This window comes from Camelus dromedarius, chromosome 14, assembly GCF_036321535.1.
Source record: "Camelus dromedarius isolate mCamDro1 chromosome 14, mCamDro1.pat, whole genome shotgun sequence".
In the NCBI taxonomy this organism is placed as follows: Eukaryota; Metazoa; Chordata; class Mammalia; order Artiodactyla; family Camelidae; genus Camelus; species Camelus dromedarius.
In genome coordinates this window covers 55,331,354-55,605,452 of record NC_087449.1, presented here as the reverse complement: position 1 = coordinate 55,605,452, position 274,099 = coordinate 55,331,354, and the positions used below count along the sequence as shown (strand labels likewise).

Sequence of the window (274,099 nt, the reverse complement as noted above, 5' to 3'; positions counted from 1 at the left end):
TTCCCCCTGTAACTCCAAATTCCACTCCAGGCCACATTCCCCCACAGAGCCAGCTATTTCCTTTGAGGGAGAACCTATTACTACACACTTCTCTTCTCTAAGGGACCAACCATCAGAGCCTACTGAGCACCTAGTATGTACTGGATGCCACTGGGGATACAAAGATGGAGACACAGCCCCTCCTCTTAAAAGCCAAGACAAAGTAGAGGTACCAAGTGCACAAAAAGGGCTCCTTCAATCAGATTGGGGGCGCTAGGTGTCCCAAAAATGTTGCACACAGAAGAGTTAGAGGAAGTCAGAGGAAACATAGAGAGCCTGGAGGGCCAGGGCTGTCACCAAAGGGAGAAGGGAGAATTCAGCTGGGCTTTGGAGGATGAGAAGGACTTGGAGACTCATTTCCTAGGCAAACCCCTGTGCAAGAATGGAATGCAGGCAGAGGAGAGAAGGAATAACAGCTACAAGAGAAACAAACCATGCTTGTGGATGGGAAGCCTCCCTATTATAAAGTTGGCTAGCTGCCTCCAATTTAATCTATACATTTTATTCCCAATAACATTTGCAATGAGGTTTTCTCTGCGACTTGACAAGGTCATCCCAAAATGCATACAGAATAATAAAGAACCAGAATAGCTAAGACAATTTTGAAGAAGAAAGAGGAGGAAGAGGAAGGGAACCTCACCCTGCCAGATCTCAATAATTACTATAAAGCTTTAGTAATTAAAATTATTTGATTTGGTCCCAGGAATAGAGAAACTGATGAAAAGAACACAATAATGCCTAGGAGCAGATCCAGATATATATGAGTGTTTGAAACATGGCAAGGGTGGTGTTAGGTCAGTTAAATACCCCCATGGAAAAAGATAAAAGTAGATCCCTGCTCACACACTCACAAAATAATTTCCACATTGATCGAAGTCCTAAATGTAAAAAGCAGACTACAGAGCTTTTGAAAGAAAACAGGAAAATAACTTTATGATCTTAGAGCAGAAAATAAACAAGATACAACAAGCACAAATGATAAAGGAAAACAATGATAAATCTTATTTTATTAAAATAAAAAACTAAAGGGAGGGTATAGCTCAGTGGTAGCGCACACGTTTAGCATGTATGAGGTCCTGGGTTCAATCCCCAGTACCTCCATTAAAAAAACAAAAAACTTTATATGACAAAAATTAAACAAAATTTGTTAAAGCCTCAGCTAGAAGAAAATATTTGCAAGCTGTATAACTAACCAAGAGAGTGAAAATAAAAAAATTTTAAAGCTTCAAAGAATCGATTTATCAAAACATTCCAAAGAAATAGGGAAAAAAGATAAGAACAGACAAGTAACAGAGGAAGAAATTTGAATGGCCAATAAAGATATAAAAAAGATTCTCAACATCTCTAGTAAGCATGGAAATGCAAATTAAAACAAAAATTAAATAGCATATTACACCAATCTGATTGGCAAAATTAGTCTATAACACTGGTATTGAAGAGCGTGGCGAGGGGGAATAGCAATGTTTATAAACTGCTGGTGGGAATGTAAATTGGTACAACTACTTTGGAGAGCAATTTGGAAACAGTAAACTTTAAGATGAGCAAATCTGAGACCAGCAGCTCTGTCTTAGTGTGTGCCTGTCTTAGATTAGTTTCTCTAAGCAGTGCCTGAGATTCTCGTGCAGGTGATCTATTGAGGGAGGGCTCTCAGGTGAAAGAGAGGCAGGCAGGTAGGTAGAACGAAATGTTAAGTAATGATGTGTTCTCAGTTGGAGATTAGGTTTAATCTGATCCCATGGGGAGCTCTGGAGCATAAAGAACATCACAGAGTTGATCTGCCTTGAGGCAAGGGGGACAGAATTTTGCACACCCATATCCATCAGCTATTTGGTATGGACTGCCCAATGCAGGGGGCAACTTATAACTTCCTGGATGAGGAAGTTCCCAAAAAGGGAGCAGCTGTGAATCCTTAGCAGCCCACACTCACAGTAGCTGGGGGTTGAGTGCACCTGCAGGTCAGAGAATCTGGGTGAAGAACCCAGAGCATTTTCTATGTATCCTAGAGAAACTCATATGAAAAAGGACATGTGGCCAAGGATATTCCTTGCACCTTAGAATGTGATAGAAAAATGAGGAGCAGTCTAACTGCATCTCAGTAGGGGAATAGGAAAATAAGCTGCTTTATAAGTACAATGAAATAATCTATCACAGTTAAAATGAACAAACTAGATCAACATGTCCCAATATGGATAAATCTCCAGAACATAAATGTGGAGTGAAAAAATAAATGACAAAGGAATGTGGACAATATTATATCATTTATATAAACTTTAAAAATATATGTCACAATAGGATTACAGGTTTTGAATGCATAACTAGATGATGACAGTACATGTCTGGGACAGATAAACACCAGCTTCGGCTCTGTTACCTCTGAGGAAGAAAAGCAAGGAGGGAAGGGGTATTGAGCTATATTGATAGTGTTTAATTTATTTTCTTTTCTAAAAAGAGGGGGCTCTGAAGCAAACATGGCAAAATGTTGACACCCATTTAATCTTGGGGGATACATACTTGTCTGTTACATAATTTTCTGATTTTTCTGTCCGTGGAAATGTTTTATAATTAGAAATTAAAATGCTTAAAAACCACAAGGGAGAGGTTCTGAGGGCTGATCTCAGGAATCTCGGTGTCTCCTGAGAAACTGGAACCAGCCCTTTGGGGAACATGTTGGGAAATGCTGTCCAGGGTGCTGGACCCCAATGGTGGAGAGCTGTTTGTGCTGAAACAGATCGTCAGGTCCTATCTGCTCTCTCCAAACTGTATCCTAAATCTAGCAATTTATCTCCACCTACCCCACAATCTGAGCCACACCACCCCCTCTCCCCTAGATGACTGCAGGAGCCTCCTCACTGGTATCCCTGCTTCCTCTCTTGCCCCCATAATCCATTCTCTACAAGTGGCCAGAGGGATCTTAAAATCATAAACCAGGTCATGCCACTTCCCTAGTTACAACCCTTCAGAAAGCTTTCTATCAGATTGATAATAACATCTAAAATCTTCACCTGGTCTAAAACATTCTACATGACCTGCTCCTGCTGGCCTCTCTGACCTACAACCATCCTCCACCTCACTCATGGCCGTCTTTTTATTTCTTGAATATCCCAGGCCATGGCATTAGCTCTCCCTCCCACCTGGGATGCTCTTCCATGTCTGCAAAATGTTCAGCCCTACAGTGGCAGCCTGCTACCTGAGTCACTTTCTACCATGGTACCCAATGTTGTTATATTTATAACACATATAACCTGTTGAGATCATTTCATTCATTGTCTATTTACTTGCTTGTTTCCTGCCCACAACATTCAATGCACTCTTTAAAAAGCAGACATGCCATCTAACTTACTTAATGCTTTAACCCCAGCACACAGCACACTGATGGCCCTCATTTGTGTGTGGCAGATACATGTTGAATGAATGCATTAATGCATGAATGCATGCATATTTACTGAGCACTTCTGTGACAGGCCCTGTGCTTGGCTCTATGATTTCTAGAATAAATAAGATCATCTTTGCCCTAAAGAGGTTCATAGGCTGGAGAAACAGAGAAGCCAAATCATAGAATTGTAGAATGATGGAATAAGTTCCTTTGCTCTTATTACAGAATTAGAGGACTTTGAGTGAACCAGATTGTTCATGCTCCACACCACCCCTGTTTCTTAAATAAAGAAACTCAGCCTTACCCAGAGAGGGCAAAGGACTCACCCAAGTTCACACAGCACCAGAGGCACAGTCTGGGTCTGAACCAGGCCACCTAAATTTTCATAGTGTGCTTTAAAGGAAGGCTCCCCTAAGCAGCTGTGAACCCTCTTCCACTTCCTGGATCTTGACACCACCATTCTAGGAACCACCTGCAGAAGGGAAGCAAGTTCCCCAGAGGAGTTTGAGAAGCAAAAGGAAATCCTCAGACATATGGGCACTTTACCCTTTAATCAGACACAATGCCTAAATTTTCACCATTAGTATCTCATCTCTTTGGAAGAAGTCTTGTTCTCCTTGGACTCCCCTGAGGAGACATAGAAGCCCCCTAGAAGAATGACTCTCTGGGCCCTCGGTGTGGGCAAAACTGGCCAAACTCTCCCAGCTCAGTGAGGGAGCTTATGGAGAGAGAAAAACAGACAGTATAACCGAGGGTTAGAGGAGGCACAGAAAGAGGTGGTTCAAGGCACTACACAAACCTTTCTTATCTGGCCCCACCCATGCATCCTTCTCATCCCCTGTCCTTAGGCTCCAGAAAACCCACAGAGGATCCTCCAGTCACAAGAAAACACCTGCAGGCTCATATAAACTCTTGGCCCTCACCCTCAGCTGTGCCACAAGTGTTCAACCAGAGGAACATTCTTCCTCTCCCTTCTCCCACCCCACAGCCAATTCCTCCCCATACTGCAGATCTCAACCTCTGGTGCCCCCTCCCCTAGTTTAGGGTTGGATGCCTCCCTTCTCTGAGCTCCCACAGACCTCCAGGCTTCCCATTAAAGCACCTGTATTGCTCTGTGATAGATCACTCACCTTCAGTGTGGACTGATTAAAGCCAGAACTGTCCCTATTTAGCCAGAGAACCCCAGTGCCCAGCCCAGGGCACAGGCAAGTAACCCTTACTTGGGCCCTAACTCAGAGTCAGTTTCTTCATCCTTTCCTTCTGTGTGACCTTGAACGCATCACATACTGCACAAGCTTGTCATGAGGATTAGAAGATGATATGAAGGGTAACACCTTCATATTGGGGTGGAGTGTCTGGTGGGGACAGTGTCTGGTGTTGGTCACTGTAGCTGGAGGAGGGTGGCTGGGTGTCTCTGGGATGGTGCAAGGGCGATTCTGTCGGTGAGTGTGGGCGAGGCCTTGGAAGCAGGAAGGGGTGGGCAACCCCAGTAGTCTAGCATTCTAGCCCCCAGGGAAGCCCCCTCGCCATTGTTCCTCTATTATTCATTTCAGCCTGGGGATGAGGCTTAGGCTTATGGCCACCTCTCAAACTCCATCCCCGATGCCCAGGCACCTCATTAGGACACCTCCATCTCTCCCACCCTAGGCGGCTGAGGAAGGGTCAGCTGCTGGTGTGAAATTCGCAGTCTTTGGAGGGTTTGCATTTCCATGTCTCCTATGTTGGGGCTGGTGGAAGGTGATGAATAAAAGATGGGAATGGGGGGAGCTCCTGTGGCTTTAAGAGAAATGTGTTGAGCATATAGAGTGGGGAGATTAGCGCAAGAGCTTCTCTCTGAATATCAGAAAATGAGGGGTCCAGCATCAAATGTAAAATAAACCCAAATAAACCAGAAATCCATCTTCCTGCTTTGAGGTGGCAGGAATCTAAAGGAAGAATAAGGGGGCCCAGGGCCTTGGCTGGGCAGAGGGCAGGGGCAGAAGTGATGCAGATTCAGGTGAAGGGAGCTGGGAACCATCAGGAGAGAAGTTCAAGCGGAGGCATGGTCAAGGTGACCCAAGGGCCAGGGCCGGGGCCAGGGCTGTGAGGCAAGGAGAGCCCACTTGCACCCTACTCGCTCCCAATGCTGACATCCTCTCTGGATGCTAAAAGTAGTTATCCCTGACCCCCATGCACTTGTGTGAAAGGAGCTGTGAAGAGAAGGCTGTCTGTATGGCATCTAATGGGAGTCTATGTGGGTGGCTTATTGTTATTAATAATAATGAGTCATTATTTACCACACTTTTATCATGTGCCAGACACAGTGACAAGCTCTTTCCATGCATGCTTTCCAGTCCTCGCAGCAGCCTTAGGAGAGTGTGACTATTAATATCCCCTTTTCATCAATAAGAAAACCAAGGCACCAGGAAGTTACATAACTTGCTCAGAGCTGGTGAGTAGTGAACCAGGATTCAAACCCAGGTCATCCTGACTCAATGGGGAGGGGCACTGGGGGGGGGTGTGCTGGAGGAGGTAGTTAAGGATATGGGCCTTGTCCTGAGCTCAGGAATCACCTGGCCAGTCAGCAGATTACACTTGAATCTGTCTTCAGGACAGTCTCTCCTGGGGGAAGGAGCCAAGGCTCACTGGACGAAGAAGATGAGAGATGGGGCCCACTGCTGTGAATTTATGTAAATAAATGACCCTGAGATGTTGTGCAGACATTTTTTTTGTATGTGACCGAGCAAAAGGGTATGTGTGGCATTATCTTCAAGTGTATGTATGATTGTTGTTGGTGCAGTATTGTATGTGCATGTGTCTCTGTGAGTATGACTCTGATAGGTAGGTATAAGCCATGAAGGTGAGGGTGGCTGAGGTTAATGAATTTATATGTAGAATCCCACAACTAAAATACATAAAACACACAAATGTATGTGATTAGTGTATTACTGTATATATGATTATGCATGTGTGTGGTGTCTATGCATTTCCATGACTGTGACACAAATCAAGGTGTGATTGAGTATATGAGTGGTGTGTCAGTGTGTAGAGGGAGGTAGGAACACGCGTATGTGCATGTGTGTGTGTGTGTGTGCATGCGTGCATGCCAAGCCCAGATGGTCACCTCTGATTCCTTCCCTCCCTTAGTCTCTCCCCCAGAGACAGAACTGCATGTCTGTCAAGATGCTCAGAAGAGGAATCACTCTGCCTCAGGGTCAGGATCCTCACAGGGACATCCTGGACATGGAATGTCTAATTGCAGATGCATAGCAGAGCCCCAGAATCCAATTTAACATGTGCATTTGGCTCCTCCTCTGGGATCCTCCCAGCATCACTCACAGGCCAGGCAGACACTCCTGGCTCTATCCTCAAGAAAGGCCAAGTCTCAGAAGGATTATGTACCAGACACTTTATATATCTCTCCAACCTTCTTCTCATCCTTTCACAGCTGGGGAAACTGAGGCTCAGACAAATTAAGACTTGTCTCCAACTTCAGGTCCAAATTGTTTTCCCCCAAGGGCCCCAGTTTCTGAAGTTTTGCTCTATAATTTCCCCTAACTCTTGTTCTGGCTGAAACCAAGACACTCAATCAGTCATTCATTCAACAGTTATTCAACACTTCCACCCTGTGACCAGATGACCCTGTCTGTCAGCCTTTAACCAGCTGTCTGAGGACTGGAGCCATCACTTTCCCCAGACTGCCCTGAGCCTCAAACCCAGCAGGACACTTACAAACAACGTTGTGGAGCTGTCCTTGGTGCTGATCCTGCGTCTGCAGGCGCCTGCCTCTGGGACCTGGATTGGGGCCACCTCTGGACTTCGGGAGGAACTGAGGATGCATTATTGGAAGTATTGCATCATAGTCAGGAAGAGTGATTTTTCTGCCATGCTTCATTCTGGCCTGGCACGTCTAAAGCCTTGCCTGTCTTCTCGCCTGAATACTTCTTATGGAGTTTCTTAGGGACTGAGTGAGGCTGATGCAGCCTAGGTTCTGGTTCAGTAATATTTGCTGGACTGCTGAAGGAGAAAAACAGGCCCTCGGGTGTGTTGAGGGGAGGACAACATGTTGAAGGAAGGTCTGAGAGCCATGGCAAAGGAAGATTGTGGCAAGACCCTGTAAGGACAGTGAGGACAGGGGAGCATCACCAGTCATTGTCTTCAGATCATGATGGGACTGTCCTGGGAAAGGGACTTGGGATATTTCTTCCCACAATCAGAAAGTTGAGACTTCATAAAGACAGATTTCAACTCTACTTAAGAAACTCTTCTTACTGTCAGAGCTCCCCCAGTGAAGGATCATTTTGCCTCAGAAAGAGAGGAGCTTCTAGATATTGAGAAAGACAAAACATCCCATTTTTCTAGGATTCTCATGAGAGCGGCCAACCCTTAGGCACAATGGCTGCCATTTACTCAACACCCATTATGTGCCTGCCATGACCTATGGGCATGTGTATTGAGCCCCATGTTATAGAATAGGAAACTGATGCTCAAAGAGAGGAAGTGACTTGTTCAAGGTCACATGGCTAGTAAGTAATTGAGCTGAAATCATCCCCAGGTATGTGAATACAAACATGTGCTATTAACCTCTGTGCTACAAAGTCTCCCTGAAACAATACAGAAGATGTAGAAATCCTACCCTCTCCCTGACATCCCTCCACAGCCTTCCCTCAGTTCCCTCCCTGACTCCTCCCCATGGGTTAAGTTTTAAGGAAGAAATAAATTTAAAATGGTTGAGGCACTCAGCACAGAGTGTGGGGCCTGATCCGATTAACACTGATGTTTTTTTCATGAGGGATGGGACAGTGATTCTCACCTGCAGCAGCCCGGGGTGGTGGAGGAAGCTGCCTGTAAGTCACCAAGGCCACCTGCCTCCTAGCTCTGCCGGTTCTCTGACCCGCCCTGCCCCACCATCTGCCGCCACCTTCCCCTCCTCCCGTGCTCCCCATGGCCCAGCCATGGCTCTCAGAAGCCCCACCAAGCTCTGGCAGCATCTCCAAGACTGCCTGGGGCAGAAGAATGAGCTCAGGCTTTGTTTGGGTCAGACCAAAATCTAGATCCTGGCTCTGCCTCTTACTACAAGACTTTAGAAAAGCCAAGTAAGTTTGGCTTTCCCTCCAGGGAAACAGGGGAGGTACCTGCTTCACAGACTCACCGAGAGGTGTGAGTTGACATACCTAGAGCTTGGAACCTAGTTTATCTTCTTCTCAGTAGATGGCCGTTACTGCGACTACTGCTGCAGCTACTATCATTACGTTGATGAATGGAAGCATTTCTTGTCTTGAGTGCTTTATGACCAAAATGAGAAATGGATGAAAATCAAGGAGGCAAGAGTTGAGGCTCCATTCATGGAGGAGCAGGGCACTCCTTAGGGAAGCCCGAAATTTCTCCCTACCAGCCACGTTCACAGAGCAAGGGACAAGCAACAGAGAGTCAGACTGACCAGTGACCTGGTTATTGGGGGTTTACCCCACCTAACTTTGCAACCACCTGAGAGGCAGATGGAGGTCCCTCACATGGGGCCAAACACATCTGGATCACTGGAAAAGCTGATACTGGAGGATGTGGCCTATACCTGAGGCCTGGGAGGTTTCCTATGGTGAACCCCAGGGACTGACAGGCACACTGCCCAGCCACAAGGGCACTGGACCCAGCAGCCCCATCACCCGCGGAGACGCAGAACATGCACGGGCTCCCTGCAGCAGCCTGGCTCTCATAAGAAACGATCCCACGACTTCACCCTGAGTCCTTGGCCTGAGTGCTTTTCCTCTCTGAGCCCCAGTTTGCTGCTCTGTTAAGTGGGGATGACAACAAATCCTTCCACACAGAGTTGTAGCCAGGGTCAGAGGGTACAGATGAGGCAGGGGGGCAGCGGACCAGAAGGCTCCGTCCAGGGCTTCTCAATGCCCCACGTCCCCAGGGTTAGGCCCTTCACTGGGTCTGAGCCCCCCAGGGACACGTGGGCCCAGGTGACCCACGGAGGAGTCCAGGCACTGCCCCCACTCCCCAACCATGGAGCATACCTCAGCGGCAGCTCTGAGCCTCCTGCCTTGCGTGCCAGACACTGCACATGGCTGTGAGGAGGAGGGGAAGAGGCCGGGAAGCCTGGGGCCCAGGGGAGCACCCTGCACGCCAGTCTCCCTCACGCAAGGGGCTTGGGCTTGACACGCAAGATGAAGGCATCCACCAGGCCTCCCCCGCCTACACTTTCCCCTTGCCCTAAGCACATCTAGGGAGGGTTAGCAACCCCAGCCTCTGCCCCAACTCCAGCCTCCACTCCCTGCTGCCTGTCAGTCCTTCTGTCCATCTGTCCTCTAAATGGGCAACTGGCCACCTGCTGCTCCCTTGATCTGTTTCTTGGGCTGTCACTGTGCTGTCACTGTCACTGTGCCCGTCTGTCTGCCTGTTGATTGTCAGACTTCTTGTGGGTCAGGCTGACTGTCCATCTGTCTGTGCGTTGGTCTTGCTTTCTGGTTTCCCACTAGGTCTATCTGTTTGTCTTCCCAAGGGTCAGACTGGCCTCCCATCTCTTAGTCCTCCTGTAGTCTGTCATCACAGTCATCTGTCGGTCTGTCTGTTCATAAACTCTCTTATAGGTCAGGCCAGCTGTCCATCTGTCTTTCAGTGTGTCCTCGTGTTTCCTTCTGTCTACCTGGCAGGTCATCAGTCCTGTCTTCCTGTCTGCCTGTCCATTCACCTTATTACTCTGCACCCCGATTTCTCTCCATGTGTGGAGCTCATCATTCTGTCTGCCGTGGACCAGGGCTGGCTGGCCCCAGCGAAGCAGAGCAGACAGGCCAGGATGCCCAGGAGCCCCTCCAGCCCTCGAGCTCCCGTTCCCCAACCCCCAGCCTGCACGGCACAGCCTCTCCCTTCTTTTAGCCCCCACGCCCTTTCGCTAGCTCCAGAGTGTTACAGAAAGATTTAGCAAAAGGTATTTAAGGGAGACTAGGCTCAAATTAATGGTGAAAATAAGGTTTTATGATTCCATTTCAGTTTTATTCCTCAACTGATTTTCTCCATTACCACTGAGCATCGGTAGAGGATGGCTATTCTCTGCAGTATTTATGGTAATGCAGGTTAATGTCTGAGTTCGAGGAGCTCAATTAGCAGATTCATGGACAAGGGGGTCTGTTCACACTTCTCTTGTGAAGCCCGATGATTCATTAGCCACAGGGAGATGCTGGGTTCCGTGTCCGCATACAAAATAAGGGCCGCTGTTCTCCCAGGCATGTGGTGCCTGGCTCAGAGCTGGTGCTCAGGGAGCCCATGGGTCCTTGTTCCCTGTACCCGTTACAGCACTTGGCATGGAATGGGGCCTCAATATTTGCTTGATACTCAGCACAAGGAACTTGGCAGGTGCCTCTAAACATTGAATAAATCAATTAATCACTTTGTCCCCAGTGCCAGGCACAGAGCCTAGAACAGAGAAGGTGCTTAATACTTGCTAAAGAAATTGACACACCCCTAATCTCTAGTCCTCATTGAAGAATCTGAATTTAGAGACTTGCCCTGGGTCTCACAGCTAGTGAGTAGTGGAGTCGGGGTCAGGATCCCAACCCAGTTCATTCTGTATCTGAGCCCTGAGCCCATACCCACTGGGCACCTGCTCTCTGCACCGCTTGCTTGAGGCTGAGGCCACCCAGCTGCCCACCTACCAGCTCCATTTAAGGCTGGCCCCTGGACTGACAGCTCCCTAGCCCCAGGCAACATTCAGGGCCACCTCCCAGGGGCTGGAGCCAGTGCTGTGACAAGGAGACCAAGAAAGTCTGGGCCCAGGAGGAGCGAGGCCAGGCCCTGGGCTGCTCCCTGCCCACTCTCCCCACCAGGGGTCTCATCAGTGTCAGTAGAGGCCTCTCAGTGAGATGAGGTTGACATTTCCTGTACAGCCTGCCACGAGCTGCCTGTCTCTCCCAGGAAGGGGCTCTGGTGGGAGGGGGTGTGGCATGAAAGGCAGATGTGACAGCCAGGCCCGGGAGACTGGCCCCGGCTGCCCTCCTCCTCCAAGTGCTTGATGAAGAAAACAGATGCAGCTCTGGTCCCACACTAAGGACTCGCAGAGGAGCTGCCATCACTTAGAGAGGCTCATGTGTGCCAGGCACTGCACTGAGTGCTTCACCTGCACCCAGTCCTCTGTGCTCACAGCTACATGAAGGAGATGCGTGGAGTAGCCCCATTTTACAGTTAGAGAAACTGAGGCTCAGAGACATGAAATTGATTGTCTAAGATCACACAAACAGAGCAGTGGATGCAGGACCAAGTTCTGTTTGACCCCAGAGTCCTCACCCTTAAACTCCATTCTCAAGGGCCTCAGCTGAAAAATGTAAGTCACGTAAACATAGACCCTGCTCCCTGGGATCTTCTCCCCTACAGCTTAATGAGGCAGGAGAAAAAGCCCCTAGCTGGAGGATACCGAATCAGTCCCGCTTCTACCACAGCCTCCTTCGCTGTGTGACCTCGGACAAGTCACTTAACTCCTCTGATCCCCAGCTGTGACATCCTCAAAATGGAGAGCTTATGCACCCATGTCTGAGAGGGATGTTCCTGCCCGTCGGCTCCTTGGAGGCCCCTCGACCTCTCTCTGATTTCATGGGCTGAAGAAGACTGTCATATTGAGAACGAGGAGGTGGCCTATAGCAGTGAGTCTCAGGGAAAACAAACAGCACAGCCTATGAGAAGGTCCCAAAATGTAGGGCGGGGCAGAATCAGTTCAACCCTCATCGGGGATCTGACGACCAGAGAGAAGTGACTTGCCCAAGGTCACACGGCACATTAGCATCCATGAAAGGACTCTCAGCCCAGCACCTTCCCCACACAGCTGCTACAGAAGTAAAAACGTTCAAAGAAATTTAAAAGCTTTACCTTTGGCCCTTGTTGTTTTTTTTTTTTTTTAAATCTTTATTCCTTTTTCTTTGAACAGAATAGTACATTAGGGTTCTTGGAAACCCTTTTTTTTTTTTTTTTGTCCTTTTAAACAAAAAATAAGCAAACTCAGTCTAGAAGACCCTGAAGACAGAAATGGCATCTCAGCTTCCTCTTGCTACACCCCCCCCCACACCCCCGAGACCCAGTGGCTGTCTCCCCGCATCCCTGGTGGCCGGCACCGTCATGGAAAGGCCCGGCGGGGGGACTAGCCGGACCAGCTGCTGCATAAACAGCCAGCAACTTCAGACAGACTGGAAAATCAGGCGCCACTTCAAAGGCTCAATGACAGGCGGCACCGGCGGTGGGAGCATGGAGGTGGCCTCCCCTGACGACCAGCCGTGAAGGGGAGGCCGGACTCACTGCTGTGTTCTCACTGAGAAACAGCCAACAGAAAGGCGGGCACTATCTCTCCCCACCAGCCCACCAGCGAGAAAGCTCTTACAATATTTGTCAACCCCTGAGCTCCGGGACGGTGATGATCCTGCTTGGGGAGGCTGGGGGCAGAACTGGTCCAGCGGTCCAGGACAGGGAGGCCTGATCCCTCCCCAGAGCCAAGCATCCCCTGCAGAGCTGCAGGCCTTGGGCAGAGGGCAGGGCAGCTGGGAGCCTGGCTGAGATGGAGGAGGAGAAAGGGCCAGCCCATCACGAAGCCCACTCCAGGTACCAGACAGTGTGCAGGCCACAGCAAACCATGGAGCCATGTGGTTCCTCTCCCCTTTACAGGGGAGGGAAAGATGGACTCTCTGGCCCCAGAGGAGCCGCAGGAAACCCTGCTAGAAAGGTTGGAGTGGAGCAAAAGTAATGGGGGTTATGCCAACAAGTGCATGTGTGTGTGCACCCATGTGTGTGTCCTTAGCACCACGTCCTTCACACTCACACCTTGCTGGGCATATTCCCCTATGGGTTCATCCCACCTCAGGCCCCCACTCCTCCTCACTTCTCCCTGTCCTCCCTCCCCCTCCTCCATGTCTGCCCCTCAGAGAGACCTTAGAATGAGACGACCCAGGTTCCAGACTCAGCCCATCACCCCCAGGCTGTGTGACCTCAGACAAGGGACTCTGTCTCTCCAAGCCTCAGCTTCCCTGTCTGTAAAATGGGACTTGTCGCTCCTCCTTTGTGGAGCGGTAGAGTTGTGTGAAGCTCTGAGCTTGTGCCTGGTGCACACAAGCCCCCAATGTGCACAGGTCCTTCCCCTCCCCCGCTCCTCTTCTCCCCTCTCCTTAGCTCCTCCCAACCCCTCTCTGTGCCACTGCCTCCCCATCTGTAAAACGGGGATGACGCTGCCTGTCTCCAAGTCTGGTGGTGATGAGGAAAGATATGTTTCAGCAGGGCCTGTGGTTTCATCACTCACTGGCCATGTTCCTCGTCATCCGTCTCAATGTCTGGCCCATAAACCTAAGTTGTTAGTACTGAGTGGGGGGGGGGGGCATTGGTCTCGGTGTGTTTAACGGTTCGCACTAATCCTAAGGGAACAGTAAAATGGCTTATTACATAGGTATACACCCATGAAACCACCACCCAAGTAAAAATGTGGAGCATTCCTAGCATCCCAGATTGTTCTGTCTCCCGGTCAATCCCTCTCCCCTCACCAGAGGTAACCAATCACTATTCTGGATACAGCCAAATCTTCAGTCTCAAAAAGCTGCGGAGTTAGACTGCAGGGAGGAGAAGGGACTGGAGGGAGAGGCAGGGGACCAGCGCACAGGTATCTGGGCAGAGACCTAGCAGAGACTGCAATTGGGGTGTGGTGCCAGGAAAATGCTGGCTGTCAGAGAGGCCCCCTGAGCCTGAGGTCTTAGGGGACACCTTCTCCAGAAGCCTCCCACTACCGGAGGGAGAGGCAGGAAGTATGCACGGTGGCTTGTGGTCACGTGCATCTGGGGGCTCTGGGCTGCGCTGGCCCAGCAGAGTCAGAAATGTGGGCAGCTGCCGCCCCCAGGCCTTTGATGTGACAGAGATGGAGACACACACACGCCCGACAATTAATTAATTGTGACTTTCACCATGCAGCGGCCGCTTCCTATTGATCTAGGCCCGTCTGGAGTGAGAGAGACAATTAGGAGGGAGCAGAGCGGCGGCGGCTAATTACCTACAGAATGAAAACCGTGCCTTTCAATTTATTAAACTTTTATCACAAAAATAACCTGGCCACCCCCTCCTGCTGAGAAGCAAAAGGGGTGTTCTGGAAGGGCACCCCCATTTAGCCCTTCGCAGAGGCTGAAAGCCCCAGGAAGTCACGACAACGTCATTGCCACGGAAGACCCTGCACACACCTGGGCTCTGGGAAATAGAGCAGGGTTGGGGGGAGGTGCGCAAAACCAGCCCCAGGGGCCTGAGTAAAATCAGGCAGCAGAGCAAATAAAATCAGGCAGACGCCTTCCGGGAATCCAGAGGCTTAGCTAAAGGCTGCGAACATTCAAGCCAAGTTGCAAAGGTTCTTGGTAGGTCACCCAGCCCTACCCCTCAGGTGACAGAGGCAGCCTGGTGTGTGAGCAGGGCCAAGGGGTCGCCCAGCCCTGGTTCAAACCTCAGCCAGCCCTCCTTGGACTTGTCCTGCCTAAAAGATTGTTTGTGCCTGCACAGAAGGGACTGACACTCCCATTTTACAGATGTGGAAGCTGAGGCTCAGAGAGGCAAAATGCTCACTCAAGGCCACACAGCTGTATATGGTAAAGCCCAGTTTGCGATTTTGCTCTCTTATTCTCACAGTGCATGGCCTGGAACAAGTGATATCACCTCTCGGAGCCCCCATTTTCTTCTCTGTAAACTGGGAATGATATATCCACCATGCAGGGAAGTTGTGAACATTTAGATACACTTAAAAAACAAAGTCCCTGCCTGCCCTGAAGCATGACTAATTGCCATTGCCTGCAGCGACAGGGGAAAGGAGGTTCCGAGATGGCCTCACAGACTCAAGGCCAGCACACAGGCTGCAGTGGGAGCAGAAAATAGCCAGCCAGCCCTCTTTCCACTCCATAAATGTCTCTAAGTCCAGACCTGGTTCTGCCTCTTGTAGGATGTCTGTGGGGGACCCACTTAGGAGGGATGTGGATACCCTTAAATCTCCCTGGCTTTGAGGACCCACCTTCTTGAGCATCATCCCATGGAATCTGCCCCCGGCCCCACTGGGCACTCAGGATAGTGCGTGTTAGAGATGAAGATACTGACACTCTGAGAAAGAAGGGAGGAGCTGAGGCAGCACAGACAGCCCCAAGTCAGGGCCCCCTCTGGGTGCCTGGGCAGAACCAGTGCCCAGCCTGACTCTGACAGCAGCTTAGAACCCCTACCCAAGGCTGGCCCCAGGGACCAACCCATGAGCTTTTGCTTCCTCTCCTCCCCGTCAGGTCAAGCTGGCCTCCGGAAAGCCTCCTGCAGCCTCGGTTCCTGCAGGAGATGGTGGGAACGAAGGGAGGGGTGCTAATCCCACCAGCCCCTACCCCAGTGTGTGCCAACTCCCACCAGGGTCTCCCAGCAACTGCTGCCTGCTGGGAGCCAAGAGGCTGAAGAAATCGAGTAGGGGGGCCCCAGAGAGGGCTGCCCAGAGCCCCTTTCCCAGGGGAGCTGGGAGCAGCTGAGCCAGGGCCATTTGCCCTGTTCTCTGCTCCTACTCCGTGCCTTCACCCCAGTTCCCCCACTAACACCTGCAACAGCCTTGCAGTGTGGGCAGCAGGTACATTCTTTACTTCGCGGAGACAAGGAGACGCCAGGGGCGAAACTGCTCTCTCAAGATAACCGGGCACCTGCTGACTTTGAACCCAAGTGCCATCTTTAGGCTCCTTCCCATGAACTTGGCCAAGATTCCTGGAGCAAGCACCATGCATTTCTTGAATAAATAATATCTAGTGATTTGTAAGCACTAGCTATGTACTTGGCATTGTTCTAAAGACATCACCATCTTGACTCCATTCAGCCTCAGCGCAGTCACATGAGGTGGCTTCTATCACTATCCCCATTTTACAGCTGGACACACTGAGGTGCAGAGGAGTGATGAATAATGTCACCTGCCTGATATCACACAGCCAGGGAGGGGTGGGGTCAGGTTTGAACCCAGGCTGTAAAGGATGCTTCTCTAGCAAGTGAGCAAGGGTTGGAGGTGGGGGGGGTGAATGAGAGGGAGGAAATGGTAAGGAAGGTGCTGTCTATGTGCCAGGCACTGAGTCAAGCTGGGAAAAGGTGACTCTGACCTGTCCCACCCCCCAGGACTCACAGTCTGCTGGGGCTTCTGTTGGTTCAAACAATTGAATCCAGTCACAAGGACACTTGCACTTCAGGCATCTCAAAAAGAACAAGAGGCCTCTTACCTGGAGGTGAGGGTCCACATCAAGAAATAGGGGGAGTCCATGGCTCCTGTCCCCCTGCCCCTGCCTTCCCCGATTTTCTCTCTTGGGGAGGACTTGGCTAACAAGATCTTTTGGGTGGAATTTTGTTGTGCCTTGGCCCCCATTTTCAATTGTGTGTTCTCATGGAGAAGCTCCTGGGACCAGGTCTCAAATCCCCACTCAATAAAGCAAGAAGAAGCCATGGAGCTCAGCCCTCTTGCCATGATCCCTCTCGCCCGCCATGCCCTCCCCACCCACCTTCTCCACGGCAGCCTTTGAACTGGGCCAGGTCCCTGTGTTGGGGAGGACTCCCACCTTTGCCCCCCAGGGCTTGTTCGGTTCCAAGACCCATTCAGAAAAGGAGTATTTAACTACTTGGCTCCGCTGCCATTTCCAGCTCGAAAAGTCAGAGTGTGGCAAGATTCAGGATGCCATGTTACCTCTAATTCATCCCACTAGTGCATTGAACCAAAAGGTCTTTGGGCACCCAAGCTGGATACATTCTAGGGGGTGGGGGAAGGACTCTCATTTTTGCTTTTCTTCAAGAGGAGATGATCTCAACAATATTCTGAAGGAAACTCCCTATTCTGCAAGGGAGGGGGTAGGTGAGACCAGCCACAGATAATGTTCACCTAAGGTTTAAAGCAGTCAGAGACTTCAGGGAGGGATAGACAGGCGCTATAAGGGCAGGAGAGGACATTTGAGGATAGAGACGGCTTCCTGGAGCAGGGGAGCATTCAGGATGAGCCTTGGGGAACAGGTGGATTTGGACTATGGAGATGGCTCAGAAGGACATGCCAGGTGGAGGGGAACTGTGACAGCAAAGGCATGGAGCTGAATGGGTAGCAAAGTGGCCAGTGGGCTCTGGGCTGGGTGGGGTCTGGTTCCTGAATCACGGGGAACTGGGGATCCTGGCAAAGACCTTGGAGTGGCCCCCAAGGTGGTGGCAGTAGGAGGGTGTCATGAAAGCAGCGACTCTGATATTTGTACAGCCGGGTTCATGGCAGCATTAATCACACTATAACTAGAAGGTAGAAGCGACCCACGTTCCACCAATTGGTGAATAGATACATAAAATGTGGACTATACATACAATGAAATATTCAGCTTTAAAAAGGAAGGAAATTTTGATACATGCTACAACATGGAGGGACCTTGAGGACATTATGCTAAGTAAAATAAGCCAGTCATGAAAGAACAAATAGTGTATGATGTCACTTATGTGGGGTGCCCAGAGTAGTCAGATTCATAGAGACAGAAAATAGAATAGTGGTCACCAAGGGCTGGAGGGAGGGAAATGGAGAGTGGCTGTTCAATGGGTACCGAGTCTCGGTCTAGGACGATGAAAAGCATTCTGGAGATGGATGGCAGTGATGGCTGCAGAATGTGAATGTACTTAATGCCACTGAACTGTACACTTAAAAATGGTTAAAGTGGTAAAAAATTTTTGTTATATATATTCAGACTCCACACAATTAAAATTAGGGTGGAGTCTCAAAGCTCAGGCATTGAAAGAGTGAGAGGTGTGGCTGAAGCAGAGGACACAGTGAGGACACAAATCCTGACCCCAAACAGGCTCTAGTGAAAGGCAGCACAGCCTCCAGTCACACTCAGCCGCTTCTTAGCTGTGTGTCTTTAGGCAAGTCACTTGCCCTTTCTGAGGCTCCTTTTTCTCACCTATGAAATAGAGGCAATACTAGTTATTTCTGTTCTCTTGCAGGGTTCTTGCAAGGGCCAAATGAAGTCATAGTAACAGCTCTTCACTGAGCAATTGCTACATGCCAGGCACTGACATGTAAAGCAGTTTACACATATTAACTTGTTCATTCTCACAATGGCCCTATGAAAATGTACTTTTATTGTCCCCCATTTTACAGATGAGAAAACCAAGGCTTTATGATGCTCTGCATTACACAGTGGGAAGTAGAGGAAACAGGACTTAGACTTGAGTCGGAAGAGAGCCTATGAGTACCCAGAGAGGAATCGTTGCTGCCACCCCCCTCCTCTTCCTCCTCCTCCTTCTCATCAAGAAGTCACCCGAGATTCCTGCACTTGGGGTGACTCTTATCTTACCCATTGGGAACTCCCACTTCTGATTTCTATGTGTCTCAGGCATCCAATAACCTTCCCACTTTGGAAGTTATTTCTGTGTCTGCCTCCCCCAACAGAATTTAAATTCGCCAAAGGTGAATCTGGATATTTTTCATGTTAGAATCTCGGGAGCCCAGCCTGGATGGCACAGAAATGATGGAAGTCTGGGCTGTGGTGGAGAGCTCAGGCAGAGGACAGGACCCTGGACAGCTCAGCAGGGATCAGCTGGGGATGGTGCTACCTGAAGAGTTATCTTTGTCAGTGACATTGAGACAGCTGAAAACGAAGGAGGAGGAGGGTAGTTCAGACTACGAGGCTAGCAACAATATCAATGTCACACCATTCTGTGTCAGGCCCACCCTGTGCTGTATCAGTCAGGATAAGGAACAACACCAAGGTTTACTCATCATTCCTGAAAAGCCTGTGATCCAGATGACTTTCCAGGTCCCCTGTCCTCCACGCAGACACTCAGCAAGCCAGGCCACTTGGATCCTGTGGCTCCGACCATCGCAATATAACTCTACCACAGCAGCAGCAGGACAAGAGTGTGTTAGAGGGTTTGCACCAGTAATGTCACTTCTGCTCAAGTATCATTGTGCAGAACTGATCGCAGACCCCACCTAACCGCTAGGATGAGGTAGGCAAGTGCAATTCCCCTGTGTCTCCAGGTGTGCAGAAGCTCTTAATCTCTCGACAATATGTGAAAAACATTTCACATATCACACCTCATTTCACCCTCATGATGATCCCTGAGCACACATAATCCTGGGAGTGTCAAAAGCATAGAGTTGAGGCCAAGGCCTTGCACTCTAGGGTCAGATCTGGGTTCAAATCCCAGTTCCACTGCCAAACAAGCAATGTTCTGGCTCTGTAGGCAGTAAGCTCTCTGTCACAGGAGGTATACAAGCAGAAGCTGGATGACCACTTTTGTATGTCATCATCAGTGTACACATTGTTAATGTGTGATATCTCCCAGAAGATACATTTTATTTATTCCTAAATCATGTTTTATGGAAATAAAATTTATATACAGTGAAATACATGTAACTTAAATGTACCATATGGTAAGTTTTGACAAACCTGTATACCCATGAATCTGACACCCCAGCTAAGATATAAAATATTTCCATTATCCAGAATATTTCCTCATGCCCCTCTCCCTGCACCCCAGCCGCCATCCCTGACTTTAAAGGACAATGCTTAGCACCAGGAGATTCCAAAGGTGGGGTTTCAGCATAGCCTGGACTCAGATGAGGTGAGTGAGGTACCCAGGGCACATTTTGAGGAGGTCCTCACTCTGGGGGTCAGTTTTGCACTCACACAGTCCTAAGTGAATGCCTCCTTAAATTTTGCTCCTTGGGAGCCTCACTCTCTTTATCCTTGTCCTGTTTCAGAATTTCAGGCGAGGCTGGAGAAATAATGTACCTGGGAACAGGAGGGCTAACCCTGAAACCTTTCAAGTCACACATCACAAGGCTGACTGCCCCTCTGGAAGGCAGACCAGGTGAGGATGTGGCCCCAAGGGGGCAGGGCCTTGACTCAGGCCCATGTGGATGCTTTGGGCATATTTTGATGTTTTCGGATAAGAGTTCCCATTTACTGAACCCTGAAGTGTCAAGCCATGTTTGATAGTTTATGCACTGTCCAGCTGTCAGTAGAAGCCTGAAAAGTATATATTTGTATCCCCGTCTTTCAACGAGAAAAATGAGGCTCAGGAAGGTGGGAGTGAGTCGCCCATGTGAAGGACCAGCGGTGTTGCGATTCAAAGCCAGTCCTCTCTGAGCTATTTCTCCCTCTGCATCCCCCAGTGCTTTAGACACAAGGACAGCAGGTGTGCTGGGGAGCTCTGACGGTGAGTCCCCCACTCCTATGCTGAGCCCTCCAGCCCCACCAAACTCAAGGGACCAGGCCCCCTGCAGCTGGGACTACTGTCACCCAGAGCCTGTCCCTCCTCAGCAGCCAGCACCGGCAGCTCTGGCAGCCTTTCCCAGGAGCCCGAGGGGGTGGTTTGCATACTACGGGTGTCATTTGCATACTACTTAGGAAAAGCCTTCGCTTTTCCCACCTGCAGCAAACTCCAGGCTGATTAGTTCACCCCACATTGGAGAGTTAATTACTCTCCCGCGTAGACCGGGTGTTTATTTGTAATCAGCAGAGGGCTGGGAAGAGGGGGAGGAAAAAGGCTGAAGCAGCTGTCATTAGCCCAAATTCCAAAGCAGCCCCGCGGGTGGAAAAATGAGTAGGAGCTGATCACTGCAGGCCCACACCCAATCCAGGCTCTGCCCCTGGGCTTGCGCTGCTCAGGGAAAGGAGAAGGGAGATGGGCCTGAGGTAGGGGAATGTAGGACAGAGACATCACAATGGCTCAGAACATCACAATGAAGAAAGCAGTGTCTGGACCTCAGAGCAGGACCCTGTCCATCGCCAGCACCTTCCATAACCACCCTAGGGTGGGGCTGGTGGGCAGGGTCCTGGCCCCCAAGACTGGAGACTGAACCAGCTCTGCTGTGTGACATCGGAAACTGATTGCCCTCTCTGAGCCTCAGTCTTCCTATCAGCTCACTGAGGCTGACAACAGTAGTCTCACCAGTCCCCTGGTGGGGGTATCATTTGAGTCAGAGCAGGGGCTGTGAAAAACATAAATCTACTGACATGTAAGAAATACTCCTGAATTCCCAGTTGGAAATGGTCTCTGGGGAGATTTAGTGACCCCTCCCTCCTACCCCGACCCAACACAACAAACCTGGACTTTCTCCCTCTCCTATTCCATCAAGGTGTTTCTAGACCCTTCAGCACCTGCTCCCCACTTGTCAGATGCAAGAGGCCCAGCCCACACGTCAAGGCTGAAGAGACACTCAGTTGCTGTCAGAGCTCCAGAAATGTGCTGGGCTGCCTGCCTCAGCTCACCCAGGGCACCCATGAAAAGTGCACAAGCCCCACCCCAGGGAGTCTGATGCAGTAGGTAGGGGTGCAGCTCTGGCAACGGTGTCCTTAACCAGCTCCCCCGGCGACTCTGACCTAGGGAATTACTGCTTTGGTTCATCTCCTCCCTCTTTTTTACAGATGGGGAGACTGAGGCTGGGAGGGGTGATCTGTCCACGGACACCCAGCAGAGCTGGGAGGAGAACCCAAGTCCCCTGCCTCCAGTCCACAATGGCCTCTCCTGACGAAAGTCTTGGTGATGACTTGCGGGTCACGGTGGGGGAACCTGGCTGGGGTTCTTGGCTCGCCCACAGGGAGCAGTGATCTTGGACCCTAGATGGAGATGAAGGCACTGGTGCCCGTTGCCCCTGGGAGGCAGAGAGAAGCATCCCCCTCAGCCTACCCCTCCCTACCAAGACAGGCTCCCCAGTGAGCCCGGGAGATGGCAGAGTACAGGCTGTGTGACCTCTGTAGGTTGCCAGATAAAATACAGGATGAATAAAATTTTTAGTATAAGTATATCCCACACATAGTGTTGTTTCTGAAATTCAGATTGAACTGGGCATCCTGTAATTTTATTTGTTCAGTCTGGCAACCCCAGACCCACGAGCAAGTCATTTCACTTCTCTGAGCCTTAGTTTCTTCACCTCTGAATATGAACCAAAATACTGCCCTGTCAGGATACTGTGTAACTTGAGATGACATATGTAAAATGCCTGGCACAGGGGCGGTAAATTTGTGAAGCTAGCAAATCTGGCCTTCAGTGTCCCCATACCCAATACTGTTATTTCCTCCATTCCTCTCTCCCCTTCAGAGTTCCTGTTTTAGACCCCCAATCTGTAGGATGCCGATGAACATCTTCAGAAAGTACCTGATGTGGTGGAAATAAGTCTACCACTTACTGGCTGTGTTACTTTGTGAGAGTTGCTTACCTTCTCTGAGGCCCATCTGTAAAAGGGGCTTGTCATAGTACTACCTCCCTGGGGTTGTGATGATGAAATTAGTATATTAAGCACTAGTACTAAACCTAGAATTAGGGCTCACTAAGCAGAGCCCATTAATATCCTGCAAATGCACCAAGACGCATCTTCAATTTTAAAACATCCCAGAGAAGGCAATGATTGTTTCACTGAAAGAATTGCAGGACAAGCCATGGGCACATCATTCTGTTGGGGGAATTGGGGAGTGGTGGGGGGTAGGGGGGAGTAGGAAGATGGGGGACCTGGGGGGTGGGGGGCTTTCCCCAGCCACTCTCCTTGCGTCTATGTGAGCTCCTTGGAAGCTCATGTTATCTGGGTTTTCTGGGTGCCACATGCCCTGGCTGTGGGGTCCAGACAGCCCTCAGGATCTGGGGCCTGGCTCCCCCCAGGCAGACGCTGTCCTCCTTGCTGGCTCCCACAACCTGCAATGTTTGTTTTCCAAACTGTCTCCTAATCCTCTTAATCTTTTTACATCTCACCTGCCTGCATGCCTGGTGGCTTCCATTAGCACCTTTCCAGCTCGATCTGCACGATCTGCACGTTGGGAGCTTCTCCCAGAGTCGCTCCACCTGGCCCCTTGCAGGCTTGGCTGCTTCCCCCTGGGCAGCCAGGATGCTCGGCTCCAGCTGTGGCCAGCCGGTGGGAAGCTTGTTTTCTTCCTATTTTTCTTCTCTCTCCCTCTCCCCAAAATTGCTTTTGCCATATTTGGTCTTCCTTTTACATTTCCCCCCAAAACTTCTCAACTAGTCACTATGCACAGGCCCCCTGATCGGCAGGTGGGATTTTTGCTAAGTACCTGCCACACGCCAGGTTCAAGTCACAGTGATCCCAGTCCGAGGGGTCATTGCCATCCCCGGACACAGGAGTTCTTTCGTGCAAGAGTACACACACAGCAAAAGGGAGGCAGATGCTGAATTTGAACACACACTGCCTCCATCTCCACAACAAATTATTTGTTGTTTTACAATCCCCTCCATTTTTCATAAAACAATTCCCCAAAGCTCTTTTATCTGCCAAAAAAGGCAAAGAATAAAGACCGTACACTGATGACATGAGGCAGTTTCTGACAGCTCCCTCCCCAATTCCCAAACACCCCCCCCCCAAAAAAACCCTGATCTTATGGGCAGTGGGAAGGAGAATAGAAGGAGAGATCCAGGATGCCCTGGAGGAGGGGGAGGATTTAGGAAGAAAGACAAGATTAAGACAATCTCCACAATAAAGAGTTGGGAGAACGAAGGAAAAATAAAAGTGGATTGGGCAGAGGGACCAAGAGGTTTGTGTTTTTGAGGGAGAGGGAGTTGAAGAGGGAGATGTGGGGCAGTGGATGGGAGAGGAAGGGGTATCCCGGTAAACTCCATGCCTCCTTCCTGGTGTTCAAACAGTCCAGCGGGGATTTGAGCATGTCGGTTCACAACATGGCGCAGGGAGGAGGCTTGGACAAGAATGTTCTTAGCAGCTTTTTTCGTCATAACTGAAAATATTCACAAACGGGGGAAAGGCTGCACAAACTGCACTGCAGGCATACAGTGGAGTACCACTCAACAGTAACACCGAGCACACACAAGCAGTAACACGGCTGAATCTCGAAAGTGCGTGAAATGAGAGAAGCCAGGCACAAAAGTAACCCATGGTGAGAGAAGTCAGAATACTGGTCACTTTGTGGGTAGTCAGGGGTACAGTCGTCCCTCAGTATCTGCAGGGGATTGATTCCTGGACAGCCGCCCACTCCCCACGGATATCAAAAATCCAGGAATGCTCCAGTCCCTTCTATAAAACAGCGCAGTATTGGCATATAACCTACCCACATCCTCCCATATACTTTAAATCCTCTCTAGATTACTTATAATACCAAACACAATGTAAATGATATGTAAATAGTTGTAAATACAACGTAAATGCTATGTAAATAGTAGCCAGCATGTGGCAAATTCAAGTTTTGCTTTGTGGGAACTCCCTGGAATTTTTTTTTTTAGTATTTTTGATCCGCGGTTGGTTGAATCCGTGGATGCAGAACCCACGGACATTGAGGGCTGACTGTACTACAAAGGGCATGAGGCAGCTTGCTGGGGTGATGGAAATGTTTTGTATCGTGATCTGAGTGGCGGTATAGGGTGTCTTCATTTACATGAAAAACCATTGAACAGGGCACTTAAGATTTGTGTATTTTACTGCACGTAAATTATGCCTCAATTTTTTTAATTATAAAAAAGAAACGCAAGAACTTCAGAGTTACATTGTATACACATTTGACTATCTGCATTTTGCCTAATAAGTTTCAGAGAGAGAAAGAGCTAAAGATACCAATTAAAATAAGGTAGAGTATGCTGCCTGTCACTCCAGACCCTCAAAGAGCCTTTTCTGGAGCGTGGACCTTTTGTCCCCACGTCTGCCTCAGATACTATGAGCCTCTTGTGGTCTAAACTCCTCCCCCTGATTATAGCTCCAACCTTTAAAGAATCAATCATTTTTTTCTTTTTTCAGAAAAGGGGGTATACATTAGCTAACTAACACTCAGCTGTAAGAACAAGAAATCTGTTCTAACATCAAAGCTGAGTGACAGCATAGAACTATGGAGAAATGGTATGATATGGTCTTCATCACGGCACTTTCCAAAGAATTTTTTCCAGCGGTGATATTGACCATTTACAATCATTGCCTTCTATGCTGATTTTGGAACCCAACCCTTGAGTAAAACATGACTGCACCATAAAGAATTTGAGTAAATTTAGAGATGATTTTTTCTGGTTACTCCTTAGACCCCTGACTATACTCTGAGTCAAGGCTCGTGGATCATGACCTCACAAGCCTGGCGGAGGGTTTCCTCTCATCCCTGCATCTCCTGCCTACCCTCCAGGAGCTTGAGCTCTGGAGAAGAGGAAGAAAACGCCATCCCCTCTGACGAAGGTGTCCCTGTTGGGACATTCACAAGGCTACTGCCAACCCATTACTTCTCACACTAATGATACATGCTCGTTACTATCGATGCCTTTTATTTCTTGGGAAGTGTTTATACTCTTGCAACAGCCTGATAAGTGAAATCATCCAACACCTGGAAATAAGGCAAATAGATAACTGGTGTCCTTCCAAATTCAAATTAGAGTAGTGTCTAACAAGCCCTCCTAAGGGCCATCTGACACTCGAGGGGAATGTCACTTTGCTTGACTTATTATTTACTATTGATCAGGGCACAGGCTCTGTAAAAGTAGCTGTTTGCTATTGGAAAACTGATAAGTTGCCATTCATTTTTGTCTAGTAGAGATGCAAATGACTTCTTTCCAATAGAGAAGATAACCCCAGCATTATGATTTTATTGCCGAAACATTAACCAGTTTTGTTTCTAACTTAGTAATCTTATGAATATTCCAGAATTCTTGTTTTTTTGGTTATTGGTTCTTTTTGTTTTTACTGAATCTTTCTCTCCATATATAGGTATATCTAAATATTTTTTTCACATCCTTCATTGAACTATCTCTGTTCCTTCATTTATAAGCTACCAAAAAAAATTAACGTGTGCTCACTATGTATTTCTAAACAAATTGTGTATTTAATATTTTGAAAACTATACTTTGAGAAGCCTTTCACAGTATTTGGTTTTTCCTCATGCCAAATCTGCCACTCCCTGTGTGACCTTGGGCAAGTCTTTCTGTCTCATTTCTTTAGTTTCTTCATCTGTAAAATGGGAGCAATCAGGCTGACCATTGTGGCTCTGACATTGTATTTCTAACTCCTCCTGCAGAGAAGCAGGACTGACACATACCATCAAAGAAGATGATGCTGGAAGGGACGTTACAGACCAGCCTTCCTTCTTCCTACCACTCCTTCATCTTGAGAAAGTGAAGCTCAGAGAGGTTAGGTAACTTGCTCAAGGTCACACAGATATTATTCATAATAATGACTTATTTTAATGTGGTGTTTGACAGTACAAACTTCCTCATAAATTCATATAATCCCTCGGCAGTCCACTGAGGGGGCTATACCATCCCCATTTTACAGATAAAGAAACTGAGGTCCAGAGGAATGATGTGGCTTGTCTAAGATCATGCAGAGATTATAGCTCCCCTAACCCCCTGAATCCTGGGGAGCAGGAGAGGGGCCGGCAGGAGAAGCTCTGAGCCCCCACCCTTAAACCAGATCATCCCCACCTGTATACGTCATATATATATATTGAACATCACACAAGATTGCAAAAGAAAAAGGAGTCCAAAAGTCTTGAAAAGCCTGACCCTAAACCGTCATCCTCTGGCCAGGTTCATCAGCCCTCCCTCTTTTCCTCCCCCTTTTCCTCTCTCCCTCCCTCTGGCAAACTTCTCAGGAAAAAAACAAAACCAAACAAAAACAACAACAAAGCCATTGTCGCGGGAAGAAGCAGAAAGACATGGTCAGCCCAGGCCTGAACACACTGGTCTCCAGTCTGGGAAGACAGAGTCGCTCAATCTAAAGAAAAGCATCCTCAGGATCCAAGCTGGCAATGATGAAGTAAGCTGTGCTTACAGGTAGTGAGCACCCCATCAGTGAGAGTAAGTAAGGCTAGATGATCCATACAAACGTTAACAGCAATTCTTTAGATGGATTTTTGTCTCTGATCTTTAAATGTTAAGAAAAGCTAATTATTAAGCATCCACCATGTGCCCACTGTTTCCATGTCATTAAAGCTTTATAATAATCTGATGAGGTAGAACCTGTTGTTTCCAATTTATGACTAAAATAACTGAGGCCCCAGGAAGTTAAGTATCTTTCCAAGGGCACGCAGCTAGGAAGTGGCAGTTCTAGAAAGCTGATCACTGAGCCTCATTACTACAGCACTGTTCTGTCTTTGTGCTTTTCTGTATTTCCAAGCTTTAGGCAATGAATACATGCTGCTTTCTCAATCGTGAAAAAGTCTTACAAGTTACTGATTTTTTTAAAACGGTTCCTTCCATCCTGGTTTGATGCTTCTATAGGTCTCACATCCCTGCCCAGTACCCTCTCCACCACCCCAATGTTTGCAGACTTGTTCGCAGACATTTTGAGCAGACCTCAGCAAGACTGGGAAATCGAACATTCTCCCCAGCCATAGCTGGTGTTGGGGCGGGGGCAGCAAGGCTGAAGGAGGAAGTCCGATGTCCCAGTCTTGCTGAGGTCTGCTCAAAATGTCCCTCGCTGGCCTCTGGCCGCTGGGGCAATGCTAGAGGGCAGTTCCAGAGAAGAAAGAGAAGTGGGAAGGGATGTGAAACTTGGCCATGGGACAGCACCGCCTCTGCTGGGTGTCCCACAGGGTTCCCTGGGAGAAGGACAGGAGTATCCAGTCGTGTTGACGACCAGAGGCAGGTGAGGCCAGTGCCTGAGAGGGAGGGGGCTGCGAAGTTCAGGGAACCAGGGGAGCTGGCCCAGGAGGCCAGACCAGGCAGGGAGGGAGAGAGAGTGCAGATAGCTAGTTCTGTGCCAGGACAGGGTTGGGGCGGGGGGACTGATTCAGGACCCAGAATGAGTGAGTGGGGGTACGTTAACTCCATGGGCTTGGGGGAAGGTAGGTGGTGATGACACAGACCCAGGAGCTCTAACCAGAGTTCCTAGGTCTGGCTCCCCAAAACACAAGAAGTGGGAAAACGGCGGTGTCAGAACCCGGCAGAGGGGTCCCATAGAGGGGACAGTGGGTGACAGGCAACCACCTGTCCTCCTATGAGTGTTGAAAGGGGCGGAGTGTGTTGACAGGGAGCAGATGTGTATGTCAGGTGTTTGTGAAGTCCAGTGTGTATGCGCTGCTCTGCCATCTGGGTGAGAGAGTGTTAATTAAACAGAGTAGGCGCTCAATAAATATTTGTTCAATGGAATTGATTGTCTGTAGGAGTACATGACTCATGACTGTGTGTGTCCAGGTGAGTGAGGGATGGAGTGCGTCTACGTGGGTGTCAGTGTGTGTGTCTGGGACGTGTCGTGGATTTTTAAGCTTGCTTACTGTGTTGTGTAGGTGTGTGACCCACAGCTTCTGACTCTGAGTGTGTAACTATATGGGTGTGCTCAGTTGCATGTGTGAATCTGTGTGAGTTTGTGGTTCTGTGTGTATGTGTGGTTCTGTGTGTTGTAGTAGGGGAGGATATGTCTATACCATTGTGGGAGGATTCAAGTGTGTGAATTGGGTGTGCATGAGTGTGTGATGTCCAGCCTGCCCAGGCCCCGCTCGTGTCTCCACAGTGGCATCATGGAAGCCCCCTGGGGCTGGCTGGTGATCGGTGTACTGGCCTTATCCCTGGCCTCTTCCGTGACGGAGGACGTGTGCCGAGCAGAGAACGGAAAGGATGGGGCCAAAGGAATACCCGGCCGCCCCGGGCGGCCAGGCCTCAAGGGGGAGCAAGGGGAGCCGGGTAAGCCTTCCCTCTGGACCCCAGCCCCTTATCCCTGGGCCTGGCCTGGCCTCCAGCGGGGAGGCTCAGGGTGGCACTGACAAACAGGAATCCACTTAGGCCCCCACACAAAGCCCCTCCAGTCTGTGCTTGGTCCCAGGGGCTGAGGCAGGCTAGCCTTCTCCCAGGGCCATGTCCCCAGGCCCCAGGGCCTCTCTGTACCCCCTTCCCCTTACTGCCTGGGTCCTCTTCCCTTGGCCTCGCCTTCCTCCTCTGGAGAGTGGGTCACTGCAAGCAATGAATAGGAAAGGTCCTGAAGCTGAGCCTAGTCCTTGGTCTTTGTTCAGTTTCCAGAAAGATGAATGCCCTAGGCTTTAGACTCAGGAGCCCTTGTCTTGCTGTGTGACCTTGAGCGAATTCCTGATCCTCCCCGAGACTCAGACTCCTCATCTGTAAAATGGAGAAATGACCCCACCTGGCACATAGAGAGGGATCAATTAATAGCAAGTATCCATCTTTTTTGCTGCCAGCTCCCCAACCCCAACTCTGTCCCTGCTTCCCCATTCCCAGTCCCTTCAGGCTTCAGAAAGTCTCTCATGTTCTAGGAAAAAAAGGCTGGGGGTGAAGGAAAAGGGAGGAGGGCATGACCAGAGGAGCAAAGGAAAGGAAAGTCTCATGTAATCTCCCTGAGCCTCCCAGGCCAGAGCAGAGCAAAAAGGTCTGCATAGACATTTGCAACAATCCTTCCCCAGACTTCTGACCTGTGCTCCCTGAAGCTGAAGAAGTCAAGTTCAGTGGCCTGGCAGGGTGTGGAGTGCATGGCTGTGGGCAGGAGTACCACGGAGAGCCCATGTCCTACTTTTCCCAGAAGTGCCAGTCCACATTTCTGTCCGTTAAACAGATAAAGAAGCTAAGGCTCAGAGAGGTTGAGACACTTGCCTGGGGTCACACACAGCCAGTCAGAATCAACGTCTTGATGGCCCAGGCACTCCCCTGTCCTCTATCCCACAGCCGCCCAGGGCCCCAGCCACCTCCTGGAGGACAGCAGGACACTAGACGATCACTCCCAATCTGGCCTTTCCCCCCACAGGGGCCCCTGGCATCTCGACTGGCATCCGTGGCCTTAAAGGAGACCAGGGAGATCCTGGGCCACCTGGAAATCCTGGCAGAATGGGCTATGCAGGGCCCAGTGGCCCCATAGGGCCCCCTGGCATCCAAGGGTTGAAGGGCATCAAGGGCACCCAGGGAGACATCAAGCACCAGCCGCGGCCGGCCTTCTCGGCCGTGAGACGGAACCCTCCGACGCGCGGCAACCTGGTCGTCTTCGACACGGTCATCACCAACGAGGAGAACCCGTACCAGAGCCACTCGGGCGAGTTCATCTGCTCCGTGCCGGGCTACTACTACTTCACCTTCCAGGTGGTGTCTAAGTGGGACATCTGCCTGTCCATCGTGTCCTCTGGGAGGGGCCAGGCCCAGCAATCCCTGGGCTTCTGTGACTCCAACAGCAAGGGACTCTTCCAGGTGGTGTCTGGGGGCACCGTGCTCCGACTACAGCAGGGAGATCGGGTCTGGGTTGAAAAAGACCCTGTTAAGGGCCGCATTTACCAGGGTTCAGAGGTGGACAGCGTCTTCAGTGGCTTCCTCATCTTCCCGTCCACCTGAGCCTGGGAAAGACCCCTCCCCACCATGACTCTGCTTCCTGCTGTGTGACCCTGGCCCACTCACTCCACCTCTCTGGTGTCTATACTCTGCTCTGTAAAGCGGGGGTGCTGTTGCTTTAGCTGCCTGAAGGAAGGTCATTTCTTAGAACTCTTTCTGGAATAAATACCTGAGTCCATGTCTGCTGAGCTTGAAGTTCAGTTGCTACCCTGGGCATTGGGAGGGAGGCTTAAGAATGACACCAGTTATTGAGTTCTTGCTTACAAGGCTGGTCTGTATTTAGTATTTTATAATATTTATTTCACAGGTCCTGGGAGCCTTATCGGCCTGGGTTCAAATCCTGGGCCACTATTTACTAGTAGTCCAATTATGTACATTTTATATTATTTCAGTGAACCTCAGTTTCCTTATCTGTAATGTGGGGATACTGGTGGCATCCACCTCAAAGGGTTGTTTGGAGGATTAAATGACATAATATATGAAAATTGCAGAGGAGTGCCTGCTGCGTAGTAAGGACTATATACATTTTAGATATAATTATATTTCATTTAATCCTTACAGTTGAGTTCTGAAGTGGGTATTATGACCCTGTTTTACAGATGATGAAACTGAGGCTAGGGGTTGGGGCAAACTTAAAGCCCAAGGTCAGAGTGTAAGGGGAGGAACTGGGATTTGACTCCAAGTGTTACTGATGCCCAAGCCTGTGTGTTTACCTGCTTCCCTCGCCAGCCTCCACAGCCACATGCCCAGCAAGTGACACATTTCCAACTCTGAACCAGAAAGGCAGGGGCAGGGCTCAGCAATTGGTCCAAGGGCATCTGGAAGTCCTCCCCAAGCCAGGTTTCCTAAGTCCAGCTCTGCACGTCTACCCTGGCCGGCATGGAGACTGGGGCTGCTGCCTGCTGGGCATCCCGCCTGGACTGGGGACTGGAAGGATCTGGAATGTTCGGGGTGCATTCCCATGGAGCTTGTCTGGGCGCTGCTCAGAAGCAAGAAGCCCCACTATGTTCTTTGTAAGTGAGGAAAATAAGGAGACTAGAAGTTTAGTCCTGAAAATGTCCAATGCCCTGTGCATTTTCCCAAAGGAAGCCAGTTTTACCCTTGTGCTGCATACTCGCACGTATACACACACACAAGCATACACATCACACTCACATGCACACCTCCCGAGATGCACGTGGACCCATGTTCCTGGACCAAGACTCTCTACTCCTCACCCACAAGCCCTCTCCCTGAGACCCTCCGGGCACAGCCCTGGACACACGCCTCCAAACCCAGACATACTCAGGGATGTACGTGTGTCATACCTATGCACCCCCCAACCGCCACCTCAGACACCCAGGTGCCTCCATCAGCCATCAGTAGTGCTGTCGCACACACGTGTCCCAGACACACCCCTGACACACAGCTGTACATGCTCTCCTCTCCCTCTGACATGGGTGTGCCTTAGAAACGCCCGTGTTCTCTCCCACGTTGACCTCGGAGTCCTCACACGCCCACAACCCCCACCCCAGGCTCCCACACACACTCAAGACCCTCTCCTGGGGCTGCCCATCCCGGCCCCATCCCCAGCCTCCAGGGGTCAGGAAGAAAGGAGTGAGGTTCTGCAGGTCCAGAGCAGTGCTTGACTGCTCCGGCCCCTCGGCCCCCTGTGTGCCTCCTCTCTGCCCCAGCTCTCCCACGGCCCACCCAGAACACACATCCACTAACTGGGAAGAGAAACGGATCTGTGAGCACCTACTGTGTGCTGGACATTTCATAACCATCAATGCATTTAATCCCAGCAAAATCAATGAGGACACAGAGGCTCGGAGAAGGGAGACAACTACCCAAGATCACATTGCCAGAAAGTGGCAGGGCTTGAACTTGGACTAGGTCTGCCTGACCCCAAAGTGGAGGGCTCCTTTCATTGCAACAGGCCTCAGACAATGTCAGGGGTGGAGGCCCCATAAGTGGCGGGAGAGGCCAGGTTCTAGATACGGTGGATGCGGGGCATGCCCCCCTGCTTCCTACCCTAAATTCCACCCATACCCATCCTTCTTGGCCGAGGCAAATCACTGGCCCCTCTGAGAGAAGGGAACGAAGCCAGAACCAGGCTGGCCAGGCGGGTGGGGCAGGGGAAGGCTGAGAGCAGGCTGAGGCTGCCACCTGCTGGACAAGCCGGACCCAGGCGCGAATGAGGTGAGGACAGAAGACGGGAGCCCTCAGTGCCATCTGGCTGGTCCCTCAACCCCCATAATACTGTGTCTGTCATTTCTGCTCTTCCCAGCTCTCCACCCACCCGGGAAATTCCAGGGTCAAGTGCATTCATATTCTTGATCTTGTCCCATACGCTGCAGCCCTGTGCCACAGGGTGGAGGGACAGCTGGGGAGACTGAGGCCCTGAGGGTCACACTGCAAGGCAAGAATGGGGCTCCAAACCCTTGCTCACAGCCCGCACAGGTATGCGTTAGCACTGCCCTGCACAGAAACTACCAGAAACCCTCATTTGCAGAAGAGAAATCGACACTCAGGGAGGTCAAAGCACTCACTCCTATGGGTGGCAGGAGTGCATTCGGGGTTGGAATCCTCCACTGCGCATCAGTTCCTCCCTCCCCGGAATCTTCCATGAGGTGAACAGAGTAGGGGGCCTCTCTCAGCTCTACCAGCCTGGCTGCGACTGGCAACCCACAATCAGCCTTAATAAGCTCCAAGATCAGAGACAGGGATGGCAGGGAGGTGAGGGAGGTGGTACTGGCAGGGAAGGTGGAAGCATCAGGGGCCCCAGCAAAGGAAGAGGCACCAACATGCAAACCCTGGGCCTCATCCACCACCCAATATACAGATGAGAAGACTGAGGTCTAGGGGCCAGTGGTTTGATGAAGGCCTTGGAGCAAGGGAGTGACAGGGCTGGAAGGAGACCCCAAGGCTACTGACTTTGTAGCCAGAGGAATCCATCCACCACAGCAGGCTTCCTGCCATAGCAAAAGGGAGAGGGCATATGGAAGTTTCTAGAGTAAGACCTGCCACTTGACAAGTGTATATGAGACTTGTTTCTGGGGGCAGCTAAGCGGAGGGGTCTGAGAAAGGCCTTGGACTCAAGAAACCACTCACTATGTGACTCTGAGCAAGGGTTTTCCCCTCTCTGAGCCTCAGTTTCCTCACCTGTAAAGGAGAGGGGTTATAACCTCCCCCTAGGGATCTTGTGAAACAGCTGAGTCTCAGGCCCAGTAAATACCAACAAACGGGGATGGGCGTTAGATGGGCTGAACTTTACTTTGGGGGAAGTCTGGCAGGCACTGGTGTTCACACACACACACACACACCCTTCATCAGATTCAGGACAGTGGACACTTCCTCATTTCAGACACTCATGACCTGGAAGTGGGGGGACACAGGGGTGTCACTGTGGTCAGCCTGGCTCAGCACCCAAAAGAAAGTACTGAGTCAGGAAAAATGGGAAAGGGGATGTGGTATTGTGGGGGAGGAGAGGAGGGGGCCGTCCAGTCTGCTCTGGGCCCTCCTTGCTCTGTCCACTCTGACACGGTGTCCTCCAGCTTTGGTGAGGGGAAGCAGATCTGAGGACACCTCTGGGACCAGACCAGAAACCTCCCGCCTGTCCAGGTGAGAGCAAATGGCAGTTTTACCCCCACCACTTTCCTGAAGCATGGCCCCAGGGACCATCTGATTTGTGAGAGGAAGGAGGGTCCCCATCTCTGCTGAACTGGGGGCCTGAGCTTGAGGAAGAGGCCCCACTTTCAATCCATCGTGTGGTCCCAAGGGCCGAGCGGCCTGGGGAAGGGAGGCAGGCTCCTAAGGACTGTGAAGGGTGGGCCCTGGGGAGAAAGAGGGTGAGGAGGGTGGGTGAGGGGCTTGGGGGCCAACTCAGCTCTCTCATCATCTACCTCCTTCCCCAGATGGACATGAGGTCCAGCTCCTGGCCCCTCCTTGTACTAAACCTGCTGCTGCTTCTGCTGGCACTGCCACCTGGGGGCCAGGCCGCAGACTGCTATGGGATCCCAGGGATGCCGGGCCTGCCCGGGGCCCCAGGGAAGGATGGGTACGATGGACTGCCGGGGCCCAAGGGTGAACCAGGTGAGTCTGCTGGCCTGATGGGGAGGGGTCACCCAGGGCCTGAGGGCAGGGGTCAGAGTGTCCATCCGGGGCTGACCCGGGGAAAGGGAGACAGCAGCTTGACGGCAAAGAGCATGATCCCTCCAGCCACACCTGCTCCCAGGGCAGAGTCTTAACTCTTGTGTCGGTCTAGACCGTCTCCCCTAGAGCCCAGACCTCCAGCCTCCCCAGCTCACCTCTCTGCTCCTCAGAGAGCACAGATTCCTCACCTGATAGTAGGGAGAGAACAAGAACACCTGCCAGAAGGTGGCAGCGAGGATCACCAGAGATGGTCTGGGTGAAAACCTTTGGCGAACTCTAAAACACTCTGCTACTGTTTTATTACAACCCCTCCTCAACTTGCCCTGCAACATGGACCCATGAGGGGAAGTGGGTGCCCACCTGGCCAGGGTTCAAATCCCAGTCCCCGCCACTTCTCACTGTATGAACTTGCACAAGTTATTTAACCTCCCTGTGCCTCAGTTTCCTCATCTGTAAAATGGAGAGATGGTAATACCTACTGCACAGAGGTGCTGTGATGACTCATGTGATCAAACCTAAAGCAGCACGAGCACATGGTAGGTATCAGTAAGTGTGCACTCTGGTTGTTACTGCTGTTGTCATCTTTGTTTTTGTCAGAGATCTGTGCTCACCCACCTCCCTAGGATTCTGGGTAGTTGGAGGGATGGGGGGTAAGAAGTCAGGATCACAGCCACAGAATCTTCTGTCGGAGAGTCATGGGCAAGAGGGCTGAGGACATGAACAGGTGCAGTGCTGGGTGAGAGCTGGAGCCTGGGGGTGGCCTTGCCTGTGCGTAGGTGCACATCTAGGGGGTGGAGTGTGTCCGGAGCGGGCATGGGTGGGGTGGGGGTGGCAGAGGAAGTGGGCGCAGGAAGCCAGGGGAGAGGAGGGTCCTTAGGAATTCCTCACTGTCGTCTTCCCTCCTGGCAAGACAGTGGAATTGTACCAACATTCCAGACGGAATTCTCCAATTTGCGGTGAGCTGGATGAAGCCCCCAGGTCTATCATTTTTCAGGACCCTCTACTTCACAGCTGCCTCTGCCATCTCACTGCCTGGGGTAGATGATGGCCACTAATTTTTGAGCCCCCACTTTGTGCCAGGCATAGTTCCAAATGCTCTACATATATTCATCTCATGGGGAAGATAAAATTAACTCTATTTTACCAATGAGAAAACTGAGGCCAAAATCCTATGAAGAAGCAATATACTCCTATTTTACAAATGTCAAAGCTGAGGTTCAGAGAGATTGAGCAGCTTGCCTCAAGTCACATACTGGAATCCTGTCCAACCCTTAAGCACCATCCTGCGCTGCCTCTTAAGCCCCTTCCCCACTGCAGTGTCCTGCCCCTCCCAGTCTGTTGCTGGAAGATATCCTGAAGGATGAGGCACAAGTCTGCTCAGCATCACTGACAGCATCATGGGGACCTGACATTACTGAGCACTGCCTATGAGGTGCCGGCACGTGCCTCCTCCCACCCCATGCTTCCAGCAGCCCTGTGGGATCTGTTCTGTTATGCCCTTATCTCAGCTGGGCAAACAGAGGCTCTGGGAGGGGAGGTCATCTGCCCAGGATCATGTGGCCTGAAGCCTAGGTCTGCTGGGTTCTGATTCCCCCCTCCTAACCCTGAGACCTAAAAAGCTCACAGTTCACAGAGGATCTGTCACAGTAGGTCTGCACAGACACCCACCCTTAGGGAAGTTAGAGAAGGAAGTGCCCACAAAGGCCAGTGAGGGTGGTCAGAGACGGCTTCCTGGAAGAAGAGATGAGCCAGGCCCTAAAAGATGAGTATGGCTTGGATAAGGGGAGAAGAAGCTGAGAGGATCAGATAATCAGGAAGGGAATAAGAATCAGATGCTCTGACTAGGACTCAGCCAGACTTAACTTTGAGTCCTGCCCCCACCTCCTATGGGCTGCATGGCCTTAGGCAAGTCTCTGGCCTCAGTTTCCTCATCTGTAACATGAGAAAAGTTGAATTAGGCCAACTGCCACAGAGGCTGAATTGGGCTGAGTGGGGCTGGGGGAGCTGGAGAGAGCACATGCCAAGCTGGCCTGGGTGGTTCCAGCTCACAAAAGGAAACAGATTTTCTGGGGCTCCGAAGCTTATAGAATGTTGTGGACCCTCTTTAAGAAAAATAATACAAAATAAGGATACATTTGATTGGGGGTTTGGTTACACAAATCTACACATGCTACAAAACTGTATTAGAACTACACACACACACACACACACATACTGCATGTAAAAGTGGAGCTCTGTGGTCATACTAAGATCAATTTCCTGGTTTTGATTTCATACTTTAGTTATGTAAGATTGGGGAGAACTAGGTAAAGGGTGCAGGAGACCTCCATGTCCTTGTGTTTTTTGTTTTTTGTTTTTGCAACTTCCTGTGATTCTGTAATTATTTCAACATAAAAACTTGAAAAACTTATAAAATTATTTAAAGGGCCTTGAGGGGGCCAGTGCAAGTTAATGGGGCCTGAAGCTTAAGTCTTACGAGTTATCTGGGAAATTTGCCTCTGACTAATCTTCTGATTTTTGTCAAGAGCAACTAGGAACCTAGACTTTCAGGTGAGGCAGTACCTAAGGCCACATACTGTCCATGGGGTGACAGTCATGGCCTCTGGCACACTCTCTGAGATCCTGCCCAGCTCTGACACCCTGAGCTGGCTGGTCCAACCCTCTCAGTCACAAATGTGGAAACTGAGACCAAGAAACAGGGTCAGAGGGCAAGACACGGGGAAGCAGGACTTGAACCAGGGTCTCCCTCCCCTCTGGCCAGCTTATAAGCTTCTCCCTTCCCTCCTACTCTCTGCACCCTGCTCCAGAGTGGCTAGGCCATCTGGGGAAAAGAGATTCCAGAGACCAAATGCTACTGGTATGCCCCCTGGAGGACAGCCCCATGGTCCTTCTTCCCTGTCCCCTGCCCCATCACTTCCTTCCCACCTGCTCTCTCCCCAGGAGTCCCAGCTACCCCTGGGACACGAGGACCCAAGGGTGAGAAGGGAGATCCCGGCAGACCTGGCTTTCCTGGGAAAAATGGTCCCATGGGAACCCCTGGGCTTCCGGGGGCTCCCGGAGCCATGGGACCCCCTGGGGAGCCAGGTGACGAGGGCAGATACAAGCAGAAGCACCAGTCTGTGTTCACCGTCACACGGGAGACAGTCCAGTTCCCGATCGCCGGCACCCTGGTCAAGTTCAACAGGGTCATCACCAACCCGCAGGGAGATTATGACACGAGCACCGGCAAGTTCACCTGTAAAGTCCCCGGCCTCTACTACTTTGTCTACCACGCATCGCACACAGCCAACCTGTGCCTGCTGCTGTACCACAACAATGTCAAGGTGACCACCTTCTGTGACCACATGTCCAACACCAAGCAGGTCAGCTCGGGCGGTGTGCTGCTGCGGCTGCAGGTGGGCGACCAGGTGTGGCTGGGGGTCAATGACTACAACGGCATGGTGGGAACTGCGGGCTCCGACAGCGTCTTCTCTGGCTTCCTGCTCTTCACTGACTAGGGCGGGCCTGCTCCAGCCCCCTCACGGCCCCCTCTCCCTCAGCAAGATCCCACTGTGCCGCATCCTCACTCAGGCCATTCTCACCGCCAGATGGACTCCTCCTCCAGGAAGCCCACCCTGCCCTCCTGCCCCATGACTTTTCTCCCTCCTCTGAGCTCCTTCAGGAATCACTGCTTTGACATTTAACCAACACCTTCTGGGACTGTCATTACTTTTTTCCAAGTCCTGGAAGAGATGGGGAGATATATAAATAAATAATTACATCAACAAATATGCCTGGCTCCGATTCCTCCCTGCCAATTCCTTGAAGAAGCAATTCCCTTCATCTTCCACTTTGCACCTGCCACAGCCATCTGTGGGCTGCAGATTCAGGCATCTAGTTGGTGCTCAGTAAAGCTTGGTGCCAAGGTTGAGATGCTCAGCACCATTTGGCCTTTTGGGAGAGAGATGCTCAAATGCGGCTGAAGGCTGCAAGGGGTCCCCAAGGTGCCGTCTGCTGTCACTTGTTTGGGTGAGAGGCACTGCTGTCATTAAAGGCATCCATGCTCACAGGTTAACGGGAGTGTGTTTTAATTCTAAGACCTGTGTTGACTGATGTTGAATTTTGGGGACACCCATGCTGGGAGGGGTGTGGGCTCAGGTGGGCCTAGCATAGAAAAAGCCAAGATGCGCAATGAATTTGTGCTGAATTAATGAGTGAATTGGGGTGAATGAATGAATGAATGTGGGTAAATGAATGTCTAAAAGCAGAGTAAATGAATAAATGAATTAAAAAATCGTAATAGCTAACATGCATTTAGCACTCACTATGCACCAGGCATCATGCTAACCCATCTATTAAATCATTTAATATTCATAACTATGCTCTAGCTGGGCATGGGTGGGTGAGGGAGAGTGAGAATCTGATTCCCGGATGTCTGATTCACCCCGAAGAACTGAGACTCTGGGAGCCCCCAGGAGATCACCCAAAACCACTGCTGCCCACAAGCCATCAGAGTTTCACTGTGAGGTTCCTGATGGTTGGGCCCAGCTGCCCTGATCTTTGTTGGAGGACCAGGAAGCAGCTATAAGCTGCTGCAATTTCACTGTGCAGATCACGAGAAGGGGTTGACAGTTCAGGTTCAAAAAGGTAAAAAGTGTAACTTTCCTGTGGAGATTGCAAGTCTGGCCTCAGAGCCCAGTGAGACCTGAGGTTCACTCAGGCCAGGGAGAACCACCCTGGCCTGGCTGGGCTCTCAGCTTTGCTCCACAAGGCCCCTCAGAGCTCACAGAGGCACGAGACGGGCTGTAACAGCAGGGGCTCGAGCCCAGCTCTCCAACCACTGCCGTCCACTTTTGTTCCTTTGTTCCCAAAAGAAGCTCACACCTCCATAGCTTTGCCCCAAATGGTCCTTCATTCTGTAGTGCCCCCAACCCACTCACACAAATCCTCTGTCCACCTGGATAATACAACTCAGCTGTCAGAAATCAACACAAAGATCACCTCCTCCATGAAGCCTTCCCTGATTCTCTCATTCATGTCCCCACAGCGCCTTCCACCAACCTGGGCCACAAACCCTGACTCATTAGAGCCCGGGTTCTCAAATTGAAAGGGGGGAGGGAGGTACAACAAAATACCTGCAGACTTAGTTACAAAACAAAACAAAACAAAACAAAAAAGGACCCAAGCCTGTTTTATAAGGGTTTGAGGAGGATGGAACTGTGGGTGGGTGGACAGTTTCTAGGTGAAGTCAAAGCATGTGATCCACCAACTGGCTTTCATGCACTTATTTACTTACAGGTCTGCCTCCCCAACTGGACTGTGAGCATCCTTGATGGCAGGACCACTTTGATCCATGCCTGGCGCATAGTAGGGCATGGGAAATATGTCCAATGAGGAGGAGGAAGGAGAGATGAAGACATACACACACACACACACACACACACACACACACACACACACACACACAGAGCATAAACAGAGGCCAGGGCCTAGGAACCCAGCCCGGTTGACAGAGTCTGAGAGCCTCTGGCAGGGACAAGGCTGGGGTCACGGGGCCACTCCACTCACAGCTCACCTCCAGCAAGCACTTAGCAGTCCACCTGGCAATGCCCCAAGTGGTACACCTTTCTTCTCATTTCTCTTGTGTTTAAAAAAATCAATACCCGTTTATGTAGTTCACAGTGTCAGATCAGAAACCTGTACTTTGGAAACGACCATTTTTGTGCCATTTTTATTTTCCATAATTGTTTCCTTGTTGTTCTCTCTTTGTCAGGAAAGACAGACTTTTGAAAATGCCAGCTTGTCTGTTGAGCTGAGGAGAGCTGGGGGAAGATTTTTAAGGTGGGCAGCAAGGGTGGGACAGGAGCCAGAACACGGGTCCCCCAAGGGTCAGGGAGCCTCTTTCAGACCACGGGACATTGAGGGGTCTTAAGGCTCCTTTCTCACCCTCTGTAGGGATGGTTCCTCTCTGTCAGGGATGCAAGCAGCGATTTTAAGGGTGCAAAGACCAGCTGGCTGCCACTCAGGGGCCAAGGCCCAGAGACTCCCAGCTCCTGAGCCTAATCCAGGCACTGCTCCTGTGTTATCTAGGCTCCAAGAAACTGGGAAACTGAGGTCAATAAACATGCCTGAGACCACATAGCTAGAAAGAGGCAGACCTGGGATTCAGACTTGGGAGGGGCTGATTCCAAAGCCAATGCCCTGCCCCCTGCCCCCAAATCTGCTGTTTTTCTATTCTTAGGCTCATGTTGCTTCTACCCCAAGTTCAAGCCCAACTTTTCCCATTGTCACCAGCCACTAAGTCATTGGAGGCTTGGCTGAGCTCAGAGACCCTTGGGTTTTATCAAACGAGTCTCTTCTTTCCCTGTCACCCATTGCAGTAAACTCTTCCATCAGGCAGCATCCATAAGCCCAAAGATTTTCTATCATCTCCAAGTATGAATGTCAAGAAGGCCCTCCTGACCTATGGCAGCTCCTGGGACTTGCCAAGCAACCATCCTTAAGCGGGCATCGCATTGCCTTGGACGCAGCCTCAGTAAGAGGGCTGATACCCCAGTGCCAGGGATACCTGGCTCTGAGTCCTGCATCTGCCACTAGCATGAGGTGTGGGCTCCAGCAGCCACTTCTTGTGACATTCATCACAGGAGCAATGAAGCCATTGTGTCATTCAATGTTTAATACCAGTCTACCCCAGTAGAAAAGACACTCCGTGGGGGCAGGAACCAGGGCTGATTTTCTCTTGGCTGTATCTCCAGTGCACACAGAGGCTCACGATAAATATTTGTTGAATGGTGACTCTCCCCTCTGGGCCTCGGTTTCCCCGTATATAAAAGGAGCAGCATGGGCTCAGTGACCTCCAAGCTCCTCTCCAGCCCTGACTTGCTGTGATTCCAGGATCCACAAGCACCAGGCTCCTGCCTGTGCCTATTACCACCATCAGCTGCAGGCGCTGCTGGAAGCAGAAGAAGGGGTATAAATAAATAATGACCACATTTAAAATTCGTTTTTTATTATTAGGTTATTTTCTGAGAACAGGGCAAGAGCAGGGGTGCAGAATGGAAAGAAAGCAGAAGACATGAGCCCAGAAAGGGGAGGCCTGGGACATGGTATGATATTAACAATTCACGTGTGCACTGCACTTTACAGTTTACCCTTCTCTTTCTCCTCCACTATCCCATCAGAGCCCCCTGGTGCCCGGTGCAATCTGTAGAGCAAGTGCAATTATGACCCCATCATAGAGCAGAGGAAACTGGGGCTCCCTTGGGGTCCCTTGGCTGAGATGTGTAGCTGTTAAGTGGCAGAGCTAAAATTTGAATCAAGGTTTCTGACTCCATATCCAGACCTCAGGCCCCAGGCCAGACACGTTCTCATGCCATTGAGGAACATCTCTGTTCCCTGCAGAAGCTCCTGAGGTCAGGGACTTTGGCAGGCAAGCCCCACGTTGTGGACATTCTCCCGGAACAGCCTGTTCCCCTGCTGAGCTGGTGAAACCAAATTCGCCACCCACCCATCCGCTTTACAGTAAACCCCTCCAGATTGCAGAAATGGGACCTGAAACTGCCTGAAGACAGCAAAACAGGGTGCGAATGGGGTAACAGGGAGGGGGGCTGGCCTGCTGGGCCCCTGGGAGGGGGCTGTCAGGGGAAGGCCCTCTTGTCTCTGGGAAATGGAACTTCTGCTTTGGACTGAGGACGGCCAGCTCCCGGCTCCTGGTCCCACTGCTGCCCAGCCCAGCGGCATCACAGGACGCCAGGTTCCCAGGTGAGGATGGGGCTCAGCACCTGGGGGTACTGAGCAGAGGGTGGTGAGTCCCAAAGTATAAGCTGTGCAACCCCTGCCTCAGAGCCAACTGGGGTGATTGGCAGGGAGGATTCCTTGGGCTCAGTTCCAGACCTCGGGAATCAAACTCTCTGGGAGTAGAGGTTGGGATTCTGTTGCTACCAGAAGACCCAGGTAATGGGGAGGCAGCCTAAACTGGGAGCCACCAGAGTAAAGGCTTGGAGGTCACCCTACTTCTGCCTCTCAGGGGCTGGTGATCGGGGCCAAGATGCATAACCTCTCTCAACCTGGACCGTTTCCAGGGATAGCAGGATCTTTCAGGGGTGCTGGGAGCCCTAAAGGAGATCAGCTCAGTCAGGGCCTAGTCCACTACCTGGTTCAAGATATATCAGAGGCAGAGGTGACATTGGAACCCAGGTTCCCATGCACCCAGCCCAGCATGTCTCCAACACCTGCCTCCTCTTGTTTCCTCACAGGCTGGTAAGAAGCTTCAGCCTGACTCTTTCAAGGAAGTAGCAGGACTTGCAGGTGCAGCTGCGATTAGTTATCAGTTAGTCCTGAGAGAGCTCGGTGCTGTTTGCAGGGGAGGGTGCAGGCTTGGGCACCACACCAGGGATGTTGTCCCTTCCAGGTTCCATCTCAGGTAATCCTCTGGTAGAACTGTCAGATCGAAATTAACTTTGCCAAAGGCTCAGAGAGGTTAAGGCACTTGCCTGAAGTCATGCAGCAAGGCAGCAACAGAAAGGGAGATCAAAGTCAAGTCGGCCTGTCTCCAAGTTAATTGGACAGGGACCGTTGGGGCTCGAAGGAGATGGCAGGATAGGAGATGCGGGGAGAGGAATGAGGAGCAAGGCTGCTGGCGGTGATGAATGCTGAAGGCAGAAGGGATCAGGCCAGGTGAGTTTTAAGTCCTTAACTGGGTCTGAGATGCAGTGGCCCCTGAAAACTCCCCCCACCCACCTCTGGCTTCCCCCCAAAACCCCAAGTCTCATCAGGACCCTGCTCCCCTCAACCCCCACCCCACCCCCACCCCCAGCAGCCAGTCAGAGCTCCCTCCACCTGACAGACCTCCTCTCCCTGAGCCCCATCTCCCAAAGGGACCAGATTCTTTTCTACTTTTCCAATCATCCTGCATTATGTCCTGAAACTTGAGGATTCCTGGATGATGCTGATAACAAAAAAAATAGTTAATATTCATTAAGCATTTCCAATCTTCCAGGCTGTCGTAAGCCCTAACTCATCTTCCTCCCGCCAACCCTGCAAGGTGGAGGTTAGTAATATCCCCATTTCACAGAAGGGGAAACTGTAGCCAGAGAGAAGCCACTTGCCTAAGGCCCATAGCTAAGAAGGGCAGAGGCCTGATTTGGACCCGGGCAGTGGTGCTTTCCGGGCCTTTCACCGTTGGTGATTGTTTGCTACCCAGACAGCTGCAATAATAGTAATGATAAAGGCCTTCAGCATGCTCCGGCCCCGTACCCAGCACTGCTCTAAGTACAGCCCATGCTGTAGCTCCTTCTGTTCGGCTGTCTGGCTCCAAAGCCCATGTTTTAACCACCAGGTACAGAGGCATCTTAATGTAACACCCGTGGGGTTTAGATCCAGTGGGAGTGAGTTTGAATCCCAGACACACCGGGGCTGGGTGACCTTGACTGAGGTTCCCGCCTTCTCTAATGCCCAGTTTCTTCATCTGGAAAATGAGAAGGCAGGAGTGCTTTCTCAGCGGGCTGTTGTAGGGACCAAATTAAATGAGATAATGGCCTGTAAAGCATTTGGCAGAGAGCCTGGCACCTGCTAAGTGCCCAACGCACTGATTATTAAAGTTGTCAAATTGTTGTTTTGTAAAATCTCCAGCAAGATAAGCAGGATCGTCCCTGGAGCCACCTGCTCTTGGGAGCCTGACAGAGCCTAAGCCGGTCGCCCATGGCCCTGGTCACACTCACCTCTGCAGCCCCCTTTCCTTGGTGCCCAGCACAGCTTCTGGCCTAACTTAGGGGTCTGAGCCATGAATTGATTAAGACCAGACCAAGGGCCTGAGGCTAATTTTCTGAGCACGTGAACCCAAAATCAGCAGGTTCTTCTGGTCTCAGGAAAGCTCCTTGTGTCACATTCTGGATTGGCAGGGTCTGGCCAAGAACCTGCCAGTAACCAACTCACAGGGTGATTTTTGATCAGTTGTTTTCTCATGTTCCTGCCTCAGTTTCCTCATCTGCAAGATGGGAAAATAATCACAACCCAGTTCCCCAGAGTGCTGTGAGGATGAGACAACAGCCACCACGGGTCTGATCTAGAGCTCAGAACCCCATGATCTCTCCCATCCATGGCCTTGCCTGGATCCCCACAGTTATTCTGGGAGGTGGGCAGGGACCATTCTGCTCTCCTCTTTAAAGAGCAGGAAACTGCTCAGCCTTTGTGGGCTGAGGGGCAATGAGGGAAGACTTCCTGGAGGAAAAAGGCTTTGACCCAAGCCTTGAAGGATGGGGAGAATTTGTATCTGGGTAAAGGCAGAAGGGTCTGCCTTGGTAGGCAATGAGCTTCCCATCACTGAGATGGTACAAGCCATGGATGGAAGAGGCCTTGGCAGAGATGTTACAGAGGAGACTTAACAGTAGGCTGAGGGTTCCTACAGAAGCCTGCTATGGAAGCAGACAGGCAGCCTGAATTCATAAACTCTAATAACTGAGAACACTTGGAAGAAAATTCCAAACCACAGCCATCAAGACCCTGACCCGCCTCTGTCCTCTGTAGCCTCCCTTCTCATCCTCAACATTCCAGCATCTGTGTGGCCTCTAGGCCTTTGCCCTCACTATCCTCTCCTCCTGGAACATTCTTGCTCCAACCCAGTCTGAATCTTCAGGTATCAGTCTAAACATCCCTTCTCAGAGATGCCTCTGTTGTCTAAAAAACTTCCCTGGTGGGAGAACTTCCCTCACAAAACCAGCCAGACCTCCAGGCACCCTTTCATTTCGGTCAGAGTATGAACCACAGTCTATGCCTTGTAAATTGACCTGTTTATCGGCTGTCTTACCCAAGACTGTCAGATCCATGACGGCAGGGCCCAGACCTGTCTTGTTCATCACTGTATCCTCAGCACTCAGAACAGGGTCTGGTGGATAAAACACTCAGGGAACACAGGAACGAGTGAAGGAATGAATGAGCAAACCATGGTGGTAACCTGCCATATCTTCTTGTACCCCGACAGGGAGCTGCTGAGACAGTGCCGTGATGAAGTCCCAGAGGGGCAGCGGCCTGGTACTGCTGCTGTTGCTGCTCCTATGTCTGCTCCCTGTCTCCCCGGCCCAGAGCACCTGCACTGGGCAGCCACGCATCCCTGGCATCCCAGGCATCCCCGGGGCACCAGGTCCTGATGGCAAACCTGGGACCCCAGGGATAAAGGGAGAGAAAGGTACTGTGGACTTTGGGAACAGACTAGAGTCACGGACTGAGGGCCCATCTCCTGCCTCCCAAGTCACAGCTGCCCACCTTAGAAATTGCAAAACACTTGTAAATCCATCAGCTTGCTGAGCCTTCCACAGTAACTTTGCAAGGAAGGAATTCTGATTCCCATTTTACAGATGGGAAAACTGATGTCCAGAAAGGCTACTTACCTACTTACCTGCCCAAGGGAGCCCAGTAAATGTTGAAGCTGAGACCAAACCAGGGCTGTCTTACCACTAAGTCCACCACAGTCACCCAGTCCTGGGTTACCTCCAGGGTAGGTGGCTTCACTTCTCTGAATTGCTATTTCCTCACCTATAAGATGTGGATAGTGATACTTTTGCAGGGGTGTCGCAGGGGTTTCAAATGAGACTTCCTGCCCCCCCCAAAAAAATCCCTGCAAGATGTAGTTCATGTGTTCATTTAACCACAGCCAACTGCTCTCTTCATATAATCTCATTTAATCCTCGTGACCCCACAAAATAGCATCATCCCCATTTTACAGATGAGGAAGCTGAGCCTTGAAGAAAGTGACTCAGTCAAGGTGACACAATTAATAATGGCAGATGTGACATGAGAAGCACATCTGTCTGTCCCCCGAGTCCAGGCTCTCAGCCACTATTTCCAGCCATTCTCCTGGAAAAGGTTTTACCTGGTGTTGTGTCCAGCCAAGGAATAGTGGCTGTTTGGAGTGATGGGGTGAGAAGGATTCTAATGCCCACCTCCAGGTTCAGCAAGAAAGAATGACGCAATTGATTAAGGATGTGCGCCATCGGGGAGGGAGTGGAGAGGGACAGCACATGTGCCAAGGACTCCTGATCTCTGCTCCAGGCTTGTGCCTGTATGAGTTGGAGTGGAGGGTGGGCCCAGCACCTTCCTGAGGGAGATACCACTTCTCACCCCTACCGGATCTGTCCTTGTTACCATCAAGCACATCCCAGACTCAGAAAGCTGGGCTGGAGACTCAGAGGCCCTGCCCTATATCCCAGCCTCTCACCCACAGGTGAGAAGTTGAGGTCCAGAGAAGAGTAGGGGCCTCTCCAAGGTTATGGGGCCAGGCTCCCTGTCTCTAAGCCCAGGCTCCTTCCTGGTCCTCAGTGATCTCTGGCCGCCTCATTTCTCTTGTCTCTGCCTTACCAGGGCTGCCAGGGCTACCTGGAGACCGTGGCGAGTTTGGAGAGAAGGGGGATCCAGGATTTCCCGGGATTCCAGGAAAAGTGGGCCCCAAGGGCCCTGTTGGTCCCAAAGGTGCCCCAGGGCCCCCCGGAGCCCGTGGCCCCAAGGGTGAATCAGGAGACTATAAGGCCACGCAGAAAATTGCCTTCTCCGCCAAGCGCACCGTGAACACCCCCGTGCGGCAGGATCAGGCCATCCGCTTTGACCAAATAATCACCAACGCCAACAGGAACTACGAGCCTCGAAACGGCAAGTTCACCTGCACGGTGCCTGGCCTCTACTATTTCACCTACCATGCCAGCTCTCGAGGGAACCTGTGCATGAACCTAATCCGGGGCCGAGAGCAGATGCAGAAGGTGGTCACCTTCTGCGACTACGCCCTCAACACCTTCCAGGTCACCACAGGCAGTATCGTCCTCAAGCTGGAGATGGGGGAGAGTGTCTACCTGCAGGCCAACGACAAGAACTCCCTGCTGGGCATCGACGGCGCCAACAGCATCTTCTCTGGGTTCCTGCTCTTTCCAGACACAGAGGTGTGAACTGTGGGGCTGATTCATTCCCTCCCCTGCCAGCCATGCTCACTTTACCCCCAACACTTCCCCCAACCCGGCCAAAGCACACAGTAGGGCTCCATGGATGTTGCTGAATAAATGAGTAAATAAACTTATCAAGGCCAAGGGACAGTGGTCTAATTCAATTCTGTGTTCCAGCACCGGCACATAGTAGGTGCTCAGAAATGCTGCTTGAATGCTGGTTGAATGACTGAACAATGAATGAGTGAATGAATGACCTCTGAAAGCAGAAACTATCTAACTGGAGGTGACTGGAGGGCCAGACTTTGTGTCCAGCTCTGTGCCAGCCACACAATGGGAGATGGGGAAGGAATATCATCCACTGAGCACCTGCTATACTCCAAGCAGTGGGCTAGACCCTTTCCTCTTTGTCTCAACAATCCTCACACTCACCCCTGGAGATAGGTTGAATCATGCCCAGTTTACAGAGGAGAAAACTGAGGATCAGAGGAGCAAAGGGATCACCCTCAATCCCACAGCAGAGCTGGGATTCAAGGGCAAGCCTGCCCACCGATGACCTGAGACTTCTTTCAAGGCAAAATATCTAGGCCCCTAAAGGGGTTTTCTGTATGTAATGTCACAAACCTCTACCCAAGGGATCAAGGAGTCCTTCTCCAGTCCTAACTGCCCTTGGAATCTAGTCCCTTCCCCTTTTGATTCTCCCTCCATGCTCTTCCTTCCAATATCTTCCCAGCCTGGCTCAAGCTCAGCCATCCAGTTAGAACAAATGTCACTCCCCTACTCAATAACCTTCAGGGGCTCTGCACTGCCGGCTGGACATAGTTCTTGCCCACGAGTCTGGCATTCAAGGCTCTCTATGGATTGGCCTTCCAGTCTCAATCCTTCCTCTCCTGGATGAAGAATATCTCCACTCCAGACCAGCTGAGCCCTGTCTGTCTTCTAGGCAAGATCCATGCTTTCCTGCCCTTACTCTCACTGTTCCCCTTCCACTCTGCCTATCTAACCATCCTTTAAAACCTCACTTAAGCCACACCTTCTTCCTAAAGCTGGACCATTCCAGTCCTCACAGCTCTCCTCTGACCTCCTCTAACCCCACTTCTTACTTGCTCAAGTCCAGCACACACTACCTGCATCTCTGGCCTTTCACTCATGCTCACCCCGTTTCCCCAGCTAAGCTGTGAGCCCTTTACCCTGCTCATCTCTGAACCCCTCCCAGCCCTGCACCTGCTCTCTGCAGCCCCTCCTATTAGCCCCACCCCCCAAGACTCTCAACCAATCCTGACCTGAGGTAGGAGGGCTTTAAGGCACTCCAGCCTATCACATAGGGCCATGGCACCAGTCCAGTCCTGCTTGGCTAGCTTGTTTCTCAAGATTCCATTCATTGGGCCCAGCTTCTGCCCCATCTCCTGCGCTTCAGGCCTGGCCCCAACCCAAGATTCTCCAACAAAAACCTGGATGAAGCATTTCCTCCAGGGGCTAGGCCTTCTTTCTGCTATTCAACCCTTTCAGTGCAAACTGTCTGCCTGGTCTTTGAGTCAATAAAAGTAACCACACCACAACTGAGTTAATGGTTAGTGGTTTACGTGTATGAATTCATTCAGTCCCCACCACATTATCCTCATTTTTTAAACAAGAATCTGAGGCTCAGAGAGGGCAGGGGGTTTGCCCAGGGTCACACAGATTCAGGTGCACAGCCAGGATTGGAGCCTGCTTCTGTTTGCCTCAAAACTCTTGCTAAACCTGTAGATAAACCACCTCCTTGCCACCCACTCCTGTTGGAATTCCCTTCTGCTGTCCCCCAGGCTCCCACCCGAACTCATGGGACCTCTGGAGTCCATGTTCTCAAGCCTCTACAGTTGGGTCTGTCTACACAGGGCCACACTTCAACCCAAGGGCAGATCTGGCTGCTGGTGTCGAGCATGTGCTGGGCACCCCAACTTGCTGCAAGGACCCAGGAAAAGGCGACCATGGCCAAGAAATCAGTTTCTCTCCAGTGCTGCCTCGAGTCACTGGCTTTCCTGCAGGAACGGCGCTCCTCTGACTCCTGACCCATAAACGCTGACCCTGCCGCCCGTCCTCCACCAGACACACCCACACCCACACCCTCACCCGGCCACCAACAGCGCTCTCAACACTGCCCCTTTCATGCCTCCCCAACCCAGCTTCCAGATTCGCCAGAAACCCAGGGCTCTCACTGCGTATTCAGTCATGCCCACTGCAATCAATCACACCTTGCTTTACGCAAACATTAACTTATCTAAACCCTTCACCTTTGTTGTTTCTCCTTTCCAGCCCGTGAGGCGGGTTCGCCGCTACAGCTCTCCAGGGAGACGTTGGAGTCTCCTCACAGGAACCAGGACCAAGAATAATGGGGGAGCCCAGAAGAGACCTCAGACGGGTCTCAGGACTTTGCCTATCCCATCACTTTGCCTATCCCATCACTGTTCAGACCTGCCTTTCCCCCTTTGCCCCTTCTCAGAGGGGATGGGGTTGAAACTCAGATCTCCTGGCTGGGCTAGCAGTTGGGCAGGGGAAGGAAGGGACATGGTCTCCTCATGCCTGTGTCCCTTGACCCTACACCCACCTTGACCCTGACTCCCAACCCTCAACATGCCAGAGCCCTTTTGGTTCCAGGTGACAGAAACCTCCTAGAACCCATTTAGGAGAAAAGGAGGGACTGATCAGGAGAGCCGAGCAGCGTCCTACAGGACCCAGGAGCAGGTGGGACAGCCCAGTCTCAGTGGATATGGGAGCCAGAGCTGGATGCCCCCCAGATCGAGGCTGCCATGTTTCTCTATGAGACCTCTCAGCTCTGAGCCTCTCTCTGCAGGCTGGCAGTCTCAACTGTTAAGACAAGTGAAGAGAAGTGGTTGCCCCCATGACAGCCTTGACCACCAAGTTAGCCCGTACCCCTCATCTCTAATTCCCAGTTCCCAGGAGAGGGGAATCTGATTGGCCCAGCTTGGAGCAAGGATACTCCTGGCCCAATGAGCTGAGGCCAAGAAGAAGCAGGCCTATAATAGTAGCAGCTCACAATTATTGAACTAAGTATCCAGCAAGTATTCTCTCCTGAACTGGTCACAGCAAGCCTAGGAGTAAATCTTCTAAGGCTCTGGTTCTCAAACTTGAGCAGGCATCACAGTCACCAGCAGGGCTTGTTAGAATCTGCATTTCCCAGGAGCCCCCACATGCTGCTGCTGCTGCTGCCTGAGGGACCACATTTTAAGAACCACTGCTCTAATCTAATTGCTCCCACTCTATAGATAAGAATATTGAGGCTCAGGGAGGGGATGTTACTTGCCTATGTAGGATTAGGATTTAGATACAGACCTATGTAACCCTCCCGCCCAGACTGCAGTTGACCCAGCCCTGTGGACGGAGCAGATCTCAGGGCAGCGTGGGTGGCCCTACTCTGTCTGCGGCTTCCTGGCTATGTGCCCCATCCCTGCTTCTTCACCTCCACCCTAGTCCATCCAGACCGGCTTGCCCCTCCCAGTGACCCACAAGCTTTGAGTCATTTAAAAAGAGGAATGGAGGGTGAAAGCAAAGAAGGAAGGCAGGGCTTGATAAGTAATAATAGTAACAGCTCACAGAGTGCCCAATTTAATGCTCAGCAACCTTTACAATCATGTCCCCCTTTTACAGAGGGTAACACTGAGACAGAGCAGTTAAGTGGCCTGCCTGACATTACACAACTAGTAAGTAATAGGACAGGATTTAATGCAAGGCACTTGGGCTTCAGAGTCACTGCTCCCCATGGAGAGCAGTGAGGAGGCCCCCTGAGGGGCTGGGTAGTGTGGCAGTTGAGGGCACTGGCTCTTGAATCAAACAGACTCAAGATCAAATCCTGCCTGAGCTTTTTACCAGCTCTGCAACAGAGTCAAGTGACTGCCCTGACCTTCTATGTCACCCTCTTACAAACAAGCAAACGATGCAGTAAGCATCCTGGTGCATGTCCGTGATTCTTCTCTCGGATTAAATTCCTAGAAGCGGACTCCCTAGGGGAAAGGATGTGCAAACTCTGAAGTCTTCGAAATTTGTTTCCAAACAGAAGGATGAGCTGTCAAGGCTGAACACACCAGGCCAGCTCCAGGCTTGCTGCCACCAGGGGGGAGCAGACACCAGGAGAAGGACGGCCTGGAAGAGGAGCTGGTGGACTGGACAGGATGCTCAGGCGGGACTTGGAGCTCCTGCCTCCTCCGTCCTGTCTCCCCAAGCCCATCCCACTCCCTGTGTGGGCTATGAGCTTCTGGGGTGGGATCAGCTCTGAAGACTCAAATTCTTCTAAACCAGGGTCCTCAGTGTGTGGTTCCAGCATCAGCATTCACCTCAGACTAGATGAATCAGAAAATCTGGAAACGGAGCCCCACAATCTGTGTTTTAACAAGCCCTCTAGGTGATTTTGATGCAGCTACAGTTTGAGAATCACTGCTGTGAACCAGGGATTGCCAAATTTTATTCTGTAAAGAGCCAGATAGGAATTTTTTTAGGCTTTAGGGCCATACAGTCTCTGTTGGAGCTACTCAGCCCTGCTTCTGTAGCATGAAAACAGCCACCAACAATATGCAAAGAACTGAGCATGGCTATGTTCCAATCAATCTTTAAAGACACTGGAATTTGAATATTATGTAATTTTCACATCACAAAATACTTATCTTTTGATTTTTTTTTCCCCAACCATTTGGAAATGTAAAAACCATTCTTAGCCAGCAAGCTGTACACAGCCCGGGGGCAGGATTTGCCGTCCTGCTCTAGATAGACCCAGGCATGGCTCCAGGCTTGGAAGAGAAGAGCAGGAACTTGAACTCAGAACTGCCTGATTCCCAAGCCAGTCCACCTTCCCATAGGCTAGCCTGCCAGGTTCAGCCTTGGGACACTGACAGGAAAACTCTCTGGGTCTCGTTGTATTTGACGGTAAAAAGGGCATTGCAGTTCCTACCCTGAGTGATCAGAGCCACTCGGTCTCCAATTTTACGAAATCCCCTGAACGCTTGCTGGTGTCTAGGCTTCATCCTAGAGCTTCTGATTCCATAGGAACTGGAGGCCCCAGGAATCTGCACTGTTCTCAGACACCACAGGTGATGGCAATGCAGGTGGCCTTCTGTGTCCAGTGAGAAGGCTGAGCTGATGGACATGACAGCTGTGCCCAGTAGTAACCCAGCCTCTGCTCACAAGAGTCCATGGACTATGTGGAGTTGAGGGAAGAAGGGGAAACATTTCTTGTCTGTTGGAATCTACACAAGATGAGAAATGCAGATAGGGAGGAAAGCCTGGCGGCTCATGAACTGGAAGGACAGAGGGGCTGTATTCAGTTCCCACCCCTGCCACTCATAGGCTGTGTGTTCTCAGACTAATTACTTAAACTTTCTGGGTTACAGTTCCCTCTTCTGTAATATGAGGGTAACAATCATATACACCCCAGAAAGCTGATGAGGGTAAAATGGGATTCTATGTACAGAGCTCCTGACACAGAGAAAGTTCTCGACAAGAATTAGCTATAGCTATTGATGGGGGATGTCACTGGACCTGGGGTGCTGTGATGGTGCAGGACTCCTCAAATTCCAATGTGCACAAACCACACTCCCAGTCTTGGTAAAAGGTGTATTCCAATCCAGTAGGCCTGGGGTGGGGCCTGAGAACGTGCTTTTCTAACAAGCTCCCTGGGGATATTGATGCTGCTGAACCAGGGACCACACTTTAAGGGACCAGTTAGGGGCCCTGGTTCAGTCTGTTGATCTGCTGGGAACTGGAATTCTCTTGACCACGGGCAGTGGGTAGCACAGGAGCTGGTAGCTGGCGAGCACTCGGTGATAGACCTCTTACAGTGATTGCTGCCGTCATGGTCGTGGTCATTATGTTCTGATGTGATGGGGAGGGAACTCACAGGCAGACAAAGGAAAGGACAAAGAGCAGAGGGTTCATCTCCTCGAAGCTGAGCACCCGTTGCTCTGAGCACTGTGGGTCTCACTCCCATTTCTCCTCCACATCCTCCCCTTTCTGGTCTCCTACTGACAACGGACACCAGGTGCTGTGCCTTAAACCCCCACTACCCACCACACACACACACACACGGCCTCCTTTCAGAGCAAGCTGCAAGCTGCGTTTATTTTTGCACGTAGCCAGGAGGCATTCTCATAGACAACCCTGTTGGCCAGATGCAGGAGAAAAGGGTATTTGTTCAAGAAATCCAGCAAGGCCCACCCAGGGAGGGACACCCACAGTGAGGGGACCTGGCAGAGAAGGAAGCATCCTGGATGGGAAGCCAAGAGCTCACAGTTCTAGGTTGGCCTTGGAACCTGACTTACTGTGTGACCTCAGAAAAATAAGTATGCCTCTCTGAGCCTCAGACGTCCCCACGAAAGGAGAAGGTTTAACTAGATCAGTAGCATTAGACTTACTCATGACAGAGATTCTCAGGCCCACCCCCAAGCATACTGATTAGGAACTTAGGAGAGCTTGTGACACCCACAGGAAAAAGGAGAGTTATTACAGGGTCACTGACTAGGGAGGATGCAGTGGCCACGTCTTCCATCACACCTCACTCATCCAGCATCCTCACCCATATGGAACATAACCTGGACCCAGAAGGAAACAAAGGAGGCTAGAAACAGACATGTCACAGCTCAGAAAGCCCAGAAGATACATGTTTATCAAATGAACGAATGAAAACGTGTGTGTTAGTTAACTAATTGACTGATGAATCTCTCTTACTCTAGAGAGTGCAGGGCCTGGAGACAGACATACATAATATAGGCTCAGTAAATAGTTGTTGAATGGAAGGAAGAAAGGCAAGATGGGAGGAATGTCAAAGTCATGACCTGCCTAGAGAGAGAGGGATGCAATAATGGTTCGTAGGCCCTTGAGACAATTTCCCTGGGAAGAGTTGGCATTTCCAGGGGAAGCAGAGGCAGGCAGGCAGGAGAAACTTAACTGAGATCATGAATGTGCCAGGCATACAGACATTAACCCATTTAATCCTCAGGATGACTCCCCCCTCCCCCGCCCCGATGCAAGCGTTGTCGCCTCCAAATGGAGGTGACTGGGGCTTATTCCCCAAGGACACAAAGAGAACAGGGGCCTGAGCATCTCCTGAGAGACACACCAGCAGCGAGTGGGCACATCTGATGGAACATATTTTCCTGGAAGCCTCCTTCCTTACTTCTGTTCCAGACCTTCCTGCCTCCCCAGCCTCATTCTCCCATGCTCTTCTGTGATTCTTCTCCTCTGTGCCATCTTGCATGCATGTGTCTCTATAAGCTCTTATGGCACCTGTGGAGCAGGGAGAATGTAAACAAACTGATGGCAGATAGAGGGCTAAAGAGGCAAATTTCCACATCTGGAGCATCTCCTGTGCCTCAGGCACCGCATGTGACGCTTTGTGCATGTTCCGTCACTGGCTTCTCACAAGAGCCCCACCTGGTTCAAATCCAGCTTTGCCACATTCTAGCTGGGTGACTTGAGCAAAGAAGTCACCTCCACCCTGAGCTTTCGTTTCCTTGGCTGTAGAACGGAGCTGTATTGGCTAATACTGGCATGAACACTAAGTGCCTGGTGCATAGAAGGCACACAATCAGAAGTGGTTTCTGTAAAGAACCACGTGCCACACCTGATACGTAGGAGGTCCTCAGCAATGCTAGCATCTTCATCTGTAAAATGAGACTTGGTTGTTGTGGGGTTTGAGAAACTGTAGGAGGCAAAAAAGCTTTGCACTTGGAGAAGCCCTGTGCCCACGCTGGGACAAATTTCCCTTTTACCTTCCAGCCTGGGTTTGCGGTGGGGGGTGGGCTGCACCACGGTGCCTGTCTGCAGGCTCTGCTCCTGAGTTCACACCTCTGGGGGCAGCTCTCTCCGCAGACACAGGTTTCCATAGGAGAGACAGCTGGGCCCTCGTTAAAAAGTCGTCTGCAGACCTTGTTTGGAACACGTCAGCTAATGTGATTAAAGACAGGACATAAATGTCAGCCTCTCCGGGACCCACCCCAGCTGGTTTCCGGGGAAGGAGCCCTGAAAAATGTGTTTTCATTCCTCCTATTTCTCAGTGCTGGATGACTGTCCAGGGCCTGTGAGGGGTGGCGAGAGGGACAGTCTGCCAGGTTGATGATTGTGTGACCTGGTGTCACCCATGCCCTTTGAGCCTTTTTTCTCATCTATAAAATAATGATGATAATCTGTGTGCCACGGGCTATTAAGAAGAGCAGGATGGTGCCTTGTACAGAGCAAGTGCACACAGCAACCAGGGAAGTAGAAACGTGGACACTGGGGAATAGAGCCACACTCTTTGTCTACAGAGATGCTCAAAGAATGGCCCCTAAGCTGGTAGGGACTTTGAGATCCTCAGTGAAAGGACATAAAAAGTAGGTAATGAGGGCAGAGTTAGATGCAGGAGCACTGTTCCAGCGTCATCGACTCATTGTGACCTCAGGTAAGTGACTACTCTCTGGGACTAAAAAAGGGGGGCTTACCCCTGGACTGTCCAGGTTCTTCCTTCTGGAGCACTGTCACTGGACTGGGAGCCGGAAGACCTGGGTTCAAGTTCTGACCTAAGCATTCACACTTGCTGTGCAGCTTTGAGGACCACCCTTTCCCTCATGAGCCTCAGTTTCCCTATCTGTAACGTGAGGAGGCTGGACCAGATGATCCCTGGGTCACGTCAGCTCAGGGACATCGAATTTCTTCTGAGAAGTGAAACAATAGTTGGGACTGGGCTGTGGGAAAAGGGCAGTTTAATGATTAACCAAAGGGCAGAAATGCACGGTGGGAAGAAGCCCCCGGACGTTCTTGGAGTCCCCCAGCCAGGTTGAAAGATAAACCCAGAGCAGGGAGTGAGCTCCTCAGGCGGCAGCCCCAAGCCCCAGATAAAGGTGGCACTGATGGGCCTGCACCCCAGACCCAGGAATGGCGGGATGAAGACAGGGGAGGGGAGCTGGGATTCCTTCTCCCGATTGCTTCTTAACCTCAGAAGAGAATAATAGCAGCTGGCATTGACTGTGCTCCTCCCTCGTTCCAGGCTCTGCTCTAAACACTTTGTCTATCTTAACTCCTCTAATTCCCATGAGGCAGGTACTATTATTATGCCCATTTCACGGATATGGAAACAGAGGTACAGGGAGGTTACATAACTGGGCCAAGGCAGCGATGGGACATGAATGAAGAGTGTGGTCCCTAAGCTGCTGTCTTGAAGTAGCAAAGATGAAGAATTATTTAATGAGCACCTACTGTGTACCAGGCTCTGTGCTAGCTTCTTTACAGCACGAGGAAGGTATGTCATTGATCATATTTGGCAGAGGAGGACATGAAGATCCAAAGAGATGTAGTTCTCCCTAGAATGCAGCTGAACTGGGATTCTGACCCAGATCTGCCAGTATCCAAGGCTTGTGCTCCTTCCATGCCACCAGGCTGGACAGGTCCCCTCCCCAGAAACTGCAAGGGGGTGCTACAGCAGGCATCAGGAGGAGACACAACCATGGCTTGTGGGGAATGTGACAAAAGCCCTTAAGGCCCCACTGCCGGGCCAGAGAGGAGCTAGGACCCCCACAAAGGAAGTTTGGGATCTGCGAAGAGCTATCGTGAGGTTCACATGGCATCAGAACTGTGGGGGCAGGTCTCTTTATTGAGCACCCGCTGTGTCCCAGGCACCACACAGTACCTACCGTCAGGGGATTCTTACATGTGATGTAGTCATCAGCCCCATTTCATGGGTACGGAAACTAAGGCTCAGACAAGTGGAGTCACCAGTCCAGGTGACTCAGCAGGAGCCAATCTCAGGTCCTTGGTTCTCAAAGCCAGTGCCTCTTCCACAGGGCACACTTTCCCATCCGAGTTCAAGTGCTCAGCCCGTGGGAAGCATGGCAGCACAGTCTCTGGCACATGGCAGGTACACCAGGAGTGGAAGCCGCCCCGTGCCCTCCTAGCTCCCTCTCAGGACCCTTAATGGGTTAACTTCCCTAAGGCCCCTGGTCCCTGTCAGTCTCCCATCCTCTCCCCTGCCTTATGAGGACTAGACCCACTCCTTGCTCCGGGCAGCTGACGGGTTCTCTGCTCAGTGGTTCGTGCTCCAGATATTAAATTACTCATAAAATATTTGGCCTGTCCCCAAAGCGGCTGCCTCCTCCTCCTGCCGCTCACCTCCCACTACAAGGTCAAGTTCCTCAGTGGAGGGGGGCACTCAGAATATGAACCGAACTTCATCTGGAATTAGCCTATGATGGGGGGGTCAGGGAGCCCAGGAAAGAGGCTCTGGGAGGGTAGGGATATTCCAGGGGAAGGGATGCTGTCTGTGACCCCTGCTCTGGGTTCCCCAGGCCTGACCTGAGCTGAGGACTGCTCCCCTAAATCCCGATACTGCTGACCACCCCAAAGTCCTCAGGACAAGGCCAAGGGTGACCTGGAATAGGTTTCTATTGTCTGAGGGGCAAGTGGTCTCTCCTCTCCTCCTCCTCCCCCACTCCGTTGTCATGGCAACTGCAGTGGGGGGTGGGAGGCTGGACCGCTCAGCTCCTGTCCAGGATACCCAGCATGCTCTGCTTTCACCCAGTTTTCTCCCTCGCTGCCCTTCGGCAGGCAGAGGCTGGGGGTGATCCTGCCTGGTCACCAGCCTGCAGAGGGTTCACATCCAAGGGTCACCACCTCCATTCCCCTGTCTTCAGGCAGGAGGTTTTCCAGCACAGCCCTCAGGAACAGGACTTTTATGAATGTAGTTTGACAGAGAATGATTTGGGGGGTCTCTCTGGAGCCCCCTGGAGTTAATGAAGTCAGTTAAGCCCAGGGATTAGAAGGTCGGGGTCATGGGTACAGCCCATGTTTGCAGAGTATCACCCCACCCCACCCCTAGCTCCCACCAGCTGTTTCAGAAATGCCTAATGCTGGTGTCTAGGGAACTGGTGAAGGAGTGTGGATGGGGCCTGCCAGCCCCATCCCAAGTACCCACAGTCACAGTCCTCAGAGCTCACACCCTGCAGCTTGGACTGGGAGTCTTGCCCACTTCTTCCAACAGAGGGCACGTTTTCATAATAGCAATGTCTGTGTTAGCAAACCTCATCATCCTCGCCTGGGGTTTCATAAATTCAACACCCAAAGATACTGGGCTTGGCCTTTGCTATGGCTCCTCCTTCTGGGGTACACTGCCACCAGGTGGCGGCAGTCACTGCTGAGGTGTAGGGTTTCCCTGAGATTCCAGGAGGTGATTTTCAAGTTTACACCCTCCACCACAACCTATAAAATGTAATCCCATGGCTTAAAAAAAAAAAAAAAAAAAAAACTCTTACATTAAGTTTACTGTGCTTTATCAATAGCTGAAGTTAAGCAGGCTTTAAACAAACTCTACATTTTGGCAGCATAACAACAGATAGCCCAGCCTCTGCAACCAGACTGCCTGAGTTCAAGTCCTGGCTCAGCCGCTTGCTAGCTGTATAACCTTGGATAAGTTACTTACTCTTGCTCTACCTCAGTTCTTGCTCGGCAAAATGAAGATGATAAAAAATTATCTCCCTCGTAGGGCTGTCACGAGAACTTAACAAGTTAATGCACATGAAGTGCTTAGAACAGTGCCTGGCACAGCATTATGCTCTTAAAAAATGTTGCTTATTAATATTTAAAGATGATGCATGAGAGCAAAGTTTCAAAACTAATTTGCATTCTGAGATTCACAGGCATATCTTTCTCTGCTGGGTCTTTCATCTGCTGATTCGTTTCAGGGCCGCACTGCTTAGACACCCATAATCTGCCCAGATGCTGCCTCGGGCTCCCTCAGCCCACAGCCTAATGCTTTCACCTCCTAAGTGTCTGTGGCATCCGTCCCTTCCACTCCAGACTCCTGCCACCCTGATCTCACCCCTGAACCTCTACAACTGTCTCCTGCCTCTCGTTCTGCTCCCCACGGACCCACTGTCCTCAGGCAGCCACAGTGATTTTTCTAAAATAAAAATACTCCCCTGCTCAAATGCCCTCTGTGGCTCCCCAGCCCCTCCAGGATGCAGCTCAGCTCTTCAGCTGAGTCCCCGTCCCCCATATCCCACTCCAGCCTCGTCCCCCTCCCTTGGCTGTCAGAATGCTGCGCTCCTGCCCTCGCAGCCTCCTTGCCTTCCCCCACGGCCTCAGGCTCTCAGGCACTGCGGCCTGTGCAAGGGCTGCTCCCTCTGCCCCCATCTCCTCCCTCCCTCCCTGTCCGCCTAGCTCCTGCCTGCTCAGCCTCAAGCTTTGGCTGCTGTCCCTCCTTCTCTGAAAAGCCCTTCCTTGTGCCTCTGCAGCCTCCAGACGGGATGGAGATCTTTCTTGGATGCCTTGAACCCTCTGTACGCTGGATGGGCCCTGTCATAGTCCATCTGTATTCCCAGAGATGCCCTGCGTGCAGCAGGCCCTCTGTGAACCTCTGCGGAACAAATGCAGGATGGCCAGTCTGTCCTGTTCAGCCTGGAATGTTCTCTTTCCCACTGTCTCTGTCCCAGTACCTTCTATTCATCCTTCCAGGCCTGGCTAAATGTCACCTCCTCCTCCAAGAGCCTTTGGTAACCCTGGCCTCCATTTCATCCCTGCCTGAAATGTTTCACTCCCTCCTCCAGCAGGCAATCGCAATGGGCATGAACTCGACGCTGTAACTCTGCAGCTCTACCCCCAGCCCTAGAACAGCGCCTGGCACACGCTCAGAGCTCAAGAAACATGTTGAATGAAGGAACAGACAAATGACCAGGATTCTAGTCTAGACCGATGGTTCTCAGCTGAGGTGATTCCACCACTAGGGGACTTTTGGTGAGGTCTGGAGACATTTTTAGTTGTCACGGCAACGGGGTGGGGATGCTACTGAGATCTAGTGGGGAGAGGCCGCAGAAACGGTTAGACATGCTACAATGCTCAGGACAGTGCCCACATCAAGGAATTATGTGTCCCAAATGCCAGTAGTGCCGAAGCTGACAAACCCTGGTCTAGAGCCTGTAACAAACAAATCTGTCCCCCTTGCACACGGAGGACTCCTGAGTGGAATCTGATCTTACTTCTCTGTTTCCTCAGCACCCACCAGAGATGAGGCACGCAGTCAACAATTGTTTTTTACAAACTCATAGTGAAATCATTCCTGTCCTGTCCTCTCCCAGCTGCCACCTCTCACTTGGAACTTGGCCTCAGACGGGGCTATTCCTGGGTCTCCAAGCTTCAGTTCGTCAAGTCCCTCCAGTTTTTCCCAGCCTCAGTCTTCCTTTTCTCAGATTCTCCTGATCCCCACAGCCATGTGGAATAAACCAGCAGGAAAGGGAAATCACATTTTCAAGATTGCAGGGAGTTTTGCTGGGCATTGGAGGCCTTGAGAGCAAGTTCTGGTTGGCCACTAACTTGCTAGATGAGGGGGGTGGGCAGGTAAGACACCCTCTGGGCCTGTTCCCCTAACAGACTGCCTGAGGTGTCCCACCTGCCTCCAGCGAACCCCTGGAGTGTAGCCTGGAGCCCGGGACTTCCTGCCCTTCCTGGAGCCTGGGTGCTCCCTTCTCCCGCTCACGCGGGGTGCCGCCATCTCCAAGTGCGCCACTGTCAGCTGTGACCCCTGCACCCCCAGAGGCAGCCAAACAAGCGGCCTTTGTGGTCTGGGCGCGGGAGGCCGCGGGGAGCGGCACAAAGGGTGGGAAGAAAGGCGCCAATCCTCTTAGGACCAGCCGTGCGCTTTCCCACTGCGGCCCATCTGCTCCCGGGGAGCCCGGCAGAGCCGGCGCCTGGCCCCACAGCGGAAAGCAAGCAAAAGCTGCCCAGGAATGAAAGACGGGCCGGGCCAGCCCAGATCCCCACAGCAAACACAGGCCTGGCCCGGGGCCTGGGAGGGGGCAGGGCTGATCCCGGGGGAGAACACAGTTAAAAGCGCCGCCCCAGGAGGGGGACCCGGGGCTAATCCCCGCCTGCCCTGCGCCTTCCCTTCCCACACCCCTTCGCCTGGCTGGGGCGAGGGACAGGATGGGGGAGGAGCAGGGATCCAAGGTCCCCTCTCGAGTGCCAGGCCCTCAGTGGCACCTTTATATGCACCCCTTATCTTTTCCTTGCAGCACCCCATTCTATGAACCTGCTCAGCAAGGCCAAGGTCGTCACCCAGCTGCTTCATGGCAGAGCTGGGATCTCAGCTTGGGACTGAATCTAAATTCACTCCTCCAGGTGATTCTGAAGTTTGCTGAGCCTCTCCATGACAGGGCTCTAAAACCATCTCTATTTCTTACCACAGCGCTTAGACAGATGGGGAAACGGAGGCCCAGGAGCAGAAGGCGATTTGCCCAAGGTCACAGACCAGAAAAAGTCCTGGCTCTACCCTGCGTTCTGGTCCCAACCCTCATAGCTCCATGTGCAACCTTGGGAAAGTTAGCGTCTATGAGCCTCAGGATCTTCATCTGTAAAATGGGTGTAAGATTAACCATCCCATAGGGTGGTTGGGAGCATTCAATTAATTAAAGCATTAGTTACAGTCACTTGGCATGGTGACTCTTTCACCTAGCTCATGTTTAAGTGCCCCAAAATGTTAGCTATTATTAGTTGTGGAGCTGTTCACAGCAGTTTTGAAGAGTGGACAGATAATATTTGTCCCATTTTGTTGATGAAGAAACTGAGGTTCAGAGTGCGGAGGTGACTGACTTAAGGGTAATAGCAGAACGGGGACCTGAATTCACCTCTCTGACTGCTTGCCCTGTAGTCCGGGGTTGGGGCAGTGCAGGGGGAGAGTGGGTCTCTAGACTCAGCTGGGCTCGGGTTCCCGGCCCAGCTCTGCTGTCTCTGGCTCACATCCTGGGGCTGGTCTCTTCCGCCCTCGGAGTCTCACTTTCCTCATATGTACAGTGAGCATCCGTGAAGAGAGTAATTCTGAGGGTTTGATAAGATAATCAGTTAAAGACTTTAGCTCAAGCCTGGCACACAGTAGGTGGCCAACAATGGTATTAAATGACCCAGAGCAGGATGGAACCCAGAAAAGGAAGAGCAGGAAACAATGGGTTTCCGCCCATTAATTGCTGGCCCCAAACACTCCTGTTTTCCATGGTTGGAGTTTGTCTGGCAGAGTGAGGAAGGAGCCAGAGGAGGGGGAGGCAGGTAGCAGCTGGGGCCCAGGATGAATCCCGTCCAGGGAGGGGACTGTGGACCCGTGGCCCCCGCCCAGCACCCACCATGTGAGGCCCAGGGAGTAGTGGAAAGTGGGATTCAGAATATCAGAGCCCTGATGCTGTCTCCTACACCCACACACACATACACACAGCCCAACTCTGACCATTTTACAGATGACTAAACTGAGGCTCAGGAAGGAAGCTGTGAACTCCCTGAAGATCACCCAGCTCCTGAGCATAGCCCAGGCCCCGGCCACCTTCTCCCCTCCCTTGAAGGGATCTAGCCCTGAATCCCACCAGCCTTCCCCCATGCCCTGCCCACCAAGGAGCCACACAAGAAGCAAGGTGGCAGTTACGCTCTGGCCAAAACTGGCTTAGTGAGCCATCCACCCCTTCTGTCCCCAGGTCTGGAAATGGGCTCTGCTCAAAGATTGAAGTGAGCCCATGGTTCTCTTCTCTCTCCTCCAACCCTCCACTCCTTCCTTCCTATCTTTTCCCTGCTTGCTTTCTGTTTCTGTCTCTCTTTCTCACACTCACACTGTCTCTCTCTCTCTCTCCATTGCTCTCCCTCCTCCCACCCTGGCCCGTGACACACTTTCCCAGGGAACATGGCTGTGTGTCCCTCTCCACGTACCAGGGGCTCTCCTGGGAGCTTTCCTTACTGATAGTGTCCCCCTCTGGGGCACAGGGTTATGGTCAGTGCAAGGTCATCGTCCGGGGCCAGTTTCAGCTCTGTCACCAGTCCTAGGCAATTCCTGTCTCCTCTCGGAGACTCCGTCTCCCTCTGTGCACTCGGCCAGGGCACACGATGGGCATGGCCCCACAAACGTTCCCATCCTCAAGAACCAGAGCCACTGAGTGACTTGAGGAGTGATGTTTGAAAATGGTCCTTCCTCCAAATCCTGTCTCTTCCACCCCTCCCCCCAACAAACCTCCCATGCTTTGTGCCCCTCAGGGACCCCCATGTCAACCACCTGGCCTGACCACCTGCCTGAAGCTCTCAGACTGCATCCTCCCAGAGCAGAGTGGGTCTGCGGGTACTGATTCTGTTGCACCCCAAGGTGTCACCAGATTACCACAACATTCCTAGTTAACTTTGGCCTGGAGGTCCTCAGGAGTCAGGCAACCTGGGTTCAAATCCCACCTCTGTCACATAACTGGCTGAGGATGTTGGGCGAATCATTTTACCTCTCGTGGGCTTATTTTTCCTCATCAGTGAGATGGGAATAATTACTGATTTGTAGTTAAAATTAAAGAAAGGGATATTACAAAAGAAGCTGGGGCTAAGGTGACATGCTGTTGAATTCATGGATTGGCTAATTTATATACAACATAATGTCTGCTCTGCATGGGCCCTTTATACTTATGGGGAAACTGAGGCTGGGAGAAGGGAGGCCACCCGCCAAGGGTCCGACAGCGAGAGGCAGCAGTGCCCAGACTTGAATTCTGGCCTGGCTCTCAGCAGTTACTCAGTGCAGATTATCAAAGACAGCGATTCCAGAAGGGAGATCAAAGGCCTGCTTCTTTATTCACAAAGAGAAATCCTCATTAAAACATGGCCAACGGCTGAGGCAGCCAGGGAGACGGGCCACATATGCACAAAAAGAGAACTAATGATCCTAGGCAGGCTGTGCCGAGCGGCAAGGGAGCCATTCAGAGAGGCTGAGCTGGGGAGAGCAGGGGCCGGGGCAGGGGCGGTCTGGGAGGGCTTCCTGCAGGAGGAAGGGACTCAGGCCAGCCCCTCAGGGAAGACAGGATGTCCAAGGAGAGTTGACTACAGCTACTATTCATAGAGCACCTACTGTGTTCCAGGCACTGAAAGGATGGGGGTCCTATTCCCATTTTCCAAAGGAGAAAACAGAGGTAAGGGACCTGTCTGAGTGGTGTCATAGGGCAAGCCAGAGTCAGAATTTAAACCAGGCCTGGGGGCTGCGCACCTCCAAGCTCGTCACCACTGCGCTGCACTGCACATGTAGGAATAGTGTGTGTGCAAGTGTGTCTCTGAGGATGAGCAGAGGATATGGATGTGGTCTATCACCAGAGCAATTTGTCAAAAGCAAAATGTCTGGGGAACGGAAGGGCCTGAGAAGGGCCTGGTTAGAACAGCAGGTGGGGGCCCATCTGAGAAAAGGTACTTTGAAAATGCCAGTTGAAAGGTTCACGTATTCACCCATTCTTTGATTGGACCAAATATTTCATGAGCATCTACTATGCAACAGATACTGTTCCAAACCCTAGGGACACAGCAGTGACAAAAATAGATGGTTCATGGTCTCATGGAGCTGATCCCTTGGAGGAAAAGGATGGAGAATAAACACATAAATAAATAAAATCATTTCAGATGGTATATTAGTCTCCCAAGGCTGCTGCAATAAAACCACCACAAACTGGGTGACTTAAAACAACAGAAATGTATCATCGCAGAGTTCTGGAGACCAGAAGTCTGAAATCAAAGGGTGGCAGGGCCCTGCTTCCTCTGAAGACTCTAGGTAAGGAGCCTTCCTGGCCTCTTCCAGGTTCTGCTGGCTCCTGCGTTTCTTGGCTTGTGACAGCATCACTCCAATCTTTGCCTCCGCCTTCACGTGACCTCTTCACTGTGTCTTCTCCTCTTCTTATAAAGACTCAGTCTATTTTACAGAAGAGGAAACAGTCTCAAAGAGGCGAAATGACTCACTCAAGGTCACACAGCTAGGGTTAGGGGATGGGGAGCCAAGTCCAATTGATCCCCAAGGGCTATGTGGGTGCCCCAACTCTATACTCCATGCACAGGGGGCTGTACACCCATTACCTCCACAGGAAGAAGGCCCTCAGCTCCAGGGGCATCTGCCCTGAGGGAATGGCTCTCACCTGTGTGGGTCCAGCAGCAGCCTCCTTGTTTTCCTTTGGGGACCCCCTGTCCTCACTCGCTGTCTATGCAATTTGGGAGGGGCTGATACTGCTGCCCCCACACATCCTACCTCCCGCTCCAAGAGTGGGCACACATCCCACACATCCCAGTGACTAACTCAAAAATGGGCATGTGACTCCAGTCAGGCCAATGAGAGCCTCTCCAGGGATTCTGTGGGTGAATATTGGGGAAAGGGAGCCCTCTTTTACTGAGCTTGCTATACAGGAAGCCATCCTGCCAGCACATGACAAGAGAATGCTTGGGGATAAAGCCCTTGAGGAGGAAAACAGAAGTAAGAGTTGGGAGGCTGATGACATCATTGGGTGGCCTGGATCCAACCATATCAGAATGAGGCCGGCACATGGGCAGAGCTCACCCAACTGCCTGCGGAAGGACCAGGGCAGCCTGGAGTTGGCATTCTTACATCCCAGATCCACCATAAGAGACCTCTCACAATGGTATCAGAGCACCAGACTGAGGTCGGGCCCCTGGCTTGACATGGAAGGGCCCACATTGAGTTCATCTGGCCCAGCACCCGCCTCCACCTGACAGAGTGTCCGATTCTCAAAACACAGCAGAAATTCAAAGGTGAGGAGAACGTCTTTTGGTGGCTTTCCCACTGATGCCCTGAACATGCTGCTCCCCTGAATTTCCCCCACCCCTACCTGGGCACTTTGGGCACCCCCTAGAATGCCCACTCAGCTCCTGGGCCTCCAGCCACTTCCTCTCCCATGTCCCCAGTTCCCCTCTGGGCTGAGCCCTCCCTCAGCCTCTCCTTGGCTGCTCCTTCTTGGAGCTGTCTTGGATTGTGCAATGTTTGCTCAGCAAGGCTGGGAGGAGACAGACCCCCACCCCCATCTCTTGGCTCCTGCCCGGCTGGTGGCTGGTGCGAAGCCTCCAGGCCACACACCGCTTCCCATCCCCCCATTAGCCTCACAATAACAGTCGGTGCACCCAGCTTGGGGACCATCCCCCTGGTCCTGGCATCTCTGCTCTCAGTGACAATCTCCCTTCTGTACAAACTCATCTCCTCCATGGTCCTGGTGCCAGTCTCTGGGTGCTGCACATGGGGGGTCCACAGACACTTGGAACCCAAAAAGTTCCAAACAGGATTTACCGTCTCTTTCCCAATCACTCTTCCATCAGAGCCCAGGCTGGGCAGCCAGCACTCAGGCACCAGAGCTGGAGCTGGACTGCAGTTAAAACCACGCCCCAGACCCCACCCCTTGGCCCCACTAACCCTCTCAACCCGGCCCCTCCTCGCCAGGCCCTCAGTCAAGATTCTGCCTCAACTCCCAAGAGGGGATGGAATGCAAAATCTGACCTCTCTGCCTCCGGGTCCCCTCATTCAATTCATCCTTTTTTCAGTGTTCAGGGATCCCCCATCAGGGAATCAGTGAGGTCAAAATTTGTTCGTGATAATAAACCAGACATAAAAGAAATCTGCAAAAACATAAAACATGCCACTCTGCCCTCTAAATACTTTTATTTTGGAAGATACAGTTATCTTTCATAAGAAGGTATTGTTTCTTTTAACATGTAATAGTTTTATTATTGTTACTTTGAAATTAACAAGTAAATAAATATTTTAAAGTTTTCTCAGTCTACTGGAGTGAATCCAAGCCCCATGGCCTTTTTAAAATTTCCCTGAAGGTGCCGTTCCCTTTTTCTTGTCTCCAGATCTCTGTCCACACTATTCCCTCTGCCCCAAATACCCTCTTTGTTTATCTTCACCTGGTTATCACCTACTCCCTCTTCAAGATGAGAGTCAGTTATCACTTCCTCCAGGAAGCCTGCCCTGATACCTCTCATCTTCCCTGGGCTCCCACCATTCTCACACTGCTCTTTCTTTCAGAGCACCTGTTGGGTCTGCATTGGTGCATCTCCTCCACCAGATTGCAAGCTCCTCTCTCATCTCTGTATGCCCCACCCCTCACACAGAGCCTGGCACTCAGTAGGTGCTCAGAGAATTTTGTAGCTGAATGAAGAGCATGTGACAGGTGGTTAGATATTGGTGGGTCCAGAGTTTCTATGAAGGAGAAGGTTCGAGGTGGCTGACTGGTTAGAAGGCATTTCGGAGGGCGGCTAGGATTTGTCTGAAGTTGTAGTGGTTCTTACAGACTAAGCCATTTGGGCTCTCTAAGCCTCCATTTTCTTATATGTGAGATCACCTTAATGACAATACCTCTCCTCTCTACTTCACAGAAATATTTTGTAAACCATAGGGGGCTTTGTATAAGCAAGATTTGCATTACAACTATTAGAAATGGGAAGAAACATGGAGATGACAGGGAACCTTAATCTTAGAGCTGAGAAAGTCTGAGCAATTGATTCATCCAACCTCCTCAATTTACGAGTGAGAAGACTGAGGCTTGGGCGGAAGAGGTTACTTATCTAATGTCACACAGTGTCATGGGACATAGGCATTTTCCATTCTTGATTCCTAGGCCTGTATCTCCCTCTGTCAACCCAAGGGGCCTCAGAATTATGGGGAAACCTCTTCACCTGGGTATTGACTACTTGGTTTCCATTCTGGTCTATCCCTGACTTGCTTGTGGAAGAAGCTCCTCCCCTCTGTGCCCGTTTTCACAACTGTCAAAGTAAAGGGCTGGATGGATAAGCTCCCAAATATGTTTTAGTGTAATTGACCATTAAGGAAAACATGTCCGACATCCTACAAAGAAACACAAATTAAAATAACAATGAAATACAAAGTCATAATACTCAGTGTTGGCAGGCATGAGCTGAAATGGGCACTCTTGATACTTTTGATGGCAGTGTTAATCAAGACTGTCAAATCCTATAGCCAAAGTCTTTTAAATATGGTCTGCATATCCTTTGGCCTAGAAACTCCACCTCTTGGATTTTATTGTAAGGAAATAATAAAAACACTTACTCCAGGAATGTTATTTATTGCTTATAGTAGTGGAGAGAGAGAGGAAAAAAGAGACAGAGAGAGAAAGGGTCCAATCAAAGGACATTGGTCCTGGCCATTGCCAAAGATATACACAATGGAATAATTCTGCAACCGCTCAAAGTGATGATGTCGCAGTGCATATATAGATGTAGAAAAATATTGAATGGGAAAAGCAGATGATAAACAATATAAGTAGCATATTCCTATTAATGTTGTTGTTTTAAAATGTATGTAAAAAAAACCAAGCAAAATATTCACTAAAGTGTTAAAAGTGGTTATCACTGGGTGCTGGGACTATGGGTGATATATATATATATATATATATATACCCCCCCTTTGGGGGTTTTTGTAGTGAGTATGTCTTACTGGTAAAATAAGACAACAAACAGAATCAAGTCCCTTTCAGCTCTGGAATTCTAGAACGTGGGGTCCCTCCCTGGTTGCGTCCTCATTAATATCAACTCGTCCCTTTTAGTGCTAGTGTGAATCATGGAGAACAGGAGTGACAGTCAACCAAAGAGGAATGTGGATTTGGTGGGGAAATGCCGGGAACCTTTGGCCAGGACGTGAGCAGTGGAAACTGCCTGAGTGTGTCATCCATGAGAAGACCCTTCTGTGACTGCAGAGGCAGGAAATCAGGTGTCAGTGGAGACAAAAAAGTCCTCAGGGCGTGAAGTGGGACTTGGAGCAGGACCCACCGGGAGGGGACAGAGGGTGGCTGCCCAGCAGGACAGCCAGTCCTGACTCGGGGAATTCCAAAGACCAGAGCATCCCAGGGTGATTTGACTGCGAGGCCTTCAGAGCATAGCTGCTCCCTCACACCTTTTTACCCTCGAGGAAACTGAGGTCCAGCAAAGTGGATCAGAAAAGCCTTTAGACCTACCTGGGCAAGAGAGGCCCTGCCCTTGGGCCCTGCATTTTGTAAGCAGTCCTCTCAAACTGTCTATTGCAAAGGACCATTTGGCTTTTAAAATTTCCAGTCTGTCACAATAAAAATGAATTACTACCAATAAGGTATCTAAATTAGTCTAATTCATAGACTCAAGAAGTAGAAGGATGGTTACCAGGGGCTGAGGGGAGCGGGGAATGGGGAGTTGTTATTTAAAGGGCATAGACACAACACTGTAAATCAATTATACTTCACTACAAAATACTAAATAAAGGGCGTGGAGTTTCCATTTTGCGGAATGAAAAAGCACAAGAAAGCAGTTTCACAACACTGTGAATATGCTTAACACTACTGAACTACACACTTAAAAATGGGTAAGACGGTAAATTTTATGTTATGGGTTTTTTTAACCACAATGAAAATAGTTTTATAACTTGCAATGATGTAGATGCCAATACATAAAGTTCTATTTTGAAATGACAGTCAATGCTTCCTAAGGCAACAGTGCTAAAATTGGGCAGGAAATGAGAGAAACATATTGTATTTGTCTGAGAACATTTTATAAAATAATTAGAAAAAAATGAATTACTAGGGAAATGAACATGAGCTTAGAGGTAACAGCAATGCTAGACAGCTGTGGAAGTTCTGAAACACTCTCGGTTTCTGCACAGCTCACACACCAACCACGGTCTACCAGGCCACACGTGAGTCGTACAGAGACCCACGTGTCACAACAGAACACTGGAGCCTTGGTCACTTGGCACAGCACACCCTGTCACCATCACCATCCGCTCTCGCAACTGACACTCTTCAGACCCTGGGGAGGGAAGGGAGATGCTTCTGTTCATTCCTTGCTCTGTGTCCTCGACACAAAGGATGGCTGCACCCAAATGCCACCCATGCTTGGGGGCTGCGTGGCTGCTGCCATTGCAGATGCTCCCTGCTTTGAACAGTGTCAGAAAAGCCTTTGCTCTTCCATAAGAGAAAAGACCAATTAATTAACTTGTTAAATCCCTCCTCATCACACGAACGCAGTCAATTCCCAGTGGTACTGAGCGTCCATCTCCTTGCTTTCTCTTTGTGTTCCAACGTGTGGTTCCAGAGGTTCTCAAAAAAAGGCAGACAATTCAAAAGAGTTGCACGGGGCAGCTGGGGAGCATTTTGCACTATTAAATAATTCATATTATTCTTAAATTTGTATAGATGTAGGTCCAGATGTAACATGCTTAAAGCATGACACCAATCGCTTATAGGAGTGTTAGATCTAGATATTGCTTTGAGAGACAGTAAAAATCAAGATACACGTGATAGGATTTATATGAGGAACTTAAAGAGCTTGTAATATTTTCCACAATCGTCATAATTTATCATATGCAATCCCATTTCAACATTTAAGCTTGCTCTGTGAAACCCATGGCTCATTTCCTAATCTAAATATTGCTTTAAGAACATTATTGACAATTTCTTCCTACAGCCTCAACAGAGCAAGTGTTTCCCAGTTGAGATTAATTAAAAACTATCTGAGAAATACAATGACTTGAGAAAGGCTGTCTAATTTCACATTACTATCAACAGAACAGAAATTGTATGAAAATCTTGATTAGAGCAACACAATGATCGATTTGGCTGAAATAAAGGCAAGAAAAACAAAATTGGTAGAAGAAATGTGTAATAACTTATGAATCGTGTCTGTTTTTATTTTATCACTCACTCAACTATCATCAGCCCATCAAGAGACAACCCAGGCATCTACAGTAATCTTTGATATTGGCTGACTTTCAGTCATAGAAAAACCATAGTTTTAGCAGGGGAGAGTAGAGCTCAGTGGTAGAGTGTGTGCTTAGTATGCATGAGGTCCTGGGCTCAATTCCCAGTACCTCTATTTAAACAAATAAACAAACAAACCTAATTTCCTACCCCCCCACAAAAACCCCATAACTTTATACATATTTTTTTGTTTTATTATAATGAAGGTATATTTCTCAAAACTCATTTACTATTGATTAGCTTGATTTATAACTTTGAAATTCAGATACAAAGTATGTGGGGCTCCATTTGTATCTTGACCTGGACCCCACAAATGTTTGAATTTGGCTGAGGGGCCTGCCCATGGCCACACAAGGTCCAAATGCCTTGTCTCTCATTCAAACATGTATTTCATGAGCACCTACATTGTGGTCAGATTGCTAGGCATGGGGATTAGGCCAAGATGTGTAGTTTACAGCTGCTGTTCTTGGGAGTGCACCAGCTCCTAGTGGAGCCAGAAAGACCTGTACTGGGTCTTTGGAGCACCTCTAGGTGATGCCTGGCATGTGGTTCCATACAGAGCAGCTTCTAATTCAAATGGACCAGGGCTGAGTTCTTGAGTCCACTGCATCCTTACTGAGTGGCCTCAGGCAAGTACCACCTCTTGTTGGAGCCTCGATTTTCTCATCTGTGAAATGGGGATAATAACAATACCTATGTCCTAACATTATGAGAGTTAAAAGAGATTATATATGTTTTAGTTGTCTATTGCTGTGAAGCAAATTATCTCCTAAAATTCATGGCTTAAACTAACAAACAATTATTATTTCACACTGTCTGTGGGTCAAGAATTCAGCAGTGGCTTTGCTGGGTGGTTCTGGCTCGAGGTCTCTCACCGGGTTGCAGTCAGAATGTGGGCAGGGGCTGCATTGATCTGAAGGGTTGACTGGGGCTGGAAAATCTGCTTCCCAAATGACTCCCTCACATGGCTGGTGGCAGGAACCTCAGTTCCTCACTGGCTACTTGGAGGAGGCATTCATTCCTTACAACCTGGGCCTCCCAACCCATACCATGTCCTCAAGACATGGCAGCTAACTTCCCCCAAAGTGAGGTGATTCAAGCAAGAGGAGAAAGCCACAGTGCCTTTTTATGACCTAATCTCCCAAGTCACACATCATCACTTCTGCTTTATTCTCTTGGTTAGACACAAGTCACTAAGTCCAGACCACCTTCAGGGGAGGGAATTAGGCTCCACCTCCTGAAGGGAGGAGGATCTCAGAATTTAGGGGATGTAGTTTCAAACCACAACCTGAAGATGCTTAGCAGAGGCTCTGGTAAGTAAGTGCTCATCATGAATGCCATGAGTATTTCCCATGATTGTATTTCATTTTATAATAAGAGGATTCATTGCCTCCTTTACCACATTTAATGTTCGTAAGAACCCCATGTTATCATTATTTCCATTTGACAAATGAGGAAACAGGCTTAGAGAGAAGTGACTTACTTAGAGTCAAACAGCCATTGGTGGCAGAGCAGGGCTGGAACCCAGTCCACCGTCAGCCTGGCAGGGCAGCAGCAAGCCCCACTTCTTCTCCTATTGCTTCCACACAAGACAGGAGTTCAAGTACTGGGAAGTCTGAGAAGCCATAGAATTCTAGCAGGCCACGGGCAAGGGCAGAGGCTCTTCCAGGAGGAGAGGGTGAGACAGGACGGAAGGGGTCTGGTGAGCATGCAGGAGGGATGGGATGAGACAGGGTGTGGCTGGCTGGCACAGAGAAGCTGCTTTTTGAGCATGAAGTGCTGAGGGATGAGGGCGGGGAAGAGATGATAGAGAGAGACCTGGGGCAGGTGTTGGCAGTACCTGCAGACAGACTGATGCAAGTGACCACGTCTGGAAGTTTCCAGCAGGGTGATAGGAGGCTGGCTGGGCTCCGAGGCGGGGTTAGCCTTGGAGGGGTTCCTATGTGGCAGTTCCCCCAGCAGAGGAGACAGCAAATCTCAAGGACAAGCCTGGGACTTGTAGTAGGGTTTCCCCAGAGCCAAACCCTGACTCTACCACCTCTAAGCTACTTGCCGCTGGGTAATTGCTAAACCTGTCTGAGTCTCTGTTTCCACAACTACAGTGGAGACTGACGTCCATTGAACTCCTCTTGGTGTCCCCCCATATCTAGTATAAACACAGCTATCAGGACGCCTGGAACATACTGCAGGACTTACTTGTTGTCACAGGGCAGAAAAGCGTAGTTGTCTGGAGCTGTGCTGGTCCAATGCCGTAGCTACCAGCCACCTGTGAAAAAAAATTCACTTTCTCAGTCACAATAGTCAAATTTCAAGTTCTCAATAGCCACATAGGTCTTAGTGGCTACCATATTGCTCTATGCAGAATGAAGTATTTGCCTCACGGCAGAAATGCAGAAAGTTCTATTAGACAGCGCTGGTTAAGAGCAGCAGGTCCAGGAGAAATAGAAAGCAAGCCCCATGAGTAATTTAAAATCTTCTGGTAGCCACATTAAAAAGAAAATAAAAATAAATAGAGGACATGAATTCTAACAACATATTTTATTTAACCCAACATATTCCGAATGTTATTTTGACATATCACCAGTTTAAAAACAAAACAATTAATGAGATATCTCGCATTCTTATTTTTTTCCTTACTAAGCCTTTGAAATTCAGTGAGTATTTCACATTTATAACACATCTCAGTTCCCACTGCCCGTATTTCAAGTGCTCAATAGCCACATGTGGCCAGTGGCTACTGTATTGGACAGTGTATTGGGAGAGCACAGGCCCAGGGAACTGCAGAGCTGGGTATGAATACTACCTCCTCCACCTGCTGCAGTGCTGTGTGACCTTGGGCAAGTTATTTAGTCTTTCTGAGCCTCAATGCCCTTACCTGTAAAATGGCTGTGGTATCCTATATGTGATAGTATTACATAGGTGCCACTATCATATTCTATATGTGATATTATTATGTTACTATATCATTGGCTTATACCTTATTATCACAATTGTAGCAGCCCGTGGTCGTTGTGAAGATTAACGAAATGAGTAAGTATAAGCCTGCAGCACAGTGCAGGCTACAGCGTAAGCTCTTGACAAATGCCACTTGTGATGGTGGTGGCTGTCACTATTACAGGGCTGACTTCACCAGGCTGAGTTCCTGGATGGCAGAGACCAGGGTCTGTCATTCTCTGCTCCCTCCCCCGTATCCCACCACCTTCCTCCCCACCCCCCCCCACCCCCGCACCTGACCCAGCGCTCCCCTGTCTGGGCCTCTCACTATGGTCAGACAGGTATGAAGGCTGTTCAGCTTCCTGCCTGTCCCCGCCCCCAGGGCCTCGCTCAGAGCTCATGACTCAAGTTCAGCAAACATTTCCAGCCGGGAGGCTGTTGGTGGTTCAGAAATCAATTCCCCTGTGGTGAGTAGGGGCGGGGAGGGAAGAAAGCTCTGGGCTGGGAGACAGAAGACCTGCTGACAACTCCATCTGCTACCTTGGGTGGGTGCCTTTCCCTCCCTGGCCTCAGTTTCCCAACTGTAAATTGGGCAGATCAAACCCAATGAATATCAGGGCCCTCCCATGGCAGCTGTACAGCTGGTAACTAGGGCCCCTGACCAGCCAGGCTCTGCTCAGAGGCAGGAGCACAGCAGATGCATCCTTCCTGATCCACACATTCTCTGGGACCCAAGATCAGAACGCCCAATCCCCACACCTTGAGGAAAATCCAGGCCTGGACCCCAGGTCTCCTGACCCCAAGGTGCCCACCATCCTCCTCCTTCCACTGAGGAAAGTGAGCAATGGCACAGCCCATACTCAGGAGCCAGCCTGTCATCCTGACTTGGCTACTCACCAGCTGTGTGACCTTTAGCAAGTTTCTTAACTTACCTCAGTTTCCTCGTCCATAAAATGGGTGTACTATTACTTACCTCATAGGGTTGTTGAGAGTCTTAAATGAACTGCTATATGTAAAGAGCTCAGAACAGCCCCCAGCTCTTGCAGGTGTCTTCAAGTGTTCACTGTGTATATGTATAGTTTGATGCTATACTATTATTTATATTACTGATGTTATTATATTACGTGAACTATTGTTATATTCATTCCACACGAAGCAGGTGAAAGAGGAGGCAGAGCTGGCACTACGGAGCCATCCCAGGCCGTTAATGGACTTTATCTCACTCAGTCCTCGCATCAGCTCTGTCAGGGTGCTATCACTGCCCCCCATTTCACAGATGAGGAGACTGAGGCTTAGAGGGATGAAACAATTCACCCAAGGTTGCACAGCCAGCAAGTAGCAGAGCAGAGATTTAAACCCAGTTCTGACTCCAAAGACCTCACCCTGTCTCCCATGCCTCTATCTTCTTGGAGAAGAACTAAACTCAGGGGTCTATGGCTGAGTTCCTGTAGGGTGACCAATCCAAGCACCTCTCTGCTAGGAAAATCTACCCCTGGACTCCTTCTAGAAGTTCTAGCCCCTAACTGGGCCCTGTTAAGTCAGGGTCCATCCAATGGTGGCATGGCCTTAGTGGGTGTTCCCTGGACAGCCTTTACTGTGCAGTCAGAACCACCAGGAGCTCAGAAATCTCCCTCTCCATGGTTTCATTTGCATAATCCCCACTATCCAGTGCAGACCCAGCCTCCCTTTGTGATTTAATTAAGTGGAGGAAAACATCCCGGGCAAGGACAACTGGCTCCTGATTTTTAACCGTTGCCCCTCATGCCACCCGTCCAGCTCACCCCTCCCAAATATATTAGGGGTAAGCTGCACACTCAGAACTCAGGAACAAGAGGTGTGAACCTGCTCCCACACGTCCCCCCATTCCTGCATTCCCCTCGGGCTGCCTGGGCCCCTTGAACCACTGGAGGAAGGAAGGCCTGGCCCCTGCTCAGAGATCAGCCATCAGTGGATGTCAAATGTTGAATTGTGTGATAAAACATACCATTTGCATATAAAAATTATCCCAGAGGAAAATAACAGACTCTTACTTAATAGGTGAAATTGACAAGCTGGCTACTTTCCAATGCCATCTCAGGCAGTTACAGTGCTAAGCTTTGCCCCGCGCTTGAGATGGTCCTAGAAAGATGAGAACCACCTGCCTGGTCTTCTTGGACTCCCCTTGAGCTCCTTGTCCAAGCCCCATAGTTGGAAGTCTGAGGCCAAATGCCAAGTCTGCTCCATAACCAGGAGAACACCTCACCCACTAACTCGCTGTGTGACCTTGAGTTAGTCACTTTCCTTCTCTGAGACTCAGTTTCATCATTTCTAAAATGAGAGGGTGGAGAAGCTGATGCCAGGCTCTTCCAAATTTAAAAGTTCTAGGGTTCTGCCATTATCAACACTAAACACTTGTACTGAGGCACAGCACTTTGAGGTTTCTCCTCTCAGGAACAGAGTCTGTCCAAGGGGAGTCTGGGAAGGCTGAGAAGTTTGTGCCCACTACCCCAATCCTCTTTACCCTTCCTCTTCTCAGAACCTCTCCTGGACCCCACATGGTTGTTCCTATCCAGGCACAGAGACAGAAAAGCACCAGGAGATCTGAGTCATTGTCCTGGCATTGCCCCCAACTTACCAGAGACTCTGGACAGGACTGTTCCCTCTCCCATGAGACCCAAGGGCAGAGGACTTTGAACTGGCCAGGGACCTGTGGGTGGCATGAATGCTGTGCCCACACTGGGCTGAAATGCTGGCTGGGCCAATCCTAGTCCCTCCCAAGAGGCACAGTCAAGCAGTCAAGGTGTGTGCAGAGAGGAACAACCTGCAGAGAGAAGAAAGGCTGGAAAGCCTTAAGCAAGCATCCAAAGAGAATCTTCTGAGGAGTGAATGAGATCACATTTGTAAAATGCTCAGCACAGCCCCTGACAGCTATTGTTATTACTATCATTAGCTCAATGGTTAGAGACGCTCAGGCCTCCAGAGGCTTTTGCTGGGTTCCATTAAGGCCTGATCAGACAGTAGAGATTCCCATTTTTTATTGCCAGATGTGTCCTTCCAAAAACTCCTGAGTCAATTTCTCATAATACAGAGAATTGTCACAGCTCATATGTCACCACCTCCTGGAAGCCTGCCTGCTTGTCATCATCCTCCCTCCTCTTCATCCATCCATCCATCCACTCATCCATTTAGTAAATGTTTCTAAAACACCTCCTTGTGCCTGGTCCTGTTTAAATATGAACCAGCTGTAATCTTTGTCCTAAAGGGGCTTCACTATTATCCCAGGACCTTTCCAGAGAGCTCAGCTATGCCTGGTTCTATGACTTTTTCTTTTCATGTCAAAGGATCCTTAAAGAATTCCTTACCCTTCCATGAGCTTCCCCAACCCCAGTGCCTGTCTCACTCAGAGTCTTTTCTGATCAGTCCTGGATGGGGACAGCTCTCCTGGCCTTCAGTGCCTCCACACCCAACTTACCAGCCCAGCAACCCCACCCTGCTGCACCCCTGTTGCCAGGCACCTATCAAAACAGCTCTTTCAAACTGCAAGAGAGAGGCAAATTGGGAAACGGCCAGGCAGGTGAGCAGCCATAAAAACCCTGTGTACTCCAGCATGGCGCAAAGATCAAAGCATCCTGTTCCAGGCTTAGTGGTCAACTGTAACAACCTTTTACCTGGATCCGGCACCCACAGTTTACAGAAGCAATTCCTATCTCCTGGTTCCTTTTAGCTCCCATCAGGGCCCCCTGCCACAGGAAATGGAGGCTCAGGGAGTGACACAACCACCCAAAGCCATGCAGAAAGTCAATGGCGGCATCGGGATTTGAACTCGGGTCTCCTAACATTTAATCTGGTGCCACATCACAGCCACAGCTTCAAAAGGGTCTTTATCTGGGCTTCAGGACACCTGGCTCCCAGCTCAACACCCACAAGTCTGTTGAGTGACCTTAGTAAATTCACCTCCTCTCTCGGCTGCTGTTTCCTCCACCGTAATATGGGGAGGGTTGCCAGGCTTACTAGATTGTTGTAAGGATCAAAGCCATGATGAGTGGGAACAGGCTGTGGAGGCAGGCTGCTCACTTCGAGCCAGACACCCACCCCTACTTCCAGGACCCTCGGCTACGAGCTGGACAATGCAAGCCCTTCCAGATCCCAGGAGGTAGTGACTCTGGTTCTAAGTGGTCATTCCCATGGCTCATAGATACTGAATAGCATTTCACTACCTGTTTCCAATGCCAAGAAGGTCTTTTCTGCCATTAGGAGAGAGGTTTCAATTCACTGTAACAAGCACTTATACAGTACCCATATGCTAGGCCCTCTGGGATTCCGAGGTGAACAGGACGCAGTCTGCCCTGAAGGGGCTTCCTGTCATGAGGGGAGAAAGGGACTAAGTTCTCACAGGTACCTGCAAGCGGCAGGCATTTTGCATGCGTCCTCTCCTGTGCTCATAACAAACTTGTAAGGATTTGGACCATTTACAAATAAAAAAAACTGAAGCTCTAAGAGGTTAAGCATCCTCCCTGCTCAAGATCACACAAGATTTGAACACATACCTCCTTTAACCCCAAAGCCCAGACTCTTTCCACCCCATGAGGCTGTTTGCAAGAATACAAAATAAAGGAAATTGACACATGTGCCATCTGCATGTTGGGAAGCTTTAGAGAGGAGAAACTGACCTATGGCAGGATTCCTGGAGGAGGTGGTATGTGATGAGGTCTTGGAGGATGGGGAGATTGTGGTCTGGAATGAAGCTGAGAATGAGAAGAGTGTGGAGGTGGGGAAATGGAGGATGCCCCTGGAGCCTTGAGGACAACATTTTGGCTGGAGCAGACGGGATCTGGAGGTGAACAATGGGGGAATGAGCCTGGTCCCGTTCCTGAGGACCTTAGATGCCAGACTAGGGCATTTGTATTTTTTGCAGGGAGCGATGGGGAGCCATAGAAGACTTTTGAGAAGGAAAGTGGTTCAGTTGGAGATTTCCAGTTTTAAGAGAAACTTCCAGGGGCTGGAAGGTTATGAGCAGAGAATTAGAGAAAGAGAATGAGACTAAATAAGATCCACTCTCTATACTTTGCATTTAGTTTTTTCCCTCGTAATTAAAAACATTGAGTACTTAACTGTGGTCCAGTCTCAGAGCTTAGTACTTCATGGATTATCTCATTTCAGACTCACAACTCTAGGAAATATGCACTATTATCAGCCCATGTTACAGATGAGGAAATTGAGGCACAGAAAAGTGGAGTGGTTACCCAAGGTCACAGGGCTCCTAAGAGGTAGAGCCAGATATGAACTTGGGCAGTCCCTCTCCCAAAGCTATGACCCTTCAGAATGAGACCAGGAAGGAAGCTCTTCTCCAGAATGAAAACTCAGATGATCTCCACCATGGAAGGTTGGTCACAGAGTAGGGTAGAGACCCAGGGGTGGAAAAGTGGAAACCTAGGACCTCAGTGCCACCTGTGTGGTGTTGCGCTCATAGAGGGTGCATTCACTTCCAGGGCCGCCAGGTGGCAGTGGGGAGACTGGCTGATCAGAGCCGCAGCCCAGCCCAGGCTCCTGCAGCTCCAAGTCACAAAAGCCCAGGACTGCCATTAAGGGGTGAGGCACAGCATGGCTTTCAGGGCACCTGCCCCTCCTGGCTGCTCTTCCCCTAAATCCCTGCAGCCTCTGTGCTCAGAGGGGCATCCAAAGTGGAGCTGGGTTTGCAGGTACCCTAAGGTGAAGCAGGAAAGTATAAAGGTTTTATGGCCAGTCCTTCCCTGGAATAGTACACAGCTGATAGCAATACTGTTGCATGAGGGTTTTTAACAAACCAGGGAAATGCTCGCTCCACAGTGCTAGGAGAGAGAAAAACAGGACACGGCACTGTGCATACAGCAAGATTCTAGTTATATGCAAAATTCTTGTGACTAGAAAAATGCCTGAAAGGAAACAGTTTGAAAAATTAACAGTGCTTCCAGGCTAGGTAAATTATGGGTAGTTCTTGTTTCCCCTTTTAACTCTTCTATATCTTCTTTATTTTTTAACCACTTAAAAGTAGTAGGAAAGATATTAGCTGTCAATCAGATTCTTTTTTCTTTCAACTGTCACCTCGTTCAGGAAGGCTTCCTTCCTTCTCCAGGCAGAGGTAGTGACTTCCTTCTCTGTGCCCCTAGAAGGTTTGAATAGTCTTTATAAAAGAGCACGTTTTACTCCTTACGGTAATTATTGGTGTCAATGTCTAAATCTATGCTATTTGAAAGGATAGCCATTAGCCACTTGCCCATGTGGCTATTAAGCATTTGAAATGTGGCTAGCACAAACTGCAAGATTCTGAAATATAAAATACACACCAGACTTGAAAGACTTAGTATGAAAAAAAGTGAAATAGTTCATTAATTACATGTTGAAATGATAGTATTTTGGATATATTGGGTTACATAAATATATTAAAATTAACTTCACCTGATTTTTTTAAATATGTCTATTAGCAAATTAAAAATTACATATGGGGCTTGTATTTTATCAGACAGTGCTGGTCCAGTTGTTTCTTCTTCTTTTTTTTTTAATGTGGCTACTAGAAAATCAAAAATTACATTTGGGGTTTATATCATATTCTATTGGACACTGCTGGTCCATGAGCTTCATGAGGGTAGATCTGTGACTTCCAGCTCATGCCCAGAGAAGGGGAGGGCCCTGTCTGAGGTCACACAGCAAACTAGTGGCAGAACTAGAACTTGAGTCAAGTCTCTATTAAGAAAGTCCCGCTAAACTGGCACTGGCTCCAGGTGGGGTATGACCCACAGCTGGCCACATGCCCTCATCAGTCCTGCACCTGGGCAGGGAAGGGGCCCTGGGATGGGAGTCGGAGACCTAGGTACACTGAGAGGTGACCTCTATGTCCTCTCTAGGCTCTGCCACTCAGCATAACACATTTCTGTTTCAGAAGCTCCTCCACCTTCCCCCTCAGGAAGAAAACCTCAGGGAAAGCTGAGGGGACCCAGGATGTACTGCATCCCCTGGAATGGCAGAGATGAGGATATAGGTCCTACTGTCCCCACTGAATTCACAACATTGAGACAGTCAGGGCTGAAAGTAGCCTCAGAGAAACCACCTTGGCCATTGTCCTCATTCTGCGTGTGTGTGTGGCAAGCAGGGCCAAGAGAGGGTGAGTGCCCTGCATAAGCTCACACAGTGAGTTAAGTAAGGGAGGGCTGGGACATACCCTGGAATCTTCATCTAGGGTTGTAGAAGCCAGGCCAGCCCCACAGACTGGGATGATGGTGGCATGGATTAGCACCCAAGCTGCCCCCAGACTCTGCTGAACCAAGCTCATACTGCTTCTCCTACCTCAAGTGACTTCATTCTCTACTTATCATCCTTGATCGCTCCCCACTGTGCTTAAAATACAATCATATTCCTCCTCCACGACTTAATCGCCTCCACATTCCAGTTGTTTGACATGCTTCCACAACTGTTCCTAGAAGGTACCCTGGATATTCCCACCCCAGGGCCTTTGCATTTGCATTGCCTTCCACTTGTGCATGGTGGACGCCCCATCAGCCAGCTTTCAACTCTCACGTTCCCTCTTCCAAAAGGCCTTCTCCAGTCCCCCAGCTAGAGCCGCCGCCTCCTCTGACACCCAGGGTCCCATTGCCTGTTTTACTGTCTTCCTAACATTGATCATTATCTCAATTATCTTGTCCATCCATAGGTGTTACACAGCAGAATGTAGGTTCTAGAAGATCAGGGCCTTTTTCAGGCAGGTCCACAACTGTGTCCCACCTCCTCAGTAACTGGCAAGTAGGAAGTGCCCAACTCATGTTTATTAATCAAATTTGATTGAAAGCGACATGGACAAATCAGGTCACTGAAGCCTAGTTTCCGCTGTACCACTCTCCCCTCCCCCTCCCACAGGTCCTTGAGCAGATACTTTTTCCCCCGAGCCCCACTTTCCCCTCTGAGAAATGGAGCTCCCGCTGCTGCCAGGCTGGCTGGCAGGATAGGCTGGTTGAATTAGCATCAGTCGAGCTGATGGGTGTGAACACTGCTTTGTAAACTGTTAAAGCGTGATTGCAAATGCGAGTAGCTGTTGTCATTAGACAAATGAAGCTTAAGCCGCCTCTTCCTCTGCTGAGGAAGTGATTGGGTCAGATACTCTCTGGGGCCTTCTGCCCGGGAAATGTATTGTTCTGAGTCCAGGCACTGCCTGCAGGCTGCTCACAGTCTGAAGGGGCAGTAGAGATTAGATGCAAACCAGAAACAATCTGAGACACCAGCAACGTCCTTGTAGGGCCGACCATCTTTCAGGAAACAGTAAGTGCAACTGATCTGAAGCGGGTGAGGCCAATGTCAATTAAAGCTCTTGGTTGTGGGTGGGGTGGGGCCAAATCCAAGCCCTTAGAGTGGAGAGGGCAACCAGGTGGAGTGCACAGCTGGGACAAAGGCACAGCTGAAGGCAGTTGCCACAGAGACCAGTGAGGAGGAGCCTGGTCAGAATGTAAAACCCAGCCACCCTATGGGATCCAAAGGGTGAATAAAATACTGTGTAGGGAGAAAAAGATGGGAGAGAAAGGGGCTTTATTTTATTATTATCACTGTTTTTCCTTTTAGCCAGTTAAAGGCCCTGGGCTGCGGTCTGTTTAATAACATAACGCTGAGTGAGTCACTTCCCTCTTTAGGCCTCAGTTTCCTTATCTGTGAAAAGGAAATGTGGGAAGTTGACAGATGACTCCCTGAGCTCTTTGCATCCATGAAAGGTACACGGGGGATCAGTGTTGGGGTCAGACAGGACTGGGGTTGAATCTGAGCTCTGACTTGCTGTGTGACCTTTAACAAAGTGTCTGGTCCTCAATTTCATCATCTGAAAAGGTCAACACCTACCTCACAGGGTTAAAAGATTAAGGGGAACAATGTGTAAACAAAGTTTAGCCTAGTGCCTAGTACCAGATCCTTAGTAAATGCCATTGCTGTTCCTATTTTGAGTCAAAGACGGGGGTACCACTGGGGTGGGAAGGTGGGGACAAGGGCCCCAGGAGACAGAAACAGAGCAGAAGAGCTGAATCCTGCCAGCACATAATAGGTGCTCACGGAAATATTTCCTGAATTGGGAAGCTGCAGCGCACCTGGATGTTGGCCCAGGTGAGTGCAATAGCTTGGAACCGCTCTGCCCAGGAGAGGGAGTCTTGCCTCAAGATGAGCCAAATTCAGGTCTCTCAAATCCTGGGTCCCCTGGAAAGTCTGGGAAGCAGGAACTAAAAATAAAGGCCAGCCACACCCCAGTGGATTTTGACCCTGGCCAAGGAGGAGTCTGAGGCTTAACAGGGGGCAATACCTCCTACCTCCTACCCCCTACCCTTGCCTTTTCCTCTTTCTGCTTACTTTTGCTCTGTCTCCTTCCCAGGCTGTCTCTCCCAGCCTTCCAGGCCCACTTCCTCTTGGGGGCCTTCCACGATGATGCCCATTTCAGTTGGACCCGTGAAGCTTCAAAACACGACCCAGTTTTCCAAACCTTAGAAGCAATCTCAGAGTTTGTGGTGTCCTTTTCTTGTATGAACCATAGAGTGGACCCTGAATGGAGGGACTTGCTGGGACATTTTGATAGTTTGTGGGACAAAGGGCTGGGATAGGTCTGTGTGGCATAGGTTGAATTTAAAATGTCTGTTTCTCCACTGGGGTCTTACGCCCACTCCACAGGGCAGGAAGCTCCTGGTTAAGTTGTTCCTGGTTGAGTCTTGTCAGGAGTGCAGCTCCCAAAGGCAAGGGGCGCTGGTTGGGTGATTCCTGCAGCCCCCCTGCAGCTCGGCCACTATCCGGCCTCAGCAAAGCCCGTTAATGATGATGGTGATGAAGGCTGTCAGAGCAGGGATGGAACAAGGGGTTGTGTCCTCCCTGAAGGGACAGCCACAACACAAAACCATGGCTGCACAGACAGGTCCATTCCATGGGGGGGGGGGGGAGCGGGGAGACGGCTCCCCCAGACACCCCCTATCTGCACCACCCCCAAACTGCACTGGGAACGAGATGAACATAGAAGTAGAAATCCAATGTACAGATAGAAAGGTCTGTAGGGAGGGGCTCGTAGGCTCATTCAGAATAAGGCAGGGAGGGTAGGCCTAGGGTCTGCCTGCTAGGGCTTGGCCCACCCCGGCCAGGGTGACCCAGCCCCCCAACCCAGGCCCTCGTGTTAGCGTCAAGGCCCGTTCTCCCAGGCAAAGGCCCCAGCCCAGCTCCAGCGCCTGGGAAAGCCGCCTGTTTTGTTCCCATCTCCACCACCACCACCACCCCCTTTTTTTCCCCCATTCATTTCAGTTCGGCCCCTTTCCGAGCCGCAGGGATTCGGGTGGCTGGGCTGAGACGAGGGGGTGGCACTCCTGGCCCTGACAGGTAGGGCCAGCCCCGCTTTGGGCAGCCCCTTCCCCCGCCCTCCTCCCGGGTCCCCTTTCCCTGCCCCTGTCAGCCGCGCCAGACGCTCTCCGGCTTTGCAGCATTCAATAAAAATTCAGAAACATTTGGGCTGAAATCGCTGCTTTATCTGGAGGAGCCACAGCGCCGGGAGAGACCACTGCTGCGCGGGGGGAGCCCGGGGTCTCCGTCGCCCGGACGCTCTAGGTCTCCGCGCTCCAGCGCCCGCGCGGCCCCCAGGTGGTCCTGCGGACGCTGGGGACTGGGGCTCGTGGGAGCGCGCGCTACGGGCTGGGGTCCCGGGCGCGCGCGAGTGACGGCAGCCCTGCCGGGCTCCCCCCGCGCCCACGGCTCAGGTGGGCCGCGCCCAGCGCTGGCGGAGCCCGGGTCCCCGTTCTGCCCGGGCTGGATGGCTCATTCTGCTGGCTGCGCGGTGGCGGCGGCTGTGTGTGCGCCGCGCCTCGCCGCTCCCCCCGGCCCCCCGAGCCCGGGGCGCGCGCTCCCGCCCGGGCCGCCCGGGCCCCGCGGCGCCGCGGCCCGAGGCCCCGGGAAGCGCAGCCATGGCCCTGCGGAGGCTGGGGGCCGCGCTGCTGCTGCTGCCGCTGCTCGCCGCTGTGGAAGGTGAGCGGGCGGGCGGGCGGGCGATGGGGGCGGGGAGCGGCCGGGCACGGGCGGCCGCCGGCGCCCACCTCCGCCCCGCGGCCCGCAAAGTTTGCCCCGGGGCTCGCGCCGGGCGCAGGTGGCCGCGGGGAGGTGTGTCCGGCCGCGTCGGGAGGCGCGGGCCCCGCGGGCGCCCGGGAGCGGCGGGCGCTGATTGACTGTGCCAGGAGGAGGCGAAGGGACCATCTTGCCGAGGCTTTGTAGCCAGCCGGGCGAGCGCCGCCCAGGGCCGGGGGCTGCCCACGCGCGCTCGCCCCCCGCCCCGGCCCGGGCACCCACTGAGCGCGGGCCTGGCCTTGCTCGGCACAGGGTGGAGGGGCGCCGGCCGGGGGGCCCGGCGCGCAGTCTGGGCTGGAAAGTTTGGTAGGGAGCGGAGGGAGGGAGGCACCGCTACTGGCTGGGGTAGGGGCTCCCAGTCCGCGCCCCCAGGATGGAGTCGGAGCCCCAAAGAGCGGGGACTGGCAGAGTGGAATTGAGCGCGCCAGCCTTCCGCGCTGGAGTCTGCCCATCGCCCGCGGCGTACAATGGGGTCCCTTCCCTGGGAGGACTACTGGGGGATGGGTTCGTGGGCATCTTTCGGCCGCGCGGGGTCTCCGGGCACCCCTGCCGGCCACCGCCCCGCTGGCGGCAGTGCTCAGCGTGGCCGCTGGAGCCCCGGGAGCTCTCCAGCTGCCGCCAGAGCCGGACCAGATGCTCTTGCCATGTGTTGGCCTTGGCCAGGGTCGCTGGACCCTCTCCCCGTGGCCTCGTGTGTTGGTACTACCCGAACCCCAAAGGGACAGGGTGGCTGCCAAGTCTCCTGAGATAGCTTGCTCTGGAGGGAAAGTTAGTGGGGTCTGGGTGTGTCCACCAGAAATGGCCGAGCTTGTAAGGCAAGAAATGAATATGAATAATGATTCTCATGTGTACTGCACTTTACAGTTTTCAAACCGCTTTACAGTTTATGAAGTACTTTGCACTGTATGCAGCTCTCTGTGGTTTACAACGTGCTGCACAGTTGACAAAGTACTTTAAGCTTTACAAAGTGCTTTCCCACTCACAATTTTGTTGGATTTCCCAAAACAAGTCTTCCACAGAAGCCAGGTGGGTAAGATTCTTACTTCCTTTTAATAGAAAGGTAAGCCAAGGCTCAGAAGTCAGTGTATCATCCGTGGTCACTGGGTGATAAAAATAGAACAGGGGTCCCAAGTCTCTGTAGCCTGTGCCCTGTTCATTTTGCATCTTCTTGTCCCTAAGCAGAGTGACCTCTTTCAGGGTTCTGCCACCATAGTGTTGAGGGGTACCCTTATCTCAGGCCATTTTGGGGTGATATGAAGCCTCTTTCCCTCTTGCAGCTCAAAAAACAAAACAAAACAAAACCGAAACAACAACAACAGAAAAACCTGATAGGACCAGGCATGGAGGCAGCAGTCTCTGGGAAAGGCATGACGGGGGATCCCGTGCTATAACTTTAGTTTCTCTCTCAGTAATGAGTGCTTTAGTGACCGCAGTTCAGGGGGTGGAGGGGTGTCCCTGGATGGCAGCCATAGTTTCTGGCACTGAGGCAGCTGTCCTCCGGCTCCTAGAGGATTGGCGGCTGCCTGAGGTTTCCCGGAGTGGGGCCCCTGGGGCACCGAGGGTGCCACAGGCCCTGGGTGTGGAGGGCAGCCCTGAGGCCTGGCTGCTGGCAGGAGCTCTCTGGAATATGGCTGAGGTACCACTTATTAGCTCTGGCTTTGGGAAATGACTCACCCGTTGGCCCACTATACATTGGGATGTTTACAGTATTATGGGGAGCTTGGCATAAATATTGCTATTTGGGTTGTAGTCAGCGGAGCTGGAGGGGATGAAAATTGGCCCCTCTTGTGTTGGAAAGGGCCTGGGTGTGTTTTTAATTACCATGGGGTAGATGGAAGGGCCACGTCTGTCCACCCTGGCCCTGGCAGGCGGTGGTTGGAATCTGGTGGGCTCTGGCCAGGCTGGACCTTGGGCCCCAGATACAGGGCCGATCTGCTGCCGACGTCACAGTGGGGGATGGTTGCTTGGGCTGCCACTTGGGGGCAGGGTGGAAGAAGGGCTGCAGCCGGCACCCCAAACCTTGTTTCAGGCTTTTCCTTGCCTCTTGGACACTAAAGAGTCTAGTCCAATAGGGGTTAAGAAGGAGCTGGCCTAATGGATGGGGAGATAGTGTGAGGTGGAGGTCAAGGGCCTGGCTTCTAATTTACTGGGGGACCCTGGGCCAGCTCCCTTCTCCATAGGGTGCTCGGTTTCTCTGGGTATGACATGTTCTACCTAATCTCCCAGGATCCCATCCTATACACCTTACCTCCCTTCTCTAGCCTCAGTTTTCTCATCTGTCAAATGAAGGTAATCATGTCAGTCCTGCCTTTCTCACAGGTGGGTTTTGAGATTCAGACCAGATCATGGATGGGAAAAAGTCACCTTGAAGAACTGTGTGGCCTTTGGGGGATGGAAGATGGGGTGGACAATGCTGCTTGTGACACAGCCCAGAAGAGACAGGCTCCTCCTGGGAGCAGCACAGTCTATGGAAGCAGATCTGAAGATTGGGTTGACAGGAGGGCAGCTCCTGGGGCTCCCGGTACCCAGAGACATGTGGCCACCACTCCTTTTGCCTCTCCCCCATACCCTGTAGTAACAAAGGCTGCCCTGAGCATTAAGGTCTAGGAAATCCCCAGCCTTTGAGAGAGGAGAGAGGGTGTGTGTAGGGTTGTTTTTTTCTTTTTTTTTTCTTTTTTTTTTGGCAGGGGTTACACCTTGGGTTAGGAAGGGGAGCTTAGCATCTCCTCCAAACCATGAGACCCTCCAAAGGAGACACAAATCTGGGGCATCAGGAGTGGGCACTTCGAGAGGTTGGAAGTGCCCCTGGGGAATGTCCAACAGAAGAGGCCAGAGATAGACCAGCCACTAGATGGAATCCAAAAGCTGAAGTCTAGAGAAAACCAACCTCCTCCGTGCATTTGTTCTTTTGATTTCCATATATTTATGGAGCTTCTTTAGCTGGTGTGGTGCTGGGCCCTAGAGCAGGTAGGGAGATAGGGGACAAACTGACAGGGGAACAGTTGGCAAGACAGAATGTGGTATGTGTCCCTGTGCTGCCAGGAGGAAGTTGTGAGCCACCTGGGGCGGCAGAGGCCATTTAGGATGGAAGATTGACTTTGACTTTGTCTCTCTGCAACAGAACTTTCTCAGCCACTGTCACACAAACAAACGAATGGTGTTCTCAGAAGTTAAGGAGGTTGACTTTGGGGCTAAGAGGATGGGGAGAGTTGTGCCTGGAAGAAGAAACAGTGTGTGTAAAGACATAGAGGCATAATGATCGGGTACTCGCTAGAGTGTCTCTGAGCTAGGTGGGTGTTGATGGCGACAAAAGGGGATGGAGGGCAGGACTCGGATGGAAGGCTAAGGAGTTTGGACTTGACGCTGAGGGCAGTGGGGAGCCATTCTAGGTTCCTGAGGGATCGAGGGTCCTGGCCAGATTTGCTTTTGGAATGATCGCTGACTTCCAGTGTGTGGGAGGTTCAGATGAGCCAGACCCTATCCTGCATAGTCAAGAAAAGGCCAGCTCGTCTGTTCCTTGCTAGATTGTAAGCTCCCCGAGGGAGTTCATCTAGCTCATTTTTGTGTCCACAGTTGTGATAAAAAGAGTTCTGTTCAAATGCCACCTCCCAGAGGCCTTCCCTGATTGCCTCATCTAAGAGACCCAGTTCAGACACTTTCTATCCCTCCTGCTTTGTTTTACTTCATAAAACCCATTGCCACCTGAAGTCGTATCAGAGATTTGTTAGTTTCCTTGTTGAGTGTCTTATCCACTAGACTGTAAACTCCAGGAGGGGAGAGGTTTTTATCTGCCACGTTTCCTACGGCAGCCGAGGGCCTTGAACTGAGCCCAGTCACTTGGGTGCCCAGTGACTGAGAGGCATGGTCAGCTAAGGAACATGGAGTGAATGAATGTAGGGTGAACAAATGAATGAATATATTATGTTGCTACAAAATAAGTATCAGGAGAATGATACAGAGGTGGAGGAGAGAGCCATCTCCCCTGCCAGGTGAAGGAAGTCTTCCCAGAGGGAGAAGCAGAGGGGATGGTTTGAGCAGCGATACAGAATGCAGGAAAGTGTTTGGGGATAATGGATAGATGAGCCAGCCAGAGCTAAGGATTCAAATGGACCAGCAGCAGCTATATGCCATACAAGCCCCCTTCTTACAGGGATTGAGGGAGCCTGCCTCCCGCACTCCATACACTCTTGTCTCTCCCACCTCCAGCCTAGCTCTCTGCTGGGCCCACCTCTTGGGCATTACCTATCTAAGACCGAGCGACCTTCAATGGGATTAATTTAGAATTGGTTTTCCTTTTATGTTTATTTCTCCTTCTTCCCATTTTTAAAGGAGGCTGCTTTCATGTATTCGTCTTAGCCAGGAAATCAGGGCTTAGATTTAAAGCCCGAATGCTGTAGAATTCAAAAGCAAGTTGACTTATTCATTCATTCCTCCATCCACCCATCCATATATTTTAAAAGAGTCACCAGGCACCTGCTTCATGTCAGGTGCTGGGTGGGAGAAGGGATTTCGGCTCTGGAGGGAAACAAGGCCATCCAAGTTTACAGACAGTGTGGGGCAGAGAAAAGGCACAGCCTTCTGGGCAATCAGACCAGGGTTCAAAGCCTGATACTGCACACTGTGTGCCCTGGGCAAGAAGCTAGATTCCGTGGACTCCATTTCCTCAGAGATTCCTGTGGATACCCATCCACATCAGTGTCAGGCACACAGCTGTGTACAGCAGAGGCTGTTCTCAGCCCCTCCAAGGTCTTCTTCCTTGGAGCGCCTGTGGTTATGGTCAGTGATGGCTGTGTCCTAATTTGGTCCCCTTTTTGGCATTTAGATTGTTCAGCAACAAATCAGCCGTCAGTGTCTCGCTCAGCCCATCACATAGGCTCCAACTGCCCCAGCCTTGGGACTGCAGACCCACAAGTATGGGCAGGCCCAGAGCCCCATCTCTGCGTCCTTCTTCAGGGTCCTGTCGGCGGCAAATACTTGGTTCTTACAGTGGCGGGTGGGGTGGGGCTCTCAGCTGGGGTCCACAGGCCTCCTGAGTTATGGGGCTCTGTGACTGCCCTGAAATTATAATAGAATGTTGGATGTTAATGTGGTTTTTCCGAGGAAGAGGGACCTTAGCTTTCAGAAGAGTCTCAAAACAGTTGTGAAAACACAGGGCTATACCCAGGCTCACAGTGAGGGGCTTAAGTCCTAGATTGGCCCCATGGCCCGACTGCCAGCCCCCTGTCCCTCCCAGGGGGTTGTCCTTCCTGGTGCCTGGCCCCCTCCACTTCATCAGGGTTTTGTATCAGCCCCAAAGCCAGGGTGGCGGCAGGTTCTCTGGGTAGCTGTGCTGGGTACTCAGCAAGGCCCAGGGTAGCAGCTGGTCAACTCTGCCTGCCCAGAGCTCACCTGTGAGCTTAGGCTAGAGGTCGGACCCCTGCGTGCAGAGAGACCCCTACGAGAAAGGGCAGATGGAGCTGACTGGTGACAGGAGGCCTGGGCGGGACAAGGCGGGGGAGCTGTGCTCCCTCTGAGGGTGGAGGGATGAGACCAGGGTGGCCTGCTGGCAGAGGTGGACCTGGCTGGCACCTCCGACCAGGGCCCCATCCCATCTCGGGGCCTGGCCTGCTTGCCTGACTTAGCTGGAGATTTGGTAGCTCAGGATCAAGTCCTGGGATCTGTGTTTTTAACATGTTCCCCAGGTCCTTCCAGTGGGCAGGCAGATTTGCCCCTCAGTGGCCTAAGATAAAACATAGGACTCCTGAGAAAGAGGAAGAGAAACCTTAGCAGGAAACTGGAAAGACTGAAGTGAAGGGGAAATCAATCAGAGTTTGCGCCCACCAGCCCGGGCTGGCCACCTGCTGGTGAGCTGGGGGAGGCTTCGCTGGGGGAGGGCAGGGCAGGGAAGAATGTTTGCACACCTCTCAGGGGTAGGGTGGACCGTTGATCGTGACAGCACCTGGAAGCTTCCTGATTGGGATCAGCTGTCTGATAAGGCTGACTTGAAAGCATTTTATGGGTCTAGGGCCTTTTAAAGCAGCTGCCTTCCAGAGGGTGGGAGAGGGGACACCTGTGTCATCTGGGGGCCTTGCCTAGGCCACCTTAGCCTGGGCCATGCTAGGTGAGCTTTCTGGAGCCATCAGTAGCCCTGCTGCAGCCCCCTGCGGCTGGGGGTGTCCTCGGGGAGGAGCCCTTGTCTGTTCTGTGGCCTTGAGCAAGTGATGTGCTCTTTGAGCCTCAGTTTCCTGACCTGTAAATTGGAGATACAACCTGTTGGAGGCTCACGGTGAGGATTCAGTGAGGTCCTGTATGCAGCGGCCAGAAGAACAGCCTGACTCTCGGCCATGCCCGTGTTCATCAGTTGTCACTACTGTGAAATATCAACACCCTCAGTCCTCGCCAGAGAGCTTGCTCCTTTCTCTGAAATCCCAGAGCCCTTTAGCCAAGCCCTGACCACTTTCTCTTTTGTTCCATAAACAGCATAGCCTGGGAGTTACAAGGATGTCTGGAGTCAGACTGTCCTTTACTCTGTGTCCTCTGGCCAGTTACTTAACCTCTCTGAGCCCTGGTTCCCTCATCTCTAAAATGGGAGTAATAATAGTTCTTGAGATGGTTGTGAGGAATGGATGGATTAATCTATGAAAGATGAAGCTGCTGACTGAATGTGTATGTCACGTGTGCTGAGCTGGCAGTAAATATTAACTGCAGCTGTTACTTCTCGATACCAATGGGAAACCAGAATTACAGTAGGGGGACATGGGTGCCATTTTACTAGGGGGTGCTATCTCCAGCTCTCCCCCGCTCCCTCTCAACCTCAGGAAGAAGCCAAATATGCAGAGTTCAGTTCTGACTCTGCCTGACTCTTGCTGAGTAATTGAGAGGCCCCTCCAGCCTGCCTCCCTGCTTCCCATCCAGCTTTTCCTCAAGGGCCCATCCCCACCCCAGTTCAGCTTCCCCAATCCCAGGAAAGGGACAGGATCTTCCATGGCTGTGCCCTCTTTTTTGGCGCTGTGCTTGCCAGGCACCAACTTCCATACATGATGATAAACAACCATCAGTTCCTGTGCCTGATGCTCTGTGAAGGGCCTTGTACATGTCATCTCATGTGGTTGCCCCAACTGCCCACCCGGTGGTTTTATGATTGCGCCCATTTTATAGATGTGGAAACCGAAGCTCAGAGAGTGAGTAGCCCAAGGACATGGAACTAGCGGGTGGGAGGCAGGGATTCGAACCCAGGTCGAGGGACCTTTGAAGCTCCGGCTCTTCACCGCCACTCAGGCGGCCTCTGGAATGTACCTCCCGGCTCAGAGGAAAGGCTTGGCTCTGGCGAGGGTCTCCAAGGCAGCCATCCAGCCTCTGACTCCATCAGCATCCTGAGATAATGCAAGTGGGAGGGTTCTGGAACTCACAAACCTGCCATAAAAATGCAATCTCTGTCATAATGGTCAGAATAATGTTGTTCTAACTTAGACAAATCGGGTGTTAACTCATTACATCGTAAGGGGTGCCTCCACAGAGAACTGAGGCCATGCAACAGTCACAGCACCATTCATAGCTTGTATTTCTAAGTCCATTAGCTCATCGGGTTTTCACGGCAACCCGGTGAGTGGGCAGGAGCCATGGGGCCCATTTTAGAGATGAGGAAACTGAGGCCTGGGGGATAATCTGACTTGCCCAAAGTCAGTGACCAGACCAAGCTTGAAGCCCAAGGCCAGCCTCAATGGCCCAGAGATCGTCAATCCAATTTGCATTCTTAGCCAACATTTAAAAACCAAGAGAGTGTACAGAGAAGTCCTGTTTCTGGCTTTGTGAAAAGTCAGACAATCTGGCTTCACTAGGCCCACATTCCTACATGGCCACACTTGGCTGGAGCCGAATAGTGGCTGCCTCTTCAGACAGAACACGTGAACGCGGGGGTAACTCACCACCAGCTCGCCTCACACATTTGTGTTACTTGCCCGGCTCCAGCAGGGTTCAAGTTTGCCTCTGAGATCTGCCCCTGTCTCTTTCTGTGATCTGGAGTGAATTGCTTCTCTTGCCCGGGCCTCAGCTGCTGCCGTCTCTAAACTGAGGGGGTGGGGCTCCGTGGTTTTCAAGGCCCCTTCCAGCCCCAGGATTTGATGCCCAGTGCAAGGTTCCAGGCAGGGGAGGGAAGAGCAAGAAAAAGTACAGGGCTTTGCCCCTGGGAAGTGTATCAGTTATCTATTGCTGCCTGGTAAGCCACCCCAGAACTTACTGTCTGAAAAAAGCAGTGATTTATTATTTCTCCTGATTCAGTGGGTTGACTGGGTGTAACGGGGCATTTATTCTGCTCCATGTGGGGTCAGCTGGGGTCATTCATGAGCTTGTACTCAGTTAGACTGTGTTGGAAAGTCCACTGTGGCCTCACTCACATCTCTGAGGCCCTGGTAAGGATGGCTGGAAGGGTGGGCCCCTTGTCTCACTCCTTGAGACCTCTCAGCCATCAGTAGTCTAGACTAAGCTTTCCATGGTGCTCTCCCAAGAGGATGAAGTGGAAACTGCAAGACATCTTGTGGCCTGGGCTGTAACATCACAAAACATCACCTCTGCAACCAGAGCAAATCTCACAGCCAGCTCAGATTCATCCCAGGCTTCCTCATCCAGTTTAGGGAGAGGGGAAATACATGGGGCTTAATTTTTTTGTTTAATCATTAAAGGGAGGAGACATTTCCTGCTAACGATTCAACACACAACATTTGCCTGTGTGTTGCCCATAGTCTTCAGCACATCTTTGGAGGTGATGCTCAGAGCTCAGTGTCCCCCACCCGCCCACTTCACCATGTGCACACATCTCCATGTGCTTTGGGCCAACCTGTGGTCCAAACTTAGCTTTAGGCCCCCTTAATGGGAGGCGGCATTGCGTTTAGTGTCGGCAGGTATAGTTGATGGCCACACTGTGGGGCAATCTACCACAGGGAGTATCTAGTCTAATGCAGGGTAGGGGTAGCAGGAAGCCAGAAACCTCATTCCCCACTTTTTCTTCCCTCCTATCCCACCCAGCACTTAGCTTCCTGCATTGGCTTCCCAGGCTGTCTGCCTCCCCTGAGAGGGCAGGGACTCTCCACTTCACCTTGTCCCCTGTCCAGCACGAGGCCTGGCTTGTGATAGGCACTAAATAGATGTTTGTGCAATAAGGAGCCTACAGATTAATTACAAATGGCAGTCTGAGGCATAGGTATTCAAGAGCAGGCATGAGAAGGAGGCCCTGGGCTAGTGGGATTGAATTTAGAGGATGGGGCCAAGGTACCATTGTGGCCTGAGGCAGGTGACATCACCCCCCTGGGCCTTAGTTTTCTCATCAGTAAATAGGGGATCATGATTTAAGCACCTCGGAAGGCTGTACCAAGGAGCAACTGTGTCCTTCATTCAGCTATAAGAGAATCTGTGATGGTATGACTGTGGTTTGTCACTCCCACCTTGGCCAGGAGCCACTGTAGGAGCAGGAAAGCACTGGAGGAAACCAAAATGTCTAAAGGCATTGGTCGGCCAGTTGCTATCAGATCTCAGTTTGGACCACAGGTTCACTGAGAGCACGTGGAGATGTGTGCACATGGTGAAGTAAGTGCGTGGGAGACACTGAGCTCTGAGCATCACCTCTGAAGATGTGTTGAAGACTATGGGCAACACACAGACAAATTTTATTGTCAAATTGTTAAGAAAAAAATGAGATTTCTTTTTGCTGACTGAATAGGAATCAAGCCCAATGTGGACAGTAATAAATCACAAGAGTCCTGGCCAGAGACCCCAGGCTCATGAGCTGGCCAGGCTGTGAATGAGTGAGGTGAGCTGGGAGTTGGACAGACTGCCGTGCCTTGGGGGGAGTGCGTGTCTTGTCTGAAGAAGGCGGGTGCTACTCACTTTTGACCGTGTTGCTGTGCCAGGATCGGAGCTCAGTTTTGCCAGATCTTCTGGTTTGCAAAGTTCTGACATTTATGGAAAAACTGATTTTTAAATGTTTGCTCAATTTACTCTAAAATACAGTCCTGGCCAAACCAAATCATGTTTGCTGCCTGGATTTGGCTCACTGGCTGGCAGTTTACAAGCTCTAGTTTAGGTGTCTGGAGGAGAGACAGAGCAAGGGTGTTGTTACATTCATTTTACAGTTGGGAAAGTTTGAGATTCAGAGAGCTGAAGTAACTTACCCAAGGTCACACAGCTGGTAGGCAATGAAGGTGTCAGAAATGCTTCCTACCTTGAACTGGGGATTCTCTTTTCCTGGAACCTCCCTCTGTGGTTTCTGTTTCCTGCCTTCCAGAACAATCCAGGAGAGAAGCTCCTTCTTGTAGGCATCTGCCATGTTTGAAGGCAGACAGCATGTCTTCCTTCAGTTTCTTCTTTGAGGGTGGAGTTGGTGGGATGGAAAGCATGTGGTCTTGGAGTAGAACCATGCCAGGCTGGACCTCTCCTCTGATATATACAAACAGCCTGAATTTGACCCTTTTAACTTAACTCTTTCTGTTGTTGTTGTTTATATATTTTTATTGAAGTATAGTCAGTTTACAATGTTGCGTCAATTTCTGGTGTGGAGCATAATGTTTCAGTCATACATGAACATACACATATTCATTTTCATATTCTTTTTCGCCATAAGTTACTACAAGGTATTGAATATAGTTCCCTGTGCTGTACAGTATGAACTTGTTGCTTATCTATTTTATATATATTAGTTAGTATCTGCAAATCTCGAATTCCCAATTTATCCCTTCCCACTCCCTTCCCCTCCCCGTAACCATAAGTTTGTTTTCTATGTCTATGAGTCTGTTTCTGTTTTGTAAATAAATTCGTTTGGCTTTTTTTTTTTTTGATTCTACATATAAGTGATATCATATGGTATTTTTCTTTCTTTTTCTGCCTTACTTCACTTAGAATGACAATTTCCAGGTCCATCCATGTTGCTGCAAATGGCATTATTTTATTCTTTTTTATGGCTGAGTAGTATTCCATTGTATAAATATACCACAGCTTCTTTATCCAGTCATCTGTCGGTGGACATTTAGGTTGTTTCCATGTCTTGGCTATTGTAAATAGTGCTGCTGTGAACATTGGAGTGCATGTATCTTTTTGAATTAAGGTTCCCTCTGGATATGTGCCTAGGAGTTGTATCAGATAGTAATTAACTTACCTCTTTGAGCCTTAGTTTCTTCTGTGGTAAAATGGGGTTAGGAGAGGCTTCCTAGAAGAGGTGACTTCTGAGACGCTTGATGAGGAATAACTGGGTGAAGGAGTGGCAAGGCAGGCATTGCAGACAACAGGACAGCATCTGCAAAGATCCAAATGGGAGGCCTATGAGTGTGTAATGTATTGGGGGAGCTGGAAAGAGTCCTGTGTGGCTGAGAACAGGGCATGCCAAGCACTGGGGCGGGGTGCAAGCTGCCTGGCCCCAGCAGGAAGAGAGCATGGGGTCAACATTCCCATTATGGCGACGACATATGTCCACAGCACCAACTTGTCACTTGGCCTGAGTCCATGGGAAGCCGGAAGGACAAAAAACATCTGAAACGTGTAAGTGGGGAGAAAGCGGCTTAGCGCACAGTGGGATGCGTCCTGCCTGAATGGGGCTTCTCGGCCTCTCACAGGGAGGCAGAGCCTGGGAACAGCCTCGGCCAGAGCCCGCGGGGCCTTTCTGGAACCCACGAAAGGCCGTGGCCCAGGGAGTCTGTTCGAGTCAGGGCCTCGGCCCGTACGTCCTCTTGCCTGTCCCCATCAGCGTCAGCTGTCACTCCGCACGGCCTCAGATGGCAGCTCCCGCGGCTCTCGGGAGAGCAGTCGAAAGAGCTCCTGAGATGCCAAGGTGGCCCTGACGCTGGGTGTCCCCGAGCCACCGGAAGCCCAGCCACACTTGCCCGCGAAGTCGGGACTGGCCCCTTCTGGAGTTGAAAGGATTTCGATGAGACTGGGCCCCTTGGCCTGGGTCCAGGGACATAGGAGAGGCAGGAGACACTGGGGGAAGATCCCGGACTTCAGAGACAGACAAACGGTTCAAATCCTGGCTTTTCCACTCATCAGCTGTGTCACCTTGGGTGAGTCATTTCCCTCTTCAGCCCTGATTTCTCATCTGGAAAATGAGGATAACATCACCTACCACCTGGTGGTGTTTGGGGAATTAAAAGAGATAATGTATGAAAAGCAGGTGCTTACCGAACCTCTGCTGGCCTCAGTTTCTCAGTGGTTCAATGAAGAATAATAGTAGCAGTAGTCCTAACAGTAGCCACCAGCGTTGTTTTGAGGGTTTGCTAGAGACCAGGAATGGGGTTTAGGTGTTATTACAGCCTGCATCCTATAGATGAAAAAATAAAGGCTTAGAGAAAGTAAATAATTTGGCCACAGTTACTTGGCCAGTAACGGTGGAGCTGGAATCCAAATTCAGGCAGCCTGATTTCAAGATAGATCAACAAAGAGCTAATTTCTTTTCTTCTTATTTTTGATATTTCAAACATACAAATTTAAAGTATAGTAAAATAAACACCCATATATCCTTGACCTAGATTCAGCAATTGTAAACATTTTGTCACGTTTGCACCCTTCTTTGTATGGGGGTGTGGGTATGTATGTGTATATATTTTTTTCTGAACCATTTGAGCATAAATTGCTGACATGGGCAAAGAACTAATGTTGACTGAGAATTGATCCATGAATGTCTAAGGCCTACTTTCTTAACCACTCTTTTAGATCATTTTGCCTGGCACACAGTAGGACTTGAATGTTGGCTGCAGTTGGGAAGAACAGCTGGCATTACCTACAGCGACCACGTGCTCCCCCTGTATTCCCTCATTCAGTCCTCACTGCAGCCTACAAGGGAAACACTAGTGGTGTCTTCGTTTTCAGAAGAAGGAAGAAAGGCTCAGAGGTTAAGTCACTTACAGCAGAATGTGAGGTTGGGAATTATACCTGTGTCTACTTGACAGGAAAGCCTGTCCCACGAAACTTTGGGGGCCTGCTTTTCTCCCTTCCAGGGCCCCTATTAAAGCCATGAAAGCATAACCCAGGGCAGAAGATGATAATTTTGCACCCAGCTGCGGTCCTGTCTCTCTGGGAATTGAGGGGAATTTATAGAGGTGGGTGGACTTGGGACTGGCCCAGGGTCCACAGTTAACCAAGTAGCTATGGGAACTCAGGCCTTGGGACTTCTAGATCCACCATGCTGTGTCATGTTGCTTCCTTGCCTAGGTACCCCTCTCATCTTTCTCTGGCTAATTCCTGCTGCTTGTTAAGACCAAGCTGAATGTTTCCTCCTACTTGAAGCCTGCCCTGACTTCTCTGATCTCTCCCCATTCTGTGTGTACTGTTGAACTGTCCCGGTGGCTTCTGTATTCTTGGTGGCACCTTGTATATACTTCTTTCTTATTGCCTAGGTTAGACCATAGTGGGTACTGTGTCAGCATGTCTGGTTTACCTTAGCCATACTTGGAGATCCTCAATCATCCTGGCTAAATAGTGTACAATTGGAGAGGTAAATAGCTGAGCAGTTGGATGGGTGCTTAAGTGATTGATGGCTGGATGGATAGAGGATGAGTGCATGAATATTTGAATGGATTGGATGGTTGGATGAATGATGGACAGGTTGATAGATGGACAAAGGGATAGAGATAGATGATAGATAGATAAAAAGATGATGATTTGGTGGAGGCGGGTTAGATGGATGGATGGATGGATAATGCCAAAATGGCTGCATGTTTTAAATAGGTGAGTGCATAAATGAATGGAAGAATGAACAAACACAAAAAACCAGAGTGAATTTCTCCCCTTCAGATTCCCTTTGGCATCTAGACTGTGATATTTCCTTATTCTCCGCTTTCTGGACTTAGAAAAAGCTGGCAAACAGCACACTCAACCAGGTTTGGAGAAACCTTCTGAGCCATTGACCATGGATTTGCCAAATTTTCTGCACTGGGGAGTTCCCAGAGAAGTTAGCCCCCAAAGTGAATTTCTGTAAAGTAAATCCTATTTTCCCATTGACTTGGCTCACACTTTTGGAGATATGTTCCTGCTGTCAGGGGCTGGTGCTCTCAGGGGCTGGTGACAGGTGGGGGAAGAGCTGGAACTCCCAGGGGCTTCAGCTGCCCTGAGCTTTCACTCACTCAACCTTGAGAGCAGACTGATGCTGGCCAGGAGCACAGGAGCTTGGAGCCAGGGGGAAACAGATTTGGCATCTGGTCCCAGAAGCCTCAGCTGCCAGTAGGAAGCTATGCTGCTAGGCTTCTGGGATAGCACACTCAGGCTCCTCCAGGCTTAATCTGTTTTCATTCATCTGTCCATACATCCTTCCTTCTTTCCCATAATCCTAACTTCCTTCCTTCTGTCCATCCATCCATCCATCCATCCATTTACCCATTCAACAATCATTTATGAAAGCCTCCTGGATGCTGGGGGACAGAGAGGAATTAATCAGACTTCACATTCTGATGTCAAAGAGTTATATCCCAGCAGAGGGATAGGCGATGTCTCCTTCCCCCTTTTTCTTTCTCTTTCTTTTTTAATTGAAGTATGGTCAGTTTACAATATTGTGTCAATTTCTGGTGTACAGCATAATATTTTAGTCATACATATACATACATATATTCATTTTCATATTCTTTTCCATTGTAGGTTACAAGATATTGAATATAGTTCCCTGTGCTGTACAGAAGAAACTTGTTGTATATCTACTTTATATATAGTAGTTAGTATCTGCAAATCTCAAACTCCCGATTTAGCCCTTCCCACCCCCTTCCCCGCCTCTTCCTCCTTTTTCATCTCTTCTTTCCCTTCCCCTTCCCTTCCTCTTCCATCACCATCACCATAGCAGCCTCTCACCTTTGAGTCCTGTTAAGTGCTAGGTACCATACTAGCTGCTTTTCTGACATGTTCTCATTTATTCCCCTCAATAACCCTGCATAATAGTTATTAACACTGATTTTGCCTATAAAAAAGCAGGTTCAGGGATGTTGGTGATGTGAGTGCAAAAGGGAAATGTCTTCCAGCCTGAGCTGGTGGGGAAGACATATTTAGCCAGGGAGGATTTTTGACACACGGTAAAGGGGATGGAGGGCCTTCTTAGGAGAGGGAATAGCTTGGAGCAAAGGCCCAGAGGCTGGAGAGGGACAGGTTTGTAGAAGCCACAGTGAATGGAAATTGAGAAAGAAAGGAAAGGGAAATGAGGCTGGGAGAGAAGGTTTGAACCAGGTAAGAGAGGCCTTGAGTGACAAGCTATGGTGTTTAGACTGGATGCTGAAGGCCGTAGGGAGCCATGGAAGGAAATCAAAAGCAGGGAAGGGTTCAGGAAGATGGACTTGGGGGCCGTTGTTGGGGGAGGATCCAGAGCAAGCTGCAGGCTGTGGAGGGCTGTGTGGGTCTGGCCTGGATTAAGCCAGACCCTGGGTGCAGGCTAATCCTACCCAGCCAGCTACTCTGGCTGCGGGAGGGACCGGGATATAGGGAACATCTGGGAGAGGGGCCAGAATGGAGGGGACCATGGCAGAGTGAACGTGTCAAGGAAAGCAGCTGCCAGGCCCCTTGCTCTGCTCCCGGAAGCACCTCCTGGGATCCTGTCCCACCCCACCCACTTCACCCCTCAGTGCCAGGGAAAGGTTGTGGACACCTTGCTGGGCACAGCACAGCACCCTGCTGGGAGGAGCCAGGCAGCACACCAGGAACCATCCCAGAATCTAGAAAAAATACTAGAGCTGGACCTGTGGGGAAACTGAGGCCCAGGAGGGGACAGCACCTGCCTGGGGTCACACAAGGCCGGTCACAGGCCTAGAATGAGGTCTGTAGCCACTAAAAATCTTTAAAGCCAGTGCCTCCCTTCTTTAACTGTAGAGACTTGGATAAATTATTTAACATCTGCCTCTAGCCCTTTTGAGAATAAGATTGGATAAAAATAAATAATAGACATTTAAAAAATGACAGCCATTCTGACTGTCAGCTTGCCCTTCTGTAAAATGGCAATAAAAATAACAAAAATAAAACATCATTTAGTCATTGTTCTCCCCATAAGAATGTAAGCTTCATAAAGGCAGGATTTTGTCTCTTGTTTACAAGTGTCCAGCATGGTGCCTGGGACATGATAGGTGCTCAGTAATCAATGAATGAATGAATGAGGACTGGCCATCATGTATGGGTGCCCTACAGTGTGCCAGGCACAAAGCCCTTGTCATGTAGAAACCAGCTTAATCCTCACAACAGCCCCGTGGGGGGTAGGTATGATTATCCCCACTTTACAGATGAGGAAACTGAGGCTCAGAGAGGTTACCATGACTTGCCCATGGTCACAGGGTTCCTGGGTGATGGAGCTGGGATTAAAACCCTGCAGGTCGCAGGCGCTGCAGAGCTGCCTGTGTGCCTTGGTATTTCTGGGACATATTTCAGAGCCTGGCACAGAGCAGAGGCTGGATGTACAATGTCCCCTGCCCTGTTCTCCCTATTCCTCTTGCCTGGACCTCAGTTTTTGCATTTGGAAAGTTCTGGGGTTGGACTCCAGCCTTTGCAGGGTCCTTCCACATGGACCTTCCACACTAAGGAGGGGGTCCCACAGCTAACAATTCTAGATTGTCCTGGAAATTGTGACCAACTCCCATCCCAAAGGCAAAAGACCTGAAGGTTTCTCCACACTCCCTTCCCCTCCTGGGACTGCAGCACCTCCCTGGTCTCTCCACTAGCTTCCCGAGGAGCCCTGAATTTGCTTCCAGACAGATCCGCCTGGATGGCAGGCCTTCGGGAGGGGTGCGCTCCCCGCTCCCTGACGGCGTCTTGACGGAGTCCGTCCCAAGGTGCGAGGCTCCAGCTGCACGCGGCGGGCCGGGCTGCCGCTCTGTCTGGAGCACTGCGCAGAGAAACAAACACAGCTGTGTTTATTCCAGAAATTACACATCCTGATAATCTGCTCACTCGGGGTAATGCCTCCCAGTTAGGATCACAGGGGGAGCCGTGCCGAGCTTCCCGAGTTTCTGGGCAGATTTTAATTCTCTGTGACGACTGTGCTGTGGGTAGACCTTGGCAAGTGGGTAGACCTTAGCCAGCAGGCACCTCGACGCCTTTGGAATGTTTAGTCCTGAGGATGGTGGGCATTCTCACCTGGGCATGAGGTGCTGGGAGGAGAGGACCTTTCGCCTTGTCATCTTCAAATTGAGTTGAGTCTACCACCACCCAACCCTGGCCACACTGGGACAGAGAGACACACGGATCTGTTTTAGGAGAACATGACCTGAGGTTGGATTTTTGAGTCTAATCAGGCTATTTCTCTAAAACATTTCTACAACTTCCTATTCCTTTAAGGATAAAGACCCATCTTCCCCATAGCCCAGAGGCCCTGCTTGGTCTGGCTGCTGCCCATTCTCCAGCCCATCTCCATCACCTCCCTCAGCCTAGTAGTTCCACCCACTGTGGCCTTCCAATCCCTTATGCTCCCTAGGCTTCCTCCCACCACAGGGCCTTTGCACTGGCTGGTTCTACTACTTGGAATGCTCTTCCCTTTGCTCATCACCTGGACAACTCTTACCCTCCTCCACTTTTTCAGGTCTTTTACAGCATTTGTCAAAGTCATAATTGTAAAATAATTAATGTTGTTTCTTTAATCCTCTCTCTCTCTTTCTCCCCTACCCAATTATATACTCCACAAGAGCAGCAACCATGATTCAATTGCTTCATCACTAGATTCCCCAGGTCTATCATAGTGCCTGGCTCATAGTAGGTGCTCAATGGCTATGTATTGATTGGAAGAATGAAGGAAGGAAGGAGGGAAGGAATGGTTCTCGGGATAAGTGAAAGGAGGATATGCTTCTGTTTGTTCTTTTGGGTGACAGTTGGCAGAGTGCTGTGACATCCATCATCTCCCTTTAATTGAACAGACTGGCATTGAAGTCTGCAGGGGCTTGGCACAGGGCCAGGCCCAAGGGTGGGGGTGGGGATCCGAAGTGAATCAGACATCATGGGTCTTGCCATCGGGAGCTCGCACGCTGGATGTGCACAGCCCCCTGGGAGGAAGACCCACTGGGATGAGATTGCTCTTCTAGATGGACGGATAAAGCTTCTGAGACTGAGAGAGGGGGGAAGTGGCTTGGTGGGGCCACTCAGTTGGTAAGTGGGGACAGATGTACACTCAGCTGGCAGGTATCAAGTCTGCTGGCCCTACCCCTACTTCTCAGATGGGTGGTACCAAGGGGGTCTCTGGCCTCCAGGGCTCTGCAGCCTGTTGACACCCAAGCCTCTTACCAGCTGTGTGATTGTGGGCAACTTACAGTGGGCAGTGCAGGCTGTCCTGCCCCGTGGATCTTTCCTTCTAGTGGGCAAGGCTGGAAATAGCTAGTGAACAGGTTAGGTAGTGATGATGCTAAGAAGAAAAATGGAGGGAGGGGAGCCATGGTCGAGACTTGGCTTCTACCTTGAGCAAGATGGGAGCTGTGGAGGGTGTTAAGGAGGTGACAGGATCTGACTTGTGTTTAGAAAGCATTGCTCTGGCTGCAGTGAAGGGAAGAGACTGGGGCGGGGGTGGGGTGGGCATGGGAAGAGCAGGGGACAGGGAGGAGCCTCTGCAGAATCCAGGCAGGTGGTGGTGGTAGGACTGAGTTGGTGGGAGTGGGAACCAGTTGATAGATGGCCCCGGTTTTGCTGGTTTGCAGGGAGGTAGGGGAACGGGATGAGGAAGCACCATTCATTTCTTCTTGCCCTGACCCTTCCCCCTCCACCCACCCCAGGAAGCTTTGTTGGTGTTTGTGATGTGGCAGCATCTGTCTTTTTGTATCTAACATAAATTAATAATTTATTGACAGCTCAATCTCCTGGCACTCGTGTTGGCAACTCAGGCACGTGCTGGACTGTTCTGGGGGGCTGGAGGGCAGTGGGGTGGGGGAAGCACCTGACCTGGGTCCGGGTCCAGCCTCGGTCAGAACCCTCTGGATGACTTTGCACAAGTCCCTTCCCCTCCTCGGGTGATGGTTTGTCTATCTGTAGAACAGGAAAATGACACTTGGCACCTCTGCCCTGGCCGCCATAACCTCGCAGCCAGCATCCTTGGGTCTACAGATATTAAGCGCCTGCTGTGTGCTGGAATCCTTTGAGCAGTACAGAGAGGACTGTGCCCTTTTGCCATCCTCTAGGAAGTCAGAGTCACAGTGAGCCGACTGGGTTAAACAAAAGATGTTTCTTAGGCACAAGATGACTAAATAAAGCATGGCCGGAGGCTGTAGTGGAGGGCAGCTGGCTGAGGGGCTCTGCAGCCACGCCAGCTGGGCTCACATCCTGACACCAGCTTTTACTAGATGTGACTGCCTCGGAGCTCCAGCTTTCTTATCTGTAAAATGGGGTAATAATAGTCCTTTACCTGTGACACCCGGTAAGTGCCCAGTCAGTGATCATCATGGTGTAGAAGGCCTTCTGCATGGGAGGCAGAGCTGGGAACGCCTTTGTCCAGACTGCGACCCTGCCCCTCTATACCCAAGGAGAATTTGCCTAATCCTTAATTCCAGCCGTCCTCAGGTTCCCCCTTGGGTCTCAGGACCTACAGAGCAGCAGTGGCCCCGGGAGACAGTGCCCTCTAGAGGAAAGGACTCCTCTCCATGGCTGGATAGACCATGTGCAGGCTGTGTGACCTCAGGCTGGGGACACAGCCTCTCTGAACTCCAGGAGTGATGAGTGTCCCCATCTGTGCAGTGGGGATAACAAGATCTGCCTCCCAGGGCTGCTTAAGGATGAAACAAGAACCCATTTGGAAGGGGCCCAGAGGGTGGGGCTCAGCGAGTCCTGGCTCTCTCCCTCCCAGATGTGTGGGCCAGTTGCCTCCCAGGAGTGGGAGCCAAGAGCTGCGGGGGCCTGGGAGAGGTGAGGGGACATGGAGAAGGTGGTGGGCAGATGCCTGGTGGTGGGAGGCAAGAGAATTTGGAGGAGGCCCTAGGAGGGGCCAGAGGGGAGCTCTAACAGTTCTCTTTAATTTTTGAGAAAACCTTTCCCCCATCTTCATATAATTAAGAGTATTTTTAAAATGCTGTGTTGAAACAAAAATAGCCCATTTCCATGTGACCTCATTTCATTCCACGCCCCACCAACGAGACTAGATTTTAAAGCAGTCTGTTGTGCCTCTGCTGCAGTGTTCTTATTTTTGTGTGGCAGGTAAATATTTAGGGATGCCCCCACCCCTTTATGTTCTGATTTGCTATTGGAGGCCCTTTCGGGGCCTTTGGCAGTCGCCGGCCCTGCAGCTCTCTGCAGTTTACAGGGCGGGTTCTCGGGCAGTATCTCAGTTGCTCCTCCTGTAGGCCTGGGAAGGAGGGGGTGTCCCTGTGATCCACCACTTGAAGGTAGGACCATTCCGACTTCATCTTTTTATCAGCGGCCTCTGGCCCAGGACCTGGCACGTTCCACATTCAAACTCAGCTGATGTCAGTTGAACACAGATGAAGAATGAGGCCCATAATACAGAGGAAGAAACTGAGGCTCAGAGAGGTGAAAGGACTTGCTCCAGTGGACTCTTCTTCTGAATCAAACCCAGGACTTTCCAAATTTTTGGTGTGTTCCCCTCCTCCTGCCTTTCTAGTCAGCCCCTTCATTTTGAGACTGGGGGACCAAGACCCAGAGAGAACAGAGGACCTATGCTAGGTCCCTCAGGGCTTAGTGATGATGTGAGCCACAAAAAATGTGAACACAGTGTTGACTTTACAAAGTAGGTTCCCGCCGTAGTAGCTGCAGCCTCACTCTGTGCTAATTACAGTGCCTTGTTGCATCTACCACGTTTGCTATCTCTGTTTTCAAGATAAGAGAACTGAATCTCAGAGCAGTTCAGTAACTTGCCCAAGGCCGTACAGTCAGTAAGTGACAGAGGTGGGGTTTGAATCCAACCTCTTCTGCCTCTAAAGCTCTTGCTCAAGGCTACTACACCAGGCTGGCCGGACTTGGTGGGGACAGAGCCAGGAATCCAGAGCTTCAGACTCTTGGCTTCCTGGCCTCCAAAAACAGAACTACAGCCAAGAGGCCACCCCCATCGGGAGCTCCCAAAATGGAGAGGACAGAGCCCTGCCCGCCCCTCCCCACAACCTCCCACTCAGAGTCTAGCCTAGGGTCGGGCAGGGGGCTGGTGTCTCTCTCAAGCCCTCTGTGTGGGGGTTGGGGGGGCGGCCGCTGCTGTGGCCTGGCCTCTAGGCAGCTGGCCCTGTGCCTCTTCAGCAGGGTAAGGTACCCCTCCCCTCCCCCACTGCCACGTACACTTTCCCCTTTGACCTGCACAGTCCGGACTGAAACATCCTCATGAGACAGGCAGGGTAGGGATCCCCAGTCTTCAGGTGGAGAAACCGAGGCTCAGAGATGGTACACCCCAGGAGAGTGCTTGCTACAGGAACATCAGTGTTCTTTGGCTATGGTTCTTAACTTCCTTTGGGTCATGAAGAGCCTGGAGAAGCTGACAAAAACTATGAACTCCCTACCTCGCAGAAAATTGGAGACACACGCACACATGCTTTTGTCTATAATTTCAAGGGACTCACAGATTAAAAGCTTCTGTGGTTTTGCTCTGGGTGCCGATGGTGATGATGACATGCTACTCTGTGGCGGGGAGGAGGGGTGGCGTTTGATGCTTTCCATACATTATTTTGTTGAATCCTCGTAACATCCCTGCAGGGTGGGGAAACTGAGACTCAGAGAGGGTAGCGCTCACTAAGCCTGCACAGCAGGGAACTGGACCAGTTCTGCCCGACCCTGAAGGTTGTGCTCTTCTGCCTCTGGCCTGGGGGCACAGGTTGCAGCATCCTTCAGAGGCTGTTATCTAGAACCAGGGGCTCTGAGCAAGTTCAAAGTTTCTGCCCCTGGGGAAAGGGGTGCTGGCTTACCCCCGGGGCCTGAGAGCAAGGAGAGCTCATGTGGTGGCTCTTCTTCTGCTTCCTAGGGGTCCGATGGGAGGGCCTTGGGGAGAGCCCCTCTCTGGGTTCTGAATGACTGGAAAAATCTGCCGTTTAAACTGACCTCCTTTGGCTTAAATTATGGGAGTTTATCTTCCCTGAAACTGCCCCTCCCACCCCCGACACCCCCAGTGATTGTAGGGCACTCGGATTCTTTGGAAATGAGTCTGCCCTGAGGGCAGTGATAAGGTCACTGGACTTGGGAGCAGTGTTTGCCCTTCATTAACAGCCTTGTGTGGTGGTTGAGTGTGGTCTCTGGGGTCTCGTGGACTTGGGTCTGAATCCTGGCTTTGCCACTTACATGTTCTGTGACCTTCGGCTGCTTTCTCTCGCTCAGCCTCAGTTCCCCATCAGTAAAACGGGGATGATAATACAGTACAAAGAGGCTCATCGCGCAGGCCTGGCACAGAGGAAGTGCTTGATAAGGATAACGGTAGTCGGCCACAGTTATTTTTGCCATACTTGAGGGTGTGTTGGGTGGGCAGGGAACGCGTTGCCCAGCCTCCAAAGGTGTGCATAGATGGGCGTCTGCAGGAGGCTGGCCAGGGCGAGCGAGGAGCAAGAAGGCTGTTGGGGGCATTGAGTGGGCAGTTTGGAGACAAGGAGGCCCCTCTTCCTTGGGTATGTGGGGGATGAGGCCTGGGGGCTGGGCACAGAGGCACAAAAGCCTTTCCCCTTCAACTTTCCTCCCAAATCATTCTGGAGGCTGGACAAAGAGTTCCTTGGGGCCCCATTGCATAAGTAGGGGATCTGTTTAGCTGCCCCCCACCCCACAAACCCGCCTTGGTCGCCATGCTGGCCAGAGCATGATTTCTCGGGGGGTGGGAAGGGGCCTGGGAGCATCAATGGGGCCTGCAGGCCGCTGTCTGGTTCCCAGAGGCCCCAGGAGGAGGCCCCTTCACAGCTTCAGCACGAGGCCCTTTGAGGGTGGGGGAAGCCTCTGCAGCCCGACACGTTTGTGCCGCTGACACTGTGGCAGGGTCACCGTGCATAAAGGCGCTGCCCAGACCCCGGGCCCATTCTGGAAAGGGGCTTTCTTGTCAGAGAGGAGCTTTTCTTCCCAGTGCACTGTGGGGCGGCGGCAGGGGGTCGCCCAGCCTCAGAGGATAATGGAACATTGCTGATGGAGACACAGGGCCCAGCCTACGCCCCCCCACCCCCACCCCCACCTCCCATCACAGCTTTGAGGGAAGGGGAGGCTGGTTGGCTCAGAAATCCTGGCTGCCACCTTGGCAATGGATCTCCAGGCAGAATCTAAAGGGGAGACACAACTGAGAACTTGGGACTCCCCCCAGAGGCCTCCGGGTATCTGTGAATCCAGCCTTTAGCCTGACGAGGAATCCTGGGCCAGTCATCCTGTGCTTCAGTTTCCTGATCTGGTGGATGTGGGGAGAGAGTATCCAAGCCAGAGCCAGCACAGTTCTTTTCATCTTTCCCTTTCTCCCTGTCCATTCTGACTGCTCCCTGACTCTCCATCCTTACAGCCTGCACTTGACCTCCAGGCCTTACCCTTCCTCTCCTAGACTATCTCAGTGACCTCTGGACCCCACAGAGCATCACCACTGAGTCTTCAAAACTGCAGCTCAGATCATATTACTCTCCTGCTCAGACCCTGGGCTCCTTGTTATCTGAAAAATCAAAGTCAGACTCCTTCCCCTGGTTTACTAACCCAGCTGCTTGGTGATCTGGCCCCTGCTGACCTCCCTGCCTATCCTTGTCATTCTCAACCATAAGGTCTAGGTTTCATATATATATGTCATAAACTCCTGTGCCCCCAGACTTTTGTTCAGGCCCTAGTTGCTGCCTGGAATGAATACCCTTCTCTCACTTTTCTGTCTAGCGAACTCTTAGTCATCCTTCAAGGCCCAACTCTAATGTCCCCTCCCTAATATATCCCTCAGCCCTTTAGCCACAACTCTTTTATAGATGACCTTAGAACACCATATATGGCTCATCTTGTCCACGTCAGCCTCCCCCACTTGACTGGACTTTCTGATCTTATTCATTGTTGGGCCGCCAGGGCCTAGCACAGCGTCTGTTACCAGTGGGCGCTCAAACCAGTGTTTTCTGAATGAGGGAATGAATGAATGCACTGCCTGTCCATAAAAATAACTTCTTCCTCTATCCTGGAAGCTTTTACAACTCAGCGTGACACCCTCTCAAGACCTTGGAAGTGGGAGGAAGTGATCATAATACACAGGCTGTTCTGATGCTTCTAAAACTAGGTGGAACCTAGAGAGGACGGGAGCGGAGTCTTGGGCCAGAACAAGGTGGCTCTTTCATGGGCCCAGCCTTGAAGAGGCCTTTGAGTTCCTGCCCTGCCTCGAGGCAGGACCTAATGAGACCACTTATAGGTGAAAAACACCAGCTCATTTCAGAAATGAGAAATCCCCACTTTGGGGCCGTAAGGATTCATGGGGGCCAAGCCTGGCCCAGCCCCCTCTTTGGGGATGATTCACACAGATGGCTTCATTCATTTGGGAGTCTGGTCTTAGCTTCCCTTCCTCTCTTTCCTTGATCATTTTCTTATTCCTAAATATGCTTCGCTCTGTCCACATCTGTGTTGATCTTACCAAAGCCAGGAAAGCTCAAATGTTCTTGGTCTCGAGCCCTGAAGCATCAATTGTAAATAATGATGATGGTCATGGTAGTAATGGTTTCCCTCTCTGAGCCTGCCCTGGTGCCAGGTGCTGTGCCAAGCTCCACTGGTACCTTATTCCATTGCATCTTCTCAACAACTCCTTGTGATAGGTACTACCATTATCCCATATTGCACATGGGAACACCAAGGCTCACAGAAGCTAAGGAGTTTCCCTGAAGTCACCCAGCTAGTAAGTGGCAAAGCCAGGATTCAAATCTACATATGTGTCCCTTGTGCTTTCCCATTGTGGGACCGTACTGCACCCATCCATCGTTCATCCTTTCATTCAGTAGCCATTTATGGAGTGTATATGCTGTTCTTCATCATTTTGATCATTCGTTCTTGGTATTCAGTAAATGTCTGTTGAGGACCTACTACATGCCAGGGCTCTGCTACAGACGTTTCTAGAGGAGATGAGACTTGAGGTTGGCAGAGAGGAAGAGAGGGGGTCCTCATGCTGGAGGAACCCCTAGGGCTGAGGGCCCCCACAGTTCTAGAAAGGTTGGACCTCTGACCTCCAACCTTTGCTTTTGCTTTTCCCTTTGCTCCTGCTGTTCCCCCGCCTGGAGCCTGGCAGGTTGGGGATGGCACCCCCAGGGCATCGGCAGTGAGCAGGCACACCCTGGGGGCTTGGTTGGCATACGGAAGAATGCTCAGGGTTTTGGAGTTGGCCCCTAGAGCTTCTTGTCTTAGCTGCCACGTCTTCCTTTCCATCATGTCATCCGTTCCCGGAGCTTCAGTTTCTGAAAAGAGCTGACCAGCCCGAGCTCAGCTGGTTATTATGAGGCCTCAAGGAACTCATCTTTGGAGGGCCTGGTGCGGTAGGTAGATCAGACCTAACCCAGTCTGGGCATTTCTAGTGTCACATGCAGAGGACCTGTGAGGAGTCAGGGTCAGGAGAAACTGGTCCAAGCCCCCCCTGGCACAGCAGCCCAGCCCCAGAGCTGGGAGTGGAACACCACCACCCTCCCTCCATGCCCAGCCTGGCCTGGAATCAGACACGGATTTGATGAGTGATTCATAACCTGACGCTGCAGAAAGCTGTGCTGGGCTGCAGAAGGGCTGCCCAGGGTTTGTGGTTTTGAACGCAGAGAAGAATTCCCTCATTGGCTCAGGGTAGGATAACTTACTTGTTGAGAGAGACATTTTCACAAAATAAATCCTTAGAGAAACCAGGCGCTGAGGCAGGGAGGCCTGGGGAGGGATTATCTAAATAAACCCCGTTTTTGAAGCTTCAGGCCCAAATGGTTTGCCTGAGCCTTTTGTTGCCTCCTTGTACTCAGCTTGAGGTCCCCTGGGACCCTGAGATCTTTTTTCAATGGTACCAGTGCAGCCAGGCCCTTTCCTTCTGGGTGGTGTCCCCATCATTTGGCCTCACTGAAATTCTCTTTAGATAGGGTCACGGGGATATGCATGGTTCTTTTGGGGAATGGGTGTCGTGATTAGTCTAATCTACTTTTATTTTTTTAAAATAAGGTTCCTCTCTGTCTTTGGATCAGGATAGTTCTTCCTTTTGTGGGACTATCCTGCCCATTGCAGAATGTTTAGCACCCCAGTCTCCAGCCCATGAAATGCCAGTGGCATCCCCCTCCCCTATGGTCATTGTGCCTCCATGGTTCTCAGAAGGGTGGACCATGGCCCTGGGTTCCTGCAACCTAGCAGGTTTCAAGTGGCACTGCTGTGGCATCTCTGTTGTTATTAAAACAACCAAAACCACCTCTACACATTTCTAAGTGCCAACCGGGAAGCATGGTGCCCAGCTGAGATCCTCTGCTCTCAGTGCAGCCCAGTGTCTTCCACCCTCTGCATCTTGCCTTTCCTTGCACTCACCCTGCTTCTAACTGCCTGCCTTTGTTCCTGCTGTTCCCCCACCTGAAGTGCCCTTCCCCACCCCAGAGCCCCACCCTCCTTAGGCCAAGAACCCCTCTGTTGAGAGCAGACAGCACTCTGCTGGCTCCTCCATCCTTGCTGCTGCGTGGCCTTGGACTGTTCCTTCAGCTCTCGGCCTCGTTTTCCTCATCAGTAAGATAAAGAACAGAACAGAACGTTCCTCCCCTGGTTGTGGGGTGGTTCTTACAAAGCTCCTAACTTGGTGCCGAGTCACGTGAGCTCCTGATGAGTGTGGACCAACCCAGCTGTGGCCAAGCCTTCCCCAGGTGAAAGCCAGGATTGGCACCCCAGCCTGTACACCCGGCCCCTTTCCTCCCCATCTGCTCCCCATGCATTGGTGGAGGGGGTAGGCCCATCCTCAACAGTGGCCTGGCTACACTGGCGAGGAGGGTGTGGTGTAGACCATTGGGTGCCGGGTAAGAGTGGACAGTGCAGCTGGCTCTGGCGTGGAGACACCTCCCCACCCCTCATACTGTTAATCCATCTAGTCTCCTAAGGATCGCCCTCCGGTGGCAGCCTTAGGAGACATCTCCTCTCTCACCCTGGGGCCTCTGGGACTTGTCTTCCTAACCTGACACCTCGACGTCCCCTCCACTTTATCCTCCTTCTAAGAAAAACTCCTTAAGACTGCGTTCCTGGAGCCGCCTGTTTCCCCTCCCCTCCCGACACCTGGCTGCTCTCCCCCCAGCCTGCGCCCCCTAGTCTCCCTCTTATCTAAATCCCAAGCCGTCTTGTCTCTCTTTGGGAGATAAAGGGATTCCCTCCTCCTCTACCCCCACCCCGCCCCTGCAGATACCGTAATTGCAGTTAGGCACTCATTGCCTGACACTTAGAATAACTCCTGGCACATAGTAGGCACCTAAATACTTGTTGAGTGAGTGAATGGACTGTGAGGCCCATCTGTTCCTCCGTTTTGGAGATTTGGAATGAAATCCAAAAACCTCAGGGAAGGCAGGATGTATTCTCTCTGACAGCCTAGTTTTCCTTCCCAGCAAGGAACCTCAGTCAGTTTCTCACGTCGGCTCCGTCGGCTCCATCGGCTCCAGCTCAGTCTAATAAGTCACGAGAGCACGAAGAACAGTTAACCTGCACGAAAGCCTCAAACGTGCCATACCTTCCGTGCCCATCTCTGGTGGGCTCTATTTTTCTCCCTGTTTTTTGAGACAAGAAGGCTGAAGCTCAGGGTTAGTTAAGGCACCTGCCCTGGGTGGAGAAGAAGTTCCGTCGGGATTCACACCTGGTCTGGGGCTTCAAGGCCCATGTACATCATCACCACCCCACACCATCTTGGCACATTGTATTTTCCTTGTAAACTCGTCCCATTGCAGATAGGAAAACTGAGGCTCAGGGAGGACTTGCCCAAAGCCTCCAGGTGGGTGGATGGGCAGGGGTCAAGCCACGGCCAGACCCAGGGCCCTGCTCCTGGCCCAGCAGCCATAAGGTCTTGTGAAGCTCAGCTCATGGTGTGGACAAGTCACAGAGTCACTGACATCAAGATGGCCAGCTGGTCTCGGCAGATGCCTGGGAGACAAGCTGGAGACAGACAGCACTCCTGCATTCGGTGGACACAGGACTAGGCAGGAGTCATGGAGGGAATGTTGGTAGGAAGGGTTGGGGAGGTGACGCAGGGAGCTGCAGCTCCACAAGGTGTTCCCAGCCCCGGGGCCTCACCCAGATCCGAAGGGGAATGAGGTTTATTGACTCTGTTTTCCGAGCACTTTGAGGCTGTCTTTCTGGGCAGAGAACGTCACCCCCTTGCTTGGCCCAGGCATCCTTGTTCCACTCCCACTTTGACGTTAGCTACACGCACTTGGCCGTGTGGTTGCCAACAAGCCTTGATCGAGCACAGACTCTGTGCTAGGCTTCATACTCTCGGGGATGTGTTGGCTATTAATGGTCACATCAACCCAGGGCTCTGTAATGCCCAGGCCATCCCTACTGTCCTGATAGGTCACTGACCTCCAATACCAGGAAGCCACGCTTTCCATGTACTTTCTGTGAGACTCAAGCCAAGGCACTTTGCCTCTTTGAGCCTCAGTTTCCTCCTCTATAAAATGGAATAGTCATACTGGCTTCACAACACGTTTGGGAGGATTAAAGAAGATGGAAAAAAGCTTGGAGCACAATGCCTGGTACATAGTAGGCTTCTTCCTACACCTCTACAAATTATAATTACATCTGCTTCTGGACTGGGAGCCCCAGGCTCCCCGTTTCCAGGTCAATTATTAATGGAGCCACATTTATCTGAACCCCCAGATTGTACATAGGAGGTCTGACAAAGGGTTTATAATTGATTTGTGAGCTTATTTCTAATCACCCAGTAGTATTAAAAAGAATCTAGTCACATTTCATTATTAATGCAATAAATCACCTCTCTTCAAAATTATAAAATCACCTCACAACATGATTTTCCTAAGAAAAGATAGGGGCAGTGATGCGAGTAGAATCAGTCACATAACCCCTTTGGAGAACAGTTTTGCAGTTTCTGATACAGCCAAACATACGCCAATCCCATGGCCCAGCAGCTCCACTCCCTGTTTAGTATGTAGTTAAATGCAGTGAGTACACATGTTCACCAAGGCAGGCACCAGATTAGATTGTTCATAGAAGCTGTGCTCGTAATAGCCCCAAACTGGAGAAGACTCAAATGCCCATCCACAAAGGCTGGGCACATAAATTCTGTTGGTTTCACAGAATGAAATACCACACAGCAATAAAAAAAAAAAAAAAAAAAGCACAAATGGCTGGTAACACAAAGCAACATGGATAAATCTTAAAGTCATGACACTGAGCAAAAGAGGCTAGGCACCAAAGAATGCAGAACTTCAAAAACAGGCAGAACTCATCAGTGGTGATGGAAGTCAGGATGGTGATTGCCTGTGGAGAAGGGCGGTGACTGATGAGGAAGGGGCACGAAGAACTTTCTGGGTGGTAGTTACTTGGGTGCATCCATTTGAGGAATTCATCGAGCTGAACATCAAAGATTCTGGGCACTTTACTGTATATACATTACAATTCAGTTAAAAAAATAAAGAATCTATACAACACCCCTCCCCACTTTCTGACAGTGTGGCTTTGAGTGAGTGACTTCCCTCTCTGAGCCTCAGCTTCCATCTCACAACGGGGTTGTGAGAATTTAGATCACTGCAATCTGTGCCGGGCCTGGCAGACAACATGGGCTTGGCGGCGGGGACCCACGGTGATGCCCAGTGGGGCCCAGACTGGGTCTCGGGTGGGTCAGCAGCTGTGAGCATAGGAGGCGCCCAGCGTCTGCACCCACAGATGTGACCGGGGTGTCTAGCTGGCGCTCATCTGGTTTCTGTGACAATCTCCAGCTTATCTTGCAAAGCATGTCTCCCCATCTACAACCCTGCAGTCAGTCTGCAAAGTGTGGACAAAGGAGGATCGATTCAACTTCTCTAAATGCCACCAAGGCTTGGGAAGAGAGACCTCTAATCCTATAACCATCTGCTCTGCTCTGATCAAAATCCAGTCATGACCAAGTGCCTGCTGTGGGGCGGGGGGGCAGGGGGCCAGTGGGTAACCGTGGGAGGACCACGCAAGATGCCTGCCCTCAAGGAACTTAGAGCCTGGGGGCAGAGCAGACAGTCAGAAAAGAACCTCACAGACATGGGACAACCACATCTTCCACAACTACTCCAGCAGAGGTTGTAAGGGAGGATTGGATCTGGTAAGGAGGCCACGGAAGGCTTCCTGGAGGAAGTGACACATAGTGTGGCCTGAAAGATGAGTTGGGAGACGACCTGTCTCAAAGGGAAAGGAGGGTGGACCAAGCAGAGGGAACAGCCAGGGCAAAGACCCAGCAGGTGCGTGGATTACTGGTGACTGAAAGGTCCTAGAGTGGCTGGGACTGAGAGGTGGGGAGGGAAAGGGGTAGTTGAGGCCCAAGAGGCCTGTGATCTCCTGGTCAAGCCCCGCCCTGTATCTCCTTATACTTGAAGCAACTGGAAGCCGGCCCTTCCAGAGTTTTCTGCAGGGCAGGAATGAGATGTAGGAACTGGCCTTAAGTGAAGAATAACAAAGCGTCCTGACTGACCACCCACCGCAGGCTGGGCTCCCTGCGAGACCCTCTGGCCGCACTCCTGATCCTGACCACCGCCTGCCAGGGGTCTCGCTCCCCCTTTCCGAAATGGAGAAGTCAGGTCAGGAAGGTGTTAAGTGTTTTCTTCAGGCCCTTCCAGCTGGGAGTGGAGGCTCTGGGACCCAAACCCTCTGTCTGAGGCCATGTCCACAGACTTCCCACTGCGCCCTTCTGATCTGTAACAGCCTCGGGCTGTGAATCCCTTTCCTTTTCAGCCTCGCTGCCCTCATTTCTGCAAGGGGGTTAGGACCGGCTCTGCCTCCCTTCTTTCCAGAGGGCATTGCCAAGTCAGATGAAATAAAGGATGAAGGGACACATGGTTAGGGTGGGCGAGCCCCTCAGTCCAAGCCTCTTATTTTATAGAAGGGGAAATGAGGCCCAGAGAGGAGAATTGGCTGGCCCCAGCTCACTCAGCATTGGAGGCAGGGCTGGGATTGAAACTCTGGTTTCTGCACCAATTGCTGCAAAGCAAGGGACCGAACTGCCTTTTTGCTATGACCTCAGTCACTGGGCCAGGGCCCTCGTAAGGCAGGCTCATGTCTGTCCGTCATGGTCAGAGTGGCCGTGGACCACAGATATACCCAGGCCAGGTTCGATGCATTAATAATAGGTAAAATTTATGAAGCACTATCTATGTGCCAGACCCTGTACTCATTGTGGATCATGCTGAATTATATTGTTTAGTCCATGACATTGTCCCCCGGCTGATGAAGTGACGTGCTCCAGATCAGACTCAATCAAGGTCTGTTGACTCTGGACAGACCACGCTGTTCCAGGAACTCTTTGTCATCTTGGCGCGGCAAACGGAGAGGGACTCGGATCCTCCAAATCCCATCTGCCCACACCTTCACCCAGGCACAGCCAAGGGGTGGGGGCTCTGGGATGACTCACCCACCCAGGGGAGCAAAGCAAACATCTCAGAGTGGCATGTGGCCTGCGAGTTGGCATTGCCAGACCCCCAGTCACCAGGGACCTCTGCCAGCAGGGGTGGTCTGTGGGAGGGTGGGCAGGTGAGCTGTCGGGATTCCATTGCCTTTTAGGGTACTTGGGTGTGGCCTGTCTCGTCCCCTGGAATGAACCCTTTGCTTCCCTTTGTTAGTGGCATTAATTCTAGAACCCGTGGTGCTGTGGAGCTGAGCCCGTCTGCCAGAAGGGAAGGACAGGGAACTTGGGCAGGCCCCTCTCTGCTGTGGATTTGCTGGGTAAATTTGGGCAAGACACTCCACCTCTCTGTGCCTCAGTTATGTTATTTGGCAAATGAAGATGATAATGGCCACCTGGTAGAGTTGTACAAAGCCCGTGAGAAAGCACACGTAAAAGGCCTGGCAGAATGGCATGGTGGCTAAGTGCCAGTGTGACTCTGGAGCCAGGTTTCCTAGTTCAAATCCTGTCTTTACTGTTCACTGGCCACTTGAGCAAGTGACTGTTCCTCTCTTGCCTCAGTTTCCTCATCTGTAAAATGGGACAGATAATCTTATGTATTTCACTGAGTTACTATGAACATTCAACATGTTCCCACACATATAAAGCTCTTAATGCCTGGCAGAGTAAGCATTCAGTGAGTTTTGCCTGTTGTTCTTGTTTTCCTTCATCTTCCCTTCTCAACCTACTTTTCTCACTTAGGCTGTCAGGAAGCTCAAAGCAAACATGGTTTCCTGATTACAGTCATTATCTCATCCCAGATTCATGGAACAATTCTCTTTCTCTTACTTCTAAGGACTTCCTGGATGCTCTTTTTATAAAATTGTAATTCAAATGTTATATATATTTTAAATTATAAACTTTCCTCCAATTCCTTCTAGAAATAGCAGTGTATTGTATTTTATGAAAGCCAGCAGGGTAGGCTGCATATGTTATGGAGCCTCTTGTCTATGGTTCCTTGTCTTCTAGGCCTGTCCCATTCCTTTGTACCTCCGACTTTGCTGGATAGCAGCATATATTGGTGCTCTGAAGAAAGAGGAGCAGAGAGTAGGGACAAGGGCATGTGTGTTTCCTTCGGAATCTTCCTCACACTGCCTAGCCCAGGGCTGTGCACATCATAAACATCCAGCCGAGGCCTGGTAGTGAACAGAAGGATTCAAGGTGTTCTATTCAATTCCGCAGTGACAACAGAAGGTGTTTTGGGGGTTGTCTGATGTCACAGATCCAGGCTGGCATCAGCTCCCACTGAGGAAAGTTGTACCTCCTGGTTCCTCTCAGAGGAAAGGGGAAAAGAAAGCTGAGGGTGTGGGGTCCCTGATATTGAGGGGAAGGGACACTACCCCCTCCCCGTCCTTAGGTGGCTTAGGTCCACCTGAGCCAGTACTGCATTCATTCATTCACTCATTCACTCACTCACTCAGCTGGGCCTCCGTGGGGGTTGAAGGTACTGACCAAGGTCAGCTGGTCCCTGCCTTCATGGAACACTCAGACAGACGGACAGAAGGATGGATCAAGGAGAGAATGCATGAAATGCTACAATTACTGTAGTCAAGACATGTGGTTTGACAAAGAATTTTTTCTCAAATTTTGAGTTTATTTATAACAACAATAATAACTATCCTTTATTGAGTGCTAGCTTTATGCCCAGAGCTGTGCTAAGTCCTTAACCTGCATTTATTATGTTGACACTTCCCCCACTCGCAGCTCCACCAGATTTGGCAGATGAAGAAATGAAACAGGGCAGGGATGTGACTTGCTCAAGGCAGATGAGAAATAGAATTTAAAGTTCAGAATCCTTACTCTTAACCTTGACTATGTATCACGTCCCCATGCAAAGAAATGGAGTGGGATAGTTTAAATTGGGGCCTACGGAGCAAATCCAGGCCAGGTGGTGGCTGTGGCAGGGGTACAGGGCAGGAGAAGGAGGGGACTGAGCGGAGGAGGTACCACGAGCAAACCCTTCCATGGCATCAGGGCTCTACTCTCCTCTCTTGTTGGAGTCCCAGGTCACCAGAGCAGGACTTTGGACGTACTTTAGTCCCGTGTTTCCCAGGGTGTCCGACAGAGCAGACTCTGGGGGGAACACGGAAATGGCATTAAATAACACTGAATCATATGGTAAGAAAGTTCCCTTTCCCTTCCCCTCCACGCCTGCTGATTACTCAGGGTGAAAGTCTCTGTTTCCTGCCAACATGTCTCTAACACCTCTCTGACAGCCCCTAATCTCCCTTTTCAATAGGGAAAAGCAGGCCTCAGGCTCAGCCCCAACTAGGGAGCTGGAATGTCAGGGCGCTATCTCACTCTCATTGTGCATAGTTTGCTTATGTATTTTTATTAAACAAACACATACAGCACTTATGGGGTCCAGTGCTTTGCAAATATCAACTCCTTTCATCCTCAAAACAACTTTATGAGATAGGCACTATTTTTATCTTCATCTTACTGATGAGTAAGCTGAGGGACAGAGAGGTTAAGTAACTTGCCCAAGGTCACACAGTTAGTGAGGGTCAGAGTAAGGATTATGAACCCAGGCAGCAGGCTCCAGAGCCCATGTTCTTAACCACCTTGCCAAACTACTTCTGTTTATAAAAATCGGTGCTGTCTTTCTTCTAGTTACAATAGCAATGTGATGAATTTATTTCAGTAAAAAATAAGCGAGTCAATTTAAAAGTAAAGTGTAGTTCAAGTGGTTATATGCATATGGCCAAAGTCCTCAAAATAGTTTAGGAATAACTGACATTTGAGGGACTTTGATTTGGTCTAAGCCCTTAATATACCAGGTGGGAAGCTGAAGCCCAGAGAAGGATGGGACCTGCCCAATGTCACACAACGAGTGAGTCTGTTAGCCGCCAAGGTAGATGGGATGTCAGGGGGCAGGACTGCTGAGGTGTGCTCACCTGCCCTAGGTGTCTGGTGTTGTAACAGGATCCCCATTACTTCTGCTTTTCCCAGCACAAGTAGACACTCACCCTGAAACCCAAGCCCCTACCCACATTTAGGCCCCTGCTGAGCCGACTTCCATCACATCCTCTACCTTCTCTCCCAGCTCTCATTGCAGCCTGGGCGGGGAGCTGTCCCCAGCCTGCTTGTCAACTTCATGCCTTTCCAGAAGTGAGCTGAGACATGAGCTGACCCGGGTTCAAATCCAGGCTTTGTCACGTACCCAAGATGCCGGGCCCCTCTGAGCTTTGCGGTCCCTGCATGTAAAGTGAGGATGCATGGGATCAAGCGCAGCTGGCTGGGAGGAGGCATGCGGTGAGGTGTGCCTGCTGCACTGGAAGGCAGGAGCAGATGTCACCACTCCCCTCCTCTGGGAGTCGCCGAGCTGCTGGGCTGCCTCTTTGTCCTGGAGGGAATAAGGCTCCATTGAAGAGGAGAGTGAGTTGGGGTTACTGTCCCCATCATAGAGATGAGAAAACTGAGACCCCAAGGTGGGGGGCCAGCTTCTCCCATAATCAGGCACTGGTCTGGAATTCCACCCTGTGGGCCATGGCCCCAGTCCCAGATTTTGGACCCTGGCTGAGCACTGGCCCCTGTGGCCTTGGATGGGTCATTTCTCCTCCCTCTGTCTCAGTTTCTTCATCTGTCAAATGAAACCTACCATGCAGGGTTAATGTGAGACTTATGTGATGGATGATCTTTGCAATGTCTGAGACACTCCACAGATGTTATTTATGACTGTCTTTATTCCTTGTGTAGACAGGAGAATCACTATGCGACACTCCTACCGTGTAGACGGGACACATAAGGGAAATAAAACCCTCTTTCCATCAAGAGCCTCTGAAAGGGGCCTGGAGGAGCTGGATCTCGGCTAATATTTTGTTTCCCATTCATTCTTCCAGCCAACAATCTTTTTTCACCCGCTACCTGGCATGGAATAAAGAGCATGAACTCCAGTGCAGGGCGGTGCTTGGACTCGCATCCTGGTTCCCCTACTTCCCGGCTGTGTAACCCCGGGCAAGTCACTTCATGTTTCTGAGCCTCAGGTTCCTTGTCTTTAAAATGGAGGTGATTACAGGACCTGCCCCACCAGGTCGTCATGGGAATTAAATGAATCGATGACTGTGAAATGTTTGGTGTACATCTTGGCCTGTGGTGGACACACGATAAGCGGTCACTATTCTTGTTGTATAATTACCACATGTCGGGCCCTCCACCAGGCTCTCGTGGCCGAGTGGGCGGATTCGGCAGACGCACAAGCCGGTCGGTCATCCCTGCCCTTCAGGAGGAGGCCCAGGCACCACGCCCAGCCCAGGTGGTCGGGGTGGTCGGGGTGGCTTCCCTGCGCTGAGCGGAAGGGGAAGGAAAGGGCATCCTGGGCAGAGGGATCAGCACAGGCAAAAGCCCAGCATCCTGAGAGGGAGCCGACCCTGTCGCTGGCTGCACGCGGCTGCATGGGGGGGAGAGGCAGGAGATGAGGCCGCTGAGTAGACGGGCCCCCTGGGGACAGTTTGTTGGGGAGCTTGACAAGGTTAAGGATCTTCCTCGAACATCCTTTCACTTCCCCTCAATAACCTGGCACGGATCTATCATCCCTGTATTTATCTAAACCCTTGCTGGACCCATTTATATCCTCGGCCTCTCCAGCTTCTTGGGGTAATGAGCTCCAGATGTGGTGAGGGGGCCTTCCCGAACCTCTGCCTCGAGCCCAGGGGGTGCCGGGATTGGGGGGCTGAGGGGAAGGACTTAGGGCCTGCTCCCCAAACCTGACTTCATCCTCACATGGGCCTAAGACACAGATTCTGGTGGGCGCCGGGCCCCTGGACCCGAGTGCTCTGCATCTCCTCAAGGGGTTCCCCAGAGATGCTGGACCCACTGTGGCCACTCCCAGAGAGAGACAGGACGCCCTTTCAACCCACAAAGATAGCAGGAATGTCTGCAAACCAAGCCAGAATGTTCGGGCTTCAGACATTTTGTCCTGTGGTTCCCAGTTGTCAGTCCCAATTTCTACTGTCTCGAGCCGTGTTCTCACTGTTCTTGAAACGACTCACTTTTCCACTTACTGGAGTGAATGCATTAAGAAGGAAAGTCCATATCCCTGCCATAAATAAAACACCAATATCTCTTGACACAAACAGAAGGTAACTGTAACTATAAATACAGCAGAAGCGGGACGGGGTGATTATGGCCCAGCCTCATGCTCGCTCTCTCAGCTGGGCTCCCGCAGCAAGGAGGGGAGCCTGAGATGGGGTTTAGGGGACCAGCGGGGCAGAGGGAGCAGGCAAAAGCGATGCAAGGGCTGTTACAGACCTGTCACTGCTGTGGGCAGCTGGGGCTCAGTCTCACCGGGACCTTGCGTGGGGCTGGTGATCAGAGTCACCACTGCCCTCACGAGAAAAGGCTGCTCATGGGGAGGTATTTCTTTGCACCGCCGTTTGCTGTATGCGAGAGGGAGAGGCCCCCGCAGACATGAGGGTGGAAGTGGGGGATCCACAGGGGCGGTGAGGAGCGTGAGCCCCCGAGGCAGCTCCGCACTGGCCCTGAGCTGATGCCCACTTGCGGCTCTCTGTTGAAAAGTCCAGCGCGTTTCAGAGAGGTGTTGGAGTCTCAGCAGCCCCCAGTGGAGACTTTCTCTTTGAGGGGTCAGGGGATTGAAGAGAACTGAAAAAGAGGAGACATTCTCACTGGGCAGCATTCCAGAATGCAGCGTCAGGCCCCACCAACTCTTCTCACCAACTGCCCACATGAGAAAACAGGTCCCGTGAGGAGAAGGGACCTGTCCGCGGCACATGGGAGCTGGAAAGCTCGGTTTTCCTTTCACTGCCCTGACCTGCCTTCCCCAAGTTCATTTTCACTCACTTTTATAGTTTTTTTTTTTTTTTTAAACAAAGACCTGGAAATATTTTTAGGTGGATACAGGAGAGAGGATCGCTAAAATTGAACAGATAGGAAGCTACCTTCAGCCAAGCTATGATGTATGGAAAAAACAGAGCCTCAGAAAGGCCCGTCTGTTCCAGTGGTCTCCTCCCCTCCTCTCCACGTCCCCCTCCCCACTCCCACCTGAGCCTGGTGCCCTCAGTGTGAATCTCTGAATTCTTGTTTTAGAGGAGTGACACAGGACAAAGGAGAGCTGTCTCAGTAAGAGGGCTTCCTGGGGAAGCTAGATGCATTAGGTTCAAATCTTCCTTCTGCTCCCAACTGGTCACATGACCTTGGACAATTACTTTGGTGCTCTGTGCCTCAGTTTTCCTCATCTGTAAAATGGGGATAATATAGTACCTATCTCATAAGAGTGTTAAAAAGATAAGGTAATACATGTAAATGCTCCCAACTGTCCTGGCACAAGCACTGTGTGTGTTTGCTGATATTATTATTATTATTATTATTATTATTATTAGGCATGAGACTAATCTTTATTTGGTCCTTCTGAAAGGCCAAGCACTGTGCTTGCAATTTGCATAGTTCATTCTCTGCAGTCCTCAGGACAACTCTGGGGGTGGGGGCAGTTCTTTGTCAGGTGAGCAGATAGAACTCCGAGAGCCTAAGCGATGTGCCCGGGGTCACACCATTGTGAGGGTGCAGCCTGCATTCTGTCTAGGTACCCGGATGCTCACTGCACGGACTCAGGCAGAGTGAGGAGTGGGGAACGTGCAGTAATCAGAGCAGACCCAGCTCAGCAGAGGGCTTGGGGCTGGGGGTGGAAGACAGGCTGGAAGGAATTCCGGGGGAAGAAGTTTGCACTTTCTCCCACAGGCACTGGGGAGCCACCAGCAGGCCACAAGCAGGGAGTGACATGATAAAAGGGGTGTTCGGGAAAGGTCTGTGGCTGCGGTTTCAGGATGGATGGGCGGCAGAATGGTCCAGAAGGGAGGCAGGAAGCTCGGCTGGGCGGCTGGACTGGAAAGGCCCCTGAGACGTGCGCGGGGAGCCTTAGTCACACTGACCCCCAGGACCCTGGGGAAGGCCCAGCCGGGTCAGGGCCCAGGGCCTGAGATGCCGACTGGGCCCTGGAGACCCAACCCTCCTTCCCTTTGCCAGTTCTGGGCTTTATCTGGGAGTCTCCGGAGGGCGTCCCTGCCGCCTGCAGATTTATGAGGTGTGGGGGAAGCAGGCGGGGGTGGCGGCGCAAGAGACGAGCCTGGTGGAAGAGGGGAGGCTGTTCTCTAGCCTTGGACACGCTCTGACCCCAGTTCCACCCCAGAACCCAACTAGCCCTGCAGGAGTGACCCCATCACCCCAGTCACCATTCCTGAGAGCCTGCCCTGGGCTGGGCTGGGAGCTGGCACCTGCTGCCTCAGTTTCCCCTTGCAGACACCCCAGTGGGGAGCAGAGAGGGGCTTTGTACGAGAATCTTAGACACGAGGAGCCTGTCCCAATTAGATTCCCAAGCTGCCAGGAGAAAGAATGCACTGGAACCTCCTGTACCAGGGTCAGAAGATGTCTATGAGACGTCAAACATAGGTTATAATAAACAGTATGTTGGGTGTGATTCCATTTGTGACATTAACAGGCATAAATATGCATTCATGCCTCTCTCTGTACATTTTATGCACAGTGAAATGTCTAAATGATGTATAATTGTGGCTGCCTCTGGAGACAGAGCTGTGACTTTTCACTTTATACTCTCCTACGATGTTTCCCTGTCTTATAATAAGCATATACTTTTTTTTTTTCACTTAAAAACTGTGTTTTTAAAATTCAGAGTAATGGCAGGGGGTGGTATCAGGGAGAGAAGGTTGGGCCTTCTCTGTGCTCATGGAGGGTGGGTGGGCTGCTGTTGCTGGGGCCTGAGGGTGCACAGAGCTTGAGTCTCTGCCGAGAGCCCTGCCCCTCCCCGCCGGGGACCCCGGCCTCAGTGGGGAGACCCACATGCACATGGGCTCTAGGGAGCATTGAGATGAGCTGGGCCAGTTGAGTAGGGTCTCCAAAGTGGTGGCCCTTAAGGTAGGGTAAGATTTGGCCAGATAGGAAAGAGAGCTGAGGACATTCTAAAAGGGAAGCTAAGAACAGATTTATCTGGAATCAGGGTGAATCCAAATCCTTGCTCTGTTATTCCTCCAGTTGTGGGACCTGAGCAAATTTTGTCATCTCTCCGAGTCCCAGTTTCCTCATCTGTGTAATGGGGATCCTCATGTTGTTAAAAATCAGACTGTGCTCACTATGTGTCAGCTATTATTTTTTAGGTATGGGGATCCCAAAAGAAAGCTAGGGGGATGAGATGGCCCTCGAGAGCTTGAAAGCACCCTGCCCAGTGTCCAGGACCCCAACCTGGAAGGGAAGAGGATCAGGGAGGATTGTGCGAAGCAACACAGAGGGAAGGCGATTCCTTCTAGGAGGGGGCTTCCCAGGTGGCTGGACAGGGCAGGGAGACTGCAGCCCCTTGTAAGGGCACCAGGCAGCCCTTGGATCAGGGCCCCCCAGGTCTGGGTGTCCAATGGCAGCTGGCACTCATTTACCTGGGTGTTCCCTCCTGAGTGGTACTCTGGGACATCCACAGAGCAGGTCATCATGGTGCTCATCCACTAGTTAGCTAATGAACACACCAGAAAATGGAACCAGATCATGCATACTCCTTCCTCAGGGCCTTTGCACTTGCTCTTTCTTCTGCTTGGAACATTTTTCCCCTAAGTTCTCTTCCCGGCTCACTTCTCCACTTGCCATGGGGCATCCTGAAGGAGCAGAGCATGGGAGCTAATCACCACGGGCCTAGAGCAAAACCCTCAGCCTCACTGAACCACAGTTACATCACCTGTAGGATGACACTGAGGCTCCCCTGTTTCCTGTGTGCCCCTCGTGTGCCCCTGTGCACCCCTCTGTTGTGGTACTGTTACCCTTTGTTGCACTTAATGGTGGTCTGTCCACCCAGTGTCCTTCCTGTCCCCACCCACCCTCATTATCTGCATTGCTCTGGGAGCCTGATGAATGGGGGAGCATCCACGCTGCAGGGATCGTTGTAAGAAAAGCATGAGACCATGAAGGAGAAAGTGACTTGTCAACTATGAAGCATGTGCGTCATCTTTAAGGAGCCTTGGCCCACGTGGCCCATGGCCACACCAGCCACACCCTCCAGGGCTCTGTCTCAGCCACCCTTCTGTGTGTGTCTGAGCATCTGAGCAGAGAATTCAAAGCAGTGCCCCCCCCACTCACCCCTACAGTGTGTTCTGTGACGCACTTGAGGGGAGGTGTGGAAAGTGCTGTTCTCAAAAGGGGTGGTTAGCATCTCACCTTTCTTGGTGTCGGTCGCACCCTCCGGAGGGGTCCCCTCAACACAGCCACACCCACCTGATGGCTGCTGCAGCTGGCTTTGGACCCAGCTGACAGCAGGCCTAGGGGAAAGGGGGAAAGGGGCGTGCCCCAAATCCCACCCATGCAACTCTGTCCCCATTAACCTGAGTCTTAGGCCCTTTATAGTTTACAAAGTGCATCCACATCCTCTAATTTGCTATAGATGCCAAACCTCTGAGGCAGGTGAGACAGATGATGTGACTGTCCCATTTTACAGCTAGGAAAACTGAGGCTTAAAGACATTCATGCTTGGTTTATTCAGACAGTGCATAATCTGACTGAGCCCTGCCAGACCCCATAGTTTGGTGTGGGTGGGGCACTCAGAAACAGTTATATCCCAGTGTGGGTGGGAGGTGGGGACACACAGAAAGGGGGACTGACGGAGCCTAGGAAGTGACCTTTGAGCCAGGTCCTGAAGGCTGAGCAGAATTTTGGCAAGTAGGGTGGGCTGGGGAGGCTTTGGGCCGAGGTCAATTCTGGACCTGGCAAGGGGGCCTGGTTTTTAAGGACAGGAGTGGCTGGGGTATGGAGGAGGAGGGGCAGGCAGAATGGGGAAGGGAAAGACAGGAGATTCATTCCTGAAGCCTGGTACATAGGAGGTTCTCAGTAAGTGTTAGCAGAAACAACCACCAGTCTCATTGGGACCTTCAGCCGTGGGTAGTGGGAGCCACCAACACTCCTTGAGTGACAGGGTCTGACTTGTGTTCTGGAAATGGATGCTCTGGGGAGGCAGAGGCAGGGTCTTAATATCCATTGTGGTTTTGCTTCTCAAAGATCTTCCTTTCCAACTTGTGCCCCTGTTCTCTGGCTCTAGGTGGCTCCCTACCATCCTCAGAAAGCAGCTTCTCACCCTTCCCAAAGCCTGAGTCCCCAAGAATCTGCCTCCTGTCTTCCTGGCCACGGGGGGCAGGCATGTGCCTGTGGTTCACCCATGCCCCCATCCAGGAGGGCTGATACAACTCGGGGAGATCAGACAGTTGGAGGCCAGGCCAGCCGAGCACACCCCAGGACCTGCAGTGGTCACTTCCCCCTTTACAACCCACTTTTCTCTCTTCTGGGGACCTCTCCAGTGTACCAGCTGCACCCCAGGAAAAGTGGCCTTAGGACCTTTATGATGCTGGCTTTGGGACAGTTACTCTGACAAGCCTGGGAGGGTAGCAATGTCTCAGATGAGTGTAAGATGCTATTTGGCTTTTTCTCTCATTCTCTTCACAACCTTACAAGAGTGTCCCATTTTTCCAGATGAGGAAACTGCAGCTCAGAGAGGTAAATTTACTCACCCAAGGCCACACAGCTCAGCCTATGGTCCAGCCAGGAGGCACCAGCAGTCTCTGGAGCCCGTGGTCTTGCCAGGCGCAGGTCTGTGGGCTGATCCAGGCTGGCTGCCTCAATGTCACTTGAAAATCCTGTTGAAAATACAGATTCCCACTGCCACTTGCCAGCCTGCTCCCAAGATTCTGATTCTTTCCATCTTATGGGGGAAGGGACAGCCTGGACTGGTGTTTTGAAAAGGCACTTGAGTCTATTGTGATGCACAGCCAGCTGCTACCCTGTGCCACCACCAAATGATATTAAAAGCATCACAAATTACAGGAAGAAAAAAACAAAGAGCTGAAAGAACATGCCAAAATGTAGGCAGTGGTTGTGTAGGGGTGGTGGGACGAGGTGGGGGGAGGGAGACGGTGATGATTTTGTACTTTACATTTCCTTCTGACTTTCCCACATTTTCCAAATGGTCTTTAATGAGCATGTATTGCTTTTATAATGAGAAAAATCAATAACAGAGCATCTGGACAGGTGCAGTTTGGAGAGGGGTGAGAAAGAGAAGGGGAGATGTGCTCACACAGACCTGGATCAGTGGCCCCGCTCTTGCTTCCCGCCAGCTGCTGCACTCTTGGGCTGGGCACTTGCTCTCCTGAGCCTCAGTTTCCTCATCTGTAAAATGGGGATGGGAAACCTCAGTGGGCTGGAAATGTTAAATAAAATAATCCCCCACGGCCAGCAATTGTCCTTCCTCTCTCCCCCACATCTTTTGCTGCCAGCAACCAGTGGGAGCTGCATCCCCTAGTCTGGTCCAGACCCTCATAGACTGTGGGCTGGCAGGAGCATTGAGGGTCACCTCAGCCAGTCCATTTTACAGCTGGGGAAACTGAGGCTCAGAGCAGCATCAGGGCTTGGCTGCTGCTCCAGCTTCTTAGCCGTGGGAGGGGTGCACGTGCGCTTGCTGCACATCTCTCTCCCTGTCGGCGCCTTGCTCAGTGTGTGTGAGGGGCAGCAAGTCACCATCTGTGTTTTCCAATAAAAGAAAATGAAAATTGAAGCACATTAAAAATAGCTCAATTGGGATTCCGAGCGGGGCTCTGAGGCCCGCTGTGGCAGAGACGCCCAGCCTGCCTCCTTCCACCTCCCAGCCTGGCACTGATGCCACCAGGAAGTCATCTGAGGCGAACATCTCCTAGGAAGGGCCAGGGTGCAGGCAGCATCCCCAGAGCACCAAGGATCTTCGGCAGCCCCCAGTTCTGGCTTTGCAACTGCCAGCTGCTGGTCTCCACGGTCTTGGGGTCCTACTGGAGGGAGCAGAAGATGGGTTTAGAGCCATATGTCACTGTGCTGGGCAGACTCTGGACCTAGGTCCCCTGGGGCCTCCTGAGGATGGCTGGAGACCTGGGTTCCCAACCGCCTCCCCAGCCCCCCTGCACTAACTTGCTGGGCCTTGAGCAAAAACCAGGAACCACCACTGCAGGCTTGTCATCTCCTCTGCACAGTGAGGATCTCAACAGGCCAAGGGCGTGGCGTGTGATGGGCTTCTGAACCCCCGTGGCTAGCCGGCAGTGAGGAAGATTTCAGAGTTACCTCACAGGGATGTGTGAGAAGAAATGTCAGCAAGCTCGTAGCTGAGTGCCCGGCACGCAGGGGTCTCCACAAATGGCCATGACTCTAACTGTTCTCAGTTATTTTCTGTGAAATGGGAATGTGATGGCACCCAGTGGGAAGCCCCAGAGAAGTTATGCGGATGGGAGAGGGCTTTGCACCAGCTGCAGCTGCTCACCATGAGGAAAGGCTGGCTTCCATCCAGGAGCGCTGCTTCCATGATTCCCAGAGCGGCTCTTCCTCCCCTAAGGGGTCCAGCTCTCTGAGGGAGCCTCCTGCGCCTGTGACCTCACCTACCGTGCAGACCTCTGCGAGGAAGACAAGGAGGCATGATTCTTACCCCCAAGGCACAGAGAGTGCTGGGGCAGGGGGTCCCCCCAGGTCCCCCAGCCCGGCCTTTAGCAGAGGTCCACTGCCCAGTAGGCCTGTCAGACCTGAGTGGCCTAGGGGTAGACAGGGCACTCAAGGAGGCTAGGGCTGCCTGTGCTTTGCTTGTGCAAGCAGAAGCCAGACCACATCATGCCAGATGGCTTTGGGCAAGTTGCTCTGAGCCTCAGTTTCCTCATCTGCAAAATGGAGCTGATATAGTTCCTGCACTTTGGGTAGATTGTGTCCTGGGCAAGAATTGGCACACGGTGAGCACTAGATAGATGGCAGCCACCCTGCTTTCCCCCATCTAGAACAGAGACTGTTCCTGGGTCTATGGGTGCCCAGTTACATGGCACCAACATCTGCCCTGCCGAGCCCCAAGCCTCACCCAGATGCACGCATGGGCCAGCAGGACAGGAAATGCTGGAGGGGCGGGCTCTCCTCAGCCACAGCCGTGAACCCCCCAAACTCCCACCACTGCTCTCTCAGCAGAAGAGCTGGCTTCTCCTCAGTGGTGGGAAGTGAGCATGTGGCATTCTTGAGGATGGAGCAGTTGCTAGGGTGCAGGAGAGGACCATTTCTCTGTTAAGGACAGTGTGTTAGATTCTCATTGCTGCTATAACAAATGACCACAAACTTAGTGGCTTAAAATGACATATATTTACCATTATCTTACAGTTCTAGTGGTCAGAAGTCTGCAATGGATTTCACTGGGCTGAACGCAAGGTGTCGGTGGGGCTGCACTCTCTCCAGAGGCTCTGGGAGGGAACCTGTTTCCTTATCTTTTCCAGATTTTTTTTTTTAATGGAGGTACTGGGAATTGATCCCAGCTAAGCCTCTGTTCTACCACTGAGCTATACCCACTTTCCACCTTTTCCAGCTTCTAGTGGCTGCCTGCGTTCCTCGGCTTGGAGCCCCTCCCTCCATCTTCAAAGGGCATCACTGCAACCTCTGCTCCCATCCTCGCACCTTGCCTCTAACTCTGGCCCTCCTGCCCCTCTTAGAAGGAACCTTTTGATTCCATTGGGCCCACTTGGATAATCCAGGATAATCTCCCCATCTCAAGATCCTTAATTTAATCTCATTTGCAGAGTCCCCTTTGCTATGTCATGTAACATTCGCAGGTTCCGGGGATTAGAATGTGGAGATTTTCAGGGTGCCATTAGTCTGTCTAGCACGGATGGAAAAGCTGGCACCTGCTTTAGCTTCAACCAGAGGGGCCTGGCTAATGTTGATAATGACAATATCATAACTTCAATTTATTAAGTGACTCCTTTGTGCCAAGTTGTGTAGAAATTTGAGTTTGAATAAGGATAGGCAATATTTTACTGAGCACTATATTTTACTGAGCGCAGGTACTGGGCTAAGTGCTTTCTGGACATATTCTCATTAATTGTCACAACCACCTACAAGGCAGGTACTAATGTGATTCCCATTCCACAGCTTGTGGACATGTGAGCTGTCTTAGGAAAGGAAGTGCTTTGCCTGAGATCCCTGGGTTAGGAAGTGGGGTTCAGATCAAGATCAGCTCCCCAGTGTATACCGAATACTACGCTGCTTCCCTGGCATTTGGACCCAACACCTGGGCTCCACCGCTGGGTTTTGCCGCCAGGCTCCCAGTCTCATCCCGCTGCCCAGCGTCTGCTCCCTGCTCCAATGGCAGGCACCAAAACTGCTTGCTGTGTCGCTGTCACCAGTCTGTGGGCTCCTCCAGGCAGGGGCTGTGGCTGCCCAGTGAGTGTTGTGTGAGAGAGTGTGCTGAGGTCAGAGCAGAGAAGACGGGCAGGGGTGTGGAGGACCGCATGTGGGAGAGGGGAGTGGGTGCATCTGCCTGTGTGATTCTGTGTCTGGGTGGGACATGGGGGACTGGGAGCCAGACAGTCTGGGCACCAATTCTGGCCACACTGCTGAGTGGCCACTGCACAGTCTGGGCCCAGACCTTCCTCTCTGAGGCTTTTCCTCTGTAGTGCGGGGCTCCTGTCTCACTCTGTCCTCGACAAGGTCTTCAGGAGGCACCAGCCCATGGAAAACCCCAGGTCCACCCTGTGAGCCTGGTTACTGTCTGCTCAGTCCCTGGGGCCCTTCCGCAGTTCCATCTTTCTCCCTCTCAGCGAGCTTTTGGGGCCCTACTCTGGGTATGTGTCACTCTGAGTTTAGAGCCCCCTCACACACACTGCTACTTTGCTAGGGGATCTTGGATCAACCCCCAGGCTGCCTCCATCTTCCCATCTCTACATTGGGTGCTGTCTTGCTGCCTCGGCTTCATAGCCTCTGCAGGACTGCCAAGGGGCCCGCATACCGTGGGACGGCCCCTCTCAGCTCCCCGTGCTGATCTGGTCAGCTCCCTGGGGCAGGGGCAGAGGGGAGAGAGGCCCAGGTACGGGAAGAGAGCACATGTCCTCCGTGCTCATTCAGGCCTGGGCTCAGGGAGGATTCCTTAGAAACTTCCTGTTCCTGGAATCCTCCATCAGGGTCTTCCCAGCTCCCTGGAGAGCTCAGTAGCAACCAGCAGGAAATGGGACAGATAATTGCAACTTTAAATAAGGCCAAGTTAACGCTCCGTGCCAGGCCCAGCACTGGGGACTTTTGGAGCTTTAATGGGAGGCAGCAGGAAGCCCTAGACAGGCACTCAGAATCCACATTGTTGCCACTAAGTCCCTGATGACCCCAAGCAAGTCACTGCCCTGCTCTGAGCCTCAGTTTTCTCATCTGTGAAATGGGGACCAACTGGCATCACCTATGAAAATTCCTAGGACAGTGCCTAGCACATACAGTAGCAGGTACACAGCTTAAGTCAGGATTAGGATTATTATCCCTGTTCAAATGCAGCTGTCCATCCCACCCAACCCCAGAGGTTTCTCTGGGAGCTGTTCTCAGTCCCATTGTCCTCTGGGTAACGAGGGGTGATAAAAATTGTGGTACTAACCTCTCCTGGGCAAAGCTGGCTGTGCCAGGCCTGTGCTAAGAGCTTTGTATCCACACCTGTGGACAAGTCTTAGCGCTCCCACTGCCTAGATGAGGTCACTGAGGCTGCAGGCACAGGTGGCTACGAGGAGGAGAGGGCCAGCAGGGAAGGGATGAGGAGCACCAGTCAGCATGAGGGTACAGGACCACCCACCACACACCTTAACCCCATCAGAGAAGCGTCCTATCCCAGCGGGGTGCACACCCACGTGGCGAGCTGCTTGAGGTTCCAGATCCAATTTCTTAATTAGAGCAGGAATTCCTGAGCCTTCTCCCAGTATCAGCGGGTCTGCCAGGGCCACCCCCAGGCTGCCGCCGCCACCACTACTACCACGGAATTCCTAGTGAGGAGGAGCCCCAGTGTGGGCCTGGGGAGTTGAGGGCTGATTGTGGCCAGTGGTCCTGTTGTCTTCTGCTGCCAGGTGGACCAGCAGAGTGGCATCGCCAGCAGCTTGAGAAGGCTGCTTCTTGGTTCAACTCTGAGGCAAGGCCGGCCTGTTGTGTTTGTGGTCTTGGCACAGACCACCTGCTCACTGTCTGACATGGCCTCTCCTTGTGCGTGGGAGGAGCTGTCTCCTGGTCACACTGGACACCAGAGGCCACCACATTCCACCCAGCAGTCACAGGTGGACTTGTCCCCATCCAAACACCAGGCTAGGAAAGGGCACCAGATACTCTCTGGAGAACTGTTGTCCAGAGAAGAGGCATCTAACCCAAGCTGGGAAAGGGGAGGAGGTTGTTGGTCAGGAAGACTTCCTGGAAGAAGAGATGCCTGAGCTAAGTCTTAAGGGTAAAGAGAACTTTTCCAGGTGAAGAAGGTGGGTAGAGGAAGTGGCTTGGTCAGGTGAAGGAGGCAAAAGGAGGTCTAGAATGTTTAAGAAACTCTTCTTTCCTGTCCTGGGCGTTACTCCTGTCACTCTGCCTGCCTGCCTGCCTGCCTGCCATGGCCCCATCTTTTCAGAGAGAGTATTCCAGGCAGGGATATGACCAAGGGCAGAGGCTGAGCAAGGGAGACAAGAAGGCATGTGCTCTGACAGGGAGCATACTGGCTCCATGGGGTGGAGGGAGGTGCGGGCAGTGTCCTCCTGACACTCCTCAGGCTGCAAAGGCACGCACACGTTGTGGTGGGGAGAGTACAGGACTTCGTGTCAAGTGGCCTTGTCCCCTGCCCTTTCCCCCTCTCTGGGGACAGCTTCCCACCTCTGGATCAGACCATGCCAGCTCCCTGATTCCACGCTGCCATCTTTGGGCCTAGAAGCCCCCCACTTCCTGACCCCGCCACCTACTTTAGCCCTTACCTGAGACTGAGGACTCCCAGAAGGCTTCTTGGGGCCATGAAAGGAGTTTGGGTCACACAGCCCAGAAATCAAAGTCTGCCTTCCTCACCAACTTGCCAGGGATCTTGACCTACTAACTTGTCCTCACTGAGCCTCAGTTTGCTCATGTGCAAAATGGGGGCAATGATATATCCCTTGAAAGGTTTGGGGAGCTCAGATGAACTCAGATATGATCTTCGATGTCCATTGTGTGGCTCAGTGCGTGACATAGTAGGTGCTTAGCGAATAGTCTCCATGATGATGGAGATGCTAAGGGTGGGGTCGTATTCATTAGCCTCCTGGCCAGCTTCCTCCCTGCATCTGGCTCAGGGCGCCCCTTCCTCACTGTCTTCTCCACCCTCAGGGTCCCCTCATTCCAAGTCCTGTTGCTTCTCAGGCCCTTCCACTGTCATGAACCCTTCCGTGCCATTATGTCATGAGCCCTGGTGGCTCATGCTGGAAGCTCTCAGGCCTGCCTGGCTCTTTGTCTGGCATTGCCTCTCAGAGTTTTGGGAAACAGTAGCCATGGAGGCTCTGATCATGAAGATGATGATGGAAATTGTGGGCATAAGGGGAAATGCCCCAGCAGAACTGTCTGCTTCACCACCTGAGATGCCAGGCGCAGTCAGCAAGTGAACCCAGGGAGTGAGGGGGAGCAGGCGGAGTCTCACCGAGCAGAGAGCAGATGCCCTGGGGGCTCTGTCAGTGCACCAGTGCTACCACCGAGGGCCACAGGGGCAGAGCTGGAGGGGACTATTAGCATCAGAGGGATGCAGGCATTCTGGAAACAGCTCCTCTGAGACAGCAGCTGCTTTCAGAATGAGCCAGGGCTTTGGAGCCATCAGACCTGGGGTGGAGTTTCTGCTTTGCCCCCAACCAGCTGTGTAGCCTGGGGCAGCCCTCTGCACCTCTCTGATCCCTAAGCTACAATTTCCTTGTCTATAAAATGGATCCATTACACCAGAGAATGCAGTGTGACAACTGAATCAGGCCATCCTCCTTTGATGGCTCCCTGCTGCCCTCATGATGGTCTTGGCCATTTGGCCTGGCATTTGAGACTGTTTGTGGTGTCTGCAGTTCTCCTCCTCCTAGGCCTGCCTCTCCCTCATGTAGCTCCCTGCAGGGGCCATGCTCATTCTCTCCTCCTGGCCTTTGCATAAGCTGTTCCTTCTGCCTGGAACACTATTTCTCCTCTCTAGCCTGGCTGTCTCCTGCTCCAATACCTAGGGGTTCAGGCCAGGGTCACTCATTTGATAAGTCTCCATTGATGGATACGGAGGAAGACAGGTCTACAGGCCAGGGGGGCCCCATTGAAATGGCCTATCTTGAGGCAGAGGGAAATCAGATTCAGAGACTGGAGTACAGAAGCCAGGATGCCAGCCTGACTGAGCAAGGGGCCAGATCCAAGGGTAGAGTATGGAACTTGGAAGGTCCTTGGGAACTGAGGCTGGGAACCATTAAGGGTTTAGAGTTTGTACCAAAGCAACACATTTATTGAAGTCAGTGATAGCATCTATTTTTGATTTTTGATACTTAGAATGGCCCTGGCACAGAGTAGGTGTCCAGTAAATGCAGGCTGGCTGGATGGGAGGAGATAGGTGAGTGGCAGGTTTTTAGGTGTACAAGTGAGTGATGTGAATGGACGGACAGGTAAATGAATGGTCAGGTGGATAGACGAATGAAAAGGAAAGAAGGAAGGGAAGGGAAGAAGAGAGGTTGACTCAGTGGGAAGATGGATGGACGGATGGATGGATGGATGCACAAACGGATGGAAAGACAGATGGATACTTAAGTGGGATGTATGGGAGGGCAAATGGGTGGTAGATTATTGGGCGAGTGGAATGATGGATGGGATAAGTGAGAGGGTAGATGGATGGGTGGGTGGGTGGGCAAACGAGTGCGTGGATGGCAAGAAGGCAGAACGATTTCATAAATAGTTGCTTGGATTGGGTGATTCAGTGGATGGATGAGTATGAAAGTAGGTGGGTAGGTAGATGGATGGGTGGATTGTTGGGTAAATGAATGGGTGGGTGGGTGGATGGATGGATAAATAGATAAGTGAAGAGATAGGCACGCAAAAGGGTTAATAGGTAAATGGGTAGGTGGCTGGATGGCAGGCTAGGTAATGGGTAATTGCCAAGACTGGATGGCTGGAAAGATAGATGGATGAGTTGGGGGTGGGTCAATGGGTGAATGAATGAACAGTAAAATTTCATGTGGCTAAATGTCTGACATCTTGCCCAGAAGCAGAGGGGTGGTCTGGATTCTCGGATTTGAGTTAATTGTCCTTCACTGGGAGAAACCAGTGCCAATTAGGCAAATAGATCTAGTCCCAGCAGGTCTTGCAGCAGGCTTCCTAATTGACTTCAACCTGACAGACCCCAGCTTGGACTTACAGTGGCCTCTGTCTTATTGATTTGTAACTTACACTCCATACACATCCAAAAGGATTTGAGGTGACTTATAGTATTAAACCTGCGTGCAACAGGACAGTTAAAAATGAAATGAGAAATTGAGAGGCCACAGAGCAGAGTGGTTAAAAGTGTACCTGGTTCAACTTTTGGATCTGCTGCTTACTAGCTGTGTGACACTGGGCAGGTTGCTTAACCTCTCTGAAGCTCATTTTTCCCTATCTATAGGAAGAAAAGGAGGAAGAGATGAAGGAAGTTGGTTTAATGGGGGAAATGTATGCATGATGATTAGATACCTAGGTGGGATGCTAGATATATGGATGGGTAGATGAATGAGTGGTGGGTTATTGGGCGAGCGGAATGGTAGACGAATGGGGTAAGTTAAGGGATAGAGTGGATGGATGAATGGATGGGTAGATGGGTAAATGAGGGCATAACGTGTTGTGAGTATCAAAGGAGTGACAGCACAGTCGTTGGCATTAAGTAAGCCCTTGAATGATATAGTTTATGGAGCCATCTTGATAACAGTAACCCTATTTCCTGGAGGAAAATTCCAGACACCCAGACTGATGATATAAGCAGGAAAGAGCATTTGATGTCCAGGTAGGCTGGGGGTCAGGGCGAGGTGGGAGGTAGGCGGTTTTAACAGAAGCTGAGGACTACCACAGTGATCCAGACTCAGTCCTGCCCACAAAGTGCTCAGAGTCCAGTTGGGCTGATGAATAGAGAGTCACAGGACAGGGTGACAAGGGTGACAATGAGAGACACATAGGACTGTGGGAGCCCCAGTGCTAGGATCATCAGAAAGACTTCTAGGAGGGGGTGACATCTGAGATGGGTCTTAAAGGATGTGTATGAGAGTCCTAGGCAGGTCAGGAGGGCGAGAAAAGTTGCAGGGAGAAGGAAGAACCTTGAGTCCTGAACTTCAGAGTGAGAGCTCTATCCAGTGGGCAGAGGGGAGGTAAAAAATATTTAACAACCACTCAGTAAGGGTGCTGACTGTAAACAGCTGGGGTGCCTGGGCTCCTGCCTCCCTTAGCCACCTGAGGGGGGGTCCCAGAAGTAACTGCCTTTCTGAGTGCTTCTCCTCTTCTTTAAAAATGGCCATGACAAATGTTCCCCACTAATCAGTCACTGTTAGGATCTCACAAGATAAATTCCAAAAGTTCTCAGCACAGCACCTGGCACACAGTAGGTACTCAGTAATGCCAGCTGCCATCATTATATTTTTATTACCTACTTAATAGATGGGAAGGGTCAGTGGATTCATTTAGGTAAAAGAGCTTTAAAAATTAAAAAACACTGGACAAATGTTAGCTGTGTGAGTTAGCCTAGAGTGTGTCAGGAAGGCTCAAGGGCAATAGACTTGAGTTCAATTTCTAAATTGCTGTGTGACCTTGGCCAAGTCACCTAGCCTCTCAGAGTCTATAAAATGGGACCAGTAACAGTGCCAGGCATCCTCAGGATTGTCGTGAGGACTAACAGAGCTCTCGTGTGTGAGGGCTGTTCCCGTCCCTGCCTCCCTTCTTTCCCTTCCCCAGAAAGCCCTGGTGTTCATTTACCACCCACCCCACCCCCCAGCAACCCCTTCCCAGACCCCCATCCATCATCCTGTCCTTTGCAGAGGTTAAGTGGGTCCCCAAGCAGCGAATCCAAACTCTCCCGAAGCCCTGGCCGCACAATGCGGCCCGCTGTTAGCGAGCACCCCGGCTGGCCCAGAGGATTGGGTTTCAGCCGGCAGCCAGCGCTGGCGGATGCCCAGGCCAGCAGCGGGCAGGCGGGGGGACAGAGCAGAGCAGCCGGCGTCGCGGGGACTCCTCCACCCTGGCCTGAGAAAACAAGAGCAGGCTCCAGGCAGGCAACCGAGGCAGAGAAGGGCCCCCAAGCTGCAGGAGAACAAGGAGGGGCATGTGCTGCAAGAGTCGTCGGGCAGAAGGATTTTACATTAGCTGGGTCCCTTTCCATGAGCCTGAGGGCAGAGTAGGGGGCCGAGCTGGAAAAACATCACGCTGCCTGTTGGCAGATTTCGCCCTAGAAAGTCCATAGCCTTCCCGGAGCTGGCCCAGGGTTGCTCTCGCATTGCCATCCCTTGCTTGCTTTGAGCCAGTGACCCCAAGACCCTCTTATCCGCTGATCCTCATCTGGTTTTCAGAGAAGTGGCCATGGGAAACCCAGTTGGGCTGGTGGTTCAAATCCAGCTTTGCTTCTTTTTGGCTGTGTGACTTTGGGCAGGTCTCTTAGCCTTTCCGAACTCGGTTTCCTCATCTGTGCAATGGGGGTAACAGTGCCAGCCTTGCGGGGTGTGCAGAATGATTGCTCAGGGCCTGGCACTGAAGGCATGGTACAGGAAAGCTCGGATTTTTTTCCCCTCCCGTTTATGAGGCAGCATAGCCTGGTGGTTTCTGAGGTCAGACCAGACAGATCCTGCCCTGCCCCTTACTGACTGGGTGGCCTTGGGGAGGACCTTGATCTCTGCAAGCCTTGGCTTCCCCATAATTTGTTCTGGGATGTCAGTGAGACAGTGTAGATGACACGTCCACCGTCGTCCTCCATGAGTCCGGTGATGCTCGCTGTTGCCTTTGTATGGCCCAGGCTTTGCGTGTTATAAAGACCCTTTGCACCCAGTACCTCCTTGGATCCTCAGAGCAACCCTGTGAATTACACAGAGCAAGGATTTTATGATCCCCATTTTACAGATGAAGAGACTGAGGCTCAGGGAGATGAAATGACTTTTCCAAATTACCCAGTTTTTCATCACCCTTGAACTTTATCTCCTGATTCCTGACTGTTGCCTTCTCTTAGAATTTCTAATATGGACCATGGAATGAATGCTCTAATTCCCAGCCATTGATGGCCCGCCTCTGGCCTCCCAGCTGTGGCTAGCATCTCACCAGGCCTTGCTGGGGTAGACGAGCCTGTGTTCAAGTCAGCTTAGCCTCATTAGCCCCAACAGGGAGCAGCTGGAGCTGCTGGGAAGGGTTCAGAGAGAACAGCATCCACTGCTTGGGTCACGTGCCATCTGAATTGGCTGCCTGGGCTGTGGTATGCTGGTCAGTCTGGAGCAAAGACCCTGGGGAACAGCTAGGCAGTGTCTGTCCATCTTCAGGATAGACCATGTTGTCAGGACAGGCCATGTCACCACCCTCCTCAGGAATCCTCCATAGCTCCCCATTGCCTTTGGGACAAGATCCAGACTCCTTAGCCCCACATTCAAGGCCCTACAGGTCTGGCCCCCATCCTGAGCTACCAGATCCTTCCACCAAGCATTTTGTTCCCACCCCTTGAGACAGAAACTCCAGCATGGTGCTGTGGTTAAGAATATGGGCTTTGGTGCAAGGTAGACGTAGCTCCCCCACTTCCTGGCCATGAAAACCTTGAACAATCTCTCCTAACTTTAGTTTGCCATCTATAAAGGGAAATTAAATAAAGTACCTTTTTATAAATAGTATGATGAAATGAGATAATGAGTGCTAAACCCTCAGCCCAGAGCCCACGAGTGAGAACCATTCCTCAGATTTTACTGTTGCTCAAACTGCTCCTGAAGTTTCATACCTCTGTGCCTTTGATTCTGCTGTGCCCTTTACACAGCATGCGCTTCCCCTCTTCTTCCAGCTCGAATGCCACCTCCTCTGAGACGCCTTTGCTAATTCCCTGGTCAAAGCTAATCCTTTCTTCCCCTGGGTTTCCTGGCTCCCATCCCAGCCGTTTTACTCTGCCTCTCCCTATAGAAAGCTCTCGTCTCGGGCACTAGTCTGGAAGCTCCTTGAGGGAAGGTCGGGAGGAATGTTTCCAGGTCCCCCAGGCTCAGCACAGGGCCTTGCACATATTAGGTAGAGGAATGTTCGTTGAATGACCCTGATCTTGTTACTTAACCCAGGAGAACTCAGGGAGAGATGCCAAGAAGAAAGAGCCTTTGAGTTAAGTTTTGGAAGGGAAGTTAGCCAGGCTACAAAGTTGGAAGGGCCAGACATTCCAAGCAGAAAAATTGGGAATGGTCGATCACCAAGGCGCAAGGAAGCAGTGCCTTTTGCAAGCAGAAGGAAATTCAGGGCGGCTGGACACGGCTGGAAGGTGATTGGCTGGCCCAGTCAGCAGGGGTGTGGAATGCACTGTTGAGGAACCAGGACTTTGTCCTGCTGGCAGTGGGAGCTCTGAAAGGCATTAAGACATGATCAGACATGGGCTTTAGAGCCATCACCCAGCTGCCACATGGAGATCAGATACATCTACTGTGTATCAGGACCAGTTCTCAGTGCTAGGGTTACAGTGGTGAAAGAGGCAGACACAGAGCTCCCCTAGAATGAGGGCCCTGGGAGATGGCAGAACAACAGGACTCACCTACACAATGTCACTTAATTCTCACATGACCCATTTTACAGATGGGGAAACTGAGGCCCAGAGAGGTGTACGGGCTTGCACACACTAGAGAGTGCCAGAGCCAAGGTTCTAGCCTAGGCAGTGTGTGCCCCATTTCCCTGCTGCCCTCCCCTCTTTCCTTTCCTATCCTTACACAGGCCCACACAGAGGGTGAGAATACAGAAAGTCCTGGTATCTGTGTGTGTGTTTTAAGCCTATTGCTGAAGAATCCTAAAAATAACACAGTGAAGAATGGGACCAATGTGGGTTCAAATCCCAGCTCTGCACTGTGCCCTTGTGCAGGCTGCTTCGCCTCTCTGACTTTAGTTTCCGTGTCTATAAAATGGGGTTAATAGAATGTAGCCCCCAAGTTACCATGAGCCTGAAACTGTATTTACAGTGCCCAGCTCAACGCCTGGCACATAGTAGGTGCTTAATGAAAGTTCCTCCTCATGTCTTTGAAACTCTCACCTACTGTCATTAGTGTCGACAGTGTCTGTGACCCTAGAGGAGTATGGCCCAAGAAGGGGTCAGACAGCTGACCAGGGGTAGACTGGGGAGCAGAGGGTGACCACTCGCCCCTGCCTGAAAACAGGGCCCCTCGCAGCCACCTTCCTGTTGGCCCAGCGTTAACGACTTCAGTGTGTCTCCTCTTTTAGCTCAAATATTTCTGAAATGCGCACTGCTCATTCACACATAGCCAGAGGGGTCTCGAGCCTCCCCAGCCTGTGTGATCGGGGCCTCCTGATTGCTTTCTTCTGTGCAGTCTCCAGGAAGCAGAGGGAGTGCGGGCGCAGTGGGGCGAGGGCCAAAGCCGCTCACCAGGGCCCGGATCCTGTTTTCCCACCAAGAAAGGCACTCCCGGCTGGTGACTGGAGGCCCTGTTTCCAGCTTTCACCTGGATGCTAAGCATCTTGTCCACGTAGCCTCAGTTTCCTCATCTTTCCATTAGGGTTGTTCAAATGGTCACTTTAAGCATCCAGGGTTTGGGTACTGGGCATTTCCAGGATTAACTGGGGTAAGAGTGCCTGGAGGCAAGTGAAAGGCAGGGTAGGGGGTGGGTGGTACCTGGGGGCTGGCAAGGATGTGAGCAGGTGGGTGTGACCCAGCAGGGGGACCTCAGAGAGCCGCCGACCTTTCCTGGGCTGCCTCTGCTCCCACTCTCTAGATCGGCCCTCAGCTCCCCCCACTGCCCGGCCCACCTTCACTCACATCAATTCCCACCAGCCATGCTATTGTCCCCTACATCCCTTTGCCTTCTGCCTTCTGCCTTCTGCCTAGCACGCCCCTCCCACTCACCCTCTCCTGACTCCCTTCTAACTCACTCTTCAAGCTTCTATCTGTGTCACGTCCTCCAGGAAGCCGCCCCTTAACTGGGCGTTGTCTTCCGCTCCTTCCACGCCCGGTTCCCATCACGCTCAGTACCCACACACATCCCTGTTGCAGTCTTTGTCACGTCGTGTGGTGATTGATTATCTGTGTACAAGATTGTCGTTGTCACAGTGAGGGCGGGGAGGCGGGCATTTCCAGCACTTCAGAGGCAACTTGGTGGCGCCTAGGGCCCCCCAAAGTGTGGCAGGTGAAGGGATGTTAGGGAGTTTGCAGATGAACATTTTTAATTGTAATGGTCTTACGTTTATTTCTTTCCTTTTATGGCAAGTGATATTGGTTTCCCATTTATAATAATGCTAACTTTTTCCTCTTTAAAATGCACTTAAGGAAAAAAAAAAAGAGTCAGAAGAAATTTGGTAATTAAATAATAGTACAGCCTGTAGGTGGAAACAGCTGAAGTCACGAGAGTCGTCCTGATGGAGCAGGACACTAGCATGTGTCCAAGGCCTACAGTTTTCAGGTGAGGGAAGGGGATTTCGCCTTCGACTAAGTGCTAAGCCCTGTGCCAGGTCTTGGGTCAGGTAAAGAAGGTGTGAAGGGGGGAAGGATCAGAAGGAACAGTGTCGGAGAGGTCCAGGGATGAGAGTACAAACAGCCTGTGCAGCTAGAGCCCAGCTTGTGAATGGAATAGATGTGTGACCTTGGGCAAGTTCCTAAGGCTTTGTAAGCCTCAGTTTTCCCATCTATGAAATGGAACAGTATCAACTATCTCTTGGCATCTTGTAAGAATGCGTGTGAGGGTCTCTGGCTCCTAATAGACAGGGTCTCTGTCTCAGCGAACATGAGTTCTCTCCCTCTGTGGATCTGGGGGATCAGAGGGGAGAAGTCTGGGATGTTATGGGGAGGAAGGAAGCACTGGTGATGGAAATAGGGCTTGGCTTTCTGAACCCACCCAGGTTCCTGAGGCAAGAACTTCTGACTCCAGATTCCCTGGGAAACTGAGTTTGACTTTGGTGCTTGGTTTGAGAGGAACAAAGGGGAAACCAGGGCATCCCAGGAGAGCAGCATCAGATGGACAAGGGGGAGCCCCACAGAGGCTGTGGCCCTTGAGTGAGAGGCTGATGCTTGTCAGGTGTTGACAGGCACTATCTGGGATGTAGAGGGAGATGCTTGGACTCCTTCACTTGCAGGGGCCACCTAATGAGCCCAAAGGGAAGTGTGTGTGGGCCCTGGGTCAGCCGAAAACACCACGCCTGATATAAGAAAGAATAGCTGCCACTTACTGAGGGTCCACTTTGTGCTGGGCTGCAAGCTAATTGACCTCCCCCCTCGTTTAGTCCTTCTGTCCACCCTTGGAGGGTATTATGGCCATTCTCCGGGTGAGGAAACTGAGGCTTAGAAAGCTTGCAGGTCCAAGGTTACAGGGCAAGCAGGTGGCAGAGCGGGTACTGGCGTTGAAGTCTCTCTGATCTCCCCACCCTAGCTGATCTGCTCTGCTTACCTGCTTTTTTTGGGGAGGGTGGAAGGAGGTATAAACATTGAAAGGCAAAAGGCCAAAGAGAAGTTATGGGAAGAGCCCTCGGGGTTCCCTCCTGCCATGGCCCCAGGGGTAACAGCTTTCACAAAGGCGGGCTTGCAGACAGAGCCCCGGACTGGCTTGGTGAGAAGGGAACATGGGAGGCGCCGGCCTCTGCATCCTTCCCAGGAGACTTGCAGTCTTGACCTTCCCTCTAGCCCGTTCCTGTCTGTGAACCAGCCAGCCCATTGATTCCAGTCCTTCTGAGATCCTCCCCTTGCTGGTTCCAGATGTGGTGGGAGGCAGAGGGGAGGGGAGCAGTGGAAGCCCCCACCTGAGCTCCCTACGAGCCCAGAGTTTGAGCACCAGCTTTTAGTGTTTGACTTTTGGCAAGTCATTTGCCCTCCCCGGGCCTGAGTTTCCACCCCAGCGATGAGGATGTCAGTTCACAGCCCCTCCTCTGGGCCGTGGAATCCTCTAGTGCTTGGCCTCTGGGTCAGCCCAAGAATCCAGCCAAGGGGTGGGGCCACCTGCTTGGCGGGCTTGCCTCCCCCACCCAACCTTTTTCTGGTCCCAAACAGTCTCCTCTCTCCCTTGTTCCACACAGCTCCCAGCAGCTGTTCCTCGGGCCCAGGCAGAGAGCCCGGCTTGGCGCGTCTCTGGCTGAGGCCGATGAGAGAAAACAGGTTAAAAGTTCAGCCCTTGTTCTCTCCAGGAAGAAAAATCTGTAGCATTCGGAGTGTGAAAAGGAACCCTTTTTTCAGCTCCAAAGCAGCACAATAGAACTTCCCTCCAATTTGCCATCAAAAAGACGTCCTTGGCACTGGACTCCACCGTCCCTGGCACCCTCCTCCCCCCTCACCAGCCCCCAGTGCAAAGGGACACAGTGACCACAAACACAAGCCACAGGCGGTCATGGGGACACTGCCGCATCCTCTCTTGTCATCTTGTGCGTCTGACTGGGGTCACCTCTGGCTCAGTGCATCCTTCTGCCCCACCCTCCCATCCACACTGCCCCTGTCCTAGTTCAAGACCTTGTCACTCCCATTTCGACCTTCACAGCGGCCTGAACACTGTGCACCCTGCCTCCACTCTCCTCGCCCCTGTCCGTGCAGCCCAGGCCATCAACCTAAGTGTCTAGAAGTTTATGAGGTGGGAGGCAGAAGACGCACACCTCCCACTCTGCCACCAACTCCAGTGTGATCTTTAGGAAGTCTCTTCCCCCTCTGTGCCTCAGTTGCCCTATGTCCAAAATGAGGCAGTAAGGCTAGACCAGGGATAGCATCTCAAATGGTACATGCTAGTTTCCTGGAGCACTGTGCAGCCACAGAGTGTGGGGATTGATTAGTGATGTCTGTCCTGGGCACAGAATTGGAGCCTAGTAGCAAGCATGCCTCTCACTTACTCTCGCTGATCTAGGTGGTGTGGAAGGTCCAACCGTGGCCTCCTAGGTCTCTCTGTCTACTCTCTCACAACTATTTTATTTACATTTCATCTCCACTACCACACTGTGAACTGCTCCATAGTAGAGCCTTGCTATTCAAATTTTCTCCCTCAGGGTACCCAGCACAGAGCTTGGTACATAATGGACATCAGGGTGTATTTGTTGATTGAATGTGTGAGCAGTTTGAGTCTGCTCAATGCACTGCAATTCAGTTCAAAAGCATTTGGAATCCCCTGTGGCAGGGCAGGGGTAGAGGGGAGGAGTGCTGAGCCTGATCTAGGGGTGAATGGGGATCTCTCTGGCCCTGTGGGTCTCCTTTGTCACTGGCCGTGTGGCTCCTTTCTTCCAGCTGCTGGAATGAGGGGAAGCACGTGGGGCCCTGGCTGGTTCAGAGCTGATCTGAATTTCCTGAACCCCCAGAGGGCAGGTGACGGACTAGCCCCCCTGGGCACAATGCTCACCTCCAACACCCCTCCACCTCCAGGGCCCTATCCTAGGGGTGGAGTTGGCTGAGCCCTGGGGAAAGGGGCCTAGGGATGAGGAATTCTAGGTGAAGAATTCTAAGTTCCTGGGGAAGGGGGAAATGTATCCCGGACGTGCGGGCCAGAGGGCCAACGTGAGGTAACTGATGCAGCTTGGCCGGGACCCAAGGGAGGCCCCTGTAAGGTTTTGAAAATTTGACGCAAGCTGAAAAGTGAACAGAACCCTAAGTTTGAAGTAAAAATTTGAAATTTCCTTGAGGACTTTCTGAAGTCTATCCAGGAGACCCCAGGTTAGGACCCTTCCCAACCAGTGAAGGAGCAAAGGAGCAATACCTAGGACAGGACTGGCTGGGAGGGTGGGATGTGACCATGCGTAGAAGGGCTGGAGCTGGGCCTTTAGGGGTGGAGCCTAGAGGAACAGAATCAGATGCTTGGCTGGAGTGTGGGGATGTGTGGGGTGATGGAGTGAGAGGCAGGACCTACAGGGAGGGTAGTCTGTAAGGTCAGATGATTGTTTGGAGGTATGGGAGTAAGTGGCACTCTGTAAAGAAGGCCCTCAAGGGGTCGGTTCTTGGGGTGATTCACAGTGCTGGGAGGGCAGCTCGTCGGTGACTCTTTACTTTCCCCACAGAAACACTGATGGACTCAACCACGGCGACAGCGGAGCTGGGCTGGATTGTGCATCCTCCGTCAGGGGTGAGTCAGCGGTCCTCAGACTGTGCCTGGTCCCCCACGGTGCCTCGGGTTCCACTGCAGGGCCTGGATGCCCCCTCGCATTCCAGCCCCTTTCCCTCCCTCAGGTCCCAGGACCCGACTTCTCAGTGCCCCTACTGCTGGTCCCCTCCCATTGATGGAGTGCCAGTTACCATGACAACATGCTGGATGCTTTCAGCCTTCATCCCATAGAATTCTAAAGGCGAGGCTGAGAAGTGGGTACTTGCAGTACCCCCGTTTTACAGATGAGGAAAGTGAATTGTGATTTCCCGAGCACCCGCTATGTGTCGGATACTGTATCAAAGCACTTTTACACGCATCATCTCCAGTCCTGTGGGGAAGAATTACCTCCATTTTACAAGTGAGAGACTGAGGCTCAGAGAGCGGTAGCTGCCTGCCAGGGACCCCATAGCTTGTAAGTGATGAGGCTCAGGTTTGTATCCAGGGCTGTGACCTAGTCCTCTGGGTCCTCTTTCTGGGTCCCCATCACACGAGGCTCCCGCTTCCCGAGCTCTTATCACCACACTTCTTTGGGTCCAGTGGTCTGAGCCCACGTAGGCTGTAAGCTTCCCAAGAACAAGATCAGGCACAATTTGAGATTCCTCTTTCTTCCCGCAGCAACCAGCCCAGGACTTACACACAGGCTATGGGATCAGACACTTGAAATTGTGTCCCAATTCTGCTACTCCCCAGCTGTGTGATTTGGGGCTAGTTCCCTAACCTATCTGAGCTTTAGTTTCTTCATCTCTAAAATGGTGATAATAGTGTCTTCCTCACAGGACTGTTGTGAGGCTCTTCTGCAAAGTGCCTGATGTGAGTGGGCTCCCCATAATGAGTAGCTGTAGTAACTGTCACCATCACCATCACCGTCATCAGTTCTAATAGCATCCCTTTCTCATCCCCCTGATCTCTGGGGAGGGGTCTGGGCTCCCACCGCCCATTCCTCCCTTTCCCCCTATCATGGCTCCTCCCCTGGGACCCAGCTGCTGCCCCAAGGAGCTGCATCCTTCCACCCCCTCAGGCCTGTGCTCTCAATAGGCAAGGCCGCAGGGTCAGACCTCTTTCTGTGGCTCTTTCTTGTCACTAATTTTCCATCTGCGAAGGCGGCTGGGCCCACAGCCCCTCCCTGCCAGTAATGAGGCCAGGCTGGGCTGCAGGGCCCCGGACGCAATTATTTGGGGTGTTTGGGCTGCAGGGCCCCCGCGTGTTAATTAGAGAGAGGGGAGAAAGGCAGCGCGCTCTAATTAAGTGCTCTAATTAAGTTCTGAAGAAGAGCAGTGATTGTAACAAGGGGCTGACTTTGTCACATGGTGCCACCAAAAAAAAAAAAAATTAAATGCAATGTAGGGAGCTTCAGAGCTGCCAGTGAAGTAGCGGGTGGACCGGCTCCGCCTTCCCTGTATCCATTCGCCCCGCACAGCATCATCTCTCCCCAAGCTGGCGGCCACTGCCCCACCCTGTGCAGGCGTGGCCCAGAGAATCTAAGGGAGGCAAAAGGACAAAGAACACCCACTTGAGGGTGACACCTCTCCTACCACTTGCCCTCCCCTCCACCAGTCACATTTGGCAGTTGGGAAAATAGAGGCCCAGAGAAGGGAGGTGACTTGCCTAGCGCTACACATCAAGTTAGCAGAGCTGGGACAAAACCCAGGAGCCCTGGGCCTATGCTGGGTCCTAGTGTTTTGAGACAGCAGGGCAAACACGTGAATGGGTCTGGGTCTGTGTGACCTGGGTCAGGTAACCTCACCTCTCTGGTCTCTACTCCCTCATCTGTAAAGTGGGGATAACTACTCCACATGTGATAATCATGACAGAGAAATGAGATCCTGCTAACGGTACCCACCGGCACAGGTGACGGGGGCATCCTGCTGTTGGGGCTCTCTTGAGTCTCCCCTTCTTGGGTCTACCCCAGGTGAAGCCAGCCCAACACCAAGAGGGGTACAGGGGAAGGAGGGGATGAGTGGCTGCCTTCAACAAGCTCTCAGTCCCACTCGGGAGACCCAAACAAGAGGGCCAGGAGTGCTCAGCACTCATCCAGGCAGATTGTCCCCGAAGGCCCAAGGGAGAGCTGGTGAACACAAACACTGCAGCCGGAGGGAGAGCCCCACTGCAAGAGGTTCCAGAAGGAAGGACGGGGGCACAAAGTGTGAACAAAGGCTCAGCCTGCGCGTGAGCTTGACTTGTGTGTGTCTGTGAAGGAAACATGGCCTGTTCCCTTCCTTGCCAGCTTTCCATGGCCCTGCACGGCCCCCTCCAGCAGTGGGGCTTGGGAATCACAGCTGAGTGTGGGAGAGCCCAGGCCGGGGCCCGTGAGGTGCCAAAGTACCTGCCGCAGGCAGGCAGCGGGGAAGGTCTCCCTCCAGCACCGACCTAGCCACTGAGGCCCCGGAACAGAGGTGCTGTCTCAGGGAAAGGCCCTGCCTTCCTGTGACGGGGCGAGGGCTCTTCTTCCACTGGCCTGGGAGCCTCTGAGGGCAAGGACTCTGTCTCCATGGTCAGACAGGGAACTCCCAGCAGGGAACTCCTGTCTGCCCCATCAGACAGGTAGCTCCCCAGGCACAAGCGCTGTCTGCTCTTAGACAGGGTGGGCCTCTCCCTGGTTGCCCTTCCAGGTGGGAGCTTCCCAGAAGCAAGGGCTATGTCTCCTTTATCAGACTGGTTACCCCTCGGGGTAAGGGTCACTTCTCCCGTATTGAGTCAGAGAACCAAGAGCAGGGTGTGTGCCCTTCCCATCAGATTGGCGAGTCTCCCTCTCAGACTAGGGAATTCCTCAGGTCCAAGGCCATGACTCCCCTTCAGCTTGGAGTTCTCCAATGGTAGAGATCATGTCTTCATCATCAGACTGGAGGACCCCTAAGGAAGATTCTGTGCCCCCCCCATTGGACAAGGAGGCCCCCCATGGTAGGAGTCCTTCTCCTCCCATTGGACTGGAGGATTCCCTATGGCAGGATCCAGGCCTCCCCTCTTATACAGGGCGGTCCCTGGGGCCAAGCCCCTCCCTCCCCCACTGACCAGCATTCCCCCCACAGTGGGAAGAGGTGAGTGGCTACGATGAGAACATGAACACCATCCGCACATACCAGGTGTGCAATGTGTTTGAGTCAAGCCAGAACAACTGGCTACGGACCAAGTTCATCCGGCGCCGCGGCGCCCATCGCATCCACGTGGAGATGAAGTTCTCAGTGCGTGACTGCAGCAGCATCCCCAGTGTGCCCGGCTCCTGCAAGGAGACTTTCAACCTCTATTACTATGAGGCTGACTTCGACTCGGCCACCAAGACCTTCCCCAACTGGATGGAGAACCCGTGGGTGAAGGTGGATACCATTGCTGCCGATGAGAGCTTCTCCCAGGTGGACCTCGGTGGCCGGGTCATGAAGATAAACACCGAGGTGCGGAGCTTCGGGCCTGTGTCCCGCAGCGGCTTCTACCTGGCCTTCCAGGACTACGGCGGATGCATGTCCCTCATCGCCGTGCGCGTCTTCTACCGCAAGTGCCCCCGCATCATCCAGAACGGTGCCATCTTCCAGGAGACACTGTCGGGGGCTGAGAGTACATCGCTGGTGGCTGCCCGGGGTAGCTGCATCGCCAACGCTGAGGAGGTGGACGTGCCCATCAAGCTCTACTGTAACGGGGACGGCGAGTGGCTGGTGCCCATAGGGCGCTGCATGTGCAAAGCGGGCTTCGAGGCCGTGGAGAATGGCACCGTTTGCCGAGGTAAGAGCCACAGCGGGGCAGGTGCCCCTGCAAGTATATGGCGTTGGAATCGGCTGTGGGCTTGAGCCTAGCGGCTGGGAGATCAGGCTGGTCAGGGCAGAGGCCTGGAGCTGACCGTGAGGCACTCTGTGGCCAGGGTTTCCAAATCTACAGCCGTGGTTCAGCTTCTTAGAGGGAGACATTGAACAACACTTCTGGAATGGCGGGATGTGTACGTACTGCAGGGTTGTGCACACTGATTTTAGTTGGTATGAGGATAAAGGTTCTCATCTTAATTATTTTTTATTAGTGGTGGTAAGTGGCACTTTATTTCTTCATTTACAAAAATGATATAGTTTCCTTTTTAAGAAAATGTGTAAGTCACAGTAAATAACATTTATGAGATAATATTTATTGAGCTCTTGCTGTATCAGTCAGTATAGGCCAGGCCATGCTGAAGTGACAAAACAATAAAAGTTTATTTCTCACTTAATGCTACATGCCCATCATGAGTCAGCTTGGGATTCCTCCCTCTGGGAGCCAAGCAGATGGAGGAGCCACCGTTTGGAATATTGTGATCAGCGGGGCAGAAGGAAGGAGCAAGTGTGACAGACTGTATATGGACTCTCAAACTTCCCCCTGGAATGGCTCACACATCACTCCTGTGCACATTTCAGTGGCCGAAGCAAGTGATGTGGTTACTTCCAAATCAAGGAGATGGGGGAGCGCATCCCCACCATGAACCAGGCCTCCTGACTACCATTTTTACCACGTGCTGAGCACTTTATAGGTACATCTAACTCATTTAATCCTCATAAGAACCTATGAGGGAGACTGCTATTTTATGGGAAGAGATTGCAGCTCAGAGAGCTCATACAGCGAGGAAGTGGAGGAGCCAGGAGTCTTACCCAGGTGATGTGATTCCAAACCACCCTCTTAACCGCTATGCCCCTTAGGTTAATTTAAGGAAAAATGTTAAGTAAACGATAGTACAGGTGGTGTTTGATTTTGGCAAAGAATCACAAAGCTTAAGAAGTTTGTAAGAGGTACTGCGTGGTGGTGAGACAGCTGTGAAGGTAGACAGACCTGGGTTCAAATCCCAGCCCTGCCCGTTATAAGCTGGTTGTCCTGAGCGGAATGTGAGACCCTCTTTCATAGGTTGGTTGTGAGGATTCAAGACCTTAAGACATGTAAAGCACTTATTAAGGCTTCTGTTATACAGTAAGAGCTTAATAGGTGTTAACTAAATGAGATGCTATGCAACGAGCCCAGCATGGCACAGGTTCTCTGTCATGTGAGCTGGGATGGCGATGGTGGTGATACAGGAGACTTGAAGCCTCCTTGTAACACTTCCTCTTGCCTTCCTGATTGGATTTGAATCCTGGGGTGTGCCAAATGCCAGGTGAAGAGTTTGGACCCTATTCCAGGGGCCTTGAAGAGCCAATTAAAGTTTAGCCTAGGATAGTTGCAATGATCCTTGCCTTTATAACATTCTGTCCCATCCACCATCTCCGTGGCTCCTCCCTCCAGCCCTGGAGGCAGCATTTTAAGGATCCCTGGGAGGATTAAATGGGGGTGTAAGAGACAGGAGCAGTGACTTGTAGGGAAGTAGTGATCTTAGGAGATAGTGGAAGCCTGGGCTGGGCATCCACAGTGCTGGGGAAGAGGCAGTTGGTAAATCAAGGGATGTTTTGACAGTGAATCAGATGAGACATGGGAGAGACAGTTTGGAAAGGGAGGAGTGGGAGAAATCAGAGGGAACCAGGAATTTCAACTTACAAGGCAGCCATGCTCTTAGAAAAGAAATGGGGAAATTGGGAGAAAAGGCTGGTTTCTTGGGGAAGACAGCAAATCTGGTTTTCTATTCTTGAGTGTGAAAGTGCACAGCCTTGGGAGATGGCAGGGCTGAGACAGGCCATGAGGAGCAGAAGCCATCACCCACTGCTCATTGGTTATTCACTCATCAAACCTTCCCTGCACCTCCTCTGTAGCAGACCTTGTGCTGAGCACCAGGTAAGACAGAGAAGAATCCAACTGTGGCCTTGCCTTCTAGGAGCTCACAGTCTAGCTGAGGAGACTGACTGTAAATGAACAACGGTGGGAATGTGTTAGACTTGCTTTAATAGGAATTGCTCAGGCTGCAGTGGGCACAGAAAAGAGGGAAGGTTTCACAGAGAAGGTGGTCGAGGTCTTCTGGAGGTTGGATCAGCATCAAAAAAACCCTGGGGACATGAATCATTGTGACCTTTTTGGGAGACTGGTCAACTGTTTGGTGTGTCTGTGGCTCAGGGTGCAGTGAAGGGTATAGGAAGAATTGTGGCCTGAGGGGTGCCCAGCTGAGGAGGTGTACTGATTATCTATTGCTGCATTAACAAGTTACCTCATAATTTAGAAGCTGGAAACATCAAGCATTTATTATCTCACAGTTTCTTAGGGTCGGGAATCAAGTATGGCTTAGATGGGTGCCTCTGTTCAAGGTTTTTCCTGGGGTCGCAGTCAGGCTGTCCACTGAGGCTGCAGTCTCATCTGAAGGCTTGACTGGAGAGGGCTCTGCTTCCACATTCCCTCACGTGGTTGTTTGCAGGCCTCAGTTCCCTCGCCATGTGAGCCTCTCACTTGTGCGGTGGCTTCCCCAGAGCACATGATGTGAGAGAGGGAGTGTGAAAGAGAGCCCCCAAGACAGAAGCCACAGTCTTTTTATAATCTCATCTCAGATGTGACATCTCATTATTTCTGCCATATTCTCATCGTTAAAAGTGAGTCACCAAATTCAGTCCATGCTCCAATGGAGGGAATTACCAGGGGTGTAAATGCCAGGAGGTTGGGGCCCTGGGGCCATGTCATACGATCAGAGTCTGAGCAGCTTCTTGCACATGGTGGGGGTTCTAAGTAATTTGGGGGCAGGGGCCATCCAGCGCTGGCTTCCCCCAACTCCCAACCCCCAGACCAGACCCAGCTCAGCTGGCTGCTGGGTGTGAGTGGAGGCCAGCTGGGGTGTGATTAACGAGCTCAGGGAGCCAGAAGGGCACCGGCTGTTACTGTGGCCTGTGTGCAGCCGCCCAGATGTGGGGCTGAATGGTGGTTACAGCTCGCATGTGAGTGGGTGTCAAGTGCTTTCCCCACCTCCAGCCCAGGGACGCCCAGCCTTTACCATGCCTCAGAATCTACTGGGAAGTTTACTAAAATGCAGGTTCCCAGGACCGGTGCAGCCCTCTTCTCCAGGTCTGATTCTGTGCCTCTGAGGTGGGGCCAAGAATCAACTTTTTCTTTTTTAATTGAAGTACAGTCAGTTTACAATGTGTCAATTTCTGGCGTAGAGCATAATGTTTCAATCATACATATACACACATATATTCATTTTCGTATTCTTTTTCATTATAAGGAATCAGCATTTTTAAACAAGCTGCCCTGATGCTCCTGTAAGAGGACCATTAGCTCCGCCACACGATGTGTTAACACATCCTTGGCCAGACCACACAGGACTCCAGGCCAGATGTGACCACAGGTCCAGCTCCACCACCACCCCAGGGAATGTCCACCCGAAGGAGTGGGAGGGGACATTAGTAGAATCTCCAGGAGGGTGGGATTTGGAAAGATCCATTTAATATTGAAACATAATTTAATAGGGAAAATTCCATTACTTTCTTAAAGAAACACAGATTAGAGAAAATAAGGCTGAATAAAGCCTTCTTGGCAGAGAGGGAGTAGGTGAGTCCTCATGGGGAGTGGCCACCATCCCGAGGGTAAGCAGTGATAGCTGATGGACGTGGGACGTTCCCAGTGCACTGAGTGGTTTACAAAACTACGGGCTAAACTGACTCAATCTGACCAACTTCCCTTGGTACCTATTGTGTTCAGGGCACAGTGGGGAGGGGAGGGGCCCAGAAAACCCAATCAACCCCTCAACAAACATGTATTGAGTACCCTCTGTGTGCCATGTAGCCCTCTAACAGATATTTACTGAGTACGTTCTGTGAGCCAGGCACATGCCAGCACTAGGGAACACGGAAGTGAACAAGAGGAACACGTTTGCTACCTTCCCAGAGTTTTTGGTCTGGGTGGATGGATGGGGGAAGATGGAGGAAATAAAGTTAATAAACAAATAAATAGTTACAGATCATGGTGAATGGAAAGGAAAATATAGGGTGCAACAATAGTGATCAAAAAGAGGATTCGCTTTAGCCAGGTGGTTCAGGGAAGGATTCTTGGAAGAGGCACCATTTGAGCTGAACAGGGCTGCCCTGGGAAGGCCAGAGGAGAGAGCCTGAGTCTCGGGGTTTGGCCTCAAGTGGCTCCTGGGCGGACTCAGACATAAGGAAACGAGGTAGAGCCCGGTTCTTCCAGAAATGAGGTCCATCCAAAGCACTTTGAGAATATGAAGAAGAAGGCATCTTTTCTGACTGGGAGTCTGGGGAGGCTTCAAGGAGGAGGTGGTATTTGAATTAGGCCCTGAAGAATGAGTAGGATTTGGATGCGTGAAGGGAGGGAAGGAATTGTAAATTGAGAAACCACATGAATAAAGGCCTGAGGCTTGGCAGTTTAGGGCATGCTTGGGGGGTGTCCAGTGCCCTGCTGGGTGCAAGGCTGGGGCACGACCTCTCCTCTTCGTTCATCTAGTCGCTGTTCACTGTGGGCCTGATCTGGGCCTGCACTGGCCATACCGATGCCAGGTAGAGGACTCCTGGGACTTCCTTCAGAAGAACTCTGCCCCCTTCCCCTACCCCAGTCCTCAACACTCTCAGGATCACATTCCCACTGGGGCTGGCCACCAGCAGATCTGCTGGGGATGGCCGGAGAGTAGCCCAAGAATTCCCTCCCTGCAACAGCTGCTGCCACCCAAGCCCTGACTCTGTTTCCCTGACTCTTTCCCCAATGGGACTGATTGTGAAGGTCCTTGCCTCAGTTTCTCCAAGTTTGTCTCCATGTCCCTCTTTCTCTCCACTTCCCTTCGTATCTCTTCTTCCCTAATGAAGCCCCTTCTTGACCCTCCCTGCCCATCAGCTGGAGCCCTCAGCCCAGCAACCTCAGGGGGCCCTGCCCTCCTCTCTCCCGATGGCAGACGTGCATCTGTAACAGATCCGGAGGCAGCTCCACCGTGAGCATGATTGCTGTGATACTATCAGGGCGTAATGGGATTTTTAATATTTAGCTTGGACAGGGAAAGGGGCTGCGAGCCAGCGGGTTGAGGGGGTGAGGGGTGGGGGTGGTTGCTCGCACATGTTGATCCACTGGCTCCCGCTCAGACTTCCCAGTTCCCAGCTGCCTGGCTTCTCCTCCCAGCCTCTCCCTCTCCTCCCCCTGCCCTGCTCAGCAGCCCCCAGGCTTGCTCTTCTCCCCCACCCGTGGCCTCTCCTTGACCTTGGCCATGGAGACCTGGTTTCAAACCCCAGCTCTGCCTCTTGCTAGCTGTGTGACCTTGGGCAAGCCACAGACCCTCTCTCAGTCTTTGTTTTCTCATCTGCAAAGCAGAATAAACAGATGGGCTGCTGTGCAGAGTAAATGAGAAAATACCTAGAAAAGTGCTGTAAAAATGAGGACTTTTACAAACACTGTCTTTTGCCTGTGAACTTTTTTTTTCTCCTGATGAGCTTTCTTTTTCTTTTTTATTTTGAGGAAAAAATAACTTTTCCTTATCACAAAAACAATACAGGTTATGTGTAAAATCTTTAGAGATGACCGATTAGCCAAAAGGAGAAAGTTAAAAGTAACACAGAGAATATCCACTTTTGACAGACTGGTTGTAGGTCCTTCTAGATGTACTTATGTGTATTTACACATATTGGGTTTGTTTTTTTTTTTTTTTAAAGAAAAAAATAGATTCCTGATGAGAATATGTAAGAATTTTGACTTATTAATATTTTTGTGGGCATTTTTCCATGTCATGTTAGATCATCATTTGGGGAGGCTCTTAGAATTCCATGGGGATAGATGTGCCATAATTTACCAGTCCTCTGGTGATCGACATGTAGATTGCTAGCAGTTTTTCACTATCTTAAATGCTGGGATGGACTTCATTGTCTCTCTGCCTTTTTGTACTGCTGCTGGTATTTGCATAGGATACATCTCCAGGCGTAGAATTGTGGGGTCAAAGGGTATGTACTTTATTTTTTAAGGGCTTTTGATACACATTGCTAAATCACCCTCCAGAAAGACTGGGCTGAGTTACCCTCCTAGCAGCAGCCTTCGAGAGTGTCTGTTTCCCTGCATGCTCACCAGCATGGGATATTATGCCTGTGGCTTTATTTTCTATTTTACTCCCATAATCCTGTGCTTCCCTAGCCAAGGTAGGGAGGGACCAGGGGTTGTTTCTGAGCCCACAGAGTTGGATCCTGGGCCACCCTCAGGATGGCCTCCTTCCCACCCTGCTCTCAGCTCCAGCCCTTCCCACAGAGGCTGGACCAGTGGCCCAGATGTGTCTGGCCAGTCTGTTGGGGTGGGGTGTGGTCAGTCTCGGTGAGAAAGAGGGAGGCTGCCAGCTGGCAGAGCCTGGGCTGGCTGGGGGAAGGGGTGTGAGGGTTGGAATGCTGGGTGGGAGGAGAGGCCAGACCCCTACACAGAAAGTTCTGCTGCTGCTTTCCAAGGGCAGGGTAGGGACGCCCAGCTGGGGGAGGGGAAAGGGTGATAGATAACCCCTCCAGACCCCCAGGCTCAGTCCAGCCTTTTGGGAAGGGGATTGGATGGGGACTCTGGCCAGTACACTAAGGCTATTCAGGTCTTTGCTCTTAAAAATTAGAAGCACCCCCTCCCCACTTCCTATATGCTCTCAAAGGATCTGTTCTTTTTTTTTAAATGTCACTTTTAAAAGTTGTTTTTTGTTTGTTTGGGAGGGTAATTAGGTTTGTTTATTTATTTATTTTTAATGGAGATACTAGGGATTGAACCCAGGACCTTGTACATGCTAAGCACACACTCTACCACTGAGCTATACCTTGTCCCCACAAAAAGCTCTATTCTTATTCACAGTTACCCATCCATCTCTCCATCCATTCATCTACCTGTCTATGCATCTAGCCAGCCAGCCAGCCAGCCAGCTTCTGATTTTTTCGCTTCTTGGAAAGATCAGGTGATGCCTTCGTAGAGGACCAAGAAGCTAACACATATTGAATACTACTCCCCAGGCATCTGCTATTTGCCTGTCCCTGGACCAGGTATGGGGACTGCAGACAAAGGAGCTTTTTGCCCTCCTGCAGCTTCTAGTCTGGTATAGGGGAGATGACTCCATCTGTAACTACAGCCTTGGGGCACTTAGGAGGGAGTCAGGGGAGAGCTGGGGAGGCTTCCTGGAGGAAGAGCCATTTCCCCAGGGCTTTGGAGAATGGGAATAGGTGGGGACAGGCATTAGTCCAGAAAAAAGATAGTCAGTTATGAGACTGATTTTTTTTTAACCCTGGTCTCTTGCTGATCCCCGAACAAGATGACAGCCATCTGAGGGGCAGGGGGATACAGGAGAGGTATTCTCAGCCAAGAGAGAAGGGCAGAGGGGCTATCAGGACTTTAGTTCCACTCTGTCAAAGGGCTGAGTGAGACAGAGGCTGAACAGAGTCCTGAGAGGCCGGAGAGGGCCAGGGCTAAGGGTGAACGGTACCTTCTGTGTGCCTGGTGCTGTATTATATGCTATGCTCCATTACCTTATTGAATCTTCTGTTGATAAGTTTAGCTTCATTTACAAATTGTGAGACTGAGGTTCAGAGAGGGTCAGCAAGTCTTCCAAGGCCACACAGCCACGAAGTAGCTGAAGCAGAATGTAAACACAGCTTTCTCCAACTTGCTGGGACAACTGATTAACCAGGAGTAGGTCGATATCTCAGTATGCTCTGCCCTGCCCACCTCCTGGATTACCAAGAGGCCCCTGAGATGGTGGCTGTGAAAAGAGTTCGACAGATATCCAGCTGAGGAGCTCACCCGTGAGACTTAAGAACTCAAAGGAAGGAGGGGGCTCACCCAACTGGGGCCACCAGATGGGCTTCCAAGGGGAGGAGGGAGGTTCACACCTGGTCCCTGGAGGACGAGTTGCTTTCATATCAAGGGCTGTTGGCCAGAACAGAGCACAGTCCCAGAGCAAAGGCTCAGAGGTGGCGAAGCCCCTGTGGGCCTCCTCTCCTCGTGCCCAGCAGGCAGATGGCCTCAGTGAAGGAGGCCCACCCACCCCTAGCTAACTTCTCGCCAGAGAGAAGAGTTCCCCTGACCCCCACGTGGCATTTACCTCATGCTCCCTTCCTGCACAGTTACCTTCTTGAATCCCCCCATCAGATGAAGAAACTAAGACTGGGGCCAAACGTCCCACCCTCCTAGGTGGCAGAGGCAGGTACGCAGTCTAGTGCCTCCCACTTCTGATTTCCTCTGCTTCTTGGAGGTGTCAGAATGGCTTGGTAGCAAGGACCCCGTGCTTATCTCCTCTGGACCAGGCAGCTCCCCACTCAGGGTCTCCCTGACTCCAGGTCACCCTGGGGGTTGGGTATCCTCATCCCTGTTTTACACAAGAGGAAACTGAGGCTCGGAGAGATGAAGCAGCTCGTCCAAGGTGACACAGTTAGGAAGGGATGGGGGTTGAACCCGGGCGCTCTGACCCTGGAACCCCAGCGCTGGCCTCTCAGCCCCCGCCTGGCCTGGCCTCAGACTCTGAAGGCCTCGGGTTGACGGGTTTGGTTGCGGGCTGCCTCCAGAGCACTCCAGCAGGACCATAAACAGCTGGGGAAGTTCCCCTCCCTCCAGCGGCTGCCTTTTCATCTGGCTAGGCTTCGGGATCTGGCGAGAGAAGCCCGTTTATTGAGGAAGTTTATGCATTTAACAGTTTAAGCCTTTCTAAGCCTGTGGTACAACAGGATTTGGGAGCCGTTAACAATTCTGTGTGGTTAAGAGATTTTCATTGCTCTGCGGCAGCTGGCTCAGGCCCCACAGGCCCCATTCTGGCCTCCACCCCGCCCTGCTGGGACACCACCTCCCTAGGGCCCTTTGTCCTCAGCCCCATCCTGCTGCTTCTCCCTTCTCTCCCTGCTCCTAGAGTCTAGGTACGAACTTTGACCTCAGAACAGAAACTGAGGCCCAGAGAGGGGAAGGGAGTTGCCCAAGGCCACACAGCAGGTAAGAGACTTGCCCTGAGACACCACCCCCCCCCGCCCCCCGCCCCGGCAAAGACTTCCCACACCCTAGACTGCCTTCCTTGGGTAAGGAGGGGAGATGCTGGAAGGACATTATTATTGTTAATTCCTCACTGGTGGAACTTACAAAACCCCTCAAAAACCAATATCTGGCCAAGGCTTTGGGACAGGGCTGGCTGGGGTGGCCTGCCCAGTTCATTCACCTTGTCAGGTACAGAGCCGGAATCAGACCTCAGGCCTCCCAGAGTCCTAACGAGAATTCTTCACACTATGCCAAACTGGGTTTTTTTCCATAGCTTGGGGGGGAAATGCCATTTGTAATTATAATGTCTTACACATGTACAGTATTTATTTACTTACACTCTGCCTCGTTCCAGAAAAGATTAGAGGCTGCTTTTGTGTAGCATTTGGTCTCACCCTGTGAGATACTTTGATCTGAATGATACCCACATGAGAGAAGCAAGGCAAAGGTTATTAGCGCCATTTTAGAGACAAGGAAAACTAAAGCCAAGAGGGGACCAGATTCGCCCAGGGTCATGGTGCACTTTGGTGGCAGAGCTGGGGCCAGAACCCAGTGATCCAGCCTCCTGGGCCTGGGCTCCCTCGGGAGCCCCTTGTCATCTCCACGATATCCATCCCCCTCCAGCTCCCTATGCCTCTACCTGTGTGGGGGTGAGGCCCCAGGGTCCCCTGAAATGCCACAGGAGACCTTAGTCTCCATCCTGTGTGGGCAGAGGTGGCGTGAAAGAGTTCCTCACGGCCCAGAGGACATATGGTTTGTGCGAAGAGGAAGGTGTGGGTGGGTTTGGTGAGATGTGAGCCGGCCCTCAATAGCCATATGGATAAAAGGGCCATGGCTGGGGGCCCTGGGGTCACCCTGCAGGGTGGGCTGGCCTTGGGACTCCTGCCCTGTCTGGTCCCTCCGGCTCTTTGCTCCTTCACCAGGCGTTCCCAGGCTTCTGCGTGGAGCCCGTGGAGGTTGGATGCTGCTGCTGTTCTCATCACAAGGGTTTGTTTCCTGATCATGGTACCCTGCCTGCAGGTCACAAACACAAAAGCACTCCCATTCCACTGGCATCCAAGCCACCCATGCACCTTGTCTCTCATATCTCTCTCTGCATCCCCCAAATGAAGAAACCAAGGCCACTCATCACCACCTTCACACTTATAAAAACAGAAACCCAAAAATGTTAGATGAAATGACTTACCCAGAGACCCAGCAATCAAACTCAGGGTCCTACTGCCCCCCTCAGTTCCCTGCACCCCTCGCTGGACTCCAGCTGTACATAACAGATACAAGAGCCCAGGGAGCCAGGGACACACATTGGTTGAGTGCCCACCTGCACCAGGCCTTGTGCCTTGGAGTCCAATACTGGATCCTTACCATCCCCAGAAGTTGGGTATGGCTGTTACCCTCATTTTGTAGAAGAGGAAGTGAAAGCTCAAAGAGGTTAAATAACCAGCTCAAGATCACACAGCTGATGGATAGTGGAGCCAGACATGAAATCCAAAACCTGTCGTCTTCCCACTGGAATATTTGTACGTTTCATTGTTAGTAAAAGTTTTTCACAATCCTTATCGCATTTCATCCTGAACAACCCTACAAAGTAAGGGGGATGTTAATCCCATTCTCCAGTAAGGAAATTAAGGCTCAGCAAGGTGAGGCTCACCACTAGGAAGGTAAGAGCTGGGACTCAAACTGGGTCACTGGGTCAGTTTGAGTCTGACACCCAGATTCTGAATTTCCCGGATTCCTGTTTCAAGAACTCTCTGAAACCCATTCATATCACACCTCTGCTCCATCATTCCACTAAAATTGTTCACAATCAAGGCCTCAAGTGATACTCATCACCAATCCAGTGGTCAGTTCCCAGGCCTTGAGTTCCCTGAGGAGCATTTACAAAGTGGCCCCTGTCCTCTGGGATCACACTGTCTCCTGGTGCCCTGCCTGCCCCTCCACCATGTGGTTCATGGACAGTTCCCGCTCACCTCCCTCCTCTCCACCTCGGAGGCCCCATTCTAAGTCCTTAGCTTCCTCTTCTCTCTCGCTCTCTTTCTCCCTCCCCACTTCTCTCTCTCTCTCTGGGTGACTCTGTCCATGCCCATGGCTTCCAATGCCCTCTCTGGGCCAGTCTCCAGCCTGGACCACTTCTCTGAAGTCCCGACTCACATATCCAGCTGCCTACTGGACATCTCCACCCTGCTTCCTCCCTGCCCCCTACAGTCTTTTTCCTACTCTGCAGCCAGAGGTCCCTCTATAACTTAGCTCATGCCCCGCCCCTGCTCAGAACCCCCTGAGACCCTTCATCTTACTTAGAGCAAAAGCCAAAAGGGCTCACAAGGCCCTATGCGACCTGTCCCTCCCCTCTCTCGGACCCATCTTTCCCCATTTCCTCCTTGCCTCCTCCCCTTCAGACACACTGGCCTTCGGGGAAATTTCTTCTGCCTGGAATGTTCTTTCCTCAGGGATCTACACTGATCGCCCATCACCTTCCTCAGGTCTCTGCCCAAACATCACCTTCTTGCCAAGGTCCCCCATTGCCCTAGTTTTCAAAAGGGTGCATGTGCGTGCACACAGCCCACCCCCACTTGCCTGTTTTATTTCTCTCCATCCCCCTTACTGCCACCTGACATACCAGGGGTTCACCTGTTTGTTCCTTGACTACGTGTCTCCTCAGCTGGCATGTAGGCTCCAAGATGGCAGGCGTTTGTTTCGTCCACCACTATTTCCAGTTTCTAGGGTGGTGTTTAGTTCGTAGAAGCTACTCAATCAGTATTTGTTGCAGAGCCCCACTCACCCCAGTCTCAGACACTGCACCCTCCCAGCCCTGGTGGGAGCGATGCTCTCAAAGGCCCTGGGAGGGGCTGGGGGCTCTTCCTGCTCCAGAGGGGTGAGCGTGGCCAGGATGCCCAGCAGGCCTGTCTGGGGTTGGGACAGATGTTTCTAGGCATGGATTGAGACTCATAAAATCCCAGATCCTTCATGGAGCTGGGCACCTCAGAGAGCCTCTTTCAGTCTTCCTGGTGTTTTCATACCTGCGCCAGCCTGACCGTGTCTGGACTCCCTGCACAGTGGTCCTAGACCAGAGCCTGTTGGGGGACCCATCTCTCAGCAGGAGCTTGTGGGAGCCCCGCCATGTGCCCGGGTGTCTGCAAACACAGAGCGGGAGGAGGTGCTCAGCCTGCCGGGTCTCCTGATCTCAGGTTCCGACTCGGGTCTCATTGCCTGACTTACTTGGGGAGGTCTTTTCTCTGAGCCTCCGTTTCCTCATTGTTAATTGGGGCCTGTAGTCACAGCCCCGCAGGGCTTGGAAGAGGCCCAGAGGAGTTACAGGAGCTCCGAGAACAGGAGAGGGATGAGGGGGTGCTCCTGCTCCAGGAAGGAGTGTGTCTCGGGGCAGGCACCAGCCCGTGCCCTGGCAGAGCGCTTGGAGAGCAGAGCCATGTGTACATCATCCAGGGGGCTGGGGAGTTGTTGGTAATTGTCTCGCAGTTACAAGCAAGCCTGGGTACACAGCAGGCACCTAATATATGCTTGTGGAATAGCATTGTTTTAACCAGAGAGGATGCTTCTATTGAGCAGCACAGAGTCAGGGTGCCAGGGTCCAAATGTGGGCTCTGCGCCCCCCACCCCTTACTCTGGGACCCTGGCAGAGTGTCTCCCTCTCCCCTCCCACCCCTGGAGCTCAAGGTCATCACCTATAGAATGACTCTTATGTACAAACAGCCTCTGATTCTGTTCTGCCTGCTCCTCACAGTGCTCCTCACAGGGCAGCTGTGACCAAGTGTGACACGAGGATAATGACCTATGCTGCCTGCCACACCCCAGACGCCCTCAAGCAGGAAGATTTAGGGATATAGGTAAGAGCCAGCCGCCTGGGTTCTAATACTGGCTCCAACATTTACTACCTGTGTGACTCTGGGCAGGTGACTCACTTCCCAAAGCCAGGATCTCCTCATATAAATAGATATAATAATAAATGGAGTGTTACAGGCGAGTTGTGAGGACAATGTGACAATCAAAGTAAAGCACTGGTCATAGCACCCAGCACGTGGCATGTGGTCAGTGCTGAGTGTAGCCTGGAACTTACTATCTAAATGCTCAGGATTGTTACTGTCCCCTTTTGTGGATGAGGAAACTGAGGTTCAGAGTGAGCAAGTGACCTAATTGTTGCAGGCCACACAGCAAGTAAGGCACATTAACCCCTGTGGTCCAGTGGAGCATAAGCTGAGAGGGCTGGGTGGGACTTGGGGGCCAGTCAGATCCATTTCCCAGCTCTGTCCCTATGTCTGCAGCAAATTCTGGGCCCAGAGCCTCATGTTACCTTGGCTCCTTCCAGGTAGCCAGACTCAGATGTCTTCCCTAAAAGGCATCACTGTCTGATTAGCAACATTTTAAAGACCTGAGAGTGGTCGCTGGCCTTTTTGCGCTGCCTGGACCGGCGCAGCTTTGGGAGCCCCACATCCGTATCCCTGGCAACTGCAGCCCTGGGCTGCCCTCCCCCCACACCCTGCTGTCAGAGCTGTCTGTCTATGAGAGCTCCCTGGAGGCCTGGGAGGGATGTGCATGCACACGTGTGCCGGGTCAGTGTAGAGCATCCCCAGCACGCCTGTGTGTACGTGTGCACTGGCCCCATTAGGCTTGGGAGAGTGTGTGCTGGGCTTGCTGGGAGTCTGTTTGTGTGCCTTGGGGGGGGCAGTGACCCACCATTTATCCACATGTGTGGTTGGAACATCTCTGGACATAAGAGCATAGGCAGGCATTTCAGCGGTAGGGCGTGCACAGGCGCTTGCCCCCGCAGCTCACCCTGGAGCCCACTGTGAGTCAGTACTGCCCTTGTGTTTGTATGTTCCTGTGTGCGTCTGACCTGTCCCAGCACATGTGTGTTCATGCAAGAGCAGACTCATGTGTGTGCTGGGTCAGACGGACCAGTGCTGTAAAGGAGCATGGGTGTCACACCAAATGAATGTGTGCATCCATCATTGTTGGGCGGGGGGACTCTCTGCATCCTTGGGAGAGTGTGTCCTGGGCCAAGTAAGTGTGTGTGTGTTTGTGCACATCCAACCACAAGATCAAGCCAGTGTGTAGGTGTTCATGTGTATATTCTATCAGACCAGATGTGCATGTACTTGGAAATGGGTATTTGTGAGCGTCTGTGTCTGTGTGCACGAGTGGAATATGTGTCTGGTGGGGGAGGGTACACACACACACACACACACACACACACACACACACACACACATACACACACTTTCTAGGGGCCAGAATGTCAGGGCCATTGATTTTCTGTCTCAGAAATTCCCTTTGAGTTCCTCTTCGTGTCTCTTTCATGAACCGAAGTCAGCAGTTCCAACATCCTTAAAGCAAATCGGGCCCGTTTTGCAGCAAGCCTCCGTCCCTGCCCTTCCCCACTGGTTGTGTGCACGACACGTACACACAGAATCTGCTTATGATTTACAGGAAAGCTTGGGGGGCCCTGGAGGGGTGCAGTGACAGTGCTGGGCTGGGGTCAGTTCTTCACCAGGCTCTGCTGTTTTCTAGTCAGTGGCCTTGGGCATTTCCCTTATTTCCCGGAGCTTCCGGTTTCTCATCTGCCAAAGAGGCCCCGACAGTGGTGAAGACATGACGGTGAAGCCCCCACCCGGGCTGGGATCATTATTCCTCTCACATCTGTCTGGGGTATTCTGTTTATGCAGCACTTTTGCCTTCTTCCTGAGGAGAGCGGCTGTTTCTACACGGTACCCCAAAGCAAGGTCGGTGGTAGACAGGCCAGCAGAGGAGCCAAGGTGCTCCTAGGAGGAAGGGAAGGGGCACCCATGAACTGTGCACCCCTACTGTGCTCCAAGCGAATATCACCTCACTTAATCCTGGCCGTTTCCCCTCTGTGTTATCTTCGCTCCACAGAGGAGGAAACTGAGGCCAGAGAGTGGCAAGGGCCTGCCTGAATAGTGGGGTGCAGAAGGCAGCAAGCTAGGAGGGGGCCCAGGTCCAGCTGACTCCTAAGTCTTCCCAATGTTCCAAGAATGCTTCCTAGAGCAGGCAGGAACAACAAGTCAGGCCTTGAAGGATGCCTGTTCTGCACCGCAAGCAGTGCACAAGCCGCAGGCACTGCGTGAGCAGAGGTGGCAAAGCACCAGGCTGGAGGAAATCAGGCCCTTCAGCCTTCACCTCCTGCCCGCCTGCTCCAGCTCTCCCGGCCCCCTCCAGATGGGCAGCCCCTCGCCGGGGTCCCCTCCCGCCCCTCGAGCTGCAGTCTTTGTGGCCCGGGAAGAATGCCTCTCTTTATCTCCTGGAACCCCCCTTCCCTTTGATTCCCCTCTCTGCAGCGTTTCTGCTGACCTCTGTGTGTTGGGAATCCAATTAGAGAAGCGGACAGAGAGAGTGACAGCCGCACGGAATCCCGCCTCGGCCCCTCCGAGCACGCCCGGTGGAGCTGCAGGCGGCGTGGGGCCTGCTTGTCATGCCGGGCCCTGTGCTGCGCTTTGTGGGGATTAGCTGCCCGGGGGTGGGGCACTCCACAGATGGGACCAGAAGTGATGCTGGTGAATGTCACGTCCCTGCGAGTAGGGAGGGGCCCCTCTGCTCTGTGTGGAACCCAGCATGGGGAAGACTGGGAAGAGGGCAGGAGGCAGGCCGGCCTTGGCCAGGAGTGGGCAACCCTGGCCTATAGGGGGTGCTTGGGGAGGTGACAGCCCAGCCTAGCTGGGGTATTTGCTTCCCATTGGAGGCCCAAAGCTAGACTGAGGCAGAGCTGGTAGTGAGCTCAGGTCTGCCTGCTGTGGGGGTGACACCAGAATTTCCATCTAGGAGGGGCTTTTATCCAGAAGCTTCATTTGCAAAATAACTTTACATATGATTGGGAGCGGGAAACCCCAAGGAATGGGAAGAGGGCAGCCGCTGAGTGATGGCATCTGAAGAATCACCCACAAGCCACTCCTTGGCAGGGCCATCAGGCTACGGCCAAGACCCTGGCCTTCCCCACCCACTGCCATGCAGTTACCCTCCTGGTTTACTGCTGAAGAGAATGAGGCTCCGAAGGACAGAAGGCCAGAGCTAGGATTTCTCTTCCGCTCCTCCTGCCCCTAGGTCATCCTGGCCCCATCGCCAACCCCCTAAGATGGGAGAGTTCCCGATGACCACCCCCCGCAAGGAGGGATATGGCGTCTGAAGAAGTGGATTTCTGGCCCTGAGGGAAAGCAGCAGCCTCATCCCCAGTCCCAGGAGCATCAGGCAAAATATGGACCAACAAGTGCCCCAGCCCCTCTAGGAATGACTGGAGCTCACAGTGCACTCACTCACCGGGCCTCTGCCTCCAGGAGCTTACAGTGATGGAGTATGTAAAGGGGAGACCCACAAGGGGAGCGAGGGGTGGGGATGGGATCACACTTAGCCTGGGGGTCCCAGAGGACTTCCTGGAGGAAGGAGCACCTGAGCTGAGACCTCGAGGACAAGTAGAAATAGCTTGAGGTGGCCCTGAATATTCCAGGCATGAGAGGCAGGGCTGGTGTGGGGCTTCCCGGGGAGGGACACCTGCCTACCCTCATCCCCATCCTCATTCCACAGCTGCCTAGGCTGGGCAGGGCTGGCCCACCTCCTACCCCAGCGCCCCAGTGGGGCTGCACTGCTGTGACCACCTCCTGGGCCTGGCAGAGTTGGCAGCCTTGGATGCTTCACATCTTCAGTTAGAATCATCATGGGGTGGGATGGGAGAGCCCAGGGAGTCCCACTGCCATCCTGGGGCAGCAGGAGTGGTTGGGAGGCCACAGTGCCAGACAGCACACGTTAGAGAACCGGGTCCCTTACGTACACTGTCTCCCTGGATCCCACATCAGCCCCAGGGAGCAGGAACCGCCACCCCATTTTATAAGTGAGAAGACAGTTCAGAGAGACAAAGGATTTGCCCAGACACTCAGAGCATGTTAATTTATGGAACCAGCATTTAAACTCAGCACCCCCACAGACCTTTCCCACCACTCCAGGCTGCCACAGCCAGTGCAGACATGAGTTTACTGTATTTATGTTTTTGGTACTTCTGCCCCAGCACAGTGCCTGGCACGTAGAAGGTGCTCAGTGGGAGAGTGGTGGGGGGAAGGATGGATGGGTGGATGGATGGAGAAAACCAATCGATCAGTTGACCAATTCTTCCTTACCTGGTGCCTTTTTAAAAAAATAACAAATTGGCACCAATCCCCATCTTGCCAGTAACGACCACATTAAATATGAATTAATCTTCCAGCTCGGTTCTCATGAATATAAAGTGAGAAAGGTGTGTGGACCCAAGGGAGCAAGAAAAGACACCCTGGTCTGCTTCCCACACCTGCCCGGGCCTGAAAACACATGCTCAGTCACACAGACCCTCACACGTTCTCACACACTCACACCTCCCTCCCAGCTGATGCACCCCACCGCGACCCAGGGACCTTCCCATCCCCCACCCCATCTTTCTTTTTCCAGGTGGAGGCATCTGCGCTCAGCCAGTGTGCCCACACACCTCTTCCAGCCCCTCTCCTCCCTCTGAACTTGACTCCTCCTCCCTCCCGCCTTCCTCCCTCCTCTGTCTCCACCCCCCTCCTCCTTCTATGTTCTCTTCTTCCATTTCTTGGTGTCTCTACCTTACTCCAGCTTCCAGTCTCAGTCCCATCCTCCACCTGATCATGCTTCGTGCTGCACTGTCTGACTATCTGTCCTCTCAGTCTTTCCTCTTGCTTCCCCTGTGTCTCTCCCACCCGCCCCCTCACCCTTCCTCACCTTCGTCCCTCAGGCCCTAAAGAGATCCCTTGCCCGTCTTGGACTCTCCAGGGGCCTAGGTGAGCTGTCAGCTGGAGATTGAAGCCTTTCTCCTCAACCCAGACACTCAGAGGTCAAGCTGGGGTACAAAAGCAGCCCCCTAACCTTTCTCCTTAGGGAGGGAAATGCTACACACCAATCCAGGGAAACTGCCTCAGTCCCCTCACCTGCCAACCCAGGGAGTCACCTGGCCAGCCCAGGTGAGGTGAGGAAGAAGGCTACAGATTCACGCAGCCCGATTCAGATTCCCTCCGTGCCCTGAGCAAGTGCCTCCACCTCTGAGCCTCAGTTTTCTCATCTGTAAAAGGGGACAAGAGTCTTGGCCTGGAAGGGCTGTGTGAGGCTCAGGTGTTCTGCCCGACACATAGTAGGTGCTCAGGAGTGGCCATGGAAAACAAAAGAGAAGAGGTGGGCTCTGCCCTCAGAGGACTCACAGCCCAGTGGAAGGAAGGCAGGTGACTGGGAGAATGCACCCCGTCAAGCTCTTGGGAGCTGGTAGAGACATGAGACATGATCAGAGCTCATTTGCCCCTGAGGTCAGTAAGTGAGGGCAGACTGAGAGGCCAGGGTCAGGGGTCACAGGGAAGAAGTCGGCCTCAGTTCTGAGTGATGCTGGGGCCAGGCCTCAGGGGGAGGCTTACTGGGGATTCAGCCTAAGGCCTGGCCAGCTTGGAGCTTGTCTGTCAGTCTAGGGGTTCCTGAGCACCCCTTGTTGTCTTCTCTCCTTCCCACCAAGGCTAGAATCCTGCAGGTTTAGGATGAGCCATCCACCTCTTGAGCCCACATCGTCCACCTGTCATCTCTGTCCCGTGCTGGGCACAGGGGGCATGGCCTGCGGATTCTGAAGGAACTTGGTTGGTGCCCTGGTTTGGTGTGACCCCATTTGTGTGTCCTTGAGCCACACCCATCCTCTTTGAGCCTCGGTTTCCTCATCAGGGTCTTTGAGTAGGTTAAACAAAGGCTGCAGGCCCAAGTGGGTGTGGGCTAACTGTCTTCCAACCTCCCGCAGAGCTCCCCACGATGGAAGTTCCAGACCTGCCCCTCCCCTCGTGGCCCCCCTTGGGCCCTCCCTTTCAGGAGCTGACCTCACCTCCCACTGCCTGAGAAGTCTGGCCCCAGGAGGCTCACGCCCTCTGCCCCCTCCCTCCACCTCCCTGCGACCACCCAGCCCAGCCAGCTGGGCCGGAGGGGATCAGAGGCTTCTAGCAGCAACCTCCCTCCCACCCACCCTAGACCCAGGGGTCAGCAAGCGTGGGAGGGGGATGGAGACTGGGATTCTGGTGGGGGTGAGGGCGAGAATCAGGCAGGTGCGTGCGTGTGTGTGTGTGTGTGTGTGTGTGTGAGTGTGTGTGTGAGAGAGAGAGATCACAGTGCGTGTGCCTGCTGGTGGGCTGTAGATGTATCTGAGGACCCGGGAGGGTGAGCCTGGGGAGAGAAGACAAAAGAATGGTGTGAGCTGAAGAAGCTGCTGCTGGGTGGGAGGCTGAGTGCATTTGTATGCAGCAGGAGCCAGAGCCCAGCAAGGCCCGCTCTTCAGAGGATCAGAGGAGCCTCAGTTCCCAGGACACTGAGGGAGCGCTGCAGAACCCTCCCTCACACACCATCCTGCCCAGCCCTAACTGTACAGGTGGGGAAACTGAGGCTAGGAAGCCACACGGCCAGTGAATGGCAGAGCTGGGACTGGAACCCTGCCAGCCTCCTAGCCCAGGGTTCTTCCCATCCACTGAGTGCTCCTGGGGGCTGCAGCTGGGCATGGAGTGGATGAATGAAGGAATGAGTAATGACCATTGATGCCAGTAAAGAGCACTGGGCAAACATCTTATGATAACTCAGTGATCCTCACACAACCCATAAAGTGTGTGCTGTTTCGATCATGCCTGTTTTACAGATGGGAAAACTGAGGCACAGAAAGGTAGAGTAACTTGCTCAAGATGATACTGCTAGTAAACAGCAGAGCCAGGGTTCAAGTACAGGCCAGCTGGTACCAGAGTCCACACTTGCAGTCACTGTACCATTCAGTCTCTTTGAATGTGAAGTCCTTGAAACATAAGAACTGTTATATGTCTGTCCCTCTAGCTCTGAGCCCAGCCCAGCACATGGCAAGTGCTCAGCGATGCTTGCTGAGTGAGTGAGTGAATGAAAGAGAGAGGGGCTTCACCACCAAGACATCTTCCCAGGCCCCAGGAGCCCAGCTCTCTCAGCACAGCCCTACTGCGTGTGCGTGGCCCTCATCCCCACCCCCACCAGGCAGGTGCTGGCTGTGCCCTCCACAGGGCCAGGCCCCACGGGACAAAGCCAGGGGCGCGCCTGGGCGGCCCAGCCCCGGCTCAGGCTGAAGCTGCTAACAGGCTGGAAATCTCTTTTGTCAAAGCCCGCGCTGCCTCCAACCTCCTTTAATTAAAGACAATTAGTGCTTTCAGCCCCTCTGCACAGCTCAGCTCCCCTGTTTGCAAACACACAGCTGCGGGAGCTTTGTGGCCCCCCCCTCGCTGCCACCCCCATCCCCGCTTCCCCAGAGACACACAGAGGTGCCTTTATTATCAGCACTCAGGCTGCAGCACCAAGAGGCGGGCGCCTCTGCTCAAGGGAAGGATGGGAGCGCTTCCCAGCGAGGCGGGGGAGCGTGAAAAGCTGAGGACCCTGGGGTGGCCTGGCACACACGTGGGCCAGGGGGTTCACTTTTCGAGGAATAGCCTGTGGGTGCCAAGTCCAATTGGGGCACCTTAGAGGGACCTGCCACCTTCTTTTCTGCCCCTCTACTTCTTAGAATTGTGTTTTCTCTTAGAACCTTGTGTCTGACCTGGGCACAGGTGCTGGTCCTGAGTGCTACCTTAAGGAAGAAAGAAAAGGGAGAAATGGCCTTTACTGAGCACCTATTATGTGCTAGGGCCCTTGCAGACTCTGACTCCACAGCATAATTCTGAGGTGTCCCCATCTTACAGATGGAGATGCCAAGGCTCAGAATGGCTCAGTAACTTGGCCAAGCACGACGAGGAAGTAGCAGAATCAGCATCCAAGACAAGGCCTTGTGATCCGAGCATACTAGTTGGATCTAAGCACACTGGGAGCCCAACTTCTTAGCATTCAAAAGGTCATCTGATATATAAAATAAACAACAAGGACCTATGGTCCTTGCACAGGGACTATATTGAATTTCTTGTAATAACATAAAATGAAAAGAATCCGAAAAGAAAAAAAAATATATGTATGTACGTATAACTGAATCACTTTGCTGTACACCTGAAACTAACATTGTAAATCAACTATACTTCAATAAAAAATTTTAAAAAACCAAACAAACAAAAAAGGTCTTCTGGTCCAGCTCCCCACCTGCCTCAGCCCCCATGGACTGGGCCTTTGCCATGTACCAGGCAAGCTGGCCCCTCTGGGTGTTGAAGAGGGCACAGACACAGCCCTGCCTTCCACGAGACCCTACCAAAGGGAAGCTGCCAGGAGCAGACCATTGCACAGTGGCAGCACCCCATGAGAGTGGAGGGCTTTGCAGAATTCTCCAGCAGCACAGAGGCTGGAGTGACTGCAGGGAGAGGTGGGAACATTTCAGCTGGTGCTCGGGGGTGAATAGTTATTCTCAAAAAAGAGTACGGGGGAAAGAGTGTTCTAGGCAAAGGCCAGGGGCAAAAGAGAAAAGCCGATTTTAGGAAAGGTGAGTGGTTCGGGCAGGAAAAGGATCACTGTGCCCATTATGGTTGAGGGGACAGAGGCCCAGGCGGGCTTAGTGAGTAGTCTGAGGCCACACAGCAAACTGGCCAGGAGCCCGGCCACCCTGTGAGTGCACTACTGCAGTCAGTTGATGAAGGTCTTCCCCACTGTACTTTTTTTATTTACTTTTTCCTTTCTTTTTCTTATTTTCTTTTTCCTTTCTTTTTTTTTTTTTTTTTAATGGAGGTACTGGGAATTGACCCCAGGACCTCATGCAGACTAAGCATGTGCTCTACCACTGAGCTATATCCTCCCCCCAACACCGACCCCTACTGGCCTCTAGACTCTAGTGGGAAACCATGTCTGTTCTTGCTCACCTTTGTATCCCAGGGCCTTGCCTAGTCCTGACCCGGGCAGGAGCTCAGTAAATATCTGCTGAGTAAATGAAATATCCCAATGAAGACATGTGAGAGGCCTGCTGGCTGCCACTCTACATTCCTGGGCCCAGGACAGACATCACAAATCCATCACCGCACTCTCCCACTCAGTCCAGAATGGCCGCAGGCAGACTCCTTGGAGCTGGTATGTGTGGTGAAGTGTATGTGTGATTGCAGAGTCAAGTCCCTGCTCACAATTTGCAGGTGAGAAATGACAAGTAGGATGCTTCCAAATGGGGGGGAAGGTATAATAATGATAATAATAATAATAACAATAACTTAACATTTACTGAGTGATTTTCACATACTAGGCATGGTTCTAAGCTCTTAATATATATTCAAGTCCCACAACACCCCATGACGTGGGTATTTTTTTTCTTCTCATTTTACAGACAGGGAAGTTGAGGCACAAAGAGGTTACGTAACTGACCCTAGAGCACACTAATCACTAATTTGTGAGTCCAGAATCCAAATCCAAGGAGCCATGCCCCAGAGCCATGCCCTGAGTTGCTTAGCCACACTGCCTCTGCTGGCGTGGGACCACCTGGCCCCCAAAGCTGGCCACCCTGAGGGCTGGTGAGCATCCAGCCTTGCTAGGAGGCCCCAGCTTCCTCCCCCACAGTGGAGACCCAAAACTTTAGTCAGAGAGGCAGGGCCAGGCCAGGCCTGGGATCCATCTGCCTTTCGGCAGCTCCGGGCTCACTTCCTCCAGCCTGGACAGCTTCCCAGTGGTGCCTCTGCAGGCCCTTTCAAGTCCCCTGGCACCCCCAGCCCCGCTTCCTGCGACCCCTGGCCCTGGCCTGACCCGCTCCACTCAATTTCCCAAGATGAGTTGCAGAAGCTGCGAGGTCTGTGTGCAGAGTCGGGAAAATTAACGAGCTGCTCCCCGGCAATTGGCGGTTTCCAGGCACCAGCTGGCCTGGAGTATTTACTCGGCACCCTCAGAGCAAGACAATTAAGTGGAGCTTAGGCTGGGGTGCAGAGATGTCTACAGATCAGACGGAAACCTTCCTAAGATGTTTTTCCAAGGGATCAGTGCCTGAGAACAAATTTCCAGGGAACTGGGATCTTTACTCATTCTTATTAGTATATTATATATTAATATATATATAACATATATATATAGTCATTCGTTTCTTCCTTACCTGGGTTACCATGTTGAATCTTTAGCTTTTCTCTGAAAGATAGACAAAGTTATTGCCATTTTACAGATGAACAAACTGAGACCTAGCAAGGTTAGGGGACATCACCGGAATTTGCACCTAGGTCTGTCTACTTGAGACTTCTGCTTCTTGCCATAGAATAGGTCTCTTACCTGGTCTTTGAATGTATGTAGCTCTGTATTTGTCGCCAAGGATGAGCCAAGAATAAGAGAAGACTCAGTGTGTGCTGTGTACCTATGCTGTGCCAGGCACAGAGAAGAGTAAGAATGAGACCCCCTTCCTGCCCTTAGAAGTGCCACGTTAGAGGTAGATGCTGTACAGTGCATGAGCCCAAGAAGATCTGGCCAGCTCGAACTGGTTCTGATGACAGGGGAGGGCTTCACGGAGGAAACAAACATTGTTTTGGGCTTTGAAGGCTGAGTAGGAGTCTGCCAGGTGAAGATGGCCAAAGCATTCCAAGGGGGAGGATTGAGCATGGACACTGCAGTGCTTTGTGTGCTAGGAAAGCAGCCCAGAGTTCATTCTGGTGTTTGGTGAGATCGTTGGGGTGCGCTAGGAGGAAGAGCAGAGAAAGCAGAGAAGATAGTTGGGAGAGATGACAAAGGACCTTAGAGGCCTGACTGAGCAGGTTGGTCTGGGCGGCTCTTGTGGTGGAGACCTGGGCACTAGCCCTAGAGAAGAGGCATAGGAGGTGGGAGTGGGAGCCCAGGTGTTGCTGATGTCATACTGGGCCCTCTCCCTGACTCGGTACCACACAGCAGAGGTTCCCCATTCCTCTGGCCCTTTCTCCGATTCCTGGGCCTTTAGATGGTCTCTTGGTAGCCGACAGGAGCGGCAGGGAGGACTGAGCTGATCACCTGTCCATTGAGCCACCTCCTCCTTGCTGTCTTCCAGGAGCTACAGATCGACCTGTCCTCTCCGACCCCCTAAATCGGGCAATTACTAACTCACTCTGCAACCTTTGGCAGGTCACTTCTCTCTGGCCCTCAGTATCCCCAAAAATCAAGGAAGAAACTAACCTAGAGGTCTCTAATGACCCTTAATTTCTGCATCCCATAGTTCCTGCCTCGTGGGAGTTTCCCAGTGGGTGGGGATGGGTCGGGAATTTTGGGGACTTCCCGTGATGACTGTCCCCAGCACAGCTGTCAAGGCAGCAAGTTTATCTTCCAACTTCTCTGCCTCCCTGTCCCACCCACAACCAGGCTCCTTCTTATTCCTTGTCACCTAATCTCCCTTGATATGTCACTTAGTCCCTGTCATCCCACCTCAAGGCTGGGAAAGCGCAAATGTGTCCAGACATTCTGATACAACAAAGAGGATATAAATTTGGGCAGGGGCTCTGACAACCCCAAGTCCCCCTCCCCAACTGTCAGCCCCTAAGTGGCCTTTTATTAAAATGCCTTTGGGGTGAGATGACAGGGCCTAAACTGGAGAGTCAGAAGAAACCAGGTCTGAACACCCACTTGCTGTGTGATCCTGAGTGAATTCTTTGCCCTCTCTGAGCCTTTTTCTCCCCTCATCCATACAGTGAGGGGGTTGAATAGATGAATGGTTCTTTACCCCAAGAGTATATGAGAATCACCCAGTCCCATTTCTGATGCCTTTGGTCCGAAGAAGGGCCCAGCCATCCTGTGCTTGAACTCTGCTAGCCTCAGAGATCCCTGAGGGCCAAGTTCACCTCCAACACTTGTGAACTCTGCTTGTCCATTTGCTCCATGTTTGACCCGTCGCATCCTGATGACCAGGACCACAGAGCGAGTCAGAGTCAGCCCCGTTAGCCCTGCCACACTTGGGATGTCCAGGCCAGAATGTCATCTTTTCCTCTCACTTTCACTCTCAGCATGGCTGTCCCCAAGCCAGTCCGTCCTTGTGGATGGCCTGGGTGAGACAGGGGTTAAAAATAACCCAGCCTGGGCACTGGGGTGGAGGGCAAATACCGTGTACAGGAGGCCAAGGAGAATAAGCCTGCAGGGTCAGGCCCAGGCTTAACATCCCAGCCCCAACCCTGCTTAGCTGTGTGGCCCGGGGCAGGTCAGGCCACTTCTCTGCACCCGTGGACATTGTAAAATATAGATGTGGCACCTACTCCTCTGGATATTGGGAGGAGTATGAAATAATAGCAAATTTATGCACCACCAGTCAGTGCCGCCTTGCCCCAGGTGTCCTGTGTGGCAGGAAAAGAAGACAGCCTTGCAGGGAGCAGTGAAGCTGCTGTCCTGCCAGTGGGGGCGGGAGCGAGGTGGGCACAGAGAACCACCGGTGGGGGACATGGGGGAGGGTCTCAGGCCCACCTGGGGATTTTCTGTAAGGCCTCCACTAGTAGTGGCAGCAGTGATGTCAGTGAAATCATGAAACACATTTTGTAAGAAAATTAATAAGGAACGGATGGAGATGGAAATTATGAGCCCTTGGAAGCTGGGGGGAGGAGATGAGGGGTCGGTACTCAGATGTGCCAGACCCACCCAATTGAGTTGGGAGGTGACTTTCAGAATGAAGGAAGTTGGGAGCAGAGGCTGTGGAGAGTGAAGTGATCATAAAACACATGAGATGACGTTGCCAGTGAAGGCAGGAGGGGACTTCAGGGCCACCAATGGGAGAGAGGGATGTGGCACTGAGATGAGACAGGTCTTCCAAGTCCCTGGATATTGGCCTCAGCCTTTCTGAGCCTCAGTCCTCATCTGTAAAATGGGTGTGAGGATTAAAGGAGCACTAGGAGCAAGCCTGGCATCCTTGGAGCTCCATGAACAGAAGCTGGGATTGCTCTCCGTCATGGGTGGGAGTGGTGTTCTGCTCACCCCATCTGAGGCTTTGCAGGCACCCTGCACCCAGCAGGAGTCTGAGTGTTGGTAGAATGGCCAGATTGATGGATTCATGGATGGGCAGACTTGATGGACAAAGGGATGGATGGATGACTATAGACCACACTCACTGGGTACAGTTGCTTAAATCTGTGTTATATGTTTTTGTTCCATCACCCAAAGCCCCTAGTCAGCTGCTGACATCTAGTATCCTTTTGATTGATTACTTGTAATTTATTATAATTAGGCATATTATATTATGTACTTATGTTATGGTTCAAAACTGTAATCCATTATAGTTCTTTAATTAAAGTCCATCGCCTACCTAGTGCTTTTCTGTTTACAAAGCACATTCACACTCATCAACTGGCTTCATCCTCACCACAACCTGTCATGCGGGTCTTCTTTTCCCGAAGAGGAAATCCAGGCTCAGAATCTTGTCAAAAGTCATACCACTCCTAAGTGGCAGGGCCAGAATTCACACTCTGGGTCTTTTGTCTTTGGGGGCACTGCCTGCTACAGTAGGTCATTCTGGGTGCAGCATTTTAGATAGTTTGGAGCCTGGCATGAAGGTGTAACGGAGGGTGAGAGAGGCATCGGGGGTGGAATCAAGAAAAATGGGGTGAAAAAAAAAGAAAAATGGGGTGAAGTCGAGCATCAGAGATCAGAGGCTGAGGGTGGGGACAGCTCAGTGCTGTTCCAGACTGTGATCTGGCTCCTTGGGAGGGCATGAGGAGCCTGTGCCACAGGAGGGTGACCTCAAGACTGGCATTTGAGGTACATGCTGGTGGAGGGAAGAAAAGAGAGAGTGAAGTGGGGGCCAACCGGGAGGCCAGGTCAGCAGCAGGCACCACGGGGCCTTGGGGGATGTGCGGAAGCCCAGATTTTCCTGGATGCAGTGCATGGGTGCCAGCGTCACTGTCCTCTGGCCATGTGATCTCAGCGAGTGACTTCACCTCTCTGAAACTTGATTTCCTCTTCTGCGAAATAGAAGCTACAGTGGGAGAAGTCAGGGAGCCTTCACATCCAGAGCTTTCTGCACAGAAGCACTCAGGGCACCTTGGCTGGTCTTCCTGTCGGTTACCAGCCTTCTATTCCACCCCCATCACCTTTACCCTCCACCCTGAAATATGCCCCCTGGGCCTCCCTAGACCACACCTCTAGACCTGAGGTTCAGAAGTGATAGTCACCATGTTTATTCATTTGTTGTTATTTATTTACTGAGAACCTGTTTGAACTTGTCTCAGCGAAGATGGTCGAGCACAGTGTCAGCTACTCAAGCTTATCTGGGTAACAAGTAAATAGATGATTACAGTTCAATGTGCTGGGTGTTGTAATGCAGGTGAACATACAGGGGGCCGTGGGAGCAGGAGGAAGGGGCCCCTGCCACTGCCAGGAGGAGGTGGCCCTGTGCACCTATGCAGGTGATGCTGAAAGATGGAGTTGGGGCGGGGCAAGTGGAGGGAAACCAGCACTGGCTCTGCACCATGTGATGCCCTTTCTATCCATCTCAGTCAGTCCTCCTTGCAGTGTGTCATTGCACCCTCCTCATACCCACTTTACATGTAAGGACACTGAGGCTCAGAGAGGTGAATGCGCTTGCTCAAAGTTACACAGCCAAGAAGCTGACTCCAGCTGAGGTACATCTACTTTCAAAGCTACCAGGGTAGGGTGGGTGGGCCTGAGTAGGGCCCACGGTTACTGGGAGGAAGCAGGAGCTCCAAGCCCAGTAACCCAGAAACCGTGTTCACCAGGCCAGCCGACGCCACTGGCAGCTGTGGTTTACAAGGCGCGGGGCTGGCCTGACATGTTTTGATTCCCAAATGCACGCTGGCTCATCTGGGGTAAGTTTGCGCCTTTATGAGTGTTCTTCAAAAGCCCAGCTCGGCTTCGTGCCTGTCACCATGGAGACGGCTTTGGGTGGCTGAAACTGGCTGCCCTCTGTGGCCACGCGTGAAGGCTGCCAGGTGCTGGGGCCGGCGCCGCACTGGGTGGGGCACCGACAGAGGCCTTTCCCGAGAGATAGTTGCTGAGGGCAAGAAGGCAGGGGTTTAAATCCAGCTCCCATGCAAAGTGAAGAGGTCGAGTCCACTTTCTTGGCAGCGGAGCCCTGGGACCTGGGGGTTCCTCTCTCAGCCCCCCATGTACCGGCTTTACACCCCCCCGCCCAGGGGAAGCAGTACCTTTCCCCAGCCCACTGCCCTTGGAATCTGGACAGGCTAAAGCTGGGTGGTGGGCAGGCTGGATTTAAATCCTAAAGATTGGCTGCACACCCACACCCCTAAAACTGTCATGCAGAAATCCCATTTTGTAAATGGGGAAACTGAGGCCCAGAGAGAAGTGATTTACCGAAGGTCACCCATCAAAGTAGAGGCCAAGTGAAGCTTCGTTGCGCTGTACTCTGAGACCAATGCTCATGGGCTACCAGGAAGCTCCCAGGTCAGACCCGAGGTGTGGCAGGGCCCCCCACTTCAGGCCAAGGCCAATGCAGCCAGCCCACGTTTGGAGGAGGGCTTGCTGGCTGGGAAGGCAGCCTGAGCCCTGCTTTGGCCCCAGGCCCTCCTTGGCTCTCAATTTTGGTCCAAGTCTCAGGGGCTGTTCAAAGATTCCAAAGGCATTTGAACATTTTGGAAGCAATTTGTCAGTCCTGGAAGCTGTTTGGAAGCTCCAAAAACTATTTAAAGGTTCCAGAATCTGTTGCATTTGCAAAGGCTGTTGTTCATGGTTTCCAGAGTGGTTTGAGGTCCCGGGTGAATGTCCCGGAGGCGGTGTCGGGGTCTGGGGCAGAAGCATGCCTAGAGCCCTGGGTAGCACTGGAGGTGGAGCTCCTGGCAGCGTGAGCTCCCAAGTTTCTCTCCACGGGCTCAGCCTGGGAAGCCTCCAAGTCCATCAGGACATCTGCTATTCTGAGGAGCATAAGGAGTGTGGGTGCTGGCAGCAGAGGGACAGAGTTTAAAACCCAGCTTTACCACTCACAGGCTGTGTGACCTGAGGCCAATTGCTTAACCTCCCTGGGCCTCCTTTTCCTCCATCTGTAAAATGAGGGTATTACCACCTCTTCTGCAGGCCGGATTGTCCCCCTCCCATCTCATCTCAGGCATTTGTAGGATTAGTCAGAGAACATCCCTCTCCAGGGCTGGTTAACACTTTCCCGACTGTTCCTGGGTGTGGATTTGGGGGATCTGTATCCAGAGTGGAAGCCTGACCTGCAGTAATTGGCCTGCCAGCCTTCCTGAAACCAGACCTCCCTGGCCCCAAGGCCCAGCCCTGCCGTGTCTCGTCGTTGGGGAAGGAGCCATGGACTGGGCTGAAAGCCTTGGTTGACCTGAATGCCTATACCTGCCCAGGCGCCCACGGAAGGTTCTCTCTAGTTCAGTCCTGCACGCACGCGCACACACACATACACCCCCCCCACCATGGCCCTCCTGGATCCCCTTGGCTCCTTCTCCTCCAGCTCCACTGCCTTCTTCATGTCGCTGACCAGAGTGGTACAGTCCAGTCTGTCACCTCCTGAACTAAACCTCTTGCTACCCAGTTACTCCCACAGCACCTGTATGGGCTGAGCCTGGGGTGAGGAGTCAGGCAGACCCCAGGCTTGGCTGGGCCTCTCCTCTCAGGGTGGCCTGGGGCAGGCTCATGACTGAGTCTCAGTTTCCCCTCTATGAAGTGGGAATGAGAATTCATGCTCTGCCCAACTCCCATGGTTGTTGTGACGATCAAGTGAGATAATGGGCAGGAACAAGGTGTATAAACTCGAAAGTAATGGGGCCAATGGTGGCCAAGTGATTTGCCTGAGGTCACTCTGGGGAGTTGGGGGCCAAACCAGGACCTTAATCCAAGGCTCCTACAAGAGCAATGATGAGGGCTTCCTCCCCCCAGAACCCCAACCCATCCTGGGGGCCCTTCTGAGAAGTTGTACTTTTCTGCAACTACCTGACCCACTTGCAGAGCTGCGGGTGGGCAGGCTGGCTCCCAGCTGGGACCAACCACCGGCAGCCGACTGATGTGCTAAATGCATCCTGCCTTCTTGGAAGACAGGAAGATCGATATCGCAGTGGACCGGCAGGTTCGCTCGATGCCACAGCCAGCCCCCAAGGGTGAGAATGGGCCAAGAATAAATCTGCCCGGGCTGCTCCCTCTGCAGGGTCAGTCCAGGCCAGACTAGAGTGGCGTGGCATCACTGTCATCATCATCACACCAACCATGAAAGTGTGCCACGCTCCAAGTTTATTTGTAACATGTTAACTCATTGGATCCTCACAACCACCCCATGAGGCAGGTACTGATATTACCCCCATTTTACAGATGAAACGTGACACAGAGAAGTTGTGTGACTTGCCCAGGGTCACAGAGCTGGAAGCTGTCCTGCCAGGGTCAGAACCCACACCTGCCTGGCTCAAAGCTCATGCAGTTGCAAGAACACCTGCTGTTTTGTTAGTTGTACGGAGCACTCTGGCCACGTGCGTGCATGACCACAGGCTCCTCCCCTCCAACAGTGCCCACCTGGGGCCTTGTCCCCTGTGCTCTGGGCACTGGGGCTTTGGTTTCTGAGCTGTGTTTTCTGGGCTTGGCGTGTGCTTTGGCCAGGCACTTCTTGACAGGTTGGGGAAAGCACCTACCTAGCAGGTGCCCATGCTCAACCACATCCTGCCAGAGTTCAGAACAGGCAGGTCAAAGGTGGGCCTGCCCCCCACTATCACTCTGGACATGGGAGACCACCTGGCTGGCATGAATTCTCAGGGGTCTAAACCCTTGGACTGAAGTGGTCTCAGCCTCACTGCGCATCTTACGTGGCATACCTGTAGCCAGGGATGGGTCAGCCCGAGGTTTGGCCAGCTCCACACCTCACAGGTGAAGCAGGAGAAACCCCAGCCCCAGGTGAGGTTAGGCTGGGAGGAGGGACAGATGGTAAGGGCACAAGATATGGAGCTATGGAGTGGAAAGGAACCAACCCTGTGATCTTCATAAAGGGCAGCTCAAGTGGTAGGAAATTCAAGAGCCTTGGGGTTAAACCCAGCTGAGTCCCTCCTAGCTGTGTGACGTTGGATAAAACACATAACCTCTCTGAGCCTCAGTATATCACCTCTTTCATTTTTCTCTGAGCCACGTGGTTCATCCACGTTCAGGGTCATGGTCCTCATCTCCTTCATCCCTCAAGCCCCGTACACCTGCTGGTCCCCACTGCTTCCTCCCCCAGGCCCGCCCCCACATCATCCTCTCAGCCTCCCTCACCCTCATGCCTTCCACACAGTCAGACACCAAATCGTGTCCACTTTCCCTCCTGAATACCTGAGTAGTCACCTCCCCTCCAGGCCTCACTACTCCCTGCCCTGGTCCAGGCCTTCCCCTTCCCCAGCAAACCATTCCCCTCTGGCAGTTCCAGAAGCTTCTCTCTAAAATGGAAATCTGGTCATGTTGTGACTACCTAGGACATTGTGACTGCACACAGGATAAACCTTAAACTCCCTCCCATCCTACAAAGCAGGACCGACACCAGCTGGCCCCAGCCACTTCTTGTATAGCATCACTCTGCCTCCAGTCGTACTTGGATGTGCTTGGGCTGACCTCTCTTTGCACACACTGTTCTCTTGGCCTAGAATCCCCTTCTTCTTCACCCTCCCCCTCACCATTTGTCTAACACCCATTTATCCTTCAGGTCTCAGTTTTGACAACCCCTCCTCCATGAATCCTCCCTTAACCATCACTCCCCAAGACTGGGAGAGTAGGCCACCCTGAGCTCCCACTCCCCCTGTCATAGCAGCTGTCCCTCTGAATCGTCATCATCTATTTATACGTACCCCTGCCCACTAGACGGGGTCCCCATTCCCAGGCTCAGAAATGACAGTAGATGTCCGCCCACCCTACCCCAGGCCATCTCTCTTCCCAGGTCACTGGACAGCAAGCCAAGTTCTAGTCCCGGCTTCCCCGGGCTGCACTGTGAGACCTCAGGCCACTGCCTTCCTCTCTCTGTACCTTTGCTGTCAAGGATCTATACAAAGGCAAGTCTGAACTAGACAGCTTCCCAGGGCCCTGCCAGCTCTGCAGATCCACGACTCAGTCTCCCAGCAAATGCCCCTCTCTCTGCTGATCTTTGCGACTTTTCATTCTGTCTCGAAACTTCGTCTCCAGCCACTGCCTCTCACAACCTCTGTGTTGGCCTCTCAGCGACACTGTCTCTCCCTCTCTGCCCCCAGACTTCCTGTGAGGACTGAGGCCTCCTTTATGCAACTCCAGGTCCAGGTCGAAGGGCAAGCCTGGAAGCTTCCCCAGTCCCTCACCCATCCTCCCGTCACGGGACCCACCATCTGCACAGCCCCAGTAGGGCCATTAACTCACCATGAGTCAAACGAAGTTATAAATAAGTAAAGGGGTGAAGGTCCCAAGGGGGCTCAACCCCAGCTGGTTGCCCCATCTCTGGCCAGATCTGGGGTCTCTACTGCCCCAGGACGGACTCAGCCTGACAGATCTTGACATGTCATCAGTGTCCCCAGAGAGTGACGGGGAATCACCAGGCCTCTCCGGCTCCCATTAGTGTCAGTAATTGCCAATCAATTTCCTGGGATCCTGGTGAGGAAATAGACCCCTGGGTGTCTCCGGTAGGGAAGCCACCTCTAATGGCTTTTATTTGGATTGTTGAAAATTGATTGGGCTTTTTTAAATGGAGCTTTGAATTTTTTTTCCCTTGCTTCCTAACTGCCCCCTCAAGACCTATTAGGCCAAAAGATGAGTGATGGTATGACTTTGCTCTCCGGAAGAACTGAGACCAGGGCTGGGCATACCCATCTCATTCACAGATCCTCCAGTCAACAGACACTTCCTGAAGCCGCAGCTCCCATTCCTCCGGCAGTAACCCCACCCCAGGTTCTTTCCGAGGTTAGCGGGTGGAGACCTCAGAATAACCCTAGTGTGATTTGTACTGCCGTCTGCAGGAAAAGACGAGGGATAATGAGGCGGGCGCGCAGAGGCGGCGAGGCCTGGCTGACATCACACAGCACGTAGATGGTGGAGTTGAGATTTGAGCTCAGCCCTTTCTGGCACTAAAGCCTTGGTTTTCCTATTCTTACATGTGCCTTCCAAAGTGTCATGTATAAACTGATGATGATTCCCCTAAGAGCTGTAAAGCTGTGGAGGCTACAGCTTTCATGGAGCCCCTAGGCAAGGGGTTAGCTGATGATAACTATAACGGCAACAACAGTGGCAGCCATTATTTACTGAGCCCTTAATTATGAAACAGAGACTATGCCAATAGCTTTACATCTGTTTCATTTCCTCCTTAGAACTATGCTGAGAAGTATATATTATGACCATTTCACAGGTAGGGAAATGTGAGATCAGAGGGCAAGTGACTTACGTAAGATCACTCAGATTGTTCACGGCAGAACTAGATTTAAACTAGGTTTGTTTGAATCCATGACATGCATGTTTAACCAACTGTTTCAGTTTGGACTGGGAGTGACAGAAAACCAAATAGGAGTGACTTAAACACAATAGGAGTTTATTCCTCTCTCAAATAAATGATGTCCAGTGGTAAGTCGTCCAAAGCTGGTACAGAAGCTCCACGATCACAAAATTTCCAGGCTCCTTCCGTCCTGATCTTATGATCTAATTTGGCTGCTAGAGCTCCAGCCATCACATCCATATTCCAGCCAACTAGAAAAAGGAAAGGATAAAGACAGACATGCACACTTTTAAGGACACTTTCCAGAAATTGTACCTACCATTTTTGCTAACATCTCTTGGCCAGAACTAAATCACATGATAAAATCCACCTGCAAGACAGGCAGGAAATGTAGACTTGATTCTATGAGGCCTTGTGCCCAGCTAAAAACAAAGGCTATTATTAAGGAATGAGGGGAGATCAGATATTATGGCAATCATCAGTGACTTCCATTAGCATCACTTTAAACTACCCTCCTTAGATATATAGAATTTTACAGTGCAGTCTAGTAGGTCACCAACCCAGCTTCCTAGTATCCCAGAGGAGGAACCTGAGGCCCAGAGAGAGGAAATGACTTGCCCAGGATTGAACAAAAAACTGTAGCAGAGCCAAGTTCAGAAACCTGTCTTAGTAACAAAACTCAAGCTCTTGGCGCAATACCCTTTGTCTCACCAATATTCTGGGATCTTTCTTCTGGCTCTTGGATTGTTCCTCTCGCTTTCCTATTTTTCCAACTCCCTTTTCTGGGCTTAGTTAGTGGCACTTTGGGACTTCTTTTAACCCATGAATTGAGTAACAGAGGATCTGATTCCATTTCCAACATCTATGAAGTCTGACCTTGGCCATTGGTATTCTAGTCTAAGGACCTTAAACTCTCCTGCTCTAACAGTTTATGAGATACTTGGAAGCTGAGGGTAGCTTTTGCTTAGCAAATGTAGCCCTAGTGCCTGTGGACCCATATATCCCTTAGCATGTGAGGCTCAGAGATGGCACTTGTGGGAGAAGAGGGCCCTTGTGGAAGGGACGGTAGTTAAGGGATGAGAGGCAGTGGTAAGGTCCTTGGATGATGCTGGGAAGAAAGAATAATCTTTGCTAGGCATTTACTGTGCACCAATGACAGTACTACAATAAATGTAAATAGGTTATATCTCCTTAGTAATAGACAATGACTCTTAGATAGGGTTAAAAAATAAAACAAATCCAGCTTCCTGCTCCTTGGAAAAGACACATCGAAAGCAAAATGATGAAGGATTAAAAATAAAGGCATGGGGAAAGGCCTACCAAGCAAGGCTAAAAATAAATTTAAAAATAAAAGCAGGGAAAGAAAGCAGAAGTGGCAATATTATTATCATCCCTATTTCACAGCTGAGGCTCAAAATAGTAAGGTGAGTCATTTGAGGTCGTGTTGCTCCTTAAAAGGCAGAGGTGTGATTTGAACCCAGGTCTTCCTCTCTCCTAAATTTGTGTTGCTCTGGTAAAGTCTAATTGCCTCCAGTGAAGCCATGCAGTGGGATAGCCTTGACCTGATGGGGTCCTGATCAGCAGCCAGGTGCCCACCATCAGAGAGCAAGGCTGGAGCAGGCAAGAGTGAAAGGAAGTCTGAGTTGGCCTATGGTTACTAGCACTGGGTAGGGCATGCACAGGTTGGGGAGAGCCTGGACTGACTCCTGCCTCTGATGCACTACTCTGGCCCACTCTCAGCTGGTTCCAGCACAGCTCTAGGCCCAGAGCCCACAGAGGCTTCTGCCCCTCTTTCCCAATTCTCAGCCTCAGATGGAAGCTAGGATGAGGGAGGGCCTGTCCCACAGAGCCACGTGGCTGAGGTTCATGCCTGTAAGGAAGCTCCCTCTGCCTGGCAGAGGACAGCAGGCCCAGGGGCCCCTCGGAGACAGTCTGGCAAGAGTCAGATCCCAGCCCCAAGCTGAAAGCCCCTAAGGCCTGTTGTACCTCAGCCAGTCCCAGAGGCAGGTCCTCGTATCATAGGAAAAACTGGGCAGGGGACCTGAATACAAGTCTTAATTAACTCTACCTCATTCCCGGAACACAGGATTCAGTCACACTCCAGCCAGCCAGCCCCCACCCCACGCCCCTACAACTCACATTTCCTGGGAAGCACTCAGGTGTCTCTCTCCTAAGCTTTGTGTACACAACAGAATATGCAAACCGAGGTTAGCTAACCTCCATTCAGCTAACCCTGCCCATCCTTCACAGTGCAACTTGGGTATCGTCTCCTCCAGGAAGCTCTCACTGACCCCTCCTCACTTCTGTATCATACTGTATAGAACACTGGACCCTAGTACCTATCATAGTGCCTGGCACATAGTAGATATTCAGTAGATGTGTATGAGAGGAATGGGCAAATGGGTGATTTGGTAGGTGGATGGAAGAATCAGTGTTTATATGAATGAATGATGGTGAGTGAGTGAATGGTTGAGTGGCTGCTGTATGTTGAGATTCAACAGATGTATTGGTAGTTCGTTGGATAGATGGATGAATCATTGGATAGGAACACTGGTTATGGGTGAGTGAATACAGGGAACAAGATGGATGAATGTCTAGATGAATGATTAGATGAGTGGATCACCAAAGGGAAGGATTGATATTTGGGACAAGGTAGATAAATAGGTGAGTTTTTGATAAAAGAATCCATAGATAGGTGAAAATGATGAGTACATGACTTGATGGTTCCTAGATGGATTTGTGAATCAATGGGTAGGTGGATGGATGGATGGGAGGGTGGATGGATAGGTGGTTGTACATATGGAAGGATGGATGGATGGATGAAAATTGTACACCAAATTTTTAAGTGTGCTTATAGGGGATTATGAGATGTTTGGTTGGACAGTTGGGTGGATAGACTGATGACTGGATGAACTAATGGATGGATGGATGAAAACTCTACACAAAATGTGTGTGTGTGTTTGTGCATGTGGGAGGGATAGAATGTGTGGATGGAGGGACTCAAGTGTGGATGATGTGCAGAAGGATGAATAGGAGGAAGGAAGGGGGGGATGGACAATGGCCTCCATCTAACCCAGGGCAGAGGGTGATGAGGCAGGGACAGAGGGTTTCCTGTGCATAAGGCTGGCTTGCTGAGCAGATAAGCCACCTTTCCTCCAAAGCCTCTGTGTGTGGGGCCCCAGCTGAGCTCTTCCTTCCCATGAGTCCAGGGTCCTGTTGGCAGTGCCAATGCTCAGCAACTGATGTAGGAGGGAGACAAAGGGAGTGGGCAGATACCAGGGCCAGAGGAAAGGAGGGAGGGAAGATGAGTGGGGGCCGGGGCAGCCACTGGGCAGCCGCCCCTATTTACTCAGCTCCGGAATGAAGCCCCGGAGAAGGGCTGTTCATACTTCTCTCTTGAACAGGGAGCTGACATTAATGAACAGCTAATTAACATCTTGGAGTGCCATGGTTCCAGTGTCAGTGTCCCTAATTAGTCTCGCGCTAATCTGCTTTAATTAACTGTCCCTGTCGTGGTTTTAATTTAATTTTCAGCTCCAGCCCAGGATGGCAGCCCTGTGAGCATTCTGTCCCAGGGCGCCTGTGGCCAGGGCAGGGTGGGCTGGCCAAAGTCAGGTTCCCGGGGGCATTTCCAAGCAGCCCAAGGTTGGGCAGAGCTGGTAACAGAGGGCCTGGCTCCTCCCTGGCCCTGGGCGCAGAAACTTGGGAACAGAACACTTTCCCCACCCTCTCAAGGGAGTGTTCTCCAGTCCCCTGTTGTTCCTAGAACATTCACGAGTCAGGAGCAAAGTCTGTGACTGCCCTCTGGACTCAGGCCACACAAACTGAGCACACTTTCTGGACATCGGCCCTGAGTTCAGAGAGACCTGGATTCATGTCCTAGTTCTGGTACTTTCTGGTTGCATGGCCTTAGGAAAAGCACTTGATCTCCCTGAGCCCCCGTGATATGGGGCTGATCATCCAGGAATGGCACCCTGCCCCCACCAAGGATGTGGTTTTCAGGGGTGATCTGCACACCCAACTCCCTCATGGTCTAGCCAGAGCAGACTGTGACGGCCACCCTTCAGTCAGGATTGGAGAGGGTGGCGGGTCGCCTGTATCAGTGAGTGGAAAGAGCACCGGACCGGGAGTCAGGATGCCCAGGTCCCAGTTGCAGCTCTGCTACCACCTGTAAGTCTCTCAACCAACCTGGGTTTCTGCCCTGCTCCCGCCCATAGACTGGAGCACCTTGCTCTCCAAGCCCCCCTCCCAATTCACTGACTGGATTGGAGAACGGACGTGCAGGTGGCTCAGAGAACCCAAATCCGGAACAGGAGGACTCAGTGGCAACAGGGCGCTAGGGCGGGTCTGGAGGCCAGGTGAGGTCCTGTCATTTGCAAGGCAAAGCAGGCCCTACAGGGAGAATATGGCTGCCCAGGTTACACGGTGCTGCTGCAGGAGAGAAACAGATCAACATGCCCGCCCCACGATGGAGCAAGAGAAACAGCTGTCAAGATAGTTAGAACAAAGAGGATCGTCTGAGGGGAAGCTGGCTGGTGGCAAAGATGGAGAGAGGAGAGCCCCAAAGCTGAGTCGGGACCCCTTGTCCAAGAGTGCAGGGCAGGGGATGAGGGCTGAGGCTCAAGGGGTAAAAGGGCCCCCTCTGAGGCATGTATGCCAGCTAAGGAGTTTAGCTGCCACCCTGAGGGCACTGGGGAGCCACAGCAAGGTTTTGAGCAGGAGTGTGGCCTGATCTGCTGATTGGCTGCTGGCAGGCGGTGAGTGAAGTGAAGAGACAGGAGGTGGGAAGGGCTGTGAGGGGGGACTGCTGTCTTACTGAAGGTAGTACCGTCTTGCAGAGGTTGAACAGAGGTGAGACTTCCAGAAGCAGTGAGCCAATGTGTGTAAACTGCATGCTCTTTGGAAAAGGCTGGGTGAACCTCCCTCCCCCGAAGGCCTTGAGCTTAATGAATACTTTTGGAGTTTCTCTGTGGCACCAGCTCCAAGGCTGTATCTCACGCTTTGTCAAACTGGGTCTGCAAACCCCAGGATGGTGGCAGGGGGTGGGAGTCCCAGATCTATTTTCAGGGGTCCATAAATTCTAAGAGAATCTAAAATTTCTATGTTTAGATTTTAATGCTGATTTGAAAAAGAAAAAAAATTGGTTCTTCCCACCTCTAAAGCAACACTACTTTCACAGTGATCTCAGCATAGGGAGCCATCCTTGCTTCCCAGCCTGGTATCTGAGGTCTAGAGAGAGTCTCCAAGGTTCACAAAAGGACATTTCCTTTTTCAAAGGGTCCAACTCTTGTCGGGCTCCGAGAAATACTGTCAGACATGCCTTCCTCCAGGACGGCAAGCTCTTCCAATGCTGGATCCATTTCTGTCTCATCTTGGCGTCCCCACGGCCTGACACAGGTCTGAACTCAGGGAAGGTTTGTGAATTGAGGTGAATTCTCTCTCTGGATGCCCCACAGGCCCCCTCCCCCTGTCTGTGACCTTCAGTTGATCTTTGTTTTCAGTCCATCGGAGCCAAACCAGTTTTTCCTGAAATTCTCAGTAAATTAGTGTGGAATTCAGAGCTCCTGCCTCTCCCCACCATCTCTACCTACACACTGGTGCACAAAATTCCTGTGAAAGGAGGAAAAACCACGTTTCTCTACTTCTGTCCCCTGCCTCATAGCAACCTTGTGCAGTTCCCCAGATCCAGTTCAGACCATGCCACCTCTGGACAGCCCTCCCTGGTTTCTGCAGTTGAATGTGTCAGCTGGACCTTGGCACCCCTGGAGCATGTGCCCCTCCCTGGACTTGGGTCTTCTCTTGCCTGTGTTGTCCATATTCGTGGCCGGGAACTGGATTGCTGGCACCTGTGTCCCCTACTCTCACCCCACCCAGTGCCTGGCTCACACAGGGGCCTGAAGAAGAGACTTACCCCTTGCCCCCAGCAAGGCGAAGTCCGTGCTCCCTGAGCTATATTCTCAGCAGGGGAGGCCGGTGGCCCCCAGCCTGACCTGTAGCACAGTAGTCACGGCAGTGGCTTTGCTGTCCATCCAGCCTGGAGCTCCACCCTAATCAGTGGAGCTGCATCTCTTGAAGTCTCACCTGGAAAATGGGTAATGATAGCACTTACCCCATGGGGGCTCTGTGAGGACTTAAGTGAGGGAATCCATGTAGAGTGCCCGGGACATAGTAAATGCTCAGTAAAACGAGCCGATGCCAGCAATGGCGGTGATGAAATGCTGGAGTATTACGCCAGAGCCCCTGCACCCCCACATCTGGGGCACAGCGGTTCACACACACCCAGCATGGAGTTAAAAGAAGCCTCGTTCGTAATTTAGGGGCCGGTCCTATGTGAGAACTGCTGACCCTCCTTTTCCCTCTCTCACTCCCACCAGGAAACAGCTGGGCCAGAGCTCAAGCTACTGCAGGGATAACTGGCCAGAAGGTGACCCCCTGGCCTTGTCCCGTGGGGCTTTAACGTCCATACCCATACAGAGACCCACATACCAGGGACATGCACGGAGACACCTACCTGCACACACACACACACACACACACACACACACACACACACACACACACACACACACACCGCTACACCCACACACACTCTCAGATTAAGGAGAAGGAGGCCACTTTTGATGACTCCTCATGCAAACACAAGCATTTCAAATTGGGAGTAGCTGGGGCAGACGACCCAGCTGTGCTGCTTCCCCTGGCTCCCCCAGTGGGTTTCAGCCACACCTGCTCAGTTCTGTTAGAACCAGTTCCTGAGATCTGTGTCAACGCCTAGAGCAGGGGTACCACCAGGGTCTCAGCTCTGCAGACGTTTGGGGGGACTGCATGGTGGTTTGACTATTTCTGATTTGGGGCTCATGAGGGGGTGCACATGCCTTTCCATGGACCCTGGGACACAGCAGCTGCAGGGCCTGGGCTGCTCCAGGGCCCTCCAAACAGTAAGGACAGCAAAGGGGCTGAGGCATCCAGGAGGCCTCCAGAAACCCCAGCGCCACCCACCTCCACCCCCACCCCCAGAGCAGCTGGGGCCTGGCCTCTCCTACATCTGCACCGATGAACATTTAGTTGACCCAGTCCTTGCTCTGGCAGGAGGAGGCCAGAGGGTCCAGACTCTCAAGAAAGCAGAAGACCTTTCAGAGGGAACTGCGTGTTCTGCTGGAACGGCCAACAGCCAGAGGCTGGCGGGGGGGGCGGGGGTGTCACGAGGTCAAACAGCCCAAGATCATGGGCTCCCAGGATGCTATAGTCACTGCCTATTACGGCCACAGAATTGTGCGGTGTTAAAATCACTGTCAAGCAAGAATTCTAGAATGTTACAGGCCTGGAAAGGTTATAATCACAGAATTATAGAAAGTTACAATCATGTAATCATAGTAGCACCAAGAAGAGTAAGCACACAGAAGACTAAGGATCAAGCGTTTTAGAATATTGCAGGCATAGAGAGGTCACAATCATAGAATTATAGAGTTTAACAACTGGAGAATATTAAAATTTTAGCTTAACGAGCAGGAATTTTAGAATGTTACAGCCATAGAACTGTGGCCTGTTAAACTAAACACACACACACACACACACGCACACGCACACACAGAATCTGCATGGGTAGACTTGGAGGCAGGTATTGTAGAATGCTATAGTAGCAGAATGTCGCAGTCAAGAATTATAGAGTATTTCGATCTTCAGGTGTTACAATGTCACACTCAAGAATTCAGGAATGTGAGAGCTGGAAGAACATTTTAGTGATATTGTGCCAAAGCCTGTGCAAAGCACGTGGCATCAGCTAACTCATGGCTCCTCCCAACAGCCCATGAGTGGGACATAAGCCCGGAAGGAGGGCAGGGAGGGTCGGGAGGCAGAAGCCCCATGCAAGGCCCCCAAGCCCTGGAGTCTTGGCAGGAAAGTGAGAGCAGTTGCCTGGGCCTGTGCTTGGCCCCTCCCCACCCTCAGCACAAACCCAGAGAAGAGAAACACAGGCCAGTTTCTCCTTTTGTGAACTCGTGTCTGAGGGGCCCACTGGGTCACCTTCCAGTGTGTGGGCAGGAAGCCTGCAGCCTCATGGGGTCAGCCCTCAGGCCCCACCAGATTCCTAGCCAGGGTATGAGGAGCCGTGGGTGCATGATTCCCAAAGGCCTTCCCCCACCTGCCCTGACCCTCACCTGCCTGTCTGGTACACAAATGACCATGATGATTTTCACCGAACACCCTTCATCCATTCAGTGAGTCATCATTTCCAGATCCCATTCTGAGAGCCAAGCCCTATTCTGGGCCCTAAGGAGATACATATGAATCAAGGCAGCCCCCTGCCCTAAGGAACAGAATCGTGGGGCTGTTTGTGGATACACAGAAAATGCTGTCGGCTCAGAGCAGGGCGAAATGTACAGGGCATCATGGAGGCCTTCCTGGGGAAGGAGCTGGGTCTTAGAAGTAGGCAGAAATGGGATATGCAGATGTCCCCCGCTATCTGAAAGTGGAGTATTCCAGTGAAACCTTTCATAAGCTGAAATGACATTTAACAAAGAAGCAATTTTCTTTATCATAAAAGTAAAAATCCTCTTTGAATTTCTTTAATTTAGCAAAAACAGGTACTAATGTAGGTCTTTTGTCAAAGTGAAGTGACATAAATTGCACTTTCGAAAAGCAGGGGATGGTGGGAAACGCATTCTAGACAGAGGGAGCAGAAGGAGCAAAGGCCCAGAGGCAGCCACGTGTGGGATGTGTTCGGAAATCTGGGAGCTTTTGCTTGGGCAGCATGAATGGTGCCGGATGATGGATGTGGGTTGGAGGCTTTGAGAGCCAGGCTAAGGAGGCTGGGATTTGTAAATGGTAAATGGCTGTGCACATTATGAAGATGCTTGGGTTTGACTGGTGGGAAGGGAGGACTGGGCGCTTACAATTTGCTCTTCCTTCCTTTAGAAATGAGAAACTGCAAATTCCTTCCCAGGACTGGTGGGCCAACCCTGGGCTGGGCTCCAAAAACACAGAGAAAGGGCTTTCGCGGGAATTCCAGAGCTGTGTAAGGGGTGCTGGCTGTCCACAAAGGCTGGCAGCAGACAACTTGGCTCTGAGGGCAGGGCAGGGGAGGTGCTCAGGCACTGAGTGGGACCCGCTCGGGGACCACACAATTCCTTCTAGATCTTTGCAGTCTCCGCAGTCATCTTCTCAGGGCAGGAGGTCATGAACACAAGGAAGAGGGCCAGACAGGCCTGCGCTCAAATCCCAGACTGGCCTTGTATTAATGGCTTAGTTGAACAAGTGACTCAGTTTCCCCATCTGTAAATATGGGACTGATAACAGAACCTCCCTCATAGGGATTCTGTGGAGGGGAATGGACACCTGGACCCAGTAGGTTTGCAATTCATGTTTATTCCCTTTATGCCAACAGTCCTAGAATCAACCAGAAGCATTTGGTCTAACCACCCATTTTACAGGTAGGCAAACTGAGCCTGAAAACTACAGCAGACATCTCAGAGGTAGAACAGCCAGTCATTTGGTCGCCTGGAGGTGGGGAGCTAGGTGAGCTCAATGTTAACTTTAAAATGTGAAGCCTGAAGTCTGAACCTGGGATGACAGGATAGGCTGTAAACCCAAGGGCTCCCCGGATGAGCTTGGCAGGGACCAACTGCAGCTTTGCAGGTCCTCACTGCCAGCCTCTCCACTCCCTGCCGAGGGGCAGGGCAGCAGCTCCACTGAGGGTGAGGGATGGACGTAAAGCGAGACAATTTCTATAAAGCTCCTCAAAGTTTGTCCTGCATATAGTAGGTGTTCAGACTCTGGGAGAGATTATCGTCAGAGTACATGAGCACTGGATACAAACCAAAACCAGGTTGGGAGTGACTGCCCTGCTGCCTGTCCCACCCTGCAAAGTGGCAGCGTTTTGCACAAAAGCTCAGCTGTTGGCACTGTGCACCATTTTTAGAATAACATTTTTCTATTCAGCAAATAGTTATTGAGTTCTTACTGTGTGCCAGGCAACCTGCTAGGCCCTTTGCATGAATCAGCTCATTTAAACCCATCAAGCCTTACAAACAAGTCCACTATTATTTCCTTCTTACGGGTGAAGAAACTGAGGCTCAGGAAGTTGCCTAAGGTCAGACAGAGCAAGGCAGGAATCCAGGGCTTTCTGAATCCAGAGCCTTAACCCTACACCATACCACGCTGACATAGATAGCCAGAGGTGCTGACAAATGTTTGAAAGGGTAGGTCCAAAATGAACACTGAAATCAAATCTCGGTGGTAGCTGCTGGTGGGAGATGCTAACCTGGGCTCCCTCAGGAAGGTGTGAAATGTTGCCTCCCCTGGGCTCTTTAGGGGTTCAAGAGGGGATGTGTTAGTCTGGGCTGGAGACAGAGGCTGACCATGGTGGGTTCCAGAGTGGGGCTACACACACCCCTAGCCAGAGGCAGCCAGGATTCCATTAACCTGATTCTCTGCCCCACATAAACCTGCAAAGGGAGCCCCGGGAGGGAGAGGCACTGGGGAAGGGAGGAATTGGGCTTCCCCAGGCCCCAAATGGAGCAGCCAATGGCATCAGTTTCCTCTCTTACAGTCCAGGAGGGCCTTCAAGGCCTCTGGCTCTTTGAGGAGGGAGTGGGGAGAGAGATGGAGAGCCAAGAAGTAGGGGCAAGGGAATCCAGGCTAGAGTGCAGCAACAGGAGCAGGCATGGGCCACCAGAACACAGAGCCCTGCAGTGCTATGCCTGTACCACACTTGTGTGGCCTTGGATAAGTCACGTCCACTCTACACTTTGTTGGGCAGGCTAGAAACACTATGCCTGACACACAGGAGGTACTCAGGAATGGTGACTGCTACCCTTGCCATGATTTTAAAATCTTGACCCCTTCACAGGTTGCCAAGCACATTCACATTCATTTTCATGTTGGAGTCTCCTAATATTTCTTCAAGGCATGTAAAGATTCTTATCAGAGAGGTTAAGGGACCTACTCAGAATCACACAGCTTCTAACTTGATCGTGATTGTCACAATGAGCCAGTCCAGCCAGGCCACATCTTCAGTCTATTCCTCTGTCAGGATTCAGGTTAAGTGCCTCTTCCTCCAGGAAGTTTTCCTTGAGCAAACAGCCTGGTTGAGTACTCCTCTTCTGTTCTCCCACAGCCTTCTGGACTCCCTCTGACAGAGTATTTATCAGCTATTGTCATATTGTTAAGTACCCCCACCTAAGACTCTGAGGGCCCAACCAATGCTCTCTGTAGAAGAGGAAGGGGCACAGTAAATATTTCGGTACTGACTGCAGCTGGGAGCACAGAGGGGCATGCAGGTGTACATAGATTCACGTGTAAGTATGCAGCTGAGCACGTACACAGTTATGCACATGTGGGTTCGTGAGTACGTATGTGCACAGATGGGGGTGAACTTTCTGGAACATGGTAGACTAAGCTGGCATGGATGCCCCCATCTCCCCACACCCACACAGACACACTAGAGATGACACTGGCATAACTGGGAAGAAAGGGAACTCTTTGGGTGATCTTTTTTTTTTTAATTTAGGGGATTTTTAAAAATAGTAGGTGGAACAAAATACAGTCATAAAATAGAAGATAGGAGGGAAAAGACTGGGAAAAACACATGCTAAGATCGTTTGGTGGTAGATGGGGATGTCAGTTAACTTTTGACTAGATTGAGACAAATGTGCATGTTAAAAATATAAGGGTGGCTGTAAAAGACTGGAATATGTAACGTCTGAACCAGTAGAGGAAATAAGAAGGCATAAAGAAAATTAAATCAATTCCAAAGAAAGCAAGAAAGGAGAAAAAATTTTTAAATGGATGACAAATAAAACACGTAAGATAGTATAGATAAAGTCAAATATATTAGTAATCACAGTAAGTGAAAATGGATTCAACGCAACTGTTGAAAAACAGAGATTCTTAGTTTCAATGGGGGGAAAAAGTCCAGCTCTGTTTACGAGAGACACACCTGAAAGATAATGATGCACAGAGGGTGTAAGTAAAGGGATGGAAAATGTCATATCAACAAATGTTCTCTATAATAAAACGGGCAGCAAGATAAATATCAGGGAGTAAAAAGACTTACAAGAAACATTATTGGGGATAGCGAGGGTCATTACTTAATGACAAAATGAGTAGTTCACCCGGAAGATATAATAATCCTGAACTTGCATGCATTTACAAATAGTCTCAAAACACTTTAAAAAAATAATAAACCTGCAAAAATAAATTTTCAAATCCACATTCTTAGATATTTTAGTATAGCCTTCTCAGAAACTGATTGATTAGGTAGACACATTATTAGACTCAAATGACCTAATTAATAAGAACTCTGTCCCCAACAAATGAAAGCTGCACTTTTTTTTTTCTGATTTGCATACAGAGAGGGTCACACAGACCCACAGAACTTCCCCAAGGTGTAAAAACACAGGGACAGAGAGTGACAAGTTTGTAGGCAAAACTACAGTGGACATCCACAAAGACACCCAGAAGTGGGAGGTCTGTGTGGTGGCCGGGCATTTAGCTAACTAAACACTTACCTGGCGTGTGACCTTAGATGATTATTTACCTTGTCTGAGTGTCAGTTTCCTCATGTGGAAAAAAAGTAGATTAGAAGTCAGCAAACTGTGAAGATCCAGAGAATTAATATACAACTCAACTCTGCTGTTATAGTGTAAAACCAGCCACAGACAGTACGGAAACAAATGGTCGTGGCCATGTTCCAATAAAACTTTATTCTCAAAAACAGGAGACAGGTCAAATTTGGCCCCTGGACCATTGTTAGTCAACTCCGATGTGGGTAGTACCGTTTACCTTGCCAGGATTAATGATGACATAAAGAATACTAATGGAAGTAAAGCATCTTACACAGAATGAGCTTGATAAATGGTCCATATTGTGAAATAAGGGCATAGCATATATCTACAAAGACACAGACATGAGGATCTGTTTGCATCTGGATATAAAGACTGAGATGTACATATGAGCACATTTTGCGCACAGGAGACATACACATGGATGAGCATGTGTTCATTCATGCAAGCAAATCATTTTGAAAATGGGACAGTAAGACACAGACCTCTTTGAATTGTGAGGATAAAATGAGGTGATCTTGGTATACAGCCCAGCATATGGCAGGCACTCAGAAGTTAGCTTTTATTATATATGGAGACAGGTTCGGGAGACGCAGCGAGGGGTACGGGACACCACACACGTTCACACACGTACCCATAATGCGATTTTTGTGAGCTTGTTTCCAAAGGAAAGCCGGGCTAATGAGGAGGTCGTCTTCATAGCCAGCAGGTGCCCAGGAACAGTTCTGACGGGGATGCAATTTAGCTTTCTCCTGAGATGTTGGGCAAATGAGGAGAAAAGGAGTTTTTAATCCCTTGTCACGTCTCCAAGGGCTGGAGGACATGTGCTGAGTTGGAATTTTTCAACTTCAGCCCTTTTTTTTTTTTCCTTGACACATCCATCCCAGAAACATCTGTGAGATAAAACAGAGAAGGTCTTATGAATTCAGCTCATACTCAGCCTGTGCTCCCACCCTGGGCAAGCGAGACATGAATCACCGGCCCGGGGGCCCAGCAGCCCCGCAGAGCGGCCTCTCCAGCAGGGCCCCGGCCTTTCCTGAGTAGCTGCTTTTGATTTCCCCGAAGTCTTCTGATCGTCTACACTCCACAGAGCGTGTGTGTCCAAGGGGAGGCGTGCTGAGAGCTCAGCGCAGGCGCTGGGGTGGGGGTCCAGCCACTCATTCCCCAGGCTCTACCGGGCCTGCTCTGCTCCAGGCACTTGGGAGGGCAAAGATGGACCAGACGAGGAGTCCAGGCCCCTCAATTGCCCCCATTTTCCCATTATTTGAAAAAACCTCGATTGTGGTTTTGTGGCAGGTGCCTTAATGGCACACAGACCCCTAGAATATTGTACATTGGAAGTTTTTATCCTGCAAGCAGGAGGGAGTGCGTGATGGCTGCTGCTGGGTCAGGAATCAACCACCTAGGGGCTTAGAGCCAGTCGTTAATTGAACTTGACCTTCTCGGGGTCCTCATGCACCGCCCTGCAGCCTTGGATTCCACGATAGTTGAAAACCGGAGCCCTCTCTGCCTGGGCTCATGTTTTGTCTCCCCTCCTCTGTATTCTTTCTTGATGGAAAATGAGTGCATTCAGAGCTGTGTGCCCCCTTGCCTTCTATAGCTTGCACCCAGGCCCGGGGAGGGGTGTGACTGGCCCTCTTGCTCATTTCTTCTGTCTAGTGAACAAACCCATATTGGGTACTTACTATGCTCTTGGCCTGTGCTGGGCACTGTGGAGGCTGAGAAGGATACGACAGACCCCTGCCTTGATGAGCCAGCAGTCCCAGGAGGCGGCCAGCCCAGGGCACTGATGAGGACAGCAGAAAGCTTTTCATATTCTCAGAGGTGCAGACAAAGTCTGTGGGGGTGCAGGGGCGGAAGGAGAGGCCTGTAGTTCTAGGGGGCTGGGGCAAGCCCAGGGGAGGCATTACGGAGGAGGGGGCCTCCGAGCTGGATTTGATCCTCAGGAGATGGGTAGACAGAGTAAGCAGAGGCTTGGAGGTGGGAAAGTGTGGAGTCATTCAGAGACGTCCCAACCAGAAGGGGCTAGTGATCCTCATCTCCCAGTTGTGAGAAAGAAAGCATCTGAGGCCTGAAGAAAGGAGGTGGATTTCCCACTGCCAGAGGGTCCCTGGGATCCCCAAGTCCGTGTCTAGGACTGTTTCCACAGTCAGGGGTGAGAGACTCACTGGTGGGTTTCCCCGGCTTTCTCTGCTCTGGTTGGCTGAGGTGTGGGGTGGAGACAATGTGATGTTTACAGTGTCACAAGTTTATAGGGGCTGCTCTTCCTGGAGGGACAGAGTCTCTGGAAAGAGGGTATAGATGGGAGAAAAATGTTTCTCTAGTCCTGTAGTATTTGTCCCTAGGCCCATTTTACAGGTGGAAAAGTTGAGTCACAGGAGACCAAGTCAAATACCCAGAGTTGTTAAGTGTTTAGAATAAGATGAAACCAGGCTTATATGGGGCAGGAGAGAGGGGAGAGGGTGGATGCCAGACCAGGTCCAGCCATCTTCCCATCTGCTTCTGGGTCATCCCTGTCTTCCTGAGGACAATCCTAGCCCAGTCCTTCTGTGTGACTGCTCCTAGTCAGCTTCTCACCTTAGCTGTCCCGGCCTCCTTCCCAGAATACTTAGCAACAGACAAGCAGTCTGAGAGGGGCAGGAATGCCCCCCGCCCTGGGATGGGGCTGGTACCTGTTTACCCAGCTGGAGTGAGCCCAGGCTGGGGTCATGGGGAAGACCTGGGAGGCCTGTCGTCCAGCTGGTGCCCCACTGCTCAGGTCTTCTGACCCCTTCTCTCCCCTTCAGGGCCCTCCTTCAAGTGGTGGCCCAAGGTGGGGCCTGGGCTCATGGGAGAGGGGAACTTGGCTCCTGTTACATCCCCTTCATGTCTCTGCCCTTTCATCTTTCCTGAAAAAGCAGGGGTAGCCAGGAGGGAAAAGGGAGGGCAGTGAAACGGAGGAGCTGGTTAGTAAGGGGCAGGTGGATGGAGCATGGGATTTGGAACTAGAAGACCTGGGTTGGAGTCCCGGCTCTGTGTGACCCAGCAAATCACATGCCCACTCCAAACATCAGTGTCCCAGACTGCCAACTGAGGGCAGTGGTCACCCCTCTCTTGCCAGAGTCCTTGAGAAACTCAAGTACAATAATGGATGTGAAAATGCTCTGTGGAGTCAAATGCAACACGACTGGTGATTGGCACCATTATTTGATTGATTCTGATAGGTATGTGCAACTGACCGGGGCGGGAGCACTGGCCTAGGACTCAGAAGATCTGGGGGCTCGTGTAGGCTCTATGGTTCTGGGCATGAACTTTCACTTCCTCATATTGAACTGGGATAATAAGTCCTGTTCTCCCTGTCGTTTCGCTATAACCAAGGAGGATTATTCATCCGACCAGCATTACTGATTACCTGCTGTGTACTAGGACCCGGGCTAGGCTGGCATGTGGCTCCTGTCCCCAAAGAAAAATCGTACTAGAAGTGTCTATGTGGCTCAGAATCCTAGAGTGTCAGATAGAATTGATATAATTGAGTCTAGTCTCCTCGTTTTACAGATGGGAAAAACAGAGCCTTAAAAAGGACAACAGCTTTCCAGGGTATCAGAAATGAGGAGCACCCATCGCCACTCCTCCTGAATCCAAGGCAGGCATTGCAAATCAATCACAGAACTCTTCCCATTAAACGCGACGCTACCTCAGGATCCTTCTCAACACAACACTCCAGGCACTACCAAGCAATTGATTGAAGTTGGAGGGCAAGAAGAATCTATTTGCATATCAAGCCTAACTCCTACCTGTGGGCTGTCCAGGGGCATTTGGCCAGAATTATCAATGCTGGGACTCAAACCCAGGTTTTCTTACCCACTCTGCCTCTCATTTATTCCTGAAACCAGCCTATTTCAGTAACCACCATGTGCTCAGCTTTGTACTAGATTCAAAGATGAATAAGACCTGCTTACAGGCTCACAGTCGGGTGGGGAAGAAAGTCAAAAGGAAAATAATGATGATATGGGGGATAGCTGGAAGTATAAACAAGTTCCTGTGGGAACTCGGAGAAGTGAGGAAGCTGCCTGTTCACAGACGGGGTTGGTGGCTGGGCGGTGGTGAAGGAAGACTTCCCAAAGGAGGGCTCATTGCAATCAGCACTCAGCCAGCAAACGGCAAACATGAGCTCCAATACAGGGTCCAAATACACCGGGCTTCTCTAGGGATGAATGACAGCCGTAGCCCATGAGATGATGAGAAGTATCACGGGAGGGGCCACCGACACTGATGAATGGGCGTTTGCAATACGGAGAAGGGGCCAGAATAGGACTTCGGAGGAGTGGCTTAGGAGGTACAAGGGGGAGTTTCTAGGCTGCTTTCCTAGTTGGGCTGAAGCCCAGCTACATACACTGTCAGGCCCCTATTGAACTCACCCGTCGTACCCTGCACTCCTTCACTTGTGGCCCTCATCATGCTGCTCACTACTTAATGCAGGTTGGTCTTCCCTGGCTAGACTAGAAGCCCTGACAGGGCAGGGACTGGTCTCTTGTTACCAGCTGGGACTTGAACCGAGCCCTGGCACAGTGCCTACCCGGCTCACAGTAGGTACTCAGTAAATCTTGAACAGATGGATGAATAGATAGGTGAATGGATGAATGGATGGATGCATGGTCAGGCAGCCTCTCTAAGCCTGCAAAAGAGGGGAAATGTGCCAACCTCATAATGTAGGGATTAAACAAGATGATGTGGCTAAAAGCCCTAGAACAGTGCCTGGCATTCAAAAAATATTTATGAAAGGAATAATGATGACTGTTTAAGCACAAGTGTAAAGGCACCGTCGACAGCTCTTGACAAATGCATTTTGTATACTCTCTGCCAGGATGCTTAACAGAGGAGGGAGCCTGGGAGATGACTGTTAGAAGCATAACCCAGCAGTTTCCATCAGGACCGTAACAGCTTATTGGGAAATCCTACGCGTCCTTAAGAACGTGGAGGAACAGAGCTAAGCATTAACTGCAGATACGCAGCTGTAAGCACTTTACACATACTAACTCATGTAACTGCCACACTGACCTTGGCGGTAGGCATTGTTATTATCACCATTTGTCATCTGGGGAAACTGAGATACAGAGAGGTGAAGTAAGGTGCCCAAGGTCACACAGCCAGAATGTGGTTGACTGCCAAGGTCCCTCTCTTAACCATTTGAGAAGCTCCCAGTCCAGTGGAAGAGACAGCTGTACTACTGCGTAGCAGTTACCAAGGGCAGGGATTAGATCCAACATCTTTCTGTCCAGCAAGATGCCCGCTCATAGCAGGTTCTCAGGCAGCATCTGAGCAAGAATGAATGAATGAATGAACGAACAAATGAGCAAACAAGCAAATGAATGAGTCTTAGAGCAGTGTGCCAGGCTCTAATCGTGGTATTGCTAGACAAATGGCAGGGGTAGTGCCTAAGTCATCGGACTGCCTATGACCTGGTCAGTTTTAAAGCACGCCTAAGATATGTGTGCTTTGCTGTCCATTCCTGTCTGTCACTACCCATAAATGGCCTTGTCAGTTATCCCTCTGATCTTAACCAGAGCCCTCTGCTGTCATTTCTGTCCTTGTAGAGCAGAAGGAACCCAGGTGGTAGAGAGGGCTTGTGCCAAGGAGACCATGCTCAACTCAAAGCCAGAGGTGGAGACCTTGGCCCAAGCCCCACGTGTCCCTGGGCAGTCGCATCCCTCTGAGCCTTGCTTTCCTCACCACCGTGAGGGAAATAATAATCACACCCCCTCCCGGGCTGCTGTGAGGTGCACCCATGGCCACACTTAGGAAACAGAGGCAGGAGGTGTGGTTGTTCTGGAAAGTAGCAATTTACAGGCTGGTTTCAGGAGCAGGTGGGTCAGTCTTGAAGGTGGGAGCAGCAGGAGGCCATGGGAGATATGAATGGCAGCCTGGTGCCCCGTCTGCCCCAAAGTCCACCTTCCCTACCTGACACGGTGCCTGACCTCCCGGATGGAGGCCTGGGGTCTCCAGGAGGGATCCTGCTTTAACGGATGCAGGGTACAGTGTACCTTTTGACTCCCTGGCAAAAATGTTTCCTTGGCCTCTCCCGGCGCTAGCTGAGTTCAGGAGTGAGACCCAGCTGGGGGCAGAGGGCAGATGCCAGGAGCTGGGCAAGATCTGAGACCCCAAGCAGGGATGCTAGGGGGCCTCAGGGCAGCTCGGGGAGCCAAAATGCCTGGGGTTGGGTGAGGGCAACAGGAGGACCCTAAAAATGGAGCAGGGAGCTGCCCGGAGCCACTTTCTTCCCTTTCAACTTTCTGCCAAGGAACAGCATGGCCACAGGCTCCACGCGGCCCAGAGAGGAGGCCCTGCCAGCCCCCCGGGCACCTGTCCCAGAAGCCTAATTATGGGCTCGCGATGGGCAGTCCGCTTGCTGATTGAGAGTCCTTGGGGAGAAGGCACTGCTGAAAGAGTGAAATACTCGAAGGAAACACTTACTCCTTCGCAGAAGCAGACATGGCATCTCCGCTCTCACCCCTCATGTTCACATGGGAAGTTACCACGAGCAGAAGACACTGCTTGCAGGTCCTCATTAAATCCAGCCACCCCTCTCCACCCTCACTGTCACCACCCTGTCCATCCACCATCGTGTCCCTCCACTGTCCTCCCCGCCTGGCCCACAGCACAGCCTCCCTGCTCTCCCCGTATTTCGTGCTCCACTCAGCAGACAGCAGGACCTGTTCAAATCATAGGCCATTTCACCATCTCCTTTTTGTGCCCACGGGCCCGAGGCTTGGACTCCTTCATCCCACTCTGCCACCATCTCCCACTCTTCTCCCCCTTGTTCACACCTCTCCAGCCACAAGGGCCTCTTTGCACTCCTCAGACACACTAGGTTTCTTTATTCCCTCCTGAGGAAGGGCCCTTGCATGTGCTGTTCCCTCTGCCTGGAATCCTCTTCCCTGCACTCTCCCCACAACCAGCTCCTTCATGTCCTTCAGGTCCCAGCTCACATGTCACCTCCTCAGAGAAGCCCTCCTTGACCACCTCAGCTAGAGTTGTCCCCCTCACTCAACACCCTCCAGCACATCACCCTGTATTTACTTGATATCCGTTTATTGTCCATCTTCTTCATTTGATTAGAATCTCTACAAGTAGGGACCTAGCTTTTCTTGTTTGCTGCTCTGTCCCCAGCTGCTAGAACAGTACCTGGCACATAGTAGGGCTTCTTGTCTGTTGAATGATCCCTACCAGGAGAAATGGATAATACTAACAGCCACTTAATGAGGCCCTGCAGGCACACAGCATCCTCCAGCTGTAACCTTATTTTGTCCTCACAGTATAAAACCCTACAGGGGAGTGCCCCCATTTTACAGCTGAGAAAACTGAGGCCCCAGAGGTTCAGGCAACTTCCCTAAGGTCATGCAGAGAGCAAGAAGCAGAGACCCAGGTCTATCTAAGTCCCCATTCTGACCTCTGTGTTATTAAAACAGGGGTTATTACCCTTGTTTTACAGACAAGAGAACAGAGACTCAGAGAAGCGTGCTCCTGTGTCTGAAGGCCCCAGCCAGGAAGAGCTGGGGCTGGGATTTGAGCCCAGAGTGTTGTTTCTACAGGGACAGGGCTGGCAGGAGGCCCGGGCAGCTGGGAGGCTGGCCCAGCCAGGTAGCCGTCTGTAATGCAAGGGGCTCTAGGGGTGGGCAGAAGCTGTTTGGTTTGGCAGCAGGGTCCAGGGTCCAGGGCTCACCCCCAGAGAGAGCACACCACAGTAACAATAATATTTTGTATTTATGGAGCACTTACTGCACATGTGGCTGTGTTCTAAGTGCTTTATGTGTATTAACCACCATCTTGACAACCTTAGGAGTTAGCATTATTATACCCATTTTGCAGATGACAAAACTAACCACAGAGAGGTTATGTGACTTATCGAGGTCACCCAGCTAGAAGTGGTGCCACTGGGTTAAGCTCAGGCACTCACCACTGCACTGTACTGCCTCTCTGAGGAGACAATGCTGGGTAGGGCTCTGGAGGAGCCCCAAGCCCAGCAAAGTAAACGAAGCCTGCAGTCCAGGGCCACCAGATTCTGATCCTCAGGACCCTGACTGACCCTAGCCCCTTGGGGGCTCTCAGTCTGGTCAGATCTGGAGGCTGGGTCCAAGCTCGGTGCGAGGTGCCCAGGCCTGGTAGGCAGGTGGCAGGGGTGTGGATCCCAGCTCTGCAATCTCCACACCATGGGCTCCTGGCCAGGACTCTGGACCACTCTGAGCCTCAGCCTCCTCAGCTGCGCAATAGGGCCAGAAGTTCATCAGGATGTTGTAGTGAGAGGGGAGGCAGGCCCCTCCCAGCCTGGAGCCCGACCCCTTGAATGGTGAGCGAGCAGTGGCCGAGGGAAAGCACATGGCTTCCATCTCAGCTTAAATCCCTGCTCTGCCACTCACTGAATCAGTGATGTTTGGCAAGTGACTTACCTCCTCCCCTGTAAATGAGGATAATTATAGTATAATGTGAGATTATATAAATTAATCCACATAAGACACTTTAAACAGTGCCTGGCCCAGAGTAACTCTAAGTGTGAGCTGTTGTATATCAGAAGATTACAAATGTTAAAATAGTAGTCCTGGCCTCTCATGTAACCAAGGAGACGCTCCCCAGCAAAACTGCCTTGAGGTCAAAGTCAGCTCGGGAGCTGTGCTCTCAAGCCCTCACTTGGTGACAGCATGGGCTTTCCCTGCGGGCTGCCCTTCACCAGAAGTTGCCTCCCCACTCTTCATCTCCAGTTTTCTCAAGGATTAGAGTCCTTCCCTGTGGGTGCTAGAACCAAGTGCTTGTCAAGTTTATGAGCTTTCAGAGCCGCCTTTAGTGACAACCAGGCCTCCCCTTTTTTATAAGGACCGAGATAAGAGACGAGTTTATGAGATTAGAGGGTTGTCATCATCCTCTGCTTTGATGTCTGTCTCTGTCTCTCAGTTTCCTCCTCTTTTACGGGTCTATCAATAGGACTTACCTTGGACAAAGCACAAGCTGGAAACAGCAACTTCAGGCCCCATAAACACACTGTTCAAACAAAGGAGACATTTAGGGGAAGGTCGAAGCGCCATTTAAAGGTAATGGCTCTAAAATGATGGCGTCTGGGCAGTCTGTCATGAAGTATCCCGGCTGTTGGCCAAAGATCACTTGTTCTGCAAATCTTGCTGTTGGCTCATAATTTTCAACTTTCGACCCTTTAAAGCTGAGAAGGTGTGGAATTTTTGTAAGCTTTTGGGATAGGGGTGTTTTTAAAGTAACTTTTTAAGAAGCCACCTATCGCTGGGAAGGTGTGGGATCAGGTAGACATGAAGGGCCTGCTGAGGAGGCTCGGATCCCCAGGTCCCTGCTCTGCTGTGGTGGACTTTATGATCCAAGAATGTTCCAGTCCAGGGACTGAGTAGGCTTCTTCCTGATTCTCTGTGGGTTCACAGGCTGTCAAGCCATAGGCAGAGCTACTTGATCTGCAGGCAGTGGGCACGGAGGCAGGGACACATTGCCCGGGATGGAGTGAGAGGCTCGTTGTGGTCCGTGCCTGCCTGCCTGTCCAGCCTTATATCCTGCATCCCTTCATTCACAGACTCACAGTTCTTGCTGCAGGTCCTCAGCCTTGCTGTCTAGTTTCACATCTCCTCACCTTTGCACAGGCTGTTTCCTCTCTGCCCAGCATGCCCCTCCTTTTATTCTTCTGTCTTGTCCTTCTTTATCTTCCAAGACAGCTCAAGTGTTAGCACCTCCAGGAAACGACAATGTTCAGGTCTCCTTCTCTGGGCTCCCAGGCCTGGTACCTCCTCCCTCCACGCCCGGCATCCCCTGGCACTGATCACACTGTTTGAAAACTGCCTATTTACTTGAGCATCTTCCCCACCATGCTGGGAGCTCATTGAGTTTGGGTCCCTGGGCCCAGCAGGCCCCAGTTTGGAAGAAGTGAAGCCATGTGATATGGAGTAATTAATATTACATCTTTTGTGTGTGTGTGTGTGTATATATATATATATATATATGTATGTATTTTATTGAAGTATGGTCAGTTTATAATGTGTCAATTTCTGGTGTACAGCATAATGCTTCAGTCATACGTGAACACACATGTATTCATTTTCATATTCTTTTCCACTATAAGTTACTGTAAGATATTGAATATAGTTCGCTATGCTATATAGTATGAACTTATCTATTCTATATATACTAGTTAGTATCTGCAAATCTTGAATTCCCAATTTATCCCTTCCTACCCACTTCACCCCAGCAACCATAAGTTTGTTTCCTATGTCTGTGACTCTGTTTCTGTTTTGTAAATAAGTCCGTCTATTTTTAAGATTCCACACGTAAATGATGTCATATGGTAACACCCCATCTTTGACCTCGGATGTAGCGCTCCACTGCTCCCCTCCCAGCTCTGATACTGGCTGTGGGTAGGTTACTTATCCTCACAAAACCTTAATTGTCTCCTCTGTAAATGAGAATGTCCCTAGCACCTGCCTTAGAGGACTGCTGTAGGAATTGCTGATAAATGCTTACACATTCTATGGTATTAACTCTGAATCTTCCCCATAAGGTAAGTCCTACTGATAGACCCATATTCCAGATGAGGGCATTGAGGCACAAAAAAGTTAAGTAAGCCTGCCCAAAGTCAGTGGCAGTGCCAGGGTTCAAGGCCAGACGGACCCTGACTCCAGTGCCTGTGCCTCTAACCACTGTGATGCACAGCCCCTGTAACTTACATGAAGCCATCAGCCTGGCACATAGTAGGTGCACAATATATGGTGTTAAAAGTTGTTGTTAATAGCTTGGTTCATTTCTGATGATGGAAGAGGTGGGGCTGGTTATAAGAAAGGAGGAAAGCCTCAAGAACTAGGGAAAACAGAGGAGATGGGGTAAGAGTGAGGGGAGATTGGGTCAACTGAGGCCAGAGCAGAAGAGCTGCAGTGCTGGGAGGCAAGGGCCTGGGCAGGCTGCTGAGAGGAAAGGACAGGGCACACGGCAACCATTTGAGCACTGGCACAGGACTACCACTGGCTTCCCTGCTCTTAGAGAATAAAACCTCAGAACTCCATCACTGAGCACACAAAGCCATTGTGTTGTCACCCCAGGTCACCTTTCTTGCCTTGTGTCCCACCCTTTCTCCCACACAGTCCATGCTTCAACCACCCTGCCCTGCCATTCACCCCCTCCATGCCTTTGCACACGCTGTTCGTCTGCCTGAAATGTCCTTCATCTCTTCTGGTCCTGACAGACACTCCTACTCATCCTTTAATATCCAGTTCAAATGGCCCTTCCTTTGAAAAGCCTGCTCTGATATCCCAGCTAATCATTCTCACTCTCCCCTTCCAGACCATGAGTGTCAGGGCCAGGGACTGTCTTAGTCCACTCTGTACCTGGTGCTCAACACAGGAATGGGCACAAAGTCATTACTTAGAATGTTGGGCTTTTTTTCAATTGAGTAAGTCTGTCCTCACACTGAGGGCAGGCCATGGTGTCCCCAGTGTCCAGGAGGGCTAAGACATGGAGGCAGAAGCCAAGTGAGATTAAGGAGAGAACTCATATTTCCCAGAAACCCAGGCAAGAGAATGCTCTAGGGCAAGTCAGGCTCCAGAACTCTGCTATATGCCTAGAAAATGCTGCCCAGGGAGTATGAACCTGGGACACAACTCCAAGCCCCTCCAGCACCATCCGAAGATGACTGCGGATAGAAAGCCAGCCAGATGCCTGAGAGAGCCTGTCCACTATCACTCATTGGATCACCTTAAAATGTGCTCAAAACTGACCCTGCCTGAGCAGCAGGGAGGATGCTGGCTTGTCACTCTCTTTCTACTCTTACAGCCTAAGACCACATTGGCTTTTTCAGCAGCTTTTGGCTTGTGGTCAACTCAAACCCCCAGATCTTTTTCACTGGGATGGCTGCCAAGCCACATCTTGTGCATTTGATTTATGGCTTGGGTTAGCAGAGGCCCACTCCTGCTCCCCAGAAGCTGACAGAAGAAGGGCAACGGTTTCTGTACCCTCAGGAGGGAGAGTGATTGCAGGCCCCCCAACCCAGAAGCCTCAGTGTGAATGTGGGCGAGCTCCCCCTCTCCCTGTTTGTGTTTCCTAATCCCTTTTCCTTGAGGCGCCAAATGCCAGGACCTCTTGAGTGGGGTTTTCATTAGCATTCAACTCACAGGGCACGAGGGCTCAAGCAGACCAACCTTTTGGGTTACTGGGGGTAAGTAGTAGTTCTGGAAAGCACCCAGGAGGGCAGTGAGAGAGAGAGGCAGGTGCTGGAGGCCCAGGCTCCTGAATGTGATGACCACGTGTCCCGGGGAAGGCCCTTCATCGCTCTGAGCCTCATCTTCTCGTGCAGAACAGGAGCGACAAACCCTGACCCCAGGGCATTGTTAGGCCAAAAGGGCCCTGGCAGAAAGTGCCTTCCCAGAAATGATGGTGTCTGTCCAGGGTCAGAGACAGCAGGGGCCAAGCAGATGGGTATCCGGTGCCCGGTGATGTCCTGCTCTTATCCCATTACACGGAGAGGAACCGGAGAAGGACCGAGGCACTGAGCTTGCACCACCTTTGCAGACACTTTTCCTGCTTGGTGGAAATTCTCCCCAAGGATTGCCTTTTAAATGCTACCATTCAGAAAAGCTTTCCCCACCACACCCTCTAAAGTGACCCACTGTGGTCCTGCCCAGTGCCGGGCTATCTCCTTCATGGCCATCACAAATCACATAGAATATCTGTGTTTGGCCATTGCTTCTTTCCCTCCCTCTCTAGACCCTCGGCTCCATGTGGACAGGAGCTACGTCTTCCTCGTTTGCCACTGTCCCCACCTCCTGACTTCACCCCCGGCCTGGCCCCAGCACATAGTCAGGACTCAGTGGTACTTGGCAAATGACCATCAGGGACTTTGAAGGCATTCCTTCAAACAGGCATTGGCTACAGAGTCTTTCTTTCTTTCTTTCTTTCTTTCTTTCTTTTTTTTAGTTGAAGTACAGTCAGTTACAATGTGTCAGTTTCTCGTGTACAGCACAGTGTCCCAGTCATGTGTATCCATACATATATTCACTGGCTACAGATTCTGATTGTGTTCAGTGAGCTAAGGGATCCCTACAGAACCCAAAAGAGAAACATATATTTATTTCCCTCTGCCACAAACAAGGTCACTTCCCCTCCCAGCCTCAGTTTCCCCAGCTGCAAAATGAGGTGTAAAATGAGAGACTGAACTAACTCCTTTCTCTCAAGTCCTTCAAGCTCTAGAAGACTCTTAAGTCAGCACAGGAAGGGGGAGGAAATTGTATTGAATTGTATTGCCTGTTGGGTTGAAAAAAACAACTTCTGCCAGGAAATCTCTCTTACTCTGTCACTTTCTCCACTGGCCTGGAAAACGCAGCCCTGCGCAGGCCCGGGCCTGCGGAACCCACACTGCAAAAGTCACAGGCCCCCTCCTGCCCTGGGGCCTGGGCAAAGAGGCCCCTGAAAGGTGTAAGGCAGCTGCTTCCCCTGGGGTCCGGGGGTTTGTTGCCTTAACCGAGCTCACAGAGCAGGTAAAAAATTCCAGACATGTTCTCCGCTGACAGCTAATTGTGTCCTTTATTAATGACCATAGCTTTCTTGGGGCAGGTGGGAGGAGGGAGGAGCCCAGGGGGGCTCCCTCAGGTGGAGCTGATGACCCCATTTCTGGATCCCATAAAAGGGGAAGTGCTCTGTGAGGTGACCCTGAAAGTGCACCCCCCAGCTGGAGAGAAGAGGGGGCTTTCCCAGGCTCCCCAAGCCCCAGTAGGGGCGGCTGGCGCCGACAAAATGATGCAGGGATTTTGGAATCTGGCGGCCCAGGCTCTGGGTCCTAAGTTGGCCTCTCAGAACACAACACCAAAGTAAAGTGGATGGTCTGAAGAGGGGGATCCCCAAGGGGGGTTGGGAGATGCTCCCAGCCCCATCCAGCCATTGCCCCTCTCGTGGCACGAGGACCAGGCTGACGGGCCCTTCCTCAGTGACCTACTGCACCACCTGTCAATACAGCAGCCAGATGTGCCGGGGGACCCAGGCCTGCCCTGCCAGATGTGTCAAGCTTTCCGAACACATCCGGCTTCCCCTCAGGCACGTTGTGATTATTATTTAACACTCGCTTTTCCAGCATCTGTGAGTCCTGAGAATTACAGACTGGGAGGCTCCGCCATGTCGCTCCAGCTTCAGGTCTGGGGGCCTGGAGCTCACTGCTGGTCAAAGGGCCTGTTTTCTCCAGGACCCGTTAAGGCCTTTACAAGCCCTGTTGCAGTGATAGCCTTGAGCTGGGGCGGCCTTTTGTGGAGCTCTGTCTGTCCCCCATTTTCTCACTAGGATCCCACGTTAGCCTGGGGAGGAAGGTGGGGTGTGCAGCATTAACCCCAATTATAGATGAGGGATGTGAGACTCAGAGAGGGACACATGAGGAAGTAGCTGAGCTAAGACTTGAGCCAGGCAGTGGAAACAGCACGTGCAAAGGCCCTGAGGCTAGGGGAGGCATGATGTACGCCAGGACAGCCAAGAAGCTAGTGTGGCTGGAGTGGAGTAGACACAAGGGAGAGTTCTAAGAGGTGAGTTCAGAGAGGCAAAGGGAATACAATTAAATAAAAAAGAATAAGGATAAGTTTAACCAGAGTGGTAAAGGGGGCTTTGTAGCCTATTCTTTTTCGCCCCAAGTGAGGTGGGAGCTGTTGAAAGGCTATGAGCAGAGAAGCAACACACCACTGATTCCTCTTCTGCAGGGTCCCTCTGGCTGGTATGTTGAGAGCAGACTGCAGCCAGAGGAAAGTGAGGAGGTGAGAGGGCAAGGGTGAAAGCCAGGAAGCCAGTTGGGAGGCTACTGCGGTGAGCTGACAGCTACTGCTCCTCTGCCCTTCTTTTTCCCTTCCAATCTGGGTATCAGGACTCCTGGGCTACAGCCACTAACTTGCTGTGTGACCTTAGGCAAGTCACTGTCCCTGTCTGGGTCATGTATTCTGGACGCATAAAATGAGGAGCTTGGAATAAAGATCGTGAAATTTCTCCTGACTTACAGTGACCCAGGCCCGACCCCCTCCTCTGCCTCTCCAGCTTCATCTCCCATATCTCCCAGACTTGAACTTCATGCTTCAGCGACCCTGAACTATTTGTAGCTACACACACACACACACACACACACACACACGCTTTATGTTATTCGGGCCTCCGTGCCTTTGCACAGGCTGCCCCCTTTTCCTGCAATGCCCTCTCCTACAGGTCACCCTGCGCACGGAGAGCCTGTGTTCTTCAGCAGCTCTCAAGCTCGCTGGCATCTCCTCCATGGGCTTCTCCAGCCCACTCCCCTTCCTCACTGTTCCGGGAAATCCGGGCAGGCCGTACTATTCTTTAAGAGACAGCTGATAAAGTAGATGTGGACTCAAAGCTGGCTTCAAATCCCAGCTGCATCTCTGGAGTTGCCTAGTGTTTTGGACCCTCTGTTTCCCCATCTGTAAAATAGAGATAAGTATATTTCCTACTCCCAAGGTCAAGGTGAGAATGCAGTAAGATTGAAAAGCACCTAACCCAGTGCCTGGCATGTGGTAACTGCCTGGAATCTGTGAGGCCAGGTGCTAGCTAAAGAGAAAGGGCTGTTGCGTGAAAGCGGGGCGAGGGGTCTACCCTGGACAGAGTGGCCCCAGATCTCTGGAATAGCCCTGGTCAGGATCCCAGGACAGCCTCCCAGCAGCCCTGTGGCCCAAGGGGATTCCTACCCACACCTCCTGTCAGCAACCCCTCCCTCTGCTCACCTCCTCCATCAGGGTCTGGTCAAAGCTGCCTACCGGCAGCCACACAACACTTGGAAATATCCTTAATTGCTTCACCAGAGTGGGGAGTCACCCTGCAGGCAGATAATTAAAAAGTTCAGAGCTTGATTAATTGGGAGGAAATTGGAGGAATGGGGCTGCCTGCTGGGCGGGCGGGAGCTCGCAGCCCCTACCGTGGGGATGGCATGAGGGAGGCAGGCCAGAGCCGGGACTGGAGGCCCGACATAGGATCCAGGGACTGGGGAGCAGGGAGTGAAACATTCCTACCCACCCTTGTGATTGCGGGCTTTGGGGTCTGGCTCCCTGAGGAGACTGTGAGTTCGCCCCTCCCTCACGGCCCCGGCACAACTGCGGAGGAGATGTCTAGAGACACAGTGGTCATGGAAGTTCTAACTGCTCCAGGTTTGGAGCCTTCCAGCCTGTTGTTGAGTGAGGTATCAGAGGGTCTGCTCTGGGCCAGGCTGCAAACAGGACGGAAGTGGGGGTTGCCTTAATGGAGCTCATAGTTGGGCAGGTGAGAGGGTGGAGAGACAGATGTTAACCAAATGCCAAGAAGGACGAAAGCAGGATGTCTTGAGAGCCCAAAACTGGGCTCACGAGATGAGCTCTGGGGCCTCTGACATGGTCCGGAGGCCTAGAACAAAATCTCCAGTCCACATACAAGCTGGGTGTGACCTTAAGCACAAGATTGCACCTTTCTGAGCCTCAGTCAGCCAGTCAACAAACACTTTCTGAGACCTCCTGTCCATCACCTGTCAGCCAGACCCTGGGGCTGAGAAGAGCCAGACCTTGTGGGTATCCACTGCCGCTGGGTTCACAGCCTCGCGCAGGAGGCAGACAGGCACACCGTATACTTGTGCAATGGCAGAGGCGAGGTGCTGGTGCTTTGGGGGCACAGAAGAGAGGCCCCAAACCCAGCCTTGGTGGGGGTGGCATCCAAGGAAGACCAAAAGGTGATTTGGGTTGGAGCTGAGATTTGAAGGATAAAAAGGAATTAGCCAGGCTGGAGAGGGAACTGCCTGAACCAAGGCCTGGATGGGAGACCAAGCACAGCCTGCTGGGGAGCTGGAAGCTGCCTCCGATGACCGGAGCCCAGGGCGCAGCTGGGAGGGTGTGGGAGCTGAGGCTGGCAGGTGGACCATGGAGGGGAGGCTGAAGCAGGTGGGACTCACCACAGGCACCAGGGAGCCGTTGAAGGGTCTTGAGCAGAGGAAGGATCCCGCAGATAGCCGTGTGGACACTGGCCCGGAGAGGCCCTGGATTCCCCCCTCGGGCAAAGGGGAGGCGTGTTAACACAGTTCCTGCCGCTGCCTTCTGACTTCTGTAGTCCTGCCAGCTGCTGGCAGGCAGCCACAGAGCCCAGGTCCCAGCAGGGACAAGCATGGGGAGCCTGGGCATGTGTGGGAGGGGGGCAGAATGACTGACATCCCCTGGGTGGTCCCAGTAGGAGCTAGCACTGCAGGCGGATGACCCTGAGGCACTCTGTGGACTTAACCTGGAAGAGCAGAGCTCCCCCTTGAGGGGAGGGGGAGGACTGGAAGGGCAGGGGGGCACCCTTCATCAAGCTGGAGCACTAAGGGCCTTGCAGGTGATGTTAAAGCATGGACCGTGGGGCACAGGCGCTGCCCCGAAGCCTCTGAGTAGTTTAGACAAGGCACTTCCTTTCTAAGAGCCTCTGGGCAGTTTCCTAATCTCTAAAATGGGGATAACACCTCCTGCTGCACAGGGTAACCGTGAGGACAGATAAGGTTATAGGCCCCGGAAGCTTCTGGCCCAGCACCAGGCGGCTGCGTGTGGACACACAGCGGTTGGAAGCTCCTCCCCTGAGCCAGGAACTTACCACCTGCTTCCAGCCCAGCCCAGGGGCACTGACTCCACTGGCTTAACTTCAGCAGCAAAAGCAGGAAGCGTGCAAAATGCAAAAGCCACTTTGCATGAGGGAGACCCCCAAATCCTGCCCACTCAGCCACAAGAACACCGCAGGCCCAGCCCTGACTGACACTCAGGAGGAGCCCCTGCAGATGCACACATCAGATCAGTTTCTCCATCGAGCCCCGGGCTGGGTGCCTGAGTCTGTCCACAGCCAGCATCCCGCAGCTGGAGAGGCCGCAGAGATGGTCCAGCCACACGCAAAGTATGCAGGAAGCGGTCCAGGCCCACAGAGCAAGGGCCCACAGGGCAGCCGAGCCCTGGCCTCCCCACTCTGGGCCCAGGACTCTTTTCTCTGTCCAGACTCCTCTCCCCAACCTAAATCTAGAACCTCCTGGAGATCCCAAGGCAGGAAAGTAAGCCAGCTGCCCTTTAAACCTGGCACTGCTGAGCCCGAGACGACTTCCTGGCGCCTCTGCCCACAGTGGGCAGCCGTCAGCCCTGGTTAGAGGAAGGTGTACTGGCTCTGTGCTCAGTTGTGGCCTCTTACAGGCCGAGCCTGGGCCTTTTTTGTCTCCATGACCCAGTGCCTAGCACACAACAGGGGCTTAATAAGTGCCTGTTGAATGAATTCACAACTCATCATCTTCCCAACTGGACCTGTACTCCTGAGGGCAGTGCTACATTTTCTTTGTCTCTGTATCCCCAGGGCTTAGCACAGAGCAAGTGATGGGCCAAGAATGAATGCATATAATAAAAGCCAACGCTTGTATAGCCCTTAACGTGAACCAGGCAGGCACTGTTGCAAGTGCCTTCTCTGTATTAACTCATGTAATCTCAGCAAATATAAGAGCAGTGTCATCATTCTCCTTTGTTACACAGACAAGGAAACAGAGGCACAGAGAGGTAGGTAACTCACCCACAGTCGCACTGTTAGCAAGAGGCAGGCCTGGGATTCTGCCCTGGCAGCCAGCTCCACAGTTCATGCCCAGGTTCAATTTCATCGGGTTCTCGGGAGTGGGAGCTAGACTGCGGTGAGCCTGTCACTCGCTACCCAGAACCACAGACAGAGCCCTCTGGTCGACAGGACCCCCAGGAAGATAGAGAAACTCCTTCCCCACCCCCGAGGCCTGGCACACTGGGCACATGGGACTCCACCATGGCATTAGTCGTTCTGGGGATTAATCCAGAGTCTCTGGGAGGAGAAAGGGGAGCAGAGCTGCAGGCCTGCCACGGAGGCTTTGAGGATCACCCGGTGCCAATTAGCAGCCCCACTGTGCCAGGCCCAGATGGAGCCCTGCCTCGGCCTGACTCGGGGCTCACTCGGTCAATTATCACCTATCCCTGGAGCACAGGGGGCAGGCGGGGAGAAAATCTGTTTCTCCGTAATCCTCTCTCCTCCTCCCCGGCTGACTGCCATCCCTGCCTTGGGTTGCCCAGCCAAGGGCTCTGGGCGTCTGCTGAAGGCAGGTGCTGGCTGGCGGCCTTGGCTCCAAGTCCTGGGTTTAGGGCCCAGGCTTTGCCTCTGCCTTACTGAGTGACCCCAGCAAGCCCTGTCCCCTCAGAAGGCCTGACAAGATGGTCTCCAGCCCTGACACTCAGTCACTGGATGATTTCTATATCTAGTAGTACCTGGAATCACAAAGACCTAGAGTGAAACCTCTTCTGCCATTTGGTAGCTATGTGACCTTGAGGCATTCACTTCACCTCATCTGAGCCTCAGTTTCACCATCTGTAAAATGGGGGTGATAATGGCACCCACATCTGCAGGTGGTCATGTGATTTATTGAGAGAACCCATGCAAATCACTTGCACTGCACTTGGCACCTGGAAAGCACATGAGTGGGAATTGTGATTGTCCTTACTTGCTGGATGAGTAATAAGAGCTAACATTTATGTAGCACTTACTGTATGTTTTAAGCCCTTAATGTATATCATCATATCAAACCCACGGCCCCTCCCTCAAGTTGCTCACTGTCCAGTTAGGGAGATAGACCTGCCTTCATTCAGCAAACTGAGTTAAATGAGCACTTACTATGTGCCAGACCCTGTACAAGGTGCTAGGAATGTAGAGATTAAAGCCCCAGCCCCTACCTGAACCAGCATTCACCAACAAGTAGGTGGTCACCTGTGGGTGAGGTCCAGTGGTGGGACGGGCTGGTTTGTACTGGCTTGGCTTGCAAGAGCCGATTCTGGGTATTTCTTCCTGGCTTAGTGTTCAGTTATCTCAAACCGGTAGCTTGAAATTTGCCCTGATGGGAGCTTTTCACCACAGAAATTGGCAAACACAATAAATCAAGGCTTTTTTCTTTCCCCCTGAACATCCATTTACCAGCGCACCACTGCCCTGTGTCTGGTGTGTTGCAGTGAAGTGTGAGGTATCTGCAGTAGGGAGTGGAGGGCAGTCCTCCCAGAGGTGCACACATCAGATTCACAGTCCAACAGGGCAGGAGGATGGGGGAGAAGGGCATTCAGGCACAGGGACCAGTGCATGTGCAACCAAGGCATCCAGAGAATTTCAAACAGAAAAGAGAGGTGACAGATGCGGCTGAGAAGCATACAGGATGGCTGCCTGGGACTGAGGGCATTTCTGGGATGCAGGGCTTCCACTTTGAAAACCGGGGATGACTTGGTCACCCTGTGGACAGGAACCTGGGAGGACCCGTGGGGAGAAGAGTGAGAAATGGGAAGGGGTCTGAGCATCAGTGAGGCCTGATGAAACTGACCCGGTAACGGCAGTACCAAACCTGGCATTTACTTGGCTGAGTATCTTCTCCCCACTTCCTCATCTGCTTCTCACGACACCCTTTAAGGGGCATATTCGTTCACTCAGCAAATATATATTGAGCACCTACTGTGTTCCCACCACTCTGCCAGGAGCTAGGGAACCAATGAGAACCAGACAAACCTGGTTCTTCTTTCTCTCTCCAGGTACTTCCAGTGCAGGGAAAAGACAGCACACGAGTTTCTAGACTGTTTTCTAATATAATTACAAACTGTAATGAGGATCAGCGAGGGAAACTGAGACTAAGGGGGATGGCAGGAAGGGGCAGGAAGACCCCAGAGCCACCCTTGCAGGCCTCGTGAGCCAGAGCTAGGCGTGTGCACACCTTCTGAGTGGGGAGCCCCTGGTGAGTTTGAGCTCTGATTCATTCTCATCAGATCACCCCAAGCCATCGTGGAGGGGAGGCAGACAGGAGCAGGAGACCCGTTCAGAGGCTCTCAATGTGTCAACACCGTGCAGGTATCATCAGCTCCTTTTCTGGAGGAGGAGACTGAGCCTCAGAGAGGGCGGAGGACCTGTCTAAGCCCACACACTTGTCAGAGGTGCAGCTGCCCAGGTCTGAGACTTCAGCTCACATTGTTTCCTTCTCACTTCTGTACATGAGACTCAGGTGCTGGCAGGACGGGGCACCTTCCCAGCTGAGAAGCTTGGAGCACACATCAGATACTCCTGATGTGTGGCCCTGGGGCCCTGGGCACCATGGATGGGCGGCTGCCCCAGGCCCGTCTCTGTGGGAGAAGAGGTAGCTGATGGGAGCTGAGGCCCCAGCACACCCCAACCACACAATACACCTGGGATCAGACTCAGCCTCTGCTGCTAAAGAGCCCTGGTGTCTGCTCCTCTCTGGACCTCAGCTTCCTCAAATGTCCAACAAGGTGGCTCAGCTGCACACCCCCAGCCCCCCACCATGCCCACCCATCACTCACTAGGTACCCTACATCGTATTGGGAGTTTATAGCCCAGCCAGGTACTTACAGATTCATAGGTAATTAAAAGAGACACATCAACCCTTTGTGGGGGCTTAGGGAAGACTTCCTGGAAGGGGTGATAACTGTGCTGAGTGTTAAAGGGATGTGGGAGCTTGCCTGATGACAAGGGAGGGCCTTCCAGGTAACGAGGGCAGGAGGGACCAAGGCCAGAGGTGTGGGGGTGGGCCTGGGGGCACCGTGTGTGGAGCATCAGGCACAGGGCGCGGGGTGGTGGGCAGTGCCAGCCCTGGGGCCCCGGGCACCCTGAGGAGTTTAGGGAGCTGTTGCAGATTTTCTTTTCAAATAGGAGTTTTATTTATAATTCACATGCCATACAAGTCACCTGTTTAAACTGTACAGTTCACTGACTTGTAGTATTTTCACAAATTGTGTAACCATCGCCACAATGAATTTTAGACCATTTTCATCACCTCAGAAAGAAACCCCGCACCCATTAGCAGTCACTCCCCATTCTCTGCTCTCCCAGCCCCTGGCAACCACTAGTCTGCTTTCTGTCTCTATAGATGTGCCTATTCTGGACATTTTCATATAAATGGAAGCATACACTGTGGCCTTTTGTGACTGGCTTCTTTCACTAAGCACAACATTTTCAAGGTTCATCCCCGATGTAGCATGTATCAGTACTTCATTCCTTTTTATGGCCAAATAATATTCCACTGTATACCATTGTGGATTTTTAAATGACACAGAAAGGTTTGCACTTTAGAAAGCTGGCTCTAGAGGGTGGGCAGGAGGAGGCCAGATGGCCTTGGAAACGAAAGGCTAAGGAGTGGGTGGGAGGAGCTTTCTGGATGCCCTCAGGGGTGGGAGGACAGCACAGAGGAGCCAGGACTGGGCACTGCTGAGGAGGGAAGACCTGGTAATTGATTGGCTGCAGGGGGTGAGGGGAGGGAGGAGGCACCAGGGTTCCTGGTGACCAGGTGGAGAGCAAGGCCACTTCCCAAGACAGAAGTGTGGGTTTTATGAAGCACGGTGCCGATAGATACAGAGGCATTGAATGCCTGGTGGGAGGGCTGGCGGGTAGCCAAGCAGCACACCTAAAGAGGGAAGGCTTCTGGAGGAGGCAGCCTAGGGAGCTGGAGAGGGGGCCAGGACATGGTGATGGGAGCAGACAGGCAGGGAGGCAGTCCAGATGGAGGGGCTGGCACAGCACGGAGGGGAGAGTGGGCAGCCACCCACCAGCCAGGCCCATGGAACTGCCAGCAGATGGAAGAGACGTGCTAAGCTGGGCATGCTCTCGCCTGAGAGGGAGCCAACAGGATCATGGTCTTGGGGCCGAAACCTTTTGGCATCTATCAGGATGGTCCTAGACCCTTATAGGAGCCCTGAATCCCCATTCTACAGCAGAGGAAACTGTGGCTCAGAGAGGTCAACTGCTTAACTGGAGCCAGGGCTGCAGCCTGCGTGTCTTGATGGACAGTGCCGGGATGGTGAGGCTGCCCCTGCATCCGGTCAGCAGGGAAAGGCTGGTGCCAGGAGGAAGGTGAGAAGGAGAGGGGGCAGGAGGACTCCAGGATTCTAGAGCCAGTGCAGCAAAATGCAGAAAGCCCTGGACGGACACCCAGGGCAGGAGCTGCCAGTCCTTGCCCAGCACTCATGGACTATTTTTGGCACAACATAAGTCTCTTGAAAGCAGAATAGTGTGGTGGTTAGGGAAGTGACCTCTGGGGCGAGACCACTTGGGGTGGAATCCCAGCTCTGCCAATGTAAGCCCACATCCTCAGAAAGTTAGTTCTCCTCTGTGCTTTCTTTCCCCCCCATCAGAAAATGTAGGTGATAAATCACCTCCGTCGTAGGGCTAGGCAAGGTGTGGACGAGTTACTAGGACAGCGCCAGTACTTAATAAGTACTCAATCAACTAAACATTGTCCGCTTCATATTTATGCTCTGGAGCCCTGGTTTCCCCATCTGTAGGACAGATGCCCTAATAACTCCCCAGAGATACTGCCATCCTCCTTGTTGGAGTCACGTAGCCTGGTTGGTTGGATGCATCAAAGTCCTGTCTTCCCCTCTTCTGGCAACTCCTTAAGGACTGGGCTGAAGCTGGCTCTTCTCCCAGATCCCCGCAGGACCTGGTCAGGGTGTCATCAGCCAGGGTTGCAGGATTAGGAAGGTTACCACCTTCTGGAAGCTCCCTCCGAAAGGCAGGCAAAGTAGGTTCCCAGGGGTCTGGGGGTGCTGTTTTCTAGCACCCCAGGGGGAATGGTCCTTGGCTTATTTACTGAGATTGTAACTGCAACCCTTCCCTGACCCTGCACCAGGCAGTGTTCATCACATGCAATCCTCATGGACACTTTATTGGGTAGATGCTTTCTTACCAATGAGAAAACTATAGCTCAGAGAGGTTGAACTACCTGTCTGAGGTCACCCGGCAGATTGGTATTTGAACTAGATACAGTTTAATAATGTCAGGAATTGTTCAGTAGTTTTGCCTGAATTAACCAATGTAATCCTCGCAATGACTCTAGGAGGTAGATACTATTGTTCCCATTTTACAGATGAGGAAACAGTTTACGTGACTTGCTCAAGGCCAAATGGCTGGCATAGGTGGAGCTGGGATTTGCCAGGCAGCCTGCACACTAACCACCATTTCTCAGTGCCTTTCTGCTTACATGATCTCCAAAGCCCATGCTCTTTCCACTTAAGCAGGAAGCTTCAGGAAGTATTTATGGAATGCCTGCCAAGTGCCAGGTTCTGTGCTGGGCACAGGGGAAGGAGCTGTGCATCAAACATGGCTCCAATCCTGGGGTTGCTGAGAGCACGGCCAAGAGATCCCTTTGATGAGTAACTATCAGGGGAGTAAAGCACTCTGGACTTGTCATGTACAACCAAGGAGGGGCAGCATCTCTGAGGCTGGAGCTGGTTAAGGGGTTAGGGGGAGGGCGATTTGCTCAGACTTGGATTTGGAAGATAAGCTTGAATACTAGGGCTGGAAAAATGATTTAGGGAAATTTATGTGAGCCATTTAGATATGAGGAAACTGATGTTCAGAGATGCAGAGTTGCTTGCCAAAGGTCACACAGCACATGGACATGGAATGTGATCCAGGTGAGAGCCCTTGGCCTGTGGACAGTTCAGCCACATTTCATCCCAAGGAGGAACTTGCCCATTGCAAAGCTCAGCAGAGCTAAGATTATGAACCCCAGGAAGTGAAAGAAGAAACAGGCCAAGAACAGGGCAGAGCCTAGACCCTAGGCCTCCTGATTCCCAGCCCAGGGCCAGGAGGAAGAGGCGGGTGGATTTGCACACAGGCCCACACAGGAGTGGTCACCTCTTGAAGAACCTAAGCCTTGAACTTCAGGGCCTGAATCCAAAGCCTGAGCATCCTCCCCAGAGCAGGAAGAAAGCCAAAGCCCCCGGGGAGCCCAGATTGCCGAATGCCCACCAAGTGCAAACACTGCCCTCCTCAGGCTGTCCCTGGTACTGCAAGTCCTCTTTATTTTAATAAATTGGTCAACCACCTGCTATAACAACAGCTGCTAGTCATTTGGGCACCTGTACTGTGCAAGGTCTCATGCCATGTGCCTTACATGCTTATGCCAAATGCTCACAATGGCCTGCAGAAATCAGTCTTAGAATGGTAATTTTACTAATAAAGAAACCAAGCCTCAGAATGGCTAAGCCACCTGTTTGGGCCGCACAGCTAGGAAAAGGTCAGACTGGGACTCAGATCAGATCTGTCTGCTTCCAAAGCCAGCATTCTTTCCTGTTCTACCCCATCACCTCCCCACCTACCTGTGCTGTGCTAGGACTTTTCTCCTCTAATGTAATCATCTCCATCATCTGGAACCCAGGAATCTAGTTACAAGAGTCAAGGCCCAGCCAGCCATTAGTAAACAAGACCAGGCCGTGGGCACTGCCCTAGACCTCTTCAGACTAAGTCAGGATTGGCCCTAGAAGCTGTGGCACTGGCATAGGTGAGGAATGATTGCTAGGGGCCCCAGCTGAACCCACAGACAGCTTCAGAGACAAGAAACCAGTCAGCCTGGAACCTTCCAGACACAGCTAGGACTTCCACGTTGGCAGCTGGAGACTCCCAAGAACTTCAGGAGATGGGGTTTCCTATCATGACACTGCGTGGTCCCTCCTTATGCTGCATGATCCTCCCATGCCTCTCTGAGTCCTCATCTGGTTTCCCCAGTGACTCTCCTTGTCTTCTCTCCCAGGTTGTCCATCTGGAACCTTCAAGGCCAACCAAGGGGACGAAGCCTGTACCCACTGTCCCATCAACAGCCGGACCACTTCAGAAGGGGCCACCAACTGTGTCTGCCGCAATGGCTACTATAGAGCAGACCTGGACCCCCTGGACATGCCCTGCACAAGTACGTCCAGGGCCCCAGGAGGGCAGTGCCTGACCGAGTCCCAAGCCCACCTGCAGAAAAGCTCAGAGTGAGAGTAGGGTGGCTGTCTAGCTATAGTCAGCCTTTCCTAAGTGAGGAGCAGCCAGTTACCTGGTGGGAGGGGAAATGGAAAAGTGCCTGGAAAGGACTATCCTGGGGTAGCTGTGCTGCCAACGTGCAGATACCACGGAGCTGGCATATGGCTCCTTACCCCCTTCTGCTCAGTCACATGGAAGACGAAGTCAAGGTCTTGATTCACAAAAGGACAGAGAACGGGAGGCCTGGCAGAAGAAGAACCCACATGAGTGGTGTCTTTGGTAGAAGAGGCGCCCCAGTGTTCTGCCCTGGCAATGGCTCCGTGAATCACAGGCCAAGGTTCTCTACAAACAGGGTGACTACAAGGGCAGTGTTACAACCCCTGTGTCAGACAGGAATGGCAGTCAGCTGCAAGCAGCAGAGAGCTGACCCCAGTGGCTTAAACCATAGGGATTTATTCTCTCATACGATAGAAGCCCAAAGATAGGCAGCCCTGGGGAAGTGGGGCAAATCCATGAAGCTTCCTGAGACCCGGCTCTTTCTTCTGCTCTACCATCCATAGCATGTGGTGTCTACCCATCAGGTCATTTCACAGTCCAACATTGCTGCCGAAGCTCCAGCCATCACACACATTCTCAGCAGCAGAAAGAAGGAAAGGGACAAAGGGATACGTTACAGCTGTCTCTTTTTAAGAAAAAGTTCTAACCAGCAAACTTTTGTGAATCATTGGCCAGCACTTAGTCACAGAAGGCTGAGAAATATAGCCTTTAGCTGGACATATTACTACCCTGAATTAAATTGGGTTCTGTCATAAGGGTAAAAGGGGAAATGGACATTGGGTGTATATAATCTACAACACAAAAAGACTGTCCCTAGTAACAGACACGGAGGCTGGTGGAGTCCAGGGAGAAAGGTTTAAGTGGATGTGTGCAGCAGGATGAGTTATATTCTAGAAACATGTCTGGTGGGTGGAGAGGAGAAAGGATTTGGAGGAAGCATTATGGGAGGCCTAGGCTGGAGCCATGGCAGTGGTACAGAGCAGTCTCTTGGGGAACATGCTCCCACAGCCCCCACTGACCGACACCTCTCCCCCTCCCCAGCCATCCCCTCCGCACCCCAGGCCGTGATCTCCAGTGTCAACGAGACCTCACTCATGCTGGAGTGGACCCCGCCCCGTGACTCAGGAGGCCGGGAGGATCTCGTCTACAACATCATCTGTAAGAGCTGCGGCTCGGGCCGGGGGGCCTGCACCCGCTGTGGGGACAACGTGCAGTACGCGCCCCGCCAGCTGGGCCTGACCGAGCCGCGCATTTACATCAGTGACCTGCTGGCCCACACCCAGTACACCTTCGAGATCCAGGCCGTGAACGGCGTCACTGACCAGAGCCCCTTCTCACCGCAGTTCGCCTCCGTGAACATCACCACCAACCAGGCAGGTAAGCGCTTCAAATGCCAGCTCCCAGGGCAGCCCTGCACCGTGCTGTACCAGATGGGTAACCTGCCAGCCCTCGTTAAACACTCCCTCACGTCTGTGGAGTGGTTTCCTCTTTTCCAAGGCTGTTCATGTGATCAGCCACCTGGGAGAGTGAGTGCTACCTCTCCACTGTAGTGGCATTTATAATAATTGCTGGTGTTTGTTGAACATGTTTTATTGAAGGTGAAAGGGAAGCTGCTATAACAAAAGGGCCCAGCATTTGGTGGCTTAAAGAACATAGAAATGCGTTTGTTTCTCTCTCATATAAGAGTCCGAGGGTGAGCAGTCCAAGTCAGCAGGGTAGCTCTGATCCATTGGGAGGTTCAGGGACCTGGGTTCCTTCAGTCTTGTCTCACCAGCCTCCATGCTCATCTGTGTGGTCGAAGCTGAGAGTCGCAGTCCCGTCTGTGCTCTAGCCTGCAGGTGGGGAGAGACAAAAGACCCAAGGCAGCAATCGTGTTTTAAGCAAGGTGGATGAAAGCAGTGCCCATCACTTCTGGGCACATTCCACTGGAGCCACAAAGGACGTTGAGAAATGTAACCTTTCCCAGCCTAACTTAAACCTCCATCACAATGGAAGGTGGGGAGGCGGACTTCAGTGGACCTCTAGCAGTTTCTACAGGTGCTTTCTTTGAACCTTCAGCCCACTCCAGTCCAAATCCAGCAAAACTCTTCTCCCCAGGCCCAACTTTAACACTCCTTTCTGTGACCCCATGTGGCCACTCGCATCTTCTGCCCTGCTTTCCTTTACAATACAAAAAAAGTTGCCAAATGATGTAGTCTCACCACCTCCCCCCATCCCCTTTTCAGTCCACTGCCTTCAGGTTGATGGCCCCACCTCTCCCCCAAGACCACTGTCTCCAGGGTCACCTGGGACCTCCACAGAGCCAGGCCCAGAAGACACTTCCCAGCTTCATCCCCACCCAAGGGCCACGTGAGACTTTCACAGACCTTATAGTTCCTGTGGTTCCTGCAGAAGACTCTGTGGTTGGCACTGAAAGTGTGCCCCTCATTTATTCATTCAACAACCTTTGCCAAGTCCCTGCTGTGAGCACAGTCTGGGCCCCGTCTAAGTAGAGCCAAGGGAGGTCGAGCTCCAGGAGAGAAAGTGAGTGGGCTGCCCAGCGTAGCTTTCCGATACCAAGTGGGCCCCACAAAGTTAGCTCTCAGGGCATCCAGAGATGGAGGTCCAGGAAGGCTTCCTGGAGGGGGCAGGATTTGACCTGCAGTTTGAAAGACGGACAGAATTTTGAAAGGAGCAATAGAAACAAAGGGAATTCTGAGAAGGAGGAAGGGCATGTACAAGGACATGAAAGGAGAGGGGGCAGCCAGCCCTGCCTGGCTGAGAGGTGCTTTCATGCATGACCTCACTGCCACCCCACCGGCCTCCTTGAGTGGGAGGCATTTGTGTCCCCATTTCACAGAGGATGCTCAGAGAAGTTGAGTCACAAAACCAGGCAGGGTGAGAGGCAGCAATTGACTGGGTCTAACAGACCCCTAGGGCACAGTCTGGGGTGCGTCCAAGGAACCATGGACTGTGGGTCTGATGCGTGTGTGTGTGTGTGTATTTGTGAGAATGTGTAATGTGTCCTTGGATGTGTCTGGGTGACCATGTGTTTACGACTGCACGTGACTGTGGCTGTGTGGTTTCTTATGTGTACATGCATTCGTGAGCATGGGTGTGTCTGAATCTGAGGGGTGTGGAGGGGGCTGTGTCTGAGCTTGAGTTTGCATGTCTGAAGGTGGCTCTGCCAGTCGTGTGTTTGTGCCTGAGAAGGGGTGTAGTTTTGTTTGTGAGTGTTCATGGTGTTGGTTGGCTGAGGTGGTGCATTTATGAGCATGTGCAGCAGTACTTACAGGCCTGTGGACATTTGACCTCCACTCAGATTGGGGTCCAGATAAAGCTGACTCAAGGCAGGCAATCTGAGAGAACCCTCAAAAGCCAGCAGTTGCTGGCAAAGACATCTAACAGATTATAAAGACTCGGCTGAGAGTCTCTCCAGCTTGACAAAGCTCGGAGGTAGGGAAGCCCAGGCTCCCAATGGGAGTGGAGGGGAGGGAACTCTTTTCAACTGGGAGAAGCTAGAAATTCCCCAGAGCCCCTGGAGTTCTTTCCCTGGCTGTGGAGGCCTCCCCTGCATCCATTTGGGAGCCCTGAGGGTGGAACTACTTACTCCACAAGGCTCAGCTGATTAGCAGCAAGGGCTGCTGGGATGGACCCCTCCTGTCTGGAGCTGGAAGTTCCCAGAGACTAGACATGGGGCAGAGTGGAAGCAAGGGCTCCCAGAGAGGAGGGTGCAGGAAGAGCCCTCAGGATTGAAAAGCAGAAGCAGTGAGAAACAAGCACTGGGTTAGGAGCAGGGGACCTGAGTTTGAATCCCATCTTTGCAATACATTTGCTATGTGATCTTAGTGTATTGGTCAGTTATTGTTGTAATAATGCTGTATAACAAAACCACCCCCCCCAAACCTGGTATTTTACAGTAGTAACATTAATTTTCTCACTCACTAGTATGTGGGTCAGCTAGAGTTTAGCTAATCTGTACCAGGTCCTCTGAGCTCAGCAGGACTCCAGAATGTGGGCTGGATTTGGTCTGTTCCATATGTCTCCTCGTTCTCTGTGGACTATCAGGGCCCTCTTCCCAGGCTTATTTCTCTCATGGTGAATGGTGGGAACACAAGCAGCTAAGCTAAGCCAGGCCACACAACCCATGCCATTGCTTGTGGCACAGGGCTTGGAACACGCCCTGTAGGGTTACTTGAAAGGGTGTAGGTACCTGATCTCATTACAAGAGAGGCAGAGCTGAGATTACCCATCTAATCTATCACACTTGAGAAACTCACTTCCTCCCTCTGGGCCTCAATTTCTCCACCAAATTGTGCACCAGAGCTCTGTAAGAGCTTTTTCAGAACATAGGTTCACTGGCCCCAACCCAGACTGCTGAATCAGAACCCTAGGAATAAGCCCTAGGAATCAGCATTTTTAACCAGTGGCTCAAGTGTTTCAGACAGAATTGGGAAGTCAGATCTAAGTGAGTCCAAGCCCCGGTAAGCCCTCAAAGCCTTGAGACTTTCTGGATCATAACTGCCCTTTCCCCTTCCTCTTTGTTCCAAGCCCCACTCTCATAGAGGCTAAAAGCCCAGCTGGGGGCTGTGTAGCCGCACGCATCCTCACCACACTATCCCCCTTTGCGGGATGAGGAAACAGAGGCCCAGAGAAGTGGAGTCATTTATGCAAAATCCTGCTACTAAGTGGCCTCAACTAAGATTTAAACCCAGGACTGTGTGACTCCAAGTCTGCACTGGAGAAGACGTGGCTCCTGCCATTGAGGATTTATGCCGTTTGAGAAGATGAAACCTGGACCAAGTATATATACAAGATGGCCTGAATGAGGGCCCAAGGAGGGATCTACAAGGTGAAGGAGAGCACAGGCAGGAGAAATCATTTCCTCCTGGGAAATGGGAGAAAGGCATGCCATGGAAGGCTTCCTGGAAGAGGAAGCATTTGAGCTTAGCTTTGAAGAATGGAGAGGCTTCTAACAAGCAGAGATAGAATTGTACAGGGAGGAAGGTATCCCAGGAGAGGAAAGTGCAAGAGGCAGGCTGGAAGGAGAGTTCTCCTTTCTCTTCCCCTTGACACCAAACTCCTCTGCCACAGGGTCTTTGCACATGCTATTCCTGCTGCTTGGGATGCTTTGCCCCTTTCCCCCTTCCGTCTGACTTTAGCTCATCTTCACTGACCTTCCTGACCTGGTCATATGCCCCCAGCACCATGGCCCTCAAGCCCCTGTGGCTGAGATGTTAAGCCTCATGTCTTCGATCATTTCATTCCCGTCTGTCTCCCCCACCATCACCACTTGGAAGTACACAATGGGTCTGCTTTCCCTAAGTGTGGTTTTCCTGGCACCTAGACAGGGCACCAGGGTGAATGCTTGGTGAGCATTTGCTGAAGGGTCCAGAGAAGCATGGAGTGAGGTGGGGTGTGGAGGTGTATGATGGGGCTGGAAAACAAGGCCGGGGACTTGATTTCCAGACAGATGCATTCAATGCTCGGTTTTAATCAGACCCTAAAATTCAATATATAAATATCCAGCTCATGGCCTTAAAAGGAAAAAGTATTTCTTTTGGGCAAGTGACTGGGCCTTGCTCACAATCCCTTGGCATTCATTGGGGCCAGAGCTGTCTCCTGACTTCATAAAGCTGTCACGCTGCCTTCGAACTACACTCCGCCATTCCAGAACGCCTTTCTGCCCATGTTCACAAGTCCCCTCGGGGCCCCGGGAGGCAGGAGGCCAGGTGGGCTGCATATCCCTGCTTAAAGGGATGAGGAAGTGGCATTGGGAGAGGTCAAGCACGTGCTGGGCTCACTCAGCTGGGAAGCAGCAGGCGCAGGATTCAGTCTGGCTGTGCCAAGCCCATGGTCCCTGACACAAACAAACTAGACAACATAGAGATGGACAGGAGTGGGAGGGCAAGCCTTGGAGTGGGCATCAAAGGATCAGAGTAGAGTCTCTCTGAGGAGGCAGTGTGTGAGCTGAGATCCGGATGACAAGTCAGAGGCAGCCATGCAGACCTAGGTGCATGTAGCATTTCAGCAAAATGGGGTTCGTCCTCAGAGCCGCCTCCAGTACTACTGGCCGCCCTCCAGGGCTGCAGCGGACACGCTTTCACTCCAAGCAAGCCCCGAAGAGCCCCACCTCTGTCTGGTCCCAGAGGTGGAGAGAAGGGTCTGGGCTTTGGAATCAGGCAAACTAATCTGGCTTTGAATCAAGCCTAGCTGCTCCCCAGCACGTAGCCCCGGACACATCACTTAGCCTGAGACTGATCGCATCTTCCTCATGGGTACCACCACCTACTCCTTGAGGGACGGCTGTGAGGCTTTGAGCTCATGTTCTTAAGGTGCCTCACAGGCTGCCTGGGGTGGCAGGCACTCAGCAAGCAGAGACCGTTCTATATTCACTGCAATCATAATAGCAGCTCACGTTTGACAAGTGTCCCAGACCCCATTCTGAGCCCTGGATGCTGAATCTTCCCAGCGTTGTGAGGTGGGTCCTATTACTCTCTTGTCTTAACAGGTAAGGAAAGCAAGGTGTCAAGAGTTAAATGACTTACCCCCAGTCACCAGGCAGTCACCAGCAGAGCCGGAATAATTACATTACTGCATGATCAGGGCCCGGTATGGGCTGGAGCCAAGTCCTCTGCAGGGGTGAGGCAGGCTGTGCGCCCGGCCCGTCTGCACCACAGCCTGGCCGAGCGAACGCAGCCTTTGAGGCCACCCTTACTAGCTGAGCAGTTAGGAAGATCCCCTGTTGTCATGTCCTAGGGGGTTGTGTGGGAGAAAAGGCATTAGCGCTGGGCTTGACAAACTCCGCCCTCATCCAGCCTGCCCCTTTCCAAGTTATGGGATCAGGCTGTCCAGGAAACCTCACTTCTCTGAACCTCAGTGTCCTCACCTTCGAAATGGGCATCACCCCAGTTTTGCAAGATAGTTGCCAGGGTATTAATAATGTGGACAAAGCACCTGGTACAATACTCAGCAGCTCGGCTTAAAATGAAATCAGAAGGTGTGTTAACCTTCTACTGCTGCTACGACAAAATACCACAAACTTAGCAACTTAGAATGACATGGAGTTCTTATCTTACAGTTCCATGGGTCAGAAGTCTAGTCTGGATCTCATCAGGCTAAAACTAAGGTGTCAGCAGGGCTGTGTTCCTTGCTGGTGGCTCTAAGGGACGATCTGTTTCCTCACTCATTCAGGTGTTAGCAGAATTCAGCTCCATGTGTTTGTAGGAATGAGGTCTCTGTTTCCTTTCTGACTGTCAGCTGGGAGGTCCCCTAGCTCCCAGGGGCCTCTCTCTCATCCTTGCACAAAGTCTCCTGAATCTCAAAAGCAGCAACAGGGCGTCAGGTCCTCCTCATCCTCCAGCTCTCAGGTCTGACTCTCATCTGGGAGAGATTCTCCTCTTAAGGACTCAAGTGATTAGATTGGGTCTTCCTAGGTAATCCGGGATAATCCCCTATCTCAAGGGCCGTAACCTTCATCACTTCTGCAAAGTCCCTTTTGCCGTGTAAAACAACATATTCCCAGATTCCAGGCTTAGCTGTGGACATCTTTGGGGGCTGTTATTCTGCCTATCACAGAGTCAGATTAAAGCACATCCACATTCATCCCATGCAAACACCTCCTTTTATAAAGAGGAAAACAGAGGCTCAGGGAGATTCCTAAGTGGCTGCCCAAGATGGTACAGCAGGTCCTTGGCAGAGCTGGTCTCCAACACCCTCACCAGGTGTTACAGCCTCTGTCCGTGACACCACTCCGCATGGCTTTCTCATGGAAAGGCTTTCAACTTCCCAAAGCCCTTTCTGCCAGCCGTGTTCTCCTCTGATCCTTTCAGCCTCCTGTGGAGCGGGCACAGTGGCTCAGTCTCTAGCACTGGCATGAGCATGTACTCACCTACTTCTCTCCCTGGGGGCGAAGAGGATCAGAAAGAGACAGGCCAAGAGAGCCCCCAGCGCGGCCCATGCCTGGGGAAAGGAAGACAGAGGGAGCGGGCACTTCCCTCCTCGGGCCGAGCCCTCTGCACGTGTCGTCCTCTTTGATCCTCCCAAGTGTCCTGCTGGGGAGGCACTGCCCGCCTAGACTATCAGCTAAGATTGGCTTTGGCTGCCTATAACAGGAGGAAAAGTAACAGGTAGCCACTGCCACAGTAATGCTGTTAAACAATCAACCACAAAAGCAGTGGCATAAAAGCAAGAAGCACTTACCTAGCAAAAGCAAGAAGCACTTACCTAGCTCGTCAGTCTCCTGGCTGGATGGGTCTCGGCGGGGAGCATTCGTATGTTTGTGCTCCATCTACTCCAGGTCACTCAGCAGCTCTTTGGATTTTGTCAGGGCTCTGTTGCATGTTTGGGGTTGACTGCTGTCAGCTGGTCGTGAATGGCCCTGGCAGAGACAACTGGGGCAACAACTCTGCTCCCTTTGCTCCGTGTGCCTCGGCCTCCAGCAGGTCAGCCTGGGCCTCTTCTCTTGGCAATCACAGGGCACCTAGACAGCCGGCAGATTCATGCGAGGGCTTTTTCAAGCCTCTGCTTATATCATGTTTGCTTATATTCCCTTGGCCAGTGCAAGTCACACGGCCAAGCCCAGAGCCAGAGTCAGAGGGAGACTACCCCAGTTACAGGGCAAAGGCTGTAGATACAGAGAGACAATTAGTACAACCAGTCTACACAGTGGCTTAGACAAATGGAGGTTTATTTTTCTTATGGGTAAAGGATGTTGGAAGATAAGAGTTAGAGCAACTCCATGGACTCATTAGGGAGCCAGGCTCCGCAGCATACTTCTTGTTCCTATGGATCAAAATAGCTGCAAGAGTTCCAGCTATCACATTCATGGCCCAGGCAACAGGATGGAAGAAGGACAGTGACAAGAGTAGGGCCCCTCCCTTTAGAGGAAACTTCCTAGAAGTCCCACCCTTTACTCATCAGCAAGCATATTGTCACATGGCCACTTCTAGCTGCCAAAGAGTTTGGGAAAATGTGGTCTTTTATTTGGGCACAATGTACCCAGCTAAGATCCAGGATTTCTGTCAATTTGAGAAACAAAGAATGGATATTTGGTAGGCAGTAAGTACTGTCTGCCACAACCCATTAACAGGGGAGGGACCTGGGCCCAGAGAGAGGGGTAACTCGCCTGAAGTCACAGTCACCTGGTCATAAAACAGCTGGGATTTGAACTCAGAATGCTGCCTCTTCTCCCCTCTTCCACTATCACCACCACTGTTCATGATCCTTTGCTGGGGACTCAGCTACTCACAGTGCTGTCTGAGAGTCTGGGTGGCCCAGACAGCTACACCTGGCTGATGTCCCCTGATCCCTTACTCTGGGCCAAGTCCTGTGCTAAATACTTTACATGCAGGTCTTCATTTAACCTTCCCAACACCCCTGCCACTGTCCCCACAGAGGTGTGAGGTAGGTTCCCTGGGCCAACTGATTCGAGGCCCAGGCTCTTACCACATTGCTAGTCCAGATGCTGGGGTGGGACTAGCTCCTGCTGGGCAGCCTCAGATGAGATAAGGGTGGTCCAGCGGCCTACTAGGAGGTGGGCCACTGGATGTTCCTGCAGCATGAAGCCCAGCGCCTGGCCTCAGTCTGCTCAATTCCCACTTGTGGATAGGGCCAGGCAACCAGCGAGAGAAAAACCAACCTGAGCTTTTGAATCAGGCAGGCCGGGGACCTGATCCCAGCCCTGCTGCTTATGAACTAAGGCACCCTGGACAAGACACTTGATCTGACTCTCCCTTTCCTCATCTGTAAAACAGAGGTAGTTAGCCCCTACTCTGATTGTGTGGTGCCCAGAAGGTGCAGCTAAATCTGAATCAAGGGAAGAGTGAATAAGCAGGTGAACAGCCAGTTGCCACCCCAAAGAGCTGTTTTCCTCAGGTTCAAGAAACAAAAATAATAGCATTTCCTGGACTCGTTCTTTTCCCCTTCCAAAATGTGTTCTTCAGATTGCTAGTTTCAAAAGACAATAACCATTGTATAAAAAAAGGGCTCTGAGGCCAAATGAGACTGAGACTGCCAGGTTAAACCAGGTTAACTGGGCCTCTCCCCTGCAGGACTTCTCAGAACCTTGAATAAAAGAATGTGCCGTCCACAAGCAAGAGTCTAGAACTCTTGGCCACAGAACACCTAGGTTCTATGAGGCAAAGTGCTACCCTGGCACCATGTCTCAGCTTTTCCTTTTTTCTGTCCCACACCACTCTCTAAGAGCTTTGGTCCAATCAGAAAGAAACAAAGGCCCATTTTCTGGAAGAGTTTTATTTGTGGAAATTCTGTTGTGAGAAGTTATCATCAGGTCACCCAGAATTGCAGCTGAATCATCAGGGGTTAAGTGCCTTGCTACAGGTTTAAGAGATGGAACACTCAGAACAGCTATCCCATTATCAGCTGGAAATTCTAAGAGTCCTCTCACGGGTAAGGTGTTCCTACTACAGACCCTGGAGAATGTGAGCAATTATGGTACTGCTGGCCGGCTGGTGAGCAAGAGGCCCCATGTCACAGCAGCAGGTCAGATCACAGGTGGGCACGGGGTCTGAGGAAGAGTGAATTGTTAGTGACTATCGTACAAGCCAGGCTGCCTTCTCCTCGCTGCTGCCTGGGGCCATGCTCCAGGGTCCCGCCCAGCGTCAGTGGACTCAGCCAGTTTCCTGAAAGGGCTAGAAAATGAGAGTCCGTCCTTCCATCCATCCGTCTTTCCTTCCTCCCTACCTCCCTTCTTTCCTTCCTTCCTCCACTAAATATCAACCAAGCACCTACTCTGAACCACACACTGTTCCAGGCACTAGGAATAGACTGAATAAGAGACACAAGGTCCCTGCCTGCAGATAAGACAGTGTTAGTTAGCACTATAAAGAAAAGAAAGAAAGTGTGGGGTGGTGAGTGACTGGAGCAGGGGTAGGGGTCAGGGAGGGCCTCTCTGAGAAGGTGATGGTTTAGCTGAGACCTGAATGAAGAGGAGATGCTGGCCATGGGAGATTTGGGGGAACTGGTTTCCAGGCAGAAACACTGTGGGGCCAAGACCCCAAGAAAGGAATGACCTCAGCGTGGTTGGGAATGGAGAGGCAGCCAGTGTGGGTGGCGCATGGGATCCAGAGGGCGAGTGGAGGGGGGTGGCCGGTGGGCCTTGCAGGTCTTGCAGGCCACGTGGAGCCCCTGCATCTTGCTCCTGGTGCAGTGGGAAGCCAGTGGGAGTGCAGATGTCAGAGAGGCAGCAGGGTCTGAGAGTCTGGGGCCTGGGGTGGGGTGCCAGCAACTCCTCCCCACTCCCTCTAAGCTCACGGGGTCTTCTGACTGGTGAAAGGGTAAAGGCCAAGTATGGGTCTCCCTGAGAGCTCAGGGCTGGGGAGGCGAAGCTGAGTGAGACCCAAACCCACACGCTGTAGCAGTAGCCAGGCTCGCAGGCCTCCTGACTTCCTGCCTGTCGAAGGATCCTAGCCCCAGGAGTCCCTTAGAGACAGCCTCCATCAGCCCTTCATGCTGAGGAGGAGCGAGCACACAGAGGGAAGGCTAATTCCCCAAGCCTCAGCTGACCAAGAGACTGGAAGCTCCCCCAGGGCTCGCTGGGGGCAGCAGGGCCCCCGGCCACCTGCTCCAGACGAGCAGGCCCTGCCTGACCAGGGCCTCCCCCCTTCCCCTCCCGGCCACAAGCCTCTTTTGTGCTGGCTCCCTGGGGCTCCATCTCCTTGCAGGGGTCACAGGGCACCGCTGACCCCATCCCCCTGCCGTGTGCCCGGCTGGTAATTGAAAATTCCAGAATTCCCTGAAGACCAACTTACAGGGAAACCTGACACCTCAGGGTGGGCGGCAGGCAGCAGGAGGGACGGGAGAATATCCAGCTGTTCCTTTTTCTCCACCGTTAATCCCCCCAGATTCCAGGAGAAAGGCCAGCCCTGCTTGGCCCTCCCTGGCCTGCCTTGATCATCTTCCCAGCAAATGCCTCCTCCTTGCCACACCCAGGGTTAGGGGGCTTATGGGATCAGAGCCGGGGTTAGCTGCCTGTAACCCAAGCTTGCCAGCTAAGCCCGCCAAGCCCAGACCCCCATGGCCGTGGGGGACCTGCCTCCGCCAACAGCTGAGCGCCCAGAGCCGGGGCTGCTGGGTGGGTAGTGGGTGAGGTGAGTCAGCCAGAGCCGGGTGGAGTTAGCTTTGCACCATGAGATGGGAGCCAGACCAGGCTGTCCTCAGAGGCCCTCTGAGGCCCACTGGTTTCCAGACCTCTGTGGTCAGTCTGTGTCAGCCGCCGCCAATGGAAGGAAAGGATATGTTGGAACTGGGTGGGCCTGGGTTCAAATCCCTGCTCCACTGCCTGCTAACTATGTGACTTTGGGCAAGTTACCTCATACCTCAGTGCCTCCGTTTCCTCATCTATAAAATGGGTATGATAATGATACCAGCCTCATATGGTTGCTATGAATATTAAATGAGTTACTTGATGTAAAGCATTTGGAAAGGTGCCTGGTGTAGAAGTGTTAAGTGTTAGCTGTGGGGGCCCTCCTACTTTCTTTTTCTTAAGCATCACGAGGCATCCAGGGGGTGTGCAGATGACAAGCTTGTGTTTTAGTTGAGGTGCAGTTGCCACCCCTACTGCAGTCCTTCTGTGACTCCCCAATGCTTTCCGGACAAAGCAACTCCCAGGCGTGGAGGTCTGGTCCACACCTGCCTCATTCTCATCCCTGTGCCTCTCCTGAAACTATTTGTACTAATGCGTCAAGACTCTCTAAGCCCATGGGCCCCGGGGGAATAGTTTAGCCTGGGCAGATGAGAGGGACAGTCTCCGGCAGAAGCCAGGCTGTGAGAAGCAGTGTGGTAGGTGGAAAAGATTGCAAACTGGACCTCTGCTGATTGAGGCTGTTGTCCTCAGCCCACTTCTACCTGCTGTGTGACCTTGGACAAGTTAATTCCCTTCTCTGGTTGAATCCACCACTCCTCAGAATGTGGTCCACAAGCCGGCAGCATCAGCATCACCTGGGAGCTTGTTAGAACCGTAGATTCTCAGGCCCCATCCCAGGCCAGCTGAATCAGAATCTCTGGGGGCAGGGGAGGTGCCCAGCAATGCGAGTTTTAACAGAGTCTCCTGGTTATCGCCTTACTTCCCCTCAAGCTGAAAAAGTGCAGTAATCTATAGAGACACATTCTACCTCTTTCTTCCATTTTGGGGAGGTGAAATTGCAGGGAGAGATGTGGAGGGAACAGCTTCACCCCTGCCCGGGACTGGATTATCTTGTCTGAGTCCCAGAAAAGGGGCTTGGATCCAGGAGCCCCACACCAAGTCCAAGTCTCATGGCTTCTCCAGTGCTTGGCACGGTGCCCAGCCTGGAGTAGGCACTCACTGGGTTGAAACAAATATGCCTTCTCCCATTAAACTGTGCCCTTATGGAAGGCAGAGACCCTGCGAGATTCCTCTCTTGAGCCACAGCACCCAGCATCGTGCCAGCATCATAGTAACTCTGAATTGAAATTTTTTCCAGCTTGAGGTATTATTGACTGACATAGAGTATACGCAGGTTTAATGAGTACAGTGTGATGTTTTGATACACATGTATATTGCAAAATGATTGCCACAGTAAGGTTAGTTAATATCTCACATAATTACCTTTGTGTGAGTGTGTTGATAACATTTAAGATCTACTCTCTTAACTATCAAGTATATAACACAGTATTGTGAATTACAGTCACCCTGCTGTACATAGGTCCCCAGAACTTATTCATCTTAGAGCTGGGAGTCAGTACCCTTTGACCAACATCCCCCCATTTCCCCCAAACCCCAGCCCCAGGTAGCATTCTACTTTCTTGGAATAGTCCTAATACTATCTCCCTCCTAAGGCGCCAGGCATCACACTCAAACCATTACATGCATTTCTCCTTTCATCCTCCCCGCATCCTTGCCAGGTAAGGTTCCCCATTGGACAGGTGTGCAAACTGAGTTTCAAAGAGGTTAAGAGAACTTGCTCAAGGTCACAATATTAAGGAGTGGAGGAGGGGGATGCTGCATGCAGGTTTACCTGACTCCACCTCTGGGCTCCCAGCTCTAACCTAGACTGCCCTTCTGAGGGCTGGACTGGGATTTCCTCAGCTGAACGTTCTCCAGTCTAAGCAGGAAGCGCTAGGTAACTGCCATGTAGTGTTGGCTTAATGAGAATACTCCTCACCCATCCCTAAGGGCTCAGTGTGTGTCCAGTGCTCCACAGACATGCAGTGGCAACATGGCCCATGCCACATACAAACCCCTCCCACCTTGGTGAGGGATCCCATCATTCCAAGGAGCGCCGGAGATGACCTCAACCAGCCCCTCACACCAAAATTATCTTCAGACCCTTGGAGGCGGGGGCAGGAGGTATCCCTCCCCAAGTCTTTGGTGGCTGAGTTTGAAGCATTCTCACTGATTTCTCAGAGCACATGCGTATATGTGCGCGCGCGCACATGCGCGCACACACTGAGTGCTCACTGCCCAATGGGTTATCTCAGAGGGACTGAAAAGTTTGGGGGAGGTCTAGGGGTGTTTCCAGGGCCAGCAGTAAGGGTAAGCTCCCAGCCAGGATCCCCCAGATTGGCCCAGGTCTGTGAAACTCCAGAAGGGATTTATTTTTGTTGTTTTTAGTGGGAAGCAAACTGCACTAGGCTAGAGAGAGGGACAGACAGCCCCAGCCTCACAGAGGAGCCAGGGCTGCCAGCCATCCAGGAGAACAGAACACTTCTCCACACAAAGGTGGCTGCAGAGGGGAGAGATGGAGCTGAAGCAGGAGACGGGGTCAGAGAGTGAGGGGACAGGCAATAGGAATGGCTCTGAGGGCCAGCAGGGAGCAGAGCAGGGGCAGGATAACTCAGCTCCAGGCCCAGCTCCTCACTAGCTGTGTGACCTTGGGGAAGTCACCTTGCCTCTCTGAGCCTGTTTTATCTTCTGCAAACTGCAGCTAGGAAACGGTGACACAGAGAGCTCTAACCACCCCTCCACGGGATTCTAGCAATTTCTTTGTTAATTTCTGGTGAGCAGGTACCTACAACCAGGCTGACCTCACAGTAACCAGGACTGCCGCCGGTGAAGGGCCTGAGCCACCAAGTTCAAGTCCTAGCCCTCCACCACCGTGCTGCATGACCCTTGAGCACGTCACTGAACAGCTCCAAGCCTGTTTCCCCATCTATAAACTGGGGGTGTTAATAGCCCCCAGCTCATGGGGCAGTTGTGAGAAGTGTGTTACACCTGTGATAAGAGGTGTAGTCAGGCTGCAAAAGGCTCAGTAAGGGTTAGGTTTGTGGCTTTATCGTTATATCATACACGTGCACACAGCCCTGAAAGCCCTTCCAGTGACTTCGTGGACCCTGAGGGTATGTTGCTTTGTCCTACAGCTTACTGTTGGTATAGCTTCAGGTAAGTCACTTTACTGTGATTCTCAGTCTCCCTATCTGCAAAGTGGGCTGAAGGAAGTCTGCTTCACAGGTTGTTGTGAGGACTCAATGCGCTCATGTATGTTGAGGGCATAGCCCAGCATTAGTAGGTGCTCAGTAAGCAGTGGTTACTGGGGCCCCTCCTTTGGATTGCGTCTTCTTGATGCCCTGGGAGGGAACAAGGAAGAGTCTCCTTGTCTGACCGAGGAGGAAACTGCAGGGAGCTGGGTCCCTGGTCTTCCCAAGAGGCTCACTGCACCTGGCAGGGCAAGGAGCCACCTGAGGGCCAGGCGACCCTCCTGTGGGGGGCAGAAAGAACAGAGGCACTTCAGGGACACTTGGACCAGGGTCCAAGTCTTGCTTTTGGGTAGTGCCACCCCATCTAGGATGCCTTGGGCCAATTCTCCACAGCTTCTTGGGGTGCTGGAGGGAATCCCAGACCTGCTCAGGCCCACACTGGCCGCTAGGCTAATCCAATTCCAGGCCAAGGGCTATCTGGAAGGACAGGCAGGGAGCATCTGAGCTGCAAGACCTCAGGGATCTTTCAGCTGGGCCTGTGGTACAGAAGAGGAACCAGGTCTAGAGAGGGGGGCATTTGCGCAAGGCCACCCAGCCAGTTAGCAGCAGGACAGAGAGCAGAGCCTGGGTTTTCTGACCAACAGACTTCTCCCTCCACCTTGGGGACAAAGGGACAGAGAGCAGGAAACAGGTGAAGCATCTCCAAGATCTAATCCTCCAGGAGCTGCTACCAGTCCCTGGTCCACACTCATGTCAGTATGATCAGATCCCCTGCAAAACAGAATTTGGATAGGAGAAGGGTCAGCCTCAGCTTCCTTCCGGCACTCCTGTGATGGTCAAGACAGGGCATCCACTTGTCGTGAACCTGCCCAAGAGCCAGGAGAGACTGCAGGAGGTGCTCCGCTCACCCTGGTGAGTCTTCAGCCCCTCCTGGGACCATGAAAACCTCAGGCCCAGAGAGGCGAGGGGACTCCGCCCCAGTCACACCACAGGGAGGGACCAGGTCAGGACTCACGGACAAACCCTGCTCTGGAGACGGCAGACCTAGGTTCAAGCCCTGGCTCTCCCACTGATGGGCTGTGTGATCCCAGGAAACCCTATGCTCTTCTGAGCTTCGGTGGCTTCACCTGTCAGTGGGGCTAATACTGGCCCCTCACCAACAGCTCAGGACACACGTGTGAAGGGCCCAGGGCCATGGCCAATGCATAGTAGGTGCTTTGTGCAGGTTTGTTCCATTTGAGAAGAAGGCAAAAAACAGAGGCAGGAAATGTGGCATAAGGAATCGCTGTGACATAAGGAATCAAGGAATGGGATGCCAGCTTGAACTCACTGTGACTTTGGGCAGCTGACAACCCTCTCTGGACCTCAGTTTCCACATCTGCAAAATGAAGTAATAGGACTAAATTATTTCTAAGGATCTTTCTAGCACTATACACAGCCTCCCCTGACCCCTTACCTCCATCATCTAACCACACTCCATGAGGACACTCGCAGCTGGGGGGAGCGATGGGTGAAAGTCCCTTAACATACAATTAACCATTTTAGCCCGTACAGTTCAGTGGCACTTAGTACATTCACAGTGTTAGGCAATTGCCACTCCTATCCAGTGCCAAAACATCTACATCTTCCCAGAAGAAAACCCCATTCCCAGCATTCCCTGTGCCCACTCCCTCAGCCCCTGGCAACCACCCATCTCCTGACTATCAACTCACCTGTTCTGAATATTTCGTATAAATGGAACCATGCAATATGTGACCGTATACAATCTGCATCTGCCTTTCACTCGGCATATATTTGAGGTTTACCCTCATTGTAGCACAGGTCAGTACTTATCTCTTTTTAATGCCTAAATAATATTGTTGTGTGTGCACACTACAGGTTGTTTATCTGTTCATCTGCTGATAGGCGTTTGGGTTATTTTCACCCGTTGGCTGCTGGGAATAGTACTGCTATAAACCTTTGTGTACAAATACTTGCCTGAGTCCGTTTTCACTTTTTAGGGGCATATGACTAGGTGTGGAATTGCTGAGTCATATGGTGATTCCATGTTTAACTTTTTAAGGAACCACCAGACTTTTCCATGGTAGCTATGGATTTATTTTTATATATTTTTGGTGGTCAGTTTCATTCATTGCTTTATCCCTGCATATAGGAGTCACTCAAAACAAATTTGTGGAAGGAATGAAGGAATCTCTCACTTTCTCTGCTTCCCTGTCCCAGAGCTCCATCATCCTGTCTAGGGTCTGTATGTCCCCTGGGCCAGTAGACTGTAAGCTCTAAGAGAGAATGAACGACATTTCATCCAGCTCACTCGGGGCCAGAACAGAGAAAGGGCCCAGTGCATCTGTCTTGACTTGAGGTGGCCGAGTCTCCCCAGGGATGGCCAAAGTTGTCTGTGTTTCATCTGAAGGTGCCCCATGAGAGCAGTGCCTGTGGCCCTGCCTGGGTCCCTCTGCACCCTGCTGGCTCCCAGGCCAGCTGTGTGGCCTAGGCCAGATGCCTTCCCCTCTCTGGTCCCACAGCTCTCTGTCTGGGCACCTCTGAGGCTGGGCCAGAAGCTGCACCCTCTCATGCCCACCCCTGAGCCCTGACTTCTGACCTCTCTTCCAGCTCCATCTGCCGTGTCCATCATGCACCAGGTGAGCCGCACCGTGGACAGCATCACCCTGTCGTGGTCCCAGCCCGACCAGCCCAATGGCGTCATCCTGGATTACGAGCTGCAGTACTATGAGAAGGTACCTGTGCTCCCAGGTGCTCCCCCACCCCCTACTCCCCGAGGGGCTGTCTCTCAGGCTGGGGCCTGCGGTTGCACTGTCCCGCAAGACAAGGCACCCGGGTGAAGAAGAAAGATCACTGGCCTCGGCTCCCCAGCTGTGAGACTTCAGGAGGGCTCCTTGACCTCTCTGAGTCTTGCTTTTCTGGTCAAGGGAGTCAGGCCACAGTCCCAGTAACAGGCAGTGGTCACATCCCTTCCCCACCAAGTCACCTTTCATCTTGACTTCAATGGGCCTGATGTTATGAAAGAACTGGTTTTCCCAAAAGCTGCATTTATTAACTAATAATCAGTCATTTACCCATTGGGAAGCAGAGATTTGAAACTGCTCAAGAGTGCTTCTGCGCAGGTGAGAGAGTGGAGCTCCCTCCCCAGGTTGCTTTGATTCCAGCTAAAACACTCATTTTCATTTGCGCGAGTGCCCTTTGTATGGGGAGGGAGTGATTTCTCCTTGAAATTTAAGTCAGACCCTTATTACTCCCTTCGGGGATCCAGAGTTGGAAGCCACTGGTGTAACAGAAGGGGCACTGGACGAGGAATGAGAAGCTGCAGGTTCAAACCCCAGCTCCATTCATAACCAGCAGTGTGACCCTGGGTGGGCATCTTTCTCTCTCTGAGCCTCAGTTTCCTCCTGTGTCAAGTACAGATGAAACCACCTCTCTCACTTGGGGGCTGTGCAGGTCAAGGAAGGGAGGCAGGTAGAGTGCCCAGCACTGCCTGGGCCTCAGCAGAGGTGAGTGTGCTGCCCCTTCCTGCCTCCTCTGCCCTGCCTGCTTCTCGCTGGGCAAGGGCTACCTGACATAAGGCCAGGGGAGCTCAGCACATCTTAATGTGAGGACCTGCACAGTACAGAGGCTGGGGGTGGACAGAGCAGCTGAATATCAAAGGTCCAGGAAACTCTCTTTTGACAGATGCCTGTTTTTTCACCTGCTCCCTGAGGCACCAAATAGCCACAGAGACTGCAAGGGTCTTTGGGAAAGGCATCATTTACACCATTTAGACTAAGGTGTAAATGACTGTCGGAAGTGGTTGGTTGAGGGTAAGCCTGCTGGGAACCAGCGATGGATAGAAAGCCTCTGCTTAATGACTGAGAAGAACAGGTGGAGGCAGTTCCCGGCAGCCCTGCTGGAGCCCCACCTTCTGACGCCCCGTCCAGCCCTTCCACTCTAGTAACTGCTGGGTTGTCCAGTGAGTCTCAGAGGTTCCTCTACACCTATCCAGCCTCACCCAGCTACTTTGTGATTGTTTCCTCGCTCATCCCCTCCTCCAAGGAGTGCAGGGGACCTCCGAGAGGCCAGGGACCACATCTGTCCTGTTCACCACCTTCTCCCAGCGCCCTGGGCCTGGCCCCAAGGAGACACTTGATAATGCTGGCTGAATGAGTAAGTGAGTGATCCCTGCCCATGGCCTTGATGGAAGGTGGAGACCTCGCCTTACCTCGGCTGTGTCCGCATCCTGGCTGGAGGTGTCGTTGCACGGCCCTCGCAGGGCCCTGGAGAGTCTTGGGGGAACTGGGCATCCGGGGTAGCCGGACCAGCTCCTCCCAGGCTCAGGAAGACCCAGGCCTTGCAGGAGCCAGCATTTCCACTCCCTCCGGCAGGGGCAGCTTAGCAGCTCAGAATTTAAAAAAAAAAAAAAACCTAATTAAGAAGCTTTATGATTAAATGAAACTGAAAGTGTTTGTCCCCAAAGACAGAAGCGGAAATGAGAAATCCCTGTGCGGGTCCTGCCTACGACCCATTTCCTACCGAGACGGGAGGGGCTGGGGAGGCTGACAGAGGTGTGAACTGGGAGGCAGTTCTGCCCTACTTTCTGCCACTGCTCGGGCATCCCTAGGCCCCTGCCAGGGGTGGCAGAACCACCAGGCCTTGCAGCAGCCGCAGTTGCCACCTGCTCACGTCCCTTGAGCACTCACTACCTCCATGATCTCATTCAGCAGTGCTGTTTATCCCATTGGACAGGAGAGGAAACTAAGGCACAGAGAAGTTGTGTAACTTATCCAAAAACACCCAGCTGCTAAGTGGCAGAGCAAGGACTGGGAGCTGTACCCTTATTATTCACCTGGCCCTCCTGCCTCGCAGGTTTCTTCCAGATGACTGTAAAGAGGTGGACCAGATCAGGCTCTGCTGGACAACATTAGGCACGAGAGGGAGGCAGACCTGAGGTATGGCTGTGATAAGACATGGCCTTACTTCAGTCAGCCCCTCCTCCCAGGGCCTGGGTGCAGAACGAGGCAGTTAGGCTCTGCCAAGGGGGAGATGGACATTGCTTCATTTCACATTGTCACCAGCTTTGGGCTGGGCCCTGAGCTGGGTGCCAGGAATACCCAGAGTAACCAGTCATGCCTGGAGGCCTCAGGGACTTCACAGTGCAGGGGGAAAAGACAGGTTTAGACACAGCCATTAGACAAGATATGATACAAGCCACAAAAGGACCAGCAAAGTTTTCATGGGGGCAGCAAGGAGGTGCCCATAATCCTGGCTTGGGTGAGAGGAAATCTTTATTTAGGTGACATTTGAGCCAAGCCTTGAAAAGATGTTAGGAGTTTATCAGAAAAGATGTTAGGAGTTTATCAGACAGACAAGTGTTGAGAGCAGGGTCATTCCAGGCGGCAAGAACAGCATGCGCAAAGGCCCTGGGGCAGGAATGTGCTGGCTGCATTCAGAGAACAAAGAAGCCAAGTGTGGCAGGAGCCACATGAACAAGGGAGAGATCTGCAGGGGAGGAGCTTAGGGAGGGAGGCAGGGTTGGGGTGTGAGCCTTCCGGCCCTTTGGAGTCTGGATTCAATTGACCGAATATGACAGGAAGCCATCAGAAGGTTCTAGAATGATATGATCTGACTAAGATAAAAGATTCCTGTAGCTTGCTATGCACATGGAGAACAGACTACAAGGGGGTCCTGGAAACACCAGTAGACCAGCACAGGGCTCTCATGGGACACCAATGAGAAGTGATGGGAGCATGGAGTTGGGTGGCTGGCAGCAGAGATGGTGAGAAGCTGACAAATTCAGACAATATTTTGGAACTTAGGGGACCAGGGAAGTGTGAAGGATGACTCCCAGTAGGTGGGGATGCCTTTTCCTGGGGGCAGATGTGGGCTTGTGATTTGCAGGTGTAGGTGCTGTGCTTGCCAGGGCTAGGGAGGTGTAGCCAAGAACGGACAGGAGAGTGTGCAGAGGAAAAACAGAAGTGGAAGCACAGAATCGAGGAGAATGGCAAGATTTAAGGAGAGCAAGAAAAAAAGAGTTGATCAAAGTGTCGGAGGAAGCACCAGGAGAGGGGCAAGGGAGAATAGGAGTGGGTTCTGCCCCTGAGCTCTCAGGTGAGGCTGTGACATCCCAGCCACCATGTCTACCTTCCTGAGTCAGCCCCTCCACTGGGGAGGGTCAGCCAGGATGCTAGTGGTGAGATTGACTTCTGATAATCCATAGCTGGCTCTTACCTAAAAACGGACTCCTCCTGGTGCCTGCAACTGATTTCTTTAACGAATGCTCCAGATCCTCCCAGGTAGAGAAGTCAGAAACTGAGCCCTGCAGCCCCACGTGGGTCCCACTCCCACCATCCTTCCCACTCTAACTTTCCTTCTTTAGAAAGGGCTCTTTTGAGGTGGGCTCTCCATTTGGCCTTCCCCCAGCTCCACTGGGATTTCCCAGCCTGCCCAGAGCCCCACAGCTGACAACCACTTTGCTGGAAGACTTCTGGATGGTGCTGATGAGTGGTTAGCCAGACCAGGGCTGGCTGCTTCCACTGGGTCTGGCATCCCAGGGGAGGTGGCCTCCTTTGGCAGCTGCCCCGAAGCACACAGGTTCATGCTCCCTTTGGCTCCCCAAGAGCTCAAGAAGAGTCACTTGTGAGGCCACCTATGGCCATGGGCCCTCGTAGGCCATGTTGATTTATGTGTTTATTCAACAGAAACTTCTCCTTGGCAGAAGTAACAGGGAAGGATATGCCAGGCAGAGGAAGCAAAGGTTGGGGGAGGATAGGGTGGACTGTGAAAGTCCAGGCTGCATTCAGGTTGTTGCCCAGTGTCCGTGGAGCAGTATCTACGTGAAAAGGTTTGTTTACTCGTTCATTCACTTTTTCCTGTATTCATTTATTTAATGAACGTTGGTGAAGGTTTACTCTATCACAGTGTGATGATAGCAGGGATGGTGAGAGCCAACGTTTACTAAGTCTTTATATGTGCTGGAGGCTATGCCAAAAGCTTTGCCCATTTTTTCCTATTAAATCTCCACAATCACCCTGTGTGGTATATAGTGGTGTTACCCTACTTTAGAGATGAGAACACTGAGGCTGAAAGGGCTTAAGAAATAGACCCAGTGCCTCATTGGTCCCGTGGGTAAGGACTCAAACTAAGGGCTAGCGGATTTCATACTAAATTTCTTTCCATAGTCCATTGGTGCTTAATCCTTATTCAGATACTGAAGGGAAGGGAATTGACGGCACGAGAGCATCTTCAATGTGCCTGGCACTACCTGATCAAATTTTATCTTCAAAATAACCCAGAGAGGTTGGCATTTGTTGTTCCATTTTCCAGAATAGAAAACAGGGGCTCAGGAAGTGAAAGGTCTTTCCCAAGGACACAGTGCAAGTGAGTGGAAGAATTAGCATTTGAAATGACTTCCAGTCCCCTGCTCAGTCCTGTGCCTGGCTTTAGAGAAGGGATACACTCAGGTTAGTTCCTCAGTTTCCCTAGGCACCTATGCGACTGGCAGTTTCTTCCACTCTCCCTCATGTAATCAGAACTTAGAACTTCTAGCCTCTCTAAGAGGGCACCCACCCAGTCTTGGGGAATCCAATCCCCTTTTCAAGCCTGAGCTCATCCCACGTTGGATGGTGGCACCTAGTGGCCAACTCTGGTACTGCATCCCAGGTTCACAGACAACAGTTTTAACATTCATTCATTCATCTTCCCAGTAGTTAGTGAGCACAGACTGTGTGCCTAGCCTGGGGGTCCTGGAGATGAACCAAATAAAGTCCTTGCCCCAGGAAACCCACAGTCTTTACAGAACACACATGTATATCAGAACAATGGATGGGAGAGGAGACAATGGACCTGCAGTCTCCGGCTGGGACATCCCGGAGGTCTCCTCAGTGGAGGTGGTACTTGTGCTGAGTCTTGAATGATAAGTAGAGAACGGCCAGGCAAGTGAGGAAAGGGTATTTCAGACAGGAGCAATAGCCCTTGCAAAGGCTCAGAGTGTCTAGGGAAAGTCAGATTGCCAAATAAAAAGTAGGACACCAGGTTACATTGGAATTTGTGAAAATAAAATTCTAGTATAAGTATGTCTCAAAGAATGCATGGGACATACTTATACTAAAAAAATTATTCATTGTTTATCTGAAATTCAGATTGAGCTGAGCATTCTGTTCCATTTTGTTTTGTTTTGTTTTTCTAAATCTGGCAGCCCTACCAGGGAACAGGGAAGCAACTGCATATGGCTGGAGCCTGGAGGATTTCCAGGGATGTGGCAGGAGAGACCGGAAAAAGCTGGGTCATGGAGAGTCTGGAATGCCAGGCTAAGGAATAGGGCCTTCACCCTGTGGCCACTGGGAAGGCCTCTGCATGCAGGCTTGGTACAGGGGAACAAAACACAACCCCTTCCCTTTGGGGTTCACAGTCAATGGAGTAAGACGAGCCTGGGCCCAGAGCAAGGAGCTGTCACAGAAACACATCGCTCCCCTGAAACGTGGCACCAACAGGAAGTGCTCCAGGGCTCAGAGGAGGAGAGGCACATCTGGCTGGGAAATCAAGGAGGCTTCCTGGAGGAGGGGGCAGGCAATCTGGCTCAGGAAAAAAGATTTCCTATCTGCTGCTGCCCCCTGGTATGAGAAGGGGGGAGGCACTGGCAGGTCAGTCCCTTCTCTTGCCCCAACGTCCCAAACTCTTTCTCACCTCCTTGCCTTTGCACCTGCTGCTCCTGGGGGACTTCTATTTGTTCTTTAGGATTCCATTCCATTTCCCCCCACTAACCAGGGCGCTTTCCTTGACTTTATCTAATATCCCCCACCCAGGCCAGGTCACATGATCCTCAGTTCATTGTGCTTACCCTACCCATATGAAAAAGCATTTTATACATATTCATTCATTTCATCCTCTAAACAACCCTTTGAGGTAGCTACTATTATTATCATCCCCATTTTACAGATGAAGAAAGGGAGGCAGAGAGAAGTTAAGCAACTTGCCCAAGGTCACAAAGGTAGTAAGTAGTAGAGTCAGGATCTGAACCTAGAAAGTCTGGCTCCAGTTTGTGACCTTAACCTCCACACTAAAGTAACACTGTAATTACATTATTACAGTGTAGTTGTACAATTACATAATAGAATTGTAGTTACAATTATTACCTGTAACAACATTGCTCATGCTGAATTTAATTGTTTTATCGTAAGAGTTTTCAAGGGCTCTGTGTACATGATTAACATGTACAATCAGGTGTGCATTTTTCTGCAGAAGGGTTCACAGAGTTAAGATGTCCACATTATTTGCCTATCTGAACTGAGCTCTCCAAGGAGGCCAGGGCCTACGCTTTACCTGCTGTGGGTGCCTAGTGCAAAGACAGTGTCTGGGGGAGGTTTGCTGGGTAGCTGACGGGTGCCTGAACAAGCACCTGCATCAGCTCAAGCACTTCTCCATTCCTGTGGCAGCAGCTGGACCTTTGTCCTGTCCCTGACTCCTCTGGCCACCCAGGACAGTGCTCGGCATTCTGCATCTCTCAAAGGAGGGAACAAGGCATGGATATTAGAGGTGGCTCCACACAGGAGCCTGGTTTTGAATCCCAGAGCAGCCACCAGTTGACACATGTAACCTTGAGCATCATTTTCCCCATCTGGGCCTTAATTCTTGCCTCACTCAAATGTGCTGAGGCTAAACGAGGCTCCTTCTACTTAACCCATTGAGGCATGGGGCAGGGAGGAGGGTGCAGAAGGGAATAAGGTGGGCCCTCTCCCTAACGTCTCTGAGGACTCACAGTTTAGTCTTGCACACAGTGGCCACTCAGGATATGTGTATTAGTCAGCTGTTGTTGAGATGATGCTACAGAAGAAACAGTTCGAACAATCCAGTGGCGAACAACAAGCGGCACTTTTTCTTGCTCACGGGTGGATCTGTGGGTCAACTGAGGTGGTGCTGTTTCAGCCTAGGAGTTAGGTCAGGGTCTTCTCCACGTGTTTCTCATTCTGGAACCAGCTGTGACCCAGGTTAAGCCTCCCCATGGCAGATGGCAGAAGCACAAGAGGCCAGGCCAAATCAACAAGCACATAGAAAGCCTCTACTTGCACCAGGTCCTCTAGAGTATTCCAACAGCCAAAACAAGTCATGAGGACAAATTCAGCATCCGTGAGGCAAAGAAATATCTCTGCCTTCTTTTGTGGGAAGTGTTGCAGAATCATATGCAAAAGGTTTAGGTGTGTGATTCTGTTACAGGGAGGGAGTGAAGAATTTGGAACCACAGATGTTTATCCAGTAGCCAGACCTGCCCCGAGTGGCAGGAGTGGGCAGTGGACTCTGGGCAACAACCTCACTAACTGTTTTCTCTGTTCCTCGGCAGGAGCTCAGTGAGTACAACGCCACAGCCATAAAAAGCCCCACCAACACGGTCACTGTGCAGGGCCTCAAAGCCGGCGCCATCTATGTCTTCCAGGTGCGGGCACGCACCGTGGCGGGCTACGGGCGCTACAGCGGCAAGATGTACTTCCAGACCATGACGGAAGGTAAGCAGGGCCCAGAGGGCAGAAGGCGGGCCCCGACTCTACAGACAGAACAAGGGCCACCATTCCTATCAAGTGTCTTTGTGCAAATGAGAAAAGCCTCCCCGACCCCCGCCCTCTGCTAGATGTCAGTCCTCCCTCTTGGGTAGGAACCTTTGTGCACTGTACAAACTGCACAACCATATACAGAGGCACTGTTTCTGCAGCCTGGAAAGTATATGGACTCCTCCATTACCATCATGTTCTTTCCCAGGACCCCTGGGGGCTCAGCCAACTTGCAGAGCCACTCTGAGCAAGCTCCTTTCATTCCCTGGTCCAATTTTTTCTCATCTGTAAAATGAAAGGATCATATTCAATCTGAGAAAGCAAACATATTTTATCCATATACTATTCGAGTGTTTTGCAGTTGGATTGAGAAGAATTCTGAAGCCACATTTGAGCTCAGCAGGCAGAAGTGCTGAGATGGGTTAGGAATGTCTGCCCTAGGCAAGAGAATGGCAGGCTGCAGCCCATGTGCTATGTGTCTCTCAGCCTGGGACCACATGGGCTCTAAGCACCCTTCCTGCTCTAATAATCTTTGAGAAGGAGCATAGTTAAAGAATGTGGGCTCTGATGCATGACAGATGGAAATTACAGTGCTGATTCAGCTCTAGTGTGGCACTGAGCAACTGACCTTACCTCTCTGAGCCTCAGTTTTCTCACATAAATGGGGGTGATAACAACTATCTCATCATCATCAAACTAGTGTAAGGCTATGGGATAAAAATGTACAGGACCCAGCACAGGGTCGGCACTAGGTCACAAGTAGTTAGTGCTCACCTAAAAGTAGGTAAGGTCATAGCTGTCATTGCTGTGAGTCTGGGGGCCCTTTCAGCAATGAGCCAAACTCCAGGGCAGAATACTTAAGACCAGACTCCAGCAGCCACTATTAGCATCAGCTTCAACCACTGGGCATGAGCCTCAGCCTTTACCTGGTTAAATATTTCAGAGGCTCCAGGACCCCTGGATTCTTGTCTTATCACAAAAGTCCTCCCTTACAGCTCCACCATCTCTTCCAGTACCCAGTTTCTCTGTAAAACCCCCTTCCTCCTGGCCAGTGTTCCTCACCTCTTTAGGCCCTTTTGCATGTTGGATGAGTGTCACTGAGCTGGGGGCTGAGGGACTGCCCCAAGATCTTTCTTTATTAATTCAACAAATATGCACTGGTACTAAGAACCCAGAAATGACCTAGTTCCTGACTTCAACACACTCCTGTCTGGTCACAGAGGCAATGAGTAGTAGTAGTAAATTTTTAAACAATGAACATATTGATGGCACTCAGAATGTACCAAGTGGTTTCTAAGAGCCAGGCTGATGCTGAGTGCATTTTATACATTATCTCATTTAAGCCCATAGCCTTGGGTCAAGCAGATTCCTGAGTTCAAATGCTAGCAGTGGTCACTTTCTAACTGTGTGACCTGAGGCAAGTCAGTTTTGCTAAGCCTCAGTTTCCTGATCTGCAAAACGGGATAATTACAGGCAATGCATCATAGGACTGTTCTGAGAATCACAAAGGATACTTAACACACTTAGCACCATGACTGACACTTTAAAACAGTAACAGTTAATATTTACTGAGTGCTCACTGTGTGCTATAAGTTATTCTAAGTGCTTTATGCAAAAATGTTCCTATGAGATGGGAACTATTATTCTCTCCACCTGACAGACAAGGAAACTGAGCCACAGAGAGGTAAGTCACTTTACCAAAGATCACACAGATAGGAAGTGACACCACTGGGACTCAAACCCAGGTTCTTGGCTTCAGAGTCTGGTTTTAACTGCCTCTGTATATGTGGCACCTTATCACTGCTGCTGATTTTTATATTAACACTGAGATGTAGATACTATTATGCCCATTTTATAGATGAGAAATTGAGGTTGGAGCAGTTCATGGACTTGTCCAAGGTTACTTCTGAGGGAGTGACAGCCAGTTCTCCACCTGAGCAAGACAGGTGCTCTGTCAGGAGCGGGAACAGGGCCTGGGGATCCCAGGAGGCCCAGCATGGTGGGGGTGTGGGCGGTTAAGACCCCCCGAGACAGGCTGAAGACACAGCTCTGTGCTTTCTCCCCAGCTGAGTACCAGACAAGCATCCAGGAGAAGCTGCCACTCATCATTGGCTCCTCGGCGGCCGGCCTGGTCTTCCTCATCGCCGTGGTTGTCATTGCCATCGTGTGTAACAGGTGGGTAGTGCCCTCCAACCTGGTCCAGGTCCAGCTGTCCATCCCTTCTGCCATCCCTGAACAGTGTTTGTGAACCGAGGAGGCAGGAGAGGCTCGGGTAGGCCTGGAGACCATAAGTGGCCCTCCACCACCTGAACAGCCACCGTTGACAGCCCGCCCTCTGGGTCTGGCGTCACCCATACAGCTATTTGAGGAGGTGGCACATGGAGACACTAATACTGCAGCATGAAGGAGCGTCTCAGAACAGTGGGAGGGAAAGACTGCAGGATTCCAAGACCTAAGGGGTGGTGGGGAGCGGGTACGGATCATCCCACTTTCTGTGCTTGTTGAGCTCCCTTCATGAATAGGGCCAGAAGCAGTTGAGGAACTCGGGTAAGCCCCCCTCCCCTTGGCTGAGGGGGCTGGAAAGAAGAAGAGAGGACACAGACGGGAGGCATCCCAAGTGGCTAGCACAGCAAAGGCAGGCGGTGGAACCAGTTCCCAGACTTCTGCTGGGCATAATGCAAAGACAGACTCTTCCTTCTTCTGTAAAGGGTTCCCCACTTTAGAACAGACTAGGGCATAAGGTCAGATGGACAGAAGTCAGGAGCCACAACCAGAGATGACTTTGCTCTTTGAAAGGGGCTCAGCTGGAGAGGAGACAAGGGAAAAATAGTGAGCCTGGACTGAACTCGGGGAGGTGGGAAGGGATGGGTGGGGCCAGGAAGGGTGAGGCTGCTAGGCAAGGCGGCAGGCAGGGAGTCCTCTGGCACAGGGGTGGTTTCAAGGACCAGCCCACCCTCTCCCTATCACCTCCTGTGGCTCCCAGCTCCCTGGGCTCCTCCAGGTGGCTCCAGCCCTTTGCTCTTGTTCCAGAAGACGGGGCTTTGAGCGTGCTGACTCGGAGTACACGGACAAGCTGCAGCACTACACCAGTGGCCACAGTATGTATACCCCAGTGGGGCCAGCACCCTGGGGCCCTTCACCACCAGCTCCCCAACAACCTCTCCAGCCTTCTTTCCCTGCCTCCTCCCTTGCTGCAGTCAGACTGAATGTTCCCTGACGGTGTCGAGCTCACGCCCACCTCTCAGCCTTTGTCCAGGCTGTTCCTCTGCCTGGAGTGCTCTCCCTTCTCTCTACCTGTGTTGCTCTCACTTCCCCTCGGGCCTCATCTATACAAACCCCTCTGAGACGCCTTCCCTGACTCCCCAGAAGGGAGGTGGGAGGCCCCCTGTCATGCCTCCCTGGTGACTCTGGGCTGCCACTTCCCCCACCCAGTGCCTGCATTTCCCTCACTGCCTCATCCTAACTCAGGCCAGGGTTGGGGCACGTGTGCCAAACACACCCAGCACAGGTATCCCCTCCAGGAGAGCCAAGCAGAGAGAAAAGCAGAGCATAGACTCCTCTGTCTGACCCCTTGGGCAGGTCATTTAACCATCCTTCTACCACAGTTTCTTCATCAAAAAAGGAGGGATAGTATTAGGTTGGACCAAATGAAACTGCCATTTTTGTAAGTCAGGAGCAGCCAATACTGATGGTTTTATGGGGCTCAGCCTAATAGCAGTGTTTACCTGGGACGATTGTTAGGGAGGATTAATTGGGTCGAAATCTATGAAGTGCCACGAAGGGGCCTGGTACATGGTGCATCCACGCTCAGCTGTGAGCCAGCAGTGTTACCAATGGTGAGGCGAAACCAAAGGGTCACCAAAGCAGGAATGGCTGTGCTCAAAGCCAAACATTCAAAAAGTTTTTATTAAGCATCTACTGTATGTCACCTCTACATATACTCCAGAGAAAACGTTCCAGAGCAAGGGCTTATAACTTGGGGTTCACGGACACCTAGACCTTCAAGGGCATCTGGACATTCCAAAATTGTATGTTGACCATGGGCGTGTGCACACACGTGAATACTTTTACAGGAGCAGATTCATAGCTTTCATCAAATTCTCAAAAGCATTCCTGACCCCAGACAGGTTGGAGAGAGAAAAGGAGGGCACGTCAGTGAGTAATGCTATTATTCTTTCAATAAACATTTATTGAGCACCCTCTGTGTGCCAAGCCCTGGGATTTAGGAAGAACAAGACAGACGTGGCCTCTGTCCCCCAGGGGAAAAAGGGAAAGCCAGCCCTCACAGGCAGGAAAGTGTTCCAGAAAAAAGTGGCAGGAGGCTGTGGGCCTGCGAATCTGGGAACCCTGATACAAGGTGGAGACAGAGCTGTGGGAGCCTGAGAAGAAAGCACTAGTCTCCACTGGAGAGATCCAGGCAGGCTTCACAGAGGAGGTGGCATTTGATCTGGATGCCAAAAGAAGACAGATGTTCCAGGTGGAGGGAACCACATGGACAAAGGCACAGAGACAAGAAACTGTAAGGCATGTCTGGGACCTTGTGCTGGCATGTGAGGAGCAGGGAGCTATAAGTGGGGCCCATCATGGAGCACTTGGAATGCCAGGTGAAGGCATTTGCCTTTGTCCTGAAAGCAATAGAGAGCCCTCCTGACTAGCACTCCGGGCCAAGGCTTGGGGACGGCATCTGATTGGTTGGCTGCACCCAAGCAGGCTTTGAGCTCCTGCCATGCTTCTCCTTGGCTCCCTGAGCTGACCTATTCCTGACCTATTCTGGCCCAGCCGAAAGGGCTTCCTCCAGTTCTGTTGGGAGGAAGGTGGCAAGTCAGTCACTAAGAACCATAGGCCAGGCACTGGGTTGGGCAAGAATGGGAGCATCTCTGGAGCTGATGCCCTGGCTCAGAAGGAGGAGTCATGGCTGAATAATCCAGGAGGAGGAGGCATGGACCTGATCTGGGTGGATTTCCTCCAGGAGGCAGTGAGCGTGGTGATTAAAAGCACTGGCCCTTGGCTCAAGTCTGCCAAACCTGGGTTCAAATCCTGGCTGTGCCATTTGCCAGCTGTGTGGCCATGGACAGACTACCTAGCCTCTCTGAGCTGCAGTTTTCTAATGTGTGAAATGAGAAAAATAATCCCTTCCTCCAAGAGTTGTTGGGTGGAAGAGATGATAATGCATAGAAAGAGCCAACAGTGTTGGGCACACAGGACTCAGTCAGTGGTAACTGGGATTAATCATCTTCTAGCTCTGTCTTCTGGATTCTACAGACACTGATATCTGTTGTGTGCAGAGTTTTATGCAGTGTGCCAGGGAGGGAGGAACAAGAAAAAATCATGCACTCACCCCTCTCCTCCCAGGCCCCCACAGTCTAAGATGGTAGTTCTTAACTCTTTGAGGGTCTTAGGCTCCTCTGAGTCTGCTAAAAGTTTTGGATCCTGTGGCCACAGAAATACAAATATGCATGTGTGTGTAAATAAAATAAGGTAAAAAATCCAGGAAAAAATCTATATTCAGAGAGATAAAGTTTTGGAGAACTTTTACTTTCAACAATATTTATTTATATAATTTTAAACTACTTATAAGAAGCATAATTTACTTTTCTAATTCAAAGAGGCAATAATAATAAATGCATTCCATTTCAGGAGCCCCTCCAGACCCATCCTGGGACTGCCAGGTGGTTCACAGACCCAAATTAAGAAAATTAAGGGCTAGACCGACACCCACACAAACAATCCAAAATAAAACTAATGTATTAGAGCAGTGGTTGGCAAGTTTTTCTGTAAAAGGCCAGACAGTAAATATTTTAGGCTTTGCAGGCCTTACAGTCTCTGTTGTAACTGCTCAACTCCACCGCTGGAGCATGAAAGCAGCCACAGGCAAAGGAATGTCTGAGGCTGTGTTCCAATAAAACTTTATTTATGACACCTTATTACACAACAGGCAGTGGGCCATATTGCTAACCCCTGTGTTGGAGATTCCGACTCCTAGATTACTGGCATGTCTGAATTAGAGGCTGAAAGTGGTCACCTAACATGTCCAAGACCGAGTGAGTTCAAGTGACTTGCAGGGGGCTGTCCAGTTCCTATGGGGGCCGCACAGGAGTGTATTTCCCTCCACGGAGAGACTGGCTTTCACTCTTTCATTTGTTCACCTCTTGAGTCTGTGCATGTGACTGAGCCTGGTCTTCTCTCCCAGTGACCCCAGGCATGAAAATCTACATCGACCCTTTCACCTACGAGGACCCCAATGAGGCAGTGCGGGAGTTTGCCAAGGAAATTGACATCTCCTGTGTCAAAATTGAGCAGGTGATCGGAGCAGGTAAGTGCCTGGTACCCTCCCTGGTACCATGGCCTCAGCCATGGGTGGGGAGACTACCCCAGTTGTACTCCTGGGGCAGAGTAGGATGTGGGGCAGGAGCCTCACAGGATCCTTCAAGGCCCAAAGGCTCAGAATGCCCAAGGTGGAAGAATGCCCTCAAAGATCACCCAGTAAAACCACCTCATCAACAGATAAGGAAACTGAGGCACAGGGCTGGGAAGGAGCTTGCACATCCCATCAGAGATTGAACTAGGTCTGGAACCCAGTTCTCGGGACTCACTCTCATGCTTTGTCCATCCCACCATTCATCCCAGGTCCCTCTCTCCATCTCCCCAGGTTCCCCTACATCCTCACCCCACACCCAGCCAAATACCATGGGATGGCCATGAAGGGTTTACTCTTACTCCCAAAGGTGGCTGGGACTCTTCTGGGCCCCTACACTCTACAAAGTGGTTCTGTGGATGAGAGGATGAGCTGACTGCTAAGGAGGAAAAGCTCCTGCAGCCCCCAGGGGCAGATGTTACAGGGAACAAGGAGGTGGCATTTCCACCTGGTAAGTGACATCCTGCCTCTTTCGGTGTGTCTGTCCCAGGGGAGTTTGGTGAGGTATGCAGCGGCCACCTGAAGCTGCCAGGCAAGAGAGAGATCTTCGTAGCCATCAAGACGCTCAAGTCAGGCTATACTGAGAAGCAGCGCCGGGACTTCCTGAGCGAGGCCTCCATCATGGGCCAGTTTGACCACCCCAACGTCATCCACCTGGAAGGTGTTGTCACCAAGAGCACCCCTGTGATGATCATCACTGAGTTCATGGAGAACGGCTCCCTGGACTCCTTCCTCCGGGTAGGGGAAGCCAAGAGTGCCAGGGGCCCGTGGGTGGGGCAGAAAAAGGGGTGGTGGACACAGTTTCATACTGTCAGAGCCTGGAAGGGTCTTGGGAAAGATCTAGGTCAGGATTGGCTTGCTTGCTGCCACCTTCCTTCCCTTACCCACAGGAGGCATTGCTAATAAACCCCAGACTGTCTCCCACTGAACCCAGAAGCAATGTCAGAATCCTTCTCAATCCAGGAAACCACAGCCGGTTGATCAGAGTTGGCATACAACCAGAAATCTTTGCCATCCAAGCTCTCAGCCAGCCTTCTCACTATGCACCAGAGAAAACTGAGGCTCTTAGAGAAGCAGAGTTTGCCCAGGCTCACCCAGAGGGTCGAGATGAGAGCCAGGACTACAACCAGATCTCCTGACGCCTAGTCCAGGGTTTTCACCAGATTTGAATTTCCCCAAAGCTGTATAGGGAGAGAGTTCAGAGCACAAGGACAACAAAGGAAAGCTTCTAGGCCCCCCGATATATCATAGTCAGCCAGCTAGACAAAGAGCACTGACGAGGAATCAGAAGTATGCCATTGGACTAGTTGCTATTTAACAACTATTTATTAAGCCCCTAGTGTGTGCCAAACACCTTCCATGCACCTTCTTGTTTAACCCTGATGGCCCTGGAAGGTGGGTGTTAACTTATCCCCATTTAACACACGGTGGAGAAAACTGAGACTCAGAGAGGTTAGATCATTTGTCCAAGGTTGCACAGCCAGCAAAGGGTGGAGCTAGACTCAAATCAGCTGTATCTGTTCCAAAGCCTGTGTTTTCTCCACCATCCTGAAACTGGCCTCTCCTGGGCCTCTCTAAGGTCCCTGAGCACCAGAGTCCTTCCCACAGGGAGCCCAGAGGCCAAGGCAGCAGGGTCCTGCTCTGGTTCTGTTGGGAGAATGCTCCAGAGAACTGATTCATGCCCTTCCATTTACTCTGTGTTTCCTCCACTTCCCAAAGCAAAATGACGGGCAGTTCACAGTCATCCAGCTGGTGGGCATGCTGCGGGGCATCGCAGCCGGCATGAAGTACTTGGCAGACATGAACTATGTCCACCGTGACCTGGCCGCCCGCAACATCCTCGTCAACAGCAACCTGGTCTGCAAGGTGTCTGACTTTGGGCTCTCACGCTTTCTGGAGGACGATACCTCAGACCCCACCTACACCAGCGCCCTGGTAAGATGAAGGCAGGGAACAGTGGGGTCACAGGGCCAGGAAAGAGGGCAGATATCCGTCTCCCCCTGCAAGACATTTTTCACCAACACCTGCTCATGCCAAGCGCTGTGCTGGGCCCTGGAGACATAAAGACATAAACCACATGTTCTGCCCTCTTGGAGCTCACAGGCTGGAGGGGGACACAGAGGTGCAGAGCAACACAGAGTGATGGGGCTATGAGTTAGACACCAGCTTTGGGAGGCAGAGGAAGGCTTGCTAGAGGGGGTGATGTCTGAGCTGAAAGCCAAGGGCCAGTGAAAGTTTACCAGATGCCATAGTCTCATGCGAAGATGTGACTGGAACACAGGCTGTTGGGGGAAGTAGTGAGTAACAATGCTGGAGAGGTTGGTAGGGCCAGACCTTGGAGACCTTTGAATGCCCCAGCTCAGGACTGTCTTCTCAAAGCTATTAAGGTTGTTGAAGTGTTTTAAACAGAAAGAAATAAGACACAGTCCCTACCTTCACAGAGCTCAGAGATAGTTCAAGTAGAGCCAGGCAAGTAGGCAGACGGTTGAGGACTGCTCTGTATGAGAAGTACCTCCTTGATGGAGAGGCATGGCACACAGCTGTAGGATTAAGAAGCAAAAGCAACTCTTTGGGACCTAGGAAAGATTTTTAGAGGGACTTCAAGGATGAGAAGGAGGTTAACAGATGGCAAAATGGGAAAAGGCACCTCATGCCAAGGGAATGGCATGTGCAAATGCCTGGAGGTGTGGAGCACCAGGTGAGTTTGGGGAAAACAATAAGGTATTGCATGTGATTGTGCAGCACAGGACATAGGGTAGGAGTTTTGTGAGCAGAGGCCATTCGGGTCAGCCTCCCACCCACTAACCCATCTCATTCTGTCCCCCAGGGGGGTAAGATCCCCATCCGCTGGACAGCCCCAGAAGCCATCCAGTACCGGAAGTTCACCTCGGCCAGTGACGTCTGGAGCTATGGTATCGTCATGTGGGAGGTGATGTCCTATGGGGAGCGGCCCTACTGGGACATGACCAACCAGGACGTAAGTCTCCAAGGGGGTGGGCAGAGCCTCTCGGGCCAGCCAGATGGGAGGGGAAGATCCAGAACTCCTAGCCTTTTGCCTGTCTCTCAGGGGTGGGAGCAAGGTCTCTGAGATCCTGGGCCAGGGTAGCTCCCAGCCTGATGTTAATTAATTCAAACATCTGCACAGGACCCTGGACTCTCCAAGGGGTCAGCAGTAGTAAGACCTATCCACCCACGAATCAGCAAGTCTTCAGGATGCATTTACCTTGTGGCCAACCCTGAAAGAGACCATATCTGCCCCTTGGATGTTTACCACCCATATGGGAAATAAGACAATTATTCCAGGAACCAGATGTAGTTATCAGGTGCTATCTATGATCAGGTACTGAAGTGGAGAAGGCAGGCGTCAAGCCCCATAGGTACGGAGGCGAGAGCAGTGTGGCCCAAGACCAACCAGGAAGTCGTCATGGACAAGTGGGGCTCAAACGGAAGTGGGACTTGGAGATGTGAGGGCTTCCAGTGGAAAGAACAGCCTGTGCAAAGGCCCAGAAATGGGATGATGAGGGGTCATGCTGGAGAGAAGTGAGAAGCTGGTCAGAAAAGTTCATGAGGTTCAATAATGTGGTGTTTGAAAGTTAAACCAAGGAATTCTGATTCACAATGCAGGACAGGGAATACGTGAGGCTTGAGCAGGAATGGTGACCACAGTCACGTTGGGGAAGATGAACTTGGCCCTGGTGGGGGGACAGAACTGAGAGGTGTTGGGCTCCTTTCCCTGACAGAGGAGTCAGGTGGGGTTGCCCACAGGAGGGTCAGCCTGGTAGACCCTGAGGCAGAGGGTATCTCAAGGTGCTGGTCAGGGGGAGCAGACACCCAGCTGCCAGGACAGGCTGAGGCCACAGATGGTGGGAAACCAGGTGAGGCACATCCTGGGGCTACCTCCAGGGGGTGGAGGCAGTTGCCGTGGCAACCAAGTAAGTCTGTCCTGCGATGTACTGGGCCAGGCCAGAGAGCAGATGCTTGTACCTCACCCACCCAGCCCCACTCTGCCCCTGTGCTGTCCCCAGGTAATCAATGCCATAGAGCAGGACTATCGGCTACCACCGCCCATGGACTGCCCAAGCGCGCTGCATCAGCTCATGCTGGACTGCTGGCAAAAGGACCGCAACCACCGGCCCAAGTTCGGCCAGATCGTCAACACGCTGGACAAGATGATCCGCAACCCCAACAGCCTCAAAGCCATGGCGCCCCTCTCTTCCGGGTACGGCCCCACCCTGGCCCCGCCTCTTCCCAGCTCCACCCAGGCCCCGCCCCCTCCTGTTATGGCTGAGTTGGATGGGGAAGGACAGCACTAGTGCTTGTGGGGAGCCTGCCTGCCTTTGGGTGCAGAGTGCAGGACACAGGCTATCCTGAGGAGGAGAAGGATGCCCACTCTGTGTAGCAGAGGAAGCATCTTTTAAAGCATAGTCAGAGAGGACAACTTTTAAGAGAAATTACCAGAATCTTGGTGAATAGATTTACTCATCACTCAGTGTCCTCCATAGCTACCCTCACACACAAACCTAGGCCCTCAAATTTGCATCTGCATCTTCCTCAACACAGCCATGCTCTCTCTCTCTCACACACACTCACGCAAAAATGCAGTCCTACACATGTACATGAACACACAGTTGGGCACGAACACTCATGCTTACGCTCAAACAATCTCACACACATGAATATACCCAACCGCAGGCTCTCGCACCTACACACACCCACAGGCACCTAAGCACACACATTCAGAAGTACATACTCACCACACACACACACGGGCACACACACATGCATGCCCCCATAAACAGGCTGCCTTTCTCATTATCAGAGAGACCGGCTCAGCTGGAGGACCATTAGCTCAGTGATCCCCCTGCTTCCCTTCTCCCAGCGGTCCCGGGACACCCTCCATCAGGCCTGCAGCCAACACTGCCTTGCTTGGGCAGCTATGACAGGCCCCAGTCCCAGCCCTGCACACTCTCACTCTTCGGGACCCTCGATCGCACAGGGTTTCTGAGAGGCATCTGGCCAGGTGTCCTCAGGGTCCATGGTTGGCTGTGTCCAGAGACTCTTGAGGCCCAAGTCCTTCACCTGCCAATTTCTTGGGGCCAAGAGATGTTTGTGTTTGCCTCTGTTCTCTCCTCACTGTGACCCTACATCAGCCACTCCTGATTCTCCAGATAAAAACCACTCCGAGTTTTTAGCCTCATGAGGGTCATTTCACACCCTGCCTGCCAGGACGTCATTCCCATTAGTGCCACCAGGTTTGTCTGGACTTTGGAGATGCAGTCCACAAGATCAGCTTCCTCTAGCACAAGCAGGGTAGAGAAGGAAAGAGAATGGCATTGGGGAGGAAACAGCAAATCACAAGCACAGTCAGTCCAGCTGAAATCCCTTCTCCTCAAACTAAGCAGGAAAAGGGTCTCCTACCTCACCACTGTGGTCCTGTCTCTCAGCCGTACCATAGAGGCTTCCCTAGACCATCTAGGCAGCCCCAGTTTTGGGCCATGCACACACACTCGCTCTTGCACACTCATGCATATATGTGTGCATATTTATGTGGGTTCAAACTCACGCCCACTCTCATACAGAAACACATACGTACACTCTTACCTACATTCACACGGATGGATGCTCACGTGCAGGTACACACACAGCCTGCAAGTGTGCCCTCCTCGCCCAGGCTTACCCTCACCCCCATATCAGTATGTTCCCTGACCGTTCCTGTTGCCCACCCCACCCCCAGAGTCAACCTGCCGCTGCTGGACCGCACGATCCCCGACTACACCAGCTTTAACACAGTGGACGAGTGGCTGGAGGCCATCAAGATGGGGCAGTACAAGGAGAGCTTCGCCAACGCAGGCTTCACCTCCTTCGATGTCGTGTCGCAGATGATGATGGAGTAAGTGCCCAGCCGTCTCCACCCACCACCATTGGCCCCCCCCCGCCCCACCCATCCCACCAAACAGCAGGCTCGGAGAGTGAGGAATAGGCAGTGTCCCAGCAGGGATATAAGGGACCAGGGGGCAAGACAGGCAACATGGAGTCACATTCAGATCAACACCCAGGTCTCCTGCCACCCACTGGCTGTGACCTTGGGCAAATCACAGAACTTCCCTTAGCCCTGGTTTTCTCCTGTAAACTGGGAAGTGGAAGAAAGATCAAAGGATTTAGAACGTGAGTGGGTACTTAGTTCCCCCGTAGCAGAGGAAACGAGTGCACCTAGACGCCCTGACTCCCAGTCACCTGTTCCTTCTGTCTCAACATTCACTCACCTCAGCTCCGGATGCCCACCCACTCCCCTAAGCCCCTCACCTTGCTCTCTCCAGCAAGAAACCCTCAGAGAAGCCCAGGCATCTCTCTACCTGAACAGAATCCCTCCACCCACCCTACATTTCACTAACACACCTGCTTCTCTCCCAAAGGGACATTCTCCGAGTTGGGGTCACCTTGGCTGGTCACCAGAAAAAAATCCTGAACAGCATCCAGGTGATGCGGGCACAGATGAACCAGATCCAGTCTGTGGAGGTTTGACGTTCACCTGCCTCGGCTCACCTCTTCCTCCAGGCCCCGCCCCCTCCACCCCACACGCCGGCCCCTCGGTTCTCCGTCCACCGCCGGGTCAGCGACCTGCCAGGAGGCCACGGGCAACAGGCAGAACCAAGCAGCACTCCAGCCATAAGACGTCACCAAGAACACGTGCAACTCAGATGATGGAAAAAAGGGAATGGGGACAAAAGAAAATAGATCCTGGGAGGGGGCGGGAAATACAGGAATATTTTTTAAAGAGGATTCTCATAAGGAAAGTGATCATTGTTCTTGGGGAAAAACAAGGGCTTGGGAGATCCATGCGATTTGTCCAGTCGGAGATCAAAAGCAGTTTCTCTCCAACTCCCTCTGGGAAGGTGACCTAGCCAGAGCCAAGAAACACTTTCAGGAAAACAAATGTGAAGGGGAGAGACAGGGGCCACCCTCTCTCCCAATGCCAGGCTGCTCCTCCAGGCCTCACTCAACAGCCACGTGCCAGGCGGATGGGGAGCCACCCCGGGAAACACTCTGGGAAAATCCAATCCCGCTGCCTCTGGGCAAACAGAAGAATTTTTCTGTCTTTGGAGAATATTTTAGAAACTCCAGTGAAAGAGACTTGTTTCTCCTGTCAGCTCCTGGGGCTGAAAAGGGACTTTTGTCCTCCTGGGTCAGGGAGAACATGGGGACACCAGAAAGGTCAGCCTTCCTGAGGGCGGCCGCCCCCCAGGTCTGCGGCTCCACATCCACGTCACGCACACGGCCGGCGGCCCCAGCCCAGCTGGGCGCCCACTCCCGCCAGCCCCCACCTGGAGGACTGATGCCGCAGTGACTGCCGTCAGCTACGACTGCCACTGAGAAGGACTGCTCCTGCATCTGGGTTTGTTTACAGCAATTCGTGGACTCGGGGGTATTTTGGTCAGGGGTGGATTTGGTTTGGGGGGGTTTGTTGGTTGGTTTTTTTTTTATGACAATGAAGTGACACTTTGACATTTCCTACCTTTTGAGGACTTGATCCTTCTCCAGGAAGAAGGTGCTTTCTGCTTACTGACTTAGGCAATACACCAAGGGCGAGATTTTATATGCACATTTCTGGATTTTTTATACAGTTTTCATTGACACCCTTCCCTCCTCCCCCTGCACAGAGCTCCCCGCTGCTGCCAGGCCTCACCAAAGCCAACTGCCACAGGACCATCTGGGCCATTCAGAGACTGAGATTTGGGCAGAGGGTGGGGGCCAAGGTGGAGGAACATCCCACCCGAGGGCTGTTTCTGAAAAGCAACAGCTTGAGAAGGAAGTGGGCTTTGAGGCTGCAGGGCCAGAAGTCTTTGCCCACTTCTCCACTCTCTTTCTTTCCCAATCTATCCAGTACTTTCTAGGCAAATAGGCCCCTTCGAGGTCCCTGAGCGCCCTCAGATGGCCAGAACCCAGTTTCGCCTCTGGGAGCCTAAACCGGGCTGCACCAGAGGCTAGGACCCGGATCATTCACTGTGATACCCCAGCCCTCCAGAGCGTCACCCTCAAACACATGTGCAGGCATGCTCCTTTCCTCCCCTAGGGAGAAAGAGTGTTATATCTCTCCCACCTCCTGCCCACCACCGGACCTTCGCCCAGGCTGAAGGTCTTGGCCATAGGAAAACCATCAGCCAAGGCATCTGGCCACAGACTGTCCTGTGAGCAAATGCAGGCACCTGAGCAGAACAATCGGTTAGTGAATTGAATGGAAATAAATGCTTTAGTTAGAAAATGACCCTGTTCTCTGTAAGTTGCAAGAGAGACCCTGGCACCCTTGGGAAATGTCAAGTCTTCCAAGGGACCCTTTGTCAGGGCTCCAGAAGGCCCGGGGCTGAGAAAACACATAGAGGACACCAGTGGTCCACATGGCCTTTGCGGCTCTGGCTTATCAAAAGCGCAGATGAGGAAAAAAGTGAGTTGGAAGTGGCTCAGAACTTGGAGTCCGATGCCCTGCAAATCAGGGTGAGCCACTGCAAGATGGATCGGGAGCGGGGAGTTGACAGCAGTGCACTCAGCTCTTCTGGGCCAGAGGAAGGGGGCCTAGGTATCAAGTGAGCTGCGATAGTGGGAGTGTGAGGGTCCCAGAGAACCCATGGACCCTCAGTCTAAGCAACAGGTATCATCACCTTATCCTGGTCAACTCCAATATTCTCTCAGCAGATGGGCTTCTACTCACGTACAATCAAAATTCTTTGTGTGGGAGGACGAGGCGGGGGAGGGGGAGCCAAGGACACCACATCTCAGGACCTTTCCCTCTGTCCCTGGGAGACTGACCAGTGAGAAAGAGTCAGGCTGCAGGTGGCCGACTAAAGGCCCCTCAGTCAGAGCAAGCATCCAGCATGATCCAGCCTGTCGTCTGTCACTCACCTGTTCTCAGAGCCCGAGATGCAAAGGGAAGGAAGGGATTAGAGGGGAGCACGGCCCCCAGGGGGAACAGCAGAGCAAGCCACAGGGAAGGCATTGGCTGGTTTCCCATGAACTGGCCAGCCTTGGCCCAGCCAGCTGCCCTTTGTGCCCCAAAGATGCCCAGCACGGGTGGCAGCTGTCCCAGCACACAAGGTCACCTTCTGGAGGGAGCTGCCCTGATGCTCTTTAGATTAACTCCGTCTCCCCAGCCTGCCCCCCACTGCTCTGGGGCCCCACAGGGGGTTGGCACTCAGTGCTTCCTGTCAGATGGCTTCCTGTCCTAAGCCGCTAGGCTGGTGTCTGCTAGCCAGCACGTCTGCCCATCCACCTTCAGGGCCCAAGTCCGCAGAGGTCCTGGGCCATGTGCCTGCTTCTGAAGAGTAAGGGTGCTACCCTGACCCTCTGTCTCCACTTCAGGGCAACATACAGACACCACTGTGACTGTCCCGGATGCAGGCAGATGCTCACCTCTCCCGGCTGCTGGGGCAGCTCCCCCCGCCCCAACTCTTGCCTGCTTCTCAGTGGGGATGGTAGGCCATGCTGCCAAGCGCCTTCCACGGACGCTGCCCGCTCACCCAGGCAGACGGCTCTCAGCTACCCGCTGCCTGGTTACTAATCCTTTCCTGGCTCAACCTCCCCAAGTGCCAGCTCCCACCTGCCCAGCAGTGTGAGAGGAGTTTCCGGCTGCTCCACACACAGTTGGTACTTGAGGAAAGAAAGCTGCCTTGGAAACACTGGCCAGGGCACCGTGGAAATGGGGACCAGCTGCTCTGAGAGGGTGTGACAAGCAGATCTGCGCAGGGCCAGGCTGGGTAATAGCGAGCCCTGCCATTGCCCCCGCTCCTACTGCCCCAGAGCCCCCAGATGGGATACTGCTGATGGTCAGCGACCTCCTCTTGGGGGATGATAGTCCAAGTATCTATCAATTGGTAAGACACGTGCAAGCCAATCAGAGTAGATGATGGCGTTAGTGCCAGACCAAAAGGCCCCAGAGTAGGGGTGAGGGTGGCAGGGACAGTTGGGAACACTTAGGGACTTGCGGCGGTAGCTGTTTACTAGCCTGTGGTGCCTCCTGCCCAGATGGCGTCAGCTGGACTTACTTTCCTCATCTTTTCTGACCCTTCTCTCTCAGGGAGCTCTCTGCCGCCCCCTGGTGTGCAGTCACTAGCTCTGCACCCCTCAGATCAGCGGCTGTCTCCTGTGCCCGCTCTTCCTCAGCCCTGGCTGAAGCACAAGCCATGCTCACGCCCTAGAGCGGCAGCTATGTTCCTGTCATTAACTTAAGACAGGGGTCTGGGCAAGCCATATCCCCTCACTGAGCCTCAGCCTCCCATTTGTAAAATGAGAGTATTGGACTGGGTGAACCAAGCATGCAAAACACTTCGTACACTGCAGTCCTGTGAGGAGAGACTTTTTCCTCCCACAGGCAGCAGGGGGTGCGGGGATGGGCTCAGAAGTAGCTTGCCCAGGAGTATTACACAGCCAGGAAGGGCAAGAGCAGGGCTGTGTTTACCGGCTCTCAATGCTCACGCCACCACACTGTTAGATGACATGAAGCACCTGGTGTCTGAATGCCAGCTGGTAAGAGAAGAGAAAAATCAAACGGGCTGGGGTTGTCAGGGAGAGCTTCATGGAGGAGGCTGTCTTGAAACTAACAGAGCTTGAGAGAACAGTCACTCCAATGGGGAGTACAGTGTAACCAAAGATGCAAAGGCCAGAATGGTTAACAGTGAGGAGTTGTGCCTAGATGAGCAGAGCAGTGCTGGAAGGTGGGAGCTGGCTTAAGGGCAGGCTGAGGCAGTTTGGACATGATGCACAATCCAGCCACAGCAGGTTCTTAAGCAGAAGAGTGGCAGAGTGAGCATAGGTCTAGAAAGAGGAGTCAGTTCAGCCACAGATGAGAGCAGGATGCCTCATAGCTCCCCCTCTCCCCTGGGAGGAAGAGCCCCCGGGAGAAGCCCTCCTTTATTCCCGAAGAATCCAGGCCCTGCGGCTTCATTTTCCATCCTCAGTCACTGACGCAGATAATCCAAAGAGTCATTTCAGCTGCTTGGAACAGCAGGGTTGGATTTTGTGCTACCTGGTTCTTACTTTGGCTGCATTCGACTGAGATGCCCACCCCACTTCCTCCAGACCAGGCACTGACAGAGCTGCCTCTCAGGGCCAGAGCCGAGTAGATGCAGGTGGTGGTAAGGACATGGGAAGGCAGGGAGGGGAACGGACATGGCAGACAGTACCCCGAGGGGACAGGGTGGAGTGATGAAGCGAACAGGGCTGGGGATGGGGTGAGTGGCATGCAAACCGCTCAGGAAGCCTGTCTCTGCCCCGTCGCCCTGGCCCTGGAGAGACCACATGGACATGATGAAAGGGGGGCTGGGGTCTCACCCTTTCTAATTGTGTGTTTTGCTGGGGAACCCATGGGGAAGTCAGGGAGCCACACCCACATGCGCACTCCACCTGCCCACCATGACCCAGCCTCCCATGAAATGACTCCCACCATGAAACTCAGCATGGACTATGGCCTCGAAGCTGGCCAGATTCCCCTTCAGGGAAACCAAAGTCAGAGTGTTGGTCCCAGGAAGTGACTTGGCTTTTGTTCTGGGACACAGGGAGGCTCAGGGACACCCCATCGGAGGCTGGTCTCAGGGGGCTGACGCCACAGGGACTGCGCTAATCGCTCCACACTTATAGGTGGGTGTTGCCATCCCCTCTCTACAAGTGAGGAAACAGATTCCCAGAAGTGATTCTCAGAGGATTCCAGCCTGGCCATCTGCCTATTCCACCCTGACCCCTAAATCTGAATACCCAAGGTTGGGCTTAGGAGCCTCTATTTTTAACAAGCTCCTCTGGGAGAGTACTCCAGACGCTGAAATCCTCTCTTCACTTCCCCCACGATGACCTGTGCCCTGAAGTCTGCAGAGAGAGGGTCTGGCGTAGACAGGGATTAGGAAAAAGCAGGACATGGTCAGATAAGATGCCTAAACTCAGACAAAGATTAGGACCCATGAAGTGGGGGGAAGGGCTGATCCTCAGGAATGTATTCAGAGTTGAGATTTCAGGAGAATTAGAAAGATCCCCCCGCACCTCCAGACCCAGAGTCTGAGTTTAGCTTCACAGCATGAAGGCTACTTCAGGAAAGCTGATACAGCAAGAAGCAGCAGGAACCTAATACTTCAGAGGGGCCCAGCATCTTGCCCAGGGCCACCCTACGGAGACCTCACAGACCTCAAGGCTATGATCCAGGCCTGCTCACTCAACACCTGGCCAGCTGGGCCCGGCAAAGGCAGGGTGGGGCTTCCAGCCAGACCTGGAGCTTCATATAACTCCCCGCCACCAACCCCTGCTTGCCAGACTAAGGCATGGCTTTCCCTGGAGGAAGAAGAGGGAGTGAAGGTCCTTGTCTCTACTCAGGGTTGAACTGCCCCTGTTGCAGGAGAGGAAGGGGAGAGGGGGAGGGAGGAGGTCAGAGCCAAGACCACATACACTCTGGGGACCCTGCCGAGACTGCAATTCTAACATTCCATGAGTGAAAGATTCCAAGACTCTAAGGTTGCAAAACCTCATAACTCTTAAGATTCAGACAGAAGGGGTCCATGTTTTTAAGATTCCACCACCATACGGTTCTAGGCTGTCAATGCTTGAAATGTCAAGTCCCATTGTTCATCACTGATCCCCCAACCTGAGGGTCCCAGCAGTGACAAAGCACAAAGAGAGAGCAAGACAAAGATAGAGAGAGAGACAGGGAGGGAGACAACTAAAAGCAAATACTAACAGCTCCATCCTTTGAATCTGAGTCAGAGATCTTGGCAAGGACCAAGGACCCTCCTTTTGAGTGTGATGCTGGATTTCCCTCGCTGGGAGAGGGACAGAATTGCCCACACCTGGCCCTCCCAGCGGCCAGGGGGCTGACTGCCCCAGGCTGCAACTAAGCCCCACGGAGGCCACAGTGCCCACTGGCAGGAGGGCTATAGACTGCTCAGTTCAGGAGCTTAGGAGAGGCCCCAGTGGCTCAGCTTAGGGAGGAACTCAACTGGGGTGGACACCCGCCACCCCCTTACAGAGGAAGCTGCGGGCCAGGGATTTGCTGAGGAATCTTCCCCAAGCACCCCACCTTCCTGTTCAGAACCAGAGTCCTAACACCAGGCAACCGGAGGGTCTTGCTGCAAACTCCAGAGCCAGGTGCCTTCCCTCTGACACACAGGATGCAGCTTCCATGGCCACATGGACCCTGCCCTCGTGCAAAGGACCCCCTCACTTTCCATCTGATGACACTGCCTATGGGATCTGGGAGACCAGCCCAAGGAGGTGCTTTTTTTGGATTACTCAGAGCTCAGTAATCAGTCTGGCTGCTTTCCCTTCGGTGGACTGGGACTCCGGTGGGCAGGGGGCACAACATCGAGCCCCGGGGGCTGGCGCAGGGTGGGGCTGGCAGGGACACTCACTCCCAGCCAGCCTCTCTGGACCCCAGAGAAGAGCAATTACAGGTGGCCATGCCCAGCCCCAAACCCCAATTACAGCTGCTATTTCTTGAGTGCCAACAATGTGCCAGGCGCCGTGCTTAACTTTTTATACAATGTCTTGCTTAACCCTCACACAGCTCTGTGAAACAGGTACAATTATTACTCCCCCTCCACAGACTAGGAAAGTCAGAGCCGTGTGTGGTGGCCTTCCCAGGTCCCACGGTCGGCCAGTGCTCTCTGACCGGCATCTACTGTTGTAATCACCATGCTATGCTGCTACCAGTGGTCCCCACGCAGCCCCTCTCCACTGTCAGACTCTTTACCAATCATATCCAGATCCTGAGGAGAACTCTGTTTGGGCACTCGGACACCCCTCTGACCTTGGCCTCCTGGAGCTGCTGTCCGAGCCATGGGCAGTGGGGGTGAGCGCCCAGACTACCCGCTTGAGGGGTTCACTTTAACGTCGGCCATGCAGGCCAGAGCTCTCAACCGGGACCTGTGGGGTCTCGTGTAGTTTCACAGAACTCTGTTTCCTCTGGTCACAAACATGGGTTTTCCTGACAATGTTGGGGAGTCGGGGAGGGATGTAACTGGGGCTCCAACAGTCATGGGTCAGACCCGGCTCCCCGGACCCCCGCTGTTGTGACCAAGGAAATCTCACCAGCTGTGTCCATGGGCAACCCTGACCCTGTTACTCCAATGCCTTTGTAGGAGTATTTTTAGCAGAACTTTTCTTTTCCAAAAATAAATGTGAATTGCAAAAATTATCACTTGGACTCACGGTATTATTTTTTCCCCCCTGAGATTCCCTAGGGAACAAATGGGAGCTCCTAGAGGACTTCAGCAAGGTTCTGAAGAGTGACTAGGAGTTTTCCGGGGCTAAGGACGGAGCCAGGGGTTGGGCTGGGGCTGGGGTGGGACTTTGGTCTTGGTTCAGGTAGGTGTTGAACTTGTGCAGTAACTCCTGAGTGTTCTAAGAATGCTCATTCATGTTTAAGAGTCGGAGCTCTGCTGTCACAGGTCCTAGAATTTGAATCCCTACTCTGCCACTTGTTAGCTATGTGTCCTCAGAGAGGGCACATCATTGCTCAAAGCCTCATTTTCATGTCTGTAAAATGGGGCAACACTGTCAAACTCCCAGAGTACAGGCGAGGATGAAATGAAACGAAGCATACCGAGTGCTCAGCGCTCACAAACACAAGCTTTTAGCATTTTGCTGGTGGGAGGCAGGGCCCACGTCACGCACACTGCTGTGTTCTCCGCAACCAGGACAAAGCCTGACCCACAGGAGGCTCTCAGTGAACACTCAGCAGGTAAACGTCAACTGATGTTCTTCCTACTTACTCCTTCTCACCCATGGGACAGTGGAGACCTCTCTTCGTCCCTCCTGGCTCTACATGGGCACCCACAGGCTCAGTCATTTCACAGGGACAGAAGCACTGTCACTGCTACAAAAGATGTCATCAAGGAGAAAAAGGGCAGAAGCGGCTTCCCGCATAGTCTCTCACTGGTCTTGGTATCATGTAAGGAGCCCACCAACAGCGCCCCAAGTGGGACTGCAGAAAAAGTGCACCCCTACCCCCTAAAAGTCCCATCAGACCAAAGTGTCTGCCTGGACCAGCCTTGCCCCAGAATCCCTGATGACTTAGCATGTGGAGTCTTGGCACCACCAGCCGCCCCCCCACCCCCACCGCTGACACCTCCTCCCCTCTGGCCCCCGGATAGCACAACAGCAAAACTTGAGACCCTGTCACTACTGCTCTTGCTGCCACGGCCTCTCCTCCCTGCTGGTGATGAAAGGTCCCAGGACAGCAAGAAATGTACTGCAGGCTGCCCCAGCCCCTTGTGCCAGCCCCGCCCCTACACACTCACAGCCATGCATAAAGACACACAGACACACATTCACACATAAAGCCATAAAGTCCCACCTGCTCACACACACATACACATAGGTGCAGGCTCACTTCCAAACTCACCCCACACCCTGCTCAAGTCACGTAAACACACACTCACTGCTGCATCCTGACAATAGATAACATTCCCCAAACACCTCCTTTCTGTCAGGCACAGTTCTGAGAGCTCCATGTATATGATCCTAATTAATCCTTTAAACCCATGCTTCTCAAACTATCTGTGGTAAAAGATTGGGTTTGGGGGGCTTTTTGTTTGTGTGTTGTTTCTAATTTTCATGGGGTTTTTTGTATGTCTATCCAATATGTGGTCTGACTGTGAATTCAGCATCCTAACTTGTCAGTCATATGCCCTCGCACTTGGACTTCACCGCAATGTCATGCCACAGAAGTTTCTAAAATGTCTGTACCAATCTTGTCACAGACCGGAAACACACTGTCCTAGGACAGACACCAGTCTGTCTATATTTTGAGGAGCACTGCTCTAAACATCCCAGAAAGTGGACAATTGGCATCACCCCCATAAATGTGAAAACTACGGTTCAGAACTTTGCAGGAACTCGCCCACAGTTACACAGCTAGGGATGACAGGAGCCAGGATTAGAACCCGGGTGGTCTGCTCCAGAACTATCTTATCCTTACACACTTGGGTACAGAGTTACATCACATACACATCTGCAGAGTACACACGTGTGGACTAGTGCTCCAGACACAGACGTGCCTGTATCTATCCACTACCGTCAACACACATGTACACACAGCACAAACATACTGGTACCGAACAGCACCTGGCACACAGCAGGCACTTAGAAAATGACTCGATACCTTCACGCCCATTTACATTCCTTCCATAAAGACACACACACGTGTATAGACTCTCAGACACAAAGAGACTAAAGCAGCTGGTTAAGAGCACAGTCTTTGGGTTCAGGCAGACAACAATTTGAATCCTGTCCTTGCCACTAATGCTGTGTGATATAGGGAAGTCACTTTACCTCTCTGAGTCTCAATGTCATCATCTAGAAAATGGAGATTTATTCACTATTTACTTAACAAGTATTGCTTGACTTCCACATGTGATGGTCAGTTCACCAGGCACTGGGAACAGAGCAATGAACAAAACAGACAAAAACATGGAGCTCACGTTCAAGTGGGGGCAGACAGGCACTTATGCAACTGAATACAAATAATATGTGGGGGGAGACGAAGTCATAAAAGTCATAGTGGGAAAGCAGTTTGGGGAGTTCTGGAGGGGGGTTGCAATTTTAAAATAGAGTAGTGGACACGGGAGAGCACATAATCTAAGATCCACTGGTGAAAAGATCAAGAACAGTCAGATTAACCAACGGCGACAGAATTCATGAGTGCAGAGAACGGAACATTTATGAGGGCTGGATGTGTTCCACTTCTTGATCGAGGTGATGGCTGCACAGATACAGGTATAGGTAAAAAAAAAATCATCAAGTGTAAAGAAGAGTGTACATGACACACTTGACAGTATTTGTGTTATCCCTCAATTTATAAAGATAGGGTGGTCAGGGAAGAAGTCGCTGAGAAGACGACATCTGAGTGAAGAAATACCTGAAGGGGTGAGGGAGCGAGAGCACGGTTCACCGGAGGGAGAACTTCCCAAGCAGAGGGGATGGCGGGAGAAGAGTCTGGAGGATGCTGGGCACGTTCAGGGACAGCAAAGAGGCCTGGGTGGCTGGAACAGGAAAAATAAGAGGGAGAAGAGTGGGAAGAGTTGTAGTCCCCTGCAGGCCGTGAGAAAGACTTCGACTTTTCTCTGAATGAGAGGGAAGCCCTTGGAGTGTTTGAAAATACAAGTGCCCAGATGTAACTTCTAAAAGGATCACTCTGGGTGGGAGGTATAGCTCAGTGGTAGAGCATGTGCTCAGCGTGCACGAGATCCTGGGTTCAATCCCCAGTGCCTCTATTAAGGGGAAATAAATAAATGACTAAAAATAAAAGGATCACTCTGGTTGCTCTGCAGAATGATGGCTGGGAGAGTGTCTGGGTTCTCCAGAGAAACAGAACCCCTAGGATTTATATTAAAAGATTTCAGGGAATTGGTTTACACGATTTGGCTGGCAAATCCAAAATCTGGAGGGTAGGCTGGAGATGCTCAGGCCGGAGCTGCTGCTGCAGTCCTGAGGTGGAAATTTCTCTTCCTCGGGGAAACCTCAGTTTTGCTCTTAAGGCCTTTCACTGATGAGATGAGGCCCACCCAATGGTCAACAGCAAACTCCTTCACTTAAAGTTAACTGATTATAGATGTTAACCACATCTACAAAATACCTTCACAGCCACACCTAAATGAGTGTTTACATAACCGGGTATTATAGCCTAGACACGTTGACACATAAAACTAACTACCAGAGGTGGGGGACACGAGTGGAAGTGGGGAGACAGGAAGTCACTATACTAACCCTAGGAGAGGATGCTGGCCTGGAACAGGTGGTAGGATAGTGGGGATCCAGGAGACTGCCCTGAGCAACAAGAAAGGTACAGCGGCCACCAACTGAGATGGGGCAGACTATGGGAGGAGCAGGCGGGGAGGTGTAGGCAGTGGGAACAGTGGGGATTGAGAGTTCCACTTTGGACGTAAGTTAGACATACCTCTTAAACATCAATAGGCAGTTGGATATATGGGTCTGGAGTTAGGGAAGCAGGCAGGGTAGATACAAATTTGGGGGTCTGGGGTTTGGCAAAGTGATTGTGTTTACCACAATCCAGAGAGGGAACAAAGAAGATGAGAGCAAATGCACGAGTGACAACAGTAACGGGTCTTGGGGTCAGAGCTGCTACAGAGCGCAGTGCAGCATGATGGGTGAGGACAACACAAAGGTGGTGGGACCAACACATTATTGTTGGGGTGGTGGAGGGAAGGAAGTGTTGGAAAAAGGATCCTGGAAGAAGTGACCTAGGAAGATAGGAGACAGTGGCTGGAAATTAGGGTGCTTAAAATTAAGATTATGGAAGGGTTGCTGTTTTCAAGGCAATGACCAAAGAAGTAGGGTGGATGGCAAAAGAAGGGTCAAGGAAATTGACAAAGGGCCAGGGTGTCGGCAGCATCATCCCATGTGGTTTTTGAAAGTATCAAGAATCATGTTGGAGAGGTTGGAAGGCATGACATCAAGCCAGGAGCTAAAATATTCAAGGCATGTGGAGTAGGGATGCCCAACAAGGCGGGTAGTGGGAGGTCTATCTGATGGCCTGACATTCAAGCAGGGAGAGTGTAACAGACCCTACCTTGCAGACCTTCATGAAGGTTAAATAGTTAACAGGTGCCAGAGTGCCCAGCAGCAAACAGCCTGGCACATAGTGGGGGCTCCTCAGTACTTTCTGCAGGAGCAGCCTGCCATGCCAGTTTGGATGAGAGGCAGGAGGATGGACTGAAGGTTGAGCTAGGTCTTCCTTCCATGGAGCTACTCTGCCCCCTGGGGGTAGGGGTCGGTAACAGGCAGTGTTGAGCCCCAGAGGAAGCTTGGCATCCTGGGGCTGGTGGGGTGAGGTATCTGACTCCCTGTCCCCTGCTCCCTACCCCCGCTAAGGTCCAGGTGAGTGTGTGCGAACCTAGAGACACAGCGATGGGGCCAGAAGCAGAGAAGTTGAACCAAAGGTTATCCCTGTATCACCTGCCCTAAATGCCCCTTCCAAACTCCCAACTCCTGACTTAATGATAATACTATGTCTCAGGTCCAGGGTGTTGGCCTCAGAATTTCTCTATGGTAAGAACTCAGGAGTAGCCATTCTGGTTGATATGAGGAGCTGGGAAATTCTTCCCAAGGTTGTAGTTACCCAGCCAGTAGGCTATTTGTCTGTAGATTTCAAATTTATTGGGAATGGCTCGGGGAGGAGGCAGCTGATGAAGAATGCCACCCATTGGCACTACCACCCACATTTTACCACTGAATGCCTGCAACCATCCAGAGATGCTTACTACCAAGGGTATGCTATAAAGTGTGTACCAACCAACCCGCCAAGCATACTTCATGAATGTTGGCTAACATTTCCATTTGAGTCAAGGAATAAGATAAGAGTGAAACAATGGGGGAGATGGGTGGGTGAAGGGACAAGACAGGGGAATGGGATTAAAATATATAAAAGATATAAAATATGTAAAGTACAAGGATATAGCATATAGCATAGAGAATATAACCAATATTTTATACTAACTGTAAATGGACTATAATCTATAAAAATATCGAATCACTAAATTGCATACCTGAAACTCATACAACATTGAAAATCAGCTTCAATTTTTTTTTAAGTGAAACAAAGAAGGTTTATGTTGAAACTTTACACAATGACATGGGTGACTTCTTTGCTGAATCAGATAATAGTTTTCCAATACTGGAAGAGTATTTCCTCAATTTTTTGTGCTATTCACTATGTCAAATTTTTAGATTTAATCTGCATTGACATGTTATCCATTACTTTCTCAGGTCTAGACAACCAACAAAATGATACACAAATCAAGCCCTGATGTGTAGCAATTGCCATTTTCCACGGTGGAAATACTCCCACCAAGGTCGGTTCCAAACTACCAGTGTGAGTCACTGAACACAGACTTTGGAAGAGATGCTCAGTAACATATTATTTTTTCAATTTTTGGCTTATAAACAACAGAAATGTGTTTCTCACCATTGTGGAGCCTGCAAGTCCTAGATCAGGGTGCCTGCATGGCCCTGGTTCTGGGGAGGGCCCTCTTATGCGGTGCAGACTGCCGACTTCTCATTGTGTCCTCGTGTGGCAGAGGGCAGAATTCTGCAATCCATCATCACAGAATATCCCCCAAATCCAGACACAATAGACGTAAATAATCTCAAGAACACAGACAATAGTAACACATAGTAAAATAACTCGGCAGTGATTCGTTTTGAGTGTTGTCTTTGTTTTCAGTATAATTTGTGCTACCATAAATTTTGCTTCCCAAAATTCCTGGAACTGTTAACAACTGGCTCTTGCCAGCCAGTGTGAACTGACTCCAGCACCACCCTGGGCCCTTATCCTGTTCCAGAACGGTGGAAACTGAGGCTCACAGACACAAGGTGTCTTATCTGTTCAAGGTCAAGCTGCATCCTAGTCGGGGTAACGCTCAGGTCTATTATTCTCTCCAGCTGAGTTCTTTCACCTGTTCCCTAGATTTTCCAGCTCCCTTCTCAGGAAGATCTGGCACCTTCGCTCCCCACATCTTTTCTCCGTCCCTAGACACAATAGACAGAATTTCCTCTTCCTCCTCCTCCCTCTTCAAAACCAGTCCTGAGGCCGGACCCTTCCTCACACTGTTCCAGGGACAATAAACCCTGGAGCCTCTGAGGCCAGACAAGGAAGAGCAAGGCACACCCAGCGCCATCCAGCCAGCACATGCTCGAGTGCCCCATTCAGAAGGTTCGTCCTTAGCTCTCACCTCTAGGTGGTAGAAGAGCCGTGGAGCCCGCAGCGCTGTGGTGGAACCCCACCGATACACTTGTGCCCTTGGGCA

The 274,099-nt window shown here is 51.7% G+C and overlaps 4 protein-coding genes and 1 long non-coding RNA gene across 11 annotated transcripts; 4 read left to right on the top strand and 1 right to left on the bottom strand.

Moving 5' to 3' along the window:
• Positions 1 to 27,776: 27,776 nt before the first annotated feature.
• C1QA (complement C1q A chain) lies at positions 27,777 to 30,789 on the top strand. 2 transcript variants are annotated; one of them, XM_010979830.3, is made up of 3 exons: positions 27,777 to 27,932; positions 28,797 to 28,966; positions 30,036 to 30,789. In XM_010979830.3, the coding sequence occupies exons 1-3, from the start codon at positions 27,787 to 27,789 to the stop codon at positions 30,608 to 30,610; spliced, it is 891 nt and encodes a 296-aa protein (XP_010978132.2). In that variant the 5' UTR covers positions 27,777 to 27,786; the 3' UTR covers positions 30,611 to 30,789. The 2 variants fall into 2 exon arrangements, with proteins under 2 accessions (XP_010978132.2, XP_064350016.1); XM_064493946.1 differs by lacking the exon at positions 27,777 to 27,932 and adding an exon at positions 28,459 to 28,480.
• Positions 30,790 to 34,068: 3,279 nt separating this feature from the next.
• On the top strand, positions 34,069 to 38,795 carry C1QC (complement C1q C chain). Its single transcript, XM_010979832.3, has 3 exons — positions 34,069 to 34,210; positions 34,504 to 34,681; positions 37,682 to 38,795. The coding sequence occupies exons 2-3, from the start codon at positions 34,504 to 34,506 to the stop codon at positions 38,236 to 38,238; spliced, it is 735 nt and encodes a 244-aa protein (XP_010978134.1). The 5' UTR covers positions 34,069 to 34,210; the 3' UTR covers positions 38,239 to 38,795.
• A 3,572-nt stretch (positions 38,796 to 42,367) lies between these two features.
• On the top strand, positions 42,368 to 47,791 carry C1QB (complement C1q B chain). Its single transcript, XM_010979833.3, has 3 exons — positions 42,368 to 42,481; positions 45,699 to 45,902; positions 47,075 to 47,791. Exons 2-3 carry the CDS (start codon positions 45,722 to 45,724, stop codon positions 47,647 to 47,649), a joined length of 756 nt encoding a protein of 251 aa, XP_010978135.1. The 5' UTR covers positions 42,368 to 42,481; positions 45,699 to 45,721; the 3' UTR covers positions 47,650 to 47,791.
• Positions 47,792 to 84,967: 37,176 nt separating this feature from the next.
• EPHB2 (EPH receptor B2) lies at positions 84,968 to 260,907 on the top strand. 3 transcript variants are annotated; one of them, XM_064493944.1, is made up of 16 exons: positions 84,968 to 85,067; positions 145,495 to 145,559; positions 148,607 to 149,291; positions 220,723 to 220,878; positions 222,033 to 222,368; positions 238,977 to 239,101; positions 246,688 to 246,850; positions 248,959 to 249,067; positions 249,923 to 249,990; positions 253,083 to 253,205; positions 253,798 to 254,045; positions 255,027 to 255,242; positions 256,135 to 256,284; positions 257,333 to 257,526; positions 259,042 to 259,197; positions 259,721 to 260,907. In XM_064493944.1, exons 1-16 carry the CDS (start codon positions 85,007 to 85,009, stop codon positions 259,827 to 259,829), a joined length of 2,964 nt encoding a protein of 987 aa, XP_064350014.1. In that variant the 5' UTR covers positions 84,968 to 85,006; the 3' UTR covers positions 259,830 to 260,907. The 3 variants fall into 3 exon arrangements, with proteins under 3 accessions (XP_064350014.1, XP_064350013.1, XP_064350012.1); XM_064493943.1 differs by having other exon boundaries at positions 84,982 to 85,067; positions 246,781 to 246,850; XM_064493942.1 differs by having other exon boundaries at positions 84,982 to 85,067; positions 249,926 to 249,990.
• On the bottom strand, positions 222,566 to 240,848 carry LOC135322903 (uncharacterized). Of its 4 annotated transcripts, XR_010383945.1 has the most exons (6): positions 240,577 to 240,848; positions 237,697 to 237,744; positions 229,197 to 229,596; positions 228,862 to 229,075; positions 227,519 to 227,725; positions 222,566 to 222,823 (listed from the first exon to the last, which is right to left on the bottom strand). It is a non-coding gene; the product is annotated as an uncharacterized LOC135322903 (long non-coding RNA). The 4 variants fall into 4 exon arrangements; XR_010383942.1 differs by having other exon boundaries at positions 227,519 to 229,075; XR_010383943.1 differs by having other exon boundaries at positions 227,519 to 229,075; positions 229,197 to 229,452.
• Positions 260,908 to 274,099: the final 13,192 nt, after the last annotated feature.

Bases quoted from the DNA above. Each gene is read 5' to 3' on its own strand.
- C1QB (XM_010979833.3), top strand. From the start codon at position 45,722: ATGAAGTCCCAGAGGGGCAGCGGCCTGGTACTGCTGCTGTTGCTGCTC. The intron at 45,903-47,074 runs GTACTGTGGACT...CTGCCTTACCAG, and splicing joins AGGGATAAAGGGAGAGAAAG to GGCTGCCAGGGCTACCTGGA.
- C1QC (XM_010979832.3), top strand. From the start codon at position 34,504: ATGGACATGAGGTCCAGCTCCTGGCCCCTCCTTGTACTAAACCTGCTG. The intron at 34,682-37,681 runs GTGAGTCTGCTG...CTCTCTCCCCAG, and splicing joins GGGGCCCAAGGGTGAACCAG to GAGTCCCAGCTACCCCTGGG.
- C1QA (XM_010979830.3), top strand. From the start codon at position 27,787: ATGCTAGAGGGCAGTTCCAGAGAAGAAAGAGAAGTGGGAAGGGATGTG. The intron at 27,933-28,796 runs GTGAGGCCAGTG...GTGTCTCCACAG, and splicing joins GTGTTGACGACCAGAGGCAG to TGGCATCATGGAAGCCCCCT. The intron at 28,967-30,035 runs GTAAGCCTTCCC...TTCCCCCCACAG, and splicing joins GGGGGAGCAAGGGGAGCCGG to GGGCCCCTGGCATCTCGACT.
- EPHB2 (XM_064493944.1), top strand. From the start codon at position 85,007: ATGGCCCTGCGGAGGCTGGGGGCCGCGCTGCTGCTGCTGCCGCTGCTC. The intron at 249,068-249,922 runs GTGGGTAGTGCC...CTCTTGTTCCAG, and splicing joins ATTGCCATCGTGTGTAACAG to AAGACGGGGCTTTGAGCGTG. The intron at 259,198-259,720 runs GTAAGTGCCCAG...TCTCTCCCAAAG, and splicing joins GTGTCGCAGATGATGATGGA to GGACATTCTCCGAGTTGGGG.